This window comes from Gorilla gorilla, chromosome 13 (genome assembly GCF_029281585.2).
Source record: "Gorilla gorilla gorilla isolate KB3781 chromosome 13, NHGRI_mGorGor1-v2.1_pri, whole genome shotgun sequence".
NCBI lineage: Eukaryota > Metazoa > Chordata > Mammalia > Primates > Hominidae > Gorilla > Gorilla gorilla.
In genome coordinates, this window is record NC_073237.2 from 42,476,132 (window position 1) to 42,764,489 (window position 288,358).

Below are 288,358 nucleotides of genomic sequence, written 5' to 3' on the forward strand. Positions count from 1 at the left end.
TCCTCCCAAGTAGCTGGGATTACAGGCATGAGACACCATGTTAGGCTAATATTTTTTTTTTTTTGAGAAGGAGTCTCGCTCTGTTGCCAAGGCTGGAGTGCAGTGGTGTGATCTTGGCTCACTGCAACCTCTGCCTCCCGGATTCAAGCAATCCTCCTGCCTTAGCCTCCCAAGTAACTGGAACTACAGGCACACGCCGCCATGCCCAGATAATTTTTTGTATTTTTAGTAGAGATGGGGTTTTACCTTGCTGCCCAGACTGGTCTCAAACTCCTGAGCTCAGGCAATCAGCCCACCTTAGCCTCTCAAAGTGCTAGGATTACAGGCATGAGCCACCACGCTGGGCTGCCAGGCTAATTTTTGTAGAGAAGGGTCTCCCTATGTTGCTCACGCTGGTCTCAAACTCCCAGGCTCAAGTGATCTGCCTACCTTGGCCTCCCAAAGTGCTAGAATTACAGGCCTGAGCCACTGTGCCTGACCTCTCTTTCTATAAGGAAAGAAAACAAAGTCTTTTGAGATATTCCAGGAATCCATCTGGAAAATCCTACTTAGCTTGAGGTTAAAAAAAAGATTTAGTTTAGAATTTGGTTTTAGGAAGTCTGGCAAAAATATCAAATGTTTTAAACACTTGATTAAATATATCAAAAGTCACTGTGAAGACACAAAAAGTAACAACTAAGAGGTTTCAAAGGCAAATAGAGAAAGTTTAATAACTGTAAAACAAAACAAAACAAACAAAACTAGCTCTTTTGTTGGGAAGATTCAATTTTCTTAAGTAATTAAAGACCAAAAAAAGGCAACATGAAGCACAAAGAATTATTTTGAGAAAACACAAAATCTTCATTTTATAGGCCGATTAGTTACAAGGGAAAGGAAAATTTTTCACAATCACTTTTAAAATCTGGAGCAATACTCTTTAAAAAGAAAACTGTCATTTTCACACAGAAGACCAAATTCTAGTTTTGCATCGGTTTACTTTTGATATTAAGACTCTTTTTTCTTTTGAGATGGAGTCTCACTGTGTCACCAGGCTGGAGTGCAGTGGTGTGATCTCAGTTCACTGCAACCTCTGCTTCCTGGGTTCAAGCGATTCTCCTGCCTCAGCCTCCCTAGTAGCTGGGACTACAGGTGCGCACCACCATGCCCAGCTAATTTTTGTATTTTTAGTAGAGATGGAGTTTCACCATGGTCTTGATCTCTTGACCTCATGATCTGCCCGCCTTGGCCTCCCAAAGTGCTGGGATTACAGGCGTGAGCCACAGTGCTTGGTCAAGACTCATTTTTAAAACCTTATAATACATTCAGTTCTAGCCAACTTGTCCATACAAGAGTCATTCATTTTGTGTGTGTGTCATCTCTCTTCCTTTTTGTATCCATTTAGATTTTATCTTTCATTCATTCTGAAACAACCTTTAAATAACCTCCAAACTAGACAAAATTATTCTTCCTTTTCCTTAAAAAAAAGCACATCCTTATACCTTATGGCTTTCCTTACCAAAAACATGTCTTAGTTTCTTTGCGTATAGTTATCTCCCTTATTATTTTTAGTCTTTTTAACTACTCTATATTAGTTAAAATTGTTAACTCTTAGTAACTTCAATTTCTAGTGAAAACTAGGAAATAAGAAATTGTGAACTGTTATGGGGTATTCCATAAAATGGTAAATCTATAAATTACCATTTTATAATTTCTATAGAAGTATATTCTTTCTCATAGTACATTTTAAAGTGTTTTTTAACAGATGTAAATATATTTAGTTCCTTTGTAATAAAAACCAAAAGTAGATTAACTTATGTTAAGCAATTAATGTTTCAGCATTTTATGTTATTTGGAAATGATCTAAATATTTAATAAATGTCCATTATCTAATTTAATTTAGCAAAACTCTACAGGCATAAGTTAACAATGAGAAGCTATTGAGAAAGAAAAGTAGCCCAGAGCAGTCTGAACTATGTGAGGTATGCAAAATTTATCATCATCTGTCTGGATAGATATGTCCAAACAATACAGTGTGGTTCCAGGAGATGAAGACATCAAATACCATGGCCTCCAATGTGGAATGCCATCAAATACAAAACTCCCTCCAAACACCTCGGAAGCGGCCATATCTGTATTGTTAACCAATACTTGTGGAGTTAAATTCAAATACATTGACTTATGCATTCATAGTTTTTATTTTAAAAAGGCAGCTCTGCCTGAGTGGACAAAGTCATCACTGGAGATCTCCTATACATTGATCTTTAGATCAGCACAAGAAGTAGAAAACATATTTATTTGGTCGCCTTTGGAAATAAAAACATTTTTCAGATCTGGCTTTTGTTAGTAATTGTCTTTATTTGTATCATGTCTTTTATTCTCAAATTGATTATACTTTGCACTGCTAGATGTCTAAAATCAACAAAAAAACTAAAATAATGATAGCTAGATGCTTAGAAATGATCCAACATGCCATAGCTCCTTCATAAGCAGATGACCTGAAATACCATTGCCCTGTCCCTTTGTGTTGCCAATCAACTTGGCCTTGAGACTTCACTGCATTCTTAAGCCATTTTATCTCTCCTCTCTTCCTCCAATGTGGGATGAGACTAACTAAAACTAAGTCTTCCAGTGACATGGGACAAACTTACATCTAAAATGTTGATCATCAATACTTTCAGAAGAAAAAAAACTCAACCAAAAGGAAGAGAAAGAAACGTAGCTCAGAAGAGTCTGAACTATGTAAAGTAGGCAAAATTTATCAGGCCCAGAGAGACATGAGTACGAGATTTTTGTCACACCCTGCCCCAAATCCATGCCCAGGGGATGTGACCCTCACCCATTATGTTCATGCTCCTGGAATTTATGGTTAAAAAAAAAAGTATAGCCAATCCTTAGTTTATATGCAACTAAGGAACTGCCCCTTCTTAAAAAAAAAAAAAAAACCCGCTTGTAACTGCTGCTAATTGGAGTTTATATTCATAGCAACTTGAAGACGTGTCCCCCACATTGCAGTTCTCAAATTTGGCCCAAATAAACTGTTTATACTAATTTTGCCTCCATTTCTTTTGTTAAGAAGTTGACACAATTTTAAGTACCCGTATTAAAAAATAATTACTATTGAAAAGTTCATTTATAATTTCTATTCTATTTACAATTCAATTATTGTATTCAACAAGTGTATTCAATAGAATTCAATTGAATTCTATTCTATAATTCAATTGTTCTTAATTGTAATTGACTTATTTATGAAATTTCATTAGACAGACAAAGCTAGTCAACATCTCATTATTAATATTTTCCTATTAACTATTTTTACAGCATATGCATGTTAGCCAAATATCACAAAAGCAAGAACCTAAAAAAAAGTTAAGGCCGGGCTTGGTGGCTCATGCCTGTAATCCCAGCACTTTGGGAGGCCGAGGCGAGCAGATCATGAGGTCAGGAGTTCGAGACCAGCCTGACCAACATGGTGAAATACCATCTCTACTAAAAATACAAAAATTAGCCGGGCATGGTGGTGCACGCCTGTAATCCCAGCTACTCAGGAGGCTGAGGCAGGAGAATCGCTTGAACCTGGGAGGTGGAGGTTGCAGTGAGCTGAGATTGCGCCACTGCATTCCAGCCTGGGCAACAGAGAGAGACTCCGTCTCAAAAAAAAAAAAACCAAAAAAAAGTTAAATACTTGTTTTTTTTGTTTTTTTTGCTTTACTGCTATACTTAATATATACTTGCTTTACTGCTGTACTTAATAAAATAGCTACCACATTTTCACTTTTGCTCTTAGATTAAACTGACAGTTTTATAATCTTAAACATCTAGTTACAATAACAAACTTATTTGCCTAGTAACCCCTGGTAGAAAAAAACTGTATGTATGTATTATATTTAATGTCGACAACTCTGAAGACATGCCTGCTTTAGTTAATCCAACAAACTTAAAGTAATTTTTATTTACTGAAGATTATCCTGTATCATACTGTTAAAGAGAACTAAAGATAGCCTGAGAAGGACTCCATACTTCTATATTTGAGTCCTTGTGGATGAACTGTAACCTAACTTAACAGGTAGACAAGATTGAAAACCTAACTTAGGAGTACGTTCCTGTAACAATAGCCGAGTCTTGGCCAATTCTAGTAGCCATACTTCAACCACTTAGACACTGCTGAGTGTTCAAACTGTGTTCAAATAAGGCAAACACCAACCTGTAACCAGTCCAGCTCTTTCTGTACTTCACTTCTAATTTCTGTATGTCACTTCCCTTTTTTTGTTTATAAATTTGTTCTGACCATGAGGCATCCCTGGAGTCTCCATGAATCAGCTGTAACTCTGGAGGCTGCCTGATTTGTGAATCATTCATTGCTCAATTAAACTCCTTTAAGTTTAATTTGGCTGAAGATTTTTCTTTTAACAATATCAACTTGAAGAACATTTGCGCTAGGTCTTATTTTTCTGAAAGTTTAAAAAATACTTAATTTGTATAACCGCTTTTTCTTTAAGGCAATTAAATACAGCTCTTTATAAGTTAATTTTAGGATAGTCTCTAGAGGTAGAAAAATATTACACATACATGCATACACAGACATACATAAAATACAGACAGAAGCAGATTTCACAGTTTTCATTTGAAAACTGTAGCCATGTGCCAGGTACAATAATACAAAAACAGTTCATAAAGAATTTCTGAATCCAAATTGTGTTTCTGGCAGATGGAACAAGTTAAGATTATCTACAGGATGGCTAAAGCTTTTCACTGTTTCTGGGAGAAAAAACAAGATTTTTTTATTTGCTCAATTTCCAATCAGCTCTATTTCTTCTTCTTCTTCTTCTGGTGAGTAATCTCCCTGGCATTTGCATATCAAAGAGATAACCCTCAGGTCCTAGAGGAGACAGGGTGGAAAATGTAGATCTTAATGGCAGAGAGCCAGAAAAAGCACCTTAAACAAAGGTAAGGTTTGTTACTTAAACTCCTTCTCCATTGGTTAAGAGTGTCTGGTGATTCAGTCCTTCTTTTCTTCCTGATGCAGAGAGACAAGCTTATAAATGGAGACTTCCTTTGTAGATATAAATTTCTCTTACAAAGAGTCTCAAAATAACTCTCTCAAAATAATCTTTATGCCAGATAGCATATTTTGGCAACTAATTCAGCTAGATCTGTGTCTTCCCAATCCAGCTTTAAAAAAAAAAAAGCTAGATTACTGAGTTCAGGATGGTGCCCATGAATAAATAGGGCAAAGCATGTTCTATACCTAGACTCAGTGTGGATAGCTTCAGCAAATTTCTGAGTTTTCCTTTGGGATAAGAAAGCCTTTCACTATTGCCTCTGAGCTTAGATTTTGACTAAAGCATACAGGTGGCTAAAGAAAACCCAGCTGGTTTATTCTGAGGGACTAATTTCATAAGGCATTTTTTTTTCTAACTTTTTGTCTTCAAAGTGGAAAAATAACTGAGTGAAAAAGTTAGTAGATTCAGAGTAATTAGGCAGAGGAGGGTAGAAAGAAGGATATTGTAAGGACTCAGTGGGTTCTTCTTGCCTGCTGCCCAGATAGAGCTGATTTATCATTTATCAAGGCAGGGGAATTGCAATAGAGAAAGAGTATTATACATGTAGAGTTGGCTAAATGGGAGACGTGTTTTATTATTGCTCAAATCAGCTTCCCTGGAAATTTGAAAGCTAGGGTTTTTCATGGATGGTTTGGGGGATGAATGGGGCTGTTTAGGCAATAAGTGCTTGCTGCTAATTGGTTGGGGGTGCAATCATAGGGGTGTGGGAAATAGTCCTTATGCATGCTGAATTGCTTCTGGATGGGGCCACAGGAGTGGTTGGTGGGTCCAGGTGGAGCCATCAGTAGTCAGACACACAAAAAACCTGAAAAGACATCTCAAAAGGCCAATCTTAGGTTCTAAAATACTGATGTTATCTGCAGGAGTAATTGAAGAAGTTGCATATTTTGTGACCTCCAGAATAATGGCTGGAAACTGTTTATATCTACACCTTAGCAGAATTCAGACTCCTCTATCCTCCTTGCCTGATGGCCTCTCATCAGCTTTGCTGAGGTGGTTGAATTTTAAGGAAGGACTATTATCATTTAAACTACAGACCAAGTGTCTCCCAAAGTTAGCTTGGCCTAAGCCCAGGAATAATTATGGGCAGCTTGAAGGCTAAAGGCAAGATGGGGTTTGGCTTGATCAGATCACCCCTACTGCCATAATTTTCTCACTGTTATAATTTTTGCAAAGGTGGTTTCAATTGAGGGAAGAAGCAGTTGGAGTTAAGTCAGTCAACGTACATTTTTAGTTCCATTATCATTTTGCCTTTTGTAAAAAGTCTTTTTAAAAGAAAAAAAAAATAGAGTCTCATTCTGTTGCCAGGCTGGAGAGCAGTGGCATAATCAAGGCTCACCGCAGCCTTAACCTTCTGGGCTCAAGTTATCCTCCTGTTAGCAGCAGCAAATCTGTATGGGTCTGCAGCAGCTTGATTTTTGCCTTCTTAAAGGAAATAATTCTTCCAAGGGGCATAAGGCAGAGTGAAAGACTGAGGCAAGTTTTTGAGCAGGAGTGAAATTTAAAAAGTTTTAGAGCAGGAATGAAAGGAAATAAAGTACACTTAGAAGAGGGCCAAGTGGGCACCTTGAGAAATCCAAGTGCCCTGTTTGACCTTAGACTTGGGGTTTTATACATTGGCATGCTTCTGGGGTTTTGCATCTCTCCTCTTTTGATTTTTCCTTGGGGCAGGCTGTCCACATGTGCGTGAGTCATGTGTTTCTAGGGAAAGTCTGTATACCAGTTAAACTCCATGATTTTGCCTCTTAGTGCCCATGTTTGAGCCTGCTTGCCCAAATCCTGAGATCTTACTAGGAAGCTGCTGATCACTAGCTTCAGGAGTTTTCTATCTATTGGGAGATTGTCTTTCCCTGCTGCCAGTTGCAACCTATTATTATTTTAGAGAGAGAGTTTAACAACCACCTGATGATCATCTGATGCTCACCTGACATTCCTAGTTGGAGGGGGTCTCTCCTCCCTTGCTCATGTCTGCCTAATTACCTACTCTAACATTTTCCCCCACAAGAATCCATGACCCAATTCTTTGAGAAACTGGATGAAGGTCAGTCTTCTGTAACTGCTTCCTGCTGACAGAAGTGTGATGGTGATTGTTCTGTGGGTCTTGGCCTCTTGCTAGCTGTCAGGGCAGGGTGGCTGCATGGGTTGGTGGAAGCAGTATCCAGCCAGGTCTAAGGGAGACAGGGGCAGGATTTCACCTCTGCCATGTCCCACTGATGGGAAGTCTAGGAGTCCTCTGTAGAAGGGTGACTCTTGAATGTTGAAAGGATGGTATCCCTCACTGAGGATCATCTGGAACTTGATCATCTAAAGGTGAGAGAAAGGAGACAAATTGGGTTATTAGATTTTTGAAGACATGGGCTGAAAGGAGCAAAAGTAGAGGCTAACGTGTGGGCCTAAAAAGGGAAGAACCCAGGGAAGATCCCATTTCCAGGTTCCTTACCAATCTAACTAACCATGAGAGGCTTGTTCTTGTAAGCTGGAGGCTCGATTTAGGAGTTGTCTGATGTTGTTTTGTACTTTTACTGATTGATTTACCCAAAAGCAACATTTTTTATCTAAAGCTAAACAAATTCCTCCCTGTGCTTCCATTAACATATCTAGTCCTTGACAATTTTGGAGGACTACAACTGCTAAAGTGTTAATTTGCTCTGGCCATGGTTAAGGTTTTAGCCATGATATTAAACTTGCTGGCTATTTCCTTTCAGAGTTGGCTATAAGTCAAGGAGGCTTTTGAGATTCTGGCAGTTTAGGTTCCCATACCAGCTATAATGCTGAGGCCCATAAGAAGGGGAATTAATTGGATAGCCCTTTTCACCCTGGGCAAGATAGAATTCCCATGGATTGGTACTGGAAGAGAGAGATTGCCAGGGAGTATAAAGATGTCCAGGGGTACATAATCTATGGTACAAGTTCCAATCCATTTAGTGAGGAGGCATTGGTAAACTGATTGGCCACAAACACAGAAGGCTCCTTGGGTTTTAAGACAAGTAGAGATGTCAAAACAAAATAAGAGATGAGGACAGCCCCCCAAAATACCAAGGATGATAACACACCCAGGTAGCTGGTAGCTACATTCATGCCTGCTAACACTTGGGTACATGGGGTTTGGCTCTGATTAGCTCCCTTGGTTTCATTTTCCCAAAAAAAGAGAACTTTGAGTTTAGTCCATTAGAACCCATTCTGCTGTGGAGCTGAGGTTGGCAATTTGCAGACATTGGTTATAATCATCAGGCTGGAACTAGAAATTTCAAGTACTGCATGAGCTTGGGCATTGCTGGCAAAACTGAATGGACTTATTTAGCAAAGTTGCCTGAAGAAAGATAATATTTGAAGGTTTGGGGAATCTTGGTTGATGGTGGAATTGGTTTTGGGTGTATGTTCCATCAGTCTGTTGGTTAGAATCTACAGAGAGAGTAACATTACAAGCTATACTGGGAAAGAGCCTACATCCAATCCATCTTTTTCTTTTGGCCATAAGACAAATAGAGGTTATTCCCATTAAAGTGATATTAGAAAAGATTGATCCAAAAATGAGAGGTTCCTTGTGGATGTCAAGGAAATACTGCTTTGCTTTTGCAAAAAATGTTATTTGCAGACCCAAATAGCTCTTTCAGATTAGGGTCCTGTTGAGAGGAAATACGTAATTCTATGTCTATGCTTGTCCAATCTCTGGTACAGGCTGGATAAGCTCTCCCTGGTGTTTTAGAGGAAGAGCTAGTACATAACCAGCATTTGGTGGAGTAAGGGGATCCTGTGTTTTGGAGCAATTGCTGAGCTTTTTCTAATAACAGGAAATCAGGATGGCAGAGTGCTGCCAGTAAAGCGTTGAGTGTGAAAACCAACAGGAGCAGATCCATGGTGACCTAAGGTGATTGTGAGAGACAGAAATTGATCACAAAGCAAGCTGCCACTGGAACTCCTGGTGGTGTACAAGTTGGGATTAAAATAGTGATAATAATCAGAGCAATTGTTAGTAAAATTCCTAATACTAGGATCACCTTACTTTGAGGTGAAAGGATGTTGAGGGGGCATTACTTATGTTTTCACTAAAAGAGGAATTTCAGGTCTTCCAGCGCCTCACAAGTGTATTCTGGAGCTGAGGGTGTTGGTTCTGGCTCTGGTGTTTCATGGCCTTTCCATGACTTCACCCAGGCATAATGTATCCAGCTGGCTATCTCTGGTACTTTAATGGCTGTGGGAATAGATACTGGAGCAGTGAAGTGGCCCCCCCAGAATACAGTTAGTTAGGAATTTGGGGTTTCAACCTTCCAATCTTCAATGAGAACTAGAGCCTGGAAGATACAGAGGCTGGGATTGTTTCCCCTTCCAATGTTGGGTTTGTTTTTAACCCATATTCCCAGAGAGTCTGTTGGAAGCCTGCTAAAGAAGAAACATACTGGGTGATTTTGGCAGTTTCTTCATCTAGTATCAGATAAGTCTGAATACAGAAATGGCCTACGACATAAGATCTCAAAGGGGCTTAATTGCTAGGGAGCCTTAGGGGCAATGCAGATCTGAAGGAGGGTTAAAGGTAAGAGGTCCACCCATGACTGCTATTTCCTGACAGAGATTATTGAGGATGCATTTCAGGGTTTGGTTAATTCTTTCCACTTTTCCTGAAGATTGCAGTTCTCAGGCAAAGTGAGGGTACCACTTTATGCCTAGGGCATTACTAACCTGTTAAGTTACTTGGGGAAAAAAAGATGAATCATTGTCACTCTGCAATGACCTGGGGAGTTCAAAGCAGGGAATGAGTTCCTTTAGGAGCAATCAGCTATCTCCTGTGCCTTTTCAGTCCTTGTGGGGCAGGAGTCTTCCCGTTCTGTGAAGGTACCTACACAGACCAAGAGGTACTTACACCTGTGGCATGTGGGTAGCTGAGTGAACTCCATCTACCAGTCCTCCCCAGGGTATGTACCTCTCCTTTGGATTTGACTTATTATGGAGGGGGCTTCCCCATCTAGGGATTATTTGTGGTTCACAAGGTGCAGGCTTGACAAACCTATTGAATAATTTTGTTTAGTCCCTTCCCACTGAACACCCATTTACAAATTTGCCCTAGACTGTCCTTTTCAAGGTGGCATGAGTCATGTAAACACTTGATGACTTTCCACTGGGAGGCATTAGGTAGAGGGAGAAGTTCTCCCAACATGTACCATCCATTGGTTTCTTCTTTATACCCATGCTGGATGGCCCAATCTATTTCTTCCTTAGTGTACTGGAGAAGGGCAGTTCACTGGGGAGAGGGGAGTAAAGTCCCCACGGAGGTGTCTTTTGAGATGGCTGCCTCTTTAGCTCTTTGGTCAGATAACATATTTCCCCATGCAGTTTCATCAGAACCCCTCTGGTATTCTTTACAGTGCACTGCTGCCACTTCCTGAGGCAAATGAACAGCCTCTAGTAGCTCTAAGATTGGAGGTCTCTATGTAATAGGAGTATTCCAAGCTGTTAGGTATCCCCCTTCCTTCTGGTTAGCCATGTGGGTGTGAAGCACCAGGAAGGCATATTTGGAATCTGTATATGTGGTTATTCGTTTTCTTTCCCCAAGTTTTAGGGCCCTGGTCAATGTGATGGGTCAGCTAGTTGCACTGAGGTCCCCAGGGACAGAGCTACCACCTCTGTAACTGGGTGAAGGGACATATAGCATACCCTGCATATCTGTCTCCATTCTTGACAAAGCCAATCCTATCTGAAAACCATATTTCATCTAGATAACCTAGGGGCTGATATTGTAAGTCTTCCAGGCTGGCATAAATTTGGTTAAGTATCTCACAACATGAATGTGTTCAGTTATCCTCTTCTAGTAGTGGCAGGAAGGAGGCTTGGTTAAGAGTGGAACACCACTCAACTGTTACCTGTGGGTTTTCTGACAACAAGACTTGGTAGTTTAGCAGTCTGTTGTCAGTGATCCATTGTGGTCTTTTTATATCCAATAAGGGGCCTATTCGTTGGAATGTCAGGAGCCTGACTGACTGTCCCATTGTGATTTTGAGGGCCTCCTTGGGTAAAAGGGCTGCTGCAGCCACTACCTTTAGGCAGTGTGGCCACCCTTGCACTACTGGGTCTAGGTTCTTTAAAAAGTAACCTATAGGACATTTGATGGCCTGATGGTTTGAGTTAGAACTTCCAGGGCTACAGCTTACTTTCAGTGATGAGAAGCTGAAATGGTTTGGTTAGTATGGGTAGCCCAAGGGCTAGGGCTTGTGAGAAGGCAGTTTTTAGTTCTCTAAAGGCTTGCTTCTGATCTTTTTCCCAGAGAAGTGGGTCCTGATCAGTCCCTTCTTTTAGAACCTGATATAAGGACTTAATAATTCCACCATATGCCAGAATTGAAAGTCTGGAATATCTTGTGATCCCCAGAAAAGCCCAAAGTTGCTTTTGGGTGGGTAGGTATTCTAAGGATGGCCTGTATCCATTCTGGAGAAAGCTTATGTTCTCTGTGGGATCAGGATTATCCCCAGGTATTGGACCTCTTTTCTTAATTGCTGTGCCTTGGCCTTAGACATCTTGTACCCTCTGTGAGAAAATCTAGTGTCTGGACTAGATGCAGGATTCATAACTCTCTTGTAGGGGAGCAGATTAACAGGTCATCTGTCATCTATGTACTGTAGGAGACACCCTCAACCCTCAAGAGTTAGGTCCTGCAAATCTCTAGCCAAGACTTGCCCAAACAAATTGGAACCATCTCTGGAACCTTGTGGAAGTACTATCCAGATTAGCTGTAGACTCCTTCCTTTTTCATTCCCCAATTCAAGTGCAAATACAAATTGGGAGGATGAGTCTAGGGAGACACAAAAGAAAGCATCTTTGAGCTCTAAGACTGAGAACAAATGAGCATTTGGAGGTAATTCTCCTAGAATAATATATGGGTTGGGGACCATTGGGTGTATTGGGACTACTGCCTCATTTATGATTTGCAGGTCCTGGACTAGCCTATATTGTCCATTACTCCATTGCTCTTTTTAACAGGTAAGACAGGGGTGGTACATAGCGAGTTATAGGATATTAATAATCCATGTTTTAGACATTTTTCAATTAGGGGATGAAGTCCCTTTTGGCCAGACGTCAAAGAGGAAGCTGCCTTCTACAAGGTTAGCTAGAAGGATCCATGAGCTGAGTTACTATAGGCATTACCATTATGACCTTTCCTGATATTCTTGAGCCCCAGACTTCTGGATTAATGGAAAAGTCTGGAAAGTTCATCCTTGTGTGTGACTTCCTTGAGGCATAAGATTGCATTTGGAAAAGGTTAACTAAGCCCCTAGTCTAAATAAAATATCTCTACCCAAAAGCAGTGTAGGACATTCTGCTATCATTAAAAATGAATGAGAAAAGACAGTTTCCCCTCACAGGCAGCAAAGATGAGGAGTGAACCTTTGGGTTATGGGCACCCAATTTACCCCCATCACCTTGGAGGATAATTGCCCACGAAGACATAAGCACCAAGCAGGCCATTTCCCAAAGAAAACTTATAGTCCTACCTGCCACATCCAAAGCAGCCCTTAGCTCTCTCCCTTCAATAGTAATGTTCAGTCCAGGAGCTGGCTGGAGTGGCGGGCCCCTTCAGCTTAAGGCCATCAGGAGTTGGGATTCTGTTCTAGGGGCCCTTCAGCCCTCAGGGCAGTTCCATTTCCAGTAGTTGAGTTTGTGACAGAAAGGGCAAGCCATGTAGGGATTTTTCCCATCTGTCCCACTGCGGCAGTTTGTCTTCCAGTGTCTTGGCTTCCCACACTGATGGCAGTTAACTGGGAGAGTATTCTGAGGGCAACTTGGAGAGGGCTGGTGGATTTTTAGGGCAGCCAATAGTTGGAGCTGCTGCTTTTCCTTTTACCTCTTCTTTCCCTGAGCCCTTTCCTCTTTCTCCTAGTCCTGGTTGTAAAAGACAGAGGAAGCTATTTTGAAGATGTCAGGCATAAGGGTTTTGGGGTCCAGTGCTAGTTTTTAGAGTTTCCTCCAAATATGTGGGGCTGCCTGAGTTCAAAAATGGTCCTTCAGGACCAGTTGCCCTTGTGATGTCTCTGGGTCTAGGTTAGTGTGTTTCACCAGGGCCTCTTGTAGCCTCTCTAGGAAAGTGGTGGGGTTTCCAAGAGGTCCTTGATCTATTAAGGCCAATTTTATTATAGTTTACAGGCTTGGCTCTGCTAGCTTTCATTCCTTCTACAAGACATAAGAACATGCAATTCTTTGCCCATATGCCCCCATGGGTATTGTAATCCCAATTGGGGTTGACCCAATGAACTGTGGTGGCCCATACAGGGTAGCCACCAAGGTCAGTCATGTGCATTGCATTTGCAAATTGTTGGGGTGCCTCCATAATGGAGTCATGTTCTCCCTTAGACAGGGTTTGTCCTAGTATGACTGAGAGATCCCTCCAAGTGAGTTCAAATGTTAAGCCCAGTTTATGGAACCCTTCGATGCATTTGTCAGGATCCTCCATAAACTTCCCTAGTTCTGTTTTAATTTGACTCAGGTCTTGCATATTAAATGGAGTCTGAACTCTAGTAAGTCAACTGACTTCTTGAAGGGAGCATAACTTAAGGGGGTGGTGTCCAGAGGATGGCCCTGGGTAGGGAAGGGAAGGCTCCAGGGCCAGGAGACTTGGATATAATGGGGCCAAAGGGTAGGGTTTGAGCTAAGTTCCACTCTTGGTTCCTCCAGGGCTTGAGCCCTGGGTAAACCCAATGAGAGGTCTCCCGAACCAACCAGATGGGGCAGCATGATTATGGCTGCTATCATCATTGGATGAATTTTACAAGCCCAACAAAGGTCTGGGTTGTTTCTTAGGGCCTGTACATAGGGGATTTCTGTCTATTTTCCCTGCTAGTGGCAAAACAGATCTAGCTGATAGAGCATATTAAAATTTTAAAATTTATGCTTCCACTTTCTGGTCAAGATTCCTGCTCCTGGAGCTTGTATTAAAACCAGGCTGTGATACAGAAAAATATTAGCCTTTTCCTTTTCAGGGTTTTGGGGTCAAACTTTCAGTTCTTGAGGATGCATCCAAAGGATTTGTACTGTAGTAGGGAGATGTGACTACCCATCTGTGAAGATACAACAAAGGAGAAAAAAAGGAAAAAGAAGGTATCTCCTTTTATTTCCCTATTATCCTTTCCTGAACAGGGCATCCCCCATTCATCCTTAGGGTTCCAGAATGAACCTGTCTTACTGGGTACCCAAACCTGTGTCCCATCTCATCACAATTACCCACTTGAGAACAGAGGAAATACCCAAGTGAACAGGGGTCCCCTATTTATCCTTGGAGTTTCAGAATAAACCGGTCTTACCAGGTACCCCTAAGCTTGCCTTCATCTCTGTTCTAATGGTAATCTGTTCTGTGCCTGTGGCCTGTGACCAGCCTTTATCTCTCTCTGTCCTATGGGTACTTTGTCTCTTGCACCTGCAGCCTTGGGCTGGCCTATATCCTTATCTCCATGATCTTATAGTGACTCTTACTCAGAGCATTCTGGCAACAAAATGATTACCTCTTTTTTTTATAATCCATTTCCCATGTTCTTTAAGTAGATGAGAAGCTTGTTTTTCAGCCAACTGCTGCAAGAGGCTGCACTTCCCTCCCTTTAAATATGACCTTGAGAGTCCTTATGCACAGTGAGGAGGGTATGGAAGTGATTAGAGGAAGGGAGAAAATTTTGTATTTGAGGTTCCCTGTCCTCCTGGGGTAATATCCAGAAGAAATGCTTGAGTAGACAGGACAATCCCTCTGCTACAGGAGAAAGTGGGAGGAAGCATGAGGAATACTGACGGAAAACCTTCATATGCTCACATAAACAGCAGCCCTGGGATTCAAAACAGCAATGTTTATTTGCCCTCTTGACATAAAGAGGAATCTTTGGAGAACTTGGAGCTTGGGATAAGAGCCCACAAATGGCAAAGGAAGACTTTTCTCTCCTCCCAAAGGGGGTGCTAACTCAAAAAAAGCAAGTAGGTGAGATCCTTAAAGAACCAAAGAGTGATGTCCTATGCAGCCATAAAAACTTCTTCAAAAGCCACCAAAAACTTGATCCTGGAGCATAACAGGGATGAAAAGTGTATGGTAAGTCATAAGGAGCTGGCAGAACTGGGGTTCTAATTAGTGTCTATCCTGGCAATGAGCCAATGGACATCTGCAAGGGAGCCTGTTTCTCTGCTGCTATACAAATGCAACAAGAGCCATGGGTGAACGAATAACAGGGAGTGTGTGTTTAACGTAGAGAAGGAAGTTGCATGGCATACAAAGTGAAAGAAGAGAGACAGACTTGCCCCTGAGGCAGACAGTGTGGTGGGCACACAAGGCCGTTTCAGAATACACACAGAGAAAACAGGAGAATAGGTGGTATGGGTTTTGGGGAAAAAGACAATTGTATTTGAAAAAGCAGAGGAAATTGCAGACATTGCACAGTGTTAGGCTTTAGCCCTACCACTCTCGTGAGCCCCCTGTCTAGGAGGGCCATTAGTATTTCAGGTCTACATGGTGTGGACTCCAAGGTCCTTCCTACCCCTGTAAGCCACCGGTCAGGGTAAGCTGAGAGATCAGCCAGGGGGTGCAGAGCCACTGTGGCTGAGAGTAATAGTTCTGGGGATTGTTTGGAAGGCAGGAGAGTGAAATGGGAGAAGAAAACTGTGTACAGATCTCCTTCTTCTCCAGCCAAAGAAGGAGAGGCATAGAGATTTCTTACCACTGGGGAATGTATCCAAGCCATGTGGCATCAAAATATGTTAGCAGCAGTGAATCTGTATGGGTCTGCAACAACTTGATTCTTGCCTCTTCAAAGGAAAGAATTTGTCTGAGAGGCATAAGCCAGAGTGAGAGACCAAGGCAAGTTTTTGAGCAGAAGTAAGAGTTTATTAAAAACTCTTAGAGCAGGAATGAAAGAAAGTAAAGTAACTTGGAAGAGGGCCAGGTTGGCAACCTGAGAAATCCAAGTGCCCTGTTTGACCTTTGACTTGGGGTTTTATATGTTGGCATGCTTCTGGAGTTTTGTGTCTCTCCACTCTTGATTTTTCCTTGGGGTGGGCCATCCACATGCACAGTGGCCTGCCAGCACTTGTGAACGGCCACATGCACAGTGTATTTACTGAAGTTGTGTGTATGCTCACTTGAGGCGTTTTTCCCTTGCCAGTCAAGTGTTCCTAGAGGAAGGTCATACACCAGTTAAACTCTGCCATTTTGCCTCTTAGTGCATGCTTGAGACTGCTTGCTCAGCTCCTTATTGGGAAGTTGTTGGCCACCGGCTTCAAGTGTTTTCCATATATTGGGAGACTGCCCTTCTCTGGCACTGACTGCAACCAATTATTATTTTAAAAAGACTGCTTAACAACTACCTGACCATCACCTAATGGTTGCCTGACATTACTCGTGGGGGATGGGCTTTTCTTCTGATGTTCATGTCTGCCTAACTACCTACTCCAACACTCCCACCTCAGCCTCCTGAGTAGTTGGGACTGCAGGCTTGTGCCACCATGCCTGGCTAATTGTTATTATTATGTTTATTTTTAATAGAGATGAGGTTTCCCTATGTTGTCCAGCTGGTCTCAAACTCCTGAGCTCAAGCCATCTGCCCTCTTCAGCCTCACAAAGTGCTAGGATTACAGGTGTGAGCCACTGCTTCTGGCCAGAAGTCTTTAAGAGAGGCATATTTTGATTTATTGAGTCTCTTGGAAGGCTCTGCATGATAATCAAAATCTACATTCCATTGTTCTTGAGGAATTCAGAATTTCTTCTTTTCCAATCCACTTCATAAATGAACAGTTTTGTCTAGGTTAAAACTTTCTTACAACGACCACTGTATTTCTACATTATCTTTGAACTTCAAATTAACAACCTAATGATGCACCTCAAGGAGCTAGAAAAGAGAACAAAACAAAACCAAATTTTGTAGAAAGAAAGAAATAATAAAGATCAGAGCAGAAGTAAATGAAATTGAGAGTAAAAAATACAAAATATCAACAAAAAGGTTTTTTTGAAAAAATTAATTAACAAACCTTTACCTAAACTAAGAACAAAAGAGAAAAGACCCATGTAAATAAAATCAGAAACAAAAAGGGAGAGTTAACAAATGAGACCACAGAGATACAAAGAATCATTAAAAACAATTATGGACAACTTTTTCCAAAAGAAACCACAAGTTTCTTTTGGAAAATCTAAAAGAAATTGATAAATTACTGAACACATACAACTTATTAAGATTGAATCATAAAGAAAAAAATAACTTGAACAAACAAGTAATGACATCAAAGCTGTAATAAAAAGTCTCCCATTAAAGAAAAGCCTAGGACCTGATTGCATCAATGCTTAATTCTGTCAAACTTTTAAAGAAAAAACTCAAACTCTTCCAAAAAAAATGGGAGAAGTGGTAATACTTCCAAACTCTTTCTACAAGGTCAGCATTACCTTGATACCAAAATTGGACAAAGACACAAGAAAAAAAGAGTGTTAGGCCAATATTTCTGGTGAACATAGTTGTAAAACTCCTCAACAAAATGCTAGCAAACCAAATTCAACAACACATTAAAAAGATCATTTAGCACGATCAAGTGGGATTCATCCAAGGGATAAATATTTCCAAATTAATACACAATTTCTGGCTTCCAAGGCATGTTTACCACTTAATAATTATTTAATCAAGTTTGACCATATTGTTTACTCAGAAAGCCTGGATCATGCAGAAAGGTGAAAATATCCATAGAGAATTGTTTCCCAATAGCCCCTTTCGAGTGGGCTATTGGAAGGTAAGTGGATAATGGGTTTGCATAATTGTACTTTTTTGTTGGTAAAATCTGGGAAAATAAAAATTTTACATTCTTTCCTTAAAGAAAGTCCTCCAAACTAAGTAAGTTTCAGGTCACATAAAACCTGAATTTGCCCATGCTCACAACTGTGCCTGCAATTGTTTATTGTTGAGGGAAAAAAACATGTTAAAAAAGCGTCACGCAGTGGTCAAGGAAAATCTCTTTTCGTTGCTCTAACGGAATTACAGCTCTCCCTCCTGCTTATCTTACAGTCTTCTTAGGTGGGCACTGTTTATTTATACTCTCACAGCTCTCTCTGGTCATGGGCTAATTTTTTCTTGATCCTCATTGCTATGTTCAGAATATACTCCCTCCTTTCTAAAAGCCACCAGCCACTCCCATTCTGTAATTCAACTCATTTCTCTATGATTTTCGCTCTTGAGCTTAGTCTCCTTATCTATAAATCTACTCTAGTCTAATTCCTTAACCCATTTCCTGTTTGCCCCAAGAATATTCTTGTTGTCTTGTCTCTAATCCTAATGTAATATCATATACATTTCTGTTACATTAGGATTAGAGACAAGTTCTGTTTAGAAATAACTCCATGAATAGTTTTTATATTTTATTTTCACACTGAAAAATCAGTCAGATTTGCTTCAGCCTCAAAGAGTGTGTTTATGTAAAATTCAATGAGTGCTGGCAGCAAGCCACACTGTTTTTTTTTTTCTAAACAGGAAATGGGTTAATATACACGTTGATGAACATTCTCTGGCTTATTTCCTGTAAACCCGCTTCTCTGACTAACTTGTGCTCTTTGACCACCACCACTTTATTACCCCACCTTGACCTCTAAGCTATGATTCTATCACCTTGTCAGTGTATTTCACCCACTTTATGTCATCACTCCACTCCTTACCCAGCTAAAATGCTTATAGTCACATAGTCAATTATCAAAGGATAGTAATCATTCCTTTGCATACACCCTTGAACCTCACAGTGTTTTATACGTGGCAAAACCAAAACCCTGGTTAAATCCAACTCTCTTGCTAGTCCACATCTGAACCCAGGGATCCAAAAGTGGTTTACAAATATCTTCTCTTAACCTCACTTCCACCTGCAAATTACCATCTGTTTTTTTGCTCCTTTTATAGAAAAAGAAAAAAGGCAAGAGCCTCAAAGCAGAAGTCTAAATTTTTATGAATGAAGTTAAATTATTTTTTCAGAGTATCTTCAAAATAATCTGGTAAGGTAGGGACAGAGGGAGTGGGGAAGTAGATGAACAACATTGGCTATCAGTTAAAAACAATTGAATGTGGGTGATGGGTTTCATTTTTCGTTAATTCATATTTTTATATGCTTGAAATCTTCCCTGATAAAAATTTCAAGTGTCTATAATTGCTGTCTCCAATTTCCTCTCTTTCAGCTACAAACCCACTGACCAAGCTTTTACTTTAAACACTCTGCTAAAACTATTGTTCATCTTAGTCACAATAATCTTTATATTGCTAAATTGAATGATCAATTCTTAGTTCTCACTTTTTCCTATCAATAGTGTTTGATGGACCATCAAACTATGCTTTCCTATGTCACACCTTGGTGATCAATTTGTGCTTCCCTTTCTTCAAGTGGATTCTAGTACAGGTATCATTTTATTAGTCTGTTCTCACGCTGCTAATAAAGACACCCCCAAGACTGGGTAATTTATAAAGGGAAGAGCTTAACTGACTCACAGTTCACATGGTTGAAGAGGCCTCACAATCATGGCAGAAGGCAAAGAGGAGCAAAGACACATCTTACCTGGCAGCAGGCAAAGAGGGCATGCGCAGGGGAACTCCCCTTTATAAAACCATCAGAGATGAGATTTATTCACCATCACGAGAACAGCACGAGAAAGACCCACCTCCATGATTCAATTACCTGCCACCAGGTCCCTTCCATGACATGTGGGGATTATTGGAGCTGAAATACAAGATGAGATTTGGGCGAGGATGCAGCGAAACCACATCAATCACAATTTTTTTTTAAATTTCAGTAGTTTTGGGGGGTACAGATGGTTTTTGGTTAAATGGGTAAGTTCTTTGGTGCTAATTTCTGAAATTTTAGTGTGCCTGTCACCCAAGCAGTGTACACGGTACCCAATATTCTCTTATCCCTTACCCCCTCCAAACCTCCCCCATCGAGCCCCCAAAGTCCATTAATCACTCTTATGCCTTTGCATCCTTATAGCTAAGTTCCACTTGTAAGTGAAAACATACAATATTTGGTTTTCCATTCCTGAGTTACTTCACTTAGAATAATGACCTCCAGCTCCATCCAAGTTGCCGCAAAAGACATTATTTTGTTCCTTTTTATGGCTCAGTAGTATTCCATGGCCTATATATATATACCATATTTTTATTATCAACTCGTTGGTCAATGGGCACTTAGGTTGGTTCCATATTCTTGCATTTGCTAATTGTGCTGCTATAAACATGCATGTACATGTGTCTTTTTTATATGACTTCTTTTCCTTTGGGTAGATACTCAGTAGTGGGATTACTGGATTGAATGGTAGTTCTACTTTTAGTTCTTTAAGAATGTGCATATTACTTTCTATAGTGGTGGTACTAACTTACATTCCCACTAGCAATGTAAAGATGTTCCCTTTGCACCACATCCATGCCAACATCTATTGTTCTTTGACTTTTTAATTATGGCCATTCCTGCAGGAGTAAGCTGGTAACTCTTTGTGGTTTAATTTGCATTTCCCTGATGATTAGTGACAAGCATCACAATTTCTTAGTTTTCCTTTTTCCTCACCAGTTGCTCCCTTCTAGTGTCCTTTGCTGATTTCTTCTCTTTTCCTTGACCTACTAACATTGCAGTACCCAGGGTAGGCCTTGCTTTCGTCTCTCCTCTGCATTCCTTAGTGATCTCTTTCAATCTTGTGCCATCTAATGGCTGAAAATGCCTCTGTTATGTGGACCACTCACAAATTTATATCTTTAGCTGAGACCTCTTTCCAGAATTCAAGACTTTTATGTTCAACTGCCTACCTGACATCTCCACTTGGGTATTAAATAGGCTTCTAAAAGTTAACAACTGGACTCTTTGTATTTCCCCTGAGTGCTGCTCCACCCAAAGCCTTCCTCATTCAGTTTATGGCAACATCTTTCCAATAGTTTAGATTAAAAGTCTTGGATTATTCTTGGTTCCTTTATTATTCCCTCAAAACCTACATTCAAACCTTTGGTAAATCCTATAGCTCTACTTTCAAAATAATTCTAGATTCTGACCTTTTTTCTTCACCTTGACTTCTATCACACTAGTCTGGGCCAACTCTATTTCTCACCTAAATGACAACAATATCCTCTGTATTCATTTCCTGGGGCTGCCGTAACAAAGTACTGCAAGTTGGGGGACTTTTAGCAACAGATTTTTTTTTTTTCTTTCACAGTTCTGGAGGATGGAAGTCCAAAATAAAGGTGTTAGCAGTGCCTTTCTCTCTATGAAGGATCCAGGAGCGATGTAGGTTCTTCTTTTCTAGATCTGGTACATCTAGTGTCAGTGACATCAGGGATTTCTTGGCTTGTAGATGCAACATTTCAATCTACGTGTCCACCTTCACACGGATTTTTTTTTTCCTGTGTCTGTGTCCAGATGTCTCATTCCTTTTTTTGAGATGGATTCTCACTCTCACCCAGGCTGGAGTGCAGTGGCATGATCTCGGCTCACTGCAACCTCCATCTCCTGGGTTCAAGTGATTCTCCTGACTCAGCCTCTGGAGTAGCTAGGATTACAAGTGCCCGTCACCATGCCCAGATAATTTTTGTATTTCTAGTAGAGATGGGGTTTCACCACATTGGCCAGGCTGGTCTCAAACTCCTGACATCAAGTGATCCACCCATCTCGGCCTCCTAAACTGCTGGGATTTCAGACGTGAGCCACCATGCCCAGCTAAAATGTCTCATTTCTTATAAGTAAACCAATCATTAGATTAGGGTCCACCTCAACCCGGTATGACCTCATCTTTACTGATTACATCTGCAAAGAACCTATTTCCAAATGAGGCCACATTCACAGTTTCCAGGTATACATGAATTTTGGAGGGAAGCTATTCAACCAAGTACAAACTTTTAACTAGGTTCTTTTCCTTCCTTCCTTCCTTCCCTTCCTTCCTTCCTTCCTTCCTTCCTTCCTTCCTTCCTTCCTTCCTTCCTTCCTAACTTCCTTCCTTCCTGCCTCCCTCCCTCCCTCCCTTTCTCTCTGTCTTTCGAAACACAGTCTTGCCTTGTCACTGAGGCTGGAGTGCTGTGGTGTGATCACAGTTCAAACAACCTCCTGGACTCAAGTGATCCTTCCATCTCAGCCTCTCAAATAGCTGGGATTACAGGCACATATCATCATACTTGGCTAATTTTTGTATTTTTTTGTAGAGACATAGAGGGTTTGTCTATGTTGCCCAGGCTGGTCTCAAACTCCTGGGCTCAAGTGATCTTCCTGTGTTGGCCTCCCAAAGTGTTAGGATTGCAGATGTGAGCTGCCATGCTGGGCTGCTCCGCTTTTTAAAAAACTGTTATCTTACAGTATATTCTCAACACCATAGTCTGAGTTATCTTTTAAAATGCAAGTCAGATTATATCACTCCTCTTTATACTTATTGAAATAAGTATACTCAGAGTAAAATTCTAAAACTTATGTGGAGTTACCATATGGTCCAATAATTCCACTCCTAGGTTCTTACTCAAGAGAAATGAAAAATATACCTATGCCAAAACTTGTACAAGAAGGTTTATAACAGAATTATTTGTAATAGCCAAAAAGTGGAAACAATCCAGGTGACAAATGAATAAACAAAATGCGGTATAACCATAAAATGAAATATCCTTCAGCCATGAAAAGGAACAAAGTGGCCAGGTGCGGGTGGCTGACACCTGTAATCCCAGCACTTTGGGAGGCCGAGGCGGGTGGATCACGAGGTCAGGAGATTGAGACCATCCTGGCTAACATGGTGAAACCCCGTCTCTACTAAACATACAAAAAAAAATTAGCTGGGCATGATGGCGGGTGCCTGTAGTCCCAGCTACACGAGAGGCTGAGGCAGGAGAATGGCATGAACCCAGGAGGTGGAGGCGGAGCTTGCAGCGAGCCAATATCCCACCACTGCACTCCAGGCTGGGTGAGAGGGCAAGACTCTGTCTCAAAAAAAAAAAAAAGAAAGAAAAAAAACAAAGTATTGAAATGTGCTACACTATGGATGAACCTTGAGAACGTTATGTCAGATGGAAGAAGCCAGACACAGAAGGCCATATATTATATGACTCTTTTCATATAAAATGTCCAAAATAGGCAATTTCTTTTTTTTCTATTTTTCCATTTTATTTATCATATTATCTATATGATTCCCAGGGATACCATTTGTTTATTTATTTTTTTTATTATTATACTTTAAGTTCCAGGGTACATGTGCACAATGTGCAGGTTTGTTACATATGTATACATGTGCCATGTTGGTGTGTGCTGCACCCATTAACTCGTCATTTACATTAGGTATGTCTCCAAATGCTAACCCTCCCCCCCACCCCCAGCCCATGACAGGCCCCGGTGTGTGATGCTCCCCTTCCTGTGGCCAAGTGTTCTCATTGTTCAATTCCCACCTATGAGTGAGAACATGCGGTGTTTGGTTTTCTGTCCTTGTGATAGTTTGCTGAGAATGATGGTTCCCAGCTTCATCCATGTCCCTACAAAGGACATGAACTCATCCTTTTTTATGGCTGCATAGTATTCCATGGTGTATATGTGCCACATTTTCTTTATCAGGTCTATCATTGATGGACATTTGGGTCGGTTCCAAGTCTTTGCTATTGTGAATAGTGTCACAATAAACATACGTGTGCATGTGTCTGTATAACAGCATGATTTATAATCCTTTGGGTATATACCCAGTAATGGGATGGCTGCGTCAAATGATATTTCTAGTTCTAGATCCTTGAGGAATCACCACACTGTCTTCCACAATGGTTGAACTAGTTTACAGTCCCACCAACAGTGTAAAAGTGTTTCTATTTCTCTGCATCCTCTCCAGCACCTGTTGTTTCCTGACTTTTTAATGATCGCCATTCTAACTGCTGTGAGATGGTATCTCATTGTGATTTTGATTTGCATTTCTCTGATGGCCAGTGATGATGAGCATTTTTTCATATGTCTGTTGGCTGCATAAATGTCTTCTTTTGAGAAGTGTCTGTTCATATCCTTTGCCCACTTTTTGATGGGGTTGTTCTATTTTTTCTTGTAAATTTGTTTTAGTTCGTTGTAGATTCTGGATATTAGCCCTTTGTCAGATGAGTAGATTGCAAAAATTTTCTCCCATTCTGTAGGTTGCCTGTTCACTCTGATGGTAGTTTCCTTCACTGTGCAGAAGCTCTTTAGTTTAATTAGATCCCATTTGTCAATTTTGGCTTTTGTTGCCATTGCTTTTGGTGTTTTAGACATGAAGTCCTTGCCCATGCCTATGTCCTGAATGGTATTGCCTAGGTTTTCATCTAGGGTTTCTATGGTTTTAGGTCTAACATTTAAATCTTTAATCCATCCTGAATTAATTTTTGTATAAGGTGTAAGGAATGGATCCAGTTTCAGCTTTCTGCATATGGGTAGCCAGTTTTCCCAGCACCATTTATTAAATAGGGAATCCTTTCCCCATTTCTTGTTTTTGTCAGGTTTGTCAAAGATCAGATGGTTGTAGATGTGTGGTATTATTTCCATGGGCTCTATTCTGTTTCATTGGTCTATATCTCTGTTTTGGTACCAGTACCATGCTGTTTTGGTTACTGTAGCCTTGTAGTATAGTTTGAAGTCAGGTAGCGTGATGCCTCCAGCTTTGTTCTTTTGGCTTAGGATTGACTTGGCAATGTGGGCTCTTTTTTGGTTCCATATGAACTTTAAAGTAATTTTTCCAATTCTGTGAAGAAAGTCATTGGTAGCTTGATGGGGATGGCATTGAATTTATAAATTACCTTGGGCAGTATGGCCATTTTCACAATATTGATTCTACCTATCCATGAGCATGGAATGTTCTTCCATTTGTTTGTGTCCTCTTTTATTTCATTGAGCAGTGGTTTGTAGTTCTCCTTGAAGAGGTCCTTCACATCCCTTGTAAGTTGGATTCCTAGGTATTTTATTCTCTTTGAAGCAATTGTGAATGAGAGTTCACTCATGATTTGTCTCTCTGTTTGTCTGTTATTGGTGTATAAGAATGCTTGTGAATGTTGCACATTGATTTTGTATCCTGAGACTTTGCTGAAGTTGCTTATCAGCTTAACGAGATTTTGGACTGAGACGATGGGGTTTTCTAGATATACAATCAGGTCATCTGCAAACAGGGACAATTTGACTTCCTCTTTTCCTCATTGAATACACTTTATATCTTTCTCCTGCCTGATTGCCCTGGCCAGAACTTCCAACACTATGTTGAATAGGAGTGGTGAGAGAGGGCATCCCTGTCTTGTGCCAGTTTTCAAAGAGAATGCTTCCAGTTTTTGCCCATTCAGTATGATATTGGCTGTGGGTTTGTCATAAATAGCTCTTATTATTTTGAGATACGTCCCAACAATACCTAGCTTATGGAGAGTTTTTAGCATGAAGGGCTGTTGAATTTTATCCAAGGTCTTTTCTGCATCTATTGAGATAATCCTGTGGTTTTTGTCTTTGGTTATGTTTATATGCTGGATTACGTTTATTGATTTGTGTATGTTGAACCAGCCTTGCATCCCAGGGATAAAGCCCACTTGATCATGGTGGATAAGCTTTTTGATGTGCTGCTGGATTCGGTTTGCCAGTATTTTATTGAGGATTTTTGCATCAATGTTCATCAAGGATATTGGTCTAAAATTGTCTTTTTTGGTTGTGTCTCTGCCAGGCTTTGGTATTGGGATGATGCTGGCCTCATAAAATGAGTTGGGGAGATTCCTTCTTTTTCTTTTGATTGGAATAGTTTCAGAAGGAATGGTACCAGCTCCTCTTTGTACCTCTGGTAGAATTCAGCTGTGAGTCTGTCTGGTCCTGGACTTTTTTTTGGTTGGTAAGCTATTAATTTTTGCCTCAATTTCAGAGCCTGTTATTGGTCTATTCAGAGATTCAACCTCTTCCTGGTTTAGTCTTGGGAGGGGGTATGTGTCCAGGAATTTATCCATTTCTTCTAGATTTTCTAGTTTATTTGCGTAGAGGTGTTTATAGTATTCTCTGATGGTAGTTTGTATTTCTGTGGGATCGGTGGTGATACTCCCTTTATCAGTTTTTATTGGCATCTATTTGATTCTTCTCTCTTTTCTTCCTTATTAGTCTTGCTAGTGGTCCATCAATTTTGTTGATCTTTTCAAACAACCAGCTCCTGGATTCATTGATTTTTTGAAGGGCTTTTTGTGTCTCTATCTCCTTCGGTTCTGCTCCAATCTTGGTTATTTCTTGCCTTCTGCTAGCTTTTGAATGTATTTGCTCTTGCTTCTCTAGTTCTTTTAATTGTGATGTTAGGGTGTCAATTTTAGATCTTTCCTGCTTTCTCTTGTGGGCATTTAGCGCTATAAATTTCCCTTTACACACTGTTTTAAGTGTGTCCCAGAGATTCTGGTATGTTGTGTCTTTGTTCTCGTTGGTTTCAAAGAACATCTTTATTTCTGCCTTCATTTCGTTATGTACCCAGTAGTCATTCAGGAGCAGGTTCTTCAGTTTACATGTAGTTGAGTGGTTTTGTGTGAGTTTCTTAATTCTGAGTTCTAGTTTGATTGCACTGTGGTCTGAGAGACAGTTTATTATAATTTGTGTTCTTTTACATTTGCTGAGGACTGCTTTACTTCCAACTATGTGGTCAATTTTGGAATAGGTGCAGTGTGGTGCTGAGAAGAATGTATATTCTGTTTATTTGGGGTGGAGAGTTCTGTAGATGTCTATTAGGTCTGCTTGGTGCAGAGCTGAGTTCAATTCCTGGATATCCTTGTTAACTTTCTGTCTCATTGATCTGTCTAATGTTGATAGTGGGGTGTTAAAGTCTCCCATTATTACTGTGTGGGAGTCTAAGTCTCTTTGTAGGTCTCTAAGGACTTGCTTTATGAATCTGGGTGCTCCTGTATTGGGTGCATATAGATTCAGGATAGTTAGCTCTTCTTGTTGAATTGATCCCTTTACCATTATGTAATGGCCTTATTTCTCTCTTTTGATCTGTGTTGGTTTAAAGTCTGTTTTATGAGAGACTAGGATTGCAACCCCTGCCATTTTTGTTTTCCATTTGGTTGGTAGATCTTCCTCCATCCCTTTATTTTGAGCCTCAAAATAGGCAATTTCATAGAGGTGGTGAGGAAATCTGTGGTTTCCAAAGGCTGGGGGATGCGGACTTGAAGAGTGGTTGCTAATAGATATGGTGATTTTGGAGAGCGATGAAAATACTCTGGAGTTGGACTGTGATAATGGTAGCACACCTGTGTGAATATATATAAACTACTGAATTGTATACTTTATAAACTTTATGATATGTGAATTATATCACTGCTATTAAAAAACCAACAAACAAGGACTCCCCCCATAATATCTCCGAACCTTTCAGTGATTTTCATGATTATACATGTCTCTTTTACTTTATTTCCTACTACTCTTTCACTGGATCATTTACTTCCATACACTAGCCTTCTTGCCAGTCTTCAGGCATGCAGGTGCTTTCCCAATTTAGGGATATAGAATTATCTTCTCTAGCTGGAATCTTCCTCAAAGACAAATTCTCTCATCGTCATATGTCATCTTCCGATAGTGACCACCCCATTTAATGTTGCTTGCTTCTCTGATGATCACACTTACCTACACTAGTTTTATTTTTTTCATCTTCACTTTCAAATATACTATATAATTTATTTCTTTTTTTTAGCTATTGTTTATTTTCTTCCTCCCTCATGCTAAGATACAAACTCTTTAATGGTGTGAATCTTTGTGTGTTTTGGTAATTTATGTATCTTATCTACTTAGAACAACGCCCGGCCCATTGTAAATGTTTTAAACATATTTTTAATAAATGATGGATTTCCTTTCAAATAATATCTTCTTATGGAGATATTATACAATGGTGATTGCTACATAGCAAATGAATAAATGAAAGAAACAAATACCATTTTTGAATACTTAAAAGTTTACATTTTGTCCCTTTTCTGACCCAGGCCAGATGGGTTAGAGTTCCCTGGTGCAATTTAATGCTGTAAAAAATATCACTGTCATGTAAAAGTTAAACAGGATAGACAGCATGGAATCAAAGATAGACTGTATGGATTTAAATTCTCAATTCTGGTTATGCCACTGTTATTATGTGTGGCTTGGGCAAGTTACATAACATCCCGAGCTTTAGTTTTCTCATCTATAAAGTGGGGAAATTAGTAGTATCTGCCTCAAACAATGTATTATGAGAACAAAAATAGTTAACACCTGTTAAATGAATACCATACTATCTGGCACATGGAAAGTGTTAAATGAATGTTAGCTATTTTTATGCTTAGCACAGTTATTTTAATACTTACCATTAATCTTTCTCTCCCTTTTCAGGGTGACGGTAGAGTTAACTATTTGAAATACTGAATAAGACATTTATATTGCTGATGTTGAGGAATAAGAGAAATATCCAATGTTGAGAGAGAGTGCAAGAGAATGTATATAGTCCATATAGAATTAAATTTGTGTCATGGTGGGGTACTCTATAATGGTTTTGCTGTTCAGTATAGAGCTTGGGCATTCTCAAATTTAGTCTTCATGCATTAAGCTATTCAAAACCAACTACAAACATACTTGATATGTAGTGTGTTATATTTCTAAGGCATATATTTACCTTGTGGTGTTATGAATTTGTTGTGTAAGAGGCATACTAAGCTAATAAGTAAGCCTAGATGCCCATTCAGTGTAGAATCTATGTGGCCTTGTCTTCATAACTCTCATGAAGTAATAGTAAAAATAGTATTTAAAAGTAATTCATTTCTTTGTTTCTTTTCTACTCCCTCTGCTTAATTTGACTAATCTTAAAAAATTTTAAAGTAATACCTATATGAAAAACTGCCAGTTATTGTAGTAAAAGTAGAGAAATAGTTAAATGAAATTCTAAAACTTATGAATATAAAATGGTAAACCCATCTCAGAAGGCAGAGCTCCAAAATGATAAAACTCTACTCTTCTTAAAAGACAAATTCAAGTATTTGAAATATACTTTTAAGTTAGAAAAATTAACACTATTCAACTTTAGAAAAAAGTAATAAACTAAACTAAAAGAAAATAAAATAGGACTTCTGCTTTCAGGAAGATGAAGCAAGATGTACTTTTCACTAGTCCTCTAGCTAAGCACAACTAAAGACCTTGGATGTTATACATAAATCAAACATAAGAAGATTTTGAAATGTGGAGAGAAGGAAGAAGAGCAGGTCAGAAACTCGGCAAAGGAAAAACACAATGATGAGTTTCCTAGGTTTTCTTTTTGACTCCTATATCCCAGGCCTGGAGCTGAAAACCCAGCAAGCTGGAAATACCAACAGGCACAGATTAAAAAAAAAAAAAAAGAAAAGAAAAAAAAAGGCTCCCAAAAAAGCTTGCTTTCTCTAGCCAAAGGACCAAATTAGGGGCAGACTAATAAGAAAAAATTTTTAGATAATACCTACTTTACGCCAGCCAAACACCATAGAAAAAAATGTCAACCCAGCTCACTGGGTTTTTCAGCTCTAGGCCTGGGACATAGGAGTCAAAAAGAAAATGAAAAAACAAAATGTCATCCCAACTCCCATCTTCACTAGCAAAGGCTCAGTGTGGGAGCCCAGACTTTCATTTTTGCTAGGCTGTAATTAGACCGTGTAGGTAGACAGCACAGTCATTGCACGTGCTATTAATAAGTCTCCCTCTTTTTTGGTGTCAATGGACACAGAACTCCTGGTGCCAACCAGCTGTTACAAGGTGCTCCCATCCTTGGGTGCCAACAAAGGCCAAGTGGGGGAACTTGTTACTTCTATCTCTGTCTGTACTTCAACTTCCACCTGCACTTGTACTCCCCAATCCTTACTCTGCTACAGCAATGCCAAGAAAGCTAGCTAAAATAGAAGGGTTAAGTAAGATCCAGAGTCTCATCATATAAGACAAAAATGTCCAGGTTTTAATTAAAAGTCACTTATTCCAAGACCAGAATCTCAAGCTGAATAAAAAAGACAATAATGGATGCCAAGATATCAGAGAGTTAGAAATAGCTGATGAAGATTTTGAAGCAACCATGATAAAAGTGACTCAATGGGTTATGACAAATGGATTTGAAAAAGAAAGCCTCAGTAAAAAAAATAGAAAGTCTAAGCGAAGAAATAAAAGATATAAAGAAAAACCAAATGAAAATCTTAGAATTAAAAAAACACAATAATCAAAGTTAAAAGGTCAGTGGATGGACTCACCAGTAGAACGGAGGAGACTGAGGAAATAATTAGTGAGCTGGAATATAGAACAATAGTGCAATTTAATGCCCAATTTGAATAACATAGTGAAATAGACTTAAAAAAAAAAAAAGAATAGACTATGGGGACCTGTGGGCATATAGCAAAAGATCACACATTCCTGTCATCAAAGTCCCTGAGGAGAGAAGACATAGGACAGGATTGAAAAAGTACTTGAAATAATAGCCCAAAACTTCCCAAATTTGACAAGAGATATGAATTTACAGATTCAAGAAGCTGATCCAATACCAAATAGAATAACCCCCCCCACCAAAATCCATGCCAAGACACATTATAACTAAACATCTGGAAACTAAAGACAAAGAAGAAAATCTCAAAAACAACTATTGAAAAATGATGCCTTACCTATAGGAGGAAAAATTAGAATGACCAAACATTTCTCGTAAAAAACCACGGCAGGAAGGAAGTGGCACAATATTTTTTTTAAGTGCTGAAAGAAAAGAATTGTCAACCCAGAATCCTATACCCAGTAAAAATATACTTCAGAACTGAAGGGAAAATTAAGACATTCTCAGTTAAAGGGAAACTAAGATAATTTGTCACTAGCAGACCTACTCCTTTTAGGCTAAAGGAATTTTTCTAAACAGAAAAGGAATGATGAAAGAAGGAGCCTTAAAACAGCAAGAAGGAATAAAAATAGTAAGCAAAAATATGCATAAATGTAATTAGTTTTCCTTTTCTTCTTAAATTTTGTTAAGTTATGTTTACCAGATTAAGCAAAAGTTATAACACTGATTGATGTGTTTCCAAATATATGGGCAGGAAATAGTTATAATAATTATACTATAAATGGGGAAGGGGAAGGGAATATAAAGAGATGAGACTTCCATATTTCATTCAAAATAATGACACAATAGACTGTGATAAGTTATGTATATATAATGTAATATCAAGTATAATTTAATATCACTAAAAAAAGCTATACAAAGAGATATGCTCAAAAACACTGTACCTAAATTAAAATAAAGTTTTAAAATATTCAAGTAACCTGTAGGGAAGCAAGAAAAGGAAAACTAAAACAAAAACTAGAGAAAACAAATAGAGGAAAACAACAAAAACTGTCAGTGTTAAGTCATAACACTATTCTAACTACACAAATTAAAAGACAGAGATTGTCAGAGCGGATTTAAAAACATGACCTACTATATAAGAAACTTACTTCAAATGTAATGATATGAAGTTGGAGCTTGTTAAAAAACTAAACATGCAACTACCATATGACCCAGCAATTTCACTTCTGGGCATTTATCTCATAGAAATTAACACATGTAACACAAAAAACCTGTACATGAATATTTATAGCAACTTTACTTACAGTAATCAAAAACTGGAAACACACAAATGTCCTCTAACAAGTGAATGGTTACACATATCCATACCATACAACACTATTTAGCAATAGAAAGGAATAAAAATATTGATACAGGCAACAATCTAGGTGAATCTCCATAGAGTTATGCTAAACAAAAAAGTCAATCCCAAAGTGTTACATACTGTATGATTCCATTTTATATAACATTATTGAAATGATGAAAGTATAGAAATGGAGAAAGAATCAGTGGTTACCAGGATTAAGGAAGGAGTGAGGGAAGAAGGAAAGTGAGTGTGACTATCAAAGAACAACTTCAGGGATCCTTGTGGTGAATGAAATGTTCTGTATCTTGACTATATCAATGTTAATATCCTGACTGTGATATTGTACTATAGCTTTTCTTTTCTTTTTTTTTCTATGACAGCCTACCGTTGAATGTACTATAGTTTTTCTATACTAAAGGTACTAAAGATGTTACCATTGGGAGAAACTGGGTAAAGGTACCCAAGATCAGTCTATTATTTGAGACTTGCATGTTAGCAATTATCTTGAAATACAAAGTTGAATTTAAAAAATTAAAATCAACTTAAAATGTCCTAAAAGGCTGATCAATATTTTCTCTGGGTGGTAAGAGTAAAGGAAATTTAAAATTTTTTCTTGTGACTTATATATGTCTTTCAAATTTTCTATGACCACCAGGAATTACTTTTGTAGTAAAAAAAAACAAAAACACCCACACAAGTATTATTTATGAGAAAGGATATCCCTGAAATTTAAGGAAAGTATGTGAAACACATTGCTAGCTTTGGTTTATTACATACAAATAATTTTTTTTGTTGTTGTTTTTGAGACAGGCTCTGACTCTCTCACACAGGCTGCAGTGCAGTGGTGCTATCTTAGCTCACTGCAACCTCAGCCTCCCAGGCTCAAGCCATCCTCTCGCTTCAGCCTCCTGAGTAGCTGGGACTAGAGCACCTGCCATCATGCCCAGCTAATTTTTGTATGTTTTTGTAGAGATGGGTTTTTGCCATGTTGGCCAGGCTGGTCTTGAACTCCTGAGCTCAAGCAATCTGCCCACCTCGGCCTGCCTTGGCCTCCCAAAGTGCTGGGGTTATAGGCAAGAGCCATCACGCCTAGCCTTATATACAAACTATTTAATCACTAAGAGCATTATGTGACAGCCTTTACAGGTTAGTGCATTAGAACCTAATATAAGTTAAACACTACTGACCACCACTGGGTTCCCATTGTCTAAATATCCAAACTCTAGATGAAATGACTTCAACATCTGGGATTGTGCTCTGTCATCACATGCTATTTCTTCAATAAGCATACCCACTCACCTCCCTTAACCCAACCACATTCCTTCATACAATCATATACCCTTAGTTGGTGGAAAATAACTATGACATACAGTTTAAATTACTGGGTTCATCTTTCAGTTTCCAGGATATTCTGCTAATTTACTGAATTACTGCCAAGCATTCTTTGACAGGAGATGATTCCATCTTTTTTCTTGGCAAAAAGCATTTATTTTTAAAATCAAAGGGCATGTTTTACTCTATATTCTGGTAATTGTTTCCATTAATTTATATCTGTATTACTGCTACTGACATAAATAATTGCTGTTATACCAATAAGTGTTCTTTTATAGATAATCTTTATCAGTTTATCTTTAGTTGCTTTTAATTTAAGCTAAATTAATTTCATTCCTCCAGCTTGGAACTTACTTTATTTTCTAAATCTAAGTATTTAAGTGTTTCCATAATTTGGCAAAGATTTTCCTTCATTGAATTTCCTTCAAATATTGCCCACCAATCCTCCATTTTCTCTGTTCTTTCTGTCTGGCCCTCTTAGTAGATTTTATGTCAGTCCTTCAGTCCTCTTGCATCTTCTCTCTCCTCTCTGCTCTCCTCCTCTCTCCCCTCTCTGCTCTCCTCCTCTCTCCTCTTGTGCATTTTGGGTAACTTCTTCAAATCCATTATCCAGTTAACAAATTCTCTCTTCAGTTGTGTTCAGTCTGACATTTAACCCTTTCAATGATTTTTATTTTTAATGTTTTTTTCACGTCTTCAATTCTACTTTGTTTTCTAAAGTATATTTTAAAAACATATATACATATTTTCTTTTATCACGTTTTCATTTCCTGCTTTGACATCTTATCCTTATTTGGAAATTTGAGCTGATAATTCTATCTCTTCTTCTGCTAACATTTGTGCATGGAAGATTGTTCCTTCTTGAGTTTTGTATTTTGGAAGACAAGTTCATTTTAAGAAGTGTTTTACCTATAGAAATCTTGTGTAGTCTGGGTTTTAGGTGAATTCTTTAGAAATGTTTTGCTTCTGTTTGTTTCTTTCTGGCCTCACAAAAATACTGCCAATTTGTAACCAGTTATTCAGTTAATTTCTCAGCTTGAAGGTACTCATACCATGTAACTAAAATAAATACCAAACCCACTTGAAAGCTGCCTTTTACACAAAATATTTCTCCCCACCCAAAGCCACTATGGTAATATAAGTGTTGTCATCTCCCTTCGCAGTATTTTCTAGGATCTCCTTGCCATCATTGTATAGCTCTCCAAATGATCTGATTCTGTGTAGGGATTTCAATTCTGAGTCCTTATTTTCTTAGTCTCAAAAAGTCTTGTCTCCATCAGGGAGCAGCAGGTATAACCCAAATCTTGATTCCTAGTATCAGAAGCTCCTTCTTTCTCTCTTAGTGCTGTTTTTCAGTTGCCTCTTGTTTTGGGTCACTTGGGAATTATTTCACTTTACTGAACTCTCACCTATGCACTTAACACAATGTTTGCTACATTTTGTCCAGCATTTTTCTAACTTCCTGTAGTGAAAAAATTTTATATTTTCTAGTCTTCCATGTTCCTGGAAAAGACAGTGATTTTATGTGTGTGTGTTTTTTAAGTTTGGAGGGGAGAAACATAACTAATTTAAACTTTTTTTCAACTTATGCTGGTTTTAATTTATTGCCTTATGTTTAAAATGCGGTCTATTTGATACAGGGAGCGGGGCAGGGAAATGCCACGCCCCCCATCCTGTGCGTGTAAAAATCCCCGAAACCCTAGCGGGCACACACGCAGGCAACTGGACGCTAAGACACTCCATTCCCCTTCTGGCTCACCACCCATCTTCTGAGAGCTACTTCCACGACTCAATAAAACCTTGCACTCATGCACTCATTCTCCAAGCCCACGTGTGATCTGATTTTTCCGATACACTGGGGAAGGAACCCAGGATACAGAAAACCCTCTGTCCTTGCAATAAGGTGGAGGGTCTAATTGAGCTGATTAACACAAGCTGCCTGCAGATGGCAAAACTAAAAGAGCACACTGTAACACACGCCCACTGGGGCTTTAGGAGCTGTAAACACCTCTAGACACTGCCATGGAGTCGGAGCCCCAAAAATGCTCCCCCTAGAGGTTTGAGCAGCGGGATACCAAAGAAGTGAGCCACACCCCGTCACATACCCTGTGAGAAGGATAAGAGAACACTTCTCCCATTTCATATTCACTAAGGAATAATGAGTAGGTAAAAACTTAATGATAATAGCTATAAGCAATTTTGGACATTTTCCACCATAAAATTACAATCCCTGGACAAATTATGTTGACCTTAATGATGTTCTAAGTAGATCGAGACAATTATATGCTGAAAAATTTGGTGTTAAAAAACCTTACTAATCAGCAACAACAACTAAAACAATCTCATGAGTCAGATAAATCTCTTTTTGCCCTGTTTTCTCTGTTTCATACTGGCTGATATATTTTTCTTTTTAGTGAGTCATGATAATTTGTTCATGCTGTTCAACAATTACTGAGGCCTGTCTGGATTGGTGGTAGAAAGTGACTTATACAGTGTCTGTGTTCAACAGAGTACGACCAGCAGAGAAGTGGTTTTTGACGATACTATTGATATGGGAGTGCTGGGAAGGCAAGAGCATGGTCCCTTTAAATGATACGGAAGTGGGGAAGGGAAATGCTGGGTAGAGGAGAAGGTGGTGGTCCCTGGCTAGGGCTCCACCCCAATGACCTGGGTGAGGACAGGCATTTTTGTTTTCCTGCGCAAATGTTGCATTTCCCAAGACCACCCTGGCCTGCCATACCTCTAATCCTGTGCCTGACACCCTCGCAAGCAGACACACAGGCGGCTGAACGTGGAGAGGACCACATCAGCAGAGGAACACACAGGCAGCTGGATGTTGAGAGGAGCACATCAGCAGGCACCAGCACACTGGCAGGCCACTGACCAGCAGAACAACTTGGAGTTTGGCCGGGGCAGTCGGAGGACAGCCCAGGCCGCCCAGGCTGCCGAGCGGCCTGACCCAAGGGGAAAACCATCTCCTTTCTGGCTCCCCCATCTGCTGAGAGCTACTTCTACTTAATAAAACCTTGCACTAATTCACCAAGCCCACGTGTGATTCTTCCAGTACATCAAGGCAAGAACCCGGGATACAGAAATCCTCTGTCCTTGTGATAAGAAAGGGGGTCTACTTGAGCTAACACAAGCCGCCTACAGACAGCTAAACTAAAAGAGCACCCTGTAACTCATGCCCACTCGGGCTTCAGGAGCTGTAAATATTCACCCCTAGACACTGCCATGGGGTCGGAGCTCCGCAACCTGCCCATCTGTATGCTTCCCTAGAGGTTTGAGCAGCAGCGAGCCACTCCCTCATCGCATGCCCTTTGAGAGTGACAAGGGAACTTTTCGCATTTCATTATAAGGGTAGCTCAGAGTGTCTCTGGAACAGGAGCAGCAATGTGAGAAGCTGAAAAGGATTGTCTTCTCCCAATGAGTCTGTTCAATATTTTCAGGAAATGACTCATACAGTGCCTGGATTCAACAGAGCAAGACCCCCAGAGAAGTGGTTTTAATGATGTTATGGGGGTAGCTCAGAGTGTCTCTAGGACAGATGGCAGCAATGTGAGAAGCTGAAAAGGACTTTCTTCTCCCAACAACTCTGTTCAATATTTTCCATCTCCTCTATCCAGAAGCATTTTCTTCTGGAAATTCTCCTTTGCATATTATCAGTAAAGGATGTTTCTGAGTTGGGCCTGAAGATTTTTTTTAAAAAATCTTTTGTCATATATTTCAGTATAACTTGTTCACGAAAGCCATGGATCGTCGTTTTGCAGCAAGCCTAAGTATGCCTCCCCCAGACTCACTGGCAGCTGGAGTCTAAATATAGTATAGTCCATGTATCCACCTTCTGAAATATCCTGCAATTGAAGTCACCTAACAAAGCAGGCCCCATTCAATGCTACAGAAAGCAGCCGGAAATCCTCCAATCCTCCTTCCTCATTTGTAATCACTATACATAAGGAGAAGACAACACAGCCTCATTTTCAGATAGCTGCACATTTAGTTGAATTCATCTTTTCCACAATGCCTTTTTATAATGTTTACAATTTACCTTTTAAATTCTTTACATTTTGGTGGGAATTTCAGTTTTTATTTATATAGAAGATAGTTTCATTTTAAAGTAAACAAGCATAATGTGTTGATATTTCTGTTCTTACCTGAATCATTTGCTTTTGTAGCTGGTGAATTCAGTTTTGTTTAACAGCCCTTAAAGGTAATAAAAGAGATTTTCTATTCTATTCACACCTCCAGGCATTCTGGGTTCTGTTCTGGTAGATCCCAGAATAACCTAGACCAAGTTAAATTGATCCAAGAAAGTTACATATATGGATGTATTAAAAACCCTGATGAAAACAGTAAATAAATGCAGGATTATAACTACATTATTGGATTGAGAATACTTAGGTCAGAAAGTTCATAAGAGAACAAGTAACAATTTGTAATCTTAATTTAAGTCCCTCTAAGGATTGACTTCATTGGTTATGTAGAAAACTTGAAAGTGGATGGTGTATGGTTATTGTCACATTTGTCATGTTGTTTTGGTTGTGTACCAGTATAACTAGTTTTTATGTTTGGGGAATTCATAATATTACAGACATGTGGTAAGGGTGGATGATCCATTATAGGAGCTAAAAATACCAGATACTTACTTTTCCTTCCTCTTTTGTAGGTAGGGCATAGGCATGCGACTTAAGACTCTGAACTAAATGCTACCAGATGGGATCTGACTCATGAGCTACAGGAAACAAGGGTTTGAAGGGACACTAGATTAGCAGGTGGAAATGGTAGTATCTGTGGAACTGGAGGAAGCTGTTTTATCTCCAGACCAATTCTAAAACATGCTTCAGTGTGTCTTTCCTAGTGGCTTAGCCTTGAGTCTCTACTTCGATTCTTCCTAGTAGATTTTGTGAGCTATTGCAATATCTGTTTAGCGAATTACTCTTTTGCTTAACTCAGCTGGAGATGGCACCTGTTCCTTGCCTGTAGGAACCCAGACTGAAAGCTATTTCTTATACATTCTACTTAGGGATTTCATGTGGACTTAACATGTTGCCTCATTTCTACTTTTGAACACTGTAACATTTGTCATATTTTCCTTTTTGTTATTTCTAGCAGCTAGAAAACTCAAACAAATTTGGAACTTGATCACAGCACACAGAGTAATCTCTACAATCAGTAAAACTAGCTTACTTATGTTTTTCTTCACTGTTTTAAATTTATTTGTATTGTGATGGCATTGGCTGTAAATAGCCTATGAGAAAATGTCACAAGCTTCTCCAGGCCCATGTGGGTTCCTCATAACCTCATTTCTTCCTTGTGGCAAACCCCTGAGACTCAGTTGTTTTCCTTTGCCCTTATAGCTGCTATTAACCTTTTTTAAAAAACTCCATACACCTGGCAAAGGAGGTTGAGGTATCCTCCCTAGTCCTTTATTCCCTTTCTTTGATTCCTAATAAAAGATCGTTTATAGGTTTTATAGTTAATAATCATATGAAAAACTAGCAAAATGCAAGTAGCCAAGAATCTAAAATGTGGCAATTTTCTGTGCCTGATGTCTGATTCTTTATGAGATAGTCAATCAAAGTGTCATTAGGATTCTGTATCCCTTTTAATTTTCAAGCTTCATTAATTTTCCTCCTGTTCTATTAAACTTAAAATTGTTTTTGTTATGAATACTAAAAAAATTTAAAAGGCTCAACTCTTCAATTTTTTAAGCTGGAATTGTATTGGATAGTTTATATTAAGGAGAACTAAAATTTTTGTAACATTGAGCCTTTCCATCTATGAAGACCTCTGTTTATTTAGGTTGTCTTTAGTATCTTCTTTTTCTTTTGTCAATGTGTATTTTGGTATTTTCTTTACAAGTTTTGTTTTAGGGATGCATGTGCAGGTGTGTTACAATGGTAAACTGTATGTCATGGAGTTTGGTATACAGATTATTCCATCACCCAGGTAATAAGTATAGTACCTAAGAGGTAGTTTTTCAATCCTAACTCTCCTCTCACTCTGCATCCTTAGGTGGGCCTTGGCATCAGTTGTTCCCTTCTTTGTGTCCATGTGTACTCAGTGTTTAGCTTCTACTTATAAGTGAGAATATGTGGTATTTGGTTTTCTGTTCTTGCATTAGTTTACTTAGGATAATCGTCTCCAGCTACATCCATGCTGCTGCAAAAGACATTATTTTGTTCTTTCTCATGGCTGCATAGTATTGCGTGATGTATATTTACCTCTTTTTCTTTACCCAGTCCACTGTTGATGGGCATCAAGGTTGATTCCATGTCTTTGCTATTGTGAATAGTGTTGTGATGAACATAGCATGCGTGAGTCTTTATGGTTGAACAGTTTATATTCGTTTGTGTATATATCCAGTAATGGGATTGCTGGGTTGAATGGTAGTTTTGTTTTTAAATCCTTTGAGAAATCTCCAAACTGCTTTCCACAGTGGCTGAACTAATTTACATTCCCACCAGCAGTGTATTAGTGTTCCATTTTCCCTGCAATCTCACCAGCTTCTGATATTTTTGGCTTTTTAATAGTAGCCATTCTGACTGGTGTGATATGGTATTTCATTGTGGCTTTGATTTGTATTTGTTTAATTATTAGTGATGTTGAGCATTTTTGTCATATGCTTGTTGGCTGCATGTATATCTTCTTTGGAAAAGTGTCTGTTCATTTCGTTTGCCCATTTTTAAATTTTTTTTCTTGTTAATTTGTTTAAGTTCCTTATAGATTCTGGATATTAGAGTCAGTTGCATAGCTTACAAATATTTTCTCCCATTCTGTAGGTTGTCTGTTTAATCTTTTAATCTGTTTATAGTTTCTTTTGCTGTGCAGAAGATCTTTAGTTTAATTAGGTCCCACTTGTCAATTTTTGTTCTTGTTGCAATTGCTTTTGGAGTCTTCCTGATGATATATTTGCCAAGGCCTATGTCTAGAATGGTATTTCCTAGGTTTTCTTCTAGGGTTTTTATAGTTCTAGGTTTTACATTTAAGTGTTTAATGCATCCTGAGTTGATTTTTGTATATGGTATAAGGAAGGGGTCCAGTTTCAGTCTTCTGTATATGGCTAGCCAGTTATCCCAGCACCATTTATTGAATAGGGAGTCCTTTCCCCATTGCTTGTTTTTGTCAACTTTGCCAAAGACCAGATGATTGTAGGTGTGCAGCTTTATTTCTGGGTTCTCTACTCTGTTCCATTGATTTGTGTTTCTGTTTTTGTACCAGTACTGATATGGTTTGGCTCTGTGTTCCCATCCAAATCTCACCTTGAATTGTAATCTGCATAATACCCACATGTCAAGGGCGGGACCAGGTGGAGATAATTGGATGGGGGTGGTTTCCCCATGTTGTTCTTATGACAATGAGTGAGTCTCACAAGATCTGATGGTTTTATAAGCATCTGGCATGTACCCTGCTTGCACTCACTCTGTCCTGCCACCCTGTAAAGAAGGTGTCTTGCTTCCCGTTCACCTTCCACCATGATTGTAAGTTTCCTGAGGCCTCCCCAGCCATGCTGAACTGTGAGTCAACTGAACCTCTCTCCTTTATAAATTACCCATTCTTGGGCAGTTCTTTCTTTTCCTTCCTTCCTTTCCTTTCCTTCCTTTCCTTCCTTCCCTCCCCTCCTTCCCCTTCCCCTTCCCCTTCTCCTTCCTTCCTTCCTTCCATTATTGTACTTTAAGTTATGCGGTACATATGCACAATGTGCAGGTTTGTTACATATGTATACATGTGCCATGCTGGTGTGCTGCACCCGTTAACTTGTCATTTACATTAGGTATCTCTAATGCTATCCCTCCCCCTCCCCCCACCCCACAACAGGCCCCGGTGTGTGATGTTCCCCTTCCTGTGTCCAAGTGTTCTCATTGTTCAGTTCTCACCTATGAGTGAGAACATGTAGTGTTTGGTTTTCTGTCCTTGGGATAGTTTGCTGAGAATGATGGTTTCCAGCTTCATCCATGTCCCTACAAAGGACATGAACTCATCCTTTTTTATGGCTGCATAGTATTCCATGGTGTATATGTGCCACATTTTCTTTATCAGGTCTATCATTGGTGGACATTTAGGTTGGTTCCAAGTCTTTGCTATTGTGAATAGTGCCACAATAAACATACATGTGCATGTGTCTTTATAACAGCATGATTTATAATCCTTTGGGTATATACCCAGTAATGGAATGGCTGGGTCAGATGGTATTTCTAGTTCTAGATCCTTGAGGAATCGCCACATTGTCTTCCACAATGGTTGAACCAGTTTACAGTCCCACCAACAGTGTAAAAGTGTTCCTATTTCTCCGCATCCTCTCCAGCACCTGTTGTTTCTTGACTTTTTAATGATCGCCATTCTAACTGCTGTGAGATGGTATCTCATTGTGATTTTGATTTGCATTTCTCTGATGGCCAGTGATGATGAACATTTTTTCATGTGTCTGTTGGCTGCATAAATGTCTTCTTTTGACAAGTGTCTGTTCATATCCTTTGCCCACTTTTTGATGGGGTTGTTCTATTTTTTCTTGTAAATTTGTTTAAGTTCTTTGTAGATTCTGGATATTAGCCCTTTGTCAAATGGGTAGATTGTAAAAATTTTCTCCCATTCCATAGATTGCCTGTTCACTCTGATAGTAGTTTCTTTTCCTATGCAGAAGCTCTCTAGTTTAATTAGATCCTATTTGTCAATTTTGGCTTTTGTTGCCATTGCTTTTGGTGTTGTAGTCATGAAGTCCTTGCCCATGCCTGTGTCCTGAATGGTATTGCCTAGGTTTTCATCTAGGGTTTTTATGGTTTTAGGTCTAACATTTAAGTCTTTAATCCACCTGGAATTAATTTTTGTATAAGGTGTAAGGAAGGGATCCAGTTTCAGCTTTCTACATATGGCTAGCCAGTTTTCCCAGCATCATTTATTAAATAGGGAATCTTTTCCCCATTTCTTGTGTTTGTCAGGTTTGTCAAAGATCAGATGGTTGTAGATGTGTGGTATTATTTCCATGGGCTCTATTCTGTTCCATTGGTCTATATCTCTGTTTTGGTACCAGTACCATGCTGTTTTGGTTACTGTAGCCTTGTAGTATAGTTTGAAGTCAGGTAGCGTGATGCCTCCAGCTTTGTTCTTTTGGCTTAGGATTGACTTGGCAATGCGGGCTCTTTTTTGATTCCATATGAACTTTAAAGTAGATTTTTCCAATTCTGTGAAGAAAGGCATTGGTAGTTTGATGGGAATGGCATTGAATCTATAAATTACTTTGGGCAGTATGGCCATTTTCGTGATATCGATTCTTCCTATCCATGAGCATGAAATGTTCTTCTATTTGTTTGTGTCCTTTTTTATTTCATTGAGCAGTGGTTTCTAGCTCTCCTTGAAGAGGTCCTTCACATCCCTTGTAAGTTGGATTCCTAGGTATTTTATTCTCTTTGAAGCAATTGTGAATGGGAGTTCACTCATGATTTGGCTCTCTGTTTGTCTGTTATTGGTGTATAAGAATGCTTGTGATGTTTTCACATTGATTTTGTATCCTGAGACTTTGCTGAAGTTACTTATCAGCTTAAGGAGATTTTGGGCTGAGACAATGGGGTTTTCTAAATATACAATCATGTCATCTGCAAACAGGGTCAATTTGACTTCCTCTTTTCCTCATTGGATACCCTTTATTTCTTTCTCTTGCCTGATTGCCCTGGCTAGAACTTCCAACACTATGTTGAATAGGGGTGGTGGGAGAGGGCATCCCTCTCTTGTGCCAGTTTTCAAAGGGAATGCTTCCAGTTTTTGCCCATTCAGTATGATATTGGCTGTGGGTTTGTCATAAATAGCTCTTATCATTTTGAGATATGTCCCATCAATACCTAGCTTATGGAGAGTTTTTAGCATGAAGGGCTGTTGAATTTTGTCAAAGGCCTTTTCTGCATCTATTGAGATAATCATGTAGTTTTTGTCTTTGGTTCTGTTTATATAATGGATTACGTTTATTGATTTGCATATGTTGAACCAGCCTTGCATCCCAGGGATGAAGCCCACTTGATCATGGTGGATAAGCTTTTTGATGTGCTGCTGGATTCGGTTTGCCAGTATTTTATTGAGGATTTTGGCATCGATGTTCATCAGGGATATTGGTTTAAAATTCTTTTTTTGTGTTGTGTCTCTGCCAGGCTTTGGTATCAGGATGATGCTGGCCTCATAAAGTGAGTTAGGGAGGATTCCCTCTTTTTCTATTGATTGGAATAGTTTCAGAAGGAATGGTACCAGCTCCTCTTTGTACTTCTGGTAGAATTCGGCTGTGAATCCATCTGTTCCTGGAGTTTTTTGGTTGGTAGGGTATTAATTATTGCCTCAATTTCAGAACCTGTTATTGGTCTATTCAGGGATTCAACTTCTTCCTGGTTTAGTCTTGGGAGGTTGTATGTATCCAGGAATTTATCCATTTCTAGATTTTCCAGTTTATTTGCATAGAGGTGTTTATGCGATCTCTGATCGTAGTTTGTTTTTCTGTGGGATCGATGGTGATATCCCCTTTATCATTTTTTATTGCATCTAATTGAATCTTCTCTCTTTTCTTCTTTATTAGTCTTGCTAGTGGTCTATCAATTTTTTTGATCTTTTCAAAAAACCAGCTCCTGGATTCATTGATTTTTTGAAGGGTTTTTTTGTGTCTTTATCTCCTTTAGTTGCTCTGATCTTAGTTATTTCTTGCCTTCTGCTAGCTTTTGAATGTGTTTGCTCTTGCTTCTCTAGTTCTTTTAATTGTGATGTTAGGGTGTCAATTTTAGATCTTTCCTGCTTTCTCTTGTGGGCATTTATTGCTTTAAATGTGTACCAGAGATTCTGGTATGTTGTGTCTTTTTTCTCATTGGTTTCAAAGGACATCTTTATTTCTGCCTTCATTTCATTATGGACCCAATAGTCATTCAGGAGCAGGTTGTTCAGTTTCCATGTAGTTGAGCAGTTCTGGGTGCGTTTCTTAATCCTGAGTTCTAGTTTGATTGCACTGTGGTCTGAGAGACAGTTTGTTATAATTTCTGTTCTTTTACATTTGCTGAGGAGTGCTTTACTTCCAACTATGTGGTCAGTTTTGGAATAGGTGCAGTGTGGTGCTGAGAAGAATTATATTCTGTTGATTTGGGGTGGAGAGTTCTGTAGATGTCTATTAGGTCCGCTTGGTGCATAGCTGAGTTCAGTTCCCAGAGGTGGAATCGACAGAGGCAGTCAAGCCTCCTTGAGCTGTGGTGGGCTCCACCCAGTTGGAGCTTCCTGGCCACTTTGTTTACCTACTCAAGCCTCAGCAATGGCAGACACCCATCCCCCAGCCTCGCTGCCGCCTTGCAATTCGATCTCAGACTGCAGTGCTAGCAGTGAGCGAGGCTCTGTGGGCGTGGGACCCTCTGAGCTAGGCATGGGATATAACCTCCTAATGTGCCGTTCGCCAAGGTCATTGGAAAAGCACAGTATTAGGGTGGGAGTGTCCCAGTTTTCCAGGTACCATCTGTCACAGCTTCCCCTTGCTAGGAAAGGGAATTCCCGACCCCTGGCATTTCCTGGGTGAGATGATGCCCCGCCCTGCTCTGTGGGCTGCACCCACTGTCTGACAAGCCCCAGTGAGATGGACCCGGTACCTCAGTTGGAAATGCAGAAATCACTGGTCTTCTGCATTGCTCATGCTGGAAGCTGCAGACTGGAGCTGTTCCTATTCAGCCATCTTGGAACCTCGGGGCAGTTCTTTATAGCAGTATGAAAATGGACTAATACAAGTACCATGCTATTTTGGTTACTGTTGGCTTGTAGTGTAGTTTGAAGTCAGGTAGTGTCTGATGCCTCCAGCTTTGTTCATTTTGCTTAGGCTTGCTTTGGTTATTCTGGCTTTTTCATGTTCTGTATGAATTTTAGAATGGTTTTTTCTAATTCTGTGAAAAACGTCATTGGCAGTTTGATAGGAATGGCATTTAATCTGTAAATTGCTTTGGACAGTATGGCTACTTTAATGGTGTTGATGCTTCCTATCTATGAGCATGGAATGTTTTTCCATTCGTTTGTATCATCTCTATTTCTTTGAGCAGTGTTTTGTAATTCTCCTTGTGGAGAACTTTCACCTCCTTGGTTAGCTGTATTACTAGGTATTTTATTCTTTTTGTGGCTATTGTGAATGGGACTGCATTCACGATTTGGCTCTCAGCTTGGATGTTATTGATGTATTGAAATGCTGAGTTTTATACATTGATTTTGTACCCTAAAATGTTGCTGAAGTTTTTTTTTTTTTTAATCAGATGCAGTAGGCTTTGGACAGACACTATGGAGTTTTCTTTTTTATATATATATATGTTTTTTTTATTATACTTTGAGTTCTAGGGTACATGTGCACAATGTGCAGGTTTGTTACATATGTATACATGTGCCATATTGGTGTGCTGCACCCATTAACTCATCATTTACATTAGGTATAACTCCTAATGGTATCCCTCCCGTCTCCCCCCAGCCCACAACAGGCCCCAGTGTGTGATGTTCCCCTTCCTGTGTCCAAGTGTTCTCATTGTTCAATTCCCACCTATGAGTGAGAACATGCAGTGTTCACTATGGAGTTTTCTAGGTACAAAATCATGTTTGTGAAGAGAGATAGTTGACTTCTTTTTTTTCTATTTGGAAACCTTTATTTCTTTCACTTGCCTTATTGCTCTGGCTAGGACGTCCAGTACTATGTTGAATAGGAGTGGTGAGAGTGGGCATCTTGGTCTTGTTTCAGTTCTCACAGGGAATGCTTCCAGCTTTTGCCTGTTGAGTATGATGTTAGCTGTGGGCTTGTCAAAGATGGCTCTTATTATTTTGAAGTATGCTACTTCAATATCTAGTTTGTTTGTTTTTTTTTTTAACATGAAAGGATGTTGAATTTTATCAAAAGTCTTTTCTGCATTTATTGAAATGATAATGTGGTATTTGTTTTTTGCTTTGCTTTTGTGACAAATCATATTTATTGATTTGTGTATATTGAACCAACCTTGCAGAACAAGAATAAAGGCTACTTGATCATGGTGGATTAGCTTTTTGATACAATGCTGGATTTCCTTTGCTAGCATTTTGTTGAGTATTTTTGTATATATGTTCACCAGGAATGTTGGCCAGAATTTCTGTGTGTGTGTGTGTGTGTGTGTGTGTGTGTGTGTGTGTGTATCAGAATGATGCTAGCCTTATAGAATAAGTTAGAGAGGAGTCCCTCCTCCTTTGATTTTTTTTTGAATAGTTTCAGTAGGATTGGTAATACCTTTTGTTTTTTACATATGGTAGAATTCAGCTGTGAATCCATCTAATCTAAGGCTTTTTCTGTTTGACAGGTTTTTGTTACTGATTCAGTTTTGGAACTTACTAATGGTCTGTTCAGGGTTTCAGTTTTTTCCAGGTTTAATCTTGAGAGGTTGTACGTTTCCCAGAATTTATCCATTCCTTCTAGGTTTTCTAGTTTATGTGCACAGAAGTGTTCATTTAGTCTTTGAGGATTTTTTATATTTCTGTGGGGTTGATAGTAATGTCCCTTTGGTCATTTCCGATTGTGTTTATTTAGATCTTCTCTCTTTTTTTATAAGTCTAGCAAGCACTCTTTCAATCTTATTTATTTTTTCAGAAAACCAACGTTTGGTTTCATTGATGTTTGAAAACAATTTTATGTATTTTGCACATTACCTTTGTTCAGTTAAGTTCTGATTTTGGTTATTTCTTTTCTCCTTCTATCTTTTGGGTTGGTTTGCTCTTGTTTTTCTAGATCCTCTTAGTATAATGTTAGATTGTTTATTTGAGATTATTTGTGTTTTTGTTTTTGTACCAGTGCTGATATGGTTTGGATGTGTTCCCACCCAAACCTCACCTTGAATTGTAATCCCCACGATCCCCATGTGTCAAGGGCAGGACCAGGTGGAGGTAATTGGATTGGCAATTTTAATGTCAGCATTTAGCACTGTACATTTTCCTCTCAACACTGCTTTCACCATGTCCCAGAGATTCTGGTATGTTGTACTGTTGTTTTCATTATTTTCAAAGAATTTCTTGATTTCTGCCTTAATTTCATTGTTTAGCCAAAAGCCATTAAGGAGAAGGTTGTTTAATTTCCATGTAATTGTATAATTTTGAAATATCTTTTCGCTATTGATTTCTATTTTCATTGCACTGTGGTCCGAGAGTGTAGGTTGGTATGATTTTATTTTTGAATTTGTTGAGAATTGCTTTATGGTCAAGATGTGGTTCATTTTAGACTATACGCCATGTGCAGATAAGAAGAATGTATATTCTGTTGTTGTTGGGTGGAGTGTTCTGCAGATGTCTGTCAGGTCCATTTGTTCAAGTGTCAAGTTTAGGTCCTGAATATCTTTGTTAATTCTCTGCCTCAATGATCTGTCTAACACTGTCAGTGGGGTGTTTTAGTGTCCCACTGTTATTTTGTGGGAATCTAAGTCTCTTTGTGGAATCAAAGTCTTTAAGAACTTGTCTTATAAATCTGAGTGCTTCAGTGTTGGCTGCATATATATTTAGGATAATTAAGTCTTCCTGTGGAATTAAACCCTTTATCATTATATAATGCCCTTGTCTTTTTTTATCATTGTTGGTTTAAGGTCTGTTTTGTCTGAAATAAGAATAGCAACCCCTACTCTTCTCTCTTTTTCGTTTGCTTGGTAGATTTTTCTCCATCCCTTTATTTTGAGCCTATGGGTGTCATTGCATATGAGATGGGTATCTTGAAGATAGCATAAAGTTGAGTCTTGCTTCTTTATCCAAATTGCCACTGTGTGCCTTTTAAGTGGGGCATTTAACCCATTTATATTCAAGGTTAATATTACTATGTGTAGATTTGTTCCTGTCATTGTATTGTTAGCTGGTTGCTATGCAAACTTGATTGTGTAGTTGCTTTATAATGTAAACAGTCTATATACTTAAGTGTATTTTTATGGTGGCTGGTAACAGTCTTTTGATTCTGCATTTAGCACTTCCTTTAGGACTTGTATGGTAGGTCTGATGGTAACAAATTCCCTTAGCATTTGCTTTTCTGAAAAAGATTTTATTTCTCATTTTCTTATGAAGCTTAGTTTGGCTGGATAAAATTCTTGGTTAAAATTTCTTTTCTTTAAGAATGTTGAATATAGGCCACAATCTCTTCTGGCTTACAGTGTTTCTGCTGAAAGGTCCATTGTTAGCCTGATGGGGGTCCCTTTGTCAGTGACCTTCCTATTCTCTCTAGCTGCTTTTAGTATTTTTTCTTTTGTGTTGACGTTGGAGAATCTGATAACTATGTGTCTTGGGGATGGTCATTTTGTATAGTATCTTACAGGGTTTCTCTAAATTTCCTGCATTTGAATATTCGCCTCTCTAGCAAGGCTGGGGAAACTTTTGTGCACAGTCTCATTAAATATATTTTACAAGTTCCTTGCTCTTGCTCCCTTTCTGCCAGGGATGTCAGTCATTCATAGGTTTGGTCCCTTTATATAACCCCACATTTCTTGGAGGTTTTGTTCATTCTTTTTTATTTTTGTCTGAGTTGATTTGAAGAACTGGTCTTCAAGCTCTGAGTTTATTTCCATAGCTTGGCTTATTCTGCTGTTAATCCTGATGGTATTATGGAATTTTTGTAGTGAGTTTTTCAGCTCTATCAGATAAGTCTGTTTCTTTCTTAAAATGGCTATTTTGATCTTTTAGCTCTTGTATCATTTTACTGTATTCCTTAGATTCCTTGGAGTAGGTATCACCTTTCTCCTGAATCTCAATGATATTCATTGCCATCCAGATTCTGAATTCAATGTTTGTCATTTCAGCCATTTCAGCCTGGTTAAGAAACATTGCAAGGGATCTAGTGTGGTCATTTTGAGCTAAGAAGACACTTTGGCTTTTTGAATTTCCATTGTTTTTGTTCTGGTTCTTTTTCATCTGTGTGGCTTGATGTTTCTTGAATCTTCGAACTTACTGCCTTTTGTTTGGGAATTTTTGCTTTTATATTTGTTGGTTCCCTTGATGGTTTGACTATGGCCAGATAACCTTCTTTCAATTATGCTAGAACAGTTGTTCTCAAACTACGGTTCCTAGACCAGCAACATCAAAGTCTCACGGCAACCTATATGATGCAGGAGAGGCAGCCATAATCCACCTGGGAACATAACTCCATTGGCTTAAGAACCATACCCCATCCCCCACAGCAGCCACAGCAAGCCCCACCCAAGGAGAGTCTGAGCTCAGACACACCTAATCCTGCCCCTACCTGATGGTCTTTCTCTACCTGCCCTGGTAGCTGAAGACAAAAGACATAATCTCTTGGGAGCTCTATGGTCTTTCCTATCACCTGAGAAACCTGAATAGTTACATGGGCAATTTTAGGGCAAGCTTGTATCAGCTGATGCTCTCTTGAAAGAGCCACCTTCTGGCTAAAGGTCAACCAACCACTAGCCCAACCAGCATTAGAGAAAACCAGTGCACTAAACAAACATACAACCAAGGACCTTCACAGAGTCCACTTCACTCCCCTGCTACCTCCACTGAAGCAGGTGCTGGTATCCATGGCTGAGAAACCCAAAGACATATCACATCACAGGACTCTTTGCAGACGCTCCTTGGTACCAGCCTGGAGCCTGGTAGCTCTGCTGGGAGGCTAGACCCAGAAGAACAATAACAATCACTGTAGTCTGGCTCTCAGGAAGCCCCATCCCTAGGGGAAGTAGGGGGATAGGACCATATCAAGGGACCACACCCAATGGGACAAAAGAATCTGAACAGCAGCCCTTTAGTCCCAGACCTTTCCTCTGACATAATCTACCCAAATGAGAAGAAAACAGAGAAACAATTCTGGTAATATGACAAAACAAGGTGCTATAACACCCCCAAAAGATCACACTAGATCACCAGCAATGGATCCAAACTAAGACGAAATCTCTGAGTTTCCAGAAAACAAATCAGAAGATTGATTATTAAGCTACTGAAGAAGGTACCAGAGAAAAGTGAAAACTAACTTAAAGAAGTTAAAAGAATAAAACAGGATATTGATGAAACAATTCAACAACAGGCTCAAACAAGTAGAAGAAAGAACTCCAGAGCTTGAGGACAAGGCTTTTGAATTAACCCAATCTGACAAAGACAAAGAAAAAAAAATTTTAAAAAATGAACAAAATTCAAAAAGTTTGAGATTATGTTAAATGACCAAACCTAAGAATAACTGATATTCTTGAGAAGGAAGAGAAATCTAAGTTTGGAAAATTTATTTGAGGAAATAATCAAAGAAAATTTCCCTGGCTTTGCTAGAGATCTAGACATTCAAACAACTTATTTTGCTTAAGGAGGCTAAAGATAGGACCCCACTCTCTTCTAGCTTGTAGGGTTTCTGCTGAGAAATTTGCATTAATCTGATAGGTTTTCCTTTATAGATTACATGATGCTTTTGCCTCACAGTTCTTAAAATTATTTCCATCATATTGACTTTAGATAACCTGATGACTATGTGTCTAGGTGACGATCTTTTTGCGATGAATTTCCTGGGTGTTCTTTGAACTTCTATTTGAATGTCTAGATCTCTAGCAAAGCAGGGAAATAAGTCTTCAAGAGACTCACCTAACACACAGGGACTGACATAAACTTAAGGTAAAGTGGTGGAAAAAGATATTCCATGCAAATGGATGCCAAAAGCAAGCAGGAGTAGCTATTTTTATATCAGACAAAACAGACTTTAAACCAACAACAGTTCAAAAAGACCAAGAGGGACATTATATAATGATAAAAGACTAGTCCAAGAGGAAAATATCATAATCCAAAATATATATACACCTAACACTGGAGGTTCCAATTTTATAAAACAATTACTACTAGACCTAAGAAATGAGATGGACAACAACACAGTAACAGTGGGGCCTTCAATACTTCACTGACAGCACTAGACCGATTATGAAGACCAAAAGTCAACAAAGAAACAATAGACTTAAACTATACCCTAGAACAAATGGAATTAATATATTTACAGAGCATTCTACCCAATAACTGTAGAATATGCATTCTATTCATCAGTACATGGAACATTCTCCAACATAGAGCATATGATACACCCCAAAACAAATCTCAACAAATTTAAGAAAATCAAAATTATATCAAGTACTCTTTCAGACCACAGTGGAATAAAAGTGGAAATCAACTCCAAAAGGAATCCTCAAAAGCATGAAAATACATGGAAATTAAATAACCTGCTCCTAAATGATTGTTGCTTTTCATTGACGATATGATGGTATACATAGAAAACCCTAAAGACTGATCCAAAAAGCTCCTAGATCTGACAAATTAATCCAGTAAAGTTTCAGGATAGAATATCAATGTACACAAATCAGTAGTACTGCTATATCCCAACAGTGACCAAACTGAGAATCAAATCAAGAACTCAAACCCTTTTACAATAGCTGCAACCCCCCCCAAAACTTATGATATATCTAACCAAGGACGTGAAAGCTCTCTACAAGGAAAACTTCAAAACACTGCTGAAAGAAATCATAGATGACACACAGGAAACAACAGGTGCTGGAGAGGATGTGGAGAAATAGGAACACTTTTACACTGTTGGTGGGACTGTAAACTAGTTCAACCATTGCGGAAGTCAGTGTGGCGATTCTTCAGGGATCTAGAACTAGAAATACCATTTGACCCAGCCATCCCATTACTGGGTATATACCCAAAGGATTATAAATCATGCTGCTATAAAGACACATGCACATGTATGTTTACTGCGGCACTATTCACAATAGCAAAGACTTGGAACCAACCCAAATGTCCACCAATGATAGACTGGATTAAGAAAATGTGGCACATATACACCATGGAATACTATGCAGCCATAAAAAATGATGAGTTCATGTCCTTTATAGGGACATGGATGAAGCTGGAAGCCATCATTCTCAGCAAACTATTGCAAGGGCAGAAAACCAAACACCACACGTTCTCACTCATAGGTGGGAATTGAACAATGAGAACACATGGACACAGGAAGGGGCACATCACACATCGGGGCCTATTATGGGCTGGGGGGAGACGGGAGGGATAGCATTAGGAGATATACCTAATGTTAAATGATGAGTTAATGGGTGCAGCACACCAACATGGCACATGTATACATATGTAACAAACAGGCACGTTGTGCACATGTACCCTAAAACTTAAAGTATAATAATAATAAAAAAGAAATCATAGATCACACAAACAAATGAAAACACATCCCATGTTCATGGATAGGGAAAACCAATATTGTGAAAATGACCATACTGCCAAAAGCAATGCACAAATTCATTGCAATTCCTATCAATATACCACCATCATTCTTCACAGAACTAGAAAAAACAATCCTAAAATTCAAATGGAACTATAAAATAGCCCACATAGCCAAAGCAAGACTAAGCGAAAAGAACAAATCTGAAGGTATCATATTATCCAACTTCAAACTATTCTATAAGGCTATGGTGACCAAAACAGCATGGTACTGGTATAAAAACAGGCACACATACGCCAACGGAACAGAATAGAGTACCCAGAAATAAAGTCCAATACTTATATCCAACTAATCTTTGACAAAACAAACAGAAACATAAAGTGGGGAAAGGACACCCTATTCAACAAATGGTGCTGGATAATTAGCAAGCCACATAGAAGAATGAAACTGGATCCTCACCTCTCACTTTATACAAAAGTCAACTCAAGATGGACCAAAGACCTGAAACCATAAAAATTCTGGAAGATAACATCAGAAAAACCCTTCTAGACATTGGCTTAGGTAAAAAGTTCATGACGAAGAACCAAAAAGCAAATGCAACAAAAGCAAAGATAAATAGATGGTACTTAATAAAATAAAAAAGGTTCCGCACAGCAAAAGAAATAATCAGCAGAGTAAACAGACAACCCACAGAGTAGAAGAAAATCTTCAAAAACTATGCATCTGACAAAAGACTAATATCCAGAATCCACAAGGAACTGAAACAAATCAGCAAGAATAAAACAATCCCATCAAAATGTGGGCTAAGGATATGAATAGACAATTCTGAAAACAAGATATACAAATGGCCAACAAACATGAAAAAATGCTCAATATTATTAATTATCAGGGAAATGCAAGTCAAAACCACAACGTGATACGACCTTAATCCTGCAAGGATGGCCATAATTAAAAAAAAAAAAAAGATGTTGGCATTGATGTGGTGAAAGAGAACACTTTTACATTGCTGGTGGGCATGTAAACTAGTACAACCACTGTGGAAAACAGTGTGGAGATTCCTTAAAAAAACTAAAAGGACATCTACCATTTGATCCAGCAATCCCATGACTGGGTATCTACGTCTACCCAGAGGAAAAGAAGTCATTATATGAAAAAGACACTTGCATAGGCATGTTTATAGCAGGACAATTCACAACTGCAAAAATATGGAACCAGCTCAAATTCCCATCATTCAACAAGTGGATGAAGAAAACGTGATCTGTATACACACACACAGACACACACACACACACACACACACACCATGGAATACTACCCAGCTATAAAAAGGAATGAAATAATGGCATTTGCAGCAACCTGGATGGACTTGGGGACCATTATTATAAGTGAAGTAACTAAGGAACAGAAAACCAAACATCATATGTTCTCACTTAGAGCTAAGCCACGAGGATGCAAAGCCACAAGAATGATATAATGAATTTTGGGGACTCACTGGGGAAGGGTGGGAGGTGGGTGAGGGATAAAAGACTACATATTGGGTACAGTGTACACTGCTTGGGTGATGGGTGTACCAAAATTTTGGAAATCAACACTAAAGACCATCCTCAGGTAACAACACCTGTTCCCCAAAAACTATTGAAATAAAAAAAAATGCAAATTATTGGGCCCCACCCCAGACCTACTGAATCAGAATCTTGGGAGATGGTGCCCAGAACCTTTAGGTTATACTAATCCCGCCCAACCTCTTAAGAACAAATATATTGGAGTATACATGATTCAAAGAAGAGCTTTCTCCAAAGTATTCTTTGGAAATAATTGCATAAAATTAGGATTATTCCTTCCATCAATGTATGATATACTTTGCCTATAAAATCTCTGGGTGGGCCTGGCTGGATTTTCTTGTTTCCTGGCATAAACTATTTTTCTTTTTAAAAGATGTAACACATATAGACAGAAAAGCACATAAAATTTATATATAAAGTATGAATCATAAATAAGCATTGATAAAGCAAACATCAGCTTAACTACCATCACACTGAGATAGTTCCGGTACCCTGAAAGCCCTTCCCACCATATATTCTTTCTCTATCATAACCCTTTCCCTCCCTTCTAAAGGTTAGTAAAATCCTGAATTTTATGGTAGTGGTTTCCTTACTTCTCTACAGTTTTACTAATTGTGTATGCAACCTTGAATAATACAGTTTAGTTTTGCCTAGTTGGGGACTTGATATAAAGGGAATCATGCAATTTTATAGACTATATGGTTTCTGTCTCCCCAAAGTTCATATGTTGAAACCCTAACCCTCAATGAGATGGTATTCAAAGGTGGGAACTTTGGGAGGTGACAAGGTTTAGATGAGGTCATGGAAGTGGAGCCCCCATGATGGGATTAGTGTCCTTATAAGAAGAGAAAGAAACTAGAGTTCACTAGCGGCCATGTGAGGCTACAGCAAGAAGTCTACAAGCCAAAAAGCGGGGCTCCACTACATACCACATCTGCCAATACTTTATCTTGCACTTCCCAGCCTTTAGAACTGTGAGAAATAAATATTTGTTGTTTAAGCCATCCAGTCTATAGTATTTTTACAATAGCTTGAATTGACTAAGATATGTCATTTGTATTATACAGTGTCTTGCTTTTTTCCACTTAACATTATGTTTGAAAGGTTCAGCCATATTGTTGCACAAGCTCTACTTTGTTGATTTTAATTGATGTTATTATTCCATCATATAAGTATACCACAATCATTTATCCATTCTGAGCATTGTGTTGTGTCCATTTGGGGCAATTAAAACAAAACGTCTATGACCGTTTTTATATATGTGTTGGTGTATCCAACACAAATTCATGCATTTCAAATTACAGGGTATTTCCATTAGCAATTGATCACTTTTCAGCTCTAAATGTACCCTTCAATATATGGTCTACAACTAATCATAGAATTCTCTCAAGTACTTCTCTTTTAAAGTGAGCATTATGTTAACTTTTTTTTCAGTGAGGATGTTGAAGGGACATTGCAGGATAAAGAAGCTTCTTGCAATTTTTTCAGAGGTGTGGATGTGAGGACATCCACTAGAAACCACGAAGGCCTGAGATTACTCTGCAATATTGCAGCCTCACAGCCCTCTGGACATAAAAACCAAAGCTCCCACATGACCTTCACAAAAGCCCCCTGTGGCACAGAGGCTCACAACACAGAGCTGCCACTTCCTGTGCGGGCTCCTGTGTATGGGTATGCTCTGGTCTTCTGCTTTCATCCCCAGCTTCCTATTGCAGGCCACACTAGGTATTGCTGATTGCCTGTTTCCCTACCTGTACACTAGAGGGTTCCCTATTGTTTGCTTGGAAACTCCAGACCACCTGTGGTCTGGCTACATCAGCAGATTTTTTTTTTTGCTATCTAGTGGCCAAACACACGTTCTCCAATGAGGTCTGAAACTCTTTCAAGTTTGTCTTTCCTTAGGTACTCTTTCCTCATATTTTATAGTTGCTATTTAATCATAGGTATTAAGTCTGATATTGAAGTTCCATGTTTAGCCTATTGTGGGGTTTCTATCTCCTGATTGAATGCAGACTGCTACAGTAGGCTTATCTTCAATTTAGTTGGATAATGTCACATTATTTTCTCCATGTGGTTCTATCCATTTATGCTCTCACTAGCACTGTATGAGAATTCTTGATGCTCCACATCTTTGCCCAAACTTGGAGTTGTCATACTTAATTTTTTGTTCAACTGATGGGGTGTAGAGGTATCTCATTGTGGTGTTTTAAACTTTCATTTCTCTTATCACTAAGAAGGTTGAGCATTTATTCATATAGTGATTGACCATGCAGAGTTTCTCTTTTGTTGAACTGACTATTTAAATCTTTTACTCCCTTTTCTAATTGATTGTCTGCCTTTTTGTCAGTGATTTGTTAGGGTGTTTTTGGATATTCTGGACACCAGTTTTTGTTTTTTTTTTCAGTTATAAGTATTGCATATATCTTCTCCTGTTCTGTAAGTTATTTTTAAATGTATCCTCCTTGTTTTCTACTTCATTAATTTAATTAAGTTCTGCTTTTCTTTTTTAATCACTTCTTAAGTTAGGGGCCTCACTTCTTAATTTTTTTTTCTTTTTGAAAATAAGCATTAAAAACTATAAATTTCCCTCTGAACATATTTGGCTGCATCTCATGGTTTGACAGAAAACCAAAATTTCCAGTGACACTTTATTCTTTGATATATGAATTATTTAAAAGTGTACTTTATAACTTCCAAATAAAATTTTTAAAATTATTTTTTACTATTAAACATTAATTTTGTGTTGTGATTAGATAAAAACCCAGAGTTACTTTAAAATTTATTGAGACAATTTGTTCTAAAACATCATCAGTTCTTGTAAATGTACCATGTGTTCTTGAAAGAATGTATAGAGATATTTTCTGATTATTGCATATAAAACGTTTACTTAATCAAGTTTGATAATTATGTTGTTCAAATTTTCCATATCAAAACCTAAGCTCTCTGTCTGACACATCAATTTGTAAGAGAGAAAAATAGAAATCTCATGCTGACTGTAGTTTTTGCAAATTTCTCCATTTAATTCTGTGTTGAATACATAGATCAGTTACAAGAATACTGCCATCCTAACAATCTAATATTAACTCTTCTGATCAATAAACACAGGATGTTTTTCTATTTGTTTATTCTTTATGTGAACAATGTTTTACAGTTTTGAGAATAAAACTTTTTAAAGGTTGTAGCAAAACTCACCTACTCCTAACAATTTTTAAGTACACAGTTTAGCAACAGGGGTAGCATGCAAACGTAGTATAAAATAAAATATTATCGAACCTTAAAAAGGTTTTCCTTCCTTTACAGTTGTTCGTCTTGTGTTTAAGTTTTCAATCCACTTTAATTTTTTTAATATGGTGATGAGTCCAACTTCATTCTTTTGCATTTGTATTTGCAGTAGAAAGGAAGGAAATCCTTTTTAACGTTGAATATTTTATTTTGTACTACATTTGCATGCTATACCTGTTGCTAAATGAAGGAAATACTTCTTAAGGTTGAATAATATTTCGTTTTATACTACATTTGCATGTAAATTGCATTTTCTTTATCTGTCCATCTCTTGATGAACATCCATCTCTTGGCTCTTGTTAATAATGCTGCTATGAATATGGGTGTGCAAATTTCTTTGAGATCCTGCTTTCAATTCTTTTAGAAACATATGCAAAGATGTGATTGCTGAATCATATGGTATTTCTATTTTTAATTTTTGAGAAAACCCCATACTGTTTTCCATAGTGGCTGTATCATATTATATTCCCAATAAAAGTGTGGAAGGGTTCCAATTTTTCCACATCTATGGCAACATTTTGTTTTTTTTGATAGTAGCCATTGTAATGGGTGTGAAGTGATATCTCAATGTGGTTTTGATTTCTATTTCTCTAATAATTACTGATGTCAAGCAGCAATGCATGTTTATTGGTTATTTGCATATCATCATTGAAAAAATGTCTATTCAAGTCTTCTGCCCACTTTTTAATTGGATTATTTGTTGTGGCATTACAAGAGTTCTTTTCATATTCTGGATATTAACCCCTCATCAGATATATGGTTTGCAAGTGCTGCTCTTTTACAATGTTGATTGTGTCCTTTGATGCACAGAAGTTTTAAAGTTTGATCTAGTTCCATTTGTCTATTTTGGCTTTTGTTGCCTGTGCTTTTGATGTCATATCCACAAAAATAATGCTAAATTTAATGTCATAAATCTTTCCCCTGTATGTTTTCTTCCTTCTAGTGCTTTCATGGTTGTTGGTCTTGTGTTTAAGTTATTAATCCATTTTGAGTTAATTTTTGTATATGGTGGTAAGAGTCCAACTTCATTCTTTTGTATTTGCATATCCAGTTTTCACAATAGCATTTGTTGAAGAAACTGTCTTTTGCCTGTTGAGTGATTTTGGCACCCTTGTTGAAGATCATTTGACTATATATAAAAGGATTTATTTCAGGGCTCTCTATTCCCTTCCATTTGTCAATATGTCTGTCTTTATGCCAGTACCACACTGTTTTGATTACTATAGTTTTGTAATATATTTTGAAATCAGGCACTGTCAGACTTCCAATGTCTTTCTTTTTCAAGACTGTTTTGGCTACTGGGGGGTCCTTTGAGATTTCATGGAAATTTTAGAATGAATTTTTATGTTTCTGCAAAAAAATGCCAATGAGATTTTTATAGGGATTATGTTGAGTCTGTTAGATCACTGTGGGTAGTACTGACATCTTAACAATATTAAGTCTTCCAGTGTATGAACATAAAATGTCTTTCCATTTATTTGTGTCTTATTTCTTTCAGCAATGTTTTGTAGTTTGCAGTGGACAAGCAGAGTATGTTTTGCAGTTATTTTGTTAAGTTTATTCCTAAGTATTGTATTCCTTTTTATAATATTTATAATAGGATTGTATTTATAATTTGATTTTGGATTGTTCATTGGAAATGTATGAGAATACAGTTGAGTTTTGTACATAAATGTTGTATCTTACAACCTTGCTGAGCTTGTTTATTAGTTCTAGTTGTTGTTTAGTGGAATCTACAGGATTTTGTAAATACTGTATAAGATTATGTTGTCTGGGAATATAGAAATAGTTTTATTTCCTTTCCAATCTAGATGGCTTTTATTTCTTTTTCCTGCCTAATTGTTGTCTTAGCCCATTTTCTGTTGCTGTAACTAAATACCATAAACTGGATTATCTATAATGAATAGAGGTTTAGTTTATGGGTTTGGAGGCTGGGAAGTCCAAGAGCATGGCACTGGCATCTGGTGAGGGCCTTCTTGTAAAATGATATGGCAAAAGGCACCACATAGTGAGACAGAACAAGTGTGCTAACTTAGCTCTCTTCCTCTTCTTATGAAGTCACTTATTCCTTTACGGGGGATCCACCTTGATGACTTCATCTAATCCTAATTACTTTCTAAAAGCTCCACCTCCAAATGCCATCAATATATAAATTTAGAAATTAAGTTTCCAACAAATGGAATTTGTTGGAATACATAGAACTCTTGCAAGATTTTACACAAGATCATCGTGAAGACACATAATCCTTAGATTTTCCATGACTGAAATAAAAGAAAGAATGTTAAAGGAAGCCAGAGAGAAAGGGCAGGCCGCCTACAAAAGGAGCCCCATCAGGTTAACAGTGGACCTCTCAGATGAAATCCTACAAGCCAGAAGGGATTGGGGGCCTATATTCAACATTCATGAAGAAAAAAATCTTCCACTGAGAATTTCATATCCAGCCGAACTAAGCTTCCTAAGCAAAGGAGAAATAAGATACTTTACAGATAAGCAAATGTTGAGGCAGTTTGTTACCAAAAGATCTGCCTTATAAGAGATCTTGAAAGGAGCACTACATTTAGAAAAGAAAGACCATTACAAAAACACATTTAAGTACCAATGACACTATAAAGCAGTCACACAAGCCAGCATAGTAACCAGTTAACAACACAATGACAGGATCAAATCCACACATATTGATACTAACCTTGAATGTAAACAAGCTAAATGCCCCGCTTAAAAGGCACAGAGTGGCAAGCTGGATAAAAAAAACAAGATTCAGTGGCATGCTGTCTTCAAGAGATCCATCTCACATGTAATGACACCCATAAGCTCAAAATAAAGTGACGGCGGAAAATATACCAAGCAAATGGAAATCAGAAAAAAGCAGGGGTTGCAATCCTAATTTCAGACAAAACAGACTTTAAACCAACAAAGATAGAAAAAGATAAAGAAGGGCATTATATAATGGTAAAGGGTTCAATTCAACAAGAAGCCTAAATATACTAAATATATATGCACCCAACACAGGAGCACCTAGATTCATAAAGCAAGTTCTTAGAGACCAACAAATAAACTCAAAACTCCCACACAATACTAGCGAGAGATTTCAGCACTCCACTGACAGTATTAGAACATCAAGGAACAAAATTAACAAACATATTCAGGACCTGAACTCAACATTGGACCAAATGGATCTAATAGACCTCTACAGAACTCTCCACCCTAACCCAAGAGAATATACCTTCTTCTCACTGCCACATGGCAAATACTCTAAAATTGACCACATAATTGGACATAAAACAATCCTCAGCAAATGCAGAAGAACCAAAATAATATGAAACATACTCTAGGACTATAGCACAATAAAAATATAAGTCAAGATTTTAAAAATTGCTCAAAACCATGCAATTACATAGAAATTAAACAACCTGCTCCTGAATGACTTTTGGGTAAATAATGAAATTAAGGCAGAAATCAAGAAGTTCCCTGAAACTAATGAGAACAGAGATACAACTTGCTAAAATTTCTGGAACACATAAAACAGCGTTAACAGGACAGTTTATGGCACTAAACACCCACATTAAAAATTTAGCAAGATCTTGGCTGGGTGCAGTGGTTCATGCCTGTAATCCCAGCACTTTGGGAGGCCAAGGCAGGTGGATCACTTGAGCCCAGGAGTTGGAGATAAGCCTGGGAAACATGGTGAATCCCTGCCTCTACCCAAAATACAAAAATTAGCCAGTCTCATAACCTGGTCTCTAAATAAATAAATAGAATAAAAATTTTAAAAGTTAGAAAGATCTCAAATTAACCACCTAAAATTACAACTAGAGGAACCAGAAAAACAAAAGCAAACCAACCCCAAAGCTAACAGAAAACAAGAAATTACCAAAATCAGAGCTAAACTGAACAAAATTGAGACATGAAAGGACATACAAACCATCAACATATCCAGAAATTTGTTCTTTAAAAGAATAACTCAGATTGATAAACACTAGCTAAACCAATAAAGAAAAACGGAGAATATCCAAATAAACACAATCAGAAATGACAAAGGAGACATTACCAATGACCCCACAGAAATATAAAAAGAAAACCTCAAAGATTCTACAAACACCCCTATGAACACAACTAGGAAACAGAAGAAATGGATAATTTCCTGGAAACATACACCTCCCAAGACTGAACCAGGAATAAATTAAATCCCTGAACAGAACAATAATGAGTTCTGAAATTGAAGCAGTATTAAAAGGCCTTCCAACCATAAAAAGCTCAGGTCTAGATAGATTCACAGCCAAATTATATCTGATGTGTAAGTAAAAGATGGTACCAGTCCTACTAAAACTATTCCAAAAACTGAGGAGGAGGGACTCTTCCCCAACTCATTCTATGAGGCCAGTATCATCCTAATACCAAAGTCTGGCAGAGACACAACAAAATAAGAAAACTTCAGGCAAATATCTTTGATGAACATTGATACAAAAATCCTCAACAAAATACTAGCAAATTGAATCCAACAGCACTTCAAAAAGCTTATCCACCATAATCAAGTTGGTTTTATTATTGGGATGCAAGGTTGGTTCAACATATGTAAATCAATAAATGTGATTCAGCACATTAACAGAAGTAAAGATAAAACCCACACTATTACTTCAATAGATGCAGAAAAGGCTTTTGATAAAATTGAACATCACTTCATGTTAAAAACTCTCAATCAACTAGGTACTGAAGGAACATACCTCAAAATAATAAGAGCCATCTATGACAAATCCACAGCCAATATCATACCGGATGGGGAATAGCTGGAAGCACTCCCCTTGAAAACCGGCACAAGACAAGAATGCCCTCTCTTACCACTCCTATTCAACATTGTATTGGATGTCCTGGCTGGAGCAATCAGGCAAGAGCAAGAAATAGAGAGCATCTAAATAGGAAGAGAGGAAGTCAAACTATCCCTGTTTGCACATGACATGATTATCTATATAGAAAACCCCAGTCTCAGCCCAAAAGCTCCTTCACCACATAAACAACTTCAGCAAAATTTCAGGATACAAAATCAATGTACAAAAATTACTAGCATTCCTGTACACCAATGACAGTCAAGCAGAGAGCCAAATCAGGAATGCAATCCCATTCACAACTGCCACAAGAAGAATAAAATACCTAGGAATATAGGTAATCAGGAAAGTGAAAGATTTCCACAAGGAGAATTACAAAACAATGCTCAAGGAAATCAGAGATGACAGAAACAAATGGAAAAGTATTCCATGCTCATGAACAGGAAGAATCAGTATCATTAAAATGACCACACTACCCAAAGCAATTTATAGGTCGAATGCTATTCCTATCAAACTACCAATGACAATTCTTCACAGAATTTTTTTTTTTTAAATTCACATGGAACAAAAAAAAGAGTCCAAATAGCCAAGGCAATCCTATGCAAAGAGAACAAAGCTGGAGGCATCACGTTACCCAACTTCAAACTATAATCCAAACTGCAGTAACCAAAACAGCATAGTACTGGTAGAAAAATGGATACACAGACCAATGGAACAGTATAGAGAGCCCAGAAATAAGGCTGCACATCTATAACTGATCTTTGACAAAGCTGACAAAAACAAGCAATGGGGAAAAGATTCCCTATTCAATAAATGGTGTTGGGATAACTGGTTAGTCATATGCATAGGATTGAAGCTGGACCCCTTTCTTATACCATATACAAAAATCAACTCAAGATGGATTAAAGACTTAAATGTATAACTGCAAACTATAAAATCCCTAGAAGACAACCTAGGCAATACCATCCTGGACATAGAAACGAGCAAATATTTCATGACAAAGATACCAAAAGCTATCACAACAAAAGCAAAAATTGACAAGGGTGATCTAATTAAACTTAAGAGCTTCTGCACAGCAAAAGAAACTATCAACAGAGTAAACAGACAACCTATAGAATGGGAGAAAATATTTGCAAACTATGCATTTGACAAACATCTAATATAGAGCATCTATAGGGAACTTAAACAAATTTACAAGAAAAAAACAACCCAATTTAAAAGTGGGCAAAGGATATGAACAGGCACTTTTCTAAAGAAGACATACATGTGGCCAACAATCATACTTTAAAAAAGCATGATATCACTGATCATTCGAGAAATGCAAATCAAAACCACAATGAGACACCATTTCACAGCAGTCAGAATGGTTATTATTAAAAAGTAAAAAAATAACAGATGCTGACGAGGTTGTGGAGAAAAGGGAACACTGATACTGGTGGGAGTGGAAATTAGTTTAACCATTGTGGGAAGCGGTGTGGGGATTCCTCAAAGAGCTAAAAATAGAACTACCATTTGACCCAGCAATCTCATTACTAGGTATATACCCAGAGGAACATACATCAATCTACCATAAAGACACATACAGCACCATTCACAACAGCAAAGACACGGAATCAGCCTAAATGCCCACCAATGACAGATTGGACAAAGAAAATGTGGTACATATGTACCATGGAATACTATGCAGCCACTGAAAAGAAGGAGACCATAGCTTTTGTTGGAACATAGATGGAGCTGGATGCCATTATCCTTAGTAAAGTAACACAGAAACAGAAAACCAAATACCACACGTTTTCACGTATAAGTGGGAGCTAGATGATAAGAACTCACAGACACAAAGAAGACATTGGGGCCTACTTGAGGGTTAAGGGTGGGAGGAGGGTGAGGAGCAGAGAAAATAACCAATTTTTGCAATCTATCCACCTGACAAAGGGCTAATATCCAGAATCTACAAGGAACTTAAACAAATTTAGAAGAAACAAACCACCCCATCAAAAAGTGGGCGAAGGATATGAACAGACATTTCTCAAAAGAAGACATTTATGCAGTCAACAAACATGAAAACAACATCACTGGTCATTAGAGAAATGCTAATCAAAACCACAATGAGATACCATCTCACACCAGTTAGAATGGCGATCACTAAAAAGTCAGGAAACAATGCAGTGTGGTGATTCCTCAAGGATCTAGAACTAGAAATACCATTTGACCCAGCAATCCCATTACTGGGCATATACCCAGAGGATTATAAATCATTCTACTATAAAGACGCATGCACACTATGTTTACTGCGGCACTATTCACAATAGCAAAGACTTGGAACCAGCCCAAATGCCCATCAATGACAGACTGGATTAAGAAAATGTGGCACATATACACCATGGAATACTATGCAGCCATAAAAAAGGATGAGTTCATGTCCTTTGCAGGGACATGGATGAAGCTGGAAACCATCATTCCAATAGAAAACCAAACACTGCATGTTCTCACTCATAAGCGGGAGTTGAACAATAAGAACACATGGACACAGGGAGGGGAACATCACATACCGGGGCCTGTCAGGGTGTGGGCTAGGGGAGGGATAGCATTAGGAAAAATACCTAATGTAGATGACGGGTTGATGGTTACAGCAAACTACCACGGCACATGTATACCTCCGTAACAAACCTGCATGTTCTGCACATGTATCCCAGCACTTAAAGTATAATTAAAAAAAAAAAAAGAAAAATGATTAAAAAAACAATTTTCACTAGTTTTTCTGGGAACTGAATCCAGAGTTCTTTTCTGCACAGCGGAAGAAACTACCATCAGCATGAACAGGCAACCTACAGAATGGGTGAAAATTATTTTAAAACAACCAATCAAAGTCTCTAGAAATGGTCCATGAACATACAGCAACTTAGGAAACATTCAAGGTCATTTACTAAAAGAGATGGCCTAAAATAAAAGAAACACAAAATATGTATTAACCAATTGCAATGTATAGACTTTACTTGGATCCTGATTTAAATAAACAACATGTAAAACATGGCATTTATAACAATTTGAAATTTTGAATACTCACTAAATATTTTCTGACATTAAGAAATTTTTATTCTTTTTTTATGTGTGCTAGTGGTATTGTGGTTATCTTACAAATATTTATCCTTTAGAAGTATCATGGAAATATTCATAGATGAAATCATACATGAGAAATGCTTCAAAATAACGTCGGAGGTGAACAGTCAGTGGGATTATAGAATAAACAGATTGTCTATGAAGTAATTCTTGAAGCCGGGTGGCAGACAGGGGTTCGTTATATTGATCTTTGTATTTCTGTATATATTTGAAGTTGACTTTCCTATTACTTACTGCTTTAGCCTTGTAATCTTGATTCCTAAAGGGTGGGAATTTGTAAACTAAAGTGAGGTCAAACAGAGCAGCTAATGAACACATCATCACATTCCGATGTGTGGAGTTTTTAAGACTGAATCATCTATAAAACTGAGGGCACAGTTTGATAACACTATTTCCTGTTAATCTTCCCTAAATGAAATAATCAAATGTTTTTTATTCCGAAAAAAGTGCTCTGCAACAAAATGATTATTAAACCAAGAACATGTCCTTTTTTCACTTATACGCTGAATTCTGAAACATTTTCATGTTGATATTTATACTTTTTCAAAAATAACTTCCTTAGGAACCATTTAGTATGACTGTTGTTCAACTTCTATAGCTGTTCCTTTTAAATTGCTGATTGAGGTAAAATGAACACTTTTTAGTGGCTGCTGTCTTAGTCCTTTTGGGTGGCTATAACAAAGTATCTTAGACTGAGTAACTTAAAAACAATAGAAAGTTGTTTCTCACAGTTCTTGGTGGGGGGGATGGAAGTCCAAGATCAAGGCACCAACAGATTCAGTGCCTGATGAGGGCCCACTCTACTTCATAGATGCCACCTTCTAGACGTGTTCTCACATGGCAGAAGGGGCAAAAGAGCTCCCTCGGGTCTTATTTATAGAGAAACTAATCTCATTCATGAAGGAAACACTATCATGACCTAATCATCCCCAAAGTCTCTACCTCTTGATACTATTGCATTGGAGATTAGATTTCAATATATGGATTTTAGGAGGACACAGAAATTCAGACCAAAGCAGCTGTTCATTAAGTGCAAATCATGTGCCAGGCCCTCAGGAGTGGCATCTAAATTAGTTCACAATTTATAGATGCCTACAGTCTCAAGAAGACAAACTATAAGATAAAAAACAAAGTAAATAACTGCCAAGACAATAGAATACATTTTATGTAACTTTTTTTTCCAACTTAAAACACAATATTCAGAATTCCAAATCCCTTCCATCCTAGGTACTTTTTCAATTTTATTACATCCTGATTAACTCCCACCTCTGTTAAGGTAATAAGGGGGCATGAATTAGGAAAAGAGGAGAGAATAGGAAGAGGGCTCTAGTAACATCAAGGAACCAATGTATTTGTAAACGTTCATTCCCTTGGAAAATGTGGACTTTTGGTGTCTGTCATGCCAGGACACCATGATCCTTACCAGGCATGAACTGTTAGAGAGGGCCAGATACCAGACTCACATTCCCTCCCGAGGGAGTGCTCACATTGCCTCTGGGGTTCTTTATCATTAGGACTGCAGTCATAAAGCATGAAAAAGTTGAGAAGGTCTGATCTGTCTACAGTTAATTGTTTCTACTTCTCTCTTTTCTCCTCCAATCTGGCACAGAAAAAAAGGGTCATTAATGCCTGCTCTACACCTCACAGAACAGATTGTGTAGTGTAGCATTTTCATAATGTAGTTTGCTTTTTTCTTCTTTAGCTTGACTATTGGAAGATACTATGCAAAAGGGAAAAATAAGCTTTGATCTTATTTAGGATTGAGCCCATTAGTGATAATAAAATGAGTAAGGTTTGTATATAACACTGATGAGTGACAGTGTATATCTGTAGACAGATGGACATGAGTATCAACCGAATCAACAATGAATGAAAATGAAGTTTGGGATATAAATGACATTTGATTATTGGCCAACTACACAGACACATAGGTAGATAAGGTCATTCAGGAAGTAGCCTTCCTTTAAAAAAATATTGGTTTTACTATTCAATCAAAAGATTGAGAGCAGACAGTTTTTGGTGGTTGTTTGTTTTGAGATGGAGTTTTTCTCTATTGCCCAGGCTGGAGTGCAGTGGTGCAATCTTGGCTCACTGCAACCTCCCGCCTTCTGGGTTCAAGCTATTTTCCTGCTGAGCTCAGCCTCCTGAGTAGCTGGGATTACAGGTGCCTACCATCACGCCTGTTTAATTTTTGTATTTTTAGTAGAGACGAGGTTTTGCCATGTTGGCCAGGCTGGTGTTCAACTCCTGACCTCAAGTGATCTGGCCTCAGCCTCCCAAAGTGCTGGGATTACAGGTGTGAGCCACCACGCCTGGTAGAGAGCAGATACCTTTTAGCATAATGGTTAAAACACACAAAAAATTTTCACTGGTTTTACTGAATTACCTCAGGAAAAGTAATCACCAGACATAAGACTGAAATCAGACAATATATTTAATAAGTCATCAAGTTTTTATTGAACACCTAATATGTAAGTCATTTTCTTTTCCAGAATTCCTGCTCTTCCAGTTTTCACTATCTGGGGCGGTAGAATTTTACATAGTAAAATCATGTATTACAAATGGCCTATGAGTAATATGAGCTCCAGGTGGTTTGGGAGTACAAAACAGGAAATATTTGCTGTGGACTGCTCTGACAAGAATCCTGGGAAGAAGGGATTTGAGGTGGAAACAGAAGGATGGCTAAAACTTCTATAGGCATAAATTTCATAGATTTATAAATTTAACAAATACATATATGTATACATAGACATACACAGTATCTCTTATATGAAAGGTAATGTCCGAAGAGTCTGGGGACACAGAAGTAAACAAGGTAGAAATAATTCCTGAACCATCAGACAATGAATCAGACAATTATAATACAGTGTGACTAGTAATGTAACAGAACAGGGTGTTTGCAAAGTGCAGAGAAAGGGCTAATTCAGACAGTGAGTCAGATAAAAAGAGATGATGGTGGAGCAAAGAAGAGTCTTCCAAGTGGAGGGACAACTTACAAAAGGCCAGAGACAAGGAGGAGCCTGGTCTGCTTGGAGCTGCAGTCAAAGAGTTGTGCTAATACATCACTAGCCAAGTGTGGCTGCTGAACACTTAAAATGTAGCTAGTGCAACTGAGCAAATGAAATTAATTTTATTTAGTTTTAACTAAGTTAAATTTAAAAGTTGATAGCCGCTTCAATATAACTGGAACAACTTAGGTATGTGAGTCTATTTTTTCAAAGTAAATTTTACAAAATTTAAACACAGACAGAACATTTCTTATAAAAATTTAGCCTCACAGCCAGGCATGGTGGCTGACGGCTGTGATCCTAGCACTTTGTAAGGCCGAGGCTGGTGGATCACTTCAGGTCAGGAGTTTGAGACCAGCCTGGCCAACATGGTGAAACCCTGTCTCTACTGAAAATATAAAAATTAGCTGGGCATGGTGGCAGGCACCTGTAATCCCAGCTACTTGGGGGGCTGAGGCAGAATTGCTTGAACCCGGGAGGTGGAGGTTGCAGTGAGCCGAGATCATGCCACTGCACTCCAGCCTGGGAGACAGAGAATCCATCCCCAAAAAAAAAAAAAAAAAAAAAAAAAAAAATTTAACCTCTGAATTGAGATGTACTGTTAGTATAAAATATCTGATCCCAAAGGTTTAGTATTTGAAGAATAAAAATTTCATAATTTTTAAATATTACATCTCCATAACATTTTGGATATATTATATTAAAATATATTATAAATAATTTCAGCTGTTTTTTACTTTGTAAATGTGGCTCCTAGAAAATTTAAAATTACATATTGGCTCACATATTTCTATCAGACAGCGCTGATTTAGAGTGCCATGAGGTGTGGGAGGTGAGAAAGAGGCTAGAGTAAGTCAGAACATGCACGGCTTTGCAAGCCATATGTATTGGGAAGCTGTACATTCAAGATAGTACTGGCTGGAAGCCTACTAAATCCCAAGCATTAGTCTGGTCATTTAGCATATCAGTAAATGACAAGTTTCCTGCTGTCACAGAGGTTCTACATTTTGGAGGAAGTGTGTGTGTCGGGAGTTACAAAACAATAAACAAATATATACAAATACTAGAGTATGTAGAGAGAAGTTAAGAGCTATGGGAAAAACAAAAAAGCTGTGCTTGTAAGAGTCCTTAGGAGTACTTTGGGCATGGAGCGAAGGGCATGATCATCTGTTAAAATACGATGTTTGGGGTTGACCCACTAAGGTGATTTTGGAGCAAAGATCTGAAGGAGCTGCTGTAGTGAGGCCAGGTGGTTATCTGCTGGGAGAGTGTTCCAGGTAGAAGAAACACAAACCAAATACTCTAATGTTAAAGGCAGGAGGGGGCCTGGTGTATTCTTGGAAAAGGGCTGGAGCAGAGTGAGCGAGAGGACAGTAGTGAGAGGAAGTCAGAGAGATAGGAGGGCAAGTGCAAATCACATGGGGATTCACAGGCTATCATAAAGATGTGGGATTTTAATACAAGTGAAATAGCATTTTGTACAGATCATTCTGCCTTCCGGGGTGCTTGCTCTAGGGAACAAAAGTAGATACAGGACCTGTTAGGGGTTATTACAGTATCCAGGTGAGATGAGAGTGGCTCAGACTAGGTTGGAAGCAGTAGCTGTAATGAGGAATAGTCAGTATCTTGACATATTTGGATGGTAAATAAATTTTTCCTGGTTTTAATGTGGGTTTTGAAGAGAAGAGTCAAGGACTTCAAGTTTTTAGTCTGAGGAACTAGAAGGATGGAACTGCTAGACTGGGATGGGAAAGCAGGTGTAGGGGAAGTTGAGGAGTGACCACTAAGGAACAAGTGAAGATGGAGAAGTCCAAGGATTGAGCCCTAGGGCAGGCAACATTAAAAGATCAGGGAGAAGGCAAAAAATCAGCAAAGGAGACTAAGAAGCAGCAACCATCAATGAAGGAAGAAAATCAAGAGTGTGGTGTCCTTGGAAGCCAAGTAAAGAAAACTTATCAAAGAGGAGGAAGGGGTCAAGTGTATCAAATGCGGCTGATAGGAAACTAAGGGTTAAGTGTGAAAACTGACATGCAGTAAATCGGTGACCTTGAGAATCTTGTTGGTGCTGAAGATGGTGCACTGGCAAAATCTGAAATGAAGAGAACTAAGGAAAGACTGGAGAAGAGGAATTGGAGGCAGGAGAAACAATAACTCGAGGGATTTTATGCCGATGAAAAGCTTAAAAATGAGACAGCACATAGAATTGGGGTCAATAATTTTAATGGGAGAAATAAAGTATATTTGTGTGCTGAAAAAGTGATTCAATAATAAGGAGAAAAATGATTATGAAACGGGTAGTTACTAGACTGATGTCCTTACTAGGTGTGAGGTATGGGGTCTGGTGCATAAGAGAATGATCAGGGAGAAACATCTATGACAGTAGTTCTCAAAGTGGGACCAGCATCATCTGGGAACTTGTTGGAAATGCAAATTATCAGGCCATGCTCCAGATATCCTGAATCGGAAACTCTGGGGTGGTGCCATGCAACCTGTTTTAATAAGCCCTCCAGGTGATGACGATGCATGCTCCCGTTTGAGAAGCACTATCACAGATGGTAACAGGAGGGAAAACAGTTTGGGAGAGAGCAACAGAGGGGTTCTTGAAAGTGTTCTGCTGATGCTTCAGCTCTGTCTGTGAAGAGGGAACTAAAGTCACCTGCTGAAAGTGAACATGGGGAGGTGTTTGGGAGAGCTGATGAAGGGTTTTAAGTAGGAAAGAAATGTAATCAGATTTTTATTTACACAAATATTTGTTGAGTTTGTGCTAAATACAAGGAAAAGAGGCTCCTAAACTGATGAGTTAAAAAAACAACTCCCGCCTTTACAAAAGCTTACAGAACAGTGAGGAAGGCACATGTCTGTAAGAGAATGACAGCCCCTAAACAAAGTTCTCATTCAAGGCTTTCTCCTAAATAGTTAGATATACTTAACCCATTTAAGTATTACATATGTGGCACGGTTTTTTCAGTCCCTTCACTCTTCTCTTGGTGCTTTTTAGATAGTCATCCTCCTGAAAGCATTGTGCCCAGAACTGGATATAGTGCCCCAAGCACAACCTATCAGAAGTTAATGCCAAGAATCATATATTTTATCTCATGTTACATAAACTGCTATGAAGCTAGGTCTCCTCTAGTATCCATTCCTTAAAATATATCAATTAAAGGAACAGTTGCCTGTGGTGAAAAATTCAACCACTATAGAAAGGTATGAAGTAGACAGTTTAAGTCTCTTGATTCATCCCTCAGAAGCTATCAATAAGTTTCTTTCTAGAATCTTTCTGGAAATATAAAGTATAAACATCCTATCTATACATCACCACAAACTTATACTTATTTTACTCTATGTATTTTTGATTTCCCCTTTTGTCATGAACATTGTTCCATACTGGTGCATAAACAGATATCTGTTCTTTTTGACAACTGCACATTACTTATTTGAATTGATGTACCTTAGTTTATTTAAAACATCCTATGACACTGAGAATTTTAGCCATTCCCAAGCTTTTGCCTATAACAGTTCCAAGATGCATTTATAGCTGCAAAATATTTTCAGGTATCAAATGTAACCTGCTGTTCCAGCCTTTTTCAATCTTTTTGGTTAACAAATTCTGTATGTAAACAACTCAGGCTGTCGTTGTCTTTTTTTTTTTTTGAAGTTTATTTTTATGTTAAAAATATATGTTTGTAAATGTGTCAAAATTAACCAAGCCCTGATACCTGACAAGACTTACAAGAAAGGAAAATCGCAGACCAATCTGTCTCATGAGCATAGATGCAAAAATCAAACAAAATATTTGCAAACCGAATCCAGCATTATATAAAGGGGATAACATATCATGACTAAGTACGGTTTATATCAGGAATGCAAGATCAGTTTAACATTAAAGAATCTACATTAACAAAATAAAAGAGAAAAGTCAAGATTCTCTCAACAGATGCAGGAAAAAGTACTTGGTGAAATTCAACATGTATTCATGACACTCTTGGCAAAATAGGAATAAAAGGGATCTTCAATCTGATAAAAACATGAAACGGAAAAAACCTATAGCTAACATATTTTAATAGTGAAAAACTAGACGCTATCCTCTGCTGTTGAGAATAAGACAAGAATAACAAGTCACACACCGCTTCTATTCAACATTAGGTTGAAGGTCCTAGCCATTATGACAAAGCAAGAAGAAACAAAAGGTAAACTGTTGTTATTCATATATGACATGATTGTGTACACAAGGTATCCCTAAGGCACTTGCAATAAAATAAAAATAAGAACTACTACTGAACTAAGTGAATTTAATAAGATTACAGAATATAAAGTCAATATACAAAAATAAAACATATTTCTGTATACCAGCAATAAACTTAAAAATGAAATTAAAGTACTATTTACAATAACATTTCCACAAAATATTTAGGAATACATTTAACAAAAGATATACAAGAGTTCTTCACTAAAACTACAAAATATTGCTGAGATAAATTTTAAAAGGCCCAAATAAATGCAGAAACATACCATGTCCATCGATTGAAAGGTTCAATATTGTCAATTCTTCCCAAATCGACCTAAAAATTCAGTGCCATTCCAGCAGATTTTTTCTTAAAGAAAAATGGACAAGCTTAATATAAACTTTATAAAGAAAGGACCTATAGCCAAAACAATCTTGGAAAAGATTGCAAAGCTTAACAATACTTAATTTCAAGACACCATAAAGCCACAATAATCAAGACAGTAGGGTACTGGCATAAGAAGAGACACATAGATAAATGACATAAACAGATCATCCAGATCCACAGATAAACAGTAAATTTTGACAAGGGCACACAGGTAATTAAATAAGTAGGCAAGGTAATAAAATGAGTAGTCAAAATTAAATGATTTTGACAAGGGCACACAGGTAATTAAATGAGTAGGCAAAGATTTCTTGGAACACACAAAAAGCACCAACCATAAAAAAAATTGATAAACTAGGCTTCGTCAAAATGAAAAACTTGTTCTTTGAAAGATATAATTAAGAAAATGAAAAGGCAAGCTAAAGACTAAGAATAGTCACAACACACATAGCTGAAAAAGAGTGTATCCAGAATATATAAACAATTCTTACTATTCAATAATAAAACAAAACAATCTAATTTTTTAATAAACAAAAATATTTGTACAGATAGTTCATGAAATATGTGAATGGCCAATAAGCACATGAAAAGAAGTTCAACATCTTTAATCAGAAAAATGCAAATCAAAACCACAATGAGATATCAAAATATACCCAATAGAATGGCTAAAATTAAAAATGCTGACAATACCAAGCTTTGTCAAGAATTGTTACAAATTACTGGTGGGAGTATAGGCATTTGCACAAGTGAAAATACGTTCACAAAAAGACTTGTAATTTCATGCTTATAGCAGCTTTATTCATAAAATTCCTCAAATGGAAAAAATTCAAACATTCATCAACAGGTGAATAGATAATCAAATTGTAAGATAGGCATATGACAGAATACTACTAGGCAATAAAAAGGGCACAAGCTACAGATGCATGCAACATGAGTGAATCTTCAAAACAAAGAAATAATGCATGCCGAGATTGTCTTTCTGAAGAAATTCCCCTCATGCTTTGGGATCCCGAGGTTCTCAAAGGCATAGCTGGCGACAGGCCCTGAAACAGCTTCTTCTGGACTACCCTACTAGTCTTGGTAGATTTCCTCGATCTTTGGCATTCCTTCTTTTCTTCCATGGTCTTCATTTACTGCTGTCCTTCTTGCCTATCTTGAATTATTCTATACTATTATGAGGAGAACACAGGTTCTTCCATCCTGGAACTTCAGTTCTTTGCCTTGCTGGGCCAATACATACATTGAGCCAGATTGTGTGCACACTGGTAGTTCCAAGGTGCAACAATCTTCTAAACATTTGAGGAGTGTATTAGTCCGTTCTCATGCTGCTGTAAAGGATTGCCCATGACTGGGTAATTTATAAAGGAAAGAGGTTTAATTAACTCACAGTTCCACATAGCTGGGAAGGCCTCAGGAAACTTACAATCATGGCAGAAGGGGAAACAAACATGTCCTTCTTCACATGATGGCAGGAAGAAGTGTTGAGCAAAAGGGGGAAAAGCCCCTTATAAAACAAACAGGTCTTGTGAGAACTCATTATCATGAGAACAGCAGTGTGGGGGTAACCACCCCCATGATTCAATTACCTCCCACTGGGTCCCTCCCACAACATGTGGGGATTATGGGAACTACAATTCAAGATGAGATTTGGGTGGGGACACCGCCAATCCTTATCAAGGAGGGACTCTGCAAATGTGGCAAGAACTCCTCATTTCGTGACTTCCTAACCCATCAGATACTCCTTGAAACCTTATCAAATTGTTTCACTGGATAAGTGCTGGCTAAATGCTTGTTGAGAAAATTAAAAACATGTTCAGGCCACTGTCACAAGAATGAATAATTATTTGGAAAATAGGTGTTGGTGGGGCCACAACCATGCCCCTGAGGTAGCAGCCAGAGAAGCGGCTCCAGGAGCATCCTGTGGATGCCAGAGCAGGCTCACGTGGCACCTGCAGGGCAGCTGGCTCAGGGCAGGTTGGAGGTCACCTTAGTCACTCCCTCTTCAGGGAAGTTCACTGTCCTCCACTCCTGAGGGTGCCACCGTACTGGAGTTTCCTTCCTTGAAACAAGCCATGGTAGCTACCTCCAGCCCTGCACAGCAACTTGTGCTAGCGAAGGGGGCAGTGAACAGGGGCCAGGTCACAAGGACCATGACCCTCAGGGACCACAGGGCCAGGATGTCATTCTCAAAACCATGAAAATCAATGCCAAACATAACAGCAGATTATAAGGCCAACAAAGACTTCTACGTACATGCAAATCTATTAATCACTAAGGGCTAAGTCACTAAACTACAGCTTTCCCATGATGCTCACCATCCATCCTTTGTGGAAACCAAAATGCTCACAACTGACCATGGTGTTCACTTAATATACTAGCTTAAATTAAAAAAAAAAAAAAAATTAGTACAGCATCACAAGTGAGAAGTGTTCCAAGAAGTGTTCTTCCAACAATATCCTCAAGCATAAGGTATGAGGAAAGTTATATTGGCTTTGCATAAGGAGTGAATGATTGAGAACAAAGAAAAGAGTATACTGAATTCATTTGGTTAGTCTGAAAATGATGTTGCTAGAGAAGGCTATTTAATCAAGAAAAGTACCTCTGCAAGTTGGAGAGAACTGTACTTTCTGAACATAGCAAGAAAAATGCCCACATTTTTGCCCTGACATTCTTAGACACCTACTAAGAATGAGGAAAAGTAAGGTACCATCTATGTATCATATTGTGGTGAAAACAATCACAGGTTACAGAGCTAGAGAAGCCTGGGTTCAGGTTCATTAAGTTCTCTGTGGATTGCTAATGGATAACCAGAGTTGAAATTTAATACTACATCAGGGAGTCCAAGGGTCATAATCATACTTAACCCAAATGGCTCACACTAATGAGTCATATTAATACTGGAGGGTAACTGTTTTGTTTACAATTAGCAGCTTATTATCTTGAAGTCAATCTCAGAGACACAAACAAACACATTGACTTTACAAACTCTTTAAATAAAAGGTTCTGTATCTTGATCCTGAAGTATCCTGTAATAGCCTACAGTGAAAAGAAAATAATTCTGAGGAAAAAGGTCTCCCCATGATAAAAAACTGAAGAAAACAAAAAGCATTTCACTCTTTTTTTTTTTTTTGAGACTGAGTCTTACTCTGTTGCCCAGGCTGGAGTGCAGTGGCACAAGCTCGTCTCACTGCAAGCTCTGCTCACTGCAAGCTCCACCTCCCAGGTTCACACCATTCTCCTGCCTCAGCCTCCTGAGTAGCTGGGACTACAGGCGCCCGCCACCACGCCCGGCTAATTTTTTGTATTTTTAGTAGAGACGGAGTTTCAACGCATTAGCCAGGATGGTCTCGATCTCCTGACCTTGTGATCCACCCGTCTCGGCCTCCCAAAGTGCTGGGATTACACGGGTGAGCCACTGTGCCCGGCCAACAAAAAGCATTTCTATAAAATAACAATAAAAAAAGAGTTAAAAAAGCAAGCTTCCACTTTATTAAAAAGCAAAAATTACCAACTCGTATAAAATAATGTAACTCACAAAAAGGAGAATCAAACATTACTTTTTAAAATATCAGACACCATAAAATGTGCATTTAGTCTTTTAAATAGTTAAACTTTCAGTTAAACTATTAAACACCTAGCTTTTCTCAGAAAGCTGTTGCAAACCCAAGTACTGTTCTGACTGTACAGAAATCAATGATCCTCTTCTTTAGCAGAATAAAGATGTAACTCCCTTAAATGACATTCACCTTAATATTACCAACTTAAATTCTGCTTCATTACCAGAAACCATGTTTTCAAGAACTGGATCTTTCTAAATCCACTTTTATTTTTACAACAACTTTACTATTTGATTATATTCACTGTAGAAAAATGTGAAGACACAGAAAGATTCAAATAAAATAAAAATTATCCCAGTATCCCTCCCCCAAATACAATAACAAGGTTATATATATTTCTTTCTAGTTTTTTTGTATATTTACATAGCATTTTAAAGCAAAACTAGTACTATAAAATGCTACCATATCCTTTTTTCACTTCATATATAGAGCAATCATGTCTTTTTAGGACATTAAAATATGCAAAAAGGATTTTCAGTTGGCTGATTCACAATCTAATTATAACTAAGACATAATTTACCTCCAATTGCAGGGGATTCAGATTGTTTCAATTATTTATTATTATAACTATCATTATTAAACACCTTCTTTATATATAATTCTTTGTATGCATCTCTGATATGGTTTTAAAGAGAAATTCCTAGATGTAGAGTTCCCAGCACGAAGTACGTCCATATTGTTAAGTCTTTTGATGCATTTTACCAAATTGCCCTCCAGAAATACTGTACCAATTTACAGTCGCATCAATAAATAACCAAAGAGTCCCATTTCTTCCTCACATTCTTTGGCAGTATAGGAAAGTAGAGATTACCCTCCACCCTTTATTGTTGCAAATTTAATAGGGGGAGAAGAGAATGGTGGGGTTTTTTTTCCCCTTAAAATGTAATATTTTTTCCCACATGTTTACTAGTCATTTGCTTTTCTTCTGTATTTTGAAGTTGTCTAAATCATTCAGGAGTCTCTAATACACACAATGTCTTGTCTTTCTTACAACATACTCTTTGATAGGCAAGGGCATGAAAGCTGCATGTCTTTCCCATATTTTTTTCAAGTTAAGCAGGAATTCCCAAAATGACTGGAATTAGAATGTCTTCTTTTCTCCTGGGCAGCCATGCTACTTTAATGTCTTGGTAATAAAACAGAAAACTGGGCCATATTCTGAAAGGAAGAAAGGAGGCAGTGATATTCACATGTTGGTGTAATTACTGAGATGTTTGTTTAAAAAAAAACAGATTTTGATTTTCTAGATCAAAGTGAGGACGCAGGAAACATACACTTTAAATAAATTCTACAGATAACTTTCAAGTTCACTAACCAGATGTGGAACTTCGGGTACTCTAAACTCTTGGTTCCTCACCTCCCTTTCCTGTAAAGTGAGGTTAATAATGCTTATCTCAGAGCATTGTTCTGATAATCACTTATTGCCACACCAGCCCCCAGCCTGGATTATTGTTTATGCAACCTCTATCCCTTATCCTTACCCCACTGTAAGAAATCATTGAAATTTTTATGTGTCTATATCTCCAAACACCATAGGATCATCATCACAACTCTTTATCTTTGCAAACCAGACCTTGACATATAGCAGGTGCTAAGTGTTTCTGAAATGACTTAGTGAGCGAATGAATGATACACATTTCAGTGCTAACAATACTACCCCAGAAAAAGGGATTATTAGTATGGTGTTCCTTAATGCTGTAGCATGAAGACCAAGATTCTCAGTTTTGTCTAGAGCAGGAATTCCTCATTTTCTCTCTTTAGGTTTTATATGTGTGTGTGTGTATGTATGTATGTGTGTATATATATACACATATATATAAAATCCTCCTTTGAAAATCCGATGAAAGCTACGTAAACTAATCCTCTTTAAAAATGCATACAAATAAAATCACACAATTTTACAATTTCAGAAGCTCCAGGAAAGGAGAACACTGATTTCTACTCTTCAAGCATTTTTACTTAAAAATAAAGCTAAAACAGTAAATATATTATTTGAGAAATTAACTTCAAGCTTTTGAAAGACTATGGTCAAAGTGGGGTTAGTTGGGAGACTTAAAAAAAATAAACTTGGCTGGGTGCAGTGGCTCATGCCTGTAATCCCAGCACTTTGGGAGGACAAAGCGGGTGGATCACGAGGTCAGGAGTTCAAGACCAGCCTGACCAACATGATGAAACCATGTTGGTCATCTACTAGGTTTAGTCTCTACTAAAAATATAAAAACTAGCTGGGCATGGTGGTCCATGCCTGTAATCCCAGCTACTCAGGAGACTGAGGCAGAAGAATCGCTTGAACCAGGGAGGCAGAGGTTGCAGTGAGCTGAGATCGTGCCACTGCACTCCAGCCTGGGTGACAGAATGAGACTCCGTCTCAAACAAACAAACAAATAAACAAATAAACTTCTATGACATTTTGCTAACAATAGTACAAGTAGGAGTCACATTTCTGGCAAACCAACATGCGTTTTTTAATGCAAGCTCCAGTTGTGCCATTTGACTGCACTCAAATGTATTTTTTCCCTTTTAATTCTAATAATAAGGGTTTCCTGCATCTCTATATATTATGATAAAACACTTCATGGGGGAAAGGAGTATCATTTATTCATTAAATAACATTTAGCTCCTAGGTATACAGTGTTGAAACCAACAGATTTGTTTCTTAGTAGGAAAGATAAGCTACAAATTCCAACATTCTTGACCGTCAGTCCTAACTGCTGAGAGACACCTTAGTTACAGTGGTGTGCTGGATCCTGTTCGTACCAGCTTGCAAGAGCTGACTGTGTGTATCACTTCTCAACTCATCAGCGGCTTCACATTAGTAGTGTGAAACTGGCCGTACTGGAGCACTTGTACCACGTAAATTAGCAAACATTACAAATCAAGGCTCTGCCATGCCCAGTGATTGGCAGTCACTTACCACCATACAACGTCCTCATTATACTAAAACTGTGGCTCTCTCATTACAGAGCTCCTAGGTGGTAATTCAGGTAAGGAGGGCTTAGATCAACCTTTCAAATCCTCTCTCCACCACTACCAGAAGACCCAAAAGTACAGGTGTATTCTAGGAGACTTCGGGGTATGGTCCTCTTTGGATAGTAGGGGAATGCAATATCTGATCAGTTTGAGGCAAGTCTTTCCCTATGTGGTTAAGAAGAGTCACAAAGTGCTCAAAGAAAAATCATGCAACTCCGAGTTTATCAGTTAGTTTAAATTATATTCTGAGAATACTAGAGTTGGTTTATCATTAATTACTGTTTAGTTTGATGCATGATTAACCTTAAGCAGATATTTTCTGGCACCATTTTGGTACTATTGTCAGAGTTTTGGCTTTAAAGGATTGCCACAAATTTGAATGGATCTGCCAAAGAGAAAATAGCTTTGTCAACAATGTAAGCGATATGCAGAGAAAGCACTATCAATCTTCTGAAGTAAGACTTAGGGATACTACAGAGCAGGGCAATGTGAAGAATCTGGTACACGAGATAATAAAACTCTCTCAACCCTAGCTTTCAATGGTCTTGCACTACCAGCCAGAAAATAAGACTACTCAATTTCACAAGTGGTTGGTATGGTAGTAGTAGATGTCACAAAAACTTGTTGAAAACATCTAGGCTGGCATAAAATACATGAGGACCAAAGGTGAAATGCAAGTAAGAAAAGAAGACAATAGAGAGTCTACAGACATGCCTGATTGTCCATGGCTGACACTTACCTTCAGGTTATGGAGGGTTTCTGACCATTCTGTGGACCCTATCTGAGGTATGGTAGTGAGCAGTAAGCTTTTGGCTTTATTAGCATTTTCTTTCAGGGTCTTTAAGACCCGGTCCACCGAAACCTAGAGAAACAATAGCACTGGAGGTTACTAGAACTTAAAATTCCACTGCTTGTCATAAAACATTTTTCTGAGTTCCAGCCTTGCTACAGCCTAAATGTTTGTGTCCCCTCAAATTTATCTGCTGAAACCTAATCCTCAATGTAGGGTATTTGGAGGTTGGGCGTTTGGGAGGCAATTAGGTCATGAAGGCAGAGTCCTCGTGGATAGGATTAGTGACCTTACAAAAGAGGCCCCAGTGCTATTCTTCAAGGGCCCCTTCCACCGTGAGAGGTTCCAGTGAGAAGATGGCTGTCTATGAGAAAGTGGGCTCTCACTAGACACCAAATGTGCCAGTCCCTTGATCTTGGACTTCTCAACTTACAGAAATGTGAAAAATAAACTTGTTATTCAGAAGCCACCCATGCTATGGTATTTTGTTACAACAGTCCAGACAGACTAAGAAAAACCTGACTTGTGAAGTCTGTTTATTCTACGTTTAAACCTCTGAGTTTAAGCTCTGCATTTATCAAGATGGTCTTAGTCCTAGCAGGGAGGTCCTAGAGAAACTCAGTGACATCTCTGAAAAGCACTGATGAATTCTGATATGGTTTGGATTTGTGTCCTCACCAAATCTCGTGTCGAATTGTGGGAGGTGGGGCCTGGTGGGAGGCGGTTGGATCATGGGGTTGGATTTCTCACGAATGGTTTAGCAGCATCCTCAGGTGCTGTTTTACTGATAGTGAGTTCTTGTGAGATCTGATTGTTTAAAAGTGTACAGCACCTCTCCTCTCACTCTCTCTTGCTCCTGCTCCCACCATGTGAGATGCCTCGCTCCTTTTGCCTTCCAACATGATTGGAAGTTTCCTGAGGCCTCCCCAGAAGCTGAGCAGATGCCAGCATCACATGTCCTGTACAGCATGTAGAACCATAAGCCAATTAAACCTCTTTTCTTTATAAATTACCCAGTTTTAGGTATTTCTCCATAGCAATGTGATAACAGACTAATACAGATTTCAATATGGTATCTGAGAAAATATCTCAGATGTATAATGGGTTAATATGGTCTAGAAAGATGTGGCTGTTCTCTTCATGTCCACAGCCAAAGGGATGACAATGTTAAAACTGTTGCTACACTGGAAAACCAAACAGGTACGTTTCTCCTTAGAAAATTATTCCAGCTAATAAAGAAAAATATTATGGAATTAAAATACCACCATTTTTATGGCTCCCAGTGAATTAATGGATTGGCTGCTAACATCACAAACCGAACCAAACAAACAAAATCCCAAATAAGCCACTCATTATGTGCTTCCTGATGAAAAAATAAAATGCTACCTTAAGACACCTGAATCTGATTAAATTTCTAAATCTAGCTACCAATTTATAGACAATACAGAGGACAGAGAAGCCTATTAAACTACTCCAAGGAGATGATTTCAGCAATTCAGACTGTGGGAAACTCAACAGGACAAATGATCTGGTTCCTTCATAAAAAGCTTGCAACCAAAAGAATAATTTAAGGCATTTAACCAGAAATTTAAATTCTGGCTGGGTATATTAAAGAATTATTATTGGAGAATGAAAATGATAATGTGCTCATGTTAGATACCTCCTGAAGTGTTTATGGATAAAATTATTGATGGGAGTAATAACCATATTGGTTGTAAGTTAATATAATGGTTGAAGCTAGATGCTGAATTCATGGAAGCTCGTGCTATTGGCTACTTCTGTATATGACTAAAATAGCTTCATAAGAAAAAGTTGAAGAAAGTGAACACAAAACTACCATCAGAGATAGAGTACTTGACATGCCTTCCTATGCTTCGAAGAAATCCAGCATTCAGGGACACAAGGATTACACCTTTCTATTTCCTTAAGTATAGTCCAGATCCCACTCACAAACACCAAGATGTGTATAGGAAAAAATGATGAACACTGTAGCAGAGGGGAGTTTGCACTACTATGGGAACACAAAGCAGTGACAGGCTGGGTATCTGCCAGGCACAGGTAAATGATATGTTTTAAGCTGAGTCTTTGAATGCAGAGACATGAAGCATCCAAGAAATTTGCCTTGTATTTACTCATTTCCTTATATATTTTTCCTGTGACTGGTTATTTCTCTATAGACACTGACCTCCCTTCTCTTTGTTCCAGCTGTTGGGCTTCACCCAAAACGTCCTTCCTATTGGCCTTCCCACAATAAACCCTCTCTTCAAGGTGCAGTTTAAATGCTTTTCCCTGATACTACCCACCTCTCAGGCCCCCAACTCCATCAGAGCCACCATCTGATGACCACCCTCTTACAAGCCAGCATTATACTAGCTGTTTTACATATCTCATTTGGTTTAATTCTTCTAGTAATCTTTCAAGGTCTAACTGACTAAACAATGACTAAACAACCTCCACTCCTCACCCAGAGCCCTGGCTTCATTCTACAGAAGAGTAAACAAGTGAAATAACTCGCCCAATGTGACAAGCAAATGGAGCAACTCAAATCTGAAGATGGGTTTAGAGAACTCCAAATCCTTCTTGCCATGCCAGGCTGCAACACACGATTGGCTGAAATAATGCCATCTTTATGTGGGCCTTCCTTGTAGCATTTAACACTGTCTTCAAGCCTTTCCACTTACAGAGCTTAATTTCTCTGCTTTTCAATAAAGTAGCTCCAGCTGACTATTTCCCCAACCTCATTTGGCTACTAAAGGAAATCACTGCTGGTTCTACAAAGGAGGAGACATATGTTATTAGACTGAGCAGAAAGCCACAGGCAGGAAGCAAACCACTCTCAGGGTGTGGCAGGGGCTGGAGTTTCCTATTAATTGGAAGCAGCTTCTTGACATTACGAGGCTGAGTTGTTCCTTAGGTTACAAAAGCTGCCAAATAAGATATTATGTTGTGACTTAATGTAATAATTTGCAAATCTCTTACATAAAAGGCATCCTAGTACTAAGCAAACAGTTTATTACACTGAGGAGTCATCATAAGGAATTCATGAAAAACAAAGAACCTGTGTTCATCTATGATCCAAAACACTGTACACATTAGATAGTAAAACAAACTCTCTAAAACGGTGGTACAATATTAGGCCTCTTTGGAGATGTCACTTACCCTAAATGTGCTCAGAAAGTCACCCCTAAATTTTTTCCTTACTTCAAAAGTGACTGCAGTTTTGTCGTCCCTTTATCTTAAAATGAGATAAATGACAGGACGAACGATCTAGTTTATTCAAGTAACACAAGGAATAAAAAGAGAAAGAGGTGAAAATTAGATTAAAAGAGACAAGAGGTAATCATTAAAATACAACATATGGATTGTAAGGGATTCTGATTTGATCAAATTGTTAAAAATTATGAGACTGAAGGAAAAAGGAATAGTCTGAATATTTGATTATATTAAGAAATTAATATCATTATTTTTGTACAATGATGGCATGGTTATAACTTAATTTTAAAAAGACCTTTTAGGAAAATATTTACTTCACAATGAGGGCAGGGGAGAGAGAAATAGGTAGGGACACACCTATCACACAAGATTGGCCATAGCTAATTGTGGAACCTAAGTGATGGGTACCTGGAATTCATTATATTCCACCCTGTACTTACACAGATGTTTAAAGTTTTCTTTTGTTTTGTTTTGGAAGCTGACCTCATTGTTCCAGTGTCCTCAAATTCCAGCTGGATCCTGCTGCCTTCCCTGCCTGAACCCCTCACTGTCCTTCCATCTGAAACCCTTACCATGGTCTGTATGGCTTGGCCCTGCTGTATTGCATCCCTCCTCTCTCCCTTCTCCCCAGTCTCCCTCCTTTCCACTCTACTCAATCATGCCCTTCTTGCCCATCACACTTAAAACAGGAAGGCTTCTCATACTTCAAATATTTGGTCTGGTCAACTCTATTCAGTTGACCTACTGTACCCTTGTACCTCACCATTCTATTTCTTTATAACCGTTAGCTTTCTTATATTGGTTTGCTTAACTTCTATCTCCATCCGACAGAATGTCGGCTCCTTAAGGACCTGTCTGTTGTCACATTTCTATGCTGAACAGAGTATCCAGCCACGGTAGGTTAAATAGATGGATGTGAACATACAGCCCTCTCATGATGAAAGGGTTAATAGATTTTTTTCCTTCTTGAAAACAAAAAACAGTAGCATAGCAGCAGAAATTGGCAATCAAAATACACCTTTATCCTGAAAATAAGGTCCAAGTCTTAGTATGATTCTCAACACATCTACATGCCTACAATGTACTATTTTCACTATTGATCCTTGGGTAAAAGTATCTCTTTCTTTCCTATGATCTTTGTTCTTACCTTCCAATGGAACTATAGAAAATATTGACAACTTCAAAACCTTGTAGAAAGGCACTTTCTGAAACTAACGTAATAGAAACAAACAGTTAAGACACCCTCTTATTGGCACCCAGAAACCCATGCTGTATGTGCTTAGAAAAGAATTCCACCTACTGCTTCCTCGTGCTCCTTCCAGCAGTCATAATCTGTCGCCATGGCGATACTTGCGTAACAAATTCCAGCCTCCTTAGCAAGAACCACCTCTGGAACTGTGGTCATGTTGATAACATCCGCCCCCCAGGTGCGGAACATGAAGCTTTCTGCCCGGGAGCTAAAACGAGGTCCCTCGATTGTGACCATTGTCCCCTTTGAGTGGCACCGGAGTCCTAGCTTCTTAGCAGTCTCTATAAGAACCTAGAAAAGAAAAACCAGAAACTTCAAAACATACTAGCACATGCACAACTTAAGGCTGCATTTCCCCCCAATGTTTAACAAGTTGATTTCTTAAAGATGATTTGTCACTATAATAAATGCCTACTATCTGCCAGGCTCTCAGAAAAAACCTAGAGGACCACAGAAGGGTGTCTCCTGGACCCCTTCTCATTCACATAATCCTGTTTCCCCAGCCCTTTGCATATAGAAACTAATAGCTACACGAGCAAGCACTGAGCTCTTTCTACTCGCCAGGCATTTGTTTATATGCTTTAATCTCATTTGCTTCTTAACAACTTTAAGAGACTAAGCTGGTTTAAGAATACAGACTGGAGTCTTAACTTTTAACCTCGCAGGCTAAGCTAAGGTGCCTCTCGTCGCTTATCTTCTCAAACAGGTGTGTTGAGTTCTATTTCCAGGCTTCTGAAAAGTTAATTCTCATTACTTTTAAAAATACAGAATCTGAAGACTTCTGTAAAAGCTTTTTCTGGTTAGAAAGTGATTTCTCTTTTGCCTATTGCCTTTCCACAGAGTTGTGCTGATTGTTTTTCTGTTCACAGGGATAAACGTCTTGGAATTCCTTTAGTGGCAAGGCTAGGCATGGATTTTTAGAAACATCATTGAAAAGTTCGATCCTTTTCTCCAGTGTTTTATTTAATACTGCACATCTAATCTTCAAGTTATTAATTACCTTCATTTTTTCTTAGCTTATTCAATATTCCCTTTTAATTAAAAAAACAGTCTTTTCAACTTAACTGTTAACTTACTGAAGCACTGTTGAAAAATCATCTCTGTATGCCTTAGTTTTCTCAAGTGTAAACTGAGAATAATGATATCGCATAACTCAAATGTATGAGGAAGATTAAATGAACTAAGGTATATACAAGCATAGAAGCATGCCAGGTGCGCTGTAAACACTGTATGCACTAAGCCGGTCTTCCAACAATCATTAATACTGGCAGCTTCTACACATATTTGGCTAACCTTCCTGGGATACTATATAAATAAAGTGGAGTGACTCAAAGTCAAAGTCTCCAATCTGGGCAAAGTCTCACCTGCACATGTGTTCATCACATAAACAAATTAACCTATTTCCTTAAAAAATAACTTACACTATGCCACTGCAATGGGAAACAGAATTTTCACAAGAGTCTTGGCAACTCAAAATTTAGCAAGCTATGGACAATGAACAGTTGATGCTACATCATGTTTATCTTATAAATGCTGAAAATAAAATTATGCTTAATTAACACTTTTCCCTAAAAAGTATATGTTATAAATGCAAAAGCCTAAATCTCTACCCCACCCCCTTCCCCCCCCCCCACAAAGTTAAGACATAACAAGCCCACTCCCACTGGTTCAATAATGTCTTTAAAGATCCTGAATAACTGAACTGTATGCTTGGCTAAAGTTCACAGTGCTTCTAGAGGTGAATGGCTCTTGACAAGTCCTCACTGTCACTCTGGCACTTTGGGAGATAGGTACCATGCTTATGAGGAGGAGGAAGAAATGGAGGCTATGAACATATGTCAGCCACCTGAACCAGCATTTTGCACTCCTTCAAGAACAGCTAACACTATCTTAAGGCAGCAAAAAATATCAAATACAGGGTCAAGGTCCAGGTCTGAGTTTAAGATGATTTCATTTTCTTACCTCGTGTAATCACTGAACTACTAAACAGACGGATGTGGTAGTGAAAGTACCACAACCCTCACCAAGGAACTAGCAATATTAGATCACCAGCCTAAACAGATTTAATGTCAGGACTTTCATATTAACTCCTAAAATGAATAGAAGTAACACTGCTTTTGGAACACATATTTGTACATGGTACAAAACTTAAATAGTACAAGGAAAACCACTGTCCCTTTCCAAGGGAAACCATTATTACCAGGCTTTTTTTTTTTTTTTCATTTCAATAGTTTTTGGGGAGCAAGTGGTTTATTGTGATGTATATAAGTTCTTTAGTAGTGATTTCTGGGATTCTGATGCACCTGTCACCTAAGAAATGTACACTATACCCAATGTGTAGTCTTTTATCCCTGATCCTCCTCTCCCACTTCCCCCGGAGGCCCCAAAGTCCATTATATCATTTTTTTTTTTTTTTTTTTGAGATGGAGTCTCACTCTGTCGCCCACGCTGGAATGCATTAGTGCGATCTTGGCTCACTGCAACCTCCGCCTCACGGGTTCAAGCAGTTCTCTGCCTCAGCCTCCTGATTAGCTGGGATTACAGGCACCCGCCACCAAGGCCAGCTAATTCTTTTCTTTGTATTTTAGTAGAGACCCCTTTCACCATCTTGGCCAGGCTGGTCTTGAACTCCTGACCTCGTGATCCACCCACCTCGGCCTCCCAAAGTGCTGGGATTATAGGCATGAGCCACCGCGCCCGGCCCCATTATATCATTCTTATGCCTTTGCATCCCCATAGCTTAGCTCCCACTTACAAATGAGGACATAACGATATTTAGTTTTCCATTCCCGAGTTACTTCACTGAGAATAATGGTCTCCAACTCCATCCAGGTTGCTGCAAATGCCATCATTTTGTTCTTTTTTATGGCTAAGTAGTATTCCATTGTATTAGAGTTCTCTAGAGGGACATAACTAATAAAGGGGAGTTTATTAAGTATTAACTCACATGATCACAAGGTCCCACAATGGGCCATCTGCAGGCTGAGAAGCAAGGAGAGACAGTCCAAGTTCCAAAACTGAAGAACTTGGAGTTTGATGTTGGAGGGCAGGAAGCATCCAGCATGGGAGAAAGATGTAGACTGGGGGACTAGGCTAGTCTCTCTTTTAACAATTTTCTGCCTGCTTATATCCTAGCCATGCTGGCAGCTGATTAGATTGTGCCCACCCAGATTAAGGCTAGGTCAGCCTTTCCCAGCCCACTGACTCAAATGTTAATCTCCTTTGGCAACACCCTCACAGACACACCCAGGATCAATACTTTGTATCCTTCAATCCAATCAAGTTAACACTCAGTGTTAACCATCACAAGTCCACATGAATCCATACACATCTCCTGAGATCATACATAATCTTCAAATAAAGACAATAATAAGGTCATAATTACACATAACATAATACAGCTATCCTTTGTGCAACTGGAAATGCACCAAACACCAACCCAAATACTACTACATAAAGTTAGCAATACTTAAATGTTGATGTGAAGTCAATAAATCTCATGTCATATGATAAAGGAGAAAGAAAATACAATGAAGATATTTTCTTAGTACAACTGTATATATGCACAAACATGTTTTTAACAAAAGGAGGAGGAAATACTTATGACAATTACAGTCCTCATTTCTGTAGCTGGTCACATGGTTGTAGCTGGTATCGATGACTACCTTCTTCTACTACCCATTCTGTATTCCCTTTGCCTTTAGCAAGCACCTCAGTAGGTTGTGGTTTTTTTCCTTGTGGAGTGACTGAAATCTTCATTCCTGAAGAGTCTGGGTCATTTGTAGTCCTGCCTGGATTGGGCTGTTGTAGTTTCCCAATGACCTTAATTACAGGGCATGGTAATAGTAAGAGACACCCTAATGGATCTCCTGTATTCCATGTGTACCATCCTTTACCTCCGTTGTGGAGTAGTAGACTGATTTCATCTTGATAGTCTGGGTCAATCACCCCAGCCAGCACTGTAACTCCCTTCTTAGCCTGTTGACTTAAAGGCAGGAGGAGCCCAAAGTGTCCAGGTGGCAAGGATGGAGGCCATGCACGGGCATAGCAAAGTGCCTTCAGGACCTGCTTGAGCCCAGTCATATATATACCATTTCCATTTGATAACTGAATGCTGCTGTGCACAACCCACTTTATGGCTAGATGAGTCAGAAAGCCCCCAGTTCATGATAGGCAGTTCAGGTCGCATGGTGACTTGATGACCCATAGTCAAAAGTTCACTTTCCACCAAAGTCCAGTAACAGGCCAAGGACAGTCTCTCAAAAGGAGAGTAGTTATCTGCAGAAGATGGCAGGACCTTGCTCCAAAATCCTAGAGGGCTCCACTGTAATTCACCTATGGGGGCCTGCCAAAGGCTCCAAACAGCATCCTTATCTGCCACTGACACCTCAAGGACCATTGGATTTGCTGGGTCATATGGCCCAAATGGCACAGCAGTTTGCACAGCAGCCTGGAACTGTTGCAGAGCCTTCTCCTGTTCTGGACCCACTCAAAATTGGCACCCTTTTGGGTCACTCAATAGATGGGCCAGAGTAATACACTCAAATGAAGAATGTGTTGCCTCCAAAATCCAAATAGGCTCACTAGGCATTGTGCCTCTTTCTTGGTTGTAGGAGAGGACAAATGCAGCAACTTATCCTTCACCTTAGAAGGAGTATCTCCACAGGCCCCACACCACTGGACCCCCTAGAAATTTTACTGAGGTAGAAGGTCCCTGAATTTTAGTCGGATTTATTTCTCATCCTCTGGCATGCAAATGCCTCACCAATAAGTCTGGTGTGTTTGCCACTTCTTGCTCACTGGATCCAATCAGTGTACTGTCATCAATGTAATGGACCATTGTGATATCTTGTGGGAGCAAAAAGCGATCAAGGTCTCTCTGAATAAGATTATGACACAAAACTGGAGAGTTGATATACCCTTGAGGTAGGACAGTCAAGGTATACTGCTGGCCTTGCCAGCTGAAGGCAAATTGCTTCTGGTGGTCCTTATGGACAGATATATAGAAAAAGGCATTTTCCAAGTCAATGGCTACATACCAGGTACCAGGAGATGTGTTAATTTGCTCAAGCAATGAAATCACATCTGGTACAACAGCTGCAATTGGAGTCACCACTTGGTTAAGCTTATTGTAATCCACTGTCATTCTCCCCAAGACCCATCTGTCTTCTGTATGGGCCAAATGGGAGAGATAAATGGGGATGTGGTAGGAATCACCATCCCTGCGTCTTTCAAGTCTTTAATGGTGGTACTAATCTCTGCAATCCCTCCAGGGATGTGGTATTGTTTTTGCTTTACTATTTTTCTAGGTAGAGGCAGCTCGAATGGCTTCCATCTGGCCTTTCCCACTGTAATAGCCATCACTTTACCAGTCAGGGAGCCAGTGTGGGGGTTCTGCCAGCTGCTAAGTATGTCTATGCCAGTTATGCATTCTGGCACTGGGGAAATGACCACAGGATGAGTCCAGGCACCCATAAGACCCACTGCACGTCAGACCTGAGCTAAAACTCCATTAATTACCTGACTTCCATAAGCCCCTACTTTAACTGGAGGACCACATGACATTTTGGGTTCCCTGGAATCAACATCAGCTCAGAGCCAGTGTCCAGTAGTCCCTGAAATGTCTGATTATTTCCCTTTCCCCAGTGCACAGTTACCCTGGTAAAAGGTCGGAGGTCTCCTTGGGGAAGGACGGGAGAAAGATTCACAGCATAAATTGTTGGTAATATAGTTGGGTCCTTCCTCAAGGGGACCTGGCCTCCCCTTCATTCAAGGGGTTCTGGGTCTGTAAACTAGCTCCAGTCTGGAAATTGGTTGAGGGGCTGTGAGTCTCTGTTTTTATAATTCAAATTAGTTTTTTGTCCATTTGACCTAGAAGTTTCTGCTTATATAAATTAAGTATGAATGCAGTAGGCCTCCTATGAATTTTACTTCTAGGAATGCTGTGATTAATTAGCCAGTGCCAGAGCTTTACACGAGTCAGACTATTCTGATTGCCGCTTTGCCTCTGCTGCCCATTATGGTAGCTATGCCCACCTTGCCTTTGACAGCTGAGTGCTGCCATGGCCCCTGCTGCCTTGGAATCCAATTATTCCCATTGTATTTAAGTTTTGTAGTTGAGTGACTGCGGTTCCCACAGTTAGATCTGACATACAGAGAAGAGCAATTACAGGGCTCTTCAAAGATCCCAGTGCTGCCCTGCCCTCACAAATCTGTTTTGCAAGGCATTGGTCAAGGGCATATTTTCTGGACCAGCAGGGATAAATAGGTCTAAAGTGACTAATCCACTCCACCATCCGAATTTCCATAAGCCTTTGGATCCCCTCCTCTAAATTAAACCAAGGGAGATCAGGCATTTCCAGCTTGTTCACAGTGGGCCACCTTTTAATCCATATTTCAGCTAACCAAGCAAGTAAATAATTAGAACCTTTTTTAACTCCCAGAGCTGCAACATTAAATGCAGAATCCCTACTTAGTGGGCCCAAATCAATAAATTCAGCCTGATCCAACTCCATTTTCCTTCCACCATTATCCCACACCCTTAGTATCCATTCCCATGCCTGTTCTCCAGATTTCTGCTTATATAAATCAGAAAACTCAAGCGGTTCTTTTTGAGTGTAGCGCACCACCTCATGGGTCACAATCTCAACCTCACCTCTAGGGGCCTGCTGGAACTTCAGTCCAGTTATAGGTCTAGAAGCAAATGGGGGTCTTAGGGGTGGCTCCTGAGAAGAATCAACATTATCTTGCCTGGCAACTGCCTCAGGGGAGGCCATCACTGTTGCCTCAGGCCACACAGGGTTTATCTCCTCAGACAAAGGTGAAAAGGCTGATGGCAGCATAGGTCAGGGAGGGGATGCTGCCACTTGTGGGGATGGGAAAGCTGTTTCTTCTGGTAAATAAGGTTCATCAGAGTTTTCAAACTCAGTGTCCCCAGCTTCATCAGGGTCCTCCCACACATCCCAGTTCCAAGTTGCAGGGTCCCATTCATTTTCAATCAATGCTCTCACTTTAACAGTAGACACCTGGCGAGGCTGTGCATGTACCTTTCATTGCAGGTCAGCCACTCACAAAGTAAGAGCTTGTGTCTGTTTTTCCACAATTTCAGCTCTTTCTCTACAGGAGATAAGACTCTCATTCAGAGCAATCTTAGCAGATCTGAGGCTCAGTATCTGCTGCTGGAGCTGGGAGATAGAATCCCTGAGTTCATTATTTTCTTTCATCACTTTGTCCACTGAACTTAGGAGCAACCAACCAGCTTCATTATGTTCCCTGGTTCTCCATATATGGTCAAAGGTGTTATGTACAGAGTCACTAAGGGTGATTCCACATATGGCCAAAGGTATTATGTAGAGTCCTTGCCTCTCACGAGTGATGAATCAGGAGTCTCAAATATATTTATTTTGCATAACTCTCTAAACAGTTCAAGCCAAGGACTACTGGTGTTCTCCATATTATTAGAAGTAGAGTCCTTAGCATCTTTGGGTCTATCATATTAAGCAGTCAACTCCAGAAACCTCATACCAATAAAAGAACTCCATCCTTAATATTTTGTTCCTCTAGAACCACTCCTGGTACCAAAATCTGTATTAGTCAGGGTTCTCTAGAGGGACAGAACTAATGGGACAGATAGATAAATGGGAGTTTATTAAGTATTAACTCACATTATCACAAGGTCCCACAATAGGCCATCTGCAGGCTGAGGAGCAAGGACAGCCAGTCAGAGTTCCAAAAATGAAGAACTTGCAGTCTGATGTTTGAGGGCAGGAAGTATCCAGCACGGGAGAAAGATGTACGCTGGGAGGCTAGGCCTATCTCTCTTTTCACATTTTTCTGCCTGCTTATACTCTAGCCATGCTGGCAGCTGATTAGACTGTGCCCACCCACATTAAGGGTGGGTCTGCCTTTCCCAGCGCACTGACTCAGTGTTAATCTCCTTTGGCAACACCCTCACAGACACACCCAGGATCAATACTCTGTATCCTTCAATCCAATCAAGTTTACACTCAGTATTAACCATCACACCCATGCTGTATATATACCATATTTTCTTTATTCACTCATTGGTCAACGGGCATTTAGGTTGGTTCCATAGTTTTTATAATTGTAAGTTGTGCTGCTACAAACATGCATGTGCAAGTGTCTTTTTCATATAATGACTTATTTTCCTCTGGGTAGACGCACAGGAGTGGGATTGCTGGATCACATGGTAGTTCTACTTTTAGTTCTGTAAGGAATCTCTATATGGCTTTCCATTGTACTAGTTTACATTCACACCAGCAGTGTAAAAGTGTTCCCTTTACACCACATCTACACCAATATCTATTATTTTTTGATTTTTAAATTATGGCCATTCTTGCAGGAGTAAGGTGGTATCGCATTGTGGTTTTAATTTGCATTTCCTGGATTAGTAATTTTGAGCATTTTTTCATGTGTGTTGGCCATGTGTTTTGAAAATTGTCTATTCATGTACTTAGCGACTTTTATTTTTTTTCTTGCTGATTTGTTTCAGTTCCCTGTAGATTCTGGATATTGGTCGTCTATTGAATGCATAGTTTGTGAATATTTTCTCCCTTTCTGCGGGTGGTCATTTATTCCACTGATTATTATTTTTTGTTGTTGTGCTGAAGCATTTAGATGAATTAAGCTGCATCTATTTGTCTTAGTTTTTGTTGCATTTGCTTTTGGGTTGTTGATCATGAACTCTTTGCCTAAGCCAAGGCCTAGATAGGTTTTTCTGATGTTATTTTCTAGAATTTTTATGGTTTCAGGTCTTAGATTTAAGTCTTTGATGCATCTTACATTGATTTTTATATGAGAGATGAAGATCCAGTTTCATTCTTCTACATCTGGCTTGCCAATTATCCTGCAACATTTGTTAAATAGGGTGTCCTTTCCCCAGTGTATGTTTTTGTTTTGCTTTTTCAAAGATCAGTTGGCTGTAAATATTTGGCTTTATTTCTGGATACTCTATTCTGTTCCACTGGTCTGCATGCCTACTTTTATACCAGTATCATGCTGTTTTGATAACTATAGCCTTGTAGTATAGTTTGATGTCAGGTAATGTGATACCTCCAGATTGTTCTTTTTGCTTAGTCTTGCTTTGGCTATATGGGCTCTTTTTTTGGTCTCATATAAATTTTAGGATTTTTTTTTTTTATATTTCTGTGAAGAATGATGGTGGTATTCTGAAGGAAACTGCATCGAATTTGTGGATTGCTTTTGGCAGAAATATAATACTTTTATACTTCTGTGAAGAATGATGGTGGTACTCTGAAGGAAACTGCACTGAATTTGTGGATTGCTTTTTGGCAGATTGCTTTTGTAAGAATTCTTACAATGTTAATTCTGCCCATCCCTGAGCACGGTATGTTTCCATTTTTTTGTATTATCTATAATTTCTTTCAGCAGTGTTCTGTAGTTCTCCTTGTAGAGATCTTTCATGTCCTTGGTTAGGCATTTTACTTTTTTTTTCCTGCAACTGTTGTAAAGCAGGTTGAGTTCTTGATTTGATTCTCAGCTTGGTCGCTGTTGGTGTATAAAAGTGCTATTGATTTGAGTATATTGATTTTGCATCTTGAAACTTTGCTGAATTCATTTATCTAGGAGCTTTTTGGATGAGTCTTTAGGGTTTTCTAGGTATACGATCATATCATTGGTGAACAGCAACAGTTTGACTTCCTCTTTACTGATTTTTTACCCTTTATTTCTTTCTCTTGTCTGATTGCTCTGGCTAGGACTTCCTGTACTATGTTGAACAGAAGTGGTGAAAGTGGGAATCTTGTCTTGTTTCCAAGTTCTCAGAGGGAATGCTTTCAACTTTTCCCTGTTCAATATAACACTGGCTGTGGGTTTGTCATAGATGGCTTTTTTTTTTTTTTGAGACGGAGTCTCGCTCTGTTGCCCAGGCTGGAGTGCAGTGGCGTGATCTCAGCTCACTGCAAGCTCCACCTCCCGGGTTCACGCCATTCACCTGCCTCGGTCTCCCGAGTAGCTGGGACTACAGGCGCCTGCTACCATGCCCGGCTAATTTTTTGTATTTTTAGTAGAGATGGGGTTTCACCGTGTTAGCCAGGATGGTCTCGATCTGACCTTGTGATCCGTCCGCCTTGGCCTCCCAAAGTACTGGGATTACAGGTGTGAGCCACCGTGCCCAGCCCATAGATGGCTTTTATTACCTTGAGGTATGTCCCTTCTATGCCAATTTTGCTGAGGGTTTTAATTATAACTAGATGGAGGATTGTGTCAAATGCTTTTTCTGCATCTATTGAGATGACCATGTGATTTTTGTTTTAAATTATGTTTATGTGATGTATCACATTTATTGACTTGCCTATGTTAAACCATCCCTTCATCGCTGGTATGAAACCCACTTGACCATGGTGTATTATCTTTTTCATATGCTGTTGGATTTGGTTAGCTAGTAATTTGTTGAGGATTTCTGCATCTACGTACATGAGGGATATTGGTCTGTAGTTGTCTTTTTTTATTATGTTCTTTTCCGATTTTGTAATTAGGGGGATACTGGCTTCACAGAATGAATTAGGAAGGATTCCTGCTTTCTCTGTCTTTTGGAATAGTTTCAGTAAGATTGGTACCAGTTCTCTGAATGTCTGATAGAATTCAGCTGTGAATCTCTCTGGTCTTGGATGTTTTCTTTGTTGGCAATATTTTAAAATTACTGTTTCAATCTTCCCACTTGTTATTGGTCTGTTTAGGGTTTCCATTTCTTCCTGATTTAATTGGGGAGGGTGGTATATTTCCAAGAATTTACTCATCTCCTCTAGATTTTCTAGTTTGTGTGCATAAAGGTGTTCATAGTAGCCTTGAATAGTCTTTTGTATTCTGTGGTATTGGTTGTAATATCTCCTGTTTCATTTCTCATTGAGCTTATTTGGATCTTGTCTCTTCTTGGTTAATTTCACTAGTGGTCTATCAATTTTAAATTTTCAAATATTTTTGTTTCATTTATCTTTTGTATTTTCTTGTTTCAATTTCATTTAGTTCTGCTCTGATCTCTGCTGTTTCTTTTCTTCTGCTAGGTTTGGGTTTGCTTTGTTCTTGTTTTTCTAGTTCCTTGAAGTGTGACCTTAGATTGTTGATTTGTCCTCCTTCAGACTTTTTGATGTAGGAATTTAATGCTATGAACTTTCCCATTAGCACCACTTTTTCTGTATCCCAGAGGTTTTGATAAGTTGTGTCACTATAATCATTCAGCTCAAAGAATATTTTAATTTCCATCTTGACTTTACTGTTGACCTGAAGATCATTCAGGAGCAGATTATTTAATTTCCAAGTGTTTGTATAGTTTTGAGGATTCTTCTTGGAGTTAATTTCCAATTTTATTCCACTTTGATCTGAGAGAGTACTTGATATAATTTTGATTTTCAAATTTGTTGAGACTTGTTTTGTGGCATATGTTCTATTTTGGAGAATGTTCCATGTGCTGATGAAAAGAATGTATATTCTGCAGTTGTTGGGTAGAATGTTCCATATATATTTGTTAAGTCCATTTGTTCTAGGTTATAGTTTAAGTCCATTGTTTCCTTGTTGACTTTCTGTCTTGATGACCTGTCTAGTGCCGTCAGTGGAGTACTTAAGTGCCCCACTATTATTGTGTTACCATCTATGTCATCTCTTAGGCCTATTAGTAATTGTTTGATATATTTGGGAGCTCAAGTGTTAAGTGCATATATATTTAGAAATGTGATACTTTCCTGTTGGACTACTCCTTTTATCATTATATAATGTCCCTCTTTGCTTTAACTGTTGTTGTTTTAAAGTCTGTTCTTTTCTGATATAAAACTAGCTCCTCCTAATTGCTTTTGGTTTCCATTTGCATGGAATATCTTTTTCCACCCTTTTACCTTAAGTTTTTGTGAGTTCATGTGTGCTAGGTGATTCTCCTGAAGACTGCAGATACTTAGTTGGTAGATTTTTATCCATTCTGCCATTGCGTATCTTTTCTTAAGTGGGGCATTTAGGTCATTTACATTCGACATCAATATTGGGATGTGAGGTACTGTTCTATTCATCATGCTAGCTTTTGCCTAAAGACGTTGTTCTTTCACCATTGTATTATTGTTTTATAGGTCTTGTGAGATTTACGCTTTAATGAGGTTCTATTTTGGTGTATTTTGAGGTTTTGTTTCAAGATTTAGAACTCCTTTAAGCATTTCTTGTAGTGCTGGCTCAATAGTGGCAAATTCTCTCAGCATTTGTTTGTCTGAAAAAGACTATCTCTCCTTCAATTATGAAGCTTAGTTTTACTGGATACAAAATTCTTGGCTGAGAATAATTTTGTTTCAAGAGGTTAAAAATGGGACTCCAATCCCTTCTGACTTCTGGCTTGTAAGATTTCTGCTGAGAAGTCTGCTATTAATCTGATAGGTTTTCCTTTATAGGTTATCTGATGTTTTTGTCTCACAGCTCTTAAGATTCTTTCATCTTGACTTTAGATAGCCTGATAAATATGTGCCTAGCTGATCATCTTTTTGCAATAAATTTCCCAGGTGTTCTTTGAGCTTCTTGTATTTGGATGTCTAGATCTTTAGCAAGGCCAGCAAAGTTTTCCTCAAATAAGTTTTCCAAACTTTTAGATTTCTCTTCTTCTGCAGGAACACCAATTATTCTTAGGTTTGGCCATTTAACATAAATGCAAATTTCTTTTAAAATTTCATTTTAAAATTCTTTTTCTTTTTCTTGATTCAGTTAATTCAAGAGCCTTGTCTTCAAGCTCTGAAGTTCTTTCTTCTACTTGTTCTAGCCTATTGTTGAAGCTTTCCACTACATTTTGTATTTCTCTAAGTGTGTCTTTCATTTCCTGAAGCTGTGATTTATTTTTTCTTTATGATATTTCTCTGGAGAAGTTTTCATCCATATCCTATATTGTTTTTTAAAATTTCTTTATGCTGGTTTTTACCTTTCTCTGCTATTTCCTTGAGTAGCTTAATAACCAATCTTCTGAATTCCTTATCTGGCAATTCAGAGATTTCCTCTTGGTTTGGATCCATTGCTAGGGAGCTGGTGTGATCTTTTTGGGGTGTTACAGAACCCCATTTTGTCATATTACCAGAATTGCTTTTCTGGTTCCTTGTCATTTTGGTAGACTATTTTAGTGGAGAGGTTGAAACTCAAGGCCTGCTGTTCAGATTTTCTTGTCTCATGGGGTGATCCCTTGATGTGGTGCTCTCCCCTTTCCCCTAGGGATGGGGCTTCCTGAGAGCTGGACTGCAGTGACTGTTATTGCTCTTCTGGGTCTAGCCACCCATTGAGGCCACCAGGCTCTGGGCTGTTGCTGGGGGATGTCTGCAATGAGTACTGCGATGTGATCCATCTTCAGGTCTCCAAGCTGTGGCTACTAGCACCTGCTCTGGTAGATGTGGCAGGGAAGTGAAGTAAACTCTGCAAGAGTCATTGGTTGTAGATTTGTTTAGTGTGCTGGCTCTCTTGAATGCTGCTTATGCTAGCAGTGAAGTTGTCATGTGGACATATTCAGGATCTCTGGTTAGCCAGGATGTTGCAGGCAGTGAAATTAGGTGTTGTCTTTTCCGTCCTGGGATCAGGGTTATTGTTTTATGAGTTGTTGTAATGGCCTCAGTTGACTGGCCTCCAGCCAGGAGGTGGCACTTTCAAGAGAGCACCAGCTGCAGAAGGAGTAGGGGGCTCTAAGCTTGCCCTAAGATGCCCAAGGTAACTATTTTAGTTTCTCAGGCAATAGGCAGGGCAATAAATGTTTTGTGTTTGGCTACCAGGGTGGGTAGGGAAATACCATCAGGTGGGGGCAGGGTTAGGTGGTTCTGGGCTCAGACTCTTCTTGGGCAGGGCTTGCTGCAGCCACTGTGGGAAATTGGGGGATGGGGGTGGTTTGTCAGGCCACTGGGTTTATGTTCCAGAGGAGATCTTGACTGCCTCCGCCGTATCATAAACTTTACCAGCGTAGTGGGGGAGAGCCAGCAGCAAGAGGCCTCATCCAGCTACTATGCAGTTGGTGAGGCTAGTCTCACTCCTGCAGTGCCCTGCTCAGACCTTGCCCCAGGCTGTGAGCTACCCCACTGGGAAAGCAAGCATGGCCTTTGGACCTCACCCCTTCCCACCTGCCCACTCCATCAGCAGCAGCTCCTGTACTCACTTGTATCTGCTGCGGCTCCCATTAGTCCCTTGGACTCTGCCTGAGAAAATTTGTGACCAGCTGAAACCACTACTGATTTCATTTGGGAGCTTCCTTAGCCCTGCCATCACTCTCCAATTCCACTGGCTGCCTTTCCTGAGGGCCACTGTGAGATATGGTCAGGGCTGGCTTCCCTGGACTCAAGCTGGAGACTGGGAGTACATCCAAAGCACTTCCTGTTGCTACTTCTACTTTCATATTTCACGTAACCCCCTAAATCCGTTTCACCTCTAGGTAAGGTTAAATTCTTCCTCCATGATCTGGATTTTTAGATTTCCCCAGTGGGGATGTGTATTCAGAGGTAGGTTCTCCCCGACTCACACTTTGGGAACTCAGTTTTTTGCCTGTTTTGCAGAATTTGCAGTGGTGTGCCGCTTCTTTCAAAGGATCTTTGAATTCTTTTGGTTTTCCCGGTAAGTTCCTACAGTGGTTCTTGGAACAAAAGATCATAGTGTCTCCATATGCTATTCTGTCCGTCCTTGTGGAAGCTGCACGTTAGCCCTGTCTTTTCTCTACTTTTTTTTTTTTGACATGGAGTCTCTGTCACCCAGGCTGGAGTGCAGTGGCACGATCTTGGCTCACTGCAACCTCTGCCTCCCAGGTTCAAGCGATTCTCCTGCCTCAGCCTCCCAAGTAGCTGGGACTATAGGTGCCTGCCACCATGCCTGGCTAACTTTTCGTATTTTTAGTAGAGACAGGGTTTCACCATGTTAGCCAGAATGTTCTTGATCTCCTGACCTCATGATCTGCCTGCCTTGGCCTCCCAAAGTGCTGGGATTACAGGCGTGAGCCACCGTGGCGGCCAGCCCTGTCTCTTATCTGCCATCTTCCCTGTTTCCTGTTACCAGCTTTTTTTGTTAACTTTCCAAAAATATTTTATTTGCATATAAATATTTACATACTTACTTCTTTGTATATATACATACTTTAACATAAATGGTAGAATATGGTACAACCACTGAGTATCTTGCTTGCCACTTGACAATTCATCATGACAGTCCTATTCCATCAGTACATGAAAGATCATGTGGATGTTAAAAGTGAAAATTACCAAGTGGCAGCACTATTTACTCTTCATGTTTTTGGACAATATTTAAACATTTCTTTCTGAATGCTTATTTTGCCATTTTCTTAAATTGCCTTTCCCAATATTCTCTCAGTCTTTATGTAGGGTCCTTTAGCTGAATTAATTTGGCTTCAAGGGAAGCTAACTTGGATTACTGGAAATTATCACCACAGACCCACATTTACATGTGCTCTATACAGCTCCGTTGTGCTTTCCCCATCTACCTCTACTCCTAGTTCCCCAAGTCACTGTATTTTGCCTGAGAACTGACCTCAGATTCATACGAGCATGCATATTCTCTCCTTAGACTATTTCTTCCCAAGATGCCCCCATTTTGAAGTGGACAAGAATTTTATCCATACTTCATTTCCCCCAGGATAGCAAATCTATTATGTGGACAGATCTGTGCTTCAGAGGAAGACTAGCAGCATTCTGATACATTCTGTGGATAACTATCCAGAAACATGCTATACATACATACAAACTTCGCCTGCCACTTTTTTTTAAAAAAAAAACAAGTAAAAAACGTACTTTCCTAGAAGTCAGAGAAAATCAATGCACAGTGCTATCTCCGAAATGGCTTCCCTCAGTACTCGGTTTTAGATTCCAAATTCTTGTTTGAGACTAGAAATATTTCTCCCAACCCTGTGTCCTCAGTTTAGGTGCCCTTGCTGTTAACTATAAGGAAATGGGTTTTCTGTGATTATGTAGGATAAAACATAAATGCTAAAAGAAATCATCTACTCTCTATATGCAGGTGTTAACATTATCTGAATGACTAACGTGTTTAGGTACTTATATTCTCTAAGTTAACTCATAAGGGAGATTTTATGAAGCAGTTAACCTCTAATGATACTTCTGATCTTTTGAGTTGCACCTGACTTTCAAACCTGGGATTATAAGAGAAGTAGCACATGTGGACCAAGCCATAGGCTTCTTAGTCATAGTAGCCATTTTTGTTGCTTGGGAACTAAAACTGTGATTCCATCCCTTATACCACCACTGGCCCTTGTGGGGCTGTCCCCATAGTTTTGTGATTTGGCTATAATGGTAGACAGAAGGCTGGGCAGTAATGGCCAAACTCAGGTCAAAGGCAACAGCTGCCAATCTGACCATTTTTAGAAGATCAATAATAGTAATTTAATTCATAAAAGCAGTTACCAGCCATTGGATGTTCCATAACTGACAGGCATGGTTCAGAGACTTCATTAAGTATTAACTCTCTCATCCCTCACACAGTCTTATAAGGTACATGCTATAATTATCTTCATTTTAGAAGTAAGATAACTGAAACCCACAGATGTCAAATAATTCGTCCTCTTGGACACAGCTACTTTGTTGAAGAGCAGAGATTTGATCCTAAGTAATCTGGCTCCAGACTGCATACTCTTGAGTAATGTGATATTCTATGTTAAATCATTTTATCTAGATAGCAAAATCAAAGCTTATTAAAAAGGTAGGTTGCAACTTTGACTGGTTCGGCTTAAAATGACTGAGAGTAACAGAGGAACAGGAAATTATTAGCAACAGGAAATAACTCTTCATAAAACTTTGCATAATACAAAGCAAACTTGAGTGAGGGTATGGGGCCACTCGCTCTGCCAATTAACCAAATGCCAGATGCCACCCCAAGCCCACATGATTTATTCTGGTACACCTTCCAGAAAGACTACACACCTCTCTCGTTTTGGGGCAAAACGGCTCAGCCATTGGAATATGGCACACTCCTCTGGCACAAGAATGACTTCCATCATAGAAGGACTGAGGTCTCATAGTGGTCCTACAAAATAAAGCAAAAAAGGTTTTTGTTTGTTTTATTTTAAGGCCATCTTTCCATCCTCCGAGGGCTGGTGAGTCAACTTTATCTAGGTCAATATTTGGGTCTTTACTCCAGACTCAATTCCTCTGGATAAGCTAAAGACAATTGTTTATAAAAGCTTCAGGGTGGTATTCAGCTTTTTTGGCTCTGGGCTGGCAGCAACACACCGCACAACAAGAATTAAAGTGTCTGTGGTCTGGCAGCCGTGACGGGGTAACCACTTTGGATTGCAGGTGCAACTCAATTGTGGGCTCAGAAAGGCCAGGTAAGACACTTAAGAAGTCAATACAAAAATGTTTCATCATCACAGATGTGGAAAATCATATACTCAACACCATATACACATCACCCAGATTCAACAATTTCTTAAATTTTGTCCAACTTGCTTCCTCTATTAGCTTTTTCACAGACACAAATCCCAGGCTTTGACTCAGAGCAGATGCAAATTTCCCCAATGTCTTAAAAAAATTTGTTTTTAAACAGTTGCTTTGTTAGTTTCAGGGTCCAAACAAGGTACTTACCTTGCATTTAATTCCCATGTCTCTAAGAGTAATTCCTGCCTGTAACCTCAACTATATTTTTTCATGCCAGTGACCCACTGAAATAAAGAGCCACTTGTCTTGCTCCATATTTAGGAATCTTTGTTTGCTGCCTCATTTAGATTGTTCTTTTTCCCAGCCGTAATTAATTCTAAAGTGTCTTAGTTCAAGTCTTCTGACAAAACAGTTTTGAATCCATAAGAGAGGCTAAAATTAATCTAGCACCAAGTCACCTGGAAATTTCTTGTCAGAAGTTTTCAGAACAAGCCACTTTCTCTGTGCATTCAATTATTCTAAATTTGAACTGATGAGTAACACAGGGAGGAGGGGACAGCATGGGAGAGATGGGTCAAGGGAAGCCAACAGGGGCAGGTAGATAACATGATGTCCTCTTCCAGGGGTGGGAGGCAGCACTGAGAAATAGTTTCACTGGTTCCGTTTACACAGCTGGCAAGTCTACTGGCCAAAATTAACCTGTTACTTCTAGTTCATCACACACTAAACAGTGGCATTAGCTGGCACCAAGGCCACCTCACTCAGAAATAAGGCCTCAGCGCTCTGGAGGAACAAAAACCCCATCCGAGCTCCTCCCAACCCACTGTCATATGCGCTTTAGGGGAAATGCTAAGTTAACCCCAAAGCAATTCCAGATGGAGTTGAAGAACAGGTCAAATGACTGTTTCAGCCTGTATAAACAGAGGCTTTTCTCTTTTTGAAAGATTAACCAATAAAACGGTGACACGTACTCAACTTCAGCTCTGGCTTTGTTTCAGCCTTTGATGAGTCAAGCATTAGCAACATCCCACTTATAACTATGATATGAAAACAGGGCCACAAAAGCCTCCAGTGGCTGTACTCCAACTGACTTCCACACCATAACACCCGCATCTCATCTACCTCTGCCCATCTCCTGTCTATCCCCACCCATTTGCCTTGGAACCCCCGCTTTTGTTTTGAACTTTTTAACCTTAAGAATAACATGTATTTATGTTAAGCTTCATGCAACGTTAATATGCACCTGATAATTATTAACTACAGTCTTAATTTCCTCTCATGCATTTTTCTTTCTCAACAAAGCTCCCTAACTACTAGCTATGTGGACTTAAACCAAACTGCCATATCTTTTTGATTCTTCACTTTTTCAATCATAAAACATAGTATTCATCCACCTATTTACAAGGATGTTAGGAAGATTAAGTCAGCCAAGATGCCCAGATAACTCATAGCAGCTCACAAGTGTGGGTCTGGGCTAGAGACAGAATTGGAGTTGGCACCAGATGGGGCCTCATAATACTCAACCTTGTAAGGTGCAAGCAAAGAGGGTAGCCCTGGGGGAGAAGCAAGGGCTTAAAACCATTTTTGGGCTATACTATCAAGATACCAGAAGGGAAGGTGCAGACGAGAAACACCTCTTATAGTTTGCCCAGCTATTTGTAGTTTTCTGCATCATCAACTTAACTGTCAATACATTCAGTATTGAAACATTTAATGATCTAAACCTAAATTCCTATAAACAGCAACACACCTGCACAGCATAACAGGATGTGTCATTGTTAATGCTGAATGAAATTCTGACCAAGAGCAATGAGGTTTACAATCACAGCTGAGGGGAGTGGATGATGCCCTCAAAATAAATTCTAGAATGAAATGTGTATAATTTTAATAGCACCAGTCCTCCTTCTGAAGGTCTCTATCAGATAAATCAGAAGTTTTATAACTCAGCAAGAAGCCTGGAATAAGCCTGCCGATCACACCCCACAAAGTGGGGACTGTTGCCCAATTAAGCCTGCCTGTTCACTTCCAAGTTCTAGCCAAAACAGGTATATTGAAATCATATTTCTATATAGAAATATGATTCTATATTAAGAATCATATTTCTCCCTCATGCTGAATTTTCTGAGTGACATGGAGAAAACACAGGAAATATAGTTTTGTCCCTGGATTCGAATGAATTTTTGTGTGGTCTTGGGCAAATTACTCAGCTTCTTTAAGTTCTTTCTTCGTGAGGTATTAGCAACATCCCTACTGCTATGGTCTGAAGTTTTGTGTCCTCCCAAAATTCCTGTGCTGAAATCCAAACTCACAAGATGTGATGGTATTAGGAGATGGAGCCTTTTCGAGGTGATTAGGCAGATCTCTCATGATTGGGATCAGACCCCTTATAAAAGAGATCCCAGAGAGCTAGGTCGCCCTTCTACCACCATGTAAGGACACAATGAGAAGGTGCTATCTGTGAGAAAGTGGGTTCTCACCAGACACCAAATCTGCTGGCAACTTTTTTTGGACTTCCCAGCCTCCAGGACTGTGAGAAATTTCTGTTGCTTAGAAGCTACCCAGTCTATGGTATTCCGTTGTATCAACCTGAACAGACTAAGACACACATATACACCCTTGCTTAAATATAAAAACAAGGCTGCAAAAACCTCCAGTGGCTACCTCCCAATAGACTACGATGCAATAACATCTCCATTTTAGATTTCAAATAATGGCCCCTCTGAAGATGTCCACATGCTAACCCTTAGAACCTATGAATATATTACTTTAGATGGCAAAGGGGAACTAAGACAGCAAATGGAATTAAGGTTGCTAACAAGCTGACTTTAAAATAGAAAGGTTATTCTGGATTAACTAGGTGTGCGGCGTGTCTTCACATGAGTCCTCACATGTGGAAGACGGAGGCAGAAGAGTCAATGTCAGCATGATGAGAGGTGAGGACTCCATTGCCATTGCTGGCTCTGAAGATGGATGAGGGCCATATGCCAAGGTGAGTGGCAAAGGCAGGGAAAGGGATTCTACCCTAAGCCTGCAGATAGGAATGCAGCCGTGCTGACAATTTTTCTAGTTTCAGTGAGACCCACGATACACTCCTAACTTACAGAACTAAAAGATAAGGTCTGCTTCTTCCTCTTGCTTTAACCTTTAAAGCCCTCTAGCTAGGCAAGGGGATTAATTTTTATCTCCCCATAGCTTGGGATCCTACTGGAAAACACGGATTTCAGGGACTGGCTTATCTACTGGCTTTACCACTCACTAGCTGTGTGCCTCTGGGAAAGTCACTCTTGTCTCTCTGCACCTCAGTTATATCAGTTTCCTTAAACGGGAGTAATCCCACTTACCTTATAAAGTCCCCGTGAAAACTGAATGAGACAACATGAAGGAAGTGCTTGGCACTTGTCACTATCATTTATGGAAAATATGCTTCTAAACATTTCTTCTGCCAATCCCAAAGTATGACATATTGATGGGCCTCAAATCAAGGGTATCCAACAAATTGCTAAAGGTTGTCAAGCAGGGATATGTGATAAGAAAAGCTAGTAGACAAATAAAAAAAAAAAACAGCCTATGGAAAAGTAAAGGAGACAAAATGATGTGTGCTGGCAAGAAAAATGAGTTCAAGAGAGTGAAAGGAAGAACACTGGCACTTTCAAAGAGAGGGAGAAAAGCCTAGAAATAGACTGACTGGTAGGTTGTTTCTTGAATCAAGACTCTTACATTGGCTTGAAGATAGCTGTTAGTTAATACGTTTCCTTTGAGGAAATGTGGTGTTGCAAACAAGCTGAGGGCAAACACCCATCCTCTGGCAGAAGCAAACACAATCATCGACCTCTGAGGACATTTCAGAATATGGTCTGTATCCACAACAAGCCCCAACATGCAGAATCGTGAGTCAATTAATTTACTGGCAGAGCAGAATAACGGCTGCTCATAAGGAGGACGGTTTAGGGGAAGTGAATCTACCCATCATTTAAAATATATCCCAAGAATCAAACAGCAGCGTGAATAGCCAGTCATGAGAAAAAATTCTGACAGAAACATCAGACTAAGAAGTGGAACAATTCTGTCTCAATAACCAGAAGGAAGTGAGGCTCACACATGTAATCCCAGCACTTTAGGAGGCCAAGGTGGGTGGAACCCTTGAGTTTAGATGTTCAAGATCAGCCCAGGCAACATAGTGAAACCCTGTCTCTACAAAAACATACAAAAAATTAGCTGGGTGTGGTGTCACACCCTTGTAGTCCCACCTACTTGGGGGGCTGAGGTGGGAAGATCACCTGAGCCTGGGAGGTCAAGGCTGCAGTGAGCTGTGGCGCCACTGTACTCCAGCTTGGGCGAGAGTGAGATCTTGTCTCAAAAAAAAGAGAAGTGAAAACTTATGAATTTGGACCAATATCACTAAGATCCTCCCACTGTTCTGGTATCAAGAGTGCCCCTGAGTGCTTATGGTGGCATAAAAAAGGAGGAAAACCAATGGATGTTTATATCCCAGTCAAGGAAGGCTGCTCAATAAACAGGTACCATAGTTTCCCCTTATTTTCTATTATATTTCATGAGATCATGCTAAACAATAGCACAAAAATAAAAATCCTCACTCTACACAGGTGGTGACAACAACCTCTTTGGGCCTCAGTTTTCTCACCTTTTGTAAAAGGGAAGGATAAGGTACATAGAAGATGTCTTCTAGAGCTGTGATAATAAGCGGTGTCAGAAACATAGTAAGGGCCTAAGTTTCTTCAACTATAAACTGGAATAATGACTGCTGTATGCCATAAGTGGGATTAACTGATTGTGACACCTAATAGAAACTCAAAAATTGGTAGTGTAGGATTTTTAATAAAAGGATGTATGATGGGAAGTTAATAACACAACTAGGTTATGGAACAGAACGTAAGAAGGAACCTCATCCAGGGGAATAGTGGACACCACTTCAAGGACAGCTACAGACAAGAGGATGACAAAGAACAGGGACGCAAGTAACTGGGGAAAGGGAAGGTGAAGGAAGGTGAAGAGTTTATGCTTAAGTTTCTGTCTTCTCTATAAAGGTGGAGGTGACATTCTCAGCTAAAGAGTGAGGGAAATGAGTAAGAAGACGTAAGAACAGTAAGGGTTAAAAATAGCTTACTATTTTTAGTAATGAGAGAAAGAGCTAAACAAAGGCTTCTTGCGTAACTCTTTACCATAAAACGCTTTCTAGTCATCAAGAGGCAGAAAGAGAATGATCAAATACTTGACATCAGAGCATACTCCCAACCTCAGGGCCCAGATACGGGCCTTTATGCTATGACATAAAGTTCTAGGGGAAGCCCAAGGCAGGGCTGGTCTCTGGGAGAAGGAAACAGACTGACATAACTGATCCCTCAGCACTGTGTTTATAGCGGGACTTTCCTGATGAGTAAGAATGCGTGACAAAAGCAAAGTCGAACCTCTCCCAGTTCTACCAAGAAAATAAGTTGAAGAAATAATCTGAAGAGGGGAGGATACCAGAACTTTTAGGAATCAATTCAACACCCTCATTTAGCAGATGAGGACACTAAGTGACAAAGGAATTTCACGGCACAGCCAGGAAAGAATTCTGGATGTCCTCACTTCTAAGCTGAGATTCTTCCACTGCATTCTTTGAGAAGGCATAACCCAAACACAGGCCTTAGGCACAACAGGCCAATATGTTATTAGCCACATTTTACAGAAACTGTTTAGCACCGGGAATCACACTCTGCTTCCTTTAATATTCAGTTTTTGGTCATATTTTTCTCATTGTAAAAAAAAAAAAATCAATATCTGCAAACATTCCTGATAAATAAGACTATTAAAAAAGAAATCTCACCCTTCTCCTTACTGATATGTTTGCAAGTTTCACCTTGAGATATTTCTGACAGTGATAGCAGTTGAGCAAGTCCTACTCATCTGATCCTTTTCTAAAAAATATGTAGCTGGGTGCAGTGGCTCATGCCTATAATCCCAGCACTTTGGGGAGGCCAAAGCAGGAAGATTGCTTGAGGCCAGGAGTTTGAAACCAGCCTGGGCAACATAGTGAGACCCCATCTCCTTAAAAAAAAAAAAATTACCAAGCACAGTGGCAGATTCCTGTAATCCTAGCTACTAGACAGGCTGAGGATTGCTTAAGCCCAGGAGGTAGAGGCTACAGTGAGCCGCGATCGGGCCACTGCACTCTACCCCGAGCAACAGAGAAAGATCCTATCTAAAAAAACAACAAAAAATACAATGTGGGCATCTTTTCAAATAGTTTATAGATCTAGTTGTTTTTCTTAGATTTGCATAATAAATATGGTGTACTGATTTCCTACAATCATCAGGATTAATGGTAAAGAGAAAGAAGAGCAACTGTAGAAATTGCTGGAATCTCCTGTCCATGTATCTTTAATGGCATGGACAGTTAGTAGTTGGGGGTGAAAGAAAGGCCATATCATCAGTTCTCCCATACATACAAATGAATGCGCAAAGGTATCTAACAAGAACTGGGCTAGAAAATGGAGGGCCCATGTACCACAAGTACAGGAGGAGATAACAAAATGCCTCATGACTTGAATAAAGCAGCTGGCAGGGAAACAGTCTTGCTTTGCTCCAATGGCAAAAATCTCATTAAAAACCAATCCTGTGCACCACTTTATAATGCATCATCGAAGTCGAGCTTTACAAGTCCGGTGGGTGTGGGAGGCAGGAAAGAGTCATGCCTTTCTTCTCCATGGCTGCTGAATAAAAACTAAGCAAAGGCCCAGTGATGCATAGTCATGCTTCTACATTTCTCTAAGTCTCATTTACTTTGACTCTTTTATGAGGTCTTTTTCCCCCTGTTAATAGAACATCTTGCTTCAGTTTCCCATAAGTGACTCAGTGAGAGCCAGGTGTGCATACATACAAGGGTGTGTACCATAGAAGAGAAGTTCCAAAATTATGAATCTGGGAGTACATATCTTATGAGAGCCTTTTAATGTATAAATAGCCTGATGACATTCTTTTACGACAGACTAAAGGTCAAATACTTTCCCCAGTTCAAACTGACTGTTAAATCGCTGCAAAGAAGTGGAACAAATCCCACTCCTAACCATCTTTTACCCTCAGTGGCCAAATGACTTGTGGCTCTAACAATGGGGACCTTGTACAAGTTAAAAGAAACGGATTAATCAAACACAATCCAGCAGGAGGCATAGGCACTGAAGAAACCTACTGCAGACAAGCCTCCTAGACAAAGTTCTTGGTATAGATTCTGATGTTCCTATTTTTAATTTTTGGTTTGGGAAGAACACTACACACAGAGCCCAGGGCCTATGGCAAGGAAGCATCAGGAAACTCGTCCCTGTGCAACAAAAGTGGGAAAATGAAAAATATAACACATTCTTTTGGAATTTAAGTTCTAGACTAAGATATATGTTGCTTTCTATGGATGCTCTACTCACAAATGAAAGATGATTACTTTCACTTTAATTGCTATGGAATTTACTTGAATGAGAAAGACACAAAGACTGACTGCACATACCCAAACATACTTGAACCCACTGCACTCTCTACCTCTTTTTCCAGGGCAGTCACACCCAGGGCTCCCCTTTTCTTATGCCCAGGCTTTTTAACTTCATCAGCTGTAATGTAGCATGAGAGAGAGAAGAAAAAAAAAGACTTTCAGAAAAGAATGACATTTTTCTTAAAAGAGCTTCCAGCATTGTCAGAGTCCTTCAAAAGTATATTTCATTATTAGAGAAGAAATCTAATGTTTCTAAAAACAACCCTAAAAATCAGCCACATGTCTTTCTTAAATCTGAGGTTGGTCCCCCCGCCCTGCTCATGCTGGCATTGAAGGAAAAGAAAATGATGTGTTTAGCTTGGCCATCTATAAAATAAGAATAGCCGTATTATTAAACAATCTCGCTAGCCTTTGAAGAACACTTTAGGATGAGGATTTTTTTTTTTTTTTCTGAGACAACGTGCTGACAAACTTACGGCAATAGGCCAATGTGTGTGGTTCTAGGTAAGTCCCTGGAGAGAATACATCGGCAGTGTAGGGAAAAGGAGCCTGGCCAGGCACAGCGGCTCACACCTGCAGTGAGCCGAGATTGCATTATTGCAGTCTAGCCTGGGCAACAGAGTGGGACTGTCTCAAAAAAACAAAACAAAACAAAAAAAAAAAAACCAAAAAAAACCCAAAAGAATGAGAGAGAGAGATGGTGCAATTCAGCCCTCCATTTGGAAGAAAGAACCAACATGCAGTGGGTAAAGTGATTTGCACAGGGCCAAACAGAGTCAAGATGAAACCTCCTGATTCAATGCTCCTGCCCCAGCTGCCCTGGAATTCTATAATCCATGGGGTGGCTTTACAGGATGTTACAATTCTGTTAAACAAGTTGAGGCTGTGGGTATGACTCTGGGAAACCCCAGGCTGTGTGCCTATTTGTATCTGATGCCATCAGCAAGTGGAGGTAGGAGGTGCCTGTCTCAACACACCAAGATTCACTTGACTAAGAAATGTGCTATCAGTAAAACACATAGAGGGCATTAACCACAAGGCATCTTCCTGCTATGAGATGTTCAAACACATAATGAATGATATACAAGCTCAAACCACAAGGCATCTTCTGCTACGAGATGTTCAAACACATAATGAATGATATATATGCTCAAACCACAAGGCATCTTCTGCTATGAGATGTTCAAACACATAATGAATGATATACGTGCTCAAGCCTGGTTAACTGGAACCCACTCAGCTCAGTCAAAGGCAGCAGCACTTAAAAGATGCATCCAACAGCAGTATGATGTTAGCCACCTACGTAGTTTTAAAATTTCTAGTGGTCACTGAAAAAGTAAAAGAGAAACAGGTAAAATTAACTTTAAAATCTTGTCTAACCTAATATATTCAAAACGTTATCACCGCAAATAAGTAATCTATGTAAAAATTGAGATTTCGTGCTAAATTATATTCTCTTAGGGATCCTTCTTTTTTTTTGAGATGGAGTTTCACTCTTGTTGCCTAGGCTGGAGTGCAATGGAGCAATCTCGGTTCACTGTAACCTCTGCCTCCTGGGTTCAAGCAATTCTCCTGCCTCAGCCTTCCGAGTAGCTGGGATTACAGGTGCTCACCACACCTAGCTACTTTTTTTTTTGTATTTTTAGTAAAGACGGGGTTTCACCATGTTGACCAGGCTGGTCTCGAACTCCTGACCTCAGGTGATCTGCCTGCCTCAGCCTCCCAAAATGTTGGGATTACAGGAGTAAGCCACTGCACCCTGCCAGGGATCCTTCTTTTAACAGATTCTTTCCTCCTGTTGTTGTAAAGTAGTGGCAACTAGTGGACCCTCCAGCCAGTATGCACACACTCTCAATAATGGCACTCAGTTATTGAGACGGTTAACACATGCAAGATCCCACAAAAGGCACTTGTTAGAGACTTTGAACTTCCAAGGAAACATTAAGAGGGCAGGTTATCCATATGTCTCATAAACAGAAAAACAGTAGAAGATCTTAAGGTTACCTGGCTAAGATAGAATGAAACCAGATCTGATGGCAATACCTGTTCTCTTTCTAGTCTCCATCTTCTGACCCAACTGCTTTCTTGAAAGAGCCAGTATGTGAAACATCTACATTTAAGACATGTGAGTAAAAGATCTGGGAAATGCAACAGCATATAGTTACACCGTTTAAGTAACAGATTAACTCAAGGCTCAGTGCCCAATTCAGACTTTACAGTATCATCTGTAATACTTTATACATCTGAATCATCCTGAATATGGAGTTTTGTATTCCACTCTATTTAGCAATCATATTATAATCATTTTCTTAAACTATGACCTCCAAACACATGGACGTTGACAGCCATTGAGATTTTGATCAAGATGTCTCCAAAACACAAACTCCAGCCTATCTCTCTATTCAAATGACTATGTTCAAGCCCTCAAAAAATACTGACAGAGCAAAGATGGGCCAGGAACTGTTGTGGGTGTTGGTGATATGGTGCAAACAGGGCAGAAAGTGACTTTGATCTCACATGGCTTATATTCTAGAGGGAAACAGGTCACAAATATATAATGTCAGGTATAAATACATTATAAGGACGTAACTCGGGGTGAGAAATATGTAACCATTTTAGTCTAACTCCATTATTTATAAGGTTGAACCACATGAAACTGCTGATATTCAACCATTTCTGACCTACAGAATGGGCAATTTCAAAACAGTCTCATTCCATCAGGAAACAACCAAGAATGCTTCTGATGGACTGGAAATTATAATGAATCCCTGAAAGGCAGAAGCCACAGTGGCCTGGACTGGACAACCCTCTCTCCCATAGCAGAAGCTCTAGGAGCAGGCTGTGAGTGCAGTAAGCTCAGAGATAACTGATGGGAGGAGCAGCATGGACTGAGGTGGTAGGCAGGGTGATTGGATGGGGGATTGTGGAAGGATCCCCAAATGATTTAACTCTGCGCTACTCTCCACTCTCCATCCAGCCCAGGAGGCTCCTGTCTTCACCCAGAGCATTCTGTGAGGCAATTATTTCTACCAGGAATAGGGGAGGGGGTGGCCCTAGTACAGCGGCCCCTAATCTTTTTGGCACCAGGGACTGATTTCATGGAAGACAATTTTTCCACAGAGAGAGTCGCAGGGGATGGTTTCAGGATGAAACTCTTCCACCTCAGATCATCAGGCATTAGTTAGATTTTCATAAGGAGTGCACAACATAGATCCCTTCCATGTGCAGTTCACAATTGGGTTCCTGCTCCTATGAGACTCTAATGCTGCTGCTGATCTGAGAGGATGGGGAGCTCAGGTGGTAATGCTCGCTCTCGCCCCACGGCTCACCTTCTGTGCAGCCCGGTTCCTAACAAGCCACAGGGGTGGGGGATCCCTGACCTAGAGACCACCACTTTCCCTTGTGATTTCAACTACCTCTAAATGCAGAAAAGGTCCAAAAATTTGGCAGTCTATTATTGTTGTTTTTTTGGGGGGGGTAAAGGAACAATATATATTGCTTGTGCAGTTAAATAATAATAATAATAAAAAACAAAACCCTAGCACCTCTGGCACCTGATCGATCGCATTATGAAGGGACAACTGGACATCACATGCCTTCTGACACGATGCAGAAGGAAGGATCCTTGCCAAGAATTCAAACCTGGTTCTGATCAGGCCACCAGAACTAAATCCAATTTAGAGCAAACACAGGGGCCAGGAGAAGACACTAAATGACACTTGATACAATTAGTAACATCCAGAATGTGGATGGGCAGTAAAAGGAAAAGGAAAAAAGAAGGTGGAATCTTCCAGACTAGAAGGCTTATTAAGCTTATGTGTGTAATGAGTGGACCCTTATTTGAATAAACCAACTATTAAAAAAAAAGTTCATGAGACAATAGAGAGAACTTCCTAGATATCTAATACTAAGGAAATACTAATTTATACTCTCTTTTTTAAAAAAAGAAAGAAAATGTTCTCTTGAAGCTACAAATTAGGAACTTAAAGAGTCCCTGATTATTATTCTTTTGTGTATATGTTTAAAAATTCCCATAATATAAAGAGACAGCCTATAGATAGGAAAAAAATGTTTACAAACCATACCTCCAATAAGGGGTTAATACCCAAAATACGTAAGGAAACTAAATGAAAGAAAGTTCCAAAAACGCAACCTGATTAAAAAAATAGGCAAAGGACTTGAATAGACATTCCTCAAAAGATGACACATAAATGGACAACAGCTGTATGAAAAATGCTCAACATCACTAATCATCAAGAAAATGCAAATAAAAACCACATTAAGGTATCACCTCACACCTGAATGGCTTTTTTGCTGTCACCCAGGCTGGAGTGCAGTGGTGCATTCATGAATCATTCTAGGCTTGACCTCCGAGGCTCAAGCGATTCTCCCACCTCAGTCTCTTAAGTATCTGGGACAACAGCTGTATATCAACACACCTGGCTAATTTTTGTTTTATTTTTTATAGAGACAAGGTCCCACTCTGTTGCCCAAGCTGGTCTCAAACTTCTGGGCTCCAGCAATCCTCTTGCTTCAACCTCTCAAAGTGCTAGGATTACAGGTGTGAACCACTGCGCCAGGCCAAAATGGCCATTATCAAAATGACAAAACAAAGTAAGTGTTGACGAGGATGTGACAAAAACAGAACCCTTGTATACTGCTGGTAGGAATATAAATTAATACAGCCATTACTAAAATTCCCCAAAAACTGAAAATATCAACTACCACATGATCCAAGAATCCCATCTCAGAGTGTATAAGGAAATGAAATTTTATGTCAAGAAAGACATCAGCACTTCCATGGTCCCTGCAGCATTAATCACAATAGCCAAGATATGGAAGCAACATAAATGTCCATCAACAGATGAACAGATAAAGAAAATGTGGGAGAGGCGGTTCCAAGATGGCCTAATAGGAACAGCTCCAGTCTACAGCTCCCAGCATGAGCAATGCAGAAGACAGGTGATTTCTGCATTTCCAACTGAGGTACCGGGTTCATCTCACTGGGGCTTGTCGGACAGTAGGTGCCGGACAGCGGGTGCAGCCCATCGAGTGTGAGCCGAAGCAGGGTGAGGCATCGCCTCACCTAAGAAGCGTAAGGGGTCAAGGAATTCCCTTTCCTAGCAAAGGGAAGGGGTGACAGACGGCACCTGGAAAATCGGGTCACTGCCACCCTAATACTGCACTTTTCCAACTGTCTTAGCAAACGGCACACCAGGAGATTATATCCCGTGCTAGCTTGGAGGGTCCCACGCCCACAGAGCCTCGCTTATTGCTAGCACAGCAGCCTGAGATCAAACTGCAAGGTGGCGGCAAGGCTGGGGGATGGGCGCCCGCCACTGCTGAGGCTCGAGTAGGTAAACAAAGTGGCTGGGAAGCTCGAACTGGGTGGAGCCCACCACAGCTCAAGGAGGCCTGCCTGCCTCTGTAGACTCCAACTCTGGGGGCAGGGCATAGCCAAACAAAAGGCAGCAGAAACCTCTGCAGACTTAAATGTCCCTGTCTGACAGCTTTGAAGAGAGTAGTGGTTCTCCCAGCACAGAGTTTGAGATCCGAGAATGGACAGACTGCCTCCTCAGGTGGGTCCCTGACCCCCGAGTAGCCTAACTGTGAGGCACCCCCCAGTAGGGGCAGACTGACACCTCACATGGCCGGGTACCCCTCTGAGACGAAGCTTCCAGAGGAACAATCAGGTAGGAACATTTGCTGTTCAGCAACATTCGCCGTTCTGCAGCCTCCGCTGCTGATATCCAGGCAAACAGGGTCTGGAGTGGACCTCAAGCAAACTCCAACAGACCTGCAGCTGAGGGTCCTGACTGTTAGAAGGAAAACTAACAAACAGAAAGGACATCCACACCAAAACCCCATCTGTACGTCACCATCATCAAAGACCAAAGGTAGATAAAACCACAAAGATGGGGAAAAAATAAGGCAGAAAAGCTAAAAATTCTAAAAATCGGAGCACCTCTCCCCCTCCAAAGGAACATAGCTCCTTGCCAGCAATGGAACAAAGCTGGATGGAGAATGACTTTGACGAGTTGACAGAAGGCTTCAGACAATCAAACTTCTCTGAGCTAAAGGAGGAAATTCGAACCCAACGCAAAGAAGCTAAAAACCTTGAAAAAAGATTAGACGAATGGCTAACTAGAATAACCAGTGTAGAGAAGTCCTTAAATGACCTGATGGAGCTGAAAACCATGGCACGAGAACTACGTGACGAATGCACAAGCCTCAGTAGCCGATTCCATCAACTGGAAGAAAGGGTATCAGTGAATGAAGATCAGATGAATGAAATGAAGCGAGAAGTTTAGAGAAAAAAGAGTAAAAAGAAATGAACAAAGCCTCCAAGAAATATGGGACTATGTGAAAAAACCAAATCTACATCTGATTGGTGTACTGGAAAGTGACGGAGAGAATGGAACCAAGTTGGAAAACACTCTGCAGGATATTATCCAGGGGAACTTCCCCAACCTAGCAAGGCAGGCCAACATTCAAACTCAGGAAATACAGAGAACGCCACAAAGATACTCCTTGAGAAGAGCAACTCCAAGACACATAATTGTCAGATTCACCAAAGTTGAAATGAAGGAAAAAATGTTAAGGACAGCCAGAGAGAAAGGTCGGGTTACCCACAAAGGGAAGCCCATCAGACTAAAAGCAGATTTCTCGGCAGAAACTCTACAAGCCAGAAGAGAGTGGGGGCCAATATTCAACATTCTTAAAGAAAGGAATTTTCAACCCAGAATTTCATATCCAGCCAAACTAAGCTTCATAAGAGAAGGAGAAATAAAATCCTTTACAGACAAGCAAATGCTGAGGATTTTGTCACCACCATGCCTGCCCTAAAAGAGCTCCTGGAGGAAAGGAACAACTGGTACCAGCCACTGCAAAAACATGCCAAAATATAAAGACCATCGATGCTAGGAAGAAAATGCATCAACTAACGACCAAAATAACCAGCTAACATCATAGTGACAGGATAAAATTCACACATAACAATATTAACCTTAAATGTAAATGGGCTAAATGCTCGAATTAAAAGACACAGACTGGCAAATTGGATAAAGAGTCAAGACCCATCAGTGTGCTGTATTCAGGAGACTCAACTCACGTGCAGAAACACACACAGGCTCAAAATAAAGGGATGGAGGAAGATCTACCAAGCAAATGGAAAACAAAAAAAGGCAGGGGTTGCAATCCTAGTCTCTGATAAAACAGACTTTAAACCAACAAAGATCAAAAGAGACAAAGAAGGCCATTACATAATGGTAAAGGGATCAATTCAACAAGAAGAGCTAACTATCCTAAATCTATATGCACCCAATACAGGAGCCCAGATTCATAAAGCAAGTCCTTAGAGATCTACAAAGAGACTTACACTCCCACACAATAATAATGGGAGACTTTAACACCCCACTGTCAACATTAGACAGATCAACAAGACAGAAAGTCAACAAGGATATCCAGGAATTGAACTCAGCTCTGCACCAAGCAGACCTAATAGACATCTACAGAACTCTCCACCCCAAATCAACAGAATATACATTCTTCTCGGCACCACATCACACTTATTCCAAAATTGACCACACAGTTGGAAGTAGAGCACTCCTCAGCAAACGTAAAAGAACAGAAATTATAACAAACTGTCTCTCAGACCACAGTGCAATCAACCTAGAACTCAGGATTAAGAAACTCACCCAAAACTGCTCAACTACATGGAAACTGAACAACCTGCTCCTGAATGACTACTGGGTACATAACAAAATGAAGGCAGAAATAAAGATGTTCTTTGAAACCAATGAGAACAAAGACACAACATACCAGAATCTCTGGGACACATTTAAAGCAGTGTGTAGAGGGAAATTTATAGCACTAAATGCCCACAAGAGAAAGCAGGAAAGATCTAAAATTGACACCCTAACATCACAATTAAAAGAACTAGAGAAGCAAGAGCAAACACATTCAAAAGCTAGCAGAAGACAAGAAATAACTAAGATCAGAGAAGAACTGAAGGAGATAGAGACACAAAAAACCCATCAAAAAATCAATGAATCCAGGAGTTGGTTTTTTGAAAGGATCAACAAAATTGATAGACCACTACCAAGACTAATAAAGAAGAAAAGAGTGAAGAATCAAATAGATGCAATAAAAAATGATAAAGGGGATATCACCACCGATCCCACAGAAAAACAAACTACCATCAGAGAATACTATAAACACTTCTATGCAAATAAACTAGAAAATCTAGAAGAAATGGATAAATTCCTGGACACATATATCCTCCCAAGACTAAACCAGGAAGAAATTGAATCCCTGAATAGACCAATAACAGGCTCTGAAGTTGAGGCAATAATTAATAGCCTACCAACCAAAAAGTGTCCAGGACCAGATGGATTCACAGCCGAATTCTACCAGAGGTACAAGGAGGAGCTGGTACCATTCCTTCTGAAACTATTCCAATCAATAAAAAAAGAGGGAATCCTCCCTAACTCATTTTATGAGGCCAGCATCATCCTGATACCAAAGCCTGGCAGAGACACAACCGAAAAAGACAATTTTACACCAATATCCCTGATGAACATCGATGCAAAAATCCTCAATAAAATACTGGCAAACCGAATCCAGCAGCACATCAAAAAGCTTATCCACCATGATCAAGTGGGCTTCATCCCTGGGATGCAACGCTGGTTCAACATACACAAATCAATAAACGTAATCTAACATATAAACAGAACCAAAGACAAAAACCACATGATTATCTCAATAGATGCAGAATAGGCCTTTGACAAAATTCAACAGCCCTTCATGCTAAAAACTCTCAATAAGTTAGGTATTGATGGGACGTATCTCAAAATAATAAGAGCTATTTATGACAAACCCACAGCCAATATCATACTGAATGGGCAAAAAGTGGAAGCATTCCCTTTGAAAACTGGCACAAGACAGGGATACCCTCTCTCACCACTCCTATTCAACATAGTGTTGGAAGTTCTGGCCAGGGCAATCAGGCAGGAGAAAGATGTAAAGGGTATTCAATTAGGAAAAGAGTAATCAAATTGTCCCTGTTAGCAGATGACATGATTGTATATTTAGAAAACCCCATGGTCTCAGCCCAAAATCTCCTTAAGATGAAAAGCAACTTCAGCAAAGTCTCAGGACACAAAATCAATGTGCAAAAATCACAAGCATTCTTATACACCAATAACAGACAAACAGAGAGCCAGATCATGAGTGAACTCCCATTCACAATTGCTTCAAAGAGAATAAAATACCTAGGAATCCAACTTACAAGGGATGTGAAGGACCTCTTCAAGGAGAACTACAAACCACTGCTCAATGAAATAAAAGTGGATACAAACAAATGGAAGGACATTCCATGCTCATGGATAGGAAGAATCAATATCATGAAAATGGTCATACTGCCCAAGGTAATTTATAGATTCAGTGCCATCCCCATCAAGCTACCAATGGCTTTCTTCACAGAATTGGAAAAAACTACTTTAAAGTTCATATGGAACCAAAAAAGAGCCCGCATTGCCAAGACAATCCTAAGCCAAAAGAACAAAGCTGGAGGCATCACGCTACCTGACTTCAAACTATACTACAAGGCTACAGTAACCAAAACAGCATGGTACTGGTACCAAAACAGATATAGACCAATGGAACAGAACAGAGCCCTCAGAAATAATACCACACATCTACAAGCATCTGATCTTTGACAAACCTGACAAAAACAAGAAATGGGGAAAGGATTCCCTATTTAATAAATCGTGCTGCGAAAACTGGCTAGCCATGTGTAGAAAGCTGAAACTGGATCCTTTCTTTACACCTTATACAAAAATTAATTCAAGATGGATTAAAGACTTAAATGGTAGACCTAAAACCATAAAAACCCTAGAAGAAAACCTAGACAATACCATTCAGGACATAGGCATGGGCAAGGACTTCATGACTAAAACACCAAAAGCAATGGCAACAAAAGCCAAAATTGACAAATGGGATCTAATTAAACTAGAGAGCTTCTGCATAGCAAAAGAAACTACCATCAGAGTGAACAGGCAACCTACAGAATGGGAGAAAATTTTTGCAACCTACTCATCTGACAAAGGGCTAATATCCAGAATCTACAAAGAACTCAAACAAATTTACAAGAAAAAAATCAAACAACCCCATCAAAATGTGGGCAAAGGATATGAACAGACACTTCTCAAAAGACGACATTTATGCAGCCAAAAGACACATGAAAAAATGCTCATCATCACTGGCCATCAGAGAAATGCAAATCAAAACCACAATGAGATACCATCTCACACCAGTTAGAATGGTGATGATTAAAAAGTCAGGAAACAACAGTTGCTGGAGAGGATGTGGAGAAATAGGAACACTCTTACACTGTTGGGACTGTGAACTAGTTCAACCATTGTGGAAGACAGTGTGGTGATTTCTCAAGGATCTAGAACTAGAAATACCATTTGACCCAGCCATCCCATTACTGGGTATATACCCAAAGGATTATAAATCATGCTGCTATAAAGACACATGCACACATATGTTTATTGTGGCACTATTGACAATAGCAAAGACTTGGAACCAAGCCAAATGTCCATCAATGATAGACTGGATTAAGAAAATGTGGCACATATACACCATGGAATACTATGCAGCCATAAAAAGGGATGAGTTCATGTCCTTTGTAGGGACATGGATGAAGCTGGAAACCATCATTCTCAGCAAAGTATCCCAAGAACAAAAAACCAAACTCCGCATGTTCTGACCCATAAGTGGGAACTGAACAATGAGAACATTTGGACATAGGAAGGGGAACATCACACACCAGGGCCTCTTGTGGGGTTGGGGGAGTGGGGAGGGAAAGCATCAGGAGATATACCCAATGTAAATGACGAGTTAATGGGTGCAGCACACCAACATGGCACATGTACACATATGTAACAAACCTGCACGTTGTGCACATGTACCCTAGAACTTAAAAGTATAATTAAAAAAAAAAAAAGAAAATGTGGTATATATACACAACAGAATACCATTTAGCCTTAAAAGAGAACGCAACTCTGTCAATTGCCACAACGTGGGTGAACCTGGAGGACGTTATGTTAAGTGAAATAAACCAGCCATGGAAAGACAAATACTGCATGATCTCACCTATATGTGGAATCTAACTAAGTCAAACTCATAGAAGTAAGGAGTAGAAAGGTTACCAGGGGCTGGGGTTTGGGGAGACGTTGATCAAAGCACAAAATTTCAGTTAGACAGGAGGAATAAGTTTTTGAGATTATACTGCATGGTGATTATAGCTAATGACAACGTATTATGTATTTCAAAATTGTTAAAGTAAAAATCAAATGTTCTCACCACTAAAGATGATATGTGGGGTAATATGTTAATTAGCTTTGCTAATCATTGTACAATGCATACATATATCAAAATATAATGTTATACCTCATATATACATTTATCATTTGTCAATTAAAATTAAAAAACAAAAACTCACAATGAAAAGCTTAACAGGCTGGGTGCAGTGGCTCACGCCTGTAATCCCAGCACTTTCCACTTTGGGAGGCCGAGGCGGGTGATCTCCTGATTCAAGACCAGCCTGACCAATATGATGAAACTCCATCTCTACTAAAAATACAAAAATTAGCTGGGCATTGTGGCATGTGCCTGTAGGCCCAGCTACTCGGGAGGCTAAGACAGAAGAATTGCTTGAACCTGGGAGGCGGAGGTTTCAGTGAGCTGAGTTCATGCCACTGCACTCCAGCCTGGGAGACAGAGTGAGGCTCCGTCTCAAAAAAAAAAAAAAAAAAAAGACAAAAAAAAAAAAAGAAAAGAAAAAAAAGCAAGCAAGTCTGTGGCACTGCCCTCCCAGTTTCCCTGCCAGTTCCCACGCGTCGTCCATTTGAGCTGAAAATGACCAGCTACGATAGCCTAAAGCATTTTGTATGACTGCTTACCTGTCAATGAACTGATCAATAATGACAATATCGCCGGGCTGAATCTCCTCCCTCAAGGAGCCACAAGCTGTGGTCACTATGACATGTGTACAGCCCTCTTCCTTCAAAGCCCAGATGTTTGCCTGGTAGTTGACCTTTGAAGGCATGATGGTGTGCTGCCTTCCATGCCTATGGAAGGAGAGAAGAAATTGTTAACCCGTGATGAGTACACCACCAACTATTTTCTCCTAGAGTCTAGCAATGACCACAGACTAACACAGGGGGTCTCCTAGAACCCAGTCCAGTGAGCAACTAAAACTAAGATTTAGGTTCACTGGATTCTGAGAAGCCACTCCTGTTTCAAAAATGTAAAGTAGGAGACAGACCCTAGTGAGGACCCCACTGTCATGCTCTGTATAAAGTGTCGGTGAACCTGGGACTTGCATCCAGCCAATAGAAAAATGGTAAACGTGCTATAAGTCACTCCCACGATTAGGCTCTACCTTGCAAGCATGCACAGGAGATTCTCCTGCCGGACTCCTGCATGCTTGCAAGGTACAGCTTAACCATGGAGGTGACTTCTAGCACCTTTGCCATATCCTAATAGCAAGAAGCAAGCTGCAGTCAAGTGAACAGCCTGTGGAGCAGGCCACATGGCAGGCAATGTGAACCACCTCTAGCAGCCAAAGGCCTCCGCCCTGTAACTTCTAGGGAGTGAATTCTCCTACAACCACACGAGCTTGAACAAGGACCTCAAGCTCCAGATGGGGACTCAGTCCTTGAATATGCCTTGTGGGGCCTTGTGCAACCCCAAGCAGAGGACTGGCTATGCTGTGCCAGACTTCTGACCAACAGGAACTGGGAGATGATGTGTGCTATTTTAAGCTGCTAAATTTGTGGTAATTTGTTACACAACAGTAGAGAACTCATACATATATCTTGATTAACTTCTAACAATGGGATAAAAATGACTTGGCCTCCTCTGTAATACGGAGCAGCACCAGCCTCCTTAAGGAAACAACAGCACAGACACAAGTAACCCACTTCAGAAGCCCTAAGCCTACTTCCCACAGACATATAACTACCACCAGCAAGAGGTCATTAATGATGCATTGTTTTTCTTTATCTTTATAAGAAGGGGGAAAAAAATGAACAAAACATTTCTTCTTGCAGTTAGAACTAAAACCAGAGCTTTGATTTTAGTCATCTGATCTACTTTCCCAATTTAAGAGGCAAGAGCATGAGATCTTTGATCTCCTAAGTCAATATAACTTAACCAAAAATGAAACATTGTAAATAAAGGTTACTAAGATGTTCTGATTCTGCCAACATATAAAAGCTCAGACCTGTATCTTTACTCTTTCCAGAATTTAAGTTAAATTTAAATTATCCTTTAGTAGTAACAGCCAAAAAGCTTAAAATACCATACCTTGCAAGGAGGACGCAATCAACATTTTTTATCTTCCCCAAAATTAAGGCATCAGATGGCTGCATGCAACGAAAAAATGACATTTAACTCAGTGATTTAAAAACAGGTATGTAAATTATAATTGTTCAACCACAACAGGACTCATGGAATCTGAAGAGTCTGAGGATACAACTTAGAGAAGAGGCAAGATCTGATTATCAATATAATCATTTAATCAATTACTTATTGATCCCTCTGCAGGCATAGATTCACAGGACTCAAGGTTACCATGGGCACCTGTGTAGGTACCATTTAGTCAGATCTATTTGTAACGAGTACCCCAGGGAACTCTGATGGTAGACTGGTCAAATTTAGATGTGTCAAGGTTATTGGGCAGGTTCGAGAACAGGTGTGAAGGTGAAAGGCAGAAAGGATAAGAAGCCACCATCATGACACTAAGAATTCAGCACTGGAAATGTCTGCTTGTGTTAACCAGGTCTAAGATGATCATGGAAATGACTTGAGGTAACAAAGGCTGGAAAGACCCTTAGAACCGAGGGGTTTAAGAAAATGAATGAGGATGACTGCAGGACTGGGAGCACACAAGGTCAACCTAAGAATTTAGCTGAAAAGGAGGGTTTGGTTGGGACAGCCAGATAGAGAGATCTTACAGGTGGACCAGAGGACGTAGCAATATGGAATTAGGAGAATGCAGACACCCTCACCCTGGCCTAGGCTGAGTGACATGGGCTTGGAGAACAAGCAACCTCTCCTATAAAAGGAGGAGCGTTTTATTTCTAGCTCAGTTACACATTCAACTAACATCAGGTATGTTCTCATTCCCCAAAACAATTCTTTCCACTCAAATGCCGCTTCGTAACAATAATTCATCCTATTAGTCATCAGCCTGTCCCCTAATTAGTGTGGTGTGACCTATTGGCCACAAATTAGAAGATTTGAATGTAGATTTGAAAAGTACAGTCTGAAATGAGTCTGTGGTCTGAAATGAGTATCTGATTTCCAGCAACAGAATGAGAAGTGATTTACATACTCAGTAGCCATTTTCTCAAAACATAAAAGTGTGAGGCGCCCATCAGACACCTTCTCAGCTGATGGAACCCAACAGCAGAACTTCTGGCCCTCTCTGCTGGGAGCAGACAGCCCTGGGCTGCCAAAACAAAAGCAATTCTTTTTTTTTTTTTTTAATTCAAAAATCAAGCCAGCAAGGAGAAATGAAAAAACTAATATGTCTCCACAAGTTGGATATTAACCTTGCCAAATGGAGTATCCACATATTTTTCAGTTCTTCCTTCTAAAATTTCTGGATCATCCAGGCCTGTTCCACCAATTATTCCAATCTAAGAGAGAAAAAGACAGAGAAGATTATTGTATTTGGTAATTTTTATTAGAAATAAGATTCTAAGCAAATTCATTTATTCATATGCTCTTCTCCATTCCTGCCAAGCCCTAGTTATTTTTTTGAAATCTGAAAATTACTGAACATCAATCAACAAATATTTCAAAGCCTTCCATAAAAATCAACAAACATTTGAAGGCCTTCTATATTCTATAAGTAACCAAAATGTAGGGCACCTTTTTGGACTACATCACATTTACTTCTGACTGTCTGAATTACAAGTCAGCATAGAGAGGTACTTTAACCAACTCAAGTTAGAAAATCAAACCTAAAAGTAGGCAAATATGGTAGTGGAAAGTACCTTTTGATCAATTTTGTTTCTCTGTCAAATGGACTATAGAATAAACAATGTTCAGAAGACTGCTGGGATATAAAATATTAGGTATTCCATTTGGTATTGATTTCTCCTCACTGTTCTATTTGATAAACAAATGAGAGATTATCTTTCCCACGCCATTAGAATCACAGAGCTAGGAGAGAATGCAGACAGAGGAGACTGAAATTGCATGAAAAGTTACCCGCATATACATTTATGAAAACAATCATTCATATATGTATGCAAATTCATATTTACATGTTGTAAATATACATATAGCATACTCATGTATATTACTCAGTAAATACATTTATGCAAATATAAATAAGTAATTCAAAAGGTAGTTATAAGTTTTTTTTAAGTTCATGCATTGTATTGCATTTTTCAGAGATTATCTTGAAAGTCCTTGTCTGAGTTAAAGAAACCTAGCACTATCCTCTGAGAGTTGATCTAATTTGATGATTAAGAAAGACAAACAAGAACAATTACAAAAATAAATAAATATTAACTAAACTGTTAAAACTAAAAATAAGTAACAAATCATTAGGGAAATTTCCTTGGGCTGGTACCTCCTAAAGGAGAGAGTAAACAGTGCCAGGCTAACTTTATTAGAAACCTAATTAATGCGAAGTGACCTGAGCATTGTTGTTTTTCAATGAAAAGCTTTAAATCTATTGTCACAAGGGTAACTAAATAAAATAAAGTAGGCCTCAAGAAAAAAATTCCAGGGTTAAGAATTCAGTGAACATCTGCATTAAATAATTTTCAGGTCAGGTTACACAAGTTGAGTCCTATCAACACGTAAAAAAATGGTTACCTTTCTGGCTCAGTTTCCTGAAAAAAACAAAACACACACACAAAAAAAGTAACAACAACAACAAAAAACAAACAAGAAAATAAGGACAATTTGGTGAGGTTTTTACTGAAGAACTGTGCCTGTTTCCCATGACATGGTTACATAATTTGTGACTGTCCACCACAATTTCCTTAAGTGGCAAAGCCAGGCTTTGATGTTGGCGCCATCTTGTGGAGGTATATTATTAAAACCACAGCAGGTTAACACACTTTTATGTCAACGAACAGAGTAACCAGTATTATAGCTTTCAAATCAACAGAAGTGTTCACTTAAGTCAATACATTTAAATAACGGCACTTCAATAGAAAATAACAAAAATTCATACTGCTTTAGGAAATCCCAATCCTTCCTTAGCCTGGCTTCTCCATCTTATCCTTCATTCCGTGGACCTCTGAAGCACCACAGGTCATGATGAGGCTAAGAAACCATCCAGCCCATGTCCTCACCTGGGACACAGATTTGAACTGCTGACTCTGAAATTACTCTCAGCCAGCTCCCTGGGGATTCAGCTACTAGCTTTTTAACTTATCACCACTTTGGCCTGGCTGTTTCTGGGTGTTCCCTGAGCCAGGGCATCTCAGATTCTGGATTCAACACTGGATGCTCGGGATCAAATACACAAATCGAGTTGGGCTTTGTTTGGAGCCACCCTCTGAGTTTAGGTGAACTTGCCCAGCATTGTATCAGTTGTTGAGCAATGCTAACCAGGTATCCCGCTGAAATTCAGAGCCCCTGAGCTCACTCTCAGCAACCCCAAGCTTCAGTCTGCACCACCTGGCTGCATAATTACTCTGCACCAGGTAGCTGGCAACTCAGCCCTCAGCAAGGAACATGTAGTAGCCCTGGACATGAAAGCAAGAGTGGCTACTGCTCTGGAATGATCTGCAGGCAAGCCCATCCAGTCACTTAACTAGGTCCAGTTGTTTACGGAAACCTACATTGTGCGAGGGATACAGGGACAAGTGTAGCAACTGAGTCCCGCCATCCCAGGAAACTGGACCTCTAAGATGGAGGCCAGCAGGGCCAAGATGTGGCCAATGTCGCCACCTGCTGGCTCCACAGCAAAGTACAACTGGGATGAAGTACCCAAGCACTGATGGCCCAACTCTATCCACATTCCTTTGAGTCTCTTAAGTTTGTGTCAACTCAGTACTGCCTTAGTAATAAAGTAACTGTGTCTGTGGACTTACATGTTAAAGGCACTGTGCTAAGTGCTTCAGTGGCCTTACCTTATTTCATCATCAGGACCATAAGATGGGCCCTATAGAATGTTACCCGTTTTACAAACGAAGAAAGAGAAGCACAAAAATTAAAAACCTCGTCCAAGGGCAAATCATAAGGAGCAAAGCTGGGATAGAAATCTAGGTCTTTCAGGCTTAACCACTATGATGTGCCCTCTCCCAATATCCCCTGGAGTCTTCCATAACATTACACCTTATTAGAAAAGTTATTTGTCTCCATGTTATGAGGCAACATGCTCAGAGAGGTCAAGTTCATGATGAAGGTCACAGAACAGGCACAGAAACAGTGACTCCAGGTATCTGAGTGAATCATCTCAGAGGGGAGGAAAACTGTTTCTTAATGACCTCATCCACCCTCAGGAAACAATGACAAGACCTTGCCAGGCCTCCTGGGCAGGAAGCGTCAGTCCTCAGTCCAGTTAATTCTAGACTGTGTAGGAAATGTGTTCAAGACCTGAGATGGAATTTCTGCCCAGCCAGGACTTCTTTATTACACAAGACAGAGTTCTGAAATAGGGAGTCAATCAAGGTCCTTGACAGATTAAAAGCTAGTGGCTCATGCCACACTTTTCCACTGACTGACCATCAAACCAAACTTCTCAAAACTAGACCTTCTGCATTGATAATAAATAAAGCTCTCTATGACATCTGCTTCAGAACCCTAAAGCTGCCCACACCTACCTACAGTGACTTGAACCACCTGGTGTCTGCAACCATGAGTGGGGTCACCATCTGTCTGCATTTCCCTGGCCAACTCAATGCTGACTCGCAGAAGTGGCCGCGAACATGGTCCTATTCCCCCACCTGCACTTCATGTATGGCTTCCCCCTGCTGACCAGCCGGGAAAACCAGCAGTACTGGGCCCTCATGGTGCGTGAGCCCACTTGGCAGTTCTTTGATGCCAAGAATATGATGGCTGCCTGCAACCTCTGCCATGGCTGCTACGTAATGGTAGCTGCCATGTTCAGGGGCCACATGTCCATGAAGGAGGTGGACATGCAAATGCTTAATGCCCAAAACATGAACAGCAGCTACTTTGTTGGTTGGATCCCCCAAGATATAAAAACAGCTGTGTGTGACTTCCCACCCTGGGGGCTAAAGATGTCCGGCCACCTTCACTGGCAACAACACTGCTATCTAGGATCTGATCAAGGGCATCTCAGAGCAGTTCACAGGTATACTTCGGTGCAAAGCTTTCCTGTACTGGTACACGGGCGAGGGCATGGACGAGATGGAATTCACCGAGGCTGAAAGCAACATGAACGACCTGGTGTCTGAGTACCAGCAGTAGCAGGAGGCCACGGCTGAGGAGGACGAGTTTGAGTGAGCCAAGGAGGAGGTAGGTGGCCTAGAGCCTTCTGTTACTGTGTAAAGGGTGGAAGTGGTGTGAACCCTTTATTCACACACAATCTGTTCTATGACAGCCGTGTCTTACTGTATGTGCACTTGCTGTTGTGTCTTGACATCACGTTCTTTTTTTTTTTTTGAGACGGAGTCTCGCTCTGTCACCCAGCCTGGAGTGCAGTGGCGCGATCTCCGCTCACTGCAAGCTCCGCCTTCCGGGTTCACGCCATTCTCCTGCCTCAGCCTCCCGAGTAGCTGGGATTACAGGCGCCCGCCACCACGCCCGGCTAATTTTTTTGTATTTTTAGTAGAGACGGGGTTTCACCATGTTAGCCAGGATGGTCTCGATCTCCTGACCTCGTGATCCGCCCGCCTCGGCCTCCCAAAGTGCTGGGATTACAGGCGTGAGCCACCGCGCCCGGCCGACATCACATGTTCTAAAGACACTCCAAAGAAAGCATTTTCGTAGTGAAAAAAAAATTTTTTTTGTTCAAGAGCAAATCAATCCAAGGGTCTGACTTCTCTGAGACTGTGAAAGCATTTATCCAAATACCAGCTCACCTGGTCAGAACAGTTACCTCTAGCAATGTGGAAACGGTGCATAGTAGCCCCTACTCTGTCTATTTCTTCTAGTACTTGGCTACAGGAGATTTTACCAACCCTTCTTTGTCCCAGAAACCATTCACCATCACTTTGAGGCCTGGGCGCACTGCCGTAAGGAACCCAGCACTCTATAATGGCATTCTCAAAATACCATGACCCCAAGCGGTTGAGACTAGCTCATGCCAGGGAGATGGGCTGCCTCTGAGTGCCTCAAGCTCACGCTAAGGTAAGTGAGCCAGAGCTGGAGCTGGCACAGCCCGATCTGAGCATTGCAGTCCTTTAGCTCTGGTTGCCATAACAATTTTGGCAAGCACAGCAGACGGAGGCCCTCATTATTAGGCTGACATGGCTTTGAGGCCTGTCAGGGCCTTGCAAAATCCTGGAAGCCTAGCTGTATGAGAGGGAGCAACCAACTGTCTCAGGCTGTGAGGACTGTTAAAAACCTGCAATAGGGTCCACAGGGATAGCTGGGGTCTCCATCTCTGACAAGACACCCCCTCTGTAGGCCACCCTTGTAGGTAATGGTTATGGATGGAATTGTATCTCCCCTAAGTTCATAGGTTGAAGTTCCAACTCTCAGTACCTCAGAATGTGACTGTATTTGCCGTTTTTAAAGAGGTAATTCAGATCAAATGAGGTCACTGGGATGGGCCCTAATGCAGTATACCTCATGTTATGGTTTGAATGTGGTCATCTTCAAACCTCATGTTGAGGCTTGGTCCCCAAATATAGTGATGCTAGGAGGTAGTACCTTTAAGAGGAGTTTGAGTCATGAGCCATGGTAATAATCCACCCCCATTAAGGGATTAATGCAGTCCCAGGGGAGGGTGTTCTTGCTCTCATTGGGTTGGATTAGTTCCAGTGAGAGTGGGTTGTTATGAAGCAAAGTTTGTCTCTCTCTTTTTTGTTTCCTTTTCCTATCTCCCTCGTCTCCCTTTCATTTCTTTTAAATAAACCTCTTCTCTTTATAAATTACCCTGTCTCAGGTATTCTGTTATAGCAACAGAAAACAGACTAAGAAAACTGTTGTCCTTACAAGAGATTGGGATATAACCACATACAGAGGGAAGACCCTGTGAAGACAAATGGAGAACATTGCCATGTACAAGCCAAGCAGACTGACCTTACAAGAAATCCACCTTGATCTCACCTTGATCTTGGACTTCTAACCTCCAGCGCTGTGAGGAGATAATGCTTCTGTTGCATAAGCTACCCAGTCTGTAGTGCTTTGTTATAGCAGGCCTAGCGAACTAATACAGTGACTCTATATTTTAGTCAGAGAAGCTTGGATGATGCAAGCGCTCAAAACACCCATGGTTTTTATTTGAGCAAATGCCCCTTGAGAAGTACAGATATCAGTTTAAAGGGCAGACACCCTCTTAAAGACACACTTCACCTGCTGAAATGGCCAGATATTTTTAGAGGAGGATTCTCCCTAATGCATACTTTGTTAGAGCTCTCCTATGCTTGTGGAGCAACAGTGGGAGCCACCCACCCTCCTGAACCAGCTGCTGCATACTATGACATTCCCCTTCTCTAGCTTTCAATACCAAAGCCCAGGCCCCAGGGATTCTGATTAGTTGGGCAAGGCGTAGTTTGTTTTTAAAGCTCCGCAGGTGGTTCTAAAGTGCCCTCAGAACTAAGCAACCTGCTCTATAGGGCCTAGACCATAAATTTCTTTCTTTTTTTTTTTTTTTGAGACGGAGTCTTGCTCTGTCACCCAGGCTGTAGTGCAGTGGTGCGATCTCGGCTCACTGCAAGCTCCGCCTCCCAGTTTCACACCATTCTCCTGTCTTAGTCTCCCAAGTAGCTGGGACTACAGGAGCCTGCCACTGTGCCCGGCTAATTTTTTGTATTTTTAGTAGAGACGGGGTTTCACCGTGTTAGCCAGGATGGTCTCGATCTTCTGATCTTGTGATCCGCCCACCTCGGCTTCCCAAAGTGCTGGGATTACAAGCATGAGCCACCGCGCCCGGCCCCTAGACCATAAATTTTTAAAACGTGGGCTGAGTGTGGCAAGCTGAACAATACCCCTGTCCCAAGAGATCCTAGCTACATCCTAATTCCCAGAACCTGGGAATGTTACCTCAAATATGATTAAATCCAGGATCTTGAGATGGGGAGATTATCCTAGATTATCTGGGTGGGACCTAAATGAAATCACAAGCAGGCAAGAAGGTCAAATGAGGAAGAAAGTTATATAACGATAGAAGCAGAGGGAGAGAAAAGGGGACATGATGTGGGGCCATGGGCCAAGAAGTGCTGGTGCCTCCAGAAGCTGAAAAAGGCAAGGAAATAGGTTTTCCCCATAAGCAAGAGAAACTTATCTCCTCACAGTTCTGGAGGCTAGAAGTCCAACATTAAGGTGAGATTGGGATTGATTTCTTCTAAGGTCAGTCTCCTTGGCTTGTAGATGGCAGCGTTCTCCATGTCTTCACATGGTCTTCCCTCTGTATGTGTCTGTGTCCCAATCTCTTACAAACACAACAGTTTTCTTAGTCTGTTTTCTGCTGCTATAACAGAATACCTGAGATAGGGTAATTTATAAAGAAAAGAGGCTTATTTAGCTCATGGTTCTACAGGTTCAGAAGACTGAAAAAGGCAAGGAAATGGTTCTTCTAAGAGGAACCAGCCCGATACACATGTGAATTTTAGCCCTCTAAGACTCATTTTGCATTTGTGGACTCCAGAACTGTAAGAGAATACGTTTGTGTGTGTGTGGTTTTTTTTTTTTTTTTTTGGAAACAGAGTCTCACTTTGTCACCCAGGCTGCTGGAGTGCAGTGGTGAAATCTCAGCTCACTGCAGCCTCAACCTCTTGGGTTCAAGTGACCCTCCTGCCTCAGTCCCCAAGGAGCTGAACTACAAGTGTGCACCGCCACGCCTGGCTAATTTTTTTGTATTTTTTGCAGAGATGGGGTTTCACCATGCTGCCCAGGCTGGTCTTGAACGCCTGAGCTCAAGCAGTCTATCCACCTCAGCCTCCCAAAGCGCTATGATTACAGGCATGAGCCACCATGCCTGGCCTCATGTGTGTTGTCTTAAGCCACTCCATTTGTGAAAATTGTTATAGCAGCAACAGGAAACTATTACACTAAGGGAAGAACTTGTTAAAAATGTAGATGGCCACCCTTTCCAAAGCTCTCTAGGTCAGTGGCTGTCAAACTTCAGTTGACATCGGAATATTCTAAGGCTAGTCAAAACCTAGATTGCTGGGCCCCAGCCCCAGAGTTTCTGATTCACTGGGACTGGGGTGGGGCCTATGAACTTGCATTTCTAGCAAATGACCAGGTGATATGAATGCATGACACGCTTTGAGAACCACTGCTTTAGATGCTTTTGAGGCACAGGCTGGAATGCCATGACTACAACCACAGGTGAGGATCCAGAATCCACTGCATACAAACATTTTCCTTAACTGCTTCCTCAGCTGTACCTATAGGGTAAGATTTTTACTAATCCATACAATTATCAAGAGAATAAAGTGAAATAATGTATTACTATCAGTCACTGTTTCTGTATACCCTACCACTCCTGGCAAAAATAAAAAATCAAAATAAACTTCCTCAAAGCAACAAAAAAAGCCCTTATTTCCTCCTTTTACTCTGCTGAGCAGTACAAAACCTGGCTGCTCCTACCTCTCTTCAGCAGGTAGTCTTTTTTGGGATTTAGCCTTGGGGTCCTCAACTAAATGTCAAACAGCTCTCCTGGGGGTATCTGGAAACAGGGCTATTTCTGGCTGTCATGACTAGGGGGCTACTGGCATTTCTGCGGAGGGGGTTAAGGGTTGTACTCCATGTCCTGCAATGCTTGGGACAGTCCTACAAAAGAAATAATTGTCCTGCCCAAAATGCCCTTGTGTCCCTAGGCAAAAAAAAATGAAGGCTTGTTGGTCATTTGATTTTCAACTGGGGCCTGCGGGTTGTCCTCAGTTTCAGATAGCCACACAAGGACTCTCAGGCCAAAGGCCCTTGCAGGCCACACTCGAGACAGCAAAGCAGGGAGTGTAAAGGCCCATATTCCACAGTCTACAAACCATGACTTGTCCATCTCCCTTAATATCATTATGTTGATAGCTCACTACCAACCTACAATGGGACCATATCCCCTCCTTGTCACAGCAACCATGATTAACAAGTTGTTGTTATTATTATTATTATTTTGAGACAGGATCTTACTCTGTCACCCAGGCTGGAGTGCAATGGCGCAGTCTCTGCTCACTGCAACCTCTGCCTCCTGGGCCCACCTTGGCCTCCTGAGTAGCTGGGATTACATGCGTGCAGCACCGTGCCTGGCTAATTTTTGTATTTTTTGTAGAGATGGGGTTTCATCATGTTGCCCAGGCTGGTCTTGAACTTCTGAGCTCAGGTAATCTGCCCAGCTGGGCCTCCCAAAGTGTTGGGATTACAGGCATGAGCCACCGCGCCTGGCCAAGTCTTATTTTTAATCTCCCAGAATGAAAGCTGGGAGACTGCCCAGGGGAGCCATGGTACACTGCAGGAGCCCTCCAGAATGCCCTGTATCTGGGTGCCAAAGACAGGTTTGGCCCTCTGTCAGGAATACCACCTGCCCTTGGCTGATGCTGGAGGACAATATCTCCCTGAGGTCCTCTCAGACAATGGCAGTGTTAATCCCATAGCCTCTGGCTCCTGCTGCCTCTCTCCATGGCTACCCCCCCAGGTAATATCCTCACTCCCTGCCTGGACCATCTCTCACTGCAATGAACCACAAAAAAGACTGCTTGAATTACTCTCACTCCAGGTGGCTTCCTCCCTCCCTCAACCTGCCACCCACTCTGCTCCTACAGCAAAGAGGCCCCTCAGCATCCCAGCCTCTGGCCCCCTAACCAGCAGTATCTGGGAGGAAGGAATCCTACACTCACCCTCCTTGGCTCCAAGGAGTCACTCGCGGCCCCTTATCGCCCACTTTGAAATGATCCACCAGTATCATCATCTTTTTGGTTTTCCAGGTCAAAAGCAGAAATCATCCTGTTCTTCTTCCTGCACTCCCCACATCCTACCCATCTCTGTGTTCTACCTGCAAATTCTATCCCCAATCTGATTATTCCTCACCACCTCAATGGCTCCCACCCTAGACTTCAGCCCCAGCACCAAGACTTCTGGCCTGATCTCTTAGCTCTTCCCCTGCCCACAGGCTATTCTGTATACAACAGCCAGGGTAATCATTTTAAAATGTAAATCAAATGCTACCTCCCACTCTTAACCCTTCAACAGTTTCCAAAACATTTAAAATCAAAATTCTTGATCGCGGTCTACAAGGATGGCCTTATGAGCTGCATCCACCCAATTCTCACTGTGCATCCGTGATTTCCATTCCTACTACACTGAGCTCACTTCTGCGACAACTTGGTTTTCGCTCTCCTACCCCCATCTCTCTCCTCAGGTCTTCACTTGGATCTTTACCCTTTATCCTTATTTTCACTATCAGCTTAAGTCCATTCAGGCTGCTATAACAAAATATCTTAGGACTGGGTGGCTTATAAACAGCAGAAATTTCTCATAGTCTGGAGACTTAGCAAGTTCAAGGTCACAGCAGATTCAGTGTCTGAGGAAGGCCCACGTTTTGGCTCACAGATGGTGTCCTCTCACTTAGTAGAGGGAATAAGGCAGCTCTCTGGGGCCTCTTTTGTAAGGGCACTGCTTCCATTCATGAGGGCTCCACCTTTATGACCCCAATCACGCCCAAAGGCCCCATCTTCTAATACCATCACATTGGCGATTAGGTTTCAACATACAGATTTTGGAGGCAGACTACTGCACAGCTTAAAATCCACCTCCCTAGGAGTCTTTTCTGACACCCCTCACCCAATGGAATCTTATTGCTGTTTCGCTTTCATGTCAGTTGGTTTCCCACCCTGACTAGAATATAAACTTGAAGAAAATAAATAAAGGCCTCGCTTACTCAAAGCTGCATCCCCAGTGCCTAGCAGGTATTCAATAAATATTTTTGAATAGGATTCTACCAGTAGATGGCTAGATTTGAAAGATATGCCAAATATTATACTGCCAATCCAAAACTCAGTGGAATCTTTCACTTGCATGAGTTAACTGCACCTCTAAAATTGAGAATGAATTTAAGATCCACCCCCTGTTCATATCTCCATTTTAAGAAGAGAGGTACTTGGGCTGACATTAAAGGAGTACCTAGAACTGGGCTGAGCGTGTTACATGTTACTGTATTTAAATCCAGCAACCTCTCAAAGGACCTGCCAGTGACACCAATGGGGTTCAGACACACATGTGCCTCCTATACCTATACCTGGGTGGTGTCCAGCGGGCACTGGAGGCAGCCTGCTTTCTGCATACCCTCTGCCTCCCTCTTCAAGATGGACATTCTATCATGTGCTCATTTTAATTGTGCATTAAGTCACAAGAAAACAGGGCAGAGACCACACTTCAGATTTCAGAAATGCCTCACATCTAGTTGGTGGAATGCCAGGCTCTAGGCCCAATTCTGTCATCATCTAGGTCCAGCTGTGTAATTCTGGATACTTAGCTGACCTTTCTGGGCCTCAACTTTACACTCGCAAAAGGGGTTTGTGTGGCTATACGGATGGTCTTGAAGGAACACTCCAGCCCCATCATTCTATAATTTGGGAATAGGACGTGGTTTTTATTAACCTATTTTGCTCTGGACACCGGCACCTCACATCTTCTATACAGAATGTTGCCTTAGAAGTCCGGGGAATACGGTGCTGGCATCATGGAATCTCTACGGCAAAGCTGTCATCTGTTCTAAATTAAAAGAGAAATCAGCAGGCAGTCCTAGCACCATATGCACCTCTTAATTTTATATCCAGAAGCTTGCCAAGACCAAAAATACACATTATTCAATATTTACATCAGGTCTCTGAGAATCCCATTGCCCATTCTGCACTTAAATGCACTGCATTAATTTGAAGGGAAACCCTGTGGCAGGGAGAATGCTAACCAGATTAAAGTAAGACTGTTTTAAACACCATTTCTCCATTTTTAATGGCGCTTGAAGTGTATTCCTGCAAGGATAAGGTGAAAAGTTGTGGCCTAATGATACCTAACACAATAACTTAATAATTGTTGGGGAAAAGATCATTCAAAATTAATCTCAGTTCCCCCACTTATAAGCACTACCACTTAATAAGCTTCTACCATGTGCAACATAGACAATATAATTCTAGCCCTCCTAGCAAATTCCGCAGTAAAATTCTCAGTTTATAGATGAGCACCTAAGAGAAGTCACATACTTCACACGAGTTTCATGAAAACTATTTCTGCCTTGTTTCCGCCAAACAATGAAGGCAGGGGAGAGGCCTTCTATAAATATTTGCTGGATGCAAGATTCTTTTCAAAACGACAAAATAAGTTTCATATGTAAGTCTGGATGCAACACCCTTCACCATTCCTCTCATTCTAAGTGGCTCATTTAAACCTGCAAGGGCTTAATAAACTAATCTGGCTGATTACACACTGACGGCAGAAATTCGCCTTCTCCCGGGAAAACTGCAGTCCTGTGTAGGGAATCGAGATGCTTTGGAGAAGATCGCAGACCTTCCTATCCCATAGGCCAAAAATTTCTAAAAATCAAACAAGTTAACTGCGTTCTTAGCCAGTAATAAACTGCCTAGAAGAGGTCTTAAGTTTTATCATCAATTTTTCTTTATGTGCTGTAATTCTCTCTCGGAATACTAACCAGGAGAGAAGTGTTTAAAACCCCAGGGAAGTCAGCTGCTACTCTCAGAACTCGTGCCCTCCTCAGCACAAAGCTTCCCACCGCACAATGACCCCTTGTATCAAGGCCTCTCAGGGCCTAGGGCACAAGGAAATTGAACTCTAACTTGCAAGGCTGCAAAACAAAGCAGTTTCAAGCCAGAGGCCTCCAAACAGTGCAGCCCTAAAAACGGACGCCTGTACTCCTTTTCGAAGAAAGTCTCAGAATCCTTACAGTATTACGCTGCTGGGGAAAACTTCAGCACGGAGAAGGCCTACGTTTGGAGGAAAAAGAAGCCGGAAGCATACAAAAGAGCAAGTAAGCAGTTCTCCCACGTGGGCCGCAGGCAGCAAGCAGAGTCAGAGAGCGGAAGCTGGAGTCCCGCAAGGCACCAGGAGACGGTCACAGAAGCTGCAGGCGCCCGGACACCTGCTGACTCCAGCCGGGTGTCCTTCTTGGGAGAAGAGTGGTTCTCAGGAATGGTGGTGGCATGGGCGCAGCCTCTCCCATCCACGACCCCTCTCTCTAAAGGGGTGCCTACGCCCTACGGGGTGCGGGTGCAGATAAGCCAAAAGGTGGTGTGTGTTTATGTGTGTGTGTGTGTGTTGGCGGTGCGGCAGGGGGATCATTTGCAAGCGTACCCTCTCCTCGCGCGGCAAGTGAGTCCCGAGTGCCGCGCCCCAGTCCCTCCCCGCGGCGGCAAGGGGCGCACGGGCCGGGCGCATGGCCCCCGGAGGCGCGGTCCCCCGGGGCGGGGGCGAGAAGGCATCCGGCAGGGCGAACCGCTGCGGCTGGGAGGGCTCATCTCACCTTCACGGCGGTGGTGGTGGTGCCAGAGGCCATGTCTGCACGGGAAAGGAATCTGCAGTGGGCGAGCGCTCGGGACTAAGGGAACCAAGCGAGCCACAGAGCAGCGGCTGTGCCAACCTCACTGCGCGAGAGTGAGCAGTGCGGAGACCAGGGGCGGGCCTTGACTCCTCCTCTTCCTCCCCGGGACAGCTGGATTGGCTGCTTGTGTGGGATCTCCCCCGCCACCCCTTCCCCAAATCGAAGTTCCCGCGTTCCGCCCCTTTTGCAGACCTTTCCGGTTCTCCAGGTTTTTGTCGTTTTTTTTTCATCCCCAGTTATAACTAACGGATAATGATAATAATGGAGACCATTTTTAGAGCGCTGTATTGTTCCAGACTGTGTGTTTTGCACTTTAATTGGCTTACTTAACTTTCGCTAAAACCCTATAAGGAAGAGCAGCACTCCCTCCTTGGCCCAATATTAGTGGCGTCGGAGGCCTCCGCTGCAAAATCTGGCCCGGCGGCATTCCAGAAGTTCTCGCGGGAGGGAGAATCCTCACCAAGGCGGGTACTGGCCGGCCACTGAGATTCTCTTAGGCAGCTAACGCAGGGCGGCCGCCGCGGCGGGGGCATGATTTGTCCTTCCTGCGGCTGCGAACCCACCGCGGGTTTGCGTATTTCCCTTGATTTCTGGAGGACAGAGCTGGGATGGACTTGACCCAAGACTCAGGGATGACGAAAGGGAAATAAACAGAGTAACGTACTACTGGATAATCTTTCTGATTTACGAACTATGATTTACTCATCTTCAATTTGAGGGGCCGCTTTTAGGGGGTTGAGACCTTGCGCAACTCCCAGTCTGGCTCTACCTGGCTGGAGGCATCTTTAACCCATTCTACGCCGGAGCGGCATCGAATACACCTGGATTCAGAATCCAAACTCAGGTCTCCATCATTCAACACTAGCAGGACGCACACACACACACACCACTAGCCCTTTACAGGGATAATCCCTCATGCTCAAAGCCCCCATCCCTTCCCTACTGGGATAATCCAATTTAACATTCCTTGATGGATTAAGCGTTCTGAAACAAAATAATGGGTGGCAAGGATCTTAAGGGTGGACTCTGAGATGTAGAAATGCTGCAAATTAGCCTGGACGTGGGAGGAGGGCCGAGAAAGGGGATGCTTTCCTCTTTCCTTACAGCAGCAAAACACGGAAACACAAGTACAATTTAATTCAAAATACCACTGTGTGATGTTAGCCTGGATGCTGCTCATAGAACCTATTTACTTAAACAGTATAGACTTTCGTCCTCTCATTACTATATGCTTTAGGTCTAAATTTTCTCACAATGTAAAGTTTTCTTTCTTCTGTTACAGTCATCTATTTCTTTTAAGTTATAAAATGCAATGGCAAAAGAGGAATGAAAGTAGAATCCGGGTGCTCCTTTGAGGAATAGGAGACAGGGAGTCCTTCATGGATGAAGACAATGTAGCTTTCTAGGGGCCTTTCTGCTGATTGCTCTATTGAGGAGCAGGAAGCCCACCACTCAGAAGTGAACCATTGAGGGCACAGGGATGCCCTAGGCTTTATGACCGCTACCTAAGTAGGGGATCCTAGCCAACTTAAGTGACTTGATATGATTAACAAGTCCAGTTTCTACTCAGCACTGCCTCTCTGCTAAAAGTTAGACGCTGTAACCAAGTTAGATCCTGTAAGCATAAAATACCCCTAGGCATAGGAGTTGGAAACTTGGCGAGGACCAGGCTGGACTTCTGGACTTTTCTACCATAACTTGCAGGTTAGGGCTCAAGCATTTGCTCTTGAAGATGTGATGTCTGTGAAGAGCAAATTCTTCTAAAGTTTGAATTTCATATAAACTTACATGTGACAAAATATCATTCTACTTTTGGTATTTTCTCAACCACTTAAGATTGTAAAAAAGCATTCTCAGTTCAAAGCTGTACAAAAATAGGTGGAGAGCTGGGTTCGGCCGAGGTCTTGGGCCATTGTTTTCCGCTCAGGGTAGTGCCTGAATCAAATGACCCCTTGCTACCCAGACTTGGATAACCCTTGGGCAGGCTTGTGGGACAGTGCTTTCTTTAGTGCAGTATCTTTGAAAAGGTAGGCAGTAATATTTTTGCCTTATTTCCAAGTTTTGGGTCATGTTTTTTCTTAACAAGCCCTAAAATAAAAGGAAGACAAAATTTTCAATAATTTTGAATACGCAAAAATTTTCAGTGGTCTCCCTTTTTGATTATTATGTCAACAAGACAAGGAGAGTCGGTCTATTTATGAACATAGATTTTGCCCTGCCCTTCTGTTCTTATCCTATAAATCCCCCTCTGTTAACCTGTACCCTTGCTTTTCTAAAGATAATTATCAAGAACTAGGTCACCTTACAACAATTCTGATTATGAAACAGTATAAAGATTTCAACAGCTTCTCCCTTTTTGATAATCTCTCATAAATGTCTTCCCAACTTCTAGGTCCTAGCCAACAAAGTACTGAAATGGTTATCACCAGTAGCTGACTATGTTGGGTCTTCAGCAGTGGTTCTTCAGTGTCCTACAGTTCCCTTTTACTAAACATGTTATTTTTGAAGTCGTCTCCAAACCATTCCAGAATCATCAAATATTCAGGAGGAAGTATTCACACAAATGCATGAAATGTATCACCTCAGCCAACCATATCAGCTTTCCCACTGAATTGTTATATTTCTGCCCCTGACCAGTATGTCTGTCCTGGATGGGTACTACAAAATGGGCCCAAGCTGGCTGGTAACCCATCCTCATCTGAAGGTATTAAAGCTGGCAAGTTGTCATGGCCTAAGAAACTCACATAACTCCCCACTACCTTGTAGATATTTGGGCCAAAATAAAAATTCTAAATAACATGGAGGTGTGCTTAGAGATCCCCAATGGTGTGTGAATCTGATCTTTTTACAATACACCTGTATCACAGCCACAATGAGTAGGGACATTTTGGCCACTACTTTTGACAATGGATTAGAGTCCCACATTGGAAACTTTGTGAAAAAGCTAAAGTTCTATTAGCAAGCAGCCACTCTAGCTTTAGCAGAACATTGTTGAAAAAATATCTGGGGGAACAATAAGTAAACTAATTGTAATAATGACAGTAATACATTTTAAAAATTATTGCATCTTCAGATTCTCAGCCGGGCAAGCCTACGCCAGCATGAAGAAGCCAAAGATGTCTGAACTGGTATAAATTCAGGTTCAAAATCCACAACATCATCATCGTGCACAGTGTGGTCATTGGGAAGAAAAAAGTTAAACTCAAAGAGACTCAATGCGCTTAATAAAATTTTATCCAAAGAAACTTCTCCACAGGCAATTATCAGAATAATCAACTTCTCTTTATCCTGCCCAAGAAGGAAAAAAAATGTACTGAAAAGAAAATAGTGGCTAGTGTTTATTAAGAAGCAAAAGATATGCAAGTATGTACCAGGCCAGTCCTAAGGTAACCTTCTCAAAAAACATTGAATATAATTGGATAAATGTATAAGAGATTTGTCTGCAATCCAAGTTCTCTTAACACTCTTGATTGTAAATAACTGAACAAATTATTGATCTAAAAAATACAGCTATGTGTCTTTACCCTGACTCTGCAGTATAGACCATGACACAAAATAAATATTAACATTTTAGTAACTAGAGACTTAGATATTTTTGTCATAGAAAGCCTAACTAATTGAACCTTTCTAAATTTCTTATAGGTTAGTATGTGACTATTACTCTAAAACTTTAAGGAAATAAGAACAAAAAACAAAGAGAAGTGTTCCATTCTCCCATTATCATAGTGATAAAACAAAATAAGTAGTATGTCACAAGTGAAGAAAATATTACTGAAATCTAATATTAAAAATGCATTTATTGCAGGTACTTTATAGAGGGAATTGCAAGTGATATACTAGGTTTCTCAAAAAAATATTTACATCACATTTTAGGTGGCAATTCCTTATAATGACCTTTAATGAAAGTGGAGAGTCCAGTTATAAAGTGTAACCTGGCATCTGTGTTTTTGGTTGAGGGAAGAACCCCATGCTTTCAGATGAGTTAAGTAGGGTCAGTTTTGACAGTCTGCTTTAAAGTTGGTATGCTCCAGATAGTTGGAATTAGCCATACGTTTCTTGTTGCAATAGAATCAAGTTCTCCTTCAGTTTTCTTTATTCGTTCCTTCTATTCAAAGTCCCTTTTACCCTAGAAGTATCCTTCATTGCAAATCATCTTGTCTTGTCTTCAAAGTTCACTTCAAATTGTATCTCCCCTATCATTTCTGAAACTCTACTGAAGATGACTTAAGTTGCATATAATTTGGATTTTTTGAAGTAAAATCTCACCATTTTTTCACTTTTCTTAGATTAATGCTGCACATTAAAAGCATATTCAGGTTAACAGAATGGCCATCTACCCTGGAATCCCAGGATCTTCACATACCTATTATAAATAATAATAGGTATTATTATTTCTGTTATAGGATAAGCAAAGTGTAAGATTAAGCCCTGAACCCTATACCTCCCTCGCTGAAAGAGAGAGTATGTTCAATCTTGATCTGAAGAGACATGATTCTCAGCTTCTGTGCTTTGTATAGAAAAGGGCCAAAAAGTAATAGATACCCAGATGTATTTTAATATCACAGATGCAACATAATCTCTCCTTAGCGTGTCAGGATCTAAGCTATGATGAAAGACCCATATAATGAGCTCTTATGTGACCCACTGCTCTTTATTCCACTTTAAAAACTTAAGGCAGGAAATAAGTCTAAAAGCATTGCTTTTCTTCTCTGGCAAATCCGTATGTTGTCTGTACATACAATCCTAAAAACAAATTGGGAACAAAGTCATATTTGTCTTCTGAGCATCTTCAAGAGCAACAACAAAACAGCTAATATTTATTAAGAGCCACATATTCTTCATTTAATCCTCACAGCTATTAATGTCGTTGCTATTATAATTTCCATTTTACAGAGGAGGAGAGAGAGAGAAGTTGAATTGCTGTAACTTCATCTTTTCTGCTTATTTGCCTCTCCCCAAAGCTTCCTTGTCCGTTTGGAATCTTCAGGACTTCCCTCTCTCTAGCCCATCAAAATGTCAATCAAACCTATCAAACCTGTTAAGTTGCCAAAATCACCTTAAAATGTTACCTCACCCAGGGGTTTATGAATTTTACAGGTATTAAGCCTTAAATTGAGATAATTAAATTCTAGGTAGGATGTGATGTTTGAGAAAAGACAAGTGTTGGTGTTATTATCACTATCATTGCATGAGGAACATGAGGCTCAGAGCATTTAAGAAGTCTTCTCAAATTTATATAACTAAAGTAATTGAGATTCAGTTCTGAATCTGTCCTAATTGCAGTCTAAACTCCTGATTAATTATTATTTTTTCCACTGTTGAGATTCAGAAAACAACACCCCAAAAAGGAAGTCCTCAGAAGCAGCCTCAAAAGCGAAAGTTTTTCTCTGACCTTCTCCTGCCTGTCTTTCACGCCCATTATCCCCCTGATGCTACCATAGAAACTAGAATCCTTCTTCCCCAAGGTGGATAATAGAAACCAGAAGATCTTTTCCCTAAAGCCAGCCATAAAACCTAAACATATTTCTCTAACCTTCCCTCTGCCTTTCTGTGTAAAAGGTAAGAACCAAAAGATATGCAAATATGGCCATGAAGAAATTATCTGACCTATCTTGTTTGACTGTGGGTTATAATACCCCCATTCCAGAGAGAGACCTGACTCATACCCATAAGGAAGGAATCCTACACAGAGAGGCCAAGAAGAATCTAGACAGACAGCTTTGCTGGGTTTCCCCACTCAGTCTGTTAGCAGTATGTCATGCCCTTTTTGTCCAGTCATATTTCTACATGGCTGTCCATACTTTGTTGAACCTGTGGAATATAAATCATTAAGCCAAGGGAAAAAATGACTAAGCCAAGGGAAAAGTCAAGCTGGGAACTATGTTAGATAAACCTGCTTCCCGTTTTATTCCTGGATGAGATAGCTACAAATATAAGAAGCTACATACCTCCCTCACAATTTGCCCAAGGAAATTCCTTGTGGACGAAAGACAGACAGAACTCAAAGTCATCCCTCTGAGGCTCACCTGAGACAAATGCATATCTGATTGCTTTCTATGCCCTATTGTTTATGTAAAAATGCAGATTCACTGAACCAGACTAAATTGTGTATGCAGTGGAAGGCTGATCATGGACCTGAGGCTGTGTCACCGATGCATCCTTAACATTGGGCAAAATTATCTTTCGAAAGTGACTGAGACCTGTCTCAGATATTTTGGGTTAACAAAGCTAATCGTAAAAATGGAAAATTTTCCCTGGATCTTTGGGTCTTCATTCTGAAGGCTCCCATGTGTTCACATGAAATAAATTTGTATGCCTTGTCTCCAACGGGAAAGTTTCTCTACACCATCATGTTCTGGTCCTTAAATTTAGTGCTAAGAGGGAAAGATGTATGATCTATATACTCTCTGAGCCCTTAAGAAACTCCTGATCTGGTGAGAAGAGTCAGAAAGAGAAGTCAAATATTATAAAACAATGTGATAAGGGTAAATTTAGATACTGTGAAAACACAGAGCTGGGCATCTTTTAGAGTTTTCCTGGAGAAAGTGAGTCTTAAGGGATGAGCTAAGAAATTAGAGAGGTGAGGGGTGTGTGTGTGTTGTTAGCGGGGAAGTTGGGTATGAAGGAAATTGAAGTGCAGGAGACAGTCATTTAGATAATGAATCATGTGGTCCATTAATACTAAGAAAAAATAAATTCGTTTAGATTTGATTAAGAAGTTGTTAATGACCTTTATCCTGAGCAAAAACAAAAATTTGTTTCAGAGCCAGAAAAATAGTATGAAGGAAGTGCCAAAGACAATGAGATGCCATTAAAATGACTTTGCTATTAGAAGGTGGTCTCTTCCATCTGGCTCTACCATCCTCTGATCATCCCTGTGACTTTAGAGTTGTGACCTCTTGGAAACATTAAAAGCAACCCATGATGATGGTGGTGGTAACTTCTATCTACCCAAATCAGGCAATAAAGAAAGTGAGAAAGAATTAATCACAAAATCACTTTGATGGTGTAAACTTGAAGTCCCTGGTTGATGCAACAGTTATAAAAAACCTCAGAGGTGCCCCTGCAACACAGATGGAATCACTGAGGAAGCAGATCGCTCTCAGGACCTATGTCTGGTCTCACTCACATCTCTGACCTATATAGCCATATTGTGAGCGTAAACACTTGACCCACAAAGCTCTGCTCGTCCAAATTGTAAGTGATTCCCTACACTTGGATCAGGAAGGAGTGACCATCAGCCTGGTTTGGCTGGGATAGTCCTGGTTTATACCTACTGTAGATCAATTAACAAGTTTTAATTATTTTTAGTGTTCCCCTTTTCCCTCTCAAATGTGTCCCAGTTTAGAAGATATATTTTATGGTCACTCTAGGTAAGTGCCTTTCCACCATGGGATGGTTTTGAATTAAATATAGAAATGTCGAAATAAAGCAAACATAGCATTTGTGCTAAATTTAAAGAAAAACTCTGTTTCTTATTTAAAACTTTATACGGTATATAAAATACATAGAATTTCAGAGGTTATCCTCATAATTCCAATTGAATATGCAATTGATTTTAAGTTTGATTTTAAGCTAAAAGGCAAAAATAATTTGACTAAGTTTCTGTATATTATCAGATTATATAAGGTACTTTGATTTGTTATATTTCCTGAGTATAAATAATTTTATTTCAAGCATTATCTGAGTTCTTGGAAACATTTTGTTTATAGGTATTGTAAATTTGTCCTGTCAGATATTTGAAATGCTTAAAAATTAAAGTCAAATTTTTGAAAAACTGTTTAAAATATTTAATTGAATATAATTAAAGTATTGAGGAAAATTATTCTGTTCAATTTAGAAATGTTAATCCAAAAATAGCTAATACAGTAATCAATAAAAAAGTAAAGGTGATATTTGTCATTATACTCAACTTGTAAAACAGTATAAAAAGATTTGTAAGTTGAACAGAAATGCTTAAGGAAGACTTGTTTTTAAATTTTCTGACTTTTAATACAATTTAAAACCCAAATAGCTTTTAAATACTTCTTCATGCACAGAGCTCTCACCCTTATTTTACTCTGGAATTTTTTTTTCAAATACTCAATACAAAATTCACATGGACTATCGCCTCAAGAACGAAACTCTGGCAAATTGGAGAGAGTGCGAACAGCCTGTGGGTGAGGAAAAGAAACAACAAACCTGTACTTCATAAAGTCTGGATGAAAAGGGAGGAGATACTGGGAGATGAACAGCAGAGGATAGGTAGTCAATGGGGTATTTTTTTTTTCTTTTACTAATGAGAGAGTTTTGAGCGTGTTTGAAGAAGTTCACAAAGAAGAAAAAATGGAAGACACTAAGAGAGGTATGGCTAATGGCCCAAGATCCCAGAGGAATGGGATCAGAAGCTCTGACAGAAATCATAGTCCTCTATTAGAATGGAGACATGGGGCTGGAAGAAAGGAGGTAAGAATGGGGCCTCTAGATAATTTAAGAGTAGGTGCTGTGAACCTAAGAAAGACGACTCTTGATGGTATACTTTTCTTAACAAAGTAAGAGATAAGGGTTGCATAATGAGTTTGAGAAAAGATGACAAAGATTTGACCATGTCAGATTAGGGACCGTGAATTAGAAATGGTACCAATCTGCAAGGGCGTGTAATTTTTTCTGACAGCCGTTCACCCTTGTCTGATCAGATAGGACCTCAAGGAATTGAGGATGTTGGGGAGGTATAAGTTTATCTTATCAATCAAAGAAATCCAGCCCTGTGGGGAACAATGAAGCCATGAAGGACCTGGATGATGGGGGAAGGTGGAGGATCAAGGGGGTGGAGGATCAAGGGACTGGAGGACTAAGAGCCATGAGGGTAGGGTGAGGGAATGTGAAAGAGGGAAGGAGAGGAGGTCCTGGAGGGAGATATCGGAGCTCAAGGTTTTAGAAGAGTAATAAGTTCTAAAGGTTATGGCAAGATCCAAGAAGTGAGCAAGTGAATTAGTCAGATGGGGGAAAGGGGGAAGGTGGTTTGTTTTTTTTTAAATCTCCGTGTGTGTATTGTCTACATTCATATTACATCTCCTAGAACTGTGGCAGATAGGACTTGGGGTAAGACGAAGACCATGATACAAGGTCCAGCTGTTGGAGGGGCTGGTAAATCAAAGCCACAGGGATGATCAGAGGATGGTAGAGCCAGATGGAAGAGACCACCTTCTAATAGCATTAGTTTTTCTAGAGGCCATGGAAGCAAACCAACCTGGAGTTGGCAATGAGAAACCAGGAGATTGCTACCCTTCATGACAGTCCCCTAGTATGTAGGGAATGGAAAAATAACAACCTCCTTAAGAGAAAGCTGTAGAGTAAAAGGATAGGCAGATTTCAGTAAAGGAAAATAGATAGAAACGGTGACTTAAAATGAGGGTGAAGTGTAAAGAGGCTTACTAATTACTAAACTAGCACTTCATAAGAATGCAGTGGGAAATGTATTTGTAAAGTGGAAAGTGGAAGAGGGAAAGTGGAAGAGAAGTCTTTTTTGTTTGGTATATCTTTCTTAATTTTATTGTTAATTGACAATAATTGTATATATTCAGGAGATATATGTATATATATATCCTGAATTGTATATATTCAGGAGATGTTATATATAAACATATATGCACATTATAGAAAAATTAAATCAAACTGACATATTTTCTACCTCAGATACTTAGCATTTCTTTATGTAAGAACATTTAAAATATACTCTTTTAGCAATTTTGAAATATATAAAACATTATTCTTAATTATAGTCACCATGCTGTGCAATAGATCACAGACTTATTCCTTCTGTCTAACTGAAACTTTGTGCCCTTTGATCAACATCTTCCCTTTCCCCATTCAAATAATCACTACCTCCAAATCTCCAGCCTCTGGTAGGCACCATTCTACTCTCTACATCTATGAGTTTGACTTTTTTAGATTCCATGTATAAGTAAGATCATGCAGCACGGTATTTGTGTTTCTCTGCCTGGCCTATTCTACTTAGCATAATTTTCTCCCGGTTCATCCTCATTGTCACAAAGGGCAGAATTTCCTTCTTTTCCTAAAGGTTGAATAATATTCAATTGTGTATCATCTTTATCCATTCATTCATAATGGACACTTAGGTTGATTTCACGTCTTGGCTATTGTGAACAATGCTTCAATAAACATGAAAGTGCACATATCTCCTTGACATACTCATTTCATTTTCTTTGGATATACGTCCAGAAGTGGAATTGCTGGATCATATGGTAATTGTATTTTTATTTGTTTAAGGAAACTTTGTACTGTTTTCTGAAGTGATTGTACTAATTTACCTTCCTACCACTGTGCACAAGGGTTCCCTTCTCTCCGCATCCCCCTCCAACACTTGTTCTCTTTCATCTTTTTGATAATAGCCGTTCTAATAGAAATGACTTGATATCTCATTGTGATTTTAATTTGCATTTCCCTGATGATTGATGATGTTGAATAGTTTTTCATGTATCTGTTGGCCATTTATCTTCTTTTGAGAAATGTCTACTTTGGTCCTTTGCCCATTTTTTTAATCAGGTTGTTTTCTTGCTACTGAATTGTTTTAGTTCCTTATATATTTTGGATATTAGGCCCTTATCAGAAGACAGATTTGCAAATATTTTATCCGAATTCATGGGTTGTTTTTTTACTCTATTATTTCCTTTGCTGTCCAGAAGATTTTTCTGTTTGATACAGTCCCATTTGTCTATTTTTTCTTTTATTTCCTATGCTTTTTATGTTGTATCCAAGAAACCACTGTCCAGACCAGTGTCACAGGGCATTTCCTCTATGTTTTCTTTTAGAAATTTTACAGTTTTCGGCTTTACATTTAAATCCAAAATCTATATTGAGTTTATTTTTGTATATGGAGTGAGATGAGGGTCTAATTTCATTCTTCTGTGGGTGGGTATCCAGTTTTTCCAACACTGCTTATTGAAGAGACTGTCATTATACCCACTGTGTGTTCTTGACATCTTTGTCAAAACTACATTGACCACAAATAGGAGTTTATTTCTGAAATTTCTGTTGGGTTCCACTGTTCTATACGTCTGCTTTTATGCCAGTACCATGCTAGGATTTTTAAATTCTTGTTTTTCCTTTTATTTTTAGTTGGCACAAAATAATTGTATGTATTGTGGGATACAGTGATATTTTGGTACATGTATATCATGTTGTTTGGGAAAAACTCTCAAACCATTTTTCCTGTGCTCTCACACCATAACAATCAACACAGGAGACTTCTGTGATCCAAAAATATGTGTTTATTTTCCCCCTCCAGCAAGCAAGCAGTCAATTCTGCAGGAGGACCCAGCTGGGTGTCCTCTAATTTAATTCCAACTATCTACCCAGATATAGCATCAGATCCCACAGGTTAGGAGGTTACTCCCGCAAGACCATCCCCTCCTTCCCCCCGGTTGCAAGTCCAGGCTTCTGGAACTTCGGACTGACTGGCTTCAAATTGCGGTTCCCGTGAACCTCCTCCCCCCACCTTTGGGTTCGATTAATTTGCTGGAGTGGCTCACAGAACTCAGGGAAACACGTTTACTGATTTATTATGAAGGGTATTTGAAAGGATATGAATAAATATCCAGATAAAGAGATACATAAAGTGAAGTCTAGAAGGGTCCTGAGCACAGGAACTTCTGTTCCCATGCAGCTGGGGTGCACCACCTTCCTGGCACGTGGATGAGCTCTTCATTTCATATCATGGAGATATGGCGGTCCTGTTGTACTGGTGATTGTTGCAAGTGGCTGGACTGATGAGTAGGCATGGAGTATTGGTGATCATCTAAGAAGCTTCTTATCCAACTGTGAAAATATCTCTGGAGCAGAGGTGTGCAAAGGGAACTATGATGTTGCTGAGGGCTTCCTAGAGCTCCCCAAAAGTCATGTACCAGATACACAATTTTATCCTAGACCATCTGACAATAATTGCCACAATTAAGTTAAAGCATTAGACACAAATCTTGCTCGTAAAGTAATATATTCCCATCAACCTCATTTATCTCTTTATTTAAAAGTGTTGGCTGGGCACGGTGGCTTCTGCCTGTAATCCCAGAGCTTTGGGAGGCCGAGGCAGGTGGATCACCTGAGGGTGGGAGTTCGAGACCAGCCTGACCAACATGGAGAAACCCCGTCTCTACTAAAAAATACAAAAATTAGCTGGGCATGGTGGCGCATGCCCATAATTGCAGCTACTTGGGAGGCTGAGGCAGGAGAATCGCTTGAACACGGGAGGCGGAGGTTGCAGTGAGCCGAAATTGGGCCATTGCATTCCAGCCTGGGCAACAAGAGCGAAACTCCGTCTCAAAAAAAAAAAAAAGTGTTAGTTTATAATGCACTTAAAGAGGAAGCAACAAGTTGTCTGTTCTGTGTGTCATGAGTGGATTATATCATGTTCACTGATCCAGCCCATCCTCTCCTTCCTCCCCTCTCTTCCCTTCACCTTCTACCCTCTTTTCCTCTCTTCCTCAGGTTACTTATAAGGCCAGCCATCACAGATTTGCTACAACTGAACTGAGAAACTCAAAGGACACTTCAAAACAGATTTCAATTGAATTTTGTCTTGAGATTCTTCATTTTTCTTTCTTTGTCACGTTGGTCACAATTTGGTATCCAGTTACCTCAAATAGAGTGTAATTCATAGGTTCATGATATAGTTATGTTCATTAGATGAATGAATAAGTGAATGACTAAATGAATGAATGAATGAAGAACACATTATAATGGTTTTAGTTTTAGCAAAAGAGGAAGTTCAGAAATGCTAAGGAACCTGAACACCAGGGGGCATCAAAAGTTTGCTTTCTTTTTTTTTCTCAAACCTGCCGTTTAAAATAGTCTAAAACTTGAGTCATATTGGCTTCATAAGAGAAAGTGCGAGAGAGAAAGGGGGAAGGGGAAGAGAGAAGTTATAATTTAAAGGTTAATTCTAAAGTGGTAAGTGCACTCTACTGCAGTTTACTTAAGTTGCTTCTACAACAGCGCACGTGGTTTTTCTCATAGTTATATACCAATGACCAGCAGATGACACCACTTCTTATGACCAGCAGATGGCACCACTTGACCTCATGGGTCAAGGAGTACAGTTGTAGGACTAGATTTTGGAGGATAAAGAAACATATATACGGGATGAAATCTTTCACAAACTTTCTGTAGAAAAACTACGAAAGTAAAGTAAATATTAAGTAGAGGATTAAGCCCTGTAGGTCTCAAATACCTTAATTTTTAAAAGGTAGAATTTTAACCAGAGGTATATTGTTCATTTTGAAACAGATAACTAAAATGTTTTTAAATGTCAAGTTTAAGCCTCAGAAAAGGTGAGCTGTAATTGATAGAAATAATTTGGATTTCACTGTGTACTTTTAGAATATTCCTTTATCAGATTTTTCAATGACCAATTAATTCACAGATATTAGCTGAAAGAAAGACAGTTGCGCACAGACACAATACTGTTAGATTACTGATTAATAGCACTAAATGATTTCCTCCAGTGTCCTTGGCTATATAATTTAAGCGTCAACAGAGTACTTCAGGTTCTCTTATGCACTATCAGTTATTTACCTTTTCTAAACATTTAACTACTTTAGTTGGATACTTATAATCAGATAAAAACCGGAACAATGTCTGTAGTTAGAGTACTTGTAGTGCAAAGGAAAATGCAGACCCACTGGTTTTTGAGAGTGACAGCACTTGACCCGAAGCTTTAAACATGCTTGTGAAACTTCCATCTGGGTGAAGGAGCAGAGGCCAGACTAGCACTTAGTTTCTTTTTAGATCTTCCATGCCTTAGTCATGCAGATAAGTAGTAACTGCTTGAATGGGAATAAAAAGCATTCCGTCAGATTTCTGTGTGTAATGAAAAGTCCCCGTCTTTGGCTCTTTGATTTCCCACATGAAGCTCAGCTTGGATATTACCACGATAAGAAAGAGCTCTAGAGAAAACAAAAGGGCATATTTGCTTAAATTGCTGTTTGCATCAAAAGAAACTGCCTAATGGGGTTATCGGTAGGTCAGACTGCACCCTGTTTTCACCAAGGCTGAATCAAGACCAGATGAATTCAGGAGGGCTGGGTGGGATTAGAGTCCTTAAGAGGCAGTATTTTAATAAAATTCTTCTTGGCAAAACTATCTCTGAGCCTTCTATTTTATTAGCAACTGAAAGATACATAAGAAAGAGATTGGAAATACTGAAGTGGTCAACTACTAGGAAATGACCCTTAGGTTTAATTTTATTTCCACACAAAAAAACAAAACAAAACAAAACCACTGTGCCATATGGGAGAAAACATGATAGAGAAGCAAGGTCTAGACTCATACTCTCTGACTCTACACTATTTGGTGTTGAAGCTTATGACACTCAGCTTCAGTTTCTTCATCTGTAAAATTAGGGTGATTATCCAGGGTTTGTGTGAGAGTTCAAGTTAATACTTGTAAAGCACTTGGAACATGGTAAGTACTGAATGTGTTAATTATGATGATGATGATGATGGTATACTAGCTACTGCATGAGGTGCTGAGAATAGAGATTGAAAAGATACTGTCACTGCCTTTGGGGAACTTAGAGTCTTTTAGAACGAGTCAAGAAAATAAATAAGAGCAAAATGTTATAGATATAATAAGGAGGTTATATACAGTTTTGGGATAGGGGGTGACAAGGTAGGGTATGGTGAGTTTGGCCTGGGTAGGGGTGAGGGATGCCTTGAAGAAAGGCCATTGAGCTGAACTGTGCAATATGTATTTGCAGGCAAGAAAAGGGAACAAGGAAGGGCTTTTGGACATGTAGTGAAGGCAGGGCTGGGCAACATGTGTTGAAGGGCACCAAAGTAGGAACCAATGTGGTACATTCAAAGAGCTGCCATTCTTGGAATGTGGTTAGAGCATAGGGTGTGAGTATAAGGGGGCAGAGTGAGAGATGAAGCCTTTCGGGCGGACATAGGTCAGAGTCCAGCATTGGAAACAGGAATGCAAGGGTTAATTTGGAAATTAGATGAGGTTTGTTTCACTCATTCATTATTTATTTATTTATTTATCAGAGACAAGGTCTCACTGTATTACCCAGGGGGGCCTCAAACTCCTGGGCTCTGGGAACCTTCCTACGTCAACCTCCCAGGTAGCTGGAATTACAGACATGTGCCACTGTGCATGGCTAGTATTTTTAAAAAATAAGCTGTCAACATTTACAACTTAGAAACCTCTACATGAAAAAATAGGGATTTCCAAGCTTTCTAGAAAATTTGGAGTGTCTTGCAATATCATTCTCTAATTCCAACACAGTATCAGTGGATGACATGCGCACTGCCCAGTTTGTCCCTGGCCTCTTCCTCTCACATTCAGTCCCAGCCTTGCCTCTAGTCCCATGAGCATTGGTGTTTCTGACCTTTACATAGCACCTTAAAGACTTCTGATATTATTCTACAGGGCATGCAGAGCATTAAAATATTTTAAACAGGAGGTTCTACTGGAGGGGGGATTGAAGGACAAGATGGTAAATTGTTTTCATCTTTTAACAAAAGTCCTATCATGAGCAATGACTGGACATGTACAAGGGCAATTGAGTATCATTGGATTTTACTATTAAATGTCATTAGAAAATATAATCTATTCTTTGAAAATTGGAGTATTTAATCTCATTATGGAAAAGTGACCAATCTTCTAGTCAATCCTGTATTATTCTTATTTTTAAGAGTAAGCAAAAGGTCTAAAATTTTAAGAGGAAAGCCTATCCTTCTTTGGCAGCTCCTTTAAGGATCAACAGATAGTCCTCTTGGAACTGATAATGAAATATAATCCAGTCTTAACATACCTGGAAAAGGGCTAAAGGGAATGCATACCTACATTTCAATAGGGGAGGAACTGGTACAAAACAACAGTTACTAAGAGGCAACAAAGAATTTCTGGCAGAGTGGGTTTTGCTATCTAAAACCTGCTTTTTCTAATAGAGGCAACCTCTCACATCCAGATACTCTGTGACTTTCAGGAAGAAAGGCATATAACTTAAATTGAAGTGATAGATAATATAAACCCATGGCCTTTTTGGATTTTGGGTCAGGCCCCTGTGAAGTTAGCAAAGGCAGCAGAAGCAGCTATGCTTGCATCAGAATGCAGAATGATGCCCATCCTCAGGAAGCATTTCACACCCACTTCCTTTCCATCCATGGAGTAAGGGGACAGGGAAGTTAATTATGAGAAGGGGGATAAACTAATCCTATACTCATTCTCTGGCCTTCTGTAAAAACACTGGTTGGTTTTTAGCTGGAAAGTTATGCCAGTTATATTAGGATTCTCCAAAAAAACAGAACCAGTAGGATGTGTGTGTGTGCATGTGTCAAGTGTATGTCACATATACACACATATGTATGTGTGTAAGTGTATGTCACACACATGTACTTATATACATATGCATGTATATATCTATATATAGTTGTAGGGGCTAAGTGTGAACTTTGTGGGGCAGGTTGACAGTCTGGAGATTCCGGGAAGAGTTGATGCTGCAGTCTTGAGTCTGAAGACAGTCTGGTGGCAGAATTCCTGCTTTCTTAGGAGACCTCAGTCTTTTTCCTTAAGCCTTCATTTGATTGGATGAGGCCCACTTATGTAATAGATGGTAATCTGCTTTATTCAATCTACTGATGTAAATGTTAATCACATCTAAAAAGAACCTTTGCAACAACATCTAGACTGGTGTTTGACCAGAGTACTGGGTGCCATAGCCTAGCCAAGATGACACATAAAATTAATGACCACTTTGGGGCCCAGACTAGTCTGCATGATATAGGCTGGAAAGGAGAGGAAGACCCTGCTACTGAGCTATGCTCATCTCTGAGAAAACAAATATATCTGATATTCATTGAACAAACGTGGAACACCTGCTATGTGCAAAGTTCTTTGCCAATTATTCTCTGCTTTTAGTGGGTCTTTTGCTGTTGTAAACTGAAGGAAGGGTACAGATGCAGACAGACACCCTGGGAAACAACTTAGTATGGTGGAAAGGCACTGAGTTGTAGAGACAAGAGTACCGGTTTTGGCTGTGTGACTTTGTGCAAGTTTTCACCCTTCAAAACTCATTGGTGATTCCACTTTATCAAGATCTGCAAACTGTCTAAGCCTTATATTTATCTATAAAACCATCATCATCATCATCAGCAGCAGCAGCATCATTGCGCCAGGATTTAACGGAATAAAACATGTAACAATTTCTGATATATTACAAGTCACCAACAATTGTTCTTTGTCTTCCTTCTCTATCACATTGCTAAGTAAAAAGGGGTGTGAGAAACTATGATATGAGAGGCAGAGTGAGGGAAGTGGCACCAGGCATGATGTTTCTGTCTTAATTCTGAAGGTAGACTGGAGGCAGAAAATTGGAACCTTTAATCAGGTGTACCCCATAGTCAACTGGCCAGCTGACTATACAGGGCAGGTCTGTGGTGCAGGTGAGGCTTCATATTTATCTATTATTTGGTAAAAATGAGGTGCTGTTCCTGAAATCTAGAATCATGATGGTATGACTATAAACATTTCAGAATGATTCTCACCCTTTTCAATCCCTTATGTCACAATCTCCATTTATAGTTTTGAGTTTTGAATTTTAAGCCATGTTCTAAAAATTCCAAAGTTCAACTCTTAGAAAATCCCAAGTAGTCTAAGAGTGTTTTACACCAAAATAGTCACAAGATTATGTTAGACAAGTTAAAATACATGCATTTTAGTATATACTTTGCACAACCTCTGTGAAATGTCTTGTTCAAAAACAGAAAACTCAAAGCTGCTCAGATGTTTGTTATGGTCTCTTAGTTCGATAACTGAAAGTGACAGGCTATACTTTTTCCAAAGGCTCCCACGCCAATTTGTGGGTTGGGCTAACATCATATTGCTTTGCTCTCACTGCATTCTCTGGCATGTGTGTGTTCTACAGAATACCTATATTAGGTCCACAGATGTCCAGTGAAAAGAAAAAGAAAAGTTTATGGTTTTTGATGCCTTATTAAAAACATGCACAACAGGTTTTATAGTCTGTGTAAGATGGGAAAAGGGATGGTAAGGGGAATCACACACATTATCTTAGTCCTTCAAAGGTGAATTCATTGCTTCACCCGGTGATTTGATTGAAGCGGACATTATTATTTTAAGTTGAACATCAGTTGCTAGTTAATAGTACCTGCACATACTATCACAAGTGGTAGATAACAATGGGAAAGCTGATACTGGTATCTCTGTAACTTTGTTAGAGTTTTGGGCAAGTGAGCCAAACCAAGTTCTACCCCCAAGTAGATCTTCACTTATCCTCAGAGACACCAAGGCGATAAGACTGGAGAGGAGCAGGTCATGATTAGAGAATAATTATGAAGGGATGACATTAAATACATTTGGTTGGCTCAGCTGTTCGTAACTGTGGGTGCAGATCACACAGATAAACGCATAGCTGATTAAGCTGCCATCCCACTCTTACTGGTGCTGTGCCAATCTGGGGGCCATTTCCAAACAAGAACATAAGAATTCAACTCAAGGGAGTCAGAGTTCTATAAATTCCAGACTATCATACATGGGAAATACAGACTTCAAAACAAGATACTTAGAGAAGGAATTGGAAAAATTAGAGATTGATAAAGATGGAGGTACAGTAAGAAATAAAGTAAAAAAAAAGGCTTTTTGGCACATTTCCATCACCACCTTGAGCATACAAGAAGTCCTCTGCATATGCTCATTGAATGAATGAATTGAAAGATGTCCCTCTCCTCCTGCCAAAAGAAAAGAAAAGAAAACAGAAGGACAAAACTCACAAGGCCCTAAGAGCAATTCCAGAGAAAAACAGAAAGAAAATGAAGTTATCTGAAGCTCAGATAAGAGGGGAAATAAGAGTTGAAAGAAAAGCTTAAAAATTGGAAGAAAAGCAAGAGGTTTGATTCAATTCAAGGATTCAACAAGCTTTTCCTCCCCAAATTCTTGCTACATATAATGGCATGATACAGAGCTAAGTATATTTTATGAATTATTTTATTTATTTCTCAAAGTAATATAAGATGTCTACTCATATTATGCACATTGTACAGATGAGATCACAATCAAGTCTGGACCAAGTCTGTGTGAGGCCAGGGGTACACTTGTAGCTATTGTCCAAGATTGGACAGTAAATTATATGACACGCTAGCTGTAGGGTCCACTTGAATGAATAAGACACAGATTTTGGCCTCTAAGGAGCTTATCCTCTACTGGAGGAAGTCAACCTGAAAACAAATAATTTTAATTCAAAGCAGAGTGACATGAGAGTGTACTTAAGGAGCAAAGTGGGAGGTTTATGGCCCAGAGAAGAAGCACTTAATTCTGATTTGTGAGTGGGTTTAAACAACCAGTGTTAGGGAAGAAATAAATGAGAATGTAGTTTTCCCCACCAATTTTTTTTGTGTGTGTCCTAGAAACAATTCCTGAAAAGGGATCTTATAGCCGGACAGACCGATTAGAGGTGAATATATTCTAACCTCTGCCTTACATAGACATTAAATCCTAGCAAACCCTCTATAGGTTTAAGGAAGCAAATTTCTATTCCCACGCAAGGCAGCAGGTACTTCCTAGTCATTTCAAATCATGATCACTTTAAGGAAAACCAAAAACGCTGACTGGAAATTAAAAAAAAGAACTTTCAGCTGGAGGCCTGTGAAATCTTTCCTAAATTTTTGTTTAAATTGTTATAAATTTGATGCTGAGTCATACTTTATTTACAAAAACATCCTGTGTCCCAATGAAATCTTTCTTTATGCCATTTCCAAGTAGACCCACTTTCTTAAAAATAAATTTGTAACACTGTTTTTTTAAAAGAGAAATCTCAACTAGCAGATGTATATTATATATATTATCAAATAAAATATAATGTCATGTATAAAATACATAAATTTTCTCCTTCAACATAGAAATGCCTCTTAATATATTAAAATTATTCCTTTATAAATTATATCTATATAATTTGTCTCAGCATAGCATTAAAGATGGTTAATGTAATCTAGTGTTTTGCACTTTCTAGAAAAAAAATCCCATTAGGAGAAATTCAAAATGTTTTACAAATATGCCACGGAGTAGGTTTTAATCATTGCCCTTCTCTTCACCTGGACAGTAAGTGAAAACAAGACTGTTGGTTGAAATGACTTACGCAAAGGTGAGAAGCACTAACAAAGTTTAGCCCTGACTCTGCTAACGCTGTCGTTCTGTCCCAGAAGCCATGTCATCTAACTGCTGGTCAGTCATGAAGAAAGCATTTCTGGAGCCTCACCCCTAAGTGAATTTGCTTGGCAATAGGTAGAGGGGATAAATTAGTGACTTCCTTCTACCTACTGAACAACTTGTTGAATATCTTGTACTCAACCCAGGTCACTGAGATACGATCTAAGAAAAAAAAATCAGCACATTCCAAAGAGAATGAAAGCAGTTTCTATTCCAAAGATAAATCAATGGAGTTGTCATAGGTGGAAATTAGTTTCTGTGTGTTTGTTGTTTTCTTCTTCTGTCTCAGGTCTCTTTGATTATCGCTGAAGACTTATAGGAAAAGCCCCTAAAATATTTAAATGTTTATATATTGGAAAATTTTTTTTAAAGAATATTGATTCTTAGGAATGAGCTAGATAAGAGGACTAGTTTGGAGAGATTAATCAGTATTTGAGGTTTACTGAAAATGTCACCACAATCCAGCGGCCCCAAGCTATGCAAGACAAACCAGTATATTATTTCTCTAAAAGGAATCTAAACTGAGTGTGTACACACGATGACACTCAGATTTACCTTTGTTCTTGAGTGAAAGCAAAAGAGATTGGTATGTCATCTGTTAACAATGTTCAAGTTAGAGAATTCCCTGCAGGATTTTATTTATGAAAAGGTAAAAAAAGGTTGTTACACATTTTTTTCTAACCTGTGCCTCTGCAATCAAGGAAAGTATGATATTCTATAATTTGATTGTAGTTGTTTCTTTAGTGTAGGAGTGTTGACCTACAGTAGAGTGCAGTGTGTTCACCAGGTAAATGAGAACATATGATAATAATCTTTGTCCCAACAGGCACGGTAGAGCTGATAGTTCCTGGAAGCTGGTGGCATTAACTCTCTTTAATCAAGGTATAGCTGAAACTGGTTTATTAGGAATGATACTAGGATGTGGAGTGCTGATCCTTGTTTTCCCAGGTGCTTTTTAAACTAAGTAATCCTCAAAGAGTTAGAGAAATCACTACAGAATTTGGTAAAGCACTACAGAGATATGTTTTCTACACATTTAGCTTTTTTGGAGTGGAAAAGATTACAGAAAATTCCTTCTTTTAAAAATAATTTGAGCAATATTTCAATCATAATATAGGACAGCATGAAAAAGAAAAATAATCTATAGTTCTGTTTTCATGAGGTCACATTGCATAGGTTTGAATTCCACCTATTCCCTTTTGTAGCTGAGTGAACTTGAAAAAACTTATTAAGCTTCTTTGCACTTCGGTTTCCTCACCTGTAACATAGAGATATTAATAGTAGCTAACGAATGAGGTTGTTTCAGGATTATATTAGATTAAATATACAAAGTACTTAGAACAGTGCTTGACACATGGTAAGTTCTTAGCAAATATTAGCTACTACTATTATCAATTTTGAAATGAATATATTAAGAATGTAGCTCCTTTTTAAATTATACTTTAAGTTCTAGGGTACATGTGCACAATGTGCAGGTTTGTTACATATGTATACATGTGCCATGTTGGTGTGCTGCACCCATTAACCCATCATTTACATTAGGTATATCCCCTAATGCTATCCCTCCCCTCTCCCCCCACCCCATGACAGGCCCCGGTGTGTGATGTTCCCCTTCCTGTGTCCAAGTGTTCTCATTGTTCAATTCCCACCTATGAGTGAGAACATGCGGTGTTTGGTTTTTTGTCCTTGCGATAGTTTGCTGAGAATGATGGTTTCCAGCTTCATCCATGTCCCTACAAAGGACATGAACTCATCCTTTTTTATGGCTGCATAGTATTCCATGGTGTATATGTGCCACATTTTCTTAATCCACTCTATCATTGATGGACATTTGGCTTGGTTCCAAGTCTTTGTTATTGTGAATAGTGCTGCAGTAAACGTATGTGTGCATGTGTCTTTATAGCAGCATGATTTATAATCCTTTGGGTATATACCCAGTAATGGGATGGCTGGGTCAAATGGTATTTCTAGTTCTAGATCCTTGAGGAATCGCCACACTGTCTTCAACAATGGTTGAACTAGTTTACAGTCCCACCAACAGTGTAAAAGTGTTCCTGTTTCTCCACATCCTCTCCAGCACCTGTTGTTTCCTGACTTTTTAATGATCACCAAGGAATGTAGCTCCTTTTAATCTTAATCCAAATTCTATATGTGTTTATGGGGTGTAATCTCTGTACACATACAATTTTAAACTTATTTTTTCTTTTTTCTGCATAAATATCTTTTTGATTTGGCTATATAGACTCTATGTGTTACTTTTAATAGCTCCATGAAGTTGTTGCATCGTTTCCTGCAATAGTGCAAGAATGCCACATACCTTTTATAGTATTATAATGATACTTTTGTTGTAATATGTACAGGTTGTTTCTATTATTGTTTTATTATATATGCAAGATAGCACTCAGATTTACCCTTGTTTTTGAGTGAGGCAAAATATAATTATATTTCATAACTGTAAAGTAATATCACAATGAACATGTTGGAAAATTTAATTCTATTGTTTTTTGCTCAAGGAACATAATTGCTAAAGATAAAATGTGAACTTTTAGAAGAATGACATTTCAATAAAACTTTCTAAAATGGTTGCCCTAAGTTACAATATCATAAGTATTATGTGAATATTTTACAGCATGTCATCACTAGAATTTGTATTATTATTTGATAGATATAAACAAATGTTTATATCTCTTCTTGTGTGAAGCCTTGTTCATATCATTTGACCACTAAACTCTTGAAATTCTTTTCTTTTCTTTTTTATTGAGACAGTGTCTCACTCTGTCATCCGAGCTGAAATGCAGTGGTGCAATCATGAATCACTGCAGCCTTGATCTCCTGGGTTCAAGCAATCCACCCACCTCAGCCTCCAAGTAGCTGAGATTGCAGGCATGTGCACCCACACCTAGCTAATTTTTTAATTTTCTGTAGAGATGGGGTCTCCCTACATCGCCAAGGCTGGTCTTGAACTCCTGGGACCAAGCAATCCTCTCAGGTTGGCTTCCCAAAGTGTGGTGTGAGCCACCTTGCTTGGGCAGAATTATTTTCTTATACACTTAAATTCAGATATGAACCCCCTTTTTTTTTTTTACATCTGATGAAAATGATTTTCCCTTCCATTGTAGTTTTTTGATTTACATAATTGTGATTTTTCAAATTTTTACATATTTGAAAATTTTTCTTTGAATCTTTTTTATTATATCTGGTTTCATCCAGATAAAATTATCTTGTTCTTCTATTTTTTCTTATAAATGAATTCTTAACTTTGCGGTTTATTGTGATATGCCATATAAGAATGATTGAAAAAGAAAACATTGTTGCAAACCATCACATTGAACATCTGGTATTTGGTTTTATAACAATTATAAGAAATACAATAGGATTCTACTCACTATAGAAGCTGAGAGCAGAAGGCAGATTTTTGAAGGGAGGGTCTCTTTACTTTCCATATTGCATTAGATCTCCCTGATCCAAACAACAAGCTCTGAGAAAGGGAAAAAAAATCTATGCCCCAAATAGAGCAGAGTTTAGAATTAAAGACAATGCTGGCATCTCATTGTCTCCTTAGGTTAGCTGATCTAATTTATATTTTCGTTTCATGAAATTAATCTCAAGCAAACACACTGTTCACACTTCTAAGTTAAGGGATGCTTAATGTGCTTAGTGCAAGCTAGAAATATTGATTTCTTAATGTGACACTTAAACACATATATTATTGCATCAATTCCTGGCAGAAACTATTTTAATTCTCTGAACTAGTAAAAAAGGAAAGTCCTGTTTGTGGTTAAAAATATGAGTGCATTTAGTAACACTTCCGGCCTGGTAAAATTACAATCCAGAAATGCTAACAAAAAATGTTGCCTTATTTGGTTACTTCACTTTAGCACAACAAAACCTTGTCTTTGGTTCTTTAAGCAGTTAACTTCAGTACCTCAAATGTTTCTTAATCTAGGTGCTGAAAATGAAAAGATAAATAAGAAAAGGTTTCTGCTGGGGCAATTTAAAGCCTAGTGCAGACAGATACAGCAAATTGATTGCAACATAATTTGGTAAATCTTAAGAACCAGACCATTTAACTGCTTGTGTCAAAGATTTTAAAGGAGACTCACAGTTTACAGTTAACAGTAGAGGGGCTATTATCCTATCTCCCTTTTGACACTGCCCCCAGCTCGACTTAAAAGGGCTTCAGAACCTCACAGGCTCCTTTCACACCACCTCAAGCACCTAGCTCCTCAACCTGCTTCATCATCACATGCCACCCAAGGATCCTATCCCAAGAAGGAAGATATACTTAGAATTAATTTTCCACCTTTCCTTTAGAGGCGATGGAACCAATCATCATGTTTCATACTCCTTTTGGCCTCAGTCACCATAGAAGTGCAAGCATTCCAGGTCATCAGAGGAACTCTCCTCCATATGTTTCTGTATATCCCTTGATCTGACTCAATCTCCCATTCCTTCCAAAACTGCAATCCCTTCCAATGCAGCTGCTAGAATTCAGGGCTTGGGAAAGCACAGTCTCTTTTATTTTCCAACTCTTCTTTGAACAACACCTTCACCTTCTTGTTCTAAGCCCTGGCTCACCACCCAACCCAACCCATATCCTGTTTACCTTCAGCCTTTGCAGGGGGTGGTGGTTTTTGCTCCCACACCCTATGCTTCCAGGTCCTGGAGGTGGGGATAGGAATGCTCCTTATTTCTCATTGTTTTTCTTCTTTCAAAAACCCTTCATCTCCTATTTTCCAAGCCATTCGACTTCATGATGGAAGATTTTAGCAGCTGGCTCATTGCATTTCCTTCTACCATGACTCCTGTCATCATATTTAATGACTTCAAAATTTATGTATGTCATTATTTTCCAAATTTGGCTGCACATTTTTATTATCTTATGATGTTTTAAAAATCCTACCTGTGTTCAGTTCATCCCCCAAGCCAAACAGGTACTGATTTAATTTAGTCAAGGTAGGATTTAGACACTAGATTTTGTTTTGCTTTAAAAAAAAAAACAAAAAACCCCCACAACACCTATGATCTCAATATGCAGCAGGGTTCAGCACTACTTACTTAGATCAGTTTCTCAGTAAGCCTTTTCAATTATTTGACCTTCTGACTCCAACATCTCTTTCTTTCCCCAACCCCATCATGTTCACCCTAGTCATACCCTAGAGTTTGTCATTATAAGTAGCCTCCAATATCTAGTTTTTCATCATTCCACTTTCTGATATTCACAGCATCTCTTTCTGACTTCTCACTTAAGTGAAACATCATTCAAGTAATCCATGGACCCACTCCCAGTCTTTGTCCTAATCATCTCCCTCGCTTTTCTTTACCTTTTTCCCTACTCGTCTTAGATTCCATGGTTTGTCACTATAACTCTTCTCCATGTACCCTCAACTCTTTTGTCCTTCTCCCTCTCCATTAAATTTGCCTAGCAAAACCCAAACCCTGGTTATATTTAACTCTGCTTAATCTATATCTGCATTCAGGCAGCTAAATGGGATGAGAGAACAACACACACATTTACTTTACATTTTGGCCACAAATCTCTGGTGGGTCCTCAGCACTTCAATAAATTTTTTATAGTAGAATTCTCTGGTCAGTTCTTTGTCCAGACAACTGTTTGATATCTTTTTAAACCTTCAACATTCCCTCCTTGTCTTCACTCTCAGCTGATAACCTAGATTTTTATTTCATAAGAAAATAGAAGTAAGCAGAAGAGAACTACTTCCTTTTCCCTTTACCAAATCTACCAACCTCCTTGCTCCACACCCGAGTGCTCCATCTTCTCTTTGGTCACAGACGATAAACAGCTCCTGCAGCTTGGCTCCTCACCCCCTTCCACCTGTGCCAGGGCTTTACTCCTCTAATAATCTTTTTTCGCCTGAACATGACTCTCCCTTCTTACTGTAATCATTCCCATTAGCTTACAAATAGACCCCCCATCTCAGCAAAACAAACCCAATCCTTTCCTAGACTTCTGGTTGCACTCTAGCTCCAGTTGCATTCCTCAACTCTTCTTCATAGCAAGTTTCTTGAGACTTTTCTGTACTCGCTCTCACTTTCTCACTTCTCATCTCTTTAGCACACTCAAGTTGGGATTTAGTCCTCATCACTCTCCTGAAATTGCTCTGTCAAAATCACCAGCAATCTCCCTGTTGCTAAGAGCAGCAGTTAATTTTCAATCTTCATTTTATGCAGCCTCACAGCACATTTGGCACAATCATCATCCACCCTGAAGCATTTTCTTCTCGAGCCCTTCTGGATACCACTGTCTCCTAGTTGTTGTTCCATCACACAGCTGTTGCATCCTGGTTTTCTCTGCACACTCTACCTTTCTCAATATTAGAGCACTCCCGCTTGATGTTCTTGCTTGGTCCTGCCTTCTTCACTGCCTGTACTCACTCCCTAGACCATTTCATCCAGGCACATGGCCTCACATAGCATCTTCATGCTGATGATAATCCCCCTCCATCCTTTCTCCTAAGCTCTAGGTTTAAATATCCAATTGCCTAGTAGGTACATTCATTTGTGTATCTAAGAAGCATAATATGTTAAAACCAAAAATTTTTTTTCTTCTCACATCTGCTCTTTATATGGATTCCCCTTGGCATATCCATCCCCTAAATTGCACAATCAAATGTCTAGGCACTATCCTTTTTCTTTATTTTCTCGAATTTACTTTTTTCCTTCTTTTTTCCTTCTCTTTTCCTTCCTTCCTTCCTTCCTTCCTTCCTTCCTTCCTTCCTTCCTTCCTTCCTTCCTTCCTTCGTCTCTCTCTTTCTCTTTCTTTCTTTCTTTCTTTTTCTTTCTTTCCTTCTTTTTTTTCTTAAAGCTCTTACTCTATCACCCAGTCTGGAGTGCAGTGGCATGGTAACGGCCCACCACAGCTTTATCTTCCCGGGCTCAAGCAATCCTCCCACCTCAGACTCCCGAGTAGTTGAGACTACAGGTATGCACCACCACACCTGGTTATTTTTTTCTATTTTTTGTAGAGATGGGGTGTCTTGCTATGTTGCCTGGGCTGATCTTGAAGTCCTGGGCTCAAGCGATCTTCCTGCCTCAGCCTTCATAAGTGCTGGGATCATAGGCAAGAGCCATGGTGCCTGGCTCACATTTGGCATATCTATCATCAACAAGTCTTGTCACCTCTACTTTAAAAAGTGCCTTGAATTTGAGAATTCTCACTGTCTCCACCTCTATCATTTTGGTCCACACTATTATTATATCTGAGTGTTGTATTAATCTCCTAACATGTCTTCCTATTTCTGTTCTTGCATGCTTTCAATCAATTCTTCACACAGCAGCAGATTGTTTTCAAAATATAAATTTGGTCAGTTAACCTGGCTTAAACCGTCCCATAGTTTGCTGTTACACTGAGAACATGGTAAGTAGTTACTAATGCTCACAAGGCTGTCTGTGATCTGGCCCGTGACCCACCTTTCTGACATCATCTTTACCAGCCCTCCCTTACTCCAAGCTGGCTGAATTTGCTTCCTGCAGTGCACCAAGCTTGCTCTATCTTTTGGGGCTTTGTACTTGATCCTTATACAGCTTATTCCCTTATTTCATAGAAGAGATACCTTCCAATTCCGAGATCTCCCTTATCTAAAGTGAGGCCAAGGCTGCACATTTTATATTCTCTTACTTTCTGATATTTCCTCCGTATTACTCATTTCTCTTGCTAGAATGTAAGCCTCCTGAGGTTAGAAATTTTATGTCTTGCTTATAGTAGCATCCCCAATGCTTACCTGAGAGATCCTCAGTACGTATTTGTTCCATGAATTAATAAAATGTTATCACTAAAACTGATGTTAATATTCATGAAAAGAGATTACCTTACTGATGTTACCTCATTATTCATTGAAAACAAACATGAAACTATTCATGTGTTCATGTGCCACCTAAAACCATCTTGCCTAATTTTGAATGCCACTCCAGGTACAACACTTTGATTAGCACTATTTTCTATCCTGTGAACATTTCTACCCAAGGTTTGTTGGCCCTGATTGGTTCAATCAGCCATGGGTACCTGGCCAAAGAACAACCAATTTATTATGGTTTGATTATCAACCGGATTTGAAACTGGCCAAAACATGCATTATTACCCAGTTAGGCTGAAGCTTGCTTTTGGGTATGATGGAATACCTAGCAAATGACTATCATTACTGTCTTATTTATAATATTAGAAAACTTAAATTATCTTGAATGTCCAATATAAGAGGACTGGGTAAATACATAGAATGAGATGCTATATGGCCAGTAAAATGATTCGATTAAAGACTTTTGAAAGATATGCGTACTATATACTGTGTACTGTGTATTTTGAGTGAAAAAAATCAGAGAGCACAATTATTTATGCAGTATGACTTTAGTTTTATTAGTTTTTTCTTTTTGTATATATAGTTTCACAAAGAAAAAAAAACCTAAAATTTAAAAGGGCTTCTTTTTTCCTGGATGCTACCAATGAGGATTGTAGGAACATCCCATTGTAGGTGGTTTTATTTCTTCCATATAGTTTTATAAATAATTTCAAATTAATTTAATTAGAATAAAAATTATGTTATTTAGAAACTTTCCATAAAAAGAGCATTCTAAAATTTTATGCATTGTTTAAAACTAATTTATATTCTTGCATTATATGTGCATTGTATATAAAACTATATATAAAGTATTATATTATTATATGGTTATGCATTATATATTTATATCAAGTAACAGGTTAGAATGTATTGTATATATTATTTCTACACACACACATGATTTCATAGTTTAGTGAATTATTTGGCAACACTTGAGCTACTACTTCAGTTCAAATTCTGAAGAGTGTTTTATGATTCCTTTAAATAATTGCCAAACATTTGCTTTTGTTCTAAAGAAACTACAATAAAGATAAATAAGTCTAAGTGCAATTATATCAATTTACGAGAATTAAAAAGTTAAAGTCCTATTGTTTAACAGTGAAACTGTGGAGTGATGAGAGCTTCTTGGTAACATTATCATTCATTTTATAAATTCAAACATATTCTGGTTAGATTATAATGACCTCCTCTTTAACCTCTAAATACTGCATGCATATAGAGTAGAAAACTCAGCTGTTACACAGTAAGCCTCTAAGAGCAGTTTATTAGAATTCAAATACTAAGGCTGAGGACTGACAATTATGTGGAAGAACGCCTAAAGATGATGTGTAAGAGCATAATAAACGTAAATTTTGGGTTGAGAGGTGAAAGTAATGGGCTCAGTTTGTATTTAATTAGGAAGGCTTTCGGTTTCTCTAAAATCCAGGCTCAGCCATAATTCTTTTGTTCATTTATTTGACAGATATTTATAGAGCATCTGCTGTGCCAACTGCTAAGATTCCAGTGGTGAAAAAGAGAAATAACTCCTACCTTTCTGAAATAGACTGTATGCTAGTCAATAATTACACAATTTATCAGAAAATTATAATTATAATCCACATGAAGACACTGAAGTGGGGTAACATCCAGTCTGAGGTGAGATGTAGAGTCTCAAGGGATCTTTCCTTAGAGAGGAATATTTAAAGCTTCTCAACCCTATTGACCTAAAGCACTCTGGCAGGGGGTGAAATCTCTTTCTTTATAGCCTAGTTGGAAACTGATTGTACAATTAGACACTGACATGCTCAAAATTTCTTACTTCAATTTCCTTTATGCTATAGCACAGAATACTGAGTTGAAGAAGAGGAATGAGGCCAAAGTCAGGGACTTGCCAACCAATGAGAAAGTCCCCAATGTCATGGCCCCAAAATGCCATTGATGCCTACTGACTGTTCTAAATAAACAAACAGAAACATTTCTAGGGTGAGATGCTGGGTGAAAGGACAGGGAGAAGGGGAAAGACTAAGGGTTTAGAAGAAAATCAGTTTCCATTGTTTTCAGACCCCATTACGTGCCAGCAGTATTGCATGTATAATATCTAATATTTGCAAGAATTATGCAGCACAGATATTGTCGCAATTTAAAGGTGAGGAAACAGGCCAAGAAACCTTGAAGGACTTGCTCAGGGTTACTTAGCAAGTACATTATAGATCTGTGATTAAAATTTAGGCCTTTCAAACTCTATACCTAGCATAATTTATATATTTTTCAGCAATAGCAGCAGAATATATACAAAGGTGGGAAATGAGGAGAATAACTATTGAAGGCGGTGCAGATGTATTATAATTATGCTAAAATGCAAGAATTAAAAGTGCTAGCAAATAAAACCACCTGATGCGATCTAAATTTGGAACTGCCTAATTTGCTTTATTGCTGGGAACTCATTGCTCTTCCAACTGCAGTTTTTTTCTTCACTCCCCTTTACCTCAGTCCTTCCAGGAATCGGTTCACTAAGAAGCTTAATCTATTCTGTGATATGGGCCACTGTAGATTGACTTTTTGGTCTCAATTCTTCATTGTCCCATGACAGGTTTATCTTATTCCCTCTCTCGCCTTGCTCTCATGTGAGTGAAGTGTATTTTTCCTACTCTTTGACTTTGGGCTTAAACATATAACTTGCTTTGACTACTAGGATGTTAGTGAAACAGAGACTAGAAATGTGCCTGAATGGTTCTGATTGGCCTCCTGGGCTGAAGCATTCCACCATCAGAAGCACTTGCCCTGGATAGCAGGTTCCCCATCAGTCTAGCCCCAGAACAAAAAACTTGGAACAGACTTGAAGTGAACCTGCAGTCAAGAGCCAAGTCCAGCCAACCCACAGCTTGAAAGAGAGCCTCAATTAGCCAAACCATATCAGTTACAGATCCACAAGTGTAAGAATAAATGTTGTTGTAAGATGCTGAGTTTGGGGGATCATTTGGTATGCAGCAATATTGTGGCTCTAGGCAACTTATATAGCCATGATGTCCACATAAAATTACTGGAGACATATAAGAAGAAAAATACTTTATTATTTCTGAGTCATCCAAGACAGGAAAGCAATGAAGGGCTGTGACTAAGAGATTTGAATAGATGGCCTGAGCACATATGAAAGTACTGTTTCTGAATGCTTATTTGCTGGACTGGGGGAGCTTCAGAGTAAGGGGTGGAGGGGAGCCCTGCCAGTGTGAGAGCTCTTTCCCAGCCAGACTCTTAAGCTTAGCCCTAGGAGACGACCAGAAGCTGCCTGTCAGTAGAAATAAGTTAAGGAAGAAAGGATTAAGACAATGTTTGTCTTGGCTTTCTGCTCTGCTGCCTTACAAATAAGATTAGTAAATTGCTAAACATAGTTTTTGTGTAACTAGTTGACTTCATTTCATTTCCCTATAGAATAGTGTATTCAGCCAAATAGGGCTTAGGCTTCATTGGATTTATCAGTATATACTTTGCTTATGAAGTAAGCTAGAGATTAAAGTCACTGGAACAAAGCACTAAAAATGAAAGTGCTTGAGGCAATTTTAGTCTCAGTCTAGATCATTGCCTGGTGAAGGATTTATCACAGAAATAACTTATTTAAAAATATGCAGGTGAGGTTTTACTGTAATATTTAATAAAAACACACATGGGGCTTATCATGAAGTATGCTAGTGTGATGTGTCTGTCACCCCTAAGGAATCTGGCATCAACATTAAAGCTCTGTTATATGATGCCAAAGACATTAATATGAAGTAGTTTACTTGAAGAGATATAACTACCTAATTTATAAAGTACACATCAGAAAACAGCACTTTAGCTCAAAAACATCCACATTTTATTTCCGGTTTTAAGTTATTTTCTGATAGACTTAAACCATTTTCTGATGGACTTCATCACTTGGGTAACTCTCTTTTGTTGACTTCTTTAGTTTTTGTACTTCTTACATGGAAAATGGTACTAGAATTGTGAGGTTTTTTTTTTTTTTGGCCACTTGAGCTACGTGGTATTAATCCATTCTTGCACTGCTATAAAGAAATACCTGAGTCTGGGCAACTTATAAAGAAAAGCGGTTTAATTAGCTCATGGTTCTGCAGGTTGCACAGGAAACACAGTGGCTTCTGCTTGGCTTCTGGGGAGGTCTCTGGAAACAATCATGATGGAAGGTGAAGGGGAAGCAGGCACGTCTTACATGGCTGGAGCAGGAGGAAGAGAGAGAGGGAGTAAGTACTACACACTTTTTTGGGGGTGGGAAGATGGAGTCTCACTCAGTTGCCCAGGCTGGAATGCAGTGGCACAATCTCCACTAACTGTGGAGGCTGTGAGGCTGGCTCACTGCAGCCTCCACCTCCTGGGTTCAAGCGATTCTCCTGTCTCAGCCTCCTGAGTAGCTGGAATTACAGGTGAGCACCACCATGCCCGGCTAATTTTTGTATTTTTAGTAGAGATGGGGTTTCACCATGTTGGCTGGGCTAGTCTCGAACTCCTACCCTCAAGTGATCCCCAACCATGGCCTCCCAAAGTTCTGGGATTTCAGGTGTGAGCCACCTTGCCCAGCCAACACACTTTTATTTTTTTTAATTTTTTTAATTTTTCTGTTTTGAGATGGAGTCTTGCTCTGTTGCCTAGGCTGGAGTGCAGTGGCACAATCTCGGCACACGGCAACCTGTGCCTCCTGGGTTCAAGCGTGTGCCACTGTGCCTGGCTAATTTTTGTGTTTGTAGTAGAGATGGGGTTTCAACATTCTTGAACTCCTGATCTCGAGTGACCAACCTGCCTCGGCCTCCCAAAGCGCTGGGATTACAGGCGTGAGCCACCACGCTTGGCCTGCCAACACACTTTTAAACAACCAGATCTCACAAGTACTCACTCACAAGAACAGCACCCAAGGTGCTAAACTATTCATGAAGGATCAACCCCACCATCAAATCACCTCTCACCAGGCCCCTCCTCCAACATTGGGGATTACAGTTCGACATGAGATATGGGTAAGGACAAAGATCCAAACCACATCACATGTGATACTTATCTCATGGTTGTGAAATAAGGGATATTTTGCAGAAAAATTCCTTTATTATGAGCAGGTCAAGTTTTTAGATTTTAAGGTCGTATGCTGTATGACAATATATGCAGTCAACCAGTGCTATACGTCCATTTGGAAAGATGAGGGTAGAAGAAATAATAATTTCATCTTAAAAAGAAAAACAGGAACTTTGTCAGATTGCCTTCTTCCTAGTCCAAACTATGAGACTGCCTTAAAACAAAGTATTTGTTTATTGAGGTAATTAACTCCATCTAAGGCTCAAAATTTTACATCTAATATTCAGGACTATCATAGTACTTGCTTGTATTAGTTACCTACTACTGCTGTAACAGATGATCATAAACTGAGTGGCTTGAAACAACACACATTTATCTTTCAGTTTTGCATGTCAGAAACCTGATGTGGGTCTAAGTGGACTAAAATCAAGGTGTTGGCTGGACTGTCTTGCTTCTGGAGGGTCCAGAGGAAAATCTGTTTCCTTGCCTTTTCCAGCTTCTGGAGGCTGCCTAATTCTTCAGCTTGTGGCTTCCTTCTATCTTCAAAGTTAGCAATAGCCAGCCAAGTCCTTCTCACATTGTGTTACCGTGACACTGACTATTCTGCCTCTCTCTTCCACATTTAAGAACCCTTCTGATTATATTGGGTCCATCCACATAATCCAGGATAATCTCGCCATTTTAAGACCAACTGATTAGCAATCTTACCTTCATCTGTTACCCTGTTACCCTGATCCCTAATTCCCCTTTGCCATATAACGTAACAGATTCACAGGTTTGGGGTTTAGAATTTGGACATCTTTTGGAGGCCATTATTTTGACTACCACACTCCCCTTGTATGGTTGTTATAAAAATTAAAAATGAGATAATGCATATATAAAACTGGCTACAGCAAGTATTCAGTAAGTGTTAATATTATTGTTGCTTTGTAAAGCCAGAGTTTCAGGTGTGTTACAGCAGATTGAATGCTCACCAATCACAAATACTACAACCCTTCACACTTAGATAAATATTCAAGGAGACTGGATTTTGAAAACTCCAAAATCTTAGTAAGATTCTGCTGCTAGGCATTTGGAAATCTCAATATATGCCTAGTGCATAAAGGATGGGATCAGGTAATTGGGAAATGCTATGATTTGCAAAACATGGCCTTCATTGATAGGACAGTCATCTAGAAACAAATAGTTGTACATTTTTCAGTGCCCAAAAGGATCAAGAAATAAAATGGTACTCAATCTAAGTTGGTGTTTGATAGCCACAGGAGACAGAGAAATTTCCCAAGTGATTAATGTACTTCCAAGTGGCCTGCTTGCTTTACATCAGGGCCTCTCCCAGTAGATAAAGAAGGTAGACTCCACTCACAGTAAAACATATCTTGATGGCTGGGATCCAGCCAAAGGCAACCCCAGACCCAACTGGGTAAACTGAATACACAATAGGAAACTAAAGTACAGGTTCAATACTGAACCATAGAGCAAATAAGCCAGATTCTGGGCTAAGAAAGCATCCTGGTGGGTTCGTTCTATATCTTGACCAAGGCTTCCAGAGAGAGTTGCCTGCAGGACCTCAGCATCTGCTGCCCTGTGCCACTTCAAATTTCTGCTCTCCCCATTCTGGTGCAGCATTCCTTGACCACCCCAGCTATAATTCAAGCCAGCCTCAATCCAGCTTGTGTCACTACTCTGGAAGGGGTAAGTCATAAACTTTGACAGCATCTACATGGGGCTAATTCTGAAGACTCATGAAATACAAGAGCTGCGGAGTCATGGCTTCTTTCACCTAGATTTTAAAAGATTTCTCAGACAGCCTTGGTGCTCAGACAGAGACTTGTCATGAGGCAGAGCCACTACAGGAAGTTCCACTAGGGCAATACCTCCTGGAGTCACGGAGGTCAGGTTGCTGTTGAGACTCCACAACTGTAGAGCCACCATCATGGAACACCAGCCTGGGAGGGCTGCAGACAGGAGAATCCAACATGCAAAAGCTGCTGTGTGGGCTGTCCCCAGCATAGTCATAGGGGTGGGACTGCCCAAGGCCTTGGAAGCCCAACTCCTACCCGAGTGTGCACAAAGGACATTGAGTCAAAAAAGATGATTCTACTGCTTTAAGATTTAACATTGCTTACCCTGTTGGGTTTTTTACTTACCTGGGATCAGTTTCTCATTTCTTCTTGCCTACTTCTTCCTTTTGTAATGAAATGGCTATCCTACGCCTATCTCACCATTATGTTTTGCAATTATATAGCTTATTTTTATTTCACAGGCTCACAGCAGTAGAGGAATTTGCCTCAGGATGAATTGTGCCTTGAGTCTCACATATACCTGATTTAGACTCTGGACTTTTTCTGAGTTGATGCTAGAGTGCATTAAGACTTTGAGGTTATTGGGATGGAATAAACATATTTTGCATGTGAGAAGAACACGAATTTTAAGGGCCAGGGGCTAAATGCTGTGGTTTGAATGTATCCCCCAGAAAACATGTGCTGGAAAGTTAATTTCCAATGCAACAGTGCTGGGAAGTGGGTCCTAATGACAGGTGATTAGGCCATGAGGGTTCTGCCCTCATGAACAGATTTATGCTGTTATTGTGGGAGTGGGTTCATTATAAAAGGGTGAGTTTAGTCCCCTTCCCTTGCTCTGTCTCTCACCCTCTCTTGTCCTCTTACCTTCTGCCATGGGGTGACACAGCAAGAAGGCCCTTTCAAGATGCCAACCCCTTGCCATTGGACTTCCCAGCCTTCAGAACTGTGAGAAATGTTTCTTTTTATTTAATATATTACCCAGTGTCTGGTCTGCTGTTATGGTAGCACAAAACAAAGACAGTTATTAGTTTAGCAAATAGTTATAACCATTGTGCATATATTTGTATATGCTGTGGGGTCTAAGGGAAAAGTGGTGGAAAGAGTACAGGTTTCATTTATAGATCAATTGTATTTAAATTTCTTCTAAAAATTATGACTTGTGACCTGGCACAAGTTGCATACCTCTGTGAGCCTTAGGTTCTTTATCTATAAAATTATACACAAGATTGTAAGGATTAAATGACATAACATGCTAAAGCACCCAGAATGGCCTAGCACATAGTGGAAACTCAATAAATGATAAATGTATACCAATTTAGCATCTGAGGGTAAAGTTTCCTTTTTACTTTCCAACTACTTAACCAAGAATGAAGACCTTTGTCCTCGTGGAGAAGAAAGAACTCTTTGTAGAGCTATAGCAAGCTCTGTGAAGTGAGCCTCCAACTCCAAAGGTTCCCTGAACCTCCCTAAAGCCAACTCACAATATCACATTAGTATTCATCCTGTTTGAAATTCACTGAGCTTCCTGAGCCTTTGGATCAAATTAAAAAATTTGATCCAGTTTTTAGTCAAATTTGAACATTCTTCAGCTAATATGTGTGTACAGATATAGATATACACATATTGAAATGCATTGTCTTTCTTCTTTGCTGAAACACTAATTATACACATTAGACTTGTACTGTCCCACAGATCCTTGAAGTTTTGTTAGATTTTTTTCAAACTTTTTTCTCTCTCTTTTTTTAAGTTTGGATGTTTTTATTAAGTGGTCTTCACACTCATTAATCCATTATTTCTATTGCATCTAATCCATTGATAATCTTATTAAATGATTTTTAAATTTCAGATGTTAAATTGTTTTAGTTCTAGAGTTTTCATTTGTTTTTGTTGTTCTTTTCAGTTTACAAATCTCCCCCAGAATTTCTCCCATTTTCATCAACTGAAACCATATTTGAAATAATTGTCATGATTATTTTAAGATTCTTTTATGGGCCAGCATTGTAGACCTATTTCTGTTAACCAACTTTATCGTTTTATGGACACATTTACTTGTTTCTTTACATTACCTATAGTTTTTAATGGCATTTGGGATATCACAGATAATACATTGTAGAGATTCTGGATTATACTGTATTTCTTTAAAGGGTGTATTGGAAAACTTTTTCTATAAAGGGATATATGGTAAATATTTTAGGCCTTGTAGGCAACCTTTGGTTATTGGTATTTCTTCCCTTTCCCTTCCTCTTCCTTTTCTTCTTCCCCAACCCTTCCTCTTTCTTTTCTTCTTCCTATTCTCTTTCCTCCTCTCCTTCCTTCCTCCTCCTTCTCCACCCTTTAAGAATGTAAAAGTCTTCCTTATCTTGAGGGTCATACAAAAATAGGCCATAGGTTTTAGTTTGCTAACTCTCACACTAAATAGAGGTAGTTTTATTCTAGCAGATAGCTAAATTATAGGCAGATGATTTTGAACTTGTGGGGTTTGGTTTCACAATTTGCTAAGTTAAGCCTGTTTTAGTTTTGTCTCAAGTTGAAGAGCAAATAATCCCTTAGTCCTGGAATGTGGTCTTTACTTCACATGTGTAACCTTTCTGGAATTTCAATGGAAAACTCACAGTGTTTTCTAAGCCCCTCTAATTTGGTTGAACTTGAACTCTAAACTGTTTCTCTGCAGTAGGTAACAGCTGAAATATATGATCGGTTTTTCATCCTTTCAATGTTTTTTCTGTGGTTTTCCTCCCGGCTTCCCTGGAGTTGCCCCCATGCACAAGCAGTCAGCCAAGGATTTTAGGGGATATTATTATGCAACTTTTGAGGCTTCCCCTTCTGTGACTCCTCCATCTTCCCCTTCTGTGATTCCATTTCCTGAAAAGGAAATTCCTAATTTGACTTCAATAAGAAGGCAAGTTTCATTTTGTTTTAGTTCTATATTCTAAATATTGCGGGGACCAGAGAGGGCCTCTGGGGAAAAACTATAAAACCCATGTGACTCTCTAAGTTCAAGGATTAATTCACCACTAGTTTCTGTCTGCTTTTGATCACTCTTTAGTGCCTTTAAATTTTCGTTTTTAAAATACTTTGTACACAATTTATAATTGTTTTCTGAGGATGGGTTCATCTGATACAAGATATTCTGTTATTGTCATACTGGAAGTCACTGCAATCATAACATTTGAAATTCCATTACAATTTTACAAAGAAAGAATAAAAACTATATGCTGAAAGAAGCAGGAATGATGATCAAGGGGTTTAGACAGAGTGTGACCTGGTCTGAACTGTGTTTTAGATTCATCTGTCTGGTGGAAGGGTGAATGATAATTTAAAAGAAAAGTGAGAATTCAATGCAGAGAGTCCAGTTAGGGGAATATTGCAATAATTCAGCTGAGTGATATCAAGGGCTAGGAGGTAGATCTATATGACAAAATTTGGACTTGAGCAATATTTAGGAATTACAATTGACTGAATCCAGAGATTGACTAGATGACAGGGGTGAGGTCTAGCATGCTTCCCAGATTTTGTTTTGGTGCCTAGTAGCTAGGGTGAACCATCAGGGACACAGGGAACATAGGAGGGTAAACAAGTTTAGGGGCAGAGAAGGTGAGAAATTTGTATTGTGTCACACATACACATCCAGGATAGATCTATAAATAAGACAGATGCCAAACTCTTTACTTAGCATAGATTTGCTTTGAATATTTTTAGAAAAAATGAAACAAAACTGTAAATAGTATTTCATAACAATATATTGATTACCAGGGCTTCACATTCATTATCATTTCCCCTAGTACTGTTGGGTTTCTAAAATATATTCCTGGCATATTAATACTGATCAGGACAGAATTCAAACATTCATTTTTAATATTTTTGTTTCCTTCCATCCCCTGTAACATTCATTATATGATGAAGTAAGATTGGTCTGATAGGAATTGTTGGTATGGGACCATTTTTCAGTATCTTTCTCTTAGCAATAATTTATATAGATACAGAACATATATTACATATTTTTTAAAGCACCACATAATAAACATTGACAACTCTCCTATGCCATGAATAGATTAATATTCTATGTTCTTTAGGTAATTCTTAAGATAGAATCTAGCTATGTAAATCCATTAAGTTTTTTGTTTGTTTCAATTATTATTACATAAAATACATAAATTGTGCATACCTCTTAGAAAATATATGTCGCATAGAGTATATTCTTTTTGCTGTATAATTCAAACTACTTTGCACTCAAATTTTCTCAATCTGAACTTTTTCAAATTATGCTAAGGAATTTAATATTTATACACAGATCTTTTATAGAATGTTAAATATATAAACCTTGGATTTCTTCCTACTTGTGGGGGTGGCTAACTAAACTCTGAATGAAGATGGTTATTTCACAAAAAATACTGTGAATTGAGCTTACAGCTAGAGGTGACTTAAAAAATTAAATGGCTTCTCAGCACTGAAAGACTAGTTAATACTTATAAAATCATTCAACAAGAAAGACTCTGAATCATTTATTTTTTAGTCTTTGATAAAAACAAAGCTCTATGCTTAAATTCCTGGAATCATATTTGTTTTGTTTTGTTTTGAGACAGCATCTTGCTCTGTTGCCCAGGCTGGAGTGCAGTTGCACCATCATGGTTCACTGCAGTCTCAATCTCCCCGGCTTAAGTGATCCTCCCACCTCAGCTTCCCAAGTAGCTGGGACTACAGGTGCATGCCACTATGCCTGGCTAGCTTTATATTTTTTTGTAGAGACACGGTTGCACCATGTTGCCCAGGCTGGTCTCAAACTCCTGGGCTCAAGTGATCTACCCACTTCGGCCTCCCAAGGTGCTGGGATTACAGGTGTGAGCCACCAGTCCCAGCCTGGATTATAGTTTTGGTTTTCAGTAAATATCCTTACTTTCAGGCTATCATCTTAATTCCTCTGTATCCATTGTCCAGCTTCCTTTTTTCTCCTTCCCTTTTGCATTCAATCAATCTACGGTAATTGACCCTTTAGCAATGTCCTGACTCCCTCCAGTCCTCCCTGTGTCCTCAGCTACTATCCTAGTCCAAATTGCAACTACTTTTCATAGCCTCTTACCTGGTCTCCTTACATCCTAACTCGCCCCTAATTCATTGGTCACATTGTTGCCAGTGGTGTCCTTTCCAAACTTAAAGTGTAATAATTATAAAACAAAAAAAAAAGAAGACCTTCAATGGCTATTTTCCTTAGGAAAAAAAATTACAAATTCCTTAATATGGCTTGCAATTTTCACCCCAATATGACCTTGTGTTTCATACTCATCTCATATCCCCTTCACCCCCTGCGTTTGAATTCCAACCATTCTTAGTTTCTGTCAGTTCCATGTTGTTCCACCATGCTGTCATTTGCACTAGTAAATGAATGCTTTCGTGAGTGCTTCAAACCTCCTTCTACCTCTATTCCTTCTTTTCATGACTAATTCCAACTCACTCACCCTTCGGGCACTTTTGAGGTAGCACTTCTTCCAGAAGTCCTTTTCTTTACTTTTTCTTGACACTAGAATATCCTGAATTTCCTCTGTCATAATATACCCCAAACTTTGTCATAACTTCTTCTCTAATTAGCTGACTGATTCCATACTGCAAGCTCCATAGGAGCAGAAACAGCGTCTTACCGTCTCTGGTTATCTAGCATTTAGTAGATTCTCAATAAATATTGTATGCAAATTGTCCCCTCTTTTTTAAAATCTCTTGAAGACAAACCTTTTACTATTCTACCAGATTTAAAGACTTAGATTCAGAAATTAGATTCTTAGACTTAACTTGAATCCCATTTGTACTGATTTGAGCCTCATCTGAATCCCTCTGGTTTCAGTGGGAAAAGGGGAGCCTCCTGACATCCCACCATTATTATCTCTTTTAATTATATCTAAAGAGGCTGAAAAATTTGGGGAATGTTTGCCAAGTGAGAGTATGTAGACTATTTTTCCTCATTGGACAATTAATCAGCATCTTTCAAAAATGTCCATTGAGAATTATGACTTGGTTAAAATGCCAAGTCATGGTCGACTAGGCTGAGATCCATACATACCAACTTGTGTCTGTAGTGAAAAATCAGAAAGAATCCCACTTAAAATTCAACACTGAAAGCAACTTTGAAAACAGCAGCTGAATGAGAGCAGAGTTTATTCATTCTGAAAGCCACAGTGGTATCCCAACACTTTCACTCATGGTGATTCAGGCAAGAAGCCTAGTGGATTTGACATTAGCCACATGAAAGTGTCATCACAGTTCTGCTTCTTGTGGTAGGGGCTAAAAAAGAGCAATTCAAAACAGAAATAGAAATAACAAGAGCAATAGAAATATAGTTGATGAAGCCTGCGTGGCTGAGATGGAAAACTTGCATTTGCAGCTACAAATTTAGAACGGTTGCAAAGTGCACAAAACTCTTCACTCTTAGATTATTCTGTTACCAGGAATTGACTAGACAGGTATAGAGCAGTGTGGGGTATAGAAAAAATAAACAACAAGGGTTAGAAATATAAAAATTCAGGACACAAGTGAAGGGCAAATCCAGACTAGTACTGACACAGATCCCTACTGTGGCCACAGCTGCTTAAGAACATCACCTACACATTTGATAAAGAATTTATTGTTAATATCGGAGCATATAGCAGTTACATTTTATAACTTCTTTTTAATTTGTTATATATTTGTATGCTTGAGAGACTCTTAAAACAACTCAAAGACTCTTATGAAAAGATTTCCAATGGTCTTGAAGAAAATTGGAAACTCCAGTCGGTCATCAATTTATTATGTTCATTGCATTTAGATATTCCTGAAACTTCCTGAGATTGATGAACTGTTTAAATTTTCTTTCAGATTTTGTATTTAAATTGATCATCTTTCAAGTATTTCACATAGATGGGTATGTTTAGCCTCTGTACTCCAAACCAGTTGCCAATAAAACATGAAAACAAGGACAGATTTGAAAACTGGATTTGGAAATAAAACTCTAAAAGTGATAGTCCCGGTTCCCATATTCCATCCCCACCCCAACCGCTGCCACAATCTAATTCCTGCACCATCTTTCTGATAGGTAGTGGTAAATGGAATCCAAGTTAAAAATTTAGGAAAATTTAAGCATGTTTTTGTTTTATTCATAGCCCTCCCACTACTCAAAAAAAGTGAAACGTCTAAATAATTAAGGCAATGTGCTGCATTTTTTCCTGCTGATGGACAACATTAATTCCTTATGAAAGAATAAAAAGTCTGAAGTATTTTAGGGGAAATTCTCCATAAGCTTTTTAAATAAAGTGCTTGTCAATGAAACTTTACCTCTAAAAGTTTGTTTCCTCTAATACATGGACATAATACTGCTCTGTACAAGAAAATGCTAGCATATATATACATATATATACACATACATACACATACACAATACATATACATATACATATACATATGCATATACATATGTAGTAGCTTGTTGAATGAACATCCTTTAAGGCAGTGAAAAAGATGGCTATCTGCTTGGGAAAATAGAGCATTTAGGATGCATGATATATAGATATAGATATTGTGTAATATATTATATATTATGTATGTCATATAATATAAATAATAATATATATTATATAAAATACATTATGTATAATTAAATATTATATATCTATATATGTATTTATATTGACATATCTATACATCTATGTATATTATATCAATATAAACATATTGATATATATAAATATGTTGATATACATAAATATGTTGATACAAATACACATACATGTATATATATATTTAAACAGATTCTCAGGGTCCTAGTAATGGTGATGGCTGACAGACATCTTGAATAGACACAATCATCCCTCTGAACCTATCTAGAGGTGACATCCAGCCTTACCTCCCTGAAGTACAAACAAGTGCCTTTCAGGGTTAGAGACTAGTGCAGAAGGGAGTCCTGTGGCTAGAAATGAATGTGCTCTGTCAGCTTTTTACAGGTAAGGAATGCTTGGTCCTTGTTTTCAGCAGATTTCCTTCCACCGTGGTGACTGTCTGGATAGAGAATAGCTGAAAGCATGCGAATTAACCAAACAGCAACTGCTGCCCTTGATGTTCAAGTAAGCTTTTCTAAGATACTCTTCCTATCACTCAGTACTAACCCACTCAAAGTGGATTCAAAATATTTTCTCCACAATTGGTTGTTCTAGAGCTTTATTTTAGCTATCATATTTTATATATCGTTCATGTCTGATTTTAGTAGTTCTCTTGAAGAAAGTTATACAATTTAGAGATCACATTAAAGGAAAGACTTTTACCTGGGTATTGGAAGGGGAAATGTATCCAAAGAAACAAGAAGGGGATAAATATTTATGCTTCATTTACTGATGTCTAATCATGTGTCTGTGGAGCAGAAACCTGAGATTCCTGATACTTGGCTTATGAGCTTTGGGTTCCCCAGTGGAAATCTCATACAGCAATTTTTAAAAAAAGGTTTGGATCAGAGATCCCTTATGAAAAGTTGATAAGTATAATAAACCCTCTCCTCAGAAAAAAAGGGGATCCCTTAAAATTCACTGGTGGGCCCTAATTTAGAAATCTATTCTATCAAGTGTAAAGGAAATAAAATGGTATATAGTTAAATCTTGGTAGCATAGTTATTCTTTCTTGTCCAAGCACTATAATCTAGGTTGAGCTTCTGCAAATATGAACTTCTATAATAATCGATCTGGCCTGCTATAACAAAATACCCTATACCAGGTGGCTTAAATAACAGAAATGTATTTTCTCACAGTTCTGGAGGGAGGTAGTTCAAGATCAGGGTGCCAGTACATCCTGTTTCCTCCTGGCTTGTGGAAGGTGCCTTCTTGCTATGTGCTCACAGTGGGGAAGATCAGAGAACTGCAGCAACACAGTAAAGGCAAGTAAGGGCAAGCAGCCATTTGTAAAACTTGTTGATGTGATTTTTTTTGCCTCTTGTAGAAATACATTGAGAAAACCTGCTTCTTTAAATCCAGACTTTGACAAAGTTTATAAACAAAAGCTAGGAACTATCTGTGATTAGTAATAAGGTCCCTGAATTAAAAAAGGATGACCTAGCACAGATTAGACTGTGTAGACAGGAAAACACTAGATTATGCAAGAGAGGGAACAGATGAGTCTAGAACTATTTTCTTGGCCTCAGTGGTCAAGATTTATCAGCTCTTTCTTAGGGAGGCATGTGTAGACATATCTTTTAGAGTTAACTGAGTAAAAGAATAAATGATAAACCATTTTTGGATTTTATTTTATTTTTCATTTTTTATTTTTGAGATGGAGTCTCTCTGTCACCCAGGCTGGAGTGCAGTGGTGCAATGTTGGCTCACTGCAACCTCCGCTTTCCAGGTTCAAGCGATTCTCCTGCCTTAGCCTCCCAAATAGCTGGGATTACAGATGTGTACCACCATGCCTGGCTAATTTTTGTATTTTTAGTAGAGACGGGGTTTCACCATACTGGCCAGCTGGTCTCAAACTCCTGACCTCAAGTGATCTGCCTGCCTTGGCCTCCCAAAGTGCTAGGATTACAGGCATGAGCCACTGCACCTGGCCTTGGATTTTATTTATAATGTAAATGTTTTCTCATTTTTTTACTGCTCTTTTTTTGTTGCCATCAAAAAGTTTTTAAGTTAATAAACAATTTTAGTAGTCACATAAGTGTGCTGAGGTTAGGTAGACCAGAATGGAATATGAGAATTATGACTCAGGTTTCTTGAGTAGGTAAAAATTTGTTAGGAGTACCTCCAATAAATATCTGTCTTTAAAAGTCTAATTTATTTCCGAGCTATAGGTTGCATTTAGAAGACCGGGACTCCAATTCTGGGCTCTCTCTCTCCCTCTCTTAACTTTCCAGTGCCTAATTCTCCACAGCACAGGAACACTTATATATTTCTGGGACAAAGGCAAATATATGCAGGCTCCTCAGGTTAACACTGGAATGAGCTCTCCTGACAGGAAAAAGGAAGCCAACATGTTTTAGCAATCGCTTTTCCATAATAAACTGTAATGCTTTTGCAGAAGGTGGGTCCTGACACAAGGCTTTTTGAGGATTAAGTAGATTTTAGTCATCAAGCTTGATTCCAGCTAGGGCTTTGATATGTTTTCTTTATGTCAGATAATGTATTTTTTTTAAAGAAGTATGATTTCTCTAGGGCAGATGTTTGATGGAAATTTATGGCAAATTAGATCATCACTGAACTGATTTATTCTCTTGGTGTGTAACATTTAAATATTGATTGTGAGAGTCTCTGCCTTCAAAGAACTTATAGGCTAGTTATTGAGACACACAGCAAATTACAATATAATGTTGAAAATGCTATCAGTGCAATGGGAATCCATAGCAAGGGGTGCCTCAGTAAGATACTTGGGGGTAGGGGATAGGAAGACTGCAGCTTGGGCAGCATCTGTGTTGTCCTGGTAAAGGGAAAGTTATTAGTAGGTGAAGGACCTTAAGAGTGAAGCTAACACAGCCTTGGTGCTGAGGTGAAGGGTGCACACAACTAATACCTAATGATATGTGACAAGAAGCGCAGTGAGAAGTGTGGATCGGATTAGATACCTGGAAAATAGTGGAGAACCAGAAATTATTGAAGGATTACTGTTGATCCCAGTGCTCTTCAGTATAGCTTCAATGCACTTTCAAGGAGATAAGTGTGCACATCAACTTCCTTCGTTTGCCTGCACAGAGACTTTCATCTGAGTGGGCCAAAGTTAGACTCAACCATTCAGGGCCTGAGATTCATTTCTTAAGACCAGTGCTGTTCAAGAGAAATATAATATAATGCATGCCATGTGAGCTACATATGCAATTTTTTTTACCAGTCACATTAGAAAAATAAAAAGAAACAGGTGAAATTAATTTTACTAATATACTTCAACTCAATAGATCAAAATATCTCAACAAGTAATCAACATAAAAATTGAGATGTTTTGCTTTTTGATACTGATATATTTTATATATATGTAGATATATATATAGGTATTTATACTGTCTCCTAAATCCAGTGTGAAGTTTTACACTCACAGCACATCTCAATTCAGATTATTCACACTTCAGATACACAATAGCAACATGTGGCTGGGGTTTACTGACAAATTAAAGCTACCCAGACCACTCCCTGCACAAGAGTATAACTGTGTTTTGGTTCATCTCTTCACCAATTAAGGATGCCAAATCCTATGCTGTCCTAGAAATCATTCTGTTACTCAGGCATTTACTCATTCATTCATGCCCTTGTTCTTTGAACAAACATTTATTGAGCACCTCCTATATGTGAAATACTTCACTGTGAGAAGGGGAACATTGACCATAAAAATGAATAATACCATCTAGTATCAGAAAGAGAGGCGGAAACAAATATTCACAAGATGTTATGACAACAGTAATAAGTGGAGCAGTGATTGTCCATGGAATAGGAAGTGGATATGCCAGAGTTTATGCTGGGGTGGGGGTGGGGAAGGGGAGTTGTGGGTGTTTCAAATTAAACTCATACCCTGGAAATTTCAACCTCACAAGAGAGAACCATTGTTGCCTCACCCATAGAAAGCCCCTTCTCATATAAAACCCCACTGAGACAGCATTACTGATAAGATCATGCCAAATCCCAGGGGTCCTAGTGTGCAAAGAAGGTTGCAGGACATTGAATTAAGAGGATATACAAATTTCTGTGGGACACTGGGGGGATCCTGAAGGACTTCATTGAAAAGGTGGTATTTTTGTTGCATTTTGAAGGATAAGTTTATCAATTTAAAGAAGAGCATTCTAGGAAGAGGATACAAAGAATACAATGTGCAAAGGCATGGAAGTGGGGAAGGAGGAAATGTATTATGTTTAGTAAACAATAAAGATTCATATAACTGCATCGTAGGGTGGTGTGTGTGTGTGTGTGTGTGTGTATGTGTGTAAAGTGGGTTAGACATGTTTGATAATATAGTTTGGGACTATATTTTGATGAGTAATGTGTACTCCATTAAAAAGTTCTCACCCTGTGTTTTAGGGAATTAACATTATTTCTCCCCACAATCAATACTTTCTTCATAGTCAAATTCAAATTTCAGGAAAATCCTTGATTAGAATTATATCTCTTTGGCTTCTCTTTTACCCCTATCTCTTTTTTTCTGGACAACTGAATTTTCAGACATTAATATGAACCAGTGACTGAAAAACATTTCCTCTGTCAACTAATTTATCTTCTTACTGAATGAATAATCAAATTCAATTGGATTAAACAAGCTGTAATACCACTGTCAAAAGCCATTAGCAATATAAGAGCTTCAAGCCATAAAGAACTATTTTTGTATATCTTAGAGTTTTCTTCATGAAAGGAAAAACTCAAACTAAAGGAAATAATGTGTTTCATTACAAGCTCTGAGTCCTTTAGGGTCTTCTCATCAGCTCTGTGGTTTATTTATTTTTTCTTTTCTTTTTTTCAAGATTAAGAGTAGCGCTGTCTACTTGATTATCTCAAAAGTACAATGTTTTCTTGGCAGGATTAAAAACCTGGATGTATCAAAGCTTGCACATTATTTGAATTTTGAAATAAAAAACAATGAGGGGACATAATGAAAACCAAGGAGGAGGGGTGGGGAACTTGATACCCCCTTCTTCCTTTTGAGAGATCATTTTATCCACTTCCTGGAGCTATTGTACCTTCCCTGAAAGAATGACACCTTACATTTCCTAAATTTGAATCTCGGCCAATTTCCTGCAGATATACAGGTAGAGAGGTTGGCTACTGTAATTGACAAGATGTCAGTGACTCATGGGACTGTCAGGAATACAAAACATTGGCAAAGCTACATAAAAACTAAATGAGCCATAAATGGGCCTACACTTAAACAATCCTAGTGCCACTTTCAACTGATCATTTTTCTTTAAAAAATACTATTGCAGACTAAAGCGATGCATGATGTGTTCTATTTAATAACTTTACTAAAATCCCAAGAAACCAGAGGCTACTTACGCCTGCCTGGTGCATTTTCCAATATACATACCATCACTGCTACAATGGTCAATCAAGCCAGATAGACAAAATGAAATATAAACCCTGATATGGCTTGGCTCTATATCCCCACCCAGATCTCATGTCGAATTGTAATTCCCAATGTTTGGGGAGGGACCTGGTGGGAGGTGATTGGATCATGGGGATGGATTTCCTCCTTGCTGTTATCGTGATAGCGAATGAGTTCTCATAAGACCTGTTTGTTTAAAACTGCGTAGCACTTCCCCTTTCCTGCTCTCTCTCCTACTCCTCCATGTAGCACATACTTGCTTCCCCTTCACCCTTCCGCCATGATTGTAGGTTTCTTGAGGCCTCCCAGCCATGCTGCCTGTACAACCTGCAGAACTGTGAGTCAATTAAACCTGTTTTCTTCATAAATTACCCAGTATCATGTAGTTCTTTATAGCAGTGTGAGAATGGACTAATACAAACCCATACCACATTTTCCCTTCTCTTTTGAACCTGATCATCTCAGTCACATGATGATCCTGGGTTGAAGTAAATGAAAGTAGAAAAAAATACATAAGAGAGTTTTACTGCCTCGTAAGACTTCATTTCAAAAAGTGCTAGAGGCCAATATTAAAAATAACAAGGGTGTACCAATCAGGCACTCTTGCTCTCCAGTGCCTCTGAAAGATTTTCTCTCTTGTGAAGTTTAGGCATAAGGATGTGAACTCTAGCCTTAACTGAATCCTCTTGTATTAGAGATTTGGGTAAATCCCTCAAGTTTAATCTTGACCTTTGTTTAGAAAATAAATGGTGGGTCTCCAGTGACAACTTCTGAGAGCTCAGTTTACAAGGAGCTCTGTCAAGGATCCTTAAACACTACACAGGTATTTCTTGTGAGAAAATGCTTTAACTCATTGAAGCACAGGGGAAATAAGTTGTTGATAGGCCTTCTCCTTCCAAACTGTGTCATGGCAACAACCCTAGACAGGAATCTTGCTTAAACAGCTCTGTTTATCTTCCCTGCCCTGCTCAGCACTGGAATCTTGAGCATAATGGTCAGTTAGAATTTTTCTGACTTGGCTTCTCATCTCTGATGCCTAAAGGGACCTCCTATACTCTAGACTTTATGAACAATACAAGAGTTTTAGTTGAAATAATTGAAACTGGACATTGGGATGGAAACTGTATAGAAGTTATAGTACCTTAAGCATAATTATTTATAAACTCTAAATAAAATAATTGTAGGTGTCTGTCAAAATTTCTAACCCTTCCTTTCCAACAGTTAGCCAAGTGTGTGTCCAGTTTGGTTTCACTTGGGATTCTTTTCCTTTGTTATCTATAGCCCATTTATCTCTATAATTCTTGCTGTCCCCAACTGACCTTCATTAAAATGGTCATTTCTTTTTATACCTGTTTGTTAGCAACAGCAGAAAAAAAAATCTTGGTTATTGAATTATTTTACTTAGATCTTGAAGTGTATTGAAGGAAGGTGGTGGTCCCTCACACTGTTGGCCTGAAGACCCCTCCAGAATGATTTGCCTTTCTGTTTCTCTGGATCTACTGTTTTTTGCCACTCTTGGGCATCATCTGACTGCTATCTTTCATTCATTCTGTTCTGTCTGCAATCTCCGTAATAGTAGAACTAGGAGGAATTGTTAATTCTGTTCCCTTTGGAAGGAAGAAAAACTTCCAGACTGAGTTTGAATTGAAAAGTGGATCTTGTACTTGGTAGAGAAATGGATGCCAAGATGGCTTCTATGTAAATACTATCAAATTTCTTCCTGCACTGCTGGGGATATTCAGGGCTATTATTTTTTTAAAAATCATATGTGACATCTGCAGTGTCACAAAGCATTTTAAAGAACATCCAGACATACTCCCCAGAAGCTCTTAAAATGTATAAAAGAATTTAATAGACATATTCCGATACTTTAAGAAGAAATGCATGGAGCATGAAATCCAGCAAACTTCAATAATCAATCAACACAAATACATTTATTGAACACCTGTATCATACTTCCATTGACTTGCCTATATCCTATTAGCAATGATGGATTATGTACAAAGAATTATTTTTGCTGTTTGTCATATCATCATTTGTCATATAAGGTGATTTTCATGCAGTTCATGCACACTTTAAAAGTGCTTACTGTTCAGGTTCTGTCAGATAAATATGGCACAATAAAGAAAACATTTAGAACACTGATAGCAGAGCATATATTTTTAAGATAAATTAGAAGCAAGTGTGTGTGAGTGTATACCTTTTAATCAAGAAGGCCTTGATGTTTCCCTCAGCTTGACTAAACTTGACAGGCTTCTCTCAGACTCTGAGCCCCTGACTTCTTTTTTTCCTAGAGCATTTACAAAAGAAAAAATTGTAATTGTAAATCCTTTCTCTGCCCCTTTGAGATGTAAATATTTTTAAAAGCCTCTTGCCTGTTGTACTACTCAGGGAAGTCTTTCTAAAGTTGCTGGGAGCCAACCCTTTGAAATGTAATCATCATGAAAGATAGCACCCCTGTCTACCAGTCTCTAAGGGAGAGTAGGAGCCTAACTTCAATGGGTGCCAATTAGCCAGAAGAGATGACCTAATCACAGAGAAAAGTATTTTGCAAACTCAGTGTGCTTCACACACCCCAGTGATCAACCTGCCCCCATCCTCCAGTGTTCTCTAGTTCCCTTCCACTAGCTCATACCAGTCCCTAAAGTTCCTCCCACCCCTTGTTATAGTGGAGTTGAGCAGGCTGATTTCTGGCCTCTCTCTCCTATTGTAATTGCCTTGAATAAAATTTGTCCTTGCTGCTTAACTTTATTGGATGCAATTTTTGCTTTCACAATATGTATGTATACTCACCTTCATACAGCTAACATACAGCTACTGATTGAAAGCCACTCGGAAAAAACAAAAAAAATTAATGCCTCATAATATTATAGTCTCTAAAGGGTTCAGGTTTATGTATGCATTCTGGGGTACATATTGTATGAGAACATATACCACTATTTTGTTTTTAATTCTTGTGTTGCCTTTCTATCTCACTTGTCTATTTTCCCACAGCATTTATCATTACCAACATACTATGTATTTAACTTATTTATTTGTTATTTTCTATCTTCTCTGCCTAGAATGAAGCTCCATGGGAGCAGGGATTTTTATGTGTTTTGTCCACTGCTGTATCTTCAGTGCCTAGCTCATGGAGTTGCTCAATAACTATCAGTTGAATAAATGAATGAATTAGCTATTAGTATTTTTGTTATTGTTAGTATTAGCTTCTGTTTTGTCTAGGAATTCTAAAAGCTAACCCAAGATTGAGCCAGAAGGCTGCAGACTGCTTCAGAGTGGGCTCTTTTCAGGGTTATTTTATACAGTCACACTCTGGTATGTTGTCATCAGCCTATACTGAGGGAAAAATGCATGTATTGCTAGAATATTATTGAGGACATTATTCATTATTTTTGTGATGTCCTCTCTGTGCAGACCAATAGTGAAATTTCTCTCTGCTGTCAGTTTCAGAATTTTTCAGGCCATTGGTTCATTTTCAATTTGTGGATACTAGAACTCCAGTAGCTGATGGTGTTTTCTTCCTTGTGTCAGCTGCCAGAAAGCATAGAACAAAATGTGTGTTCTATTGCTAGCAAGGATGGCATTTATGCTATACACTGATCTTGTCCTTACCTGTTTGCTTTGCAACTTTTCTTTTCCCTTTGCCTTACTTTAGTTAATTATCTTAAATTCATGTTATATTCGTCTTGTGTCTTCAAAAGTCCTTTTTTTGAGATGTAAAAGTTGATCTAAATTTTAGTAACATTAAAGTTAGTGAGCTTTTTATTAACAAAATTACTCTCATGGTGATAATAATAACAATTTAGTATTTAGAAATGCTTTCCTAGATATAATGTATTCAGTTCTTACACAAGTAATGAGAGACAGGCTGCTTAGGAATTGCATTTTCATATAGTAGCTGGGGAAACTGAGGCATAGAATGATCATGTGATTTATCCAAATTTAAATGGTTAACTAAACTAAGGAAGCCAGAGAGAATCCAGACCTTTGAATTGTTCCTCCAAAGATCTCACCTCTGGTTGATATTCCTTCACTTGGTTCAACTTTTCTGGTTAGATAAACATTTTTCACAGTATGTCTGGCTTAGCAGTACTTCCGTTGGATGACATGTAACTTCCATTTTTGCCACGGAATTGCATCATTTATGAGTATTTAACTTAGAGATAGACTTGAGAATCAAATTCAACTGCAGAAACAGAATAGGGCCTGGGCTCTGTAGTCAAGACTGTCTGCGTTCAAATCCTAGATCTGCTAATTGCTAGCTGTAGAAGCCTATGAAAGATGCTCAACATTTCTGTGCCCTAGTTTCTCATATCATCTTTAAAACGGAAATGAAGATACTAAGAATATCTATGTCATTGGATTGTTTGGAGAAGACAATGAAAGGATACATTTAAAGCTCCTAGAACAGTACTGGGAACATAGTAGGCACTGAATAATTGTTAACTGTTTTCTTAGGCTAGGTCCCAGGGAAATGAGCCAAACCTCAGCTTGTGTGCTAAAATATAAGACAGTTATTTGCAACTGTGATTCCAGGGAAGCAAGAGAGAAGAATAAAAGAGAAATGAGGTTGGGATAAAAGTAAAGAAAATGCAAGGTAGTATGTTTTTAAGCTGGCCATAATGTCATAAGAAAACAAAGATGAACGCTTAATCTTGTGGGACTTCATCCATGTAGGCTATACTGAACCACTGCATTCAGGGACAGTCCATTGAGGACAAAGGAGTAGAAGATATATATATTTTTTCTGCTTAATCCTTCTTATCTTCTGTTTCTCATTGATCAAAGTTCAGTCCATGGAACATTAACTCTCCTCTACTTCTAGCAGGTTGTGATACCTGGCCAGATCCCACGTCCTCGGATGTAGCATAGCCTCATCAGAGCTCAGAAGTATGAAGAACCAAAGACTTTGTAAGTTTGGCTGTCTGGGATGAGCATCAGAGCTGCTGCAATTTCTGCCATGGGGAGTGCAGTAAAGGCTGAATATGAACCTATATCTCATCCCAGGGGAGCTGAAGCAGTTGCTAGTGTTAAGAGGTACAGGGGTGTTGAAGGTGGCTGGGACTCTTCTTTGAGAAAGTGGCTAAAGTCCAGGGACTGGCGAGGCTAAGAAAATGTAGGTAAGTACTAAATTAGCTCCATTACTACCATTACCTCCTGAAATCTTCTGTAGCAGACACAGACACGCACTGTTCAGATGTCCCTTCAAGAAGGGACTTGCTGCTATGATGAACTCCATTAGCTGAAGGCCATCAGCTGTGATCACCTTCACAGTCCATCTTAGTTCTCAAGTAAAAGGAAAACCCATCTGGGGGAACTCTGGAATAAGCAAGGTGTTGGCGGCCAAGGTTTTATACTTCTCAGGATAGCTCTGGCCAAAAACTGAGCAAGGCATGGGTAGCAAGGACTTAGCCTTTTCCACCAAGCTCTTGATAACATTACCAAGCAAATCTTGCTCTACAGCCCCGCTTTGGCCTAGACCTTGTCAGCCTGCAACAGGTTTGATGGCTATCTCTGCCCAATCCTACCTTCTTTTCTTTCATTTTACTTTCCAGTAAATAAACCTTTCACATTTCTCGATACATCACAGGGTTTGCTTTCCAGGGAAGCCAATCCCAACACTTCCCTAAAGCAAACACATATATTAATAGATATTAATTATATGAAGGCTAAATCCTAAAATAGAAAGGAGGAAATACTTTAGTCAAGCAGAAGCTACTCGGGAAAATTTTAATACAAATGAATAGTCATCAGTGTATATTTACTATACAAAAGGGCCAACCATAGGTTCTTATTAGATACCAAGAATGTATTCAAAATTATCCCAAAATTAATTTTAAAAAGCTTAGAAAATATGACTATGAGAAAACAAAATTTTTCTTATTGTAAATTATATAATATTAACAAGAACTGCCTTTTTGAAGATCTATGTGCTAGGTATTGTGGTAATCATATTATGTACACTTTCTTGTTTAATCTTTGCAGTAACTGTGCTATTTTCTCTTGGTTTAGACAATAAAATCAAGGCATAGAAACTAAGAAAATTTTCAAAGATCTGACAGAGGCAGGATTTAGATCTAGGTAAGATCTAGGAAGCTCAGATTCTTCACCATTACTTTATAATAACAGCTTGCAAATGCCAATGTTGTACATGCACCAGGCTGAACACTACATGTACTATTTAATCCTCACAATAGCCCCTTAGAGCAAGGGCCGTTTTTATCCACAATTGAGGTCAAGTGACTTTGTATGACTCAGGAAGGTTAAGCCTAACAGGTAAAAGAGTTGGGGTTTAAAACCAAGACAATTTTATTTAGGAACTGATCACTATTCTATGCCGCCTCCATCAGATGTAAATAGTTTGCCCTTGACCTGCAGTAATCCATCTTACACAAATCCATGGTAAGAGCATTATTGGTTATACTCAAGTTAAAGTCATCTGCAGTAAAACTGAGAACTGCCTGTCAATTATGCTAAAGGACATACTGTACTTCCTTAACTTGATTCTCAACTTAGTGTTGACATGGGGGGATCCTATAAGTCAAGATTATTTGCCTATTAAACCTGTCATCTGCTTTCATAGAAATTCAAGTTTAATTTGTGGTAAGCCCCAGAAAGCCATGCATGCTTTTATATGCTTAGAGATTTTCCAGGTGTGCAAATGATAGTTAAGACCGATAGACCAGTCTTAACTTTTCACTGAAACGTTTAACCAGAACGGTCTCTGGGTCTGAGTCTTTCCTATTTGGGATGTAACAGGGAAACGAGTAGACAGAATGTCTGTCTAACTGCCATTTCTCCAAAGACCACTGTCATGTCTCTGGGCCATTCCTCAAGCTGTTCCCTTTTACTAGAATTCCCTTCGCTCCTTTTACTATCGGACTTAAATCCTTTTAAGTCTTGAAGATCTGGCTCAACCCTTACTTTTTCCTGTGAAAACTTCCCAACCCTTTTCCTCTGGACTACAGCTAACCACACTCTTCGCAAGAATGAGTAACTTCCATGCTCTCACTTTTTTTATACCTCTATTCCAGAATCTCACATTATGTATATGGTATATGTACATCCTTCATTGTTGGTTCTTTGAAGGCAAGAGACAAATATTTTAATGATTCTTGAACTTGCTGTGCCTAGTGTAATAACTTGTACATATGGGTGCTCAGATTGTTCCATTACTATTTAAGAGTCAGAATATTCAAAGGCATAAGAGAAACACTACTTATCTAACCACATTCTGTAGGACTGGAATTTCCAATAGGCATGTCAGGAACAATTCACTAACCACAAGTCCGGAAATAATTTTTTCTGGGACAATGTGAGGGCAGGGACCATGTCTATCTTGTTTCACAACAGCATCTCCAGCTTCCAGTGTCATATCTGGCACATAGTAAGTTGCTGATCCAACACTATGAAACTATTGTTTTCACAATGCTGCCATAGACACACTATGTGCACTTCCACCAATATATTATTACTATGAGAATGCTCTTATTTTAAAAATTACATTCCCATGCCAAACTAATTGGGAGAAACTCTTAGTTTTGACATTGACTTGGCAACCTACTATATCAATGTACACACAAACTTCTTTTTTCAGGCTCTCCATGATGTAATTTTGTAACAATCAAGATTTCCATGACTTTTCCACTCTCCCATTCTTTATTGGCTCGTATTACAACTAATTGTAAAATAGAGTTCCTGTAAATCACACCTCTATGTGAGCACTGAAGAACAGCCTAATGAACTAGTGGGCTAGGTTTGCTTACCTCACTTAAATACCTCTCTCTGTCTGGCAGCTCTTCCACCACTACATTCAAATCGAGCATAATTTGGCCAGCCCTCCACAGCTGGGGAGTCTTTTCATGCTTCTGAACACAAATTCAACCCTTTACACCCACACCCACCCACTCATTTGCCCATGTCTTTTCCCAGCCTAAACTTCATAATGGATCTCATGCCACATCTACAATGACCCTTTCCTTCTCCCCTGAGGGTCCTCATATAACCTTCAGTAAACTCAGTGCCATGTAATTGTTGAACAAATAGGTAATGAATCAGCCTGCAAGTGTGGATGGTGATAGCTTGTTTAAAGTGAGAATGATGGAAGGGCCCCAGAGAAAATAAGAAAGGTAGAAATTTGCCAGAAGTCAACTTAAAAAAATAGTGAGGAATTTTCATCACTATGTTCTTTTAGTACAGGTTTTATCTTCTCCTCATAACATACAGCTTTTCTCTTTATAAAGTAATTTTCTACATGAATATTTATAGCAACGTTGTTCATTATAGCCAAGAGGTGGAGATAACCCAAATATCCATTAACTGATTAATGGATAAACAAAATGTGGGATATTCGTACAATGGAGTTGTAATTGGGCCTGAAAAGGAATGCATTACTTCGTGAACAATACATACGACAACAATGAGGAATCTTAAAATCACGCTAATGAAGAAAGCCAAGAATACACCACACATTATATGATTCCGTTTATATGAAACATCCAGAATAGGCAAATCTAGAAAGAAAATAAACTAGATCAGTGCTGGGGAGGATGGGGTGATAGGATGTTGATAGCTAAAGGCACAGAGTTTTCTCTTGAGTGATGAAAATGTCCTAAAATTGACTAATGGTGATGGTTGCACCTATTTGTGAATATCCTAAAACTACTGAATTAGACACTTTAAACGGATGACTTGTATGGCATATTCATTTGCAAGAGCTGCCATAACAAAGTGTACCATAGACTGTGGGTGGATTAAAAAACTGAAATGTATTCTCTCACAGAATGGGAGGCTAGAACTTTGAGATCAAGGTTTTGGCAGGGTTGGTTCCTTCTGAGGGTTATGAGGGAAGGACCAGTTCCAGGCCTTTCTTTTTGACTTGTCTTTGGCTGTCTTCTTCCTGCCTTCACATTGTCTTCCCTCTATACATGTTTGTATTCAAATTTCCTTTTTTTTTTTTTTTTTTTTTTTTTTTTTTGAGACGGAGTCTCGCTCTGTCGCCCAGGCTGGAGTGCAGTGGTGCAATCTCGGCTCACTGCAAGCTCCGCCTCCTGGGTTCACGCCATTCTCCTGCCTCAGCCTCCCGAGTAGCTGGGCAAATTTCCTTTTTTTATAAGGACCGCAGTCATATTGGATTAGAACACCATAATAACCTCATTCTATCTTAATTACCTCTGTAAAGACCATATCTCCAAATACGGTTACATTCTGAGTTACTGGGGCTTAGGACTTCAGCATATAAATTTGATGGAGTGAGGAGGGGAGGGACACAATTCAGCTTATAACATAGGGTATGTGAATTATATCTCAATCAGACTGCCACAAAAAGAAGAAAATTTCCCCTAAACTTTGAGCCTGCTTCTTAGATAGGACTGACCTGGGTAAGAAGCAGTGAAGTAAAGAACACACTTGTTTTCCATAGAGCAGTCCTTTGTGGCTTCTCTGATTGGTCTGGGATCAGTTTACTTCTAAGTCCAAAGGTGCACAACTACAAGAATGCAGTAGGAATAAACCAAAGTTCATATAATACAGCCTATAACTTGAATCCAATAACTGACATTTCACTTGGCCTACACCATGTTTTCACAATTTTTGAATAGAATCTCTGGATTAAATTCATGCAGGCATATTCCAGCTTGCCATAGTCCCCACCATTGCCTACTGTCTCATACTTAGCTTGCTTCACTCATTTGGTAACTGTGTGAAAATTTGAGCTTGAGGCCTCAGGAACAAACACATTGACAGATTACAACATCTCACAACATCTCTTGGCACATCTAACACATAGCATTATTATTAAAAATGGCTGTTTCATAACTTCCTGATTAAAAGTCACAGTGCAGAGGGACACTTGCACAAGAGTTCAGATTCAAACTTATTGTGTGGAGTATGTTTGTTGGACTGTATGCAGCAGTTATAAATATAGGCAAGATCTAAATCTGTAAAAAGTTCAGTTATGAAGGGAGAATTGGGTAGTTGGAGGTTTCAGACATAAGAAAATGATTATCCTTTAATCTGTAACTCTAAAGATCTTTAAAATGAGAAACTAGCATACATTCAAGACATTTTCCTTCTGTAGTTTAATAAATCATATGTATGAGCAAGTAGTAGAGGACTTTGTTATGGTAGAGCTACAAATATTTGGATATACCATGGGTTCCATTATTTTTCTTCAATAGAGAAATTTCATATGATAAAAGAGTTATGTATCTGGGTTAGTTTGCACTGGTGGTTTACAAAGTTAAGTGCACCAGCATCACCTGAAAGGTTTTTAAAAATAGATTCTTGGACTCTGTCCCCAGAATTTCCCACACAGTTCGGTTTAGGGTGATGCCACCAAATTTGCATTTTTAATAAGTTTCCAGATGATGCTGATGCTGCTGGCTTAGGACCATGCTTTGAGTGTCATTGATCTACACAATGAATGTGAGCTCTGTCCCTCAAATTCAGCTCAAATATACCGTCAATCTAATTTTTAAAACTTTTGAAAAATTCTGGGGAAGGAGTGTGACCAGTTTGTCAGTGCCCAACCCTTTGATCAGTGAGGCAGGTGAGTCTGTCTGGGGAAACACACAAGGCAGGCATGCTTAGCAGGCTAGGACAATGTCCACCACATTCTTTCTTTCATTAGGGGAGAATAGAGTTTGTAAAGAAACTCTTTTTTCTTTAGTGTTATGGAATCTTCTGCTTATTTTCTGTGTGATAACATAGTTTGAGATTGTCAAACCCAAGGGCTTGATCAAATGATTAGTGATGACTAGTCTTTTGTGTTTGGCATTGTGATCTAGGAAATAAAGCACGGACAGATTACATTTGTGAAATATGTGATGCCCTGCGTGGGTCTTAAAAATGAGGGGGAAAAACCCAGGAGAAAAGGAATAATGCTACTCATTTGTTCTTAAAAGCTAGGCCTTATTTTATGATAGAGTAAAATTTTTTTTATAAATTTGGACTAATCTCAAAATTGTATTTCTTTAAAAATTTAGCAATGTCCACTGAAGTTTTGTTTCTATAGCTACTGAAAATGCTGAAAGTAATAATTATTCATATAAATTCCACATTTTTACATAGGTGCTTTGCACATGTTAACTAATTTGAGCCTTACAACAACCCAACCAGGTATCATTGTCCATAATTATCCAATAATATTATCTATTACTATCTTTTATGTAAATTGAGGCTTAAAGTGTTCTAGTCACTTCCCCATGGTTACACTTCCAAATCTGACTTGCTTCAGTCTGGGGTTTTTTCTACTTTTCCATACCTCTTTCACATGATATCAAAAATGTTGTACCAGATAGTTACAACAAGGAACTGACTAAGGACATGAGAACAGTAAAGCAAAATGGCGATCCTTGAAATTCTCAGAGATTTGTATTTCCTTGGAAATAGAGATAAACATTGGGATTGTTTTTGGAAAGCATAAGGCTAATTGTTGGGGAAAAAAGAATAACATAATTTATATATTTTGTTAACTTTTGCCCACATTTTTAAGTCAAATTTTTGTTATGTTGCCCACATTTTGAGAGCAAAAAACTGCCAAGAACTGTGGGGAAGAAAAAAAAAAACCACACTGAAAAAAAGATATTTATGACTAAAATTTTACAACAGGATAAACTTATTTTTGCACTAAATCCTTAACTTCAAAGTAATTTGCTATATTATTTCATTTCTGCTCATGCATCCAAGTTTGCATTTCTTCTTTTATAGTTCCTGACTTTAGGTCAGATAAAAGCATATATTATTTTTTTAAGGCTGAGAAAACTCAGTGGCATTTTCCCTGCAAGACTCAACCACAGGCTGACTGAGGGTGATGTCAACTCCCAATTAACCATACAGGAATAATGTTTACTGTTGTTAAACTTAAATGTGTGCAGACCATATCCTGTCCTTTAAATGACACTCTCCAGTAGTTAATTCATGCTGATGTATGAAAGACGTAAGAAAATAGCCACATGTCACCTTCTGTTTGCATGTGAGCATAAACGTATAAATCCATCTTGTATCTGCCTTGGTTTCTTTGCTAGGTGATTCTACTTACAGTCTACAATTTCTCGGTCCAAAAGCATCAGGATCCAGCTTGACTCCTCTTATTCTCCTCCATGCTATGTCCTATCTATCAGCGTATCCTGTCAGCTTTAGCTGAAAAACATATTTGAAATTTGACCATTTCTCATCACTTCGCTGCTTCTCTTCTGGCCCAAGCCACCATCATCTCTCATTTTGGGTCATTGCGATGACTCCTGACTGAATTCTCTGCCTCTGCCTTTGCCTCCTTGCAGTCAATTTCAACAAAGCAGTGGCTCCTCTTTCCCTCTTTGAGCTCTTCTCTGTGCTCCAGCTACACTGGCCTCCCTGATCTCCATGCAACCCTTTCCCTCACCTTCTTCAGGTTGTTGCTCAAATGTTGACTTCTTTTCTATAAAGTTTTCCTTCACCACCTTATTTAAAACTGACCACTACCTGTCTCCCTGACACTCCTTTTTCTACTTTATTTTCATTACTCTGGTCATCATTTTATATACTTGACCTATTCTAAGTATTTTTTAAAACATCTTTCTTCTTCCTCTGGAATGTAGGCTTCATGAGGGCAGGGATTTTTTGTTTGTTTAAGTTCATTGTTGTATCCAAAGTGCCTAGAATTGTGCTGGACATATTGTAGGCTCTCAACAAATGCCTGCTAAATTGAATACCTTTCAGACAAGAGTTACTTCCCACTGCAATTAAGACACCTCAAGTGAATATTTATTTTGGAACAAAGCCAGAGATTAAAAGAAACTTCCTGCCATCTCCCCTGGACTAGCAAGCAAATTGACTGAATATGATATGGTGTGGTATGGGAAGGTGCAGTGTGGTGTTCCAGAGCAGGACAACAAACACTCAGGAACACTTTTGAGAGACATTATACTAGTCCATCTGCACCCTGGTGTCCCATCTCTGCAATGCATTTATGAGTTGGATGGTTAGGTTAATGGCTTTAATCAGATCATGAAAGATAATGAGTTTAAAATTTAAACGGATTTAGCCATATCTCTGTCTTTGGAGAACTATTTTTGTGCTAAGCAATCAACTGGTCACTAATACCATTGATTTAAAGGTGGTATTAAACACTGGGCACCTGATTTAGATCTAGAGAAACCGAGAAGAAACCATCCCTGACAATGCAATAGCATGTGAGTAAGATGTAGGTAAAACTGTGATTTCCCTAAGCAGAAGTCTGTATGTTAGTTTCATGGGTACATCTGTGCTATGCATTCTACCCACCACAAGGTCCTGAGCTGCCAGCTATGTCCCACGACTGCTAAGTGCCAGCCTTCTTGATCCTGTTGTAAATTGTCACAATCACTGAATAGGACCTTTTCTCTTTTAAAAGAGGCATGAGTTTTTGTGCTTCATAACTCCTAACAGACATGCCAAAAAGCTTAATAAATTATGCTGAATCAGAAGCAACATGGACTGCCAATTCACACATGTCAAAGGTTTCTTAGCACTACTTAAAGTTTGCTTTGACTACCCAAGCCTATGATGGTGTGAGTTTCCAGCATGTCTGGAATGAAAGATCTGGCAGAAAGTTATTTGTTTTCTTTTTCTTGACATTTTCCTGACCCCCCTGACACTTTTCCCTACATTTTCCTGACCCTCCTGACACTCATTATGCCATGCCTCATCATGTTTAGGCCAAGCAACATCCCACGTGCTGAAAAAAAAAATCCAACAATTTTAAGAAAAATAGAGGATTAGGTATCTGTGTAGAGGTTGTCCTGAAAACTCAAATAAATAGCTGGTAGGCACACAGTTTGCTATGGTCATGGGTGCTAACACTGAAGGCTTCTGCAGTGCTCACTCTACTGGGCTTTTAATCTAGTAGTGGAGCCAGGTATTAAATCAAATTGGTGTGATATGGATGGAAAGCCAAGAGCTAGAACTGTGGAATAAGAGAAGAAAAGGTTAGGAAGAGTCATGCACATATACCTAAGGAAGAATGACAAAACCAATAGGAATTCTTTTATAGAAATATTAATATAAATGAGTTTTTGATTACTTGCCCTTGTTAAGCATCCTGTATATTGGCCCGCCTGTCCTCTGGCTCCATTATCCACCATTTCTGCCCTGCTGTGTGCCCACGTTCTCTTGTTAAGACCCTGCCTGATACAGTAGTTGGTACCAAGAGTAGCCTCAAGAAACAGACATTCTGGAGAAGATTCTGAAACTAGAGTGGCTCATATGTTTTGTGGACACATGAATAAACTCCTTGCTAGACAGAAATCGCACCCTGTTAATGGGTGACAGGTAGCAGTACCACAATTTCTAAAATTATCATTGGTGATGGTGTTAGGTGATGGAGAGCAAGGTTTTGAGTGATCACATAAAGGTGGCATCTGATTGCTATGCAACAATGGTGGTTACAAAGGTTATAGACACAGTGTGTCAACTGTGTCTGACTGTGTTAGAGAGCTTATTAAAAGAAAACAATAAGTTTAGGGCCTTGAACTGAAAACTTACATCAGGAATCAAGAAAAGACTTTTGTAACCTCACAAATAAGGGTATGTACGAGCTCAGCCACAGCACATCAACAACGCTGATCTGGCTATGACCATTGCTGTAGCACAGAGGCCAGCGATGAGGCCCTGATAGAGTATGATTCCTGGGAAAAATAGCTGGCCACCTGGAGAAGGCAAAGATGTGTCCACGTGGAACAGAGATGTATTCCAAATTCAAATTTGCTTTCCACACTTGCAGTGCCTTTGCCCAGACCACTATTCCTGGATGACAGTGTGCCTTATTCACTGCCATCATATTCTTCTTCATAGGGCTTTTATCCAAGGAACTTATTTTACAGCAAAAGGAGTGGCAATGTGATAATACTCATGGAACTCACTGGTCTTAGGACAAACTACATCACCCAAAAGCAAACCGAAGTGGAGAGGAATGGTAGCAGTAGAAGTGATCTGCCTGGGGTGCAAGGAATAAGGGGATGAATTGCCTGCTGAGAATTAGAACCCACTAAAAGCCAGTTGCTTTTCATAAACACTAGGTACTTGCAATCCTAAACAACATCAGTGAAAAGAGTCTCTCCTCAAAGTTTACTCCTTCCTCTTTCCCTTCTTCGTTCTCCATTGAACACTAATTAAGATACCATTTATATTTTCAGATAATTCTTCACCAAAATAACGTGCTACTGTCTGGGCTATGGGGTTTCAAAAAAAGGTTTTTCTGTAGAGTCTTCTTCCTGTCATGAGATAGTCTCTTACATTCTTTTACATTATGAAGTAGAAAGCTTTACATCTGTACCTGAGGATTGCACTGTGAAAGGAATCAATTGGAGGTGCAAGTGTATTATAAATAGGGTGGCAGCATTATTCTTGGAATTGGATTCAAATCATTTAGTAAGAGAGTGAGAACAATTCCAGGTTAAAATGTTGGAAGCTATTATTGAGTAAGAACAAATCCAAGAATGAGAGAGGTAAATATGAAATTATAACATTAAAAATAGAGAATCATTTCTAAATTTGTGTCCTTCATTTTATCAGATAGGATGTGAAAACATTTATCTCTTCTGTTTAATACTGAGGACCTAACAGATTCTTTAGGTGAACCAGATATTACAAACAATTTTCAGAAAGTCTTTGGCAAAGGATGAAAAGGGGGAGTAAAAGATAGCATTAGGTTAGAGGAGAGAAAAGAAAAGTCTAGCAGACCTGTGATATGCCAGAAACCATCTGGATTTCAAGGCTTATTTCATCTTTTCGGTGCTCCAGGCATGGTGCTTATGATCTTTTCAATGACTGCTGTAGTGAACACTCTGTCCTGCCCAGGTGCTTCCCTCTCCAATTCCTTTCCCCAGCACTATGCCCTGTCCCCTCAGCGTCTGTATTCTCTTTTGCTAAAGACTCCCTCGCCTCTGCAGAGGACTGTCTTTGGATATATAAACTGTCTCATCACTGAGGGAAGTGCCTGAGAATATTCCTATCCACTGGCTGACAGCTGGTGATTGACTGATGGAAGGGTACAAAAGCCTGACTTATTTGCCTCAACAAGTGGGACAAAGCTTGCCATGTGATTTATACTCTAGAGCTCCCCATAGGATTAGGCTGAGATTGGAACTTTATCTGCAATTACAGCCTTTCTTGGGTTCTTCCCCTTCCCAGTCTTGCCCTGACTTCCCCACTACTTCTTTCAAATCCTTATCATTTTCTCCTAGGAATCCTTCTGTAATAAACCACTTGTTCATGAATCTTCATGTCAGGTTTTGCTTCTAGTAAACCTGACCCAAGACAACTAATAAAAATATTAGACAGCTAAAAACAAATCGGCATCAAAATAAGAAAACTACCACACTGAAATAAATAAATACATTAAAATAAGTAAAATAAATAAAGCTACCAAATGAAACAAATGTCTACAAAATTTGACAATATATCAAAGCATCAGGTGTAGCAGAATTTAGTCAATATAATTACATATACTGTATTTAATCTATGTGAATATATTTTAATATATTAACTGTGATTGGGAATGTCATCTTCAAAGGCAAGAAGGCCACAGCCCTACCTAATTTTAGGAGCTGGTGGAGAAGGGCAATACCCTCTTACTGACATTATTAATAGAAGCTAGGCATGGTGGCTCACATCTGTAATCCCAGCTCTTTGGGAAGCCAAGGCAGGAGGATCACTTGAGCTCAGGAGTTAGAGATCAGCTTGGGCCACATGGGGAGACCCTGTCTCTAATAAAAATAAAAACATTTTCCAAGTGTGATGATACATGCCTGTGGTCCCCCCTACTCAGGAGGCTGAGGTGGGAGGATTGCTTAAGCCTGGGAGGTCAACATGGCAGTGAGCCGTGATCACACCACTGCACTCTAGCCTCGTCAACAGAGAGAGACCTTGTCTCGAAACAACAACAAAGAAAATAGATCTGCTCAGGAAGCAGGGACCATCTGGGTTGGGGAGACCAGATATTGTCCTTGAAGAAAAAATTCTCTCTTTTCAAATGAGAGAGACTGCCTATGGTTTGCAGTTATCTGAAGTCTACTGAATAGGAAAAAAAGACCTTTCAATCTACAATTATAGATCAAAGGCAAACAATAGATCTACAAATACTTCTTGAGAAGTATATAGAGTGTGTATAGAAGCATATACAGTCACACTAAAGTCTAATTGGTTATCCATCACCTTGGGTAGATAAACCAAGTCATATCCTTGCCATTTTGAGTTGAGTTGAGACAAAGTCTGGCAGGCAGACTTAAGGGAATTGAATCCTTGAAAAAGAGGTGGTTGTAAGGAACATAGCAAAATGGCAATTGCAGGGAGGTTGTGGGGCATAAGACAATCTCAAAACAATTATTCTTGAGCATGGTCTAGCTTTTCTTCAACTGAGTAATAGTATTTTGGAAACTATCTCTAAGGAGAGTCAACATTACCTCTAAGATAGGTCAGTACAATGATAAAACTGTAGCCTTCTTCTGTTTCCTAATTTGGCCCTTATTTTGTTAGATTAATGATGTTAGACTAGTTTTTAGAGAGTCTTTCAGCAGGGTGCTCAGGTAGAAACTTAATTAAATATTATTAATAATAATATTCACCCACTTAATGCCAGAACTGCTTCAGGCATCCCAGCTGCGAAAGCTTCCTTTAGGAACAGCACTCAATTTGTGGTTGTTCAAGTGTGGTCTACAAATTATTTTCATTGGTCTTTGAACTGGAAAAGACTGAGGCCTAAACATTTGTTTCAGGCATTGTAAAGCTTATATGAATGCAAATGGTTTTCTAGAGATTTTCTTCTTCTTTTGCAAAAAAATAGGGTCACTTGGAATGTATTGTATTGATTACCGATACAGGCTTTTTAAAGATTATGTAAAACATCATATTCAGATGTTCTTGAAATAGAGCTGTTCTCCAACCATCCTTCTTACATCAGCAACTTCAGGATTTTTTTTTGGTGTGTCTTCTTATCCTGTAGATCACATTGCTTTAGGGCTTCCCACTCATTGAAACAATGGGTTTCTGTGCTTCAGTGAAAAGGTGTCAGAACATAGTCCCCACCAGAACACAGGGGAGTCCTTGTCCAGCTTTGACTGTCAAATTAGATTTTAGCTTGCATCTACAGCTTGAAAATAAGTTCAAAATCCAGGCTTTGTCAGGAAAAGAAGTCACATTTTTGTAGCATACCCAGACTCAAGTCTGGTGAACTCCTTATGTTTCTTCTGTAGTGCAGAGAGCAGGACAGAGAGGATGTCCCTTCCATCAATGATCCTCTTCCTTAGGCTTGCTGAATAGAGAGCAGATGCAATGAGGAGCAGTGCCTCTCAAACTATCTGTGGGAGAAACCACTTTTAAAAAGTTTCTAACACATCTTATTCTATTGAAAGAAGTGAAAATATTTCACTCCCATAGACACTTCTTTCACATATTTTGAGACGGCTGTTCAGAGGGCCTGCAAATGGAAGTAGCCTTGCAAAGCTCTTTTGTGGAGATTTGCATCTAAAGAGAAAATTTACATTGATGGGTCCAGGCTTTCTCTGAAACCTTCCCTTGACTGGATCTAGGAAAGATTAATGAGAGCCTGACACCTTTAAAGGTCTGAAAGAAATATTTACCATTTATTCTCTTGGAGGGATATTACCTGTGAGGTTTCACCTAGGTAACATGACCATCTTTGCCAGCCAAGTCTCTCCTCTCCCTCTTACCTGTCTTGCCAGTAAATCCTGATTTACCACCATAACCTTTTTGGCCATGCTCTGAGCCTTCATTCTTTCTGTAACCTCAAGATGGTAAATAAGCTTTTGCATCCCATTGAGGGGTTGTAGGAGTCACTCTGTGGTTCTCTCCATGTACATGTTAATAAATTTGTATGCCTTTTCTCCAATTAATCTGCCTTTTGTCAGATGATCTTTTTAAGCAAAACTTTACAGCAGGGGCCCCAACCCCTGGGCCACAGACAGGTACTACTTCATGGCCTGTTAGGAACCGGGCTGCACAGCAGGAGGTGAGCAGCTGGCTAGCGAGCATTAACGCCTGAGCTCTGCCTCCTGTCAGATCAGTGATGATATCAGATTCTCATAGGAGCACAAACCCTATTGTGAACTGCACATGTGAGGAATCTAGGTTACACTCCTTACGAGAATCTAATGCCTGATGATCTGAGCTGGAACAGTTTCATCCTGAAACCAACCCCCAGCCCCCATTTGTGGAAACATTGGCTTTCATGAAACTGGTCCCTGGTGCCAGAAAAGTTGGGGACTGCTTCTTTAGAGGTTGAAGAGGAAGTTTTCCCTGGGCTCCCACACTATTATTTAAAAAATACAATAAAAATGAGTTATGAGAAAAATGAAATAGAAAAACAAAGACACGTAAAAGCCTAACATTTTAAATTACATTTGGTAGATATGAAATTACCCTGTTAAATTTTATCTAGAAATTTACTCTTGATTTTTGTGTGTATCTTATTGTGGGCCAGTGACAGTCCATGGCCTGCCATTAGTCTGAGTAGCACTGGTGTAGGGAAATTGAAAAGCCAGAAATCTGCACCCTCTATTTCTAGAGATGTTGGAGGAGAAGAGAGAAAAAGAGCAAGAAGACAGAATACAAGGCTCTTGCAGTCTTTCTACTCCATCATCCTCCAAACTGGCTTTGTAGAATTCTACCTTGGTGGCACCTACTTCTTTCAAGGCCAAGGAAAATGCCACACTTCATTGGCTGAAGGTAGCAAGGAAGGCAGATGAAGAAGTCAGGGATGCCTGCATGTTCCTTGCAGATGCTGAAGGAATCTGATTTGTGGGAAGTGAGTTACCACTGAGCTTTGAGGCAAGGCATCAAGTGACTGGGTTGGGTAGCCTAGGCCAAGATAGAAATGAAGAACATGCCACAGTCTTAGAGGGGTCTGCAGTATCAGTGTGATCCATGGTGAAGCTAAATCACTCAGTCATAGTTAGATGTGACTGAGAGAGGGACTATTTGGAAAGGGAGAGCAGTCCAGAACAGCCATGCCTCAGCAGAGAAAAGAGAGGACAACACAAAGTGTGACTCAAGAGCACTGCTCGCCTAGGGTATCATGAGGTCATGTAAACCCCAACCTTTCCTATTCTTCCAAAGGTCTTCTTGGGGAGGAGCTGGGCAGGGGTAGATGGAATCTGAAGGACTGAGCCTTTTACCTAAAAAAGATTAAACAATTACCAAATAGACTATTTATTGAATCAGACTATATTTATGAAGTTGAACTAAAGTATAGTGTCCCCATCCCTGGTCTTAAGGAAAATATGATAGGTTACAGAGAAAATAAAGAAGTTGTATCTTGTCTGCACATCTGGGATGTAGTGTTTAAAACTGCAACCACTACTTCCAAAGAATATACACATCTGTGAACTGGAGAAGCAAGCCCTTGGTAAATTAACCATTCTGTTCCTACCCTGACATGTTTCTTTGAAGGAATGTAGAGACAATAACTTTACTCACAGTTGTATCATTCCTGGGATAGGCCTTGTCAGCAAAGAGAATTCCAATATCCTAACTTATGTATAATTCATTTTCCTTAAGAATGTCTGAAAATGATGGTAAACTCAAGGAAAATAAATCATCTGCCTTCTAGTCAAGTCATCTGCTCTTCCTCATGCCATTCATTTAGAGCTTGCCTACAAGTGAAAGTACATTGGTAAAAGGGAGAGAAGACTAAATTTCCAAGGACTTCGTAGGCCCTTAAATGACACAGTCAAAACCTCACCCTTAAACAGAAAACGAAAGAAAGTATATCACATTGCCAAAGGATCCAGTTTCTAGATTTAGTAAATGTAATTTTTAGTGAATGGCACATGTCTTCCCAATCTCCAGGGAAAAATGGGGGCTCACCTTTTTTTCATTATCAATTTCATTCAAGAGTATATTTTTAAAATATTCATTTTATGAAATTGTGTGGAAAAGTTGTGAGAGACATTCTAAAAAATTATTTGACATCTGGAACTTAGAGAAGTATAGTCAAATAACTACTCAAACATCAAAGAGACAATATTTAATAAGGTTTTCTAGTACAGTACATCTCAAAATTCAATATACAAAAGAATAATTTGATTCAATAGTCTGAGATGGGACCCAAGACTCTGCACTTCACATTTCCAGTTGATGCTAACGCTGCTCGTCCAGGAGCTACTCTTCAAGTAGCAGAGTGTAGAGGAGTCTAATTTTTCCATAATGCAGAGCTACTTTTCAAAAGTTTAGACTTCTCTGAAATCTAAAATTGACCAGTGCAGTCAGGGGTCCTTGACACAAGTTCTTGAACAGACAAGGAGATACACTTCATTTCCTTATCTGTCAATCTTTCTATATTGTTTGGAGACCTTCTTGAGGAAGGAAGGGCTGAACTTTAATTCCCTCACTGTATTTCCTCTGCCTCTACATTCTCCATTATCCTAAGATTGATTCTGCTGATTTTCTCCATGGTCATGTTAACTTCCTTTCCATTTCTGGCCTAGGTGATTACAGAAAAGCGGTTAATTATAACAGATCTGATTTCAAAACTTTAATGCCTCTTCTTCATGAAGGAGGCTGTCTATCATAGAGGTCTATATCTCACTGACAGATCTTAGAATAGTGACCACTTTTAAAATATCTTAATATGTATTCTGTGACTCACAATGTTCAGTAGTTTACTTTGAATTCAAGCAGTTTTACCTGACATAGCGTTTAACTTTGCTTTTTTTCTAGAAATTTCAAATAGATATTGCTATAAATAGTGGAATGGTTGCTTAATTCATTCAATCACTTATTAATTCATTCCTATTTTGTTGAGAAAACAGTGTATGTTAGGAAGTTGGGAGAAGAAAAAGATAAGAAATGGTTTGGTTTATGTTCTTGAGGAATTATTTATTCTGAGATTAAATTTCAGCTAAATGTAACTAAAATCTTTAAAGTTTTGGTTTGAAAAACACATTTATTTTCCTCACATAGTAAGTCCAGTCGTGTGCTATATTAGCATTTGCTTTATACCTTGGGAGATCAGAACAGAGATTTCTGCAATGTTCTTGGTACTTTCCTTATAGTTAGCTGATGGCTGTTGAAACTCCAGCTTTAGTAACTGTGTCTATATTTTTCAGACGGGGGAAAGAAGAAGACAGTAGTGTTTATTCCAAGAAAAAAAATGTCAGAAGTGTGCACTTGATTTCTGCTTACATTCATTGGCCAGACCTGTGTCACATGACCTATCCTTAGCTGCAAGAAAGATTATGAAATGCATGTGTTTTCTTTTTGTTTTGTTCTGTTTTAAGCTGAGCACATTGAGATCTCCAAGAAAATCATTAATTTAAGAAATAGAGAATAGATACTAGGTAGGCGTGTAGTTGTGTCTACCCAAGAAACTTAATGGGATATGTTATTAATCCTGTTTAACTTTTCTTCTAAGGAGTACAGAAAATTTACTCATTGCACATATGCCAAAACACATCTTTCTAAATTCCCTCAATTAGAAAATCAAGACTCACTTCTGAGAATTTTGACCTGCTTAGATCACCTGCTTGAATATTTACCAGAAAAACATTGAAAATCTTACATGCATTCCATTAAGGAGGTTTGTTTCACTGTGCACATGCAAGTTCAGGCAGTGTTTCTCTTTTAAATTGCTGGTGTTCAAAATGAGATACCATCTCACACCAGTTAGAATGGCGATCATTAAAAAGTCAGGAAACAACAGGTGCTGGAGAGGATATGGAGAAATAGGAACACTTTTACACTGTTGGTGGGACTGTAAACTAGTTCAACCATTGTGGAAGACAGTGTGGCGATTCCTCAGGGATCTAGAACTAGAAGCACTATTTGATCTAGCCATCCCATTACTGAGTATATACCCAAAGGATTATAAATCATGCTGCTATAAAGACACATGCACACGTATGTTTATTGTGGCACTATTCACAGTAGCAAAGACTTGGAACCAACCCAAATGTCCAACAATGATAGACTGGATTAAGAAAATGTGGCACATATACACCATGGAATACTATGCAGCCATAAAAAGGATGAGTTCATGTCCTTTGTAGGGACATGGATGCAGCTGGAAACCATCATTCTCAGCAAACTGTCGCAAGGACAAAAAACCAAACACCACATGTTCTCACTCATAGGTGGGAATTGAACAATGAGAACACTTGGACACAGGAAGGGGAACATCACACACAGGGGCCTATTGTGGGGTGGGGGGAGGGGGAGGGATAGCATTAGGAGATATACCTAAGGTAAATGATGAGTTAATGGGTGCAGCACACCAACATGGCACATGTATACATATGTAACAAACCTGCACGTTGTGCACATGTACCCTAGAACTTAAAGTATAATTTATATATATATATGTATATATATATATATATATATATATATATATATATATATATATAAAATAAGTTGCTGGTGTTGGTGGCAGTTTTTATCTGTCCATGACTGAACATAGATTAGTTTTATAAAATTCATCGATCTTCATGCAGGCCTGTGCATTCCACAAAGAAAAACTTGATATTTTGTTTTCATTTTACTATGGATATTGTTTATCCTCTCTGTACTGATTCAGACATAAAACAATACAGAGAGATTAATGGATTTCAAGGGCATGCACTTGTTGAAGTTTTACTCTGCAAATTATAAACCAGTTAAATATATTAGAAAACTCTGTTCTATATTTCCCCTTCATGAAACCATAATATTAACAAGTTATCACTTTTCCCTTAATAGTATGTTTCTAACTGGCTTCAAGATCAAAAATAGTTACTGAGAATTTTACCAGTTTGTATATGTTTCTGCTGTAGGATTTGATGATTCAGCAACTGCATGATTAAAACCAGAAAAAAAGCAGGAATGGAGAGAAAATGGCATGTTGAGCCTTGATTTATAGTTAAGCAAGTGCCAAGTCAGAGCAAAATTTATACTTACCTGGAGGATTGTCCTAATGGCCTCCCCATCTATCTGGCCATCTATCCATCCATCCATTGATTCATTATTCAACAGATGTTTATTGGAGGGTAAACAATGATGAATAAGACAAAATGTTCCTGAAGAACCTAAATCCTAATAGGAATGATAACATAAACATACATTCCTTATAAAAAAGAAAGAGATTCTTGAATTTTGGGTTGGGGTGCCAGGGATGGTGGTGGAACATGGCCAGAGAAGGCTTAAAATGATAGCGGCACAGAGCTTTAAACCTGAAAGATTTGAATCTATGGACATTGGGAGGTGAGTTGGAGAGGATGTTTGCATTTTAGAGAAAACAGAATACGCAAACATCATGAGTAAAGAAATGGCAGAATACGTGTAAGAAACTGTGGACTATTCAATTTGCCAGGAGCAAATAACTTACAAAGGGGAGTAACCAGAGATCATAGATATATATCTGTTACTTTCTCAGGAAGATCTTTCCTGTGACTCCAAGGTATCCAGGTGCCCTTGTTGTCCTCACATAGTATCCTGTGCTTATCTCCATCATAGCCCAACAACTAAACTATGGCATAAAAGTCTGCATGGGCAGTGTGTCTTTTGTCCTCACATAGTATCCTGTGCTTATCTCCATCATAGCCCAACAACTAAACTATGGCATAAAAGTCTGCATGGGCAGTGTGTTTCAGTCTGCAAGTTGTAGTTTGAAATCATTTTATCTATTTTTTACAGTTAATATTCATTTTGGTTTACCTACCTATTTATTTTTTCTTGTGCTCTTTGTATCTTCTTGTATGATTAACCTTCCATCTGGAGTAATTTTCCTTCTGCTTAAAGAACTCCATTAAAGATAATATTTCAGTAGTGGCAACAAAATTCCTTTTTTATTTGTCCAGACATTGTTATTTTGTCCTCAGTTGTCCTAGATGAAAAATTATAAGTTGGCAATTATTTTCTTTTAGCATTTTAAGAATGTCATTTTATTTTCTTCTGGTGTTCGACATTTCTGTTGAAAGATTTGAAGAGTCAGCTGTTGGTCTTTTGTTATTCCTCTGAAGGTAATAGTATTTTCCTCTGAGTGGTCTTAAGATTTCTCTTTGTTTTTAACTTTCAGTGGTTTGTATCATAATGATGTCTGTAAGCATGGCTTTCATTGTAGTTATCCTGCTTGGGGTACAAAGAATTACTTACATTTTCTGGTGTCTTTCATCAGTTTTGCAAAATTTTTGCCCAGCATTCCTTTTCTTCTCCTTTAGGAACTTCGATTACACATATGTTGATCTTTTCTCTCAGTCTCAGATATCCTTTATGCTCCTTTTTGTTCCTCCTTTTGTCTTGCTGTACATGAATTTTGATACTTTATGTTGAACTCTGTTTCAGGCAATTGCTTCTGCATTCTGCTGTCTATGGCATTAAACCTGTTTCTTGAATTGAATTTTAACTATGGTTATTGTATTTTTAAAGTCCATAATTTAAATTGCCTTTTATTATAGATTCTAGTTATCTAGTAAAATTTTATATACTTTTAAATCTGTTTTCTTGAAAATGTTAATCATAGCTGTTTTAAAGTCTGTGTTTGATAACTTCAGTATCTGTATTATTTGTTGATCTATTTCCATTGTTTATTTTTGCTTTTTGGCTTCCGTAATGTGATTCTTTATATAGACATACCTGTCAACTTGGATTGAATGTTGAACATTGTCTATGAAAAATTGTTGGAGATGTTAATTTTCTCCAAAGCGAATTTAATTTTCTTTTAGTAGGACAATATAGTACTAGCTGGATACCTTGGTTCAGTTAGGGAACTAATTGATTTGAAACTAGATTTCACAGTTTGTGAAAACTGATACGTTTATAATTTGTCTTTATTCCTATGGACTAAGCCTTTAAGGCTTTTAGGTGAAATCCTGGAGTATCTATCAAGCGGTATTTCCTTGACATGGTAAGAACTTCATTTCTTTTGTCTCCTATCACCAACGCATAGCTTAGGGATTAACGAATGCTTTAGAAATAAAATTTGTGCCAAATGTTGGGCTCACTTTTCTTAGTTCCTTCAGTAATAACTAATCTTTGTAGTCATGAAGTCTAAGTTTTGATGTCCCCCACGGTGAGACTGCCACAGAGTTTAAAACATGACTTTCCCTGGCTTTGGCGCACTGAAATGTGAATCAACAAATGCCCAAGAGGAAAAAGTAGCAGCAAACGTAGACTTACCACAATGAATTTTTAGTCCTTCTGCATCCTCTATTCTTGGCTGCTTTGAATGCTCTTCCATGTCTTCAAACTCATAGCTAAGTTTTAACTGCCAACTCATTGTAAATGTGAGTGGACAAGCTATGCATACTCCATAGTGCGAGAGGAGCAAGAAATTTCCTATGGCTGCTGATATAAAGCCTCATGGCATTTGGCATTTTGTGCTTGTACACTTCACTTGTCAAATGTTCTGATCAGGAAAATACTTTCTTCACCATTTAATGACATTTTAAATACATATGGAGGTAGTTCCCATAAAACCGGGAGGAAGTGAATGAGAATTCCTTTCTTTAATTTTTTTCCCACCACTTTCATTTAAAGAAAGTAACAAATATTGTAAGATGCTACTTAAGACAAAATGGGGATAGATAAGTAAAACACAAAAAGCAGTTCTTCAAACTTGGATATGCGTTTTCTTTTTTAAAATAGATTTCTATTGTTTTTTGGTATCCTTCCTTCAATATAGAGGGTAAAAGTTCTTATTGATTTTTCAACGCTAGGAATTTGTCAGAGTTCTTATGTGAAAATTCGTGATAGTTTTGCCAAATCAAATTTATTTTCAGAATATGCGTTGCTATGAGCTGTTTTAATTTTTTTTTTTTTTTGAGACGGAGTCTCGCTCTGTTGCCCAGGCTGGAGTGCGCTGGCATGATTTCAGCTCACTGCAACTCCACCTCCCAGATTGATGCCATTCTCCTGCCTCAGCCTCCTGATAGCCTCCCGGCTAATTTTTTGTGTTTTAAGTAGAGACGGGGTTTCACCGTGTTAGCCAGGATGGTCTCAAACTCCTGACCTCGTGATCCGCCCACCTTGGCCTCCCAAAGTGCTGGGATTACAGGTGTAAGCCACCGTGCCTAGCCAATTTTTTGTATTTTTTAGTAGAGACAGGGTTTTGCCGTCTTAGCCAGTATTGTCTCGACCTCCTGACCTCGTGATCTACCCACCTCAGCCTCCCAAAGTGTGTTTTAATTTTTAAGTCACTTTTAGGGGTCACTTTTTCATGTTGCTAGTTTCGATTCCCAAAATAGCCAGGCACGGTGGCTCATGCCTATAATCCCAGCACTTTGGGAGGCCGAGGCAAGCGGATCACTTGAGGTCAGGAGTTCAAGACCAGCCTGGCCAACATGGTGAAACTGTTACGGGGAGTGGTGTGTGGCAGTCCTTGCTCCCAGAGCTCCCAAGATGGTGGACGGCCACTTCCAAAATGGCTGTGGGCCACTTCCAAGATGGTGGCAAGCCTCATGTTCTCTGACCTGGGGTTCTTGGCCTCATGGATTTCAAGGAATGGAATCTTGGGTCATGAGGTGAGTGTCATAGCTCTATTAGAAGCTGTGGGTCACGGAAGAGAACCATGGAACCCAGTGACTAGTGTTCAGCTCTATTAGGACGAACCTGGGCACTTATCCTTGCAGGAACAATGGCAAGCCTTTAGACCTATCGTGAGTGGCAATGGGCGCCTGGCTGGGTCAGGAGCACAGAGGACACCCTGCTGGATCTGAAGGGATGGAAGTCAGTGGTGGTCTGCGGAGGCGGCAAACAGCAGTGGTGGACAGTGAGCCAAAGCTCAGCTGGAGTAACAAACATGGACCAGAAGAGAGTGCTGTTGCAAGATCTAATAGAGTGAAAACATACCTCCCATAGAAAGGGAGGGGACCCAAAGAGGGTAGCTGCTGCCGGCTCAAATGCCTGGGTTTATATCCTAATCATTGTCCCTCCTGCTATGCTCTCAGTCAATAGACGATTGGCTATTTTTTTTACCTCCTGTTTTTGCCTAATTAGCATTTTAGTGAGCTCTCTTTCCTACCTGATTGGTCAGGTGTGAGCTAAGTTGCAAGCCCCGTGTTTACAGGTGGATGCAGTCACCTTCCCAGCTAGGCTTAGGGATTCTTAGTCTGCCTAGGAAATCCAGCTAGTCCTTTCTCTCAAAACCCCATCTCTACTAAAAATACAAATAATTAGCCTGGCATGGTGGCGCGTCTGTAACCCCAGCTACTTGGGAAGCTGAAGCAGGAGAATTGCTTCAACCCTGGAGGCCAAGGTTGCAGTGAGCAGAGACAGCCACTGCACTCCAGCCTGGGCCACAGAGCGAGACTCCATCTCGAAAGAAAAAACGAAAACAAAAACAAAATTAGTACTACTTGGGCATCATTTAAGATGCAGTACTTTCTTGGGTTTGTTTTTTTGTTTGAGACAGGGTCTCACTCAGTTGCCCAGACTGGAGTGCAGTGGTGGGATCTCAGCTCACCGCAACCTCCACCTCCCAGGCTCAAGCAATTCTCCTGCCTCAGCCTCCTGAGTAGCTGGGATTACAGGCACATGCCACTATCACCCGGCTAATTTTTGGATTTTTAGTAGAGACAGGGTTCCACCATGTTGGCCAGGCTGGTCTCGAACTCCTGACCTCAAGTGATCGGGCCTCCTCAAGCCTCCCAAAGTGCTGGGATTGCAGGCGTAAGCCACCGCACCTGGCCAACATGTAGTACTCTCTTGAAAGGATTTTATTGTTTTAATAAACCATTCCAAAATGGAGGTAATAGTTGTTTAATTCAGCCTTGTTACTTGCTATAAACACCAGCTGCTATAATTGTAGGTCTTCCCACATGGAGGGTTTATACCAACTGTAAGAAAAAGATCTTAAGAGGTGCATAAGGCAATCTGGAAGTATAAAACAACACACAATGCCTTTAAAAAGTCAGAAAATTTAGTCCATCTATAGCTCACAATTTATATTTGTTTCTGCCTGATAACTCTAGATTTAGTTTTTCTTTTATTTAATCAAAATATATATTTAAAACCAAGAAAGCCAGGATAATGCCCATTAGTTGAGGATTAGAAATAATCTAAAAATTTCCGAGAGAGGAGCAAATATTGTTTTGAAATTTTACTAACTTATGTCAAAGGAAGTATCTACCATTATGTTTATGTGTAACAGTAGTATGACCATATGACACAAGGCATAAATGCATCTTTAATATACATTTTGCATTTGGTTTATATGGAATGCTAACTTAAGAAATATGATCATAGAAGTCTCCTCTTAACCTGTCTGTTAATATATTGTTATTTCTCCTTCTTCAAATGTTTTCTTCCCACTGGCGTTCTTACTCTGTGAATGGTCTGTCATCTCTAGTTTATCCTTTACTTGCTTCGTTTCACCTCTCTCAACGTGTCAACCACCAAGTTCTGCTAGTTCACCTCACACTCTTCTCACTTCTCCCTATCCACACTACTACTTCCTTAGCATAGAACATCATTATGTCTTCCTAAGATAACTACAATAGCCTTCCACCTATTTTTTTCTGTTCTTATCGGTTCTCCACTCAGCACCCCAGTAGACCTTTCAATGCAGAACTCCTCTCCTTAAAACAGGCCAGTGGTTCCCCATCCCATCACTTCAGCACCCCAAATCTCTACCAGTAGCATTATCACTCCAGCCTCACTTCCCACCCTTTCTACCTCAGACGCTCTCCGTTCCTCAAGCATATCAATGTTCTCTCTCTCAATCTCTCTTCTTTTTTTTTTTTTTTTCTTGAGACAGAGTCTTGCTGTCACTCAGAATGGAGTGCAGTGGTGTGATCTCACTGCAACCTCTGCCTCCCGGGTTCAAGCGATTCTCCTGCCTCAGGCTCCTGAGTAGCTGAGATTATAGGCACCCCCCCATCTCCACATCTGGTGAGTTTTTGTATTTTTAGTAGAGCCGGGGTTTCACCATGTTGGTCAGGCTGTTCTGGAACTCCTGACCTCAAATAATCCTCCCGCCTCAGCCTTCCAAAGTGTTGGGATTACAGACTCCCCACCCGACCTTCTCTTTAATCTTAGGGCCTTTGAAGATGTTCTTTTAGTTTAGAGCCCTTTTTGTCGAGCCCCTTTCACCTTCACCTAAGTCCTTCTCACCTTTTAGGAGTCATCTTGAACATCATTGTGAAGTAGTATTCAACCTTCTCCCTTTCAAGTCTGGGTTAGTTGTCCCTCATTTGTGATTTCACTTCAACCTATACCTATATTGCATTGTTGCATATTCACTAGTGGGTATCTCTCATTAGACAGTAAATTCCATGATGCCAGGAACTGTGTTTAATTTGTTCACGGTTTTAAACTTAGGGCCTAACACAGTGCCTGGCATATGATAAATGCTCAACAAAATTTGTTGAATGATGTGTTATTGCTATTTGTTGTATCTTTTGCCTGGGACATATTAGGACCCTCCTTTTATCTTCTATTTTAACAAAATTAGAGGTCCCTTGTACTGAGCCCCATTTACAAAGTTCCACATTATAGTAACATTTACTCTTACTGGTCACTAGGTCTACATGGTCCATTGATTATTATAAGAACCAAGAAAAGGGTGTGACTGGACCCACAAAAAAGTATTAAAAACCTGGGTATGCAAAAGATTACTCAAGGGTTCTAGTCTACCAAATAGACCCTGTTTACCTATGTTCTACCATATATATCTGAGGAATTCTGGACAAGTAACTACTACTCTCTAGATCTTATTTGAGGATGTTATTAGTTACCAAAACATATTTCATAAAATACTGATCCCAAAGGGTGTTCCAGGGAAAAAGTTCCCATGAGCACATACATTTGGAAAATGCTGTGTTCTTTAACCCTCTAGGAAATCACAATTTTGTTAGCACATTAAGGCTTTCAGAATTCTTGCAGTAAAGCCGTCCTTTTTCTATCAAAATGCCTAATAATAACCTGTATAACATGCTTTGGAAAGCAGCAGACCTAATCGCTAACATTAACTGTAATTTCCTGTAGAACTAAAAGTCTGGGTTCAGGGCTATGAAACATGTTGAGAGAATACAAACATTTTGCCTTGTATTAATATAAAAATGAAAGCTGGGGGATTTATTAGGAGAGGCATTGCTACATATTTCCTAGAAATATTATCAGTTCTGGGAATGTATGAGAGACCATTAAAATGGGAGAACGTTGCTAGTGTTGGTTGTAGATGGATGACAAGATTAAAGAAGATGAGTGACAAATTTTTCCAGAGTTAACCCAGCCATCAATAGAGCTGTGAGTTAGAGTAGTTATGGGTTCAAACTTTGAGAGGTTTGCTCTGCTCTTTCTGAAATGTGAGCATTAAAGTAACATGATGAGATATCTGGGTGAGAAAGAAGTGAACAAAGTTTGATCAGATGAGATGGTAAGAGATGGAGACAATGTTGTAAATCCTTCCAACTTGTGCTAAAATGGTTTGAAGCTATGTAAACATAGACTTATCCACAATCTTAATAATCAATAAATTTCAACTTCAAATCAGGCTGATAGTTATCTGTCCAAAGACTCGTTAGTGTAGATGGTGCTAAGAACAATTTAATATACTCTCTCTATATAAATAATATTTTGTTAGCTTTCTTTTAATATCTTTTATAAAGGAAACTTTTAAGCACAACTAAGAGAAAAGAGTGTTATAAACACCTGATGTCCATTAATCTTCCTGAAAATAAAAGCACATTATGAAAGTACAATGTGAATCTGGTCAATAATGCAATGGATCAGACAATCTCTCAGGTCCCCTCCAGACTGAATATTCTAAGTTATATTTTTAAGTTTATTTTTAAATCCATATTCTCTCCCTTGTGGGTATATATTATTGAATCCAAAGTATAATTTCCTCAAATGGAAAAAAGTATTACAGAAAAGTTGACCTAGCCTTATAAACTCAGGATAATAAAGGAAATTTAACTCGACCTGGAAAGGGGTTTTGGAGAGGGAGAAACAGAATGTCTTATGAGCCCCCAGTACAAACTCCTTAAGAACAGTGCCCCCCCTTTCCAGATTATTGTTGTTTCTAGACTGTCAAAGAGTGACAAAGCAAAATTATTGAATGGTTTCTGGATAAAATACTTTTGGAGGATGATGACACTGCTGCTCCACCTAATGAGTACTGGTGACATTGCCATCTTCCCACAAAAATGTTTCTGTCCTTCACCTAAGTAGCTCTCTCTAAACCATCAGTCTTATAACAAATTCCAACATGAATGTTAGTTAATATTTTCACTTACATTAGTTAGCAAGATGAAACTGAAGTAATGAAGATGTAAGTCAGAGCCTCCTCACCTTATTGGTTAATAAATTATGTCAGTGACTTCTTTGCTGAATCTAATTCTTGAATATCGAAAGAATATTTTCAAATTATGTTTTTAACAATGTAACCATTACAGGCATGACATACTTTTTAAAGTTAAATTCTCATTATTAATGTCTTCTTTATCTCTAACATTAATATTATACATTGTATAATATATAATATATAATGTATATACACATTTTATATATAATGTATATATATACATATATTATATATAATATATACATTTATATTAAGTATATATTATCTATGCATTATATATGATGTATATTATACATGTATATATGTATAATTATACATTTATATGTTATACAATTATATGTACAACTATACATTTAATTACATATAATACATATAATTAGCATTATACACGTAATAATGTTAACAATGTGTAGGCATTCTTTTTTTTATACTTTAAGTTCTAGGGTACATGTGCACAACGTGCAGGTTTGTTACATATGTATACATGTGCCGTGTTGGTGTGCTGCACCCAGTAACTCGTCATTTACGTTACGTGTATCTCCTAATGCTATCCCTTCCCCTCCTCCCATCCCACAACAGGCCCCGGTGTGTGATGTTCCCCTTCCTGTGTCCAAGTGTTCTCATTGTTCAATTCCCACCTGTGAGTGAGAACATGTGGTGTTTGGTTTTTTGTCCTTGCGATAGTTTGCTGAGAATGATGGTTTCCAGCTTAATCCATGTCCCTACAAAGGACATGAATCATCCTTTTTTATGGCTGCATAGTATTCCATGGTATATATGTAACATTAATGTGTAGGCATTCTTAAGTCTACGCAACCTATAAAACAGTAAGTCAGGAATAATGATAGTTCTTACCTCAAAGAGTTGTTGTAAATATTAAATGAGTTAATTCATGTAATTTAATATTTACAACAACTCTTTGTGGTAGGAACTATTAATATTCCTGTATTACATATGAGAAAATTTAGGTGGAAATAGATTAAGTAACTTACTCAAAGTCGTTAAGCTAGCAAGTATCAGAGTTTGAATTCAAACCTAATCAAATGGCAAGAGAGTTCATGTTCTCAAGCATCATCCTATACTGCTGTTTTACGCAATTTCAGTACAACTCGAATCTTAAAGCTCATTTTAAGTTATTCCTTTTGATGGAATCTCCGTCCTGCTTGTCTAACTCAGGGTTAGTTCCTTCGCATAAGAGCTGAGTTCAGAAGAGCTGCACGTGGACATGGGAGATGTCAACATGGGCAAGGTACTTATTTATTGTTGTGCCTTTAAAATATTTGATAGTATTTTTAACGTTTAATTTTGGATTAAAGTAATATACATTTAGGAATAAAACAACAATTACAGTAACAGTAGTGATTACCATGCAACAGGCAGATGTGTCAGTCTACCAGAATGTCATCTCAATGAAGGTAGGGGCTGGTCTAGCTGATGCCCTGCTAAATATTGAGCACTCACATAATGCCTGGCATATAGATGGCAGAGTAAACATTTGTTGAACAAAAGAATGGACAAATGCATGTCTTATATACATTATTTTCTTTAATCCTCAATATTCTCCTAAGGAAGATGTTATTAGTGTCATTGCAGATGACAAAACTTATATTTGCCCCATGTTACGTAGCTGGTAAGCCAGGATTCATACACAGGTCTGTATGATTCCAGTGCTTCTGCTCTTAATAAGTATATCATGCAGTCATGATACATAGCAAGAAACAAGTATAACAAAGTCTTTTAGAAGCATAGTACCGTAGCAGCTGCTTAAGTGCAGCGTTCAGGGAATGTTTAACAAGAATTCTTCAAAGTACAAGTGGTCACTTAGACAAGTCTTACTGTAGTTTAACAAGCGCTTTTTCCTTCTTTTACTCTACTTTGGGAAATGTAAGAGGCTATGAAAACAGAGTTCAGAGGGGTTTTTTTTGTTCTAATTAGCTCAGCAAATGTATATGAGATCAGATCATTTTTCATATACAGATATTTAAAGGAACTATCTGTTCAGCTTGCATGTTCCAGTAGCTCATTGAATTTTACCGATTCTTATTCACTAGTGATATTTGCTGAATTGTTCTCACTGCAAGTGAAACCTGTGAGGCTCTACTTTACCATTTTATTGTCATGCATTTTAGATGAGCTCAGTGGGTAGTTAAATTAAGTGGCTACTATTAAATATCTCAACTATGGGTCTTTATCCACACCCATTTATTTCATCTGCATCCACTTAATGAGATAATTAATAGACACATGGGGTTTTAATTGTGTCAGGCTAATTATCTTAAATATAAGTATATTTTATGCTTATGGTGAAAGTAAATTTCTCCAATAAAATGTTCTAAATTCATTTTCACTAGAAATAGTTATAAGGGAGGAGTTTGCATGTGTGATTATAGAAATAGTTATAAGAGAGAAGTGTGCATGTGTGATTGCAAGGAGATGACAAGTTGGAGAGGAAAAGAAAGAAGCCAGGCGTATGGAAACACAAATATATGTTGACTTGACAGAATAATGGAATCATGGATGTCAGAGCTGGAAGGGTTACCAAGGGACAATCTGGAGCAATGCCCAACCTTCTGGCAGGTATCATTATCCTCATTTCACAAATGAGGCAAGGAGACTCAAACAGGTTACATAATCTGCCCAAGGCCAATAGCTAATAGATGGTAGAGAAGGCACTGGAAGTAATTATTGTAGTTTTTCTTGCATTGCCCTTTTTCCTAAACTAGGCTGAAAGTCTTTAGCATTCTGTTATGAATTTAAAGTGTATTTTGGAAGTAAGTTTAAGAAGCATTTTCTGTAAAAGACCTCCAAGGAAACAGCTACAGAGAGGTTTCCTGGTGGCTCTTTGGGAAGGACTTTTACATTCAAGATATAAAAAGCCCTGGGAACATAGTTTTCATCCACTTTCAACCTTCTCTAATCATTGAATAGAAATATTGGAAGACAGGAAAAGCCTGTAAGGATAGCCCAAAAAGGTTTTCCAAGTGTAATGAGCCCATCTATGCATTGAATAGCCTAAGAAGTCATGATGAGGTAATAACAGAAACGAAGGAAGTGCAACAAACACAATTAAGTACAGCAAACTCAATAACCATGTGATTATGGGCTTAGAGCTAAATATAAATAAAGCAGCAGACGGGTAAAAATATTGAAACACAAAAGTGCACAGAACCTTATTCATCATGCTTTAATATGCATCACAATCACATAGAATATTATTTTAAAAACTTGGATTCAAAGGACCTATTAGATCTCAGGTGGGATCTAGGAAATGCATATTTGGCAAACATTCTAGATGATACTATTACAGATAGTCACTGGTTCACTTGAAGAAATTCTGTGAATTAGAATAGTGCTTCAAAACTATAATGTTATACAAATCACATCACATGATGTTAAATGCGGATTCTGATTCACTAGAGCTGGGCAAAATCTGAGATTCTGCATTTCTAGCAAGCTCCCAGGTGACATCTGTACCGCTGGTCCATGAAACACATTCTGAATACTAAGGAATGAGAATTCTGGTGTTTAATCAAATAATGTAGTTATTAATTGATATAGAAAATACTCATGGCAGTTTAACTGGTTGATAAAAAATTTGTCTACTATGAAAATTATTTTCCTATAACATATCTGAGTATCTGGTCAAAAGATAACGAAGGAAATGTTAACGGTACTAAGTTTTGTTGATTTTTTTATATTAGTGATAGTATAGTCGTTATAATACTTTTTTTAATAAAAAATTCTGAGTTTTACCCCAACTCTAATACGAGCTGTGTTAAAATTCCGTCAATAAGATAGAAAACAATATGAAGGGAACATTTTTTATTTTATTTTAAAATTTCAATAGATTTAGGCGTACGAGTGGTTTTTGGTTACATGGATGAATTGTACAGTGGTGAATTCCGGGCTTTTAGTGTGCCCATCACCTGAATAGTGTACATTGCAACCAATAGGTAATTTTCCATCCCTCTCCCCCATCACACTCTCTCCACTTCTGATTCTCCAGTGTCCATTATACTACTGTGTATGCCCCTGCATACCCATAGCTTAGCTCCCACTTATAAATGAGAACATATGATATTTGGTTTTCCGTTCCTGAGTTACTTCATTTAGGATAATGGCCTCCAGTTTCGTCCCAGTTGTTGCAAAAGACATTATTTCATTCTTTTTATGGCTGAGTAGTAGTCCTTGGTGTGTGTATGTAATATTTTCTGTATCCACTAATTGGCTGTTGGGCACTTAGGTAGATTTTATATCTTTACAACTGTGAATTGTACAGGTGTCTTTGATATAATGACTTTTTTCCTTTGGGTAGATACCCAGAAGTAGGATTGCTGGATCAAATGGCAAATCTACTTTTAGTTATTTGACAAATCTCCATACTGTTTTCCATAGAGGTTCTGACAATTTACATTCCCACCAATGGTGTATAAGTTCTCTTTTCACTGAATCTGTGCCAACATCTGTTGTTTTTTTGACTTTTTAATAATGGCCATTCTGACAGGAGTAATGTGGTATCTAACTGTGTTTGTAATTTGCGTTTCTCTGATGATTAGTGATGTTGAGCATTTTTTCGTATGTTTTTTGGCCATTTGTATGTCTTGTTTTGAAAAATATCTGTTCGCGTCATTTGCCTGCTTTGTAATGAGAATATTTCTTTATTCTTGCTCATTTGAGTTCCTTGTACATTATGAATAATAGTCCTTTGTTGGATGTATAGTTGACGAATATTTTCTCCATTTCTGTAGGTTGTCTATTTACTCTGCTAATTATTTCTTTTCTGTGTGGAAGCTTTTTAGTTTAAGTCTCATTTGTTTATTTTTGGTTTTGTTGCATTTGCTATTGGGGTCTTCGTCATAAATTCTTTGCCAAGGCCGATGCCCAGAAGAGTTTTTCCTAGGTTTTCTTCTAGAATTTTTCATGATTTCAGGTCTTACATTTAGGTCTTTAATCCATCTGGAGTTAATTTTTGTATATGGTGATTGATAGAGATCCAGTTTCATTTTTCTGCATGTGGCTATTCAATTATTGCAGCACCATTGATTGAATAGGTGTCCTTTCCCTGATGCGTGTTTTTGTCTGCTTTGCTGACGATCAGCTGATTGTAAATATTTGGCTTTATTTCTGGGTTCTTTATTCTGTTCCATTGGTCTATGTGTCTACTTTTATACCAGTACTATGCTGTTTTGGTTATTATGGCTTTGTAGTATCATTTGAAGTCAGGTAATGTGATGCCCCCAGATTTGTTCTTTTTGCTTAGGATTGTTTTGGCTATTAGGGCTCTTTCACGGTTCCATATGAATTTTAGAATTTGTTTTTCTAATTCTGTGAAAAATTACAATGGTATTTGGATGGAATTGCATTGAATCTATAGATTGCTTTGGGCAGTATAGTTATTTTCACAATACTGATTCTTCCAATCCATGAGCATGGCATGTTTTTCCATTTGTTTGTGTCATCTACAATTTCTTTCATCTTGTGGCAATCATTCACCTCCTTGGTTAAATATATTCCTAGGTATTTTGCAACATCCTTGAATTCCTAGAATGAAACCCACTTAATCATGATGAGTTATTTTACTGATGTGCTGTTAGATTTGGTTTGATGGCATTTTGTTGAGGATTTTTTCATCTATGTTCATCAGAGATATTGGTCTGTAGCTTTCTTTTTTTATTGTGTCATTTCCTGGCCTTGGTATCCAGGTGATTCTGGCTTTTAGAATGAGTTAGGGAGGATGCCCTCCTTCTAAACCTTTTGGAATAGTTTCAGTAGGACTGGTGTCAGTTCTTTCTTGAAAGTCTGGTAGAAATTGGCTGTGAATCCATCTGGTCCTTGGCTTTTTTGTTTGTTGTTGGAATATTTTTTATTACTGATTCAATGTCACCACCCATTATTGGTCTGTTCAGGATTTCTATTTCTTCTTGATTCAGACTTGGTGGGGTGTCCTGGGCCATTCTTGCATTGGTGTAAAGAAATACCTAAGACTGGGTAATTTATATGAAAAGAGGTTAATTGGCTTATGGTTCTGTAGGCTGTACAGGAGGCATTGACTGCATCTTCTTCTGGGGAGGCCCCAGGGAACTTTTACGCATGGCAGAAGACAAAGAGGGAACAGGCATTTCACAGGGCCGAAGCAGAAGTAAGAGAGCAAGGGGGGCAGTGCCTTACACTTTTAAATGAACAGATCTTGTGAGAACTCACTAACTATTGTGAGGGCAGTACTCTCTCCTTGCTCTCTTGCTCCTGCTTTTGCCATGTGAAGTGCTTGCTCCCACTTTGCTTTCTGCCATGAGTAAAAGCTTCCTGTGGCCTCCCAAGAAGCATATGCTACCATGCTTCCTGTATAGCCTGCAGAACCATAAACCAATTAAACCTCTTTTCTTATAAATTACTAACGTCAGATATTTCTTTATAGCAAGAAAAAAATGGCCTAATACAGAAAATTGGTGCTAAGGAGTAGAACATTGCTATAAAGATACCAGAAAGTGTGGAAGTGACTTTGGAACTGGGTAATGGGTAGAGGCTGGAATAGTTTGGAGGCCTCAGAAGAAGACAGGAAGATGAGAGAAAGTTTGCAACTTCTTAGAGACTGGTTAAATGGTTGTGATCAAAATGCTGATAATGATATGGACAGTGAAGGCCAGGCTGACCAGGTCTCAGATGGAAATGAGAAACTTATTGGGAACTGGTGCAAAGGTCATGCATGTTATGCCTTAGGAAAGAGCTTGGCTGGCTTGTGTCCATGCCCTAGGGATATGTGGAAGTTTTAATTTGAGAGTGATGACCTAGGGTATCTGGCAGGAGAAATTTCTAAGCGACTAAGTGTTCAAGAAGTGACACGGCTGTTTCTAACAATCTATTCCTATGTGCAGGAGAAAAGAAATGACATCAAGTTGAAACTTACATTTTAAAGGGAAACGGCATAAAAGTTTGAAAAATTTTCAGCCTAACCATGTTACAGAGAAAAAAACATTTTCTTTTGGGAGAGGAATTCAAGCAGGCTGTGGAGGAACCACTTGCTAGAGAGATTTGCATAATTGAAAATAAGGCAAGTGCTGATAGATAAGATAATGAGAAAAATATCTCAAAGGCATTTCAGAGATCTAAGAAACAGCTCATTGCATCACAGGCCCAGAGGCTTAAGAGGAAAGAATGGCTTCATGGGCCAATCCCAGGGCCCCACTGCACTGCACAGTGTTGGGACACTGCTCCCTGCATTTCTGCTGTTCCTGTTCCAGTCGTGGTTCAAATGGGCTCAGATACAGCTCAAGCTGCTGTTTCAGAAAGTGCAAGCTATAATTCTTGGCAGCTTCCACGTGGTGTTAAGCCTGCAACTGTGCAGAATGCAAGAGTTGAGGCTTGGGAGCCTCCACCTAGATTTCAGAAAATGTATGGAAAAGCCACGGTGTCTAGGCAGAAGCCTGCTGCAGGGATGGAACCGTATGGAGAAACTCTGTTAGGGCAGTGCAGTGGGGAAAGGTGAGGTTAGAGCCCCTTCCCAGAGTCCGCACTAGGGCACTGCCTAGCAGAGCTGTGAGAAGAGGGCCACCGTCCTCCAAACCCCAGAATAGTAGATCCACCAACAGCTTGCACTCTGTGCCTGGAAAAGTTCCAGGCACTTAACACCAGCCCATGAGAGCAGCTGTGCGGACTGAATCATGTAATGCTACAGAGGCAGAGCTGCCCAATGCTTTGAGAGCCCACCCCTTGCAGAAGTGTGCCCTGGATGTGGAACATGAAGTAAAAGGAGATTATTTTGGAGTTTAAGATTTAATGACTTCCCTTCTGGGTTTCAGACTTGCTAGGGCCTATAGCCCCTTTCTTTTGGCCGATGTCTTCCTTTTGGAATTGGAGTGTTTACCCAATGCTTGTACCCCCACTGTATCTTGGAAGTAATTAACTTGTTTTATATTTTACAGGCTCACAGGTGGAAAGGAATTGCCTTGTCTCAGATAAGACTTCAGACTTTGGGCTTTTGAGTAAATGCTAGAATGAATTAAGACTTTGGGGGATTATTGGGGAGGCATGATTGTATTTTGAAATGTGAGAAAGACATGAGATTTGGGAGGTGTCAAGGGCAGAATGATATAGTTTGGATGCATGTCCCCACCAAAATCTCTATTGAAATATAATCCCCAATGTTTGAGATGAAGCCTGGTAGGAGATGATTGAATCAAGGGGGTGGAGTTCTGGTGAATGGTTTAGCACCATCCCTTTGATACTGTCCTCACATTAAAACAACCAGGTCTCACTTGAGTGAATTTTCATGAGACCTGATTGTTTAAAAATATGTGGTACTTCCCCCTCACTTTCTTGCTCATGTTTTGGCCATGTGAAGTGCCTACTCCACCTTTGCCTTCTTCATGATTGTAGGTTTCCTGAGGCCTCCCCAGAAGCAAGCAGATGCCATCATGCTTCCTGTGGAACCTGCAGAACTGTGAACCAATTAAACTGCCTTTCTTTATAAATTATCCAGTCTCAAGGTTTTTAGTTAGTTTTTTGGAGATGGAGTCTCGTTCTGTCACCCAGGCTGGAGTGCAATGGCATGATCTTGGCTCACTGCAACCTCTGCTTCCTGGGTTCAAGCGATTCTCATGCCTCAGCTTCCCTAGTAGCTGGGATTACAGGCATGCACCACCACACCCGGCTAATTTTTGTATTTTTAGCAGAGACAGGGTTTTGCCATGTTGCCCAGGCTAGGCTTGAACTCCTGGCCTCAAATGATCCACCCACTTTGGCCTCCCAAAGTGCTGGGATTATGGGCATGAGCCACCGTGTCTGGCTCAAGTATTTCTTTATATCAATGATAGAACAGACTAACAAAACAGATTACATTTTTTCTTATTATTATACTTTAAGTTTTAGGGTACATGTGCACAATGTGCAGGTTAGTTACATATGTATACATGTGACATGCTGGTGCGCCGCACCCACTAACTCGTCATCTAGCATTAGGTATATCTCCCAATGCTATCCCTCTCCCCTCCCCCCTTTGCTTCTCTTACTTCTAATAGTTTGTTTTGTAACCAATAGATTGAAACTGCCACAATTAATAACAATACATGAATACCAGTTGCCATTATGGGCTGTGTCATTTCTGGCAAGAGAGCTTTAATTTTACCTTTTTCTTCCTACTTATGGAAACATAGCAGAGTGCAACCGAATAAAAGTAAGGTTACTCTGATTTATTAAAAATATGTAAATTTTCATTGTTAGTGATCTAACCTAAATAAAGCTTAGCCTCTCAGTGGTTCTTTCTCTGCAAAGAATCACATTCAGAGAAACATCAGTCTGGGATTCAAAATGATTGGGAAGCAATTTATTCTTTAGTTCATTTATCTTGAAATGCTAAAAAGACCCTGCATTCATAATGCACAGGAAACATCATTAAAATAAATCCTTGTTCCTCATCTCTATTTTAGTTTTTCCAAAATATCCCCAGATGCCTCCAACTATCTCTCGTTTCATATTTCCCTCAACAACTCTCACAAGCCCACTCTAATTAAATTTTTATCCCTCTCCCTTCTGCTTTCTGGCTTAGCTCTTTAGACTGTAGATCAATTTTACCTGTCTTCCTTCTATTAATTTTTAAGTCTCCTCTTTACCTGCATTCTGTAAAACAAACGGGCAGGGATTCAAAGTACTGATTCAGGAAGCAAGAAGCCTTTCTCTTTAGAAGTAGGGGCAGAGGGGGAGAGAGGAAACAGTTTTACAAATCTAATAGCTTAATATTTTTCATTCTTGTCATATTAACGATTTGTCATGTACCTTGCAAGTGATCTTGACACATTGCTTGAGAACTTATGCTATACTCCTCCACCACGTAAATCTTCTACAACTCTAAGGCAGTATGAGAAAACCTGATGTAAGTAGTTTTATATTTCCAGCCAGGTAGTTTCCAATACTCTTAAGGGGAGTCAGTAGTTTCCTAATCTACCAACTTGCTCCCCACCCTAAAAAATCTGATGACAGTTTTGAAATTGTGCCTAATTTTAGTTTACTTTGAGCTAAAGATATGCCCTACAAACGTTTTATTTTGGTAAAAAGGGTTATGACTCAATTTTTAAAGTAAATTTTTAGTCAGTCAGCAGAAAGTGTGATCCTTTTAGTTTAGAGGAGGCATTCTATGCCACTGTAACATTAGCAGCAGTTGGTCCCTAGATTGGGATAGTAGTATTAATTTTGAAGCTAGCAATTATCCTTTTAATAAGTGGGATTATTAGTCATATGTTACTGGTAATTTAGCTCAATTATAAAAATGATGCATGGTTTAACATATGAATGCATAAGCCAGAAGTTATTATTCAAAGATGTCAAAACTTCATAGAATTAGTCAATCTATATAGCATTCAGTTTAATCAGAGATAAAGTCCCTCAATTTGAAAATTATAAAGATTATCTAACAGATTCAAGAGAGATTAACCAAAAATTGTTGACTATTTTAAAACCTCAATTCAGTCTAAACACTATTCTAGTTTGAGCTTTTGTTATGAAAGTATGTTGGCCACGAAATTTGTTTTACAGACTTTTTATACAAAGCCTGTTTTTAAATGCTTGGGGCCAAGTGAATTGAGCACATTTCCAATAATTCTGGGGCTACAGATCCTCTGACATTCTGACTGCTCAATCTAGATTAAAAACTATTGCTTAACAATTATACTTTTCCAAAATAATTTCAATTTTGGAATCATAGGTAAGGTTTGTACAAGTATTTGGATTCTAAAGTAGATTTTCATTCATTCAAGCAAGGAAAACACCATGTAAACTTTTTATTTGGAACTCTGATTAGATTCAAATTTTGGAATCATCATTTTCGAAAAGTACAATTGTGTGTTGACAGTTATTGTGTCTACATTCAGAAGGGAATCTCTTGGTTACATTGGCAGTTTTGATCTGGTTTTAATCAAGATTTCCTGGATGTAATTCCCATAAGAACAGATGAATGTGTACATTCATTTGACAGAGTAGCTGAGTCTTCTAAGAGACATTCACAGGGAGATGAGTGTGAAACAAGAGCACTCTTGCAGACAAAGGCAGCCATGCAGAACCTTCCCCAGGCTATTGTGACAGTGTGCTTTTGAGTCAGACTTTCAACCCTCCCACTTCAGGTTTGCCTCTCCTGCTTCTGTTAGGAGAGCAGTCATAATCCCCACCACAGGAAGGAGATTATCATAAAGCAAACCCTGTTGAAGCATACATGGAGCTACTGGAAAACATTTTTAAGCAGAGGAAATGGGAAAAATTGAGGTCCCAAGTGCTTGTGATGTGTGTGTATGTGTCAAGTTGGCTAGGTCACACAGCACCCAGATATTTCATCAAACATTATTCTAGATTTTTCTGTAATGATTTTTTAGATGATATTTACATTTAAATTAGTAGAATTTGAGTAAAGCAAATTACCGTTCATTATGTGGGTGAAACTCGTTCAATCAGGTTAGGGCCTTAGTAGAAAAAGACTGAACTCCTCAGAACAAAAGGGAACTCTGCCAGCAGCCTGCCTTTGCACTCAAACTGCAACTCTTCCCTGGGTCTCCAGCCTGTTGGTCTACCCTTGCAGATTTTGGATTTACCAAGCCTCCACAACTGTGTGAGCCAATTCCTTAAAGTAAGTCTTTCTTCTTATACATATGAAGATATGTGTACTGACAGGATGTGGTACAGATCGTGTTGGTTCAGACACACACATGCATACACACACACGAACACACACACATAGATATCTCCCCCCCCCCACATGCAAGCACACATATCCTGTTGGTTCTGCTTCTCTGGAGAACTCTGAGTAATACAATGCCTAATGGGCTGTGATGAGCAAGTGAAAGGGTAAAAAAAATCTAAGTTACAAAAATGAAAGAAACATACACTTAATATATCACAGCAAAATAAACAGATAAGCCAGAATAGAGGTTCTCAAGCCTGACTGCTGCCCAGGGGAGCATTAAAAATATCCTGAGGCATAGGCCCTGCCCCCACCACTAAGATTCTAACTTATTAGATCTGGGTGGGACCCAGGCATCAGAATATTTAAAGAGCTCCCCAGCTCCTCAAGTAATGCTAATCTGTAGCCTCATGCTATCAATCTTGCAGTAGAAGAATGGCCATACCTTAAGGCTGTTCATAAAGTAATGTTCCTCCGGCCTACAAAGAAATATCTGTAATAAAAAGTAACTAATTGAAGGAACTTAAAATGAGAAAAATACAGATTATTTTGTATTTTTGTAAGGCAAACTCAATGCTCCATGAGAATACCATTAATTTATTCATTTACTCATTTAAAATTATTTATTAAATAGATATGTGCTTAAACTCTAGGCTAGAGTCTGAATAACAAGAAATTCAGTAAAACTGTGTATCTGGCTTTTAGGGACTCAAAGTTTATTGGTGTAGACAGATACTTAAACAACTACAATAGAAGAAATGAAATTCTTCTTTTAAGCAAACATTTATTGAACACTTAGGTGCTACAGCCATATATGTATGATTTAAAAAAAATCCCCACAATAACTCTCTAAAGTAAATATTATCCCACAGTTAGTAAAAGGTAGACTTGAGATCTACCCAGGCAATCCAGCTCTGGAATCTGTGCTCTTAATCAATGCATAGTATATAATTATGTATAGTATAATCTAGGATTATATAATCCCAGAAATTATGAAATTCTTAAGAAAGTTCAGCAGAAGAAGCCATTAGTGTACTTCACAAAGAACATACGATTAACTTTTAGAATGGTAACCTTATTCATTCCTATGATCTTAGGACACTAAGCAAGGTATTTGGGAAATCACAAAAAGTGCTGTGATACTTTGAGCATTGCTGTGCTAAACTGCAAAAGAAATTCTGGGAAACTCTGATTTTGTTGTGTAAGAGGCGTTTTCTGAGCATAGTATGAAATCTTATGGATTATATAATATTAAAGTAGGAAAACATTTTGGAAAAGACTTCATCTAAATTTCTCATTTTGATATGAGGAGACTGATGCCTAAAGTGGTTAAGTGCAATCATTAAGACTACTCAACAAGTTAGCCGCAGAGCCAAAACAAGAACTCAAGGCTCAGTCTTGGTTTTAAAGCTCATGTTCACATAGTGTACCCTCTAGTGGCCACTTTGTGCATGACGACTTCACCTCCCTTATCAAAGGTAGGAGTTGACCCATTGGTTCAATCCGACTCTGATTTTTGAAAATTTGGAATTGAGACCAATTGAGAGAAGGCTTTTTTTTTTCTTGTTGGTAGAAGGCTGTATTTGTAAAGTATAAGCTCTGAAGCCACAGGTTCGGTATTTTCCACACAAGGAAAGAAGATTTAGAGTGATACTAACTGCAATAGAAGATAAATCTTCAAATCTTAATAGCTTAACAGAATAGGATAGAACTTAACAGATAGCACTTTACTTCTCAGTAACATCAAGTCCATGGTGGAGGAGGGAGGTGTTGATGATAGGGCAGGGGGCATGCAGTTATTCAGGGACCAAGCTCCTTTTATCCTGTGGCTCCTAACCTCCTCCAAGGCTTTAGTTTTCATCGTTCTGCCGGTAGATTAGGAGAGATAGAAAGTACAGAATTTCATGGAGCTTATAGATCAGAATTTGAAGTGGAAGCCAGAACTGAGCTACGTGGTTACATCTAATGGCCCATGTGGTCTAGGTACATCCCCAGAAGAAAAAAAAGGAATTTGCTGAACAACCAGCCAATGCCTGCCACGTGGAAGAAACCTGTTGATAGACAACAAGAGGAATGAACAGATGGACTGAGAGGAAGAGAGGTAAAATGGTGAGAAAATCTCGATGGCTTTCTAGGCTCTGGTGTCAGCCCCTTCCTGAGGCCCCACTGCATCCCTGCAGCTGGATTCTGTAAGACATTTAGGACATTCTGTATCCTTCTAATTCCCCTATTCTGCTTAAACTAGATGATGCTGGTTTCTGTAGTTTACAACGAAGACAGTCCTAAGAAATATTAACATTCAGGAAGATTGTAACAGCTTGGAAGATACATATGTCTTCAAAATCACCCACAGTGTCTATAGAAATGTACTGTGAGTTTCATTTACTTGTATCTATTTCCATAATGACATTGGCAGCCTGGAGATTAGTATTTACAATTGTGCTAAACCCCTTCATACAGATGCTGCAGCTGAAGTCAGCATAAAAAAAGCAAACCAAGACAGTATGAGCAAGCTGTGCCAGAAAGAGTTGGTTATTAAATCACACACATTGATTTATAGCTTCAGTTTGCCTTTACCTAAATGTCTAGTTATTTAACAGCTGTTATGAATCAGCCAGATGGAGGATTAAGAAGGACTGGGGGTTAGGGGAGAAGTGGGTGAAAAAATGCTTTAATCTTATGCTACAATAGAGGAACAAGTTGAGTCAGGTATCATGTAGTAATTTGGGTTCTCTGATGCTTCTTAAAGGGGAGTATTGTTCAGCTGGAACGTGAAACAGTGTAACATAGACCAGTAGGTTGTGTACATGTTAACCACATCTGTGAGTGAGGTAAGTAGTACTGGGTCCCAGGTAGAAAGCAATGTATCAATAAATATTGGAAGTAGCTGGCTCTATCAAAATGTTCCCACTCTCATTGGCTGTAAATAGATAATTGACTTCAGAAGTTTGTTTGGGAACATTAAAATTTAACAAGAAGTAACTTAAGTTAAGACATAGGTGACCAAATAGAAATCAAGGCAGAATTTGGTTAGGGTGGTTCCTTAGCTGATTATGTTTAATCTCCACACCAAAGTCTTGGATAATAATCAGGAAGGATTTACCAAGTGGAAGTATCTCTTTGTAAAAAATTCTTTTACATGAGAATTCATAAAGGCAAAAAAGGACTTGCTGAGAATATCTGAACCTCTATCTATTCTCAGATGAGGTCAGGGTAATGTTTACTCTTTGTATGCGTTCCGCACACTAAGAAGAGCATAAGCTGGGTGCTGAGGTGACACTCCACTCCTTGCCTCTAAAGATGATGCTAGGGCCAGATGCGGTGGCTCACATCTGTAATCTCAGCACTTTGGGATGCCAAGGTGGGTAGATCAGCTGAGTTCAGGAGTTCGAGACTAGCCTGGCCAACATGGTGAAACCCCATCTCTACGAAAAATACAAAAATTAATTGGGTGTGGTGGTGTGCCCCAAAATCCCAGCTACTTGGGAGGCTGAGGCAGGAGAATCACTTGAACCCGGGAGGCGGAGGTTGCAGTGAGCGGAGATCGTGCCACTGCACTCCAGCCTGGGCGACAGAGTGAGACTGTCTCAAAAAAAAAAAAAAATAAATAAAAAAAAAAAAAAAAAAAGAAGCTAGGATGATGCCACTCCTTGCCTCTGGGGAAAAGATGCTATGCTGGTCCAGCAAGGATCCTCTTTGTGTCCTGACTTGCTTTCTCCTTACTTTATTTGGTCCGTGCTCAGACATTTTTCTTGCTGAAATCTTGGCTAAAATATTAAACTTGCACAAAGTATAACATCTTCATTGTTCCTTACTTGACACCTCCAAAAATTTTGCTTCCTTTTGAAATGTTTTGCAAATTCCCACCTAGCGCTCTTACCTGAACTTTCTGTGCTGTAAACTATGTTGTCTTTGGAGGCCGCCTTTTCTCTGTAGACCAGTACCCTCCTGTGCATATTGTGAAGGAGGAGACTTTTAAAGACCACTCCTCTCCTTCAACACACACACTGGCTTTGTGTTGTATTTGAAAGCCAACACATGGCTGCTCTCTTGTACAGACTCATATACCTTGCCTTAAAGTTAAAAACCTCCTCGCCATGTCTAGCCCCTCTCAACAACAGAAGCCTGTGGTTGCCATTTAATTATTTTATGCCAAACATTGAGCAGGACTCAGTTTTAGAAAAGCTGATTTAAAAGAGAAATACCACCTCCACCACAGACATTATCACCACCACCTATATCCACTATACTTTGTAAGTCTCTTTACAACTACCTCAAAAAGGTATTTGCTAAAATGTTCCTGTATGGATTCTCCCAATGAAAACAAGACCTGAGAAGTTAGTGATTGTGTGATTTGTCCAGAAGCACACAGCTTCTGGTAGGCAGCTCTTCTCATGCTGAGATCCACTGCTCCTCCTTCCAGCTAAACATATTCCTCCACATCTAGACACAGAAGGAGAGGAGCAATTCCAGTCTAAGGGGCACCTTGAGGTCCTAAGTCTGTGATTGAAAAAGTACATAGTAGCAAAAATTATATGAACTACAGCTGTACCTGTAATTAGTTCGTTCTCTAGGCACAGGGCCTTTGTACAGGCTATTCTAGCAAGACGCAAATATCTGAGCACAGAGTAAGGCAAAAGCTAGTCAGGACACAGAACAGGACACAGGCTTTTGTATAGGAATGCTTTTCTACTCCTGTCGATTCCACCTGGTTAACTCTTTCTTCAAATTTCAGCATATTCAATTCCTTTTTTGACCTCCTGACTTGTCCGACAGGGCAATTATATCCTTTCATAGCTCCACGTACCTCTCCTCTGTAGCACTATGATTCTTGTAATTATTTGTGATATTCTTTTTGATTACTGTGTATCTCTCTCAATAGACTGTCTGCCCCATGAGGATAGGGACTCTGATTTTACTCACTGGAACCCCCCATTATAGCACTGTGCTAGGGATAAAGTAGGAGCTCAGTAAGTATTTGTTAAATAAATGTGTAAATCATGCTTTTGACATGTAACACAAGGCTATCACTAAGTTACAGATTCAGAAAGCAAAAATATCATAGAGAGAAGCATTCATCAAATCATACCTGCTAAAGATTTTCGCAGTGTGAATAAAAAGGAAAAGAGTGCAAACAAAAGATACTTCTCACTTGGTTGTTATTTAGGCGAAATGTTATCCCAGGTAAAGGAAGGGCAGAAGTTGGGGTGAGCTGAGGATGACTTTCCAAGGCAAGCCCCAGCAGCAGGCAGTCCTGCTGAAGCCAGCCGGATACACAGGCTTCACTGAGTCTCCAGCATCTACGAAGCCTATTATAAAGCTTGTGTTAGGCACCAAGAGGTCTCTTAACTTCCAAAAGAATCTGTATTTTTATTAGAGATAGGCGGCCATTTTATTTTATTTTATTTTTTTATTTTTTATTTTTTCTCTTTTTTTTGATTTAATGAATTCTTTTTTTTATTATTATACTTTAAGTTTTAGGGTACATGTGCACAATGTGTAGGTTAGTTACATATGTATACATGTGCCATGCTGGTGCGCTGCACCCACTAACTCGTCATCTAGCATTAGGTATATCTCCCAATGCTATCCTTCCCCCCTCCCCCCACCCCACAACAGTCCCCAGAGTGTGATGTTCCCCTTCCTGTGTCCAAGTGTTCTCATTGTTCAATTCCCACCTATGAGTGAGAATATGCGGTGTTTGGTTTTTTGTTCTTGCAATAGTTTACTGAGAATGATGATTTCCAATTTCATCCATGTCCCTACAAAGGACATGAACTCATCATTTTTTATGGCTGCATAGTATTCCATGGTGTATATGTGCCACATTTTCTTAATCCAGTCTATCATTGTTGGGCATTTGGGTTGGTTCCAAGTCTTTGCTATTGTGAATAATGCCGCAATAAACATACGTGTGCATGTGTCTTTATAGCAGCATGATTTATAGTCCTTTGGGTATATACCCAGTAATGGGATGGCTGGGTCAAATGGTATTTCTAGTTCTAGATCCCTGAGGAATCACCACACTGACTTCCACAATGGTTGAACTAGTTTACAGTCCCACCAACAGTGTAAAAGTGTTCCTATTTCTCCACATCCTCTCCAACACCTGTTGTTTCCTGACTTTTTTTAATGATTGCCATTCTAACTGGTGTGAGATGGTATCTCATTGTGGTTTTGATTTGCATTTCTCTGATGGAGCTGGCCATTTTATACTGTTTGTGCCCCTAAAAAGTGATTTGGAAATTGGATTTCAAAGACAGATAAACTAAATTCTAAATACACTAGCGAAGTGCTTCTTGACTTGGGATTCATGGAGCAAACTTCATAGTCCAGGAGTTCATAAGACTATACTCAAAATGTGGTTTATGTGCAAATACAAGTGTTATTTTCTGGAAAGAAAATTCCAGAGCTTTTAATTAGATCACAAAGGGATTTATAAGTTCAAAAAGGTTAAGAATCATTAGTAGGAGAACATATTGGAAATGCTATAGCAGATTCCTCTGTAAAGCAAAGACTAATTTATCTATATTACATAAAATTGTTTATTGTTAGTCTATTGTTTTAGACAAAGCCATTAGACTCATTTCTATCTAGAGTAATATAGGCATATTCGTGGCTCCATGGAACTTGCATATGCAGGGAAATGAAATTAATCAAGTACTATTCACAGGAAATTTTTAAAAATTACATCTATGCTTATAAGGAAATATTCATTATTGTTATTACTATTATTTCTTAGACCAAAACTGACTCAAAATTGAAAACTATAAGCTAACCACTAAGTTATGTTTTATATTGAATATTTTTATATCTAATACGTGAAAGCAATTTTGACTGACTAAAAAAATCAAATTGAACAGTTATCTTGTGTGATGACCTTATAATATTTTTATGAGTATGAACTTAAGATAATTGAAAGAAGTGGACAATTTCAATAAACTTTTTTATCGTTATTTTTATCTGGAGCTAAAAATGTTGATTTATCCCAAATCAAAGATTTTTAACAGCGTTCCCGGGATAAGTGAGGAACATAGCCCATCTTCCTGGATTAGCAATGTTTATTACACGTTAAATAAAAATATTTTTATATTCAAACACATACCAATGTATTGATGAAAAAAATTTGCATTATTTTTTAATACAAGCCACAAGACCGAGCAATTTAAATATTGCAGTGGGTACTTTCTGTTTTATCCTCTTCACCCCAGAACACTGAAGACTCTTTGGATACAACATTGGTTGTTAGTAGCACTCTAAACATAATATTTTTTAAAAAGGTAAATCATTTGTCTCATGACCTAGAATGAAACTAGTACAATAATTACAAATAATTTTGTTTGTCTATATACAGAATTTTAGATTGGTGCTGTTTTATGAACAATACTGCACTTTTATGGTTATTTTGCGCATTTTTATAGTAATAGATATTTCTAGGTTCTCTGGTGTTCTTATACATGTTGATTTCTTGTTCTACAAACTACGTATTTGCAAAAATGGGGTAGAGATTTTAATTTGTAATCCACATTCTCATGAATTAATACCTATCCCCTTCTATTTTTCCCAAACCTAATCAGAAAAGTCATTTTCTCTCTCTACAATACCTAACCTTTAGATACTTTTCTTTCATTCCACATGCAACCATTTAATCCATCAATAGCAATAAGAATGACAATGGCTATCATTTGTTGAATGTTTATTATATTCTAGGTACTGTGCTAAACTCTTCTATATACGTGATTTTAAAAAATCCTCACATGTATCTTTTGTGGTGGAAATACTTTTACTTCACAAATGAGGAAACTGAGGCAATAAACATGAGTAACTTTCCTGAAATAACACAGCTATATCTAAGAAATTGGATCTAAAACTCAGCTATGATTCCAAACTCTTAACTATTACCTTGTAATCCTATCAATTTTTTAAATCTTTAATGTCTCACTTTTTTTTGTAGAAATCAATCTGCATTGTGCTTTTACACATAATCTTCTTGTTGTGACACCTGAGGAGCAAGAAGTGGAGAATTCTTAAGCAAGGAGGTGGTCTTTGTTCTGCATTTGGAAGGAGCTAAGCTTACTGCAGGTGTAATGAAGGCAAGTGGATGTCGGAAAGCGGTACAAACTTGTGTAAAAGTACAGAAGGAAAAGTGAGAACTTGGTGTGCCTGGAGTGAAAGGTATGTGGTATGATATGCAGGAGATGAATGTGGTGCCAAGAAATTTAGAGGGCTAATCTATAATAGGGCTTGGTTGCCATGCTGAGGAGTTTTGGAGTCTTAGTGATATGAGGGAGCCTTTGGAACCTACTAAGGGGGCAACTTGAGCAGGGTTTTTTTTTTGTTTGGTTGGTTTTTTGTTTTTGTTTTTGTTTTAAGGAAGATCATTCTGGCAGTGTTTCAGAGAGTAAAGGGGACTGCCTGGTGTGTGGATGACAAGTTAGATGGTTTTTGCAAGAGCCACGGTGAGAAATGATTGGCAGCAATGAAATAAATGGCAGAGGGAATAGGACACTGGGGACAAAATTAGAGGGAAATCCTGAAGGGATCATTGGCATAACTTGGTATCTAGTAGCCTCAGGAGTTTGAGGGAGAAGGAAGAATTGAGGATGTCCTGAATATTTGAATGAAAGTAATAACGTTTCCACAATCATTCTGTCATAAGTATGGACACAATTGTTGGCTTCCATTAAATTTAATGTGATTTCATTATTTGAAACCGATGCCTCATTTAATTTAACATGCTATCATGCTAACATGTAAAAAAAATTATGTATTCTGGAATTTTCAGTTATAAAGTCAGAAAAAAATTTCTGTTGAAATTTTTCTGTCAAAAATAGCCAAATGAAGTATTTTAAAACAAATTTATTTGTTATAAAGTATAATAACATACCTAGAAGACATTATGATTGTGTAATAATATACCTAGAAGACAATTTACAGTAGAATCCAAATGGTGTTTATTGTGTGATCCACTGCGTAGTGGTTAAATGTGAGATCATTTGAGGGAAAAGATTGACTCTAGATTTTGGGGAATTTTTTATTGAAAGCAATTTATTAAAATAAGAAGTGATAACATTTGGATTCATTTAACATCCAACTGGACTGTAATCTAGTATACCATCCAGAATATGCCATGCTTTACTCAAGTTTAAGCTCTAGCTTGTACCAAAATTGAGACAAAAGGGTCAAATAGAAAGTGACCCAAATTCAACACAATTGTCAACTTATTAAATGAATGAGCATGTATGAAACAAATTTGTCAAACAATGTTACTTCTTATCTAGAAGGACTGGAGAAAAGAAGAGAAATATGGGCCTGAAATACGGGAGAAAGTAATAGTTCTCTGACTGCATCTGGCAAGTTTTTCTAAAAGCTGATACATTAAGAAAATGAAAAGTAAAGACCAGACTGGGAAAAAATGTTTGAAATGCAAAGGATTTTTATCCAGAGCATATAAAACTGTTTTGAATGAATAATAAAAAGATAAAAACCCTAATTTTAAAAGAATAGGCAAAATACTTGAATATTATAAAATAGAGGATGCATGCATGACCAATAAGCACACGAAAAGATAAATCCAAATGAAAGCCACAGTGATACCATTTCATACCAGCTAAAATGGTGAAAATTAAAGAGCCACCATGACAGTGAACAAAACAACGTGGAGCAACTGGATCTTTCATACATTACTGCTGAAAGTGTAAAATGACACAAATGTTTTGGAAAAGTATTTGGCAGTTTCTTTTAAACCTTCATCTGCCCTATAGTCTAGCAGTTCCACTCCATGGTATTTACCCAAGAAAAACAAGTAAGTGTGCCCATAAAACAACATGCGCAAGAAAGTTTATACTAACTTATTCATAATGGCTGCAAACTGGAAACAATGCAGATAATGGATATACAAATAATGATATATTCATACAATAAAGTACTAGATAGCAATTAAAGAGAACAAATAAGAATGCAACAATATAGATGAATCTAAATTATCAAAATGAAACTAGACACAAAAGAGTATGTACTGCATGGTGCCACTTATATGATTTCAAGAATAGGTAAAAATTAATTTATGGTGAGAAAAATCAGAACTATGATTGCTCAGAAGGAAGGGGGTTTCTTGGAGGAGGAAATTATAGAGATTTCTGTCATGATAGAAATATTCTGTATCTTGTTTGGATAATATTCATATGGGTCTATATACTTATCAAAATTCATTTAATTATATTAATCTTTAGATTTCATTGTGTATAAATTTTACCTCAATTAAAATATATGCATTGGGTAACTCAGATTCATTTTGGATATATATGACTGAATAAAGTACATAAAGTCACTTTTTTTTCCAAATGAGCAGCTCATCAATAACAAAGACAACAGCAGCAAGAACAAAAATGCTAACGTCCAGGCTTGATCTCAAATCAGTTAAATCGAAATTTCTCAAAGTGGGCCCTAGGCATTGGTATGTTCTTAAAAGTTATATAATCTATTTGAGAACAACTTAAATAAGCCAATAGCTAGGCAAATTAGTAGAAGAGATACCTAATTTAATAAATTAAAATAATTGTTGTTATGGACTAAATGTTTGTATCCTCCCCAAATTTATATGTTGAAGCCCAACTCCCAGTGTGATAGTATAGTATTTGGAGCTAGGGCCTATAAGGTAGTGATAAAAGTTAAATGAGGCCGCAAGCATGGGGCCATAATTCAGTAGAACTGGTGCCCTTACAAGAAAAGGAAGAGACACCAGAGCTCTCTCTTTCTACCATGTGGGGATACAGTGAGAAGGCAGCCACAGCAAGCCAGGAAGACAGCCCTCACCAGAAACTGAATCGGCCAGCACCATGATTTTGAACTTCTCGGTCTTCAGAACTGTGAGAAAATAAATTGCTGTTTAAGCCATCCAGTCTGTGGTATTTTCTTACGGCAACCTCAGCACAATAACATGATTGCCATGCTTGGAAATGAAAACTTGAGTTGTCAAAGTAGAAAATAAAATCAATGTTAACTGGGTTTGATTTTCTTTTCTTTTTTTTTTTTTTGCTTTTTAGAAGTTTATTTTAAAAGCAAGAAGAGGGCTGAGGGTGGGAGAAAATGAATTGCTTTATCCTCAGAGAGGCAGGTTCCAGAATGCTGAGCGGTGGAGAATACAGACTTTTATATATTCAAACAAATTAAAATCTCTACCCCATTTTTACAAATACGTAGTTTGTAGAACAAGAAATCAACACGTACAAGAACACCAGAGAACCTAGAAATATCTATTACTATAAAATTGCACAAAATAACTATAAAAGTGCAGTATTGTTCATAAAATGGCACCAATCTAAAATTTTGTATATAGACAAACAAAATTATTTGTAATTATTGTACTAGTTTCATTCTAGGTCATGAGACAAATGATTTACCTTTTAAAAATATTTTTTATATATAGATATATAACTTAATAACTTCTGCTTTGCTATTTGTTTTTGTTTTTTTTTTTTTAATTTGTAAGGTTTCTTTTTTGGAGAGATTTACACCTCGCTATCTTCTCTGGCTGGCTCAACCTGAGGGATCCCAATTTTGAAAGAAAAAGCATATGATCAGCATGGGAGTTTCGACCTGCTCCGTTTCCGACCTGGGCCAGTTCACTCCTCCTTAGGCAACCTGGTGGTCCCCGCTCCCAGGAGGTCACCATATTGATGCCAAACTTAGTGCGGACACCCGATCCACAAAGCACACTACAGCCCAGAACTCCTGGACTCAAGCGGTCCTCCAGCCTCAGCCTCCCGAGTAGCTGGGACTACAGGCACAAAGATCTATTTATGACAAACCCACAGCCAATATCATACTGAATGGGCAAAAACTGGAAGCATTCCCTTTGAAAACTGGCACGAGACAGGGATGCCCTCTCTCACCACTCCTATTCAACATGGTATTGGAAGTTCTGGTCAGGGCAATCAGGCAGAAGAAAGAAATAAAGGGTATTCAATTAGGAAAAGAGGAAGTCAAATTGTCCCTGTTTGCAGATGACATGATTGTATATTTAGAAAACCCCATCGTCTCAGCCCAAAATCTCCTTAAGCTGATAAGCAACTTCAGCAAAGTCTCAGGATACAAAATCAATGTGCAAAAATCACAAGCATTCTTATACACCAATAACAGACAAACAGAGAGCCAAATCATGAGTGAACTCCCATTCACAATTGCTTCAAAGAGAATAAAATACCTAGGAATCCAACTTACAAAGGATGTGAAGGACCTCTTCAAGGAGAACTACAAACCACTGCTCAATGAAATAAAAGAGGACACAAACAAATGGAAGAACATTCCACACTCATGGATAGGAAGAATCAATATTGTGAAAATGGCCTTACTGCCCAAGGTAATTTATAGATTCAATGCCATCCCCATCAAGCTACCAATGACTTTCTTCACAGAATTGGAAAAAACTACTTTAAAGTTCATATGGAACCAAAAAAGAGCCCGCATTGCCAAGACAATCCTAAGCCAAAAGAACAAAGCTGGAGGCATCACGCTACCTGACTTCAAACTATACTACAAGGCTACAGTCACCAAAACAGCATGGTACTGGTACCAAAACAGAGACAGAGACCAATGGAACAGAACAGAGGCCTCAGAAATAATGCCGTATATCTACAACCATCTGATCTTTGACAAACCCGACAAAAACAAGAAATAGGGAAAGGATTCCCTATTTAACAAATGGTGCTGGGAAAACTGGCTAGCCATATGTAGAAAGCTGAAACTGGATCCCTTCCTTACACCTTATACAAAAATTAATTCGAGATGGATTAGAGACTTAAATTTTAGACCTAAAACCATAAAAATCCTAGAAGAAAACCTAGGCAATACCATTCAGGACATAGGCATGGGCAAGGACTTCATGTCTAAAACACCAAAAGCAATGGCAACAAAAGCCAAAAGTGACAAATGGGATCTAATTAAACTAAAGAGCATCTGCACAGCAAAAGAAACTACCATCAGAGTGAACAGGCAACCTACAGAATGGGAGAAAATTTTTGCAATCTACTCATCTGGCAAACGGCTAATATCCAGAATCCACAAAGAACTCAAACAAATTTACAAGAAAAAAACAACCCCATCAACACGTTGACAAAGGATATGAACAGACACTTCTCAAAAGAAGACATTTATGCAGCCAACAGACACATGAAAAAATGCTCACCATCAATGGCCATCAGAGAAATGCAAATCAAAACCACAATGAGATACCATCTCACACCAGTTAGAATGGCAATCATTAAAAAGTCAGGAAACAACAGGTGCTGGAGAGGATGTGGAGAAATAGGAACACTTTTACACTGTTGGTGGGACTGTAAACTAGTTCAACCATTGTGGAAGACAGTGCGGCGATTCCTCAGGGATCTAGAACTAGAAATAGCGTTTTACCCAGCCATCCCATTACTGGCTATATATCCACAGGAATATAAATCATGCTGCTGTAAAGACACATGCACAGGTATGTTTATTACGGCACTACTCACAATAGCAAAGACTTGGAACCAACCCAAATGTCCAGCAACGATAGACTGGATTAAGAAAATGTGGCACTTATACACCATGGAATACTATGCAGCATGGAATACTATGGAATAAAAAATGATGAGTTCATGTCCTTTGTAGGGACATGGATGAAGCTGGAAACCATCATTCTCAGCAAACTATCGCAAGAGCAAAAAAGCAAACACCGCATGTTCTCACTCATAGGTGGGAATTGAACAATGAGAACACTTGGACACAGGAAGGGGAACATCACACACCGGGGCCTGTTGTGGAGTGGGGGGAGGGGGGAGGGATAGCATTAGGAGATTTACCTAATGTAAATGACGAGTTAATGGGTGCAGCACACCAACATGGCACATGTATACTTATGTAACAAGCCTGCACGTTGTGCAGTTGTACCCTAGAACTTAAAGTATAATTAAAAAAAAAAATATATATATATATATAAGAAAAAGCATGTGAGACTCAGAACGGGCGAGAGAGTGAGGGCCCGGCACGCTCCCAAGCCCCTGAGCCCCCATGCTTTCCGCAAGGGCTCCCCTATACTCCTCACGGCAGCCATCGCTCTCTCGCCAAACAAAACCGAAGCCCCCAAACAGAAAAAAATGGAAAAAAAAAAAGATTTTTCACAGATGAAGAAGTTCACATTCATTCGATTCATTGAGCCTGCTGCTGTTCCTGATGCATGGCTGCCGGGACCTGGGATCTGTCCGTAGTAAGCGGCTTGCTGTCTGTAATATTCTCCCCAGACTGCATTGTAGTCTGGCTGGCAGCCTGGGGGAGTTCCTGGACCCCCTCCGGTGGCCACTTGGCGCCTGCTTCTCGAAGTGCTCTTCCCAGGCCTTCCTGCAGTCCTGCTGCCGGGCGCTTCCGGCTGCTGCGGCTGCTGGGCCGATCTTTTTGTAATACTCTTCCCAGGCCTTAGTGTAGTCCGACTGGCCGGTGGGCGGGGACTCAGGGGGCTCACCTTGAGCGGGTGGAGCCCCGGGGACCTGCGCGGGGCCGACGACCGGGCGGGGACTGCTGGTAGAAATGTGAGTAGTAGGCGGCCCATGTGGCGTTGGCGTCCGCGGTAGCCGCAGCTGCTTTGCTTGGATCGTGAGGAGCAGGCGGTTGCCACTGTGGGTAGGTATTGCCCCAGCCCTGGTGAGGAGGGAGACCCCCGGCACGCGGAGGAGCCCAGGTGGCCCCTGGTTGAACGGCCCCCTCGATAAGCTGCTCGGCGTGTTGGATCTGCTGGGGCGAACCCTGGATGATGAACAACTTGAAGTTGGGATCCCCACTGGATGGTAGCTGCCGGGAGATCTCTACGAAGGCTCCAGTCTGCTGGTTTATGACTTTCACGTTCTGGCCACCTCCGCCGATGACCAGCCGGCGCTTGTGAGTGGGGATGGAGAAGGTCATCTCCCCGCCAGGGGGCCCCCAGTTGCCTTGGCCTCTTCTTCGGCCTCCCCGGGGGCATGCCTGGACCCCTTGGAGGGCCTGGGGGACCACTCCTGAGGCTATGGAGGAGGTCGTTGATGATCCGGGCTGCGTGCTCGCACCTGTCTGGGGACCCCATTATATGAGCAATCTTCTCGGGCCCTGTCCCATCATCTTGCTTGAACTGTATCCGCACGCCAGCGTCATTCTGGATCTTCTTGATCATCTCTCCTCTCCGGCCAATGACCACGCCGACAGAATGCCTGGGCACCGGCACATCGATGCCCCCGCCAATCCGAGATCCGTAATCATTCCAGTCCCCAAAGCCGCCTTGGTCACGTTCCCGGAGGATGTCCATCACCATCTGGCAGGCTTGCTGCACTTTGTAAGGATCCCCAGGGATCCGGAGAGGGTTGTCCACATTCGTGTTCTGAGAACCATCTTGAATTAAGATCATCTTCACTCCAGCGTATTCCTGCAGCTGCTTCCCCGCCCTTGGCGATGACCAGGCCCGCCTTGCCCGCAGGGATCATGTCCTGTGCAGTGCCGTTCTGGCCCCCGTTGGCGTTGTCGTGGAACTGTCCTGGGGGCCCCCCATGACCCCGAGACACAATGTCATCCAGCATCATCTCCGCTTTCTGGAGAGATTCTGGGGCTCTTGTCAAGGACACACTGTGCTTGGGTAGGCCCCTGCTGTCTGGAGTAATCTGTACTTCGCAGGCTGAATCCTGTTAGATTTTGTCAATTTGTTCGCCGCCTCTGCCAAAGTTCAGGCCCACCACACCGTCTGGGACCCTGTACTCTTCTGTCATTGAAGTCCTTGGGGGACGATGGATGGGTCCAAGTTGAGAACTGATTGAGTCTCCCTGGGAAGTCAGCTTCTTGCTCTCCGGTTGATCTCCATCTTCCAACTGTCTCTTATGGCCCCCCAGACCAAAATCAGGAGTGCTGTTATTCACTGTCGTTGCAGCATCACCTACAATTTTGGCTGCGATCTTGGGAGGAGCCAGTCTACAGCCCCAGAGGCATTGAGACAGCCCAGGAGTCGGTCTGTTTCCTGAAAGGAGGCAAAGTTCTCCCATTCTACCGACCTCCACCCCTCCAGGCCATGGGGAGGCTGTAAATGGAGCTGAAGAGGTCAGTCCTAGCAGCACGTGACACCTTCTTGTCATCATGCCTCAATACACGGTGGTGGGAGACCCTCTCCTCTTTCCCCCAAAGAGACAGACCACCTTTCAAGCCACCAAAGCTTCCAAAAACCAGTTCCTATGCTCATTTTCCCCATTTCGCCCAAGTGCTCAGCCCTAGATAGTTCCCCTATACACTTTCCTGACTCAAGAGGAAGGACTGTCCATCCCATCCCCACAATGCCCCTTCCTCCAAGGGAGGGAACAGAAATGGGATTGGGTTGGGGGCAAACACTGCCCTTTGCCCTGATATGGAGAGGAGAGTAAAGACCCTCGGCCTGGGAAGGTGGACCCTGCCTCCAGGCATGGCCTAAGGCCGGGTGAGGAGTGGGGGGCTGTCCCAAAATTGTGACCTGGAGCTCCTGGGCACCTGAACACCCACAGGCTGCTCCTGGTGACCCCCTGTGTGCCCCTACCCCCTGCAGAGGGTCACCTCCGGGAACCCACTTGAGGCACTGAAGGAGGGCCAGGCACCTGCCTACAGCCCCAACTATATTTGATTTTTATACCATGTTGGAAAGTTCACATTTCTACTCACTAAATACAGCAGTTTGATTTTGCATCATAACCTAGGCTTTATTTTATAAGTTCTAATTTATAAGTAGCATATTACTTGGGATTTTAATTGAGTAATAAACACATTATTTTAAATGTGCTGAGATGCAGCCAGCATTTCACACTCATCTGAGTTTGCAGGTGTTTTACTAAACTCAAATGGCCTTTCTTAAATTCAATAGAAACATGCTTAGAATTATAATACAACAATAATTTAATAGTTAAATATAAATTCATCAGTAACAGCACAAATAAATAGGTTTCCTCCTTAGAAGAAAATTAATTTTTATGAAAGTCAGAAGCTTGGTTTTACTTTTCTTTTTAATGTGGAATAAACTGAAATGTGTCAAAATCTCACCTTCATTTTTTTCTCAATAAATTAAACACAAATCAAAATCAGAGTTTACAGCATATTTGTTTACATTGCTTTAATAATTTTTAAATGGCAGTACTATCTTCCAATGCTTAGGCCAGTCAGTCAATATGAAGTAATCATATAGCTGTGATTACTGGTAGGTACATTCCAACAGAAAAAAACCTATGTTTTTGTTTTATAGGTTTATATGAAAGAAATATTTGCAATGCTGTCACCTTGCAGTTAGGAAATCTCTCTAATATATAGTTAGTTTAAAATTCACTTGAGAAATGCAATAGTAATATTTAAAAATCAATATAACTTTATATTCTGTTCAAAAGGGTCTCAAATATTCAAGGAACACAAAAACACTAAAAATACTTTTGGTATTTTTAAATACTAACAAAAACTAATAAAAACACTAAAAATATTTTGGCAGAAGAGAAGCATCAAACCCAATTCCCACCTGAATGTTAAAAAATGTTTGAAGTTTTATTTTGTTAGTCTTTTCAACATCTTTTAAATTGATCATCTTACACATGCAAGAAACTATCTTAGAGGCTTTAGAAAATTTATGGATGAAACAGACTTATGGGTATGTGGCTCAGGGGAAATAAGATATATATATATATACAAATAAACAAAATACTATTGTATGATCCAGGCAAAGATGGAATTATGTGAGTTCAAAGGAAGAATAAATTCTTTCCAGAAAAGAGAATCAGGGAAGATATCTTTGTGGAAAAGGGAGAATTTGAGTGTAGCATTGTGACTTGGATATAATTTAGACATGTTATTTTATTGAAAATGATTTGATGTTCCTCAATATCCATGCCTGGAGGCAGGGTCCACCTTCCCTGGGGGGAACAGTATCTTTCCCTACAAGTCCCTTCAAGCACCAACTTTTCTGTGTCTTTTCATCTTCTGGATGGACTACTTACCTCTGAAATATCTTAAAATCTAATATTCAGTCCACTCAACATAATCTCCAATTCATCTAGGGAGCTTCTGCTTTCATCTTCATCTTTGCTTTGCTGTCATTAGTATTTATAGGTCTTTAATTGAACAACTTTGGAGCTGAAAGACCTGAAGTCAAGTCCAAGCTCTACTACCTAGTAGCTAAAAAAGCTGCTAAGTTGCTTATTCATCCTAACTCTCAGCGTCCTCATTTTCAAAGTGGTATATATTACTGATAGTTCCCATCTCACAGGATGGTTGAAAGTATTCAATTAGGTAACATACAAAAAGATTGTAGCGCTCTGCCTGGCTTAAATAAAAGCACAATAAATATTAACTTCTGTGTTGTATATCTCGTTATTACTATTTACAAGTCCATTCTTGTCGTATTTTCTTTCTTACTCACACTGAACTATATGATTGATCATTTTCAAGTCTCTTTTATTAGAACTATCAAATCTCATCCTCTTGTCCTTCTGACACACACCGTGTAAACATCCAGACTTGGATCAATCTAATGGCTCATTCTTTTCTGTTCCTACTCACAGCCTGCTGAGTGCTGCTGGATGAAATCACCCAATAGTGGGTTTATTGCGTTTACAATGTTATAGCCTTCCACTATCCTGTGGCACTTAATGCCACAGGTCAATTCTGCGACATATCTCTGGCCAATTCTTCTCCTACTTAACTACTAAAAGCCTTTCCTATTCCTTTCAAGAATGACTGAACTTGTGAGACCCTCTGTCTCATCAGGGTACCTTGGCTATGAATTTGAAGAACCTTTTAGCAACCTCCTGCTTTCCTTCCACAGCAAGCTGTTCTATGAACACCCCATCCTTCCTGCCTCTCTTTCATAACTTATTGCTTACTTTAAAGGTGACACATTTGTTGAACTTCAGTCTATTTAGATCCTGTTATCACTTCTTAATTACTCTTGCTACTTGTAGACTGTTCCTTCAATTGCCCTCAAGTTTGAACATTTCTAAGGACCTCTTCTTTTCCACTTTTCTTTGCTTTTTGCAATTTCTCCCATTGAAGTCACAAGAATAGTTAAGATTCTATACAAGTTCTGTTATCAAGGACCCTAAATCTCTATTTCTGTCTTCATGTAAATGGTACAATGAACCTAATTTGACACCCTCCTGAAATCATATTCACTCTTTAATCAACTTCATTTTGAACACTGAAATTAATTTTATTATATCTATAACGTCTTTTAATCACCAAAATCAATGAGTTCATCTAATTTCTCAGATATCACACCTTCTTCTGATCCTTCATCTACCTCCCTGTGAGCACTGATTTAGTCTTCTTCCCAGGTCCTTCCGCCTATGTCTCTCCTGATATGTAGATGTTGCTTAGGCTCCATCCCAGGTTTCTTCCTCCTTATACATACCCTCCCTGGAAAGTCTCCTCTATTTCCATGACTTCTGTAGCCTATATGCTAAGACATTTATTTCTTATCCAAATTTATTTCTTCAGTTCATTCCTCTCTCCTCATCCAGGTCATCCTTTCAACTGCTGATCAACCTCTTTACCTTGCATTCCAATAATGGCAGGTATTCTTTCAGCCAATAAAAAAATTTAGTGAGTATCTACTATATACCAGGCACAGTGTATGCACTACAGCTATGATGGAGATCAAGGAGACAGTATAGATGGGATGCAGACCTACAAACAGGCAATATAACATAGTGTGATACATGCTATGACAGAGGTAAGTTCAAAGGAGAGGGGAAATTAACCAGTCTTGAGAATGGTTTGCTAACTTTAACCCCATTCTGCCCCCTAGCATACCACATGGCACATATTAGGTGCTTAATACACATTTGTTAAATTAAGTGACATCAAAGGTAGAATTTGACAATGAGTTAGTAATACCAGGTGAAGGGGCTCAGAGAGGCTGAAATTATTTCCTAAGACTAAGAAATCTACAAAGGCTCAAGGGATAAAGTGTGTCTGGGGTGATCTTGAGGCAAGTATTTTGCAATAGCCGAAGTGGGACTCAGAAGCTCAGTATACATTAGTTTTCTTCTCTCCTTGTATAAATATTTTACATATATTGTCTCTTTAGGTTCTCAGGTAATTATTTAAATTTGCATGCTAAGTATAATTATCCCAATTTTACAGATTAGGAAACTGAGGCTCAGAGGGATTGGGTGATTTACAAAGTCCCCTAGCTAGAGTCAACTTCATAGTCAGTGTCAGTGATGTCACCTGCACAGCTGCATAGAAGTTGTTTTTTGTAAGTGAAGTTAGATGAGACAAGGGAACATATGCATAAGCAGATGGGCTACACATAGTGTGTGCTCTTTCTCATCCCATGAGCACAGAATTCTGTTGTGGAATGTGTGAGGTCAGTAAAACTCAAAATCAGTACAAAGTGAGTGTGTCATATCTATGACTGAGCAAGCTTACTATTCAAACCAGAATTTGCTTTAAATGCAAAGTGAGGGCAATGGTGTGCTAAGTAACACAAACGACAAAGAAATCTTTTATACTCATGTTACTTCCCTGTACGAGCCAATCCTTTATGCTGAAAATTATAACACAGAAGGAAAAGGAAAGATAGGGCAATGCACACTTTTTAAAAAGTCTTTCCTTATTTATTCATAAGTTGAAAGGAGAGAGTGTTGGCAGAATGTGAGTGTTCTATATCAAGAAATGAAATAAAACAGTTGAAGTAGTGCAGAGTTTTCACTGTTCTGGTAAGAATAAAATACATGGGTGCATTCAAACTAAATGCTCTTATATTTGCATTTTAAACTGGTATTGCTCAATATAAACATATGATGAAATGATAACATTCATGCTAATAATTTAAATTAAGATCTTCTTTATTTAGAACATTAAATAGCAAATATAAACACCATAAGAAGCCGAAAATGGTCTGTCAAAAGAAGAAAAAAGCTTTCATTTTAGTACTTTTAATGGCACTCTTTTTCTACCTTTTTGATAAGGGACTCCACACTTTCATTCTGTAATAGGCCCTAGAAATTATGTAGCTTGTCTTGTCTGCAGCTAATAAATGATCAAGCTGCAATTTGATCTCAGGTTTTCGGCATCCAAATTATACAACATACCCTATTTCCTGTGATACTAACTATGTGGTATTAATCCAGTGAGGTCTATGCATCATTCACCATTTTGACTGCCATAGCTTCTGTTGTCTTTGAAGGATGAAACTATATTAACTGTAGTGGATGCTGAATGCCCTCCCCAAATTTCCTATTCATGACTGATACATTTATTGCCCCAGCTGCCATATTAGCTGTTGAAGGTTTACAAATGAGTCCCTGCCTCAGAAATGTCTTTGGCCAAAGAGAGCTCCTTGCCTCAATTTAGGACAATTCTGAAAGGCCATCCCAGCTCCAGAGCTCCCCACGGGACTGACTGTGGCCTTCATTGCTACTGAATTGCAGATCAACTTCTTTCTATGCCAGTTCTTCCTTCACTCTCTCCTGGGTCTTACTCCCAAAAGTCCCACAATAAACTTCCAGTACACAAATCTCTGGCTCTGGGTCTCTCTCCCATGAAATCCAACCTAGGAAGTCAACAGTGGACACTGAATTGTAACAAATATGTCTTGCATTTCTCAAATGGACAACTTACAGTGTATTCATTTGCTAAACGTTCAGTTTTCTGCTTACTTTTACTGTAACCATAGCTGCAGTTACCTTTACTTTTACTCATACCCAGTGAGATCCTGTTATTTTAGTGTTTTACACTGTGGAGTGTCTTTCTGTAAGTTTGGTGGCTGAGCTCTTGCTGAGCTGGAGAAACTGTAATTCCTAAACAAACCAGGAACCCCCTTTACAACCAGTTTAAAATGCAGTTCCTGCTCTTTTAAGCATTTTTCTCACTCAAGGGGAGAAGTATCAAAGCCAGTCATTTGAGGGTGAATCCGTTATCCACCTGAATCATTTTAAAGAAATTATTAAATATCCATGTCTCTTTGTCACCTTAAATGCTTTTGAGTTAAATTTACTCTGAAGTTTTCAACTTGAATTTTCTAAACTATGATCTAAATATTATTCTTTAAAGCAGACTTATTATGGGTCAGGTTAGCTATAAAAGTAATTCTTACTCATGTTCATTTAATTAAAAACATCTCGAAATACATAAATGTCCCAGGCACAAGTTGGTACTGCCCCAGAACAAGTCTGCTGTATACAATGACATTTATTATGATTAAGTGTACATTCTGTAACTCATTTTGGAAACATTTGACTGACTCAACCTTAACTGTTGGCTACCAGAATCAGGAAGACGAAAATATAATAGCTTCTGAGTCATCAGGTGTGGATAAATATATTTTGTAATATATTTAAGAAAAGAAAATCATCCATAGAGAGGACATTTGATCATTTTTAGACCTTGTGGATTTTCCAACCAGTTCAGATCAAATCCTGGATATTGGTAGTTAGCAGAGGATCAAATGTACCACAAATGTGAAGGAGTCAGTATATTTTATTTTGATTGGATCATGGACAACACCCTTTCTTTTACTCTCTCTCCTTGTTCATGTCAACCACACACATACGTGGATACACAACTAAACTCTATTCCCCAATGTTATCTGTTAAATAAAACTGAACTCTGAATACAAAAATAAACAATTTTAAAAACCTCACCTCATATCAAAAGGCAGCTCTGAATATCCAAAGTGAAACTAAAACAACTGAGTCGATGATGTGCGGGCCCAGAGCCACATGTATTCCTGAGTGCGCACATGGCAGACACTTGGATGTGTAGTGCTGTGATGAGACAGCAAATTTTGTCATGTATTAATACATGTGGCTTGTGGTCATTCATAGAACAATGTGGACTCCAAAGGAAGCCAAAAGGAGCCGCTTGCCAGGACTGTATCTCCCAAGGCCTGGAGTCATTCCATCAATGCTTTGGCTATGAAGCGACTAAGGCAGCTGCCAATTGACCCCTCATTTATAAAGACACAAAACAAAAATCAATTTAGGTCCTAATAAAGCAGGCCAAGTGTGAGAATATCGGAAATAGGAAGCACTGGAGGCCGGGCACGGTGGCTCACGCCTGTAATCCCAGCACTTTGAGAGGCTGAGGCAGGCAAATCGCTTGAGCCCGGCAAATTGCTTGAGCCCAGGAGTTCAAAACCAGCCTGGGCAACATGGTGAAACCCTATCTCTATGAAAAATATGAAAATTAGCCAGGTGTAGTGACATGCACCTGTAGTCCCAGGTACTCAGGAGGCTGAGAAGGGAGGATGGCTTGAGCCTGAGAGGCGGAGGTTGTAGTGAGCTGAGATTGTGCCATTGCACTCCAGTCTGAGTGACAGAGTGTGATCTTGTCTTAAAAAAAAAAAGAAGTACTGGAAAGCCCTGAAACCATATCAAGGGGCAACTACTGCCAGCTTTGCTGTCATAATGTGGTAATGTACAATGTAGTATTGCCAAATCTTAGGGGTATCAGAAATCAAATGTTATAAAATACATTACTTTTAAACTGTGTTTGGATTAGCAGAACACATTTCCCAAGTCTTCATAATGGCTACAAACAGGTGTTTGCTACTTCTCTAACCTCCTTCCTACAAGCCTCCTACCAATCTCTCACTCCCTCTGCCACCACCACATTGACCCAGCTGTTCCTGAGCTGTGCAGTGCACTCTCCTGTCTCAAGGCCACTGCACCAGCACTTTCCTCACCAGGAGCACCCTTTCCCTACATAGCCACATAGCTCATTCCTTCATCTCCTTCATGTCTTTTATTAAATGTCTTCACCTCAGTGAGACCTTCCTTGACCACCCTATTTGAAATCATATCCTCTCCCCACACTTCCTTCCCTGCTTGATTTTGTTCAAAAACACTTGTCTTCTTCTAATATTATGAATTTTATTTATTGGATTTGTTTTCTATCTCTTCCAACAATAGAATGTAAACTACTCGAAGACAGAGATTTTAGTTTATTTTGCTCATGGCTATGTCCCCAGTGCCTAGAACAGAGGCTGGCATATAGTAGAAACTTCATTAATGATTTTTTAAATGAAGGAATGAATACATAGATGAATCTGCAAGCCATCTTTGTTCTGTGGTTTGGGCTTCCAATTTTTGACATCTTATTTACACTGAAAATCTTACAGCACACATGAAGGAAAGAGAGATGATATAGTTTGGGCAGTGAACATCTAAATTATTCCTTTCTAGGAAAGTCAGATAATCAAATGACATCATCCACAAAATTGCAGAGCATTTCTTTCAGTTATAATGTCCTACATAAGCAAACTAAAGCGTATACAACCATGTCAAACTTATTAATCTCATGATATTTCAGTCACTCTATTTTCATTCGGTGTTTATTCAATAATCATGAGACCTTAGAATTTAAACTGCTCAGAACAAGTCCCCTTACCCACAATGTTGAGCTTCAGGTTAAGTCTAAAATTAAGCATATTTCCTTTGCTGATTGGGAAATGAAAATAAATATGAGAGAGGCAAGAGGGAGCAAAGAGTAAGCCTGATCTTTGTGAAGGAAAAAAGTTAATTCACGAAGATTATGTTTTCTCTGAAAGACTCACCTTTCCCCTTTACTCTGGCCTATATGAGTCAAAATTTTGGATGCTATTTTTAAGAATTCAGGTCATTTCTCTCTCTCCTTCTAATCTTTGCTCAGAAAAGCTTCAGACAAAGCCACTAAATTTACAAAGTAAAATTCAGGTTGTGGGTGTGTGTATGTTTGTGTTCTCTGACATAAGAACAGACCAAACATATAGCACTCTTCAAGGACATAGGATAGATGAACATATGTTAATACACAACAGATGTCATGAGAAGCATGAAATATATTTCATGACTCCATAGTAAATTTTGTAAGTCATTGCCACAAGAATTGGTACATAATGAAAATATAAACGTTTGAAAAAGATGAATTCTTACATAAAAATAGATCCTTAATAATTTTTGAAAGGTGAATTATTTGGATATATTCTTTGCCCCTTCGAAGTATGTGACAGGTAGGGTTTAGTCTAAAACAGAAACCTCTTTAGCTATTCAATCAGGAAATTTAATTTAGGGTTTACAAAACATTGTAAGACAAGAAAATCAGGGAAACTGCCACAAGTATTCAGGAAATCAGGTAAGGCAGGAGTTGCAGGGGGCCTTCATCACTTGTCTCAGTTGTCTGAAGCACCTAAGTAGGTGATTTTCAGGCAGACCCCCAAAAGTCACTGGCAAAACCTCAGATCTGCTATCTGCCAGTGACCCTGTACCTGCTCACTCACTCCAGAGCAATAACAGTGCCTTCTCTTCCACCTTCTCGTGCAAGTGTCTCTCGTTAGAAGACCCTAAATCAGAGCACTTCTTACAAGGAGTCTAGAAAACATAGCCCATATGTTTCTGGGCCTTGCTTCCAGGAAGAGTAAAGAAGGCCCCATGCTGAGACACCAACAGACAATCCTGCTCCAAGTTGAAACCAGTGGAAACAGCGTGCTTTTCCTCTGTTTTCTGCAAATGGACTCAATCCATTTAGGCTGAGGCAGGCGAATTCTAGCATGACCCAGTATACCAAACTGTTCTTATGAAAGAACCAGCCACTCCCAGAACCTCCAGTGGGTTTAACAACCTTTTTTTTTTTTTTACGGCGTTTTCATTCTCTTAGTAAGACAATCCCAGTCTTCTTTTCACTCACATTCACTGATTCCTTTAAAGAGTTAATTCTGCTGAAAGGTCTTGCTCTATGTGTACATTTCTTAATTGGCATCCCTACTAAGAATAGGGAGCAATAAGGAAAGGTTGTGGAAACAAGGGAAAATTAGTTTATGCAAATAAGGCAGAATGATATTTTACCAGGCTGACACTAAACTTATCTTAGTAAGATTGATATTACAGTATAGTCTAGCAATTTTCCTCCTGCCTCTCTGAAACCTTCCTAGCCTGTGACTCAGTTTCCTACATTAAGGGGCTGTTGCCACTGTAGTTAGGGTAGTCAGAGGAAGGAAATGCTTGCTCACCTTTGCTGTGTTTGGAATAACCACTCCACATCAAAGAGGTGACTCATTCTGTCCACTTGCCAGCTCTGAGCTTGCTTTCTACCTCCTACTACCCTTTCCTGGCTGTGCTGTTCTTGGCTGGAGAGACTTTTCACCAGCAAGTCCAGGTTTGTGGAGCCTGGCACACTTACCTCCCTGAATGATGAGGCTTTCCAAGGTGGGTTGCTCTACAGGTTGGGACCTGAAGGTGACCACCAGTTTGCCCAACCTACCATTCAAGGTGTATGACTCAAAGTCAAGAAGCTGGGCTTTACTGCTCCTCAAACAGCGAAAGGGAAATGAAATCATTTTATTTCCCCCTTCGTGTTAACAGTAAATATGTAAGCTGAAGATGTTATAAGTTCCTATTTTCATTGGATTTAGAGAAACATGTTGCTGCCTGGAATTCCAGAAGCCATCAGGTTCATTTCAGTGAACTCAACAGTGTTACTGTAGTGTGGGGCAGATGGTAAATGCTCAGAAAATATTTATTCGTGATAGATATACCTCTGTCTGGATGAAAACCATCTTGTGGTAAATAACTTCACTGTAGACATTCTTAGAGAGGGAAAATCCACACTTCCTTTAATAAAATCCACTACAAGATTCAATATAGAGGAGAATGTGGGCATGGAAAAATAAAGGACTTTGGAATTAATAGAGATAGGTTTGAGATTAGATGCTCTGAGCAACTCCCTTATGTTCTTATCAAATAATGCAGTGTGTGGTAAAGGAGTCTGGAGTCAGATTGATCTGTTCTAGAATCTCAGAGGCCCACTTAACAGCTACATGGCTATTGACGGTTGACTTCCTTAATCTTCAGCTTCCTCATGTAATACATAGAGTAATAATGAAATTTTCCTCATAAGCTCGTTGTAAGGATTAAATAAGACAGTACAAATAAATGTTCTAAACAGAGACCCTAGGACACAATTAGTATCCAATACATTTTAGGTATATGCTAAACTTGTTACCTAACTTGGACAAAGAAAAAAATAAAACATGCCATACTCTGCTGCAAAGGGATTTTACAGATTCTGTGAACTTGAAGAGAATGCCTCCCGAGTGTGATTTGTAAGCATTATCTAACTTCCTCATTGTCATGAGCCCATTCCTTTTCTCCAGCATTTGAATGTGGGCTTGCTGCTATTATCTTTTGGCGTAGTCCTTGAAGATTTGCACATAGGTTTAACAGGCCAGCATTTAGAATGTATGCACATGCACCCTGGAACTTATGGAAAAAAAAAAAAGAATGCTTAGAGCTCTTGATTACTTCCATTAATGATGAGTTTGACAACCTGCAGGTGCAAAATCCTCAGATACTTTGCCATTGAATGTTCACATTGCCAGCATTCCCTCATGCTTGGATATTTAGGGGAACTGAAATCGACTCCTGGTGGTAGATTGGCGGTCTTCCTTTGACAGACCCTCTTCAGCTTCTTATGGTGTTTTATTTGCTATTTAATGTTCTAAATAAAGAAGATTTTAATTTAAATTATTGGCATGAATTTTATCATTTCATCATCTATCTTTATATTGAGCAATACCAGTTTGAAATGCATATATAAGAGCATTTAGTTTGAATATACCCATGTATTTCATTCTTATCAGAACAGTGAAAACACTCTACTCATTCAACTGTTTTATTTCATATCTTAATATACTACACTCACATTCTGCCATCACTCTCTCCTTTCAACTTACGAATAAATAAGGAAAGACTTTTTAAAAAGTGTGCGTTGGCCTATTTTTCCCTTTCCTTCTTTGTAATAGTCCCTGGACTGACACCTGTTGAAACCAGACCCTTCCAGGATGGTACTGGCAGTAGAATGACCTGACCATGTTAGAGCAAAGCTCCTCTTTCCCCACCTTTCCTTTAAAGCAGCCGGTTAACCTTCTTTGGCCCGCTCTGCTAAGTAATAATGCTTCTGGGGCATTTGGAGAAGAATTGGTGTGAATGGGTTTATATATTACCCAGATGGCCTCGCTATTACTCATAGTCAATTGGGAAATTTCCAACCATTTCTACTTCTAATTACCTAAGGGATTTGAACAGACATCTGCTATTGAGCTCATTTGAAAAGAGCATGTCTGAGTATTAGGTTTCACTCAACAAACATTAAGTGAGAACCATTAGTAAGGGAGTGGGGTGAAATAGAAGAAAGTCCTTCTGGTTTCAGGAAAATATCAATTTAGGTTCAGTCCCCGGTTCTGCCACTACTGTGTGTATAACCCTGAGAATGTCAACCTCAGAGCATCTTACTGATCTATAAAATAAAGTAATATCTCTTTTCAATGTTGTGAGGAATAAGAAATATTTTTGTGCTTAAAAGCTCCTCAGTAGTAATAAGTGTTTAATAAATGGCAGCCGTTATTAGTGTTGCTTTCTTATTATTCTAAACTTTTCTAGCAAAAGGAAATGCTCAGAGAAACTGTCCGGTTCTTCTTTAGGTGTTCCTATCCCATAAGGCTGTTATATTAAATACAGAAAATGGGTGGAAAAATGCTTAGTAAAGCAACAAATATAGAGTTACTATGGTTATCTGGAGAAAAGGCACTTAGAGCCTGAGAAACACTGTAGACTAGGCCAAATAGAGTGACTTTCCTTTGTTAGAATATAAGACAAGAGGACAAGAAAGGAATTAGCTTAGGGCATAGCTGAGATAATGTTTCTCATATGCTTCTTGGATTGATTCATTCTTTAATTGAAGCAATTCTAAAATAAATTTTGTTTGGTGGTGTTTATGTGTACCTGTGTTCATTTGTGTGTGTATGTATGTGTGTGTGTGCCTCCGTGCATGTACACACTAAATATTTTTATTTGACTGAACAACTTTCGTTTTATTGATCTTAAGGATTAGGACACAAGAACGAAGAAGAAGGAAAGTTGGATTTTGCTCTTAATATATTACTAAAAAAATGAAGCTAAAAATATCCTAATATTGCTAGCTGGATGCATTTACACATATTCTAAATCTATAAGGCTTAGGAAATTGCTTATATGAATACTCATTAATTCAGTCTATTCTTTATCTCTGAGTAGTGGATAACCTTTTTGAAAAGTGGAATTTCTTTACTAACCTGGAAAAACCTACAGTATTTGCAGAGCATTTATTCTCTGTAAGCTATCCTGACTAAAAGTCTGGCATTAGAAATTGGCTGTGGCAACATAGGCCATGTGATAAGGGGGTTATTAGATTACCTGAATAATTCTATCAGTAAAGACAGCCTATGTAGGCATGTAACTCAGTCCTCTGAGCCTTGTGGTTAAGTTTTATTTGCTTGCCTTTCCTGGGTAATTACTCAAATTTCCTCATCACTTGGCTATATAGACATGGTGAAGATTTTTAGCTCAAGCTCAGAGAGTGAAGAAAGGCTGATTCGCATAATTGGTATTCTGCCTTTAAAACATCTATTCATTAATGCTTAAATGAATAATTTGCCTGAACTTGCCTTTTGAACTTTCTTGCATGGGATGCTATTTGCCATCCATGACTATGAGGTTTTACAAGCCTACCTAGAAATACGTAGCCTTCTTAAAGTCCTTTCTCCCTTCCTCTCCCTCTTCCTTCCTTGTTTTCTCCCTTTCTTTTTTTCCTTCCAAATGTTTTTTATACAATTATATAATGCTAGATCTTGACGGAACCATGGAAATTGTAAGTCTTCTAGTTTTTCACAAACTTCATTAATTCCTACACATGAATTTTAACATATCTAGTTATTTAATATTTTTTCTAAATAGATTATTTAAAAAAACTAAAATATCCTTTAGATACCTTCTAAAAAACTATATTCAAGGATCATGGACTTAGTAGATTGACTATTTTTTCCTGATAAATAATAGAAGAAATGTGTATCAAGTCAAGTTTGGACATACACCACTTAAAGTCATCTCAGTTAGCTTTCGGAAACACTGTCCCAGGCTTCAAATGAGAAAACTGAGGCCCAGAGAAATGTAGTGAAGTTTTCCAGAGGCCAATTAGGAATATAGCTAATAGTTGAAACCATGCTTTCGGATTCTTAAATCCAGGCCTTTCTTGGTGTAGCACACTGACTTGTGTTTCTTATCTATTTGTCAGGTTTTAAGAAATAATCACAAACTAAAATGTTATAGAAAAACCATCAGTAGGCATGCAATGAAAACAGCCCATCTTCCTATTTATTTTTTCTTTAATACTTCTTAGGTCACCAAGGTGCCACAGATGCAAGACAGTGGTCCTCAACAAAAGTACGTATATGGAGGTTCACAAAGACTTTCTAAGGGCATGGATAATGTTAAGGATGTTTTCAGAGCCACACGTATCCTGTGAATTCTTTCCTAAAAAACGGTCTGTAGTTACAAAGAAGCCATGCTTTTCCTTCACCTGGAATCTTAATATGAAGCATTGTCTTGGAGGGAAAAACACTTCAGCTGGTGTAGGCGTGGAAGAGGGAGAGTTTCATGTCTGGGTAACAAATCATAGGGGGGCTCTAATTCTTTGCCTTCTGCTAAAATGAAGAAGGGCTAAACAAATTTTTCGCTGATAGATCTTTAAAAATACTTTTGCATTGACAGTAATTTTTGGCACAAAAGTTGTATAAAGGTCCAAGAATTAAATGTCATAACTGTAATTAAAAAGTGTTTTCATTCTCATTCATAAATAAAGGTTTTGTTTGTTTGTTTTAGCGCTTACCTCAATTAAAATGACAAGAATAGAAGTAATATCAAACTCTAACTTATTCTAGCAATAAGTAACATTCAGATACAGATCTATGAGGGAAAAACCAAAACCTGTTAAGAGATAATTTTATTCTTTTAGATTTAATGTATACTTATCAATATTTTAATATTTTAATTAGTTATATTAAATGATTCAATAATAGAATGTATTTTGATATGTTATTAATATGTGCTTACTACTAATAATTGTAATATTACAGAAGAAATATTTTTTAACATTTACAACCTGTTAGGAAATTAAAAAATTATATTTCTTTTATATTTTTGCTGCAAAGAAGTATAACAGGGTCATTAGCAGAAGATTTAAGAATAAAATAAAATTATATTTTGTGAATTAAATTATATGAAATTTGGATAAAACTTGATGTGAAAGGGAACTTTTAAAATAGGCTTAAAAAATAGAAGATGTAAAATTTCCAGATTTTAATGAAGAGTTCATTTATGGATTGCTATTTTCTTAGATTTCTGATGACAGGAAATTAAATCACTTTCCTATCTAAATTTCTTAAGATGCATTTTAAAATTATATAACAATTTTAAAACAATATAAAAAGATCAATATTTAAGAAAAGTTGGAAGTTACACAATTTGTAATATTTACATTTTGGACAAATTTTAGATATCACTTTAAACTTTTGCAAGAGGTTATAGAGATTTTCATGTTCTTTTAAGGGGTAAATGAAGTTTGGAGAACATTGCTTTCAGGGCTGGAATCAGTTTCCTGGCTGCCAAATGCTCCTTAGGGAATTCTCAACCTGATACTGGTTTCCAAGGAATGAATACAGTGACTGTCGAAAGGAGCACGCTATCATCTGGGTGCTGCCAGGATTCTTGGGACAGTCTTTCAAATGTTCAGGACCCAGCTGAGCCTGGTTGCTCTGTGGTTTTTCTACCTGTCAGACTCATATCTGCAGAAAGTTCAAATTCTGTTAGGAACAACTGCTCTAGTTATAAACAAATCTTCTTCAGCTCCCCATACCACTGTAGAATGTAATGTCTATTTACCGGGTAAAATAAAATGGTTCTTTTCCACATTCTTATAAAAGTTAGAAAAATCCAAGGCAGATAAGAAAAACAGCAGCACGTATTTAAAATAGTTGCATATACAAATGTGTACTTTTAAAAATATGTGTAACCGTGACATTGTTGTTATTCAACTTTTGAAGTGTAATTTGGTATTAAAGTTCATGCTAAAGTTGTCTTTAAAATTCAGAACATAATACTTCACTCTAGTAAATTACTTATCTAATTCTGCTATCCCAGGGAAATACAAATTATTTATGACCTATTTCAGTAACATTATGTTTTGTATCACCAAAAGTTTATAATAGAAGATATACATGAAGTTTCCTTTAACTCTCTTTTCTAATTTTTGAATTTTTTTTGCAAAAAATAAAAAAGAAGGAAAGCAAATTTTCCCATACATTTAAAATAACTGGACTTTTAAATAATTACAAAAGTATAAAAGTTGCAAAAAAGGATCTTGCTGAAATTAATAGTCTCAATCAAGACTTAATAACACATTTCAACCTGATTCTAGGTTAGAAGCAGTTTTTGGCTTCAACTTCAGAGCAATATAAAATATAAATTATAATCTATTCTATTAAATCTTGATTATATTCAAAAGTGTTGACCTCTGTTTCCCAATAGCATTTATGTTCATTTTGGGAGAAATAGAACAAAAAAATAACAAATTTAACACTGCATGTGGACAAATTTAACACTACATTGAATTCTTCTACAGAGCTGAGAATCTGGAAATAAACACATTTCTTTGTAATATCATATCATCCTCAACAATTATAATTTTGCCTTATGTCACTCATATTTTACTTCCAGAATGTTTCAAAGAAGCCATGGAAACTATTATCTTTAGAAGAAAAGTAATAGAAAAACACATTTTCATTTAAAAAATTTGTTTCTGTTCTAGACTGGTAAGAGATTTATGATAAATACCATATTGCCTGGAAAGTCAGAAACTTGAGAAATTATTTGGAGCAATTAGGAAAAGCAATTATATGTAAGTATAGATTGCTTTGGCAAACTGAAACAGGTCTTCAAATACTGTAAATTTAAAAAAAATTCCCAAAGTCCCGAGTTGTTTTACTTATATTACCTCTTAGATGAATTAATAATTTTAAAAAAAACTGAATCCAACATTTTTACTGGTGTCACAGAGATGAAATAACCCGTGATTGGCTCTGACCCATTGAAAAAAAATCACAGGACTCATCCAAAGAATAGAATAGGATGACTTGATAGAAAAGATGGACAAGTGGGAGGACGTATTTGGATTTAATCTTAGTATGGGTGAAGCATGGTGTTTAGGTCATTTACTTAAGAGAAAGGAAGTGATGAGTCATACCTTGCCTTTTTGATAAAAATCACGCAGCAATTCATGCTTTATTCAGTGTTTAAATTAGTATATCTATTTATGATATTTACAATAACCATGTTCCAAGCTGATTAAGCTTTAATCACACCTGACTAAGCAAGTAGGCATGAAAGACAGAGAATAAGTCATAATTATTACTTGCTTACACATATCCTTATAACATTCAGGGATTTAGAGTCACTTTCAGTCTCTGTGGCTAATTTTACCCTACCTTCTCTACGGAAGATAAATTAACTTGTGGCATAATAAAGAAATCGAAAGTGCAGAAAATACTTATTTGATAGCCTCTCAGGTGTTACTCAGTAATCTGCTGTTTTCACACAGGTTAAGAAAGCTATTTCCCCAAAATGTCAGGGAAAATTGAAAGTCAAAAAAGCTGTGCATTTAACTATCGCTTTCTCTACACATTCAACCAGAACAGAAGCACTTAGCTCCAATACACAGCCATATGAAATCTTCTCACTTTCTATGGGTTTGGGCAAGTCTGGTCTTCAACCTTTGGCTTGCCAGGCTGTGGGATAGGAGAATTTAACAAATTAAGCTCTTATACTTTGCTCTGGAATACTTTCTTTAAATATGAATAAGAATTAGCTGAATCATTTGGATTTTTGAAATTTTTATTTAGTTTTCAATTTTTATTTTTTGAGAAGGAGTCTGCTGTATCACGCAGGCTGGAGTGTAGTGATGCGATCTTGGCTCACTGCAACTTCTGCCTCCTGGGTTCAAGCAATTCTCCTGCCTCAGCCTCCAGAGTAGCTGAGAGTACAGGCACACCCCACCATGCCTGGCTAATTTTTGTGTTTTTAGGAGAGTTGGGGTTTCACCGTTTTGGCCAGGCTGATCTTGAACTCCTGGCCTCAAGTGATCTGCCCACCACGGCCTCCCAAAGTGCTGGGTTTACAGGGGTGAGCTGCCGCACCTTGCCCATTTGGATGTTTTCAAGGTGTAAACAAAATATCTGCTGAAATATCTTTTTAAATATCATTAATGACAACTTATAATCTTTAGCTTATTTATAGCAAGGAAAATAAAAAAAATATATCCTCTTTACATGTTTTATGTTTGATGTTAGATTTCAAACATTTTTAAAGTAAAATACCAAAATGTGTGGTGGTATTTTGTTTTGCTCTGTTTCAAATATAATAAAAATAATGCTCGTAAATGTCACTTAGCCCCAAAATATCGTAATTGAAGACTAACCCTGCAGATATACTCTAGGAACATTACAAATGTATAAGAACACTTATATAAAGTTCATATAAAGTTAAGAGCATAGTGCTACGGAAGTTTTCTGTGAGTTCTCTTGATGGGTCTAAACTGCTAATAAATATGGATTCAAAATAATGGAAAAAAGGGAAAAGAAAAATGCCCCCTTTTGCAAAACAACAATAACAGCAACAACTTATTATAAGACCTTTATTGGTTTAAGCATATGCAATTTAACTTTTACAAAGCAAAGGTTCAACTAGGAATAAAGGAGAAAACCCCAAATCTTTGAAAAGTGAACTCAGAAGTTGGCAAAAAATTTCATTTTTTTCATTTCCTCCTTCTCTCCCTCCCTCTTTCTTTCCTTCTTCTTTCCTTCCTTTCAGTATAAAGCCTGTATTCTCCTTTCCTTTTATCACACTTGTGGAGAGTATTATAATTGTCATATCAGTTTCTCATATATTACAAATGTAAATGAAAATAAGTATCATTATGATATTTAGTAAATGTCTACACAGGGATTTTCCAAAATGATGGTTGCTGCCATGTCCATATATGTTTAACATTCTGCTTAGAAACACTTTTCAGTGTAGAAACTTTCCTGGAATGTTTTTGCTCATGGTTCCCCCTCATTGGAGGGTTCTACCTGGTTCATTCTCTCTGTCTTTCATTCCACCTCCTACCCAGTGATCGTGTGGGAAATATTTTGACAAGTCTAATGCTTTCCATCAAAGTACAAAGCACTTAACTAACAGCAGCACACTAAGAGAATAAAATCAATTCTAAAGGCTTCACTATTTGTCAGTTAAAAAAGTGTCAGATCAAAAACCTGATTAGTAAGTTTTTTACCTAATAATTTCAATAACTGACATGCTTGTTGGTGGCACATTGTATAATTTTTGTTTTATTTTTAAAAATTTTTTGGCAAAGTTTGAAAAGAATGAATACCCAGCGCTCATATTGCCTATTTGGATAATTCATACACTTTTTGATTTTAAATCTGAAGTAGTATCATCCTGTAACTTTGAATTTAGACATGCATTCATCTCATAATTTCAGACGATGGCATTAAATTGGAAGGAAAATTATGTCACAAGGTGAGGCACATTATGTATTTCCATTTCTCCTGCTCCTTATGGCCATCATGCCTCTATGAAATTAAACTTACAGAGTGCTGGGGACCAAAGAGACATGATAAATCATTTAATGGCATTTCTTCTCTTTACAGATGAGCAAACCGAAGTTCAAGGAGCCAGTATGGTTTTGTACAAGGGCTTGAGTTTTGGAGTCAAACAGAACCAGGCTTGAATTCTGTCTTAGTAACTATATAAACTTAGACAAGTTACTTGAGTTTGCTGATTCTTGGAATTTTCTTTCATGGAATGGAGATAATAATAATTACTTGCTAGGAATGCCATGGAGGTTTTAATTAAAATTGTATATTTTAATGCCTGGTAAGCAGTAGACAGTTGGTGCTTCTTAGTTCTCTTGACTTCTTAAGGTAACAAAGTAAATTAGTGACAAAAACTTGCTTTAGAAGATTTTGAGCAAAACAGACTTCTATTTTATGCTACTTCTATCACAATTTGCTTTGGAGTCCCTAAGGAAGCCTCTGCTTCTGGAATCGAAATCCCTCACCCTGCCTAATTCACCACTTTTGTCAACGAATGAGGCATCTTTATCCAAGTCTGAAGCCTCTATGGTTTGTCCAAGTGGAGATGGGAGAAGCAGAAATCACTTCCTAATTATGGAAGACCAGTGACTCAAGCTGAGGTAATAGTCCTAAACTGAGGGTGTGCCTGTTTGGATTATCAATGACAGTTTATTACTCACTAAGTAATATATTATGGAATTAATATCCAAACCTTTATCATAGACCTTATTATGCCAGAAGTTATTTACTCATAGACCCTTAATGGCATAGTTGCAGAAGATTCCCAAAACCCCACTTTTCTAATTCCAGTAAATTTCCATTCCCCTTTTCCACCAAGTAATCTGAAAGCTACACTTTCTTTTTTTCCCCATCATAATTCATTAATATCCACTGTTCTAACAGTTCTTTTTGTAGGCTTTTTACAACTTAGTTTTCCTACAATAAACATTTCTCAATCCTTGAATGTTTTCTTGGTTCCCTTCCAGTGTTTCAGTATGTACCAACAACTTCTAGTTTGTTGCCCTAGCTGAGAGGCTGAAAAGCTATAGCCCTACAGGCCAAATCCAACCCTCTGCCTGATTGTATATGACTAGTAAGCTAAGAATGGTTTTAATATTCTTAAATGGTTAAAAAAACTTTAAAAGAAAAATATTTCATGGCATAAAAATTATGTGAAATTCAAATTCCAATGTCTACAAGTAAAGAGCAATTGTAACATAGTTGTACATATTACATATTGGCTATGGTTGCTTTGCACTACAATAGCAGAGTTGAACAGCTGTAACAGAGACGACAGAGCCTGAAACACTTAAAATCCTTATTATCTGACCCTTCACATAAATTTGCTGACCGCTGCCAGACTCTCACAAGTCAGCTCTCCCCCTGACCTTTAAAACCAATTTTGTCAATTGTACTTGGATATATTTCTCTAATCTGCCTGTCTCCATCCTAGACAAGCTGCCACCACAGTTCACATACACTACTATAATTGTCTCCTAAAAGGGGTCCTAACATATATTTTCCCCCCTCCAATCTATTTACCATGCATAAAGAAAATTGTAAAATTTGATCATACCAGTTAATCATACTGCTTAATATCATTCAATTCCTTCCCATTGCTCTTAGAATAAAAACCAGATTCTTTTTTTTTTTTTTTTTTTTTTTTGAGACAGAGTCTCATTCTGTTGTCCAGGCTGGAGTGCAGTGGCACGATCTCGGCTCAGTGCAACCTCCGCCTCCTGAGTTCACGCCATTCTCCTGCCTCAGCCTCCCAAGTAGCTGGGACTACAGGTGCCCGCCACCAGGCCTGGCTAATTTTTTGTATTTTTTAGTAGAGATGGAGTTTCACCATGTTAACCAGGTTGGTCTCGATCTCCTGATCTCATGATCCGCCCGCCTTGGCCCCCCAGAGTGCTGAGATTACAGGTGTGAGCCACTGCGCCCGGCCAAAATCCCAAATTCTTAATACGGTTTTGATGGCAAACTTTAATGGCAAAAACTGCAATTACTTTCGCACCATCCAACCTAGTACTTAGCTCAACCCTCTCATATCAAGAACAATGTGACTTTGATGCTATTGCTTATGCTATTTTCTACCTATTCTTATCAGCCATCTTTTTTTCCCTATGTTCTCCCACTTTTCTCATTTATAGTGCACATGTTCAGGAGTAGACTGTTGAGTTACTTATATTCCTCTGTTTGGGGCAACTTTCCATTATTTTTCCATGCCAAGTGTCTCCCTTTTTTCTTTTTTATTTTACCTTCAATTATTTTAGTACATAGCTCACAATCCTTTTCTCCTTTACATATCATCATCAGTGTCAATGATTTGATCATCCATGGTGCTGACTGCTGTGATGGGTCTCACTGTACTTTATCCTTCCCAATAGAAGTGACACTGCTCCACCTCAAAGTTCTTGGGCTCCTAAATTCATTCCCCTATGTTGGGCTTTTTCATTCCTTCACTCCAGTCAGCTCTCTATCCTCATTATAATTTTTCTCTTGAACGCTTCAAAGGTCTCTTAACACTTTGAGTCTCATGGTGCCTTTATTGATATCCTAAATGACTTTTCATGAGTGGGTCACAGTGTAGCCATGAACACAGCAGCAGCCACCAGCCAGGGGAAGCTCATGTTGCCTTCCACTTCTGTCTCAGGAATCCAAGCCTTGGTTTATTACAAGCTTATGCTCACTGACTTCAGCTGGACCCTCATTACTGCATAGCAAGGGTATGGTGAATCACTCATCATTTTTCTAGAACTGAATACCTCTCTCTAACTTTCCCCATGAGAACTGATAGACTTAACAGAGTCTTCGGCTTCAACTATGCTCAGAAACCTCAGGCCTTTTTTGTTCCTTTAGCTTCCCTTGCTTCCACCTCAAATCTCTTTGGCTCTATGTTTTCCTTTAGTCTCTACCTGCCTCCTAACCCCCTCCAAATTTCTGACAAAGAAGAGACTTCCTTTCTTCTATATTTCTTCTATGTTCAACTTCTAGGACTTGTTTTTATTTTTAACATTTTCATCCTCAAATTCTACTTCTCCTGGCGTTTTTTCCTTGCCTACATTTTTAGTCCTCACCTAGTCTATAATCTCTTCCCTCATATCTGTTATACTCAAAACTGTCATTTTTTCTTTTTCTTTCTAATGTTTTAAAAGACTTGCCTCCATGTCTCACTACTAGCTTACTCTCAATTACTATCAATGAGCTTCAGTCCCAACTGATTGCTGAAAATGCTGTATTTAAGGAGAGTAGTGACATGTGATCTCAAATTACAGAGAACTATTCTGTGTTTTTATCCCTTTCAGCCAGTCTGCAGTATTGATCACCACCGCGTACGTCCTGCATTAGCATGAGTGACATAATGGATTCTTCTCCTATCCCTTTGACTGCTTCTTGTCATTTCTCCCTTCTACTGTAGCAAGTACCCCTATTTTGCTTAATGTCACAGGTATTTGTTTCTCCGTCCCCAAACCTGTGGCTTTTCCAGGTTGTAAACTTTGCAAGCAGAACTGTATTCTTCTCTTTGATTTTCTGAAGCAGGGTCTACCATAGGGAAAAAAATAAACAAATGAAAAATAAATACTTATTGCATTGCATGAAAGAGTGACATTCTAACCTTTTTAAAGCAGATCATTTGGCACAGTCTCAGCATGGTATCTTATGCAGTGAAATAATTTGAGCATAAATAATAGAGACCAATTTTTATTTGTAGTACAGACTATGAAAAAAGCAAAAAGGATTGCATTTTTAATGTATAACAAATATTATTTAAATCTTTTTCTGTTACTTTTACTTTAATTATATTTTCCAAAACAGCAGCTACTAAAATCTTCCTCTTTTTATTTTATTTAATTCTGGAGATGGTAGATTAAATAGATAGATAGATATAGATTTGGGTATATCTGTCTATCTTGTACCTCTTTCAACCATGTGGGCTTTCTATCTGTCTCCCTTTAGAGTAAATTGCTTAAGAAAGGTAACAGATTGATAGCTCTGGATGAGAGATGATGGATCCTATTCAAAGTCACGCTTTCTAATGATACTTTCTTACTTCCCAAGAATACGTTCTTCTTTATTTTCCAAATATTTCATACAGACCACTGGACCTTCTTTAAGGTCTTGAGTTTTTTTTCAGGTTAAATGCATGTAAGTAGTAATTTTCAGAGATATGAGAAGGCAGTGGAGAAACAGAAGATCAAAAAATCTACACATAATAGAAAGTAAGTTTTCACCAAAATGATGATGACCAGCAACTAACCAATGTTAAAAGACTCAAATAAGAGCCCAGACATCTTAGCATGCCACAGTTAGCTGTGAAGTATATGACAAAAAAATGCACAACTAATAAGGTGTCAATGTTTACAAAGGACTTATTTCATTTATTTATTTATTTATTGAGACGGAGTTTTTTGCTCTTGTCACCCAGGCTGGAGTGCAATGGCGTGATGTCAGTTCATTGCAAAGTCCACCTCCTGGGTTCAAGCGATTCTCCTGCCTCGGCCTTCCGAGTAGCTGGGATTACAGGCACCCACCACCACACCTGGCTAAATTTTGTATTTTTAGTACAGATGGGGTTTCACCATGTTGGCCAGGCTGGTCTCAAATTCCTTACCTCAGATGATCCACCTGCCTCGGCCTCCCAAAGTGCTTGGATTACAGGCATGAACCATCATGCCAAGCCTGCAAAGGCCTTACTTTTAATTTTTCATAAATCATGGAGGATTTAAGATTACCTTTCCAACAACATTGCTTCTACTCAATTGCATTATACTACATTTACTTTGGGAGAGAGATAGACTGGCTGGGAAATAACACTTTTAGAATCAGTATTTAGCACAGTATATAGCCTGCCTTAACTACATTGAAACCTAAGAGAAACTTTGCTGATATACTAAAAATAGTTGCAAATGAATGAAAAGTTTGATATTTGATAGTAAGGCAGGACTAGCTACATACACGTCTTGTTTTATTTGGGAAAATATATTGATGGGGCATCTGACTCATATTCTCATTCTTCCTTGAACCTCACCCCAAACTCAGGGGTAAGAACCTTGTGATAAGGCAGGGTGAGACAAACCACATCCTTTTCATTTTCTCTCTTTTTCTTCCTGCCCAAATGGAACAGACAGAAGCCCAACTAGCAGCATAGTGAGGTAGCACCCTCAGGCATTTAGACCAAAACTAAACACAGATGAGACAGAATCAGGGAAATTCTCTGTCAGAGGGCAGATATTACATTTGGACCCCACTTTATTGCAGGAGGCATGAATCTATTAAATTCAACATTTCTTATTCAATTGGGTAGATATTATCCAAATATCACCTCTGGTACCTCTTTCTGGGGTCTTACCTGTTCTGTAACAGAATAAAACTTGATGTAGATAGCTTCAAGTATAATTACTTAGTAGAATAAATAAGAAAACCCTACTTAGTTTCAGTCATTGAATTTAGTAAACACTCCCCCTCTTCAATGAAAGTCATATACAGTAAGAAAGAAAAATAGAAATAGAAAATAAGCAGTAAGGATAAGAAGAATGCAAATGCGATGACAGTAAAAGTTAACATAATAGCCATGTTTAACTTTAAAATTAGACACTAAAATCTGGGCGACTAAGGAAGAAAACAATCAATCATCCATAGCCTTTTGTGGCTGTCGATCACCAACATCTGCATGACCTGGGATTTTGTTAGAAGTGCAAATTCTCAGTACAGCCATTATGGAAAATAGTTTGAAAATTTCTCAAAAACTTAAAAATAGAGCTATCATAATGTTCCAGCAATCTCACTTCTGGCTATACATCCAAAGGAAATGAAATCAATATGTTGAAGAGATATTTGCACTCCTCTGTTTATTGCAGCGCTAGTCACAATAGCTAAGATACAGAATCAATCTAAGTGTCCATCAACAGATAAATAGATAAAGGAAATGTGGTGTATATACACAATGGAATACTGTTCGACCATAAAAAAGAAGAAAATACGGTCATTTGTGACAACATGGATGAACCTGGAGGACATTATGGTAAGTGAAATAAGCCTGGTGCAGAAAGACAAATACCGCATGATTTCCCTTATATATGGAATCTAAAGAATTGACTTATTAGAAGAGGAGGGTGGAATTGTGTTTACTGGGGGCTGGCAGGGTGGGTTGAGGAGATGCTTGTCAAAGGGTACAAAATTTCAGTTATATTGGAGAAATAAGTTCAAGAGATCTATTATACAACATGGTCACTATAGTTAACAAAAATGTGTTGTATTCTTGAAAATTGCCAGGAGAGTAGATATTAAGTGTTCTCATACCACAAAAAATAAGTACATAAGGTAATATATATGTTAATTAGCTTGATTTAGCTGCATATATTTTACATATACTATATTAACATATACTATAATACCTATATTATATAAAAATATAAAAGTATATATTAACATATAATACATATATTAATTAGCTTGATTTAGCCACATATATTTGAAATACATGTTTATAATATTTCAAAACATCATGTTGTACATGATAAATATATACAATTTATATTTGTCAATTAAGAAAAATAAATGAATAAATCAGAATAAAAAGAAATGCAAAATTTCAGGCATAATTCTAGACCGACTAAATCAAAGTCTTGGGAATAAATTCCAGAAATCTTTATTTAACCAGCTTTCTGAGCGACTCTGATACCTTTTAAAGTATGACAAACTCTGCTGTTTCATAATCAGAGGTGGTAAATTAGGGAAAATTCTTTTGGGGCAGCAACAGACCACCAGCAATGTGCTTCAGCTTCAAGTGCTGAGTGAGCAAGCAAGACCTTGATTGGAAAGAACCTTTTTGGAGCCAGCTGGCAGACCCGAAACAATTCTGGGCACGAATATTCTGGGCACAGGGACTCCACTGTGTGGCTGCCAGAGCCTACCTCTCAGAGAAGCACTGGGGCCAGCCAAGAAACAAATGCCATTTCTTTCACTTCCTTTTTCTTCTCTTTCCTGACCCAGTGGCACTGGTGACCTGCCCGCCAGATTTAATTACAGGCTGGGAGAGAAGGTCTAGTGTTTAGATTTGGTTCCCTAAGGAAATAATGACTGATTTCAGCTGGTGAGATTTGTGCTTTCAAAAGGATAGAAGGACTGCATGAGCTCAGAAGCCTGAAAGATTAGCATCCTCTGTGACAGCGTCCAACTAACCTCAAGGATGAGCTGAAAACAGGATGAACAGTGGCCAAGAAATGTAGTTCACCTTGCTGGGATTTATGGCGCAGCCAGGAATATTTGTATGAAGCACAGAAACCTGTCCAAGTTCAGCACTAGCCCACACACATTCCTGGAGACTTGTTTCTTCTTTATCATATAGTGGTTAGCAACATATACCATATATATTGGGTTCACAGGTCTAGGCTCATATTTCCCAAAAATAAGCCTAGTGCATCCTCTTTATTCTTCTCACACTTTCATTCTCTTTCTGGTACTTAAGGCAGATGTCAGAGTAAATGTTTGTCTCCCCAAAGCATCATAAATACACATAGAAGGATTTACAATGAGAAATACCATCTCCCTCATAGGATTAATAACATAAATATTATCCATTTTTCACTTGCATGGAAACTTATAGACCTCTTTTTTGTTGTTGTTAAATTGTGTCACAGTTTTGCCTAGAGGCTGAAATGCAGTGTCCATAAGAAACTTCATCTTCCTCTTCAATTTAAAGAAGGTTTCAATCACAAAGATAATTATAATGGAACATGATAAACTAGTATTAATTCTTCCTCATATTTTAACATGTCCTTATTCATGTTTAAAATGAAATATATATATCAAGTTGATCTTTATATAAAATATTGACTAGAACCTAGAGATACAAATAGTAAGAACCATTTGGTGTTCAGTTTGGTCTTTGCAATGAAAGAAAATGCTCATTTCCCACAATCCTGTCCAAATTAAAAACCTATTTGAACGAGTGACCTATTATGATAAGGAGACATCTCTGGTTACAACTCTTACAAAACTTCAACTTTTTTTCAACACAACAAGCATCACTTTTGACAGTTCTCCTCCACAGAAGACAGAAGCCCTTACAAATTTGCCGTCTCTCAATCAGTCCCATTCTTTGCATTAAAGGTCAGAGGCTCGAGGTAATAAAGTTGGTGTGAACTTTTTGATGATATCCAGAGGGAGAACCCAGCTTTACATGCAGAGAAATGCTAAGAGAAAAATTATTTCTTTTAAATATTTTGGAAAAATTGTCATTTTTCCCTATACAAATGCAATAGGACAACCAGTAGAGTGGAAGATATCTTGGATTTGACACTAGAAGTCACTGGTTCGTGTTCTAGATCTCCTCACTAAGTTTTTGAGCCTGAATGAAGCACTTGAAGTGTCTGAGTTTCTATTTTCTCATTCTATAAAGTAGGTCATAGCAAGATCCAGTACCACCTTTAGACCCTGAATTTTGAAGGGCTCTGATCTAGTTTTCCTATGGTGTCCCTTCACAAAGGGTTAAAGGTCAAAGGGACCAAGGGAAGCCTGGCTCACCCAGACCTTTTCTAGACTATGATCTGAGACACAGCTTTCTAGAGTTCTATGTCCAAAGTGGACCCAAGCTCTATTCTAGGAATAAGCATGTTCCCTGGCCCATCCTCCTGAGGGCATAGCATAGGCCAAAGAAGTGGCCAACGGAATTCTATTTGCATAGTGTGGACAGACCTTGGACATAACAGGCTAGAGTATCCACGTACAAGTTTCAAGGTCCCTTATGATCTAGGAATGAGTGAGGAATGAGAAAAGCAAGTTGGGAGGCCATGGACTGAAGGTTTCCATTTGTATTTTTGCTGGGACTTCACAGATGTCATGGGGAGGTCCACTGTATCTGCCTATCTTATTGCATCATTCATTCCAAACCAGATACTGAATGGCTGTTCTTGTCTGACATAATGTAGTCTCTGTTAACAGAAAGACAAGGAAGCTCATACTTTAGAAATCGTCAGTCTAATGGGAAGGCTTCTAATTATAAAGACATATTTTCTTTTTTTTTTTTTTTTTTTGAGGTGGAGTCTCACTCTGTCGCCTAGGCTGGAGTGCACTGGCACAATCTCGGCTCACTGCAAGCTCAGCCTCCCAAGTAGTTGGGACTACAGGCGCCCGCCACCACGCTCGGCTAATTTTTTGTATTTTTAGTAGAGACGGGGTTTCATCGTGTTAGCCAGGATGGTCTTGATCTCCTGACATTGTGATCCGCCCGCCTCAGCCTCCCAAAGTGCTGGGATTACAGGCGTGAGCCACCGCACCAGGCCTGTAAATATATATTTTCAACAGAATATGTAAAGGGCTATAAATTGCCACCTTCCTCTTACCCCCTGCATCAGCTCAAATGACAGCAGACTCCTGAGTCAGCCTTATCCAGTCATTGGAACCAATGTCAATGAAGATCACACTGCATGGCAAGAAAGCGCCATGAGGAGAAGATTCTACATACAAGTTAATCTCACTTTGTGTATATGACACAGGACACGTTTGTTGTCCCCACATTTGTTGTAGGGATGTGATAGCAGAGAAGTCAAGAGCCACCAACTCTGGAGCCATAGAGACTGGGAGCTGAACCTCTTTTTTGCCATACACTATTTATATTTCTTATGACTAATAACTTTTCTAAGCTCAGTTTCTTAATTTGTAAAATGGAGATAAAGCTCTTTTCCTCCTATGCAAAATGGAACTACTGTAAATATTATAGAAAATAAAAATTTTAAAGTACCTAGTATAGGATCTGGTATATAGTGAGCACTAAATAAATGAAAGCTATTATTAAAAAGCTGAGGAAGTCAATTGGATTTATGTATCATTTCTTTATTTGCACAGCATATATATTTTCTGTAACTCTATATTGCATTTTCCAAGAGTCATTGCAAAATAAAATTTTATATAATCTAAAGAAGCAGCATCCAGCTTTTAATGTTTCTTCTTGATTCAACTTCTTTGAAGGTAGAGATTGTCTTATCTGTGTTTTTTTTCTTTATACCTAGGATGGTCCCTGGCATGATATGTTTTGGCTGGCTGAATAAATACATGAATTTAAGAGAGAGGGAGAAAACATTTTCAGTCATGTTCAATGTCTATGATCACTTACCTTAAACTGAAAACAAGACAGTTATTGGAATTTCTCTAAAGGCAGATGCAGTAGGAGCTTTGCCCTCCTCCCCTCAACCAGAACAAACTGAATTTTATGGAAGAAAATTCTTAGCTGACTCTTTAAGACTGTAAAAGGACATTGGAAATAGAATCATTTGTGTATAGTGATTGGCTTTACATATTCAGCTTTCATGGAGTTAAGGAGACTGTTCTAAGAAATAAAATTTAACTGTGTTATCAGTTGAATATATATCCAAAAGATGACTAGATGACATACTCAATCCTTTTATGGCCTATACATCTGGGAAATAAAAGATACCAAGACCAAGAAAAACAGAAACATCTTTTCAAGTGATTGTTGCCCCTCCCTCCCAACTCCTATGAGAACATACATCTGAAAACATTAGAAATCAATGGGAAAAGATAATTAAATATTCGAAGTTTCTATTTATCATAACTTTTTTATTGTTGTTGTTTTTGAGATGGAGTCTGCCTGGGCTGGAGTGCAGTGGCGTGATCTTGGCTCACTGCAACCTTCGCCTCCAGGGTTCACGTGATTCTCCTGTTCAGCCTCCTGAGTAGCTGTGATTACAGGCACCCGCCATCATGCCTAGCTAATTTTCGTATTTTTAGTAGAGACAGGGTTTCACTGTATTGGCCAGACTGGTCTCGAACTCCCGACCTCGTGATCCGCCCGCCTCGGCCTCCCAAAGTGCTGGGATTACAGGCATGAGCCACTGCGCCCAGCCTATGCATAACTTTTAAATAGAAAAGACACAAGTGGTATATTTCAAGGATGTTAGGAATCAGATAATTTCCTGTTTAATTTTTTTTTTTTTCCAAATAGAATCTCACTCTGTCACCCAGGCTGAAGTGCAATGGTGTGATTCTAGCTCACTGCAGCCTTTAACTCTTGGATTCAAACAATCCTCCCACCTCAGCCTCTTGGGTAGCTGGGAGTACAGTTGTGTGCCACTATGCCAGGCTAATTTTTTAAGTTTTGTAGAGACAAGGCCTACCATATGTTGCCTAGGCTGGTCTTGAACTCCTGGACTCAAGCAATCCTCTGGCCTTGCCCTTCCAAAGTGCTAGGGTTACAGGCATAAGCCACCACACCCACCTATTTTCTTTATATGTAGCTTGGTTTAATACAAAATTCCTAGGTCTCACTTTTATTCTTGAAAGAGATGTTGTCGTCAGTCTGTGATCTTTCAGAATGGATGTTTACACATATACAAATTTTAAAAATAAGTGAATTTCTGCTCTTTTGACAGTAAGTTGTAATAGATGTTTTTTTCCTTGCTTAGATGCTTGTAGATTTTATACAATTTAACACTTTGTCACTTTCTGTGATACCGTTGGTTTTTTTGGTGTAAATTTTTATTTGACTAGTCTGTGCCATAAATGATTATGTAGGGAACTTGAATCAAAACTTCAGGCAAGATAGTGTATACATAGAAGAGCAATCTTGGAGAGCGGCTGAAGACGAGGGAAGGGTTTTTACTCACTGCATACAATTTGAATGGAGACTTATAGAAAGTGGTATAATTTCAAGCTATGATACATTCTGGAATGAGAGGGAGAGTATCTGTGGCTAGCAGGAAAGTGGGAACTAAGGAGCCTCCAGGAGACTCCTTCTAAGAGTCAGCAGAATGGAGCCATGATGGAACAGTGAATATAAGTCTTAGGCTAGTGGAAATTGACATATAAAGGATAAGAAGATAGCAGAGGGGACTTTCAGATCTCACTAGAAGTTGGTGTCTGAAAATTACCTAAATCATAGTTCCTGCAAAGCCTGGGTGGACATAAGTAATAGGTAGGCGGCAGGGCAAAATTGTATAAACCCTGGGAATCAGGAAAAAAGTATAGGTTCAGTGAAACTGATGCCCTAACAATTTGGGGTTCAAGGCTCTAGAATAATATCAAACCCATTGACTGGTAAGGAAAGGGTCTCAGACCTCTGTGGTGCACAGTTTTCAAATAACTGGCTTGCATACCCAGCCTGGAGTGATCAGAGGCTAAGGAAAATCTTAGTGGGAAGAGTGAAGTGTGGACAACTTTTAAATGCTACTTATATATTGGTGTTGCACTAGCTTGTTTGTTTAATGTCTTTCTCTTTAATTGTCACAACCCTTTATGAGGTAGAGATTATAATGCATTTTAGAGATCAAAAACAGGTCTTTAAAAATGGTAAGCACTTGTGAAAATGTCACAAAGCCTAGCAGTGCTTACTTCATGTTATTTATTGTGCTTTCTGGGGATTTAAAAAAATAGTTTCATAAATATTTTAGCAGAATTTCTCTAGAAGGTATTCAGGTGTCACCTCATTTTACCATCTTCATATAAGTCTCCCATATACTTTTGTTTTCTTTTTACAGTGTGTACAAAGAAGTCCATCTAGCCATCTAGAACAGTTGTTCTTGAAGTTCAGTATGTATAAGAAACACCTGGGACCTTGTTACAATTGCAGACTCCAGAGAGTTTCCCTGAGCTTCAGTAGGGCTGGAGCAGGATATACGTGTCTGCATTTTTAACAAGCATCAGAAGTGAGTTCAGATGCCACTCATCTAAAGACCACGAACTCAAACAAATTTACAAGAAAAAAAACAAACAACCCCATCAAAAAGTGGGCGAAGGATATGAACAAACACTTCTCAAAAGAAGACATTTATGCAGCCAAAAAACACGTGAAAAAATGCTCATCATCACTGGCCATCAGAGAAATGCAATCAAAACTACAATGAGATACCATCTCACACCAGTTAGAATGGCGATCATTAAAAAGTCAGGAAACAACAGGTGCTGGAGAGGATGTGGAGAAACAGGAACACTGTTACACTGTTGGCGGGACTGTAAACTAGTTCAACCATTGTGGAAGTCAGTGTGGCGATTCCTCAGGGATCTAGAACTAGAAATACCATTTGACCCAGCCATCCCATTACTGGGTATATACCCAAAGGATTATAAATCATGCTGCTATAAAGACACATGCACATGTACGTTTATAGCGGCAATATTCACAATAGCAAAGACTTGGAACCAACCTAACTGTCCAACAACGATAGACTGTATTAAGAAAATGTGGCACATATACACCATGGAATACTATGCAGCCATAAAAAAGGATGAGTTCACGTCCTTTGTAGGGACATGGATGAAACTGGAAACCATCATTCTCAGCAAACTATCGCAAGGACAAAAAACCAAACACTGCATGTTCTCACTCATAGGTGGGAATTGAACAATGAGAACACATGGACACAGGAAGGGGAACATCACACACTGGGGCCTGTTGTGGGGTGGGGGGAGGGGGGAGGGATAGCATTAGGAGATATACCAAATGCTAAATGACGAGTTAATGGGTGCAGCACACCAACATGGCACATGTATACATATGTAACAAACCTGCACATTGTGCACATGTACTGTAAAACTTAAAAGTATAATAATAAAATAAAATAAAATAAAATAATTAAAAAAAATAAAGACCAAGTGTGGAAATAGTGGATAACAAAGCAGTTTACAAAGTAGCATTCATCTCCACACTTAGCCCATGACCTCTTTTCCTCTAGCAACATTTTATTACAGAATTAAAGTGGTAGTCATGGAACTACCCTTATGCCCTTCAGGTGCTGCAGGTAGGGGAGGAAGAAAGGGGAGAGTATGAAAGCTAGTGAGATGTAGGTCAAGGAAGAGCCATGGGATGCTCTTACACAATGCTGTTTTGACTGGCAAGTACTGGATTACATGGTCCAAGCCAGAGTGGTATGGAACCTCTCCAAAGCAGAACAGATAAAGGTAGAGGCCAACTTAAACAGGAAATACCTATTAGCAATTTAATATTTTGTATTCTTTAAAAAAATTCTGGGGTAAAGGCTGATCATTTGTTAATTTAAGTAAAAACCTAGCGGTTTATCAGGGATTTCCCAACAAATGTCAAAATATTGAGTACTATTGGGTTCATGCCAGAAGGATATATATATATATTTCTTATGTATAAAGTATATATTTATATCATATATATAAACTATTAGATATTTATTTACTGCAAAAGTATTTTAATTGATAACATAAGTGTATGGCACAAATTAATAGCTTTTTTAGTTTCCAGATACAAACCCAAACTTTTAAAAGTAGGATTTTTTTTACTTACTTGCATACATAGGGTAACTCACTTAATGTAAGAGATTAATTTCTGAAAATTTGCTAGAATATGGAGTTCTAGAAAACTGATTATGTTGAAAACTTGTCATTTACTGGAATTTTGCAATCAACCCTTCTGTGGAGAAGAAAAAAGTAACCACCCACAAATTTATCCACCTTGGAAAATCTGGACTTAATTTTGTCTCCATGCACTTATGCAAATTTTGGCAGCATTTGAAATACTACAAAATAAATGAGGCCAAATTAAAAGTGCCTTTGGAATGAAGAATTTTATAGCAAGGGAAAAGATGACATGGAAAATTTTCTTAAACTAGGCAACCCTAAATATAAACAGTCTTTCTTAACTTTGCAATGAATCAATATTTACAGTAAGAGGATAGCTAAGGTAAGTTATAACAGCAGAGTATAAAAATCGCTACAATAGCGAATTTCATAATTCATTTATCATGACAGAGAATATGCTCTCATCTGTAGACCAGAACGATTCTACCAAAAATGAATAAGACCATAGCTGGGAGTGCCAGGTGTCAAATTAATGAAGGACTTTAACTATCAAAGGAGATTGCTTCAGTGCATCTGGCTTCTTTCATGGAAACTGGCAAAACATCACTAGTCCTAATCCTACAAATGTAGATGTTTAAAACAGGTTGAGGCAGCCACATTTTATAGGCCAGCATGAAAAGGAAAACAATCACAGGAAAGATATAATTACAGGGTAATAAAAACATAAACACCATTAAATGCATTAATTTTATATTTGAGGTTTTTTTCCGTGGTTGACTTACCAACTTATGAGTGCGAGATTTTGAAAAAATTATAAACGTTTTTTATGTATTCATTCTAATACACACATATTGGATTTGATCATTTTTATAGGAGATTGGTATAATCGGCTATTGAATAGAATAGAGAATTTAGAAGGATTTTTATCAAGTCCAGAGACAGAAGGAGAGAGAGAGAAAAATCGTTGCCACCTTGAACTTCTTAGATACCTACAAATTAATACATTATCAGGAGTAACTGTTCCTTTTTATTGTCCTCTTGAAGCTATCGATACTTTCCTTCTTCAACTTCTATTAAAGTACAGGCGTATTAGAAGACAACTGTGTAATCTTGGCAAGCTGTTTAAACTTCCCAATTCAGTTTCCTCGATTGTAAGATGCAGAGAATAATCACTACTTCATAGGGTCGTTTTAAGGGGAAGAGACAATGCAGAAATGCTTTATACAGTGCAAGTTTCAATAAATGATGGTTATGACTTTAGTGCCTGAAGAAAAGCCAATCAAAAAGAGGTGCCTCATGTTGATCCTCCTATGCAGCCCCTGGTGAATATAGCTGAAAGCCAGCACCTCACAGGAATGTTGGCTCGCAAATCCATGAGATCAGCAACAGGAACAAAATGAGCTCCTTTGTGGACACCACCCGAAAGTATGACTCCTTTTCGGGAGGTGAAAGTAGTGTGCATGTTCGTGTGTGTGTGTGCGTGTGTACGATGTGCCTATATTGTGTGTTTAAATAGAAGTAGGCATTTTAATAAGAATTAAACCACATGAGATATGCAAGTTTTAAAGAGAATTTGTAGATAACTTTTTCTGAAACTGAGGGGCACCAGGAAATCTTAAGAAACTTCAGAGAAGCAGCTCCATGCTTCTGGTGTACATGTTTGCCGAGGCTGTGGGATGGGCCATTCTAACGCTCCTCTTCTTCAAGGACAGTTGCACTGAGCAGTTCCAGCCTTCAGCTTCTGGCTCTGCTCTCTCACCTTAAGAAATCCATTCCACCTCACCTTAGATGGTTGAGCTGCTTCATCCTTACTGTGGTTACCGAGATACCTCTAATAAATACAGATCAACTTTACTCCTGTAAAATGCTTCATTGAAAAATAATCATGTGATAAGATATGTTTGGAAAAGGTCGCATATTAGAGCCTCATTTATGGATATTCACATTCTAAGGTAGAGTATTAAAGGCTTCAAGGGGTCTTATTTAACCCAATTTCCTGAATATTATTTGATCACTTAAATTTTTTCATGTAATTTTATTTGATATCATGCATAATTATTGTTCTTAAGAATATACTTCAGGAAACACTGAATTAGCTTTCTTGTTGTCACAGAGGTTAAATTGTTTTTAATGTAAATATATTACTATAGCAATATAACATTTTAACTCCTCTCTTGCATTTTTATTCATTTGCACTTTTTCCATACATTCTCATTTTACCCTCTCACCTCTCCTTACATAAAGGTTCCATGGTACCTAAGGGAATGGGACAGCGTGGGTTTCCTTTCCTGGTTTCTGTCTGTTTTCCCCACTTTTTATGGCCCATTTGTTGCATTTTAGAGTCTCAAATTCACTTGAGATTAGATCTGAGGAAGAAAAAGAGACAAAATGTTAGAAACAGGAGAACAGAATCTGACATTACTGATATTTTAATATATATACATATATTTGCAAACATTTTATCCATCAGACATAAAGGAGCATAAACCCTCCATGCACAGAGCCTCACACCACTACTCATTTTACTCAAAGGTAACCTAAGTATAAAGAGTACAGAACTCCTACATCCTCACTCTGCAAATTCTAAGCTCATAAGAAATTCATAAATAACAAGGCTGTCTGAAGATCCACAATTCTACCCTGATAATGTTAAAGTGTATAGAGAGGTGGAGAAGGTGTATATTACTACTTCTCAGAAACAATATCTGAGCTTTGCCCTATGGTAGCCACTTACAATTTACCTATAGACATAACCTAATTTATGAAGAAATTCTATCTTCCATCTCCATCCAAAATGGAAGGGCAAATCAAAATGTATTGATTTTTTTCCAGGGCTTGGGCTAAGTAGAGGCAAATTTTCCTCGCTGGTGACACAATGTAAAGTGATATTCTATAAAAGTTGATATGTGGAATAAGGATTGTCAATCTAAATACAAGCTTTCATATGGTGTCCAATTACCTAAAATGGCCTCAGTTGAATGTTAAAGACTCACTGTTACAGCAAGGAAAAAATATCCAAAGCAAATCTAAGAGGACAATAGACATAAGGAGATCAAATAAAACTAGCACGAGGTATTGTTTGAACCATTGGCAATTTTCTCTCCAGACCTTTGGTTTCCAACCACATTCTCCGACAGCAGAGAAAAGAGCAAACAAATTCCAGTGAAACTAACTGAACAATTTTGAGGACAAGCAGTGTGTGAAACAAGTCCCTGGTATCAGCTTCATGTTAGCCAAACAATAAATGAATATGTCTCTTAGTATGCAGTCTGGGTCATTTCCAAGCTGTATGATTTGACAAACAGGGCCCACAAGCCATGAGCCTAATTCACTTCTTAATTTGGTGGCAGAGAATGAAAAGGACATTCAGTTGTAAGAAGACCAAATGCAAATATATACATTAAAAATATTTTTACTGGTGTCAAAGAACTAAATGTTTTTCTTTGAGCAAATAATTTCACTTATCTGTGCCTCAATTCCTGTATCTTTCAGGTAATAAAGTTATTCTAGACAATGTTTAAGTTTCTTTCCATCTTAAATTGCATGATATAGTAACTGTTTTCCTAACTTTTTTCTTTCTTTTTTAAGAACTTAGTTATCCCTAAACATCAGTGTACAGACTGGCTGTGTTGTCTTCTGGTGAGTTTTGCAAAAATATAAGTTCTTAGGCTCTGCTCCTAGAGATTCTAATTCAGTTGGTCTGGGTGGTGTTCAAGAATTTGCAATTTAAAAAAGACTCTCCCAAGTTATGCTCATTCTAACATATATCCACAGGCTTGGGAACCCTAACCTAGAGCTACAGCAGCCAGGAGTAAGATTGATGTTGCTCATTTAGAGCAAATCACTTAGGATGTTTCAGCTACTAATAACAGAAAAACTGGGAGTCTGGTTTACACAATAAGGATATTTATAATCTCAAATAACTGGAAGCTTACAGGTTGGGCATGCGTCATGTTTTGGTTACATTTTCCTTTGATTTGGCAGCTCTGCTGACTCTGAAGTGTTTTCAACCTCAGAATTTTGGCAAGTCTCTTTGTCTCTTGTATTTGCTTTGGGAATTAAGCAGTCTTTTCCAAAGTTTTCTTTTAGCCTCTGCCTTAAATTTTGTTAGCAAGAATTGAACCACATGCTCATGTGTAAACTGGTTATCAGCAAAGGTATTACCAAGACCGGTGGTTCTCAGCCTTGGCTGCACAGTGGAATCCCCTGGGAAGTTTCTGAAAATTTGAATATCTGGATCCAACCTCCTGAGTTTCTGATTTAATTGGTCTGAGATGTGGCCAGGACATCCAGAGTTTAAAAAGTTTCTCAGGTTATTCTAATGTACACCAAATTTGAAAACCATTTTCCATCCACAATCCACATTCCATCCTGGGATGGAATGCTGCTGGGGAGTCAGCTACCATGACCACTAAAATCCTTTAAAATTCCCTAAACAGAAAGTACTTCTAACTTATATGGGTCCTACAATCATTTAGAAGGCTTGTAGACTTACCCAAGGAAGAACAACTAGAAAGTGACAGAAATATGTCTTTTTTTGACTCTTAGACTAGTGTGCTTTGCACCATGAGATGCCTACTTCTGTGCCTGGAGTCAGTGTGAAAAGGAGGACAAGCTACATGGAAAGCATTGCAGTTTATCCTGGGTGATTCCAACACTGTCTACATTCGAATGATGTCAACTAGAACTTGCTGTAGCCAGTAAGGGGTGCCCGTAAAAAAAGTAAATAGATATTACAAAAAGGAGCACATCACAGGCATGGAAAATGATAAATTTAAATCATAGAAAATTTCCACTTTTGTTGTGATATACCATGAGATCATCACAAAAACAGCATGCTCTTTGATATGCATTGAGAAAAATTCTTTTAGAAAATCCCTCCTACAAAAATCTCTTCATAATGAAACAGGGCAGAATCTATAAGAGGGAAAAGACCTCAGTACAAAGGGGAGAAAAACATTACAATTTTAAAAATAGACTTTAAAATATATACTTTCCAGAAATAGTCATAGAATTTAGCAAACTGGCTTTTAACCAAAAGAATGACTGAGTTATTTACATGCCTGAAATCACCAAGTAGATTTTCCTAACTATACATTTACATTACGTTTACAACTTTGGATTTTTTCAGCTTGCATTTGATAACATTCAAGTTCTCATAAATGTAAATCAAAATGCCTTTCTTGGCATTTGCTGGTAAAGACTTTGTTTTGATGTTTGTAATGAAATGTTTGTAATGAAAATGTTGAAAATTCTCCTCTCAGATTGCAAAGGAAAAAAATAAGATAAAAAGAATTCCTTAGGCTAAAATGATATCAGCTAAAATGAATTAGGAGCTATGTTTAAAGTTTAACAAATCAGAAGAAAAAGAAATAGGGTAGCTATGAACTAATTCACTTATTAATAAAATCCTTATATTAAATTTAGGAGGCGCCTAAATTTAAAATAAAACTTGAATAAAGATCATTTGAAGCCTCCAAATTAAATACTATTATAGTCCAGACATGGCGACTCATGCCTGTAATTCCAGCACTTTGAGAGTCTGAGGTCACAGGATGGCTACAGTTCAGAAGTTTGAGACCACCCTGGGAAACAAGGTGAGACTGGGTCTAATGGTACATGCCTGTAGTCCCAGCTACTCAGGAGGCTGAGGCAGGAGGATTGCTTGAGCCCAGGAGGTTGAGGTTGCAGTGAACTATGATTGTGCCACTACACTCCAGCTTGGACACAGAGCAAGACCCTGTCTCAAAAAAAATAAATAAATACTATTGTGTAGCTGACATGAATGTTTGACTTTTTGTTAGCTTAAAGAGTAAACAGGTTGAATATATGGTTTTGAAAAGATTTTAGAAAAATCTCTGAATGATAGCTCCATTCTCAGTCATTAGAGATGATTAAAAATTGATCATAATGAGGGTGTTTTACTCTTTTCAAAATGTATATCCTAATGCCACTGTCAGAACCAAAAGGCTTGATTGGCAAAGGATATGATTTTCTTAACCTTACATTATTAAGGTACTCACTGCTTTTGGTGCCACACTGAAAGCATTGTTCCCTGGGGATAAAACCATCCACACTTGTTACCCCACCTCATGTTCATTTAACAAGCAACAAATGTTAGTGGAACTTGATCAACAATAAACCAGGAGGTGTACCAGACTCTGGATATTAGGTACACATAATGATAATAGAAAGACCCCACCATTAAGGACTTCTTGTCTAGAGAAACAATTAAGAAAACCAACTGTGGCAATTCAATGTGTTCCTCAACATAACAAAAGTAAGTGTGGAAACACAGGCAGAGAAAAAGTACCAAATTCAGCCAAGAGCCTGGGGTGGGGATGAAGAATGGAGGATGTAATAATTAATTTTACGTATCAATTTGACTGGGCTAAAAAATGCCCAGATAGCTAATAAAATGTTATTTCTAGGTATGTCTGTAAGAGTTTTTCTGGAAGAGATTAACATTCTACTTAGTAAACTAAGTAAAGAAATTATGCCCCCCATGTGGGTGGGCATAATTTCATTCTGTTGTGGGCCCAAATGGAACAAAAAGGTGGAGGAAGGAAGAATTTTCTCTCTCTCTTCTTAAGCTAGGATATCCATCTTCTCCTGTCCTTGGACATTGAAGCTCCTGGTTCTCAGGTCTTTGGACTCTAGGACTTACACTATTACCACTCATTCCCCCATCTCCTGGTCCAAAGGACTTTAGACTCACACTGAATTATTCCAATGGCTTTTCTGGTTCTCCAGCTTGCAGCTTCAGCTTGTGGGATTTCTCAGCCTCTATAATCACATGAACCAATTTCCATAATAAATCTATCTATGCACAGATATAGATATATAGATATCTTATTGGTTTTATTACTCTGAAGAACTCTGACTAGTATAGAGGAGTTTATGGAAGATATAATGCCAGCATAGGAATTAGCCAGGCAGAGAAAGAAGAGTTATTTTAGTATCGTGAGGAAATATTATGTGTAGAGGAGATAAAAATAGCCAAGTTGGCTCACACCTGTAATCCCAGCACTTTGGGAGGCTGAGGCGGGAGGATCACAAGGTTAGGAGATTGAGACCGTCCTGGCTAACACAGTGAAACCCCGTCTCTACTAAAAATACAAAAACTTAGCCAGGTGTGGTGATGGGTGCCTGTAGTCCCAGCTACTCAGGAGGCTGAGGCAGGAGAATGGCGTGAACCCAAGAGACGGAGCTTGCAGTGAGTCGAGATCACGCCACTGCACTCCAGCCTGGGCAACAGAGCGAGACTCCATCTCAAAAAAAAAAATAGCTAAGTTTAGCTGCCATATAAGGTTGCAGGTAGGGAACTGGTGAGAGGGCTGAACAAGGTGTTAGACAGGGATCACATTACAAAATCTTGTAAGCCACAACATTTTAGCCCGTAGATGGTATCCTGACATTTTCCATGAGACTTGAGCAAATTTCCCCACTTATTATGGTCAAAGAACCAAATGGTTGGAAATATGTTATAGTAAAAAGACATATAACCTACTTGCACAAAATCATAGCAATCTGTTTATATGGAAAGTCAGGCAGAAGTGTTGAATGGACATTTTTTTTGATCGCTTACTTTGCGACAGGTACTATATTAGGTGCCTTGCATACCTAATTTCTAATGTTTACAATAGTTCTGCAAGTTAAATATCATGTTTTATTTTACAGATGAGAAAAGTGAGACTCCAAGAGACTGAAGAGTTTACATCGATCCTGACTGCTTCTGGTGAAATGGAAAACAGGATGTATTAAAATATATCATAAATAAATATTATAAGGTTGTTTTTGTTCATAATACATTACTGAGATTAAAAAAATAATGTGGAAGAATATATTCCCTCCAGCATCAGTGACCAATGTACACTTCAAATATCTACTATTCAGCAAATTAGTAAATGAATCACCTTTACTTCTTTTCCTAGGCTAGCCTCCAAGAAAAAAAAAAGATCATCATTTTAAATGAGGGTGTCAGCTTGGGATTGAACTCTGCCCCTTTTCCCGCATCACTTAACTACATGTAGGTCCAGCATCTACTGGCTCTTTGAATTAGCTGATTACAATCAGAATCTTCCAGTCACTACATGGGGCAAATACCTTTGTTGTACAGTCATAAGCGTTGCTTTAATAACATCTCTATAGCAGATGCATGGACAAGCGACTCAGTGCTTCTCAGGGTATTTCTTACAAGATTATTGTGTTGATTAAATGAGAAAATATGTTTTAAACCCTTAATACTGCCTTTGGAACATAGTAAATCTATAGTATACGGCAGCTATTATTGTCAAGAGCCATCAAGACATCTCTCACCTCTACCACCTCCACCCATCCCCACCAACACACACGCAAAAAGGTGCTCAGGACTTAGAATTGCATTTTTAAAACAGAACCACTCAGTACATTCACTGAGGTCTCAGGTTGGGAGAGTAAAGGTCTCAATTGCCCTATAGTTTGGATCCGTCAAAACAGAAAATCTACTAATAACTAGACAATAAACTCTCAATGCTTATATAACAGGCAAACCATCCCTCTGATTAAGAAAAGTAGTTTAACTCCAGCTTTATTTCCAGATGAGAAATCCACAACACAAAGAGATTATATAATTTACTCAATGACACACAGCAAGAAGAGCTTGGGATTGAATTCACACTTCTTGATTGCAGGCCATTGGCTAATTTTCCTAAAACACAAACCTGAGATTACTCACTTGCTCAAATTTTCCTTGACTATTACTTACTGAATACAATTCAATATTTTTAAACTGGGATCCAAAGCCTTTTATAATCAAGTCCTAAGCTCTCTTTCCAGGCTGTCTACCACCATTAGCTCTCCAAGTACCCAGAATCCAGCCAAACACAACTATCGCCATTCCTTGGATAAGTGCAGCATTGCAACACTTTGATGCCTTTACTCATTCAATTTCTTCTGCTTAAGATGTCCTTCCCTTTTCCTCATCTATCAAAATCATACCTGTTTTCCAAGTTCCCATTCAAATGTCACCCTCTGCAAGAAAACTGACCAAATCTGTTCAATCGGAAGTGACCTAAAGTGATTTAAATTTTCACATTTGAGGTGGCAAGATGGCCAAATAGGAACAGGTCTGGTCTGCAGCTCCCAGTGAGATCAACGCAGAAAGCGGGTGATTTCTGCATTTCCAACTAAGGTACCTGGCTCATCTCACTGGGACTGGGTAGACAGTGGATGCTGCCCACAGAGGAGGAGCTGAAGCACGGTGGGGTGTTGCCTCACACAGGAGCTCAAGGGGTTGGGGAACTCCCTCCCTTAGCCAAGGGAAGCCGTGAGCAACTGTGCTATGAGGAACAGTGCACTCTGGCCCAGATACTATGCTTTGTCCATGGTCTTTGCAACCCGCAGACCAGGAGATTCCCTTGGGTGCCTATGCCACCAGGGCCCTGGGTTTCAAGCACAAAACTGGGAGGCCATTTGGGCAGACACCGAGCTACCTGAAGGAGTTTTTTTTCCATACCCTAGTGGCTCCTGGAACACCAATGAGACAGAACTGTTCACTCCCCTGGAAAGGGGGCTGAAGCCACAGAGCCAAGTGGTCTAGCTCAGTGGGTTCCACCCCCACAGAGCCCAGGAAGCTAAGATCCACTGGCTTGAAATTCTCGCTGCCAGCACAGCAGTCTGAAGTCGACCTGGGATGCTTGAGCTTGTTACAGGGAGGGGCGTCTGCCATTACTGAGGCTTGAGTAGGTGGTTTTCTCCTCACATTATAAACAAAGTGGCCTGGAAATTCGGACTGGCCGGAACCCACTGCAGCTGTGCAAAGCTGCTGTAGCCAGACTGCCCTACTAGACTCCTCCTCTCTTGTCAGGGCATCTC

The 288,358-nt window shown here is 38.9% G+C and overlaps 1 protein-coding gene and 1 pseudogene across 6 annotated transcripts; both read right to left on the reverse strand.

Annotated features, from left to right (window-relative positions):
• Nucleotides 1-684: 684 nt before the first annotated feature.
• MTAP (methylthioadenosine phosphorylase) lies at nt 685-137,303 on the reverse strand. 6 transcript variants are annotated; one of them, XM_063696324.1, is made up of 8 exons: nt 136,846-137,021; nt 123,824-123,910; nt 122,574-122,632; nt 121,166-121,333; nt 101,261-101,363; nt 84,399-84,638; nt 79,835-79,957; nt 685-7,343 (listed from the first exon to the last, which is right to left on the reverse strand). In XM_063696324.1, exons 1-8 carry the CDS (start codon nt 136,876-136,878, stop codon nt 7,152-7,154), a joined length of 1,005 nt encoding a protein of 334 aa, XP_063552394.1. In that variant the 5' UTR covers nt 136,879-137,021; the 3' UTR covers nt 685-7,151. The 6 variants fall into 6 exon arrangements, with proteins under 6 accessions (XP_063552394.1, XP_063552393.1, XP_055207488.2 ...); XM_063696323.1 differs by having other exon boundaries at nt 136,677-137,003; XM_004047876.5 differs by lacking the exon at nt 685-7,343 and adding an exon at nt 73,285-77,283 and having other exon boundaries at nt 136,846-137,303.
• Nucleotides 137,304-236,722: 99,419 nt separating this feature from the next.
• Nucleotides 236,723-244,775, reverse strand: LOC101150010 (far upstream element-binding protein 2-like; annotated as a pseudogene).
• Nucleotides 244,776-288,358: the final 43,583 nt, after the last annotated feature.

Excerpts from the sequence above, each read along its gene's own strand:
- MTAP (XM_063696323.1), bottom strand. The coding sequence starts at position 136,760 with ATGCGCCCGGCCCGTGCGCCCCTTGCCGCCGCGGGGAGGGACTGGGGC. Across the intron at positions 123,911-136,676 it reads ACTTGCCGCGCGAGGAGAGG|ATTGGAATAATTGGTGGAAC; the intron begins GTACGCTTGCAA and ends TTTCTCTCTTAG. Across the intron at positions 7,344-79,834 it reads AAACCCTCCATAACCTGAAG|ATGATCAAGTTCCAGATGAT; the intron begins GTAAGTGTCAGC and ends TCTCACCTTTAG.